At 50.0% G+C, this 280,911-nt stretch overlaps 10 protein-coding genes and 2 long non-coding RNA genes across 32 annotated transcripts in view; 6 read left to right on the forward strand and 6 right to left on the reverse strand.

Annotated features, from left to right (window-relative positions):
* Positions 1-1,024: 1,024 nt before the first annotated feature.
* TUG1 (taurine up-regulated 1) lies at positions 1,025-10,710 on the reverse strand (the record flags this gene model as incomplete). The annotated part of the gene is made up of 2 exons (XM_064481071.1): positions 1,025-7,062; positions 8,308-10,710. A coding segment is annotated over one exon (465 nt), but the record flags the coding sequence as incomplete, so codon positions are not given.
* A 272-nt stretch (positions 10,711-10,982) lies between these two features.
* MORC2 (MORC family CW-type zinc finger 2) lies at positions 10,983-47,313 on the forward strand. 3 transcript variants are annotated; one of them, XM_031443090.2, is made up of 26 exons: positions 10,983-12,268; positions 18,484-18,537; positions 20,668-20,702; positions 25,861-25,929; positions 26,439-26,529; positions 29,631-29,739; positions 32,959-33,118; positions 33,233-33,344; positions 33,754-33,879; positions 34,350-34,429; positions 35,093-35,175; positions 35,707-35,792; positions 36,928-37,068; positions 37,159-37,313; positions 37,404-37,532; positions 38,039-38,144; positions 38,429-38,561; positions 39,688-39,762; positions 39,848-40,228; positions 40,809-40,940; positions 41,321-41,375; positions 41,765-41,906; positions 41,990-42,214; positions 42,307-42,400; positions 45,589-45,829; positions 47,038-47,313. In XM_031443090.2, exons 1-26 carry the CDS (start codon positions 12,201-12,203, stop codon positions 47,049-47,051), a joined length of 3,096 nt encoding a protein of 1,031 aa, XP_031298950.1. In that variant the 5' UTR covers positions 10,983-12,200; the 3' UTR covers positions 47,052-47,313. The 3 variants fall into 3 exon arrangements, with proteins under 3 accessions (XP_031298950.1, XP_031298951.1, XP_010990568.2); XM_031443091.2 differs by having other exon boundaries at positions 45,589-45,768; XM_010992266.3 differs by having other exon boundaries at positions 10,985-12,268; positions 45,589-45,777.
* Positions 47,314-59,738: 12,425 nt separating this feature from the next.
* On the reverse strand, positions 59,739-161,802 carry OSBP2 (oxysterol binding protein 2). Of its 8 annotated transcripts, none has more exons than XM_031443086.2 (14): positions 161,677-161,802; positions 147,399-147,607; positions 85,865-86,118; positions 75,675-75,867; positions 75,070-75,187; positions 74,342-74,393; positions 73,983-74,129; positions 72,888-73,133; positions 70,384-70,504; positions 70,031-70,134; positions 69,864-69,959; positions 69,597-69,781; positions 61,444-61,670; positions 59,739-61,247 (listed from the first exon to the last, which is right to left on the reverse strand). In XM_031443086.2, the coding sequence occupies exons 2-14, from the start codon at positions 147,592-147,594 to the stop codon at positions 61,102-61,104; spliced, it is 2,085 nt and encodes a 694-aa protein (XP_031298946.1). In that variant the 5' UTR covers positions 147,595-147,607; positions 161,677-161,802; the 3' UTR covers positions 59,739-61,101. The 8 variants fall into 8 exon arrangements, with proteins under 8 accessions (XP_031298946.1, XP_064337143.1, XP_064337142.1 ...); XM_064481073.1 differs by lacking the exon at positions 161,677-161,802 and adding an exon at positions 160,437-161,102 and having other exon boundaries at positions 59,739-61,244; XM_064481072.1 differs by lacking the exon at positions 161,677-161,802 and adding an exon at positions 160,437-161,102.
* A 6,828-nt stretch (positions 161,803-168,630) lies between these two features.
* On the reverse strand, positions 168,631-175,667 carry C31H5orf52 (chromosome 31 C5orf52 homolog). 2 transcript variants are annotated; one of them, XR_010378554.1, is made up of 4 exons: positions 175,379-175,667; positions 173,249-173,357; positions 170,246-170,509; positions 168,631-169,023 (listed from the first exon to the last, which is right to left on the reverse strand). XR_010378554.1 is itself a non-coding variant. In XM_031443089.2 (3 exons), the coding sequence occupies exons 1-3, from the start codon at positions 175,654-175,656 to the stop codon at positions 170,312-170,314; spliced, it is 585 nt and encodes a 194-aa protein (XP_031298949.1). In that variant the 5' UTR covers positions 175,657-175,667; the 3' UTR covers positions 169,103-170,311. The 2 variants fall into 2 exon arrangements, 1 of the variants encoding a protein (XP_031298949.1); XM_031443089.2 differs by lacking the exon at positions 168,631-169,023 and having other exon boundaries at positions 169,103-170,509.
* A 149-nt stretch (positions 175,668-175,816) lies between these two features.
* Positions 175,817-185,311, forward strand: DUSP18 (dual specificity phosphatase 18). Its single transcript, XM_010992268.3, has 2 exons — positions 175,817-176,014; positions 178,038-185,311. The coding sequence occupies exon 2, from the start codon at positions 178,108-178,110 to the stop codon at positions 178,672-178,674; it is 567 nt and encodes a 188-aa protein (XP_010990570.1). The 5' UTR covers positions 175,817-176,014; positions 178,038-178,107; the 3' UTR covers positions 178,675-185,311.
* Positions 185,312-189,441: 4,130 nt separating this feature from the next.
* On the reverse strand, positions 189,442-196,028 carry SLC35E4 (solute carrier family 35 member E4). The gene is made up of 2 exons (XM_010992269.3): positions 194,810-196,028; positions 189,442-190,403 (listed from the first exon to the last, which is right to left on the reverse strand). The coding sequence occupies exons 1-2, from the start codon at positions 195,426-195,428 to the stop codon at positions 189,970-189,972; spliced, it is 1,053 nt and encodes a 350-aa protein (XP_010990571.2). The 5' UTR covers positions 195,429-196,028; the 3' UTR covers positions 189,442-189,969.
* Positions 196,029-198,378: 2,350 nt separating this feature from the next.
* On the reverse strand, positions 198,379-210,789 carry TCN2 (transcobalamin 2). Its single transcript, XM_031443082.2, has 10 exons — positions 210,682-210,789; positions 210,195-210,380; positions 207,263-207,455; positions 206,375-206,544; positions 205,231-205,392; positions 203,991-204,163; positions 203,695-203,881; positions 202,646-202,817; positions 200,353-200,468; positions 198,379-198,951 (listed from the first exon to the last, which is right to left on the reverse strand). Exons 2-10 carry the CDS (start codon positions 210,256-210,258, stop codon positions 198,890-198,892), a joined length of 1,299 nt encoding a protein of 432 aa, XP_031298942.1. The 5' UTR covers positions 210,259-210,380; positions 210,682-210,789; the 3' UTR covers positions 198,379-198,889.
* Positions 210,790-219,845: 9,056 nt separating this feature from the next.
* Positions 219,846-226,769, reverse strand: LOC135319732 (uncharacterized). Its single transcript, XR_010378555.1, has 2 exons — positions 226,675-226,769; positions 219,846-224,149 (listed from the first exon to the last, which is right to left on the reverse strand). It is a non-coding gene; the product is annotated as an uncharacterized LOC135319732 (long non-coding RNA).
* A 295-nt stretch (positions 226,770-227,064) lies between these two features.
* On the forward strand, positions 227,065-240,537 carry PES1 (pescadillo ribosomal biogenesis factor 1). 2 transcript variants are annotated; one of them, XM_064481078.1, is made up of 15 exons: positions 227,065-227,194; positions 228,187-228,266; positions 230,832-230,985; positions 232,166-232,275; positions 233,166-233,337; positions 233,420-233,509; positions 235,902-236,018; positions 236,150-236,224; positions 236,432-236,518; positions 236,679-236,809; positions 237,095-237,220; positions 237,331-237,515; positions 237,961-238,205; positions 238,339-238,500; positions 240,089-240,537. In XM_064481078.1, exons 1-15 carry the CDS (start codon positions 227,171-227,173, stop codon positions 240,170-240,172), a joined length of 1,842 nt encoding a protein of 613 aa, XP_064337148.1. In that variant the 5' UTR covers positions 227,065-227,170; the 3' UTR covers positions 240,173-240,537. The 2 variants fall into 2 exon arrangements, with proteins under 2 accessions (XP_064337148.1, XP_064337149.1); XM_064481079.1 differs by having other exon boundaries at positions 238,342-238,500.
* Positions 240,538-242,459: 1,922 nt separating this feature from the next.
* GAL3ST1 (galactose-3-O-sulfotransferase 1) lies at positions 242,460-255,895 on the forward strand. Of its 7 annotated transcripts, none has more exons than XM_031443074.2 (3): positions 242,460-242,590; positions 253,591-253,727; positions 254,492-255,895. In XM_031443074.2, exons 2-3 carry the CDS (start codon positions 253,600-253,602, stop codon positions 255,633-255,635), a joined length of 1,272 nt encoding a protein of 423 aa, XP_031298934.2. In that variant the 5' UTR covers positions 242,460-242,590; positions 253,591-253,599; the 3' UTR covers positions 255,636-255,895. The 7 variants fall into 7 exon arrangements, with proteins under 7 accessions (XP_031298934.2, XP_010990576.3, XP_031298933.2 ...); XM_010992274.3 differs by having other exon boundaries at positions 254,495-255,895; XM_031443073.2 differs by lacking the exon at positions 242,460-242,590 and adding an exon at positions 243,330-244,145.
* A 7,163-nt stretch (positions 255,896-263,058) lies between these two features.
* On the forward strand, positions 263,059-267,408 carry LOC116150040 (uncharacterized). The gene is made up of 3 exons (XR_004133713.2): positions 263,059-263,502; positions 264,811-264,897; positions 266,724-267,408. It is a non-coding gene; the product is annotated as an uncharacterized LOC116150040 (long non-coding RNA).
* Positions 267,409-270,157: 2,749 nt separating this feature from the next.
* LOC105099441 (SEC14-like protein 4) overlaps positions 270,158-280,911 on the forward strand; it is a 12,855-nt gene continuing 2,101 nt past the window's right edge. Inside the window, exons 1-11 of one of the 4 annotated variants that reach the window (XM_031443076.2) lie at positions 270,158-270,277; positions 271,692-271,767; positions 275,993-276,036; positions 276,352-276,411; positions 276,540-276,728; positions 278,086-278,181; positions 278,485-278,584; positions 279,440-279,523; positions 279,848-279,954; positions 280,031-280,170; positions 280,262-280,431. In XM_031443076.2, the coding sequence (XP_031298936.1) occupies positions 270,224-270,277; positions 271,692-271,767; positions 275,993-276,036; positions 276,352-276,411; positions 276,540-276,728; positions 278,086-278,181; positions 278,485-278,584; positions 279,440-279,523; positions 279,848-279,954; positions 280,031-280,170; positions 280,262-280,431 (1,120 nt within the window). In that variant the 5' untranslated portion in view covers positions 270,158-270,223. The remainder of the gene's footprint in view (positions 270,278-271,691; positions 271,768-275,992; positions 276,037-276,351; positions 276,412-276,539; positions 276,729-278,085; positions 278,182-278,484; positions 278,585-279,439; positions 279,524-279,847; positions 279,955-280,030; positions 280,171-280,261; positions 280,432-280,911) is intronic. The other 3 variants (XM_010992275.3, XM_064481081.1, XM_031443078.2) reach the window with 3 other exon arrangements.

Here is a 280,911-nt window from a genome sequence, read left to right on the forward strand (position 1 = left end):
GTGTCAAGATGCTGCTGGGAGTTGTTTGTGCTGCTGAAAGTTCAGGTAAGATGTTTATGTCATGAACTTAGCAATAAGAAGGCCATTATTGACCTCAATTGCAGTGAGACCAGAATACTCAAAGGATTCTAAAGAAAATGTGGCCTTTTCCTTCTTGCCTAGTGTGAGCACTGCAGTAGAAGTATTACAGAGATTAATAACAGTTGAGAACTGGAATAATCTTTGATGAACACTGAAACTAGGAAGTTCTGATAAGCCAAACACACTCAGACATTTAAAGAAATATACTTGAAAAACTAAGGAACAACTACTACGCTCTGAAAAAGGTGCAAGTCTATCAGTTTGAGTAATGGATGATGAATACATTTATCTAAATATTCACTATTATAATGTAGGTCTTTTTAATTATTTGACAAAACTGGCTTAGTGTTAACTTGCCAAGGTCAAACAGTAAGCACTAAATTTAATTTAAAAATTCTTTATTTTTAAATAAAGTTTAAAAAGTGAGTAGTGTAAATATTCAAATACAGAAATGTATAAAGTTGAAAGTCTCATGTAACCTACACTGTTCAAAGAAAGCCATTAATAGACTTTTCTATGCATTATGAACATAAACACACAAAATTTTTAAATGACTTCATACTACATATGTTTCTATCAAGTTTGTTTCACTTAATATATCATGGCCATTTTTCCATGCCCATACACAATAAATGTACTTTATTCATTTTAACAGACATGTAGATTTTCTTATATGGCTGAACCATGTGTTTGGTTATTGTAACCAGTTCTTTACTGATAAACATTTAGGTTTTCTTCTGTATTTTCCTACTGAATAATTTTTATGTTTCTGTAGTAACTGAAGCATTGTCAGTTCCTACTTCATTTTGTCTTCTGGACTGGAAAATACTTTCAGTGTGGCCTTGACCTCTAGTTTAATAATTGGAATCTCTATTTGAATCTGTCAAATTTCAAAACTGGTATATTAGGACTCAGTTTCAAGTAACAGAAACCCAACTCAAAGTAACTTAAGCAAAAAAGGGTATTTATTGGTTCACATAACTGAAAAGTCCAGGGGATATACTAGCTTCAGGCACGGTTGGATCCAGGGGCATTGTCATCAGGACTCAAGTCTCTCCATCATTTGGCTCCACTTTCATCTGCACTGGCTTCATTCTCTGACTGGCTCATTTGATATGGTGGGCCCTGTTGGTTTGAGCTTTTCATCCTATAGAGCTAAGCAACCTCAGTAAAGAGCTTCTCCTCCACAGTTCATGAAAACTCTTAAGGTTGAGTATCATTGGACCAACTTGGATCACATGATCACTCCTGAACCAATCACTATGGTCAAGGAGATGGACTGTGCTGATTGATCAGGTCTGAATTACATATCCACCCATGAAACCTGAGCTGTTGTGTGACACTGAACCACGTGGACTGGAAATATGGAGAGGTGGTTACAAGAAACATCAGGGAGTTGTTATAAGGAGATGGAATGGATGCTGGTCAATCAAAAACTTATGTCAATGAAAAGACCAGATATTGAAAAAGTTTAATTTCTGCTCATAAAGTTGAATGCTAACAGCTGGCATTGTTACTTCCTTGACAATAAAAGCATTCTGGAAAAAAATCATGAGAAGTAAGTCTGTCTTCTACTCAGGAGGTTTGTAATCCATTTGAATGGAATAATCACGTCCAATAACATACTTTTGAGTGATACAACAGAGTTTCAATATAAGTTAACTCAGTGGTCTTGAGTCTGAGAGCCCAACTGTCTTGCTGACATGAAGCAGGACAACTAGCCTCCCACTGGCAAATAGTTCTGTGATGCTGTTCAAATCAGTGGTAAATTTTAAGTTCAGTGTTAAAGTTTTTATGTGTTCCTTTAAGTCTTTTGCAAGTTGAACTGGAACATTTCTGAGAGTACTGGTGAATCAGATTCATCTCTGTATTACTGCAAAAGAGAGAAATGGACAGTGCTTTCAATCTGCTGTACTCCTTCGGATCTGGTAGAAAGGTCCCAAATGCTGAAAATGATCAAATATATAGAGGCACAGAGGCTCATTCTGCAGTTTTTGTTTTTTTTTTTTCTTTTTAAAGAAGGTTGCTGGTTAAGGAGTACACAGCGTGGTCCTTTCTCTTGTGAACATTAAGTCCTGGTGGGGTGAGGTGCAGGTTGCTTCTGTTGAAAACTCTTTGATGGAATTGGATATAAGGTAGGCCAAGATCAGCTGTAGTCTTCTCAAGGACGGCCAGTCTGTCTGCAGCAACATGTCAACAAAGGCAGGTAAGGGCTGAGTCAGATAGTCAAGTAAGGTACCTTCAGCAGGGCCAGCCATATCAATAGCCAGGCTATGATCTGGGAGAACAAGCAGTTTAATATCGAAGCTCTGTAAGTTAGTTTTTACCCTGAATATTCCAGGGTTATTCCATAGGGTTTAATCTGCATACAATTTTCTGATCTTAAATGGCCAGTCAGGTACAACTTTCATTTTCCTGCTCATCTGCACAAGAACTTCCAGCTCAGGAGAAGGCAATATCCTCAATCCAGACTTGAGGTTCTATTTAAAGGCTATGCTACATCTGGGAGTGATTGGGTTGGGAGAGCCAGGTTCATCAAGGTTGGCCCTACTTTCTTTGGTAATCAAGTCTCCATCTTCTGTAACTCAGCCCATCTCTGAGAATCATTTTATAAACAAGTCAAGGTCTCAGACTGGTTGACTGGTACTGCTGACAGATTCAGATGAGATCTGAGGCATGGAGAGAGAAGGTAAGATCCTAGGTCTGAATCATCAATTCTTATACACAGTGTATATTAGACTCGTGAACAGATGATCATCTTCACCTTAAGCCCCTCATTTTGACAGGATTAAAGGGAATAACTGGCAGTGTAGATCAATGTCTTTTTCTGTAAAGTACAGGAGAAAAGAAAATCGAGCTGACATTTTGAAGGTAGTAGAAATACTGAATTTGTAGATAATTTCTTTACAAATAATAGTTGTATTCAAGCAGACTAGTCATCAGAATTTATTTTTATTTGTTGAGGGTAAGTAGTCTAGAGTAATGAGACTTAGGGCTTGTTTGATGATTTGTAGACTGAGTCACATAATCACAATTAGTCCAGAGGATAAAAGACAAAGATATAAAGAAATCATTCCCAACATTTAACCAGTGCATTCTTTAAAGTAGTTGAGGACAGCTGGCCCTTAAGTCGACTGTGAAGTAAAGGAATGCGATTTGTCTCATGACACAAATTGAAGGTTACTTGTTCTACATGATCTGGTCTGGGAGTTCATTACTTGAATCCCTCCTGCAGAAACAGAAAAGTTATCTTAATGCCTGAGAGTATCTCATGACAAGGAATGAAGTCAGCCAATGTAAAACAGTACGGAGACAGATGAAATTCCATGAAAACATCCACAAGGACAAGGGACTGTGGTCTTGCGACATTAGGAAGCAGCAGCTCTTGAGTCTACTGATCTTTATGCAGGCTTTGTAGATTTTCTTTCAAGTCAGTCTACATTTCCAGCAAAAAGGTAGATGATATGCAATTTGAGATGCCCACCAAGTAAGCTATCACGACCTGGTCAAAAGGCCTACCTCCAAATATCCCTGTCACCTATAGTGGATGATACTAGACATCAAAAGACCCATCTTAAAATCTCCCATTGGCTAGAAGAAAATTTCCAAATGGTCACATTTTAAATCATATACACGAGAAAGGATGTTCAGAGACTGTCTCTTGTGGATCGGGTGTTAACATGTAGTCAGAGCTGAGCATTCATAATTTTGGAGCAGAATAGGCAGTTATGCCAGTGATGGAGGAACTGTTTTAGTGATTTTTCTCAAAGGTTATTAGCTCATTTATCCTGGGAACAGCAGTTAAACTGAATAAAAACCAAGGAGCAGTGTAACTGCCACAGGTTGATAGTGATTTATGGTTTGAGAAGATGAATAATTACCAGGTACCCTTCTAGGTAATGCTGCCAGTATTTGAATTCTGCTTTCATAGTTAATGGTTATCCCTTGCACATGAAGTAGAGTACCATGGCTGATGATGGGAGATCCAATGTACAGATGGCCTAATATGGCCTCAATGAGGCATCAACTTCAACACTAGCTTCAATACCTGGTGATTCATGTGTCCAAGGAGGATCAAGACTTCAAAGTCATGTATTTCAAGTACCACTAGAGAATCTGGTGTTTGTGGAAGATGGGTAAGGGGGTTTGTCAGTGTAGAATATGTATTAATTGCTCTTTGGCTATATCCAATTCCAGGAACCACTGCAAGTCCATCTAGGGGTAAAGGGCTGTTAATCGTAGGTCCACTTGACTGATACCACTTTCAGCCCATATGACTACTCTGGGGTGCAAAGATATGCCCATCTTCTTGCATTTTTCTGCGTTTGCCCACATTAATTATTTCTAAGAATGCTCAGCATCAACTGAACATGGATGTTGTTGGGCAGAGGTACAAAACAGAATGTCATTCAGGTTGAACATATTGTTGTCTAGGGCAGTGGTTTCAAACTGTGTTCTGACGAATTCTAGGTGTTGTAAAGAAGTCTCCTTAGGTGTCACCATGGCGGTAAAGTAAGATGCTTGTAGCAGGTTTCAGGCCCCCCACTTCTGCTTCCTCCAGAGCAGCTTCACTTTTTTCTGGGCTTCCATATAGTTTTCATTCAAAGGGCTTCATGGCCACAAAGCCTTTGGAAAACCATTGATCTAAGAATAAGTTGTTCACAAAATGCTGAAATAAAAAAAATAGGTCACAGAAACCAGAAACTGTGTGAGCAAAGCCTGTGGTAAGCCCAAGTGTTTTCCTACTTATTCCTTCCCTAATGTGGGCCACATTACAGAATGATGAAGTTAATGTTCAAGTCTGCTACAATTTCAGATTGCCTGAAATAGGGCTTATAAGTGACAGAGAACAAGGCTATTGGTTTTAAGTGACAATAGCACTGGGGTTTTTGCAGTCAGCATACAGCTGCAAAATTCATTCATTTCTTCGTAAATATTATACCACGAAGTCCCTGGCTGGATGACTTCTCTTCAAGCATCATTAAGATCTCAATGGGCCACAATTCAAATCCTAAGAAAGTATCTCCTTCTCCCCTTCCTCCCCTTTCTCCATCCTTCTCCTCCCTTCCCTGTCTCCTCACCCACCTGAGATGTGATGCCCTTGAACTAGGTTAACAGCACAGTTCTAGGGACACAGAAGTATATTGCTAAATGTCATGGAATTCATCTAATTCTGTGGCAGAATTAACCTCCCATTCCCCTTCCATGTATCCCCACAAATCTTCTAGATATTCCTCTGACAGAAAATAAAGGTAACTTGTTAAGATATGGTCCTCTCATATGAAGAAGTCATACTAATTCAAGCAGTTATTGACAAAGTAAGAAAAAGGGGGGTTTCAAAGATTCCCCCATTCCATTGAAAGGAATGGTGCAAAAATAACATTCTGTGCTTGATTAAACGTGGAACGCATTGGGCTAAATGGCTAAATAAGACTCTTCAAGCCTTCTGAGATACTTTAATATACTACACTGCATTATAAATCAGGAGAGGGAACACATTTTACAGTACTTCACCACCTTAACGAACTACAGAAACTCTACATATGATATATATTATATGTGTATATCAAATATATACATACACACACATATATATGAAACAGTACTGTTCTAAAAAAATTAATGGCTCATTTATATAAAATTAGCCGGGGGATAGATGACCATAGATAAGATCTTGGTGCTCAGGAATATTAACTTAAAAAAGAGACAGGATATGAACAGGGAACCCCAATCAATTAGACCATCTTTGGAAAGACCACAAAATTGGACAAAAGATCTAAAAACAGCTTTGTGTTTCATGCTGGGTAATCCTGTTGTTATATGAACATTTGCTGTGTTGACTGGACAATCTATCACCACAGACAGTCTACTCCTAAGCCTCAGAGATGCTGCCATGGAATTCTGGTCTAGGTACAGATATCGTTAAGATTACATTTATGACATCCTGACTAGGGGCAACAGATCAGGGATCTGGAAACTTTTCTGGGGTTCCCAATCTCCAGTTATTTTAACACTGTGGGTAAAATAGAGGCTAAGTTAATTCCAAGGAGAGAACTGGACTGGGAGTCAGAAGGGCCTGGCCTCTACCACTTTGTAGCTGTAACACCTTGGATTATCTTTTAAATTTCCATTTCCTTATTTGCAAAAAGGGATTATAATGTGTGTCATTTGATAACTGAGATTAATACATGTAAAAGTGCTTTGAAACTGTAAAGTGCTATATGAACATAAGGGATTACCATATAGGTTCTACCTGGATGTATCAAGAGGCCTTTTCTGGAATCTGACTGGAGCTTTGTGAGATGCTGTTAGGTAAAGGGATTCCTTGGTAGATTTTCTTACATTTGTGTGAAAAGTTCTGGTTCCTGAGTAATCCCAAAGAAGATGCTATGAGTTCACTGTGCCTTTGCTTAATCCCAGTGGGTCAGAGTATCTGCTTGCTCATTCAGTAGGCTACTACAGATTTGAAATGGAAAAAGAATAAGGTCCAGTGACTTAGATGGGATCCTAGACACTTCGTGAACTTCAATCTTTTGAGACTGTGGGGCATGGTCCAATGTGGTACTCAGAAAGATGTTGCCATTCTTCAGTGTTGATAACTAAAAATTCCCTGGTCCAAATTTATTACGTGTCTCTGAAGGCTTTAACTGAAGAAATGAAATGCATACTCATGGAACAAACTGGGCCTTTGTTGTGATAGAATAGCTTCAGCTATTTGGCTTGAGGAGTTTGAAGTCACTAAAAAGGGCAATGCTGAATCTGGGTAGAACAACACAGGAGTGGAGGTGAAGGCCACATCATGATGATTCGCTGGATGCCTCTTGGGTCACAGTGGTCCACTGGAATGGTGTCTTCTTCAGTAGTAAGGTGGTATGAATCACCATGGGGAAAAATCCAGGTACCAGATGTAGGCTGATGGAACAGCACAAGGAACGCAGTCAGAAGGTCCAGGTGAACACTTGACAACCAGGAGGCACAGGACTGGAGGAGAGAGGGACAAAACAGATAAGGTAACAAATGCATGGAATCACAAACACAGGACTCTTACACTGGGGTGGGGCTGCTGTCAGCACATCAGCTGCCTGATGGGTACTAATTTTTTTTTTTTTAATGGAGGTGCTGGGGATTGAACCCAGGACCTCATGCATGCTAAGCATGTACTCTACCACTGAGCTATATCCTCCCCTCAATGGGTACTAACTCTTGACAAGCCTGGCTTAGAAGCTGACAGATGATAAATGGGGGGAAAAAAGTTTTGTGATTAATGATCAGTGATAATAAGAACAGAAAGAGTTCTCTGGCAAAGATTGTTTCCTGACTCTTGAGGACAAACTCTCTTAGGGAAGCAGCAAACAGAAACTGCCCCAATTCCCATACTTTGGGGCAGTAATTTGATTGTATTCGGTTGCTGGGTAGTGGTTGGTGGGGGAGAAAGAAGTGGTTTCACAGGTGGTATAACAATGAATTTAAGTTTATATATCAGCACCAAAGCAAAGGAGATATTGTTCTTCCTTTTCCAGTGACTTCCACAAATTGTCTTAAGACCTTGTACTTTAAAGAGCTGTCCTCAACTTTCATTTTAACAAGATTCCATCTTGAATGGGAGAGAATAAAGTATGCAGGGAAAAGGGAGTAAGGCCTTAGTCTTTGTATTGCCCTCTCTGTAACACCCTATGCAACACAGCAGTTTCTCTTTATGTTTGAGAGCTCCCTAAATCTTTTTAAAGTTAGAATTAAATAATAAAAACATTAAATAAAGAAATGTGGCCCATTACTAGTGACTTTCTTCCTAATCAATAGTAATTAGGTTATCACACAGCAATTAAACATTTATTGAGTGCTCACATTCTGAGATAGCCTGTTCTCTAAATTCCTTCTTTCCACTAAATGCTTCATCATATGCGGTGATATGTCCAGGCAAAGATTTGCAAGAAAAAGTCCTTGCTTTCAAGGGGCTTGCTATCTGGAGAGCTAATGCATACAAAAACTACAAGCAACTGTATGGACAGATAAAAGATATACAACAACATGTTATAAAACTTAAAAAAGATAATTTTTGGCTAAAGTGAAGAGACTCATGGAGGAGAGACCATGTGAGTTGGATACTGAGGAAATGGCAGAGTTCTGACAGGTGAAGAAGCAGAAGAAGACATTCCAGGGTAGAGAAGAGAATGTGAACAAAAGTATAGAGATGGTAAATAAGGCATTTTGGGAAATGGTAAGTACCGTAGTTCACTTTGGACGGAGTGATGCCAGAGTTTGCACCGAGGGTCTGGCGAAAACTCGGGTCTCCGAATTCCCAGTAACAGTGCTGGTGGCAGTGCTTGCTCAGCCATTGTCTTTTTTCCTCAAAGCAAGGACAACAGTCCCGAAATTCAAAAATAAAAAATCCAGCTCGCAAGTTCCTGTCACATCCTGATAATCTCTTCTCGGTCCCAGATCCAGTTCTTGAAAATCTGGAAATCTGGAGTCCACGCTATGACTGCACTGAAAGACATCTGTTCCAGCTAGTGCAGGGCACTGTAATTAAACCCTTTCAAACTCCTATCTTGGACATTTCATATTTTGTCACAAAATTTCAAGCTTTGAGTTCCAGTTGTTTCTTTTCCTCCTTTCTCCTGAGGAAAGCATCTTATCACCACAGTCATAAGAATCTTCTGAGGTACATCCAGAATTAATTACAAAAGAGCTAAAAGACCAACACATTTTTCTCCAAAACAGTAATTTCTCTGGGATTGAGATTATTTGTCTCTGCCCTCTAGGTAAAGGGAATAGTCCATTGACTTTTCCAGACATTTGTATGAAACAGCAGAACCGGCTAACACCTAACAGACAAAATATACTTAAATGTGTTTGCATTTGCTTGCTTAGAGCTGTACCACTGGTAAGCACCACTCCACAAAGTGAAAATGTTTGAAATCCAACTGTTCAAACATTTCTATAGTGTTTGCTGGATAATGGCCTGGAATTTGATAAAAGCAGTTGACAATTAACAAAGAAGCAAAAACTGGCATTTTGGCCACCTTAGTAACACACTTGCAAGCAAACCGAATACAAAGCAGGCCAGCAAAAAGTTAAAGTTTGAAACACTTCCAATCTACTGACCCGGAGGTTCAGCAGAAGTTCTAACAAAACTTTTCAAAGAATGTTAGCCTTCAATTAATAAAGACAAACCCCCAAACATCTTCAGGAATTCCACGCCTGGTTCAGTCTGTTCCAGTAAGCCAGCTTGCTAAAAATCCACCTGCACCATTAATTAGCTGGACTTGGCAGCACCATTTAAACAAAAGCCTGCTTACTACCAACCACACGACTAGGAATATAAAATAGGAGCAAGTAACGGATGGCAACCATGGTCATGGAAAATGGTCAAAGAAAGAGTCAGAAAGGTAATCAGGCACCAGAAAAAAAAAGTTGTTGGGCCAAAAATTAAAGAGGCTTCTTGATGCTAGAGAACACAACCACTCCTAGTTTTAGCTGCTTTATATGGGGTGCCACTGTACCATGCACATCAGCCACCCTTCAGGCAACCCACGGTGAAAGGACTCAGAATAGAAGCCAAGCAGTGGAGTGTTGTTACCCCGAATATTCACTATGCATATAACAGCTCACATATCCCAGGGATTCAAACAGGGGCTTCAAATTGGTTCTGAAAGGGCCCAAATAACATCTAGGCCTCAGTTTCCTCCTTGTGGCAAAGGAATTGTGGTTCTTAAAAACTCTTCCGGGTCAGTCCCCTCTGAAAACTTGTTGGCGATGGATCCTCATTCCCTTAAAATGTACATTCCCACTAGTTTCTGCATACAATTTCAGAGAATTTGGGGATCCCCAACTCCAATCCAAGGTTCCCAGGTTCAAAATCCAAGGACTGGACAACTGCTAAGTTTTCTTACAACTCAAAAAAACAAACAAAAAAAACACCCAACCGTTACGAACAATAATCATCCCTTGCATATACGGACTTTTTTTTACCATTTACAAAGCGCTTTCAATCCCACAAACATTGATAGGCAGAGGAGGAAACTGAGGCGCAGACAAATTACAGAGTGACTTGCCTAAGGTCACTCATCCAGCTGGTGGCTAGGCCCGGAAGCAAACCCAGCTCTTCCGACTCCGGAGCTTGTCTCCCCACCCCGGAGCAGCCGCCAGAGCTCCCGCCCCCCACTAAGGCGGCATAAGGAGGAAAAGGCAAAGTAGAAAGCCCACCACCAACCATCCCCCGGCCCCCTCCTGCCCCCCCAACTGGGTCCTTGCAGGCCCTGAAGGGTGGCGCCAGGCCTCCAGGCCGGCCCCGGCCACCCCAGCTTCCCCGGCCGCGCCAAATCCCGCCGCCGCCGCCTCCCCGGGAGCGGGGCGGAGCAGCTGCCCGCCGCCGCCGACCACCCGGACGACTCCTCGTCGAATCGCAAACGCATAGGCCGCCGCCCGAGTTCTGCGTACGAGAAGAAAGACACGGCGCGAGCGCCAACGGCCACCGGGCGCGCGCCGCGGCGGCCGGGCCTGCGCCCCAAGAGCTGGATGCCAGAGCAGGAGAAAGAGCCGCCAACCGATCGCTCGATCGACCGCGCGCCCGCTCCTTCGCCCTACCAGACCGGGGAGGGGGGGAGGGCGCGCCAGGGCTTCTTCGAGTTAGGGGCCTGACTCCCCGGCGACGAGACAAGATGGCTCCTCCGGTCCGCGCCGCAGCTACCGTCCCGGCTGCGTCGCTCGGCCCGCCCCCGGTACTGTTTCTTTAAATGGCGGAGAGGGTCAAGAAAGCAGGAAGAGAGGCGCGCGCTCTCACGTGACAGGGGAGGGTCCGGCTAACAAGATCCGGTCACGTGGAAACATGCTACCCACGAATCAGGAGGCGTCACATCAGGGCGGGGGCGGGAGGAGTTGCGGCTCTGTGATTGGCCGAAAGCGCCGCGGAGGCCTCGGGGGCTTGGGGCGTCGGGGAGTGCGCGAGGCGGCCTGGGTTGTGTGCGCTAGCGGAGACAAAGCGGTGGCTGAGGTGGCTGAGGTGGCAGTGGCGGCAGCGGCAGCGGCGGCAGAGCAAGCCCTAAACGCCTAATTTCGGGGTGCTAAGTCCCGTCACCATCTCATCCAGGCGGCGCGTGGGCGGCTGGTCTCGCGGCGGTGGCAGCGGCAGCAGCGGCGGCGGCGGAGGCGGAGGCGGCGGCAGCAGCACATGGTTCCAAGAGCGCGCTGCGGTTGTTGGGTTCCAATTCCGTGGGGAGGGACAAAGGCAGCTGTGAGCGCCGGGAAACGCCCGGTCGGTTGGTGTGCTCGCCACTGCCCTCGATCCGGGCTTTGAAAGCTGGGACTAACTCTTCTCCGTGAGGTGGAGACCACGGGACCGAGGCCAGGAAAGGGCCTCAGAGGCTGAGGCCGCTGTCTGAAGGAAGTGGGGGAGGGGCGCGGCCCGCCTGAGTTGATTTGGGTGGGTCAGTTCTGAGGCGACGTAGTGGGTCACTGTGAGGTAATCTGACCCAGATTGGGGCCGACAGCAAGCTAGGTTTGGTCCGGGCTTTGAAAACGGAAGTCGGTCTTCAGCGCTTAGGAAATCTTTAAGTCAGTGAGGTGGTGAAACCGGAACCAACGCCATATGCACTCCATCAACATCGTGGTCACCAGTCTGGGGCTTATTGAAGGATCCTGGGATCTTTGATGGCGAAGACTTGGGTGGTTATCCACTTCTATGATAGAAGTTGCTAGATTTCCGGATTGGTAAATTTCCTCAGGAAATTTAGAGGAACAAAGAAAGGCTCGAAGAACATGAAGATGGAGCAGTAATAAAATCGCCATCTCCAGTATCATCTACTCCAGCACCAACCTCATTCGACTCGTGAACTATCGCAAATTAACGCTAAAGATCCTGAAGAGTACAGATTTATGACGTAGTTCTTCCCAAGATATTATATAGTTATTGAGAAGATTAAACAAAAATTAAAGGAGAAATCAATTATTGTTTTAGACAACTCTTTGAATATATTTTGGATAGATACTAGGTAACCTTGCTTGATTATAGGGAGCACAGATTTACCAAATCTTACAAGAAGGAATCCTGAAAAATTTATTCCATTGTAAGCTTGTATTTCCCAGTTAGTAGGTAAAGGACTGGAGACCTCACTGCACTAATGGCCTTCACAAATTACAGCAGTTTGAATCGAGCTCAGCTAACCTTTGAATATCTACACACAAATTCGTAAGTATCCTATAGGTGCCACCGAGGTCACTGATAACTCATTGCTTGATGTTAATATGGAAATCCTTTCCCAGAAAATTTTACCCTTTTACTTTTTGGGATGTGTCACTGGATGAGTCTTGAGCTCTGTGTGGAAGAACTGAGATCAGTGAAATATTTGTTGCTAATCCGGAAGAATATGATCTTTATTGGATTGAAATTTATTTGATCAAATGCAAGCTAGTTACTTGGAGTCAGTATATTGCGTTGTTTCATTCAAGTGTTTGATAGGAATCCACAAGTACTATTCTTTGGATCGCCAAAAGTTGGACTGTTATAGTATCAACTACCTTCTCTTTAGTGACAACAGTCAAAACAGTTGGGTTATACCAAGCCTTTTCTAAGAAGGAAAAAAGAAAAAAATAAAAAGAATGAAGACATTTAAATGACAACTTGTGAGAAGAAATTATTTTTTTCCCCAGGAAACAGTTGGCTTCATTTCTCTGGGAAATTTACCCTCATCCAATATAGTTTGTATACACTAAGCAGGAAGTGACAACTTTATTAAACCCATGATTTAAATAGTGTTTTCCCCAAATGTGTGCAAGTCCCTGAACAAATAGTGTGTTCATGGTTCTTGAGTTTGTGAAGAGATTACCATCACTCCACATTGGTCTGGAATGTTTCACGGTTAATCCTTGTGCCCACTCTTGGAAGTAATCCAGTGAGGTCATAACTAGTTAGGTTATTTATTTATTTATTTATTTATTTATTTATTTATTTATTTTTACATTCATTTGGCACTTTTCAGGAGAAGGTAAGTAATCTCATTCTAGTATCTGGAGAGATGATGAGCAGCTAAATGAATGGCCCAGAGATCTGAAGAACCACCCTCATGGTTGAGAATATAGACTTCAGTTATCCAGTAATAGTACAATAACTTAGTATTTTATAGGAGAGGACAACATATTATTTGTGATAACATCTGTAATTCTCTTGTTTGCAATTTTTCCTATGAAGGAAATAAAAATTATCTGAGTAGTGAAGTTAATATGCCAAACGAGAGCCTGGTTTTGTTTCGTTTAGGAAGATTCTTATTGAATTAGAGTGTTTGAGTAGGTATTGTAGAAGTCACCTAGGTGAAGTCTCATACTGTGGATGATGAATGTGAAATTCAGCTAGATAAGGTCTCTGATCAAAGGTTATACTCATCTAGTTGAAAGCACAGCCTTGGCTAAAACCTTCAGTATCCTTTTGTATATTTGAATTGCCATGTTAAGATCAAGCAGTTGAAGGACACTTAGATGTTCACAGGTGATTGTGTTTGATAAGTTCAGTTCTGGATTTTGGAATTGGGGCCTTATTTGGAATGACAAACTATGTATGATCTTGGAAGACCATGAATGAGATTTCAGGAACTGGGCTCTTAATCCAGCTTCCCCAAAGACTGATAATTAATAGTAACAGTTAATTGCTTCATACCGGTCATTTTAAAACATAGTCTAAAGTAATCTTTACAGAAACCCTGCTGGAGTAAGAATTATTCCTATTTTGCATTTGAGGAGACTGAGGCTCAAAGCAATTAAGTTACATACCACAGCTGCTATGTGGCAGATTTAAGGCACCAAGGTTCAAGGCAGTAAGATTTATCTAGTCATGTGGTTAGTGCTTTTCACCATTAGGCAGCACTGACTGTAGTCAGTTTTACCTTTAAGGGCTTGTTTCTTTGTCTAAAGAGCAATGGGTTCACTTTCCACTTTGTCTTCAATTTCAGTTTATCTCAATGAACCTCTAATTTGAAAGTGAAACTGGAGAATTTTCTGTGAATTTAGCTTACCATGTTGAACTGGAACCACTTGCTTGCATGAACATTTTGATGGTTGTATGTATCATTTGGAAGCTCTGGAGTTATTATCTGGATTACACCTTTGATGTTGTTTACTTTTGAATGTGTCCAATCCTGCCAGAAGAAAATATGAACCCCAGGATACTTAGATAGGTTTTTGGTTTGTAACCAATTTCAAGACCGTTCTTTGTGATCTGACAGGAAGTTCATTTCTAGAGGAAAAACACTTTAAAATTTTCATGAAATGTGACTTGTTACTTGTAATGATGGTAATGTATCTCCTCCTGTTACTGGTGCAGTTTACTTTCAGAGAAGGGAGTTTTTGTCTTACACACCTTTGTTCTAATTTAAAAAAACAAGACCATTTTAGGGTGTCTGACATCTACAATATTGCCATATGATCAATTATGAAACAAACGACTCTTTGTTTACCTCCCAGTGTAGACTTTTGAGCAGAGTCCAGGATAGAAGGGTGAAAATCAGTGTGGTGCAGTGAAAAGAGCATGGGCTTGGGGAGCCAACCAAGCTTGGGTTTGATTGCTTCCTGGCAGTTCCTTGGGTGGATCGACTTATCTGAGCCTCAGTTTCTTCATCTGTAAAATGGGGCTAATCTGACTGTTTATGAGGATTATGTAAAATGTCTATAAGGTAATTAGATTGTACATGGTACACAATAAATACTGAATAGATGATGATTATTTTTCTATTTATAATATGAGCTTATATAAACCACAAGTTGGTCAGTGTGGTTGCAACTTGCTGTTTGGTGCTTGTCATCAGGCAGATAAATTTTTAGGTAATTCTGGAGCATCTGTTGGAGATACTAAACACTTGTTTTGAATTTTTTTTTTTTTTTTTTGTAGTAGGTCTACAGTAACTGTTGATGGTTATTCTCTTGATTACATCAGGGTTGAGGTTTGAAGCCTGGGAAATTCTAACATGAAAATCTTAGGCTAATTTCTTTTAATACTGGATGTTGCTCGTATGAGATGAATGAAATTAGGGTTTTTAAAGAAAAATTTTATGTTGTTACTGCTCTTTGTAGGTTTTGGTTACTGCTGGTAATAAAGTTGACAAGCAGTCTAGGTGCCAGATTCCAGATGTAGTGGTGGTAGTGATGTTCCTTTGGCGTAAGGTGTGTATCTTAAGTCACTCTGTTTGCAGTATTGCTGGGTGGTCTGATAGGGCAGGGTGCTTAAGTGTAAGATGTCTGCTTTATATGTGTGTTCCTGGTGGCATATTTAATAAGTTGTTAACTTGGTCGTATGATATTTTGGGTTTTTTTTTCTCAGTATGTGAAGTAACCTGTTAACTCTAGAGACAGTATTTCTTGTGATGTGTAATCCTGTTGAAACGTGGGTCCACACTCTAAATATATTAAAGCTGTCTGAATGTAAAATGGTTGCTCTAGAACTTTCTAGCTTTATTTTCTAGCAATTGAGGCAATTAACTCTTGACAAGATATCCACTACTCAGCAGTATCCAGATACTCAGCAGAAGCTATCAGTGTGGGCTTATGGGTAGTCTATCTCTGAATCTGAATTCAGTCTGAATATAAATAGACCCGTTTCCTTACGTAATGAGTAGATTCACACGTGAATTTGTCGCTGGAAATGCTGAGCTGCAAAACTGTTTTGATCATGCCACAAATGGTGTAAAGCTACAGTCATTTGAAAGTGAAAGAGTCTTTTAAAAATCTTTGTCTTTTTCCAGATGGTTGATCTTTCTTGGATCACATGCAAAGAATCTTTAGGTCTGTGAAGAAAAATTTCCTTTGATACTTACACAAATATCTCTATCTCAAATGTTGTTAGCCATGAGCGTACCTCTTTGAATATTATTTGAAAAAAAGGGAGAGTTTTCTCAGTTGGTATGTTTTGGTTCGTACAGTTTTAAGACATATTGAGAGCTTTAGTTCTAGCATTTGTTAGGAACAATTATTCAGTTGGAGGTTTGGAAAAGATTTTGAATGTTGTATCTGACCTTACCAGCAGTTGTCACAAAAGGCCCCTTTTATGATGTGTGAGTGCACATCATGAAGGTACCCCCTTAGCTACATTTTAAAGCTACTTTTATCTAAAATGTGTATTGTGGAACAGCATTAGTACTGTATGGAACAACAAACATTTGAAATATTTTCTTTAGAGTCTAAATGAACAAAGGCAGTTTTCTAAACACTGTATAGAAGACAGTGAAAACTTATGCAGAGGTGCTTTGTGCTTGCCCTTTTGAGATCTTACTGAATTTTAAATGTCTCTAATTTTCATGTGAAGCAATCAGAAATATGTATTGCTGAGAAGCAGTTGCTATTCCTATTTTTGATTTCCTTGTCGTAATGGCAAAAGTATCAGAATTAGTTTTCCAGTTCATTCATATTCACCATTGTCACTACAGATGACAGTAGGCCAGATACATCATTCTTTAACTGGTCTGTCCCAAAGATTTCTGCATTCAAGATGTAGGCTCATTCTTACTATGATTGTGTTTTTTTTCCCCCAGGAGCTATATTTCTGAGATTCCTTGACTTAAAGTGCAAATTCTTTTTGAAATGAGAAATACTGCAATAGAATTTATTCTATATTTTCATATGACAACCTTGAAAATTTTTTAAAAAATTTTGAGTATAGAAAACTAATTCACTTTGTCAGTTTCTAAGCCAGCTGCTAAGTCAGATGGCAAAATGATTGCTTGAAAGCTTGAGGGCAAACATTAGATTTACTTTTAACTTATATTACCTTCAACAAATCACCTTAATTTTCTAGCTTATTTTTCCCTATTAGCAGAGTAATCTACAGAATACTTTTTTTGTTTCTTTAGTTGATAATTTGAAGAATTTAAGATGATTTTAGAGACAAATATTTTTGATAATTAAAGATATGGCTGTTTTATGTAGTTTTTAAAAGAAAAATGTAAAATAATTAAAAATTCAATTTTAATGAGAAGAATTTGAGCTCTGTCTTCTAGGTGATTTGGAGATAAAATATCTACTTTTTGTTGAAATGTTATTGGTGCTGCCTTTGAATCAGCAACAGATATTTTCACTGATCTCATGGGAAAAATTTCTTGCTAAATTTCCAAGAACTGGTAGTTTTAATTAAAAATTTGCACTTATGAAATTTTGAAGACTTACTTGAGGAAAAACCAGTGTTCCTGGACAGTTCAGTTTTGGGTATTTATTTTATAAATAAACATTTTACTGTTTGCTTTAAACAATATAGTAAGTGCTCAAAGAATCTTAATATTGTTATAATTCATAAATTTTGAGAAATTTTCACTTTATTGGCTGAAACTATACAAAAAATCAGCTGGAATAATACTGTTATTTTTGAAAAATTGATGATGGTAATGTATTATGTAGGTTAATGCTTTTATATTTTCTTTAATTAGAAGTCAAGGTTTCTGGTGGAGGGTGGGTATAGCTCAGTGGTAGAGCATGTGCTTAGTGTGCATGAGATCTGGGGTTTAATCCCTAATACCGCCATTAAAAAAAAAAGTCAGGATTTCTAGGTGGTTCTAAGGTAGACACATCCCACTTTTATATCTAATGAGGACTACTTTGGGAAATAACACAAATTAAGGAGGATGTAAATGGAGGAAGAATTAGAAGGAGACATCTTATGCATAAATATCATCTTTACTGAGTTCTGAATAACATGGTAATTGTGAATTTATCCCACCCAAATTTTCAGCAGCCTCCTTGAGGAGGAGATGACCATTGGCTACCCTCCTTGAAGGGGCTAATTTTAATAAGGGCCCTAGGAGACCACACCAAGCCTTTATTCTCCTAGAAGGAGTTATTAACAAGGGTCTTGAATTCCTTTCTTTAATGTGGAGAAAGTTCTGTTTTTAGCCAAAACTGAGGAAAGTCAAGAAATGGATTATTCTCTCCCTTCTCCCACCTTTCAAATGGAGTGTTTTTGCTTATAAATTGCACAAAACTGAATCGGTTTTCACCAGAAGATCTCACACAGGTATTGTCCATTGAGCATGCCTAGAGATACACAGAAGCTGACAGTGGTTTAGGGAATGAAAAATAAAATACAGGCATTTTTCTAGGTAGAATATGGAGAGTGAAAAACACTGCTTTTAGCAGTAGTACTCAGGAATCTAATGCTTCAGGGTGGGTTCCTCTGCTCAGCCTACTAAGAATAAACATTCTCAGTAGCTAGCAGGACTTGACAGATTAACACTTGAGGGGGACTAAGCGAGCTCTGGAAAGACTTGAATTGTGGAGAAGCTTAAACCTCAATAGTGTAAATTGACAATGCAAATGGCAACTTTAGTTTTGCTTTTTTTTTTTAAGCTTTTAAATATTTCATAACTAACTTTTTATTAGGAGTCATAGTTCAATTCCATAATTCTTTTGCTGACTCAGTGTTTATCTTTTCAGAACTACTCATGAATTCTTGTTTGGTGCTCTTGCTGAACTGGTTGATAATGCCAGGTATGTGGTCTTCAGGCACACGGCATGTGCTTGAAAACTTTTTGGGTTGTTGTGACCTTTGCCCTCTGAAGACTTGGGAGGAAGGCAGTTTTGTTGCAAATGTGACTCACTTCTAAGAGGCCTCCTACCCAAAAAGTATTTTTAATAGCGCATTAGTTGATACTTGAATTCATTGCTGTGTTCAAGCCTAAAAATAGTGAACTTATGACCTCCAAAGCTACCCTCCCTTGTGTATTAGAGCAAGATAATTGTAGTGAAACACAGGCAATTAAGATAAAAACCTAGGAATCTAATTAATGGAACAAGCTCTGTTTTAGCTTGTTACCAGGACAGTACACCGTGTAATGCCTTTTAAATTATGCCAGAGTTCTGTGTCTTCCCAGAATACAGTGGGCCCTCTGTATGCAAGTTCTACATCTGTGGATTCAATGAACCACAGATTGAAAATATTGAAAAAAAAATTTCCAGAAAGTTTCAAAAAGCAAAACTTGAATTAACACACACTGGCAACTATTTATATAACATTCACATTGTGTTTGGTATTATATGTAACCCAGAGGTGATTTTAAGCAAACTGGAAGATGTGCATAGGTTGCACCATTTTATACAAGGGACTTGAGCATCTGCAGATTTTGGTATCCCCAGGTGGTCCTGGAACCAATCCCCTGTGGATACGGAGGGGTGACTATATTTATTGTCAAATGACTCTAGTTGATCAAAGCATCTTCCATTGTTAGCAGCTGTGCTTGAGAGAGATCATTCTTCAGTACTGTTGTACTGAGTTCTTAGTGATAGAAACCTATAAATGTTGCTGTGCAAGACCGAAATTTGTGTTGGTTTAGAGATAAATAGCAAAGTCCAAATTATGATTTTGTTTATATCATGAAAATATTGTCTTAGTCTTGTTTCTGAATTCAAAGGTAAAGTTCATACCTGGTATTTATTGGCCAAGTTTGATGACTAATAAAGGAAGAGAAGACTAAGAGTTGACAGAAGCACTTTCTAAACAGCTCTCCAGTTAATGAGCTTTCTGATAGGTCTACCTGTGCCTGTGTTATAAACCTATACTGTTACTATTTTTATTATTGTTATTCACTGGAGTGCTCGTGGAAGTGTGCTAGTTAACAAATTGTTTAACCAGAAAACTCCCATTTTTCGATATTTTCAGTTGTTTTAATCCTTGCTGACTCATAATTTTTATATTCAACTTAAAAATCTTGTAGCTTAATGGAACCATGTTTGAACTTGCCACTTGTTAGTTTAGTGAGACCATAGTGTATTTTGGCAGGCTGCATTTTTGTAGATCATACAGTTAACTGGAGATTACCGGGGAATGTATGTTCCTGTTCATGCACACATTTTGCCAATCTCCCTCAGTTTTGAAAGTGTTTTTATGTCTTTGGGAATAGGTGCATGTAGAGTTGTATGGATTTGTGTGGGTTTTTTATTTTTTTGCATTTAAAATGCATGAAACTCTGTTTGCCTTGTTTTCCTTGCCTACAGTTGGCAGAATTGGGCTAGATTACTTTCAAGCCTTTATGGAAAACTTCATTGATGAGTGAACTTTTATTTCAGCTGATGGCTGGAGTCTAATGGGGTGTCCCAACTTTCTTTCAAGCTTAAAGAGGATAAGATTATGGACTTGCTAATCAGTCTGCTGACTGTAGTGTATATACCATGAGACCTGATTTTTCTTAGGTTTTGTGGCAGGTTATTGCTTTCCCTTTTTTTTCAGTATCTTGGTAAGGAAAAATGGACAAGTTATTGGAACGTTTTTTATGCTTGCAATCAAAAGAGTGATTTGAGTCATTTCTTACTGTGTAAAGGGAATGTTCTTATTTATCTTTTAGATGTTTTCACTGTGAACTTCTTATTAAAAAAATGTATCCAGGCCCTATGTGTCATGTGATTATTTAAAATAATTTGGAGCTCCAGAAGTGTTTCACAGACATATAAGGAAAATTGTGTTACCAAGTATAAAAGTATAGCTTTAATCTGTACAGAATTTCTTTAAAAACTGAAAATAGAGTCAAAATAGTATGTATCCCACTCAAAATACTGTGTGTTTTGATGGTTGATATTTCATATTCTCATTTGAATCTTGATTTTTTTTTTCTTCTAACTTTGCAGAGATGCTGATGCCACCAGAATAGATATTTATGCAGGTAAGACATACATCAGCCCTGTCTTCTGACTCCCAGTTCCTGAAAGCATTTATTGCTGTGCCTAAAAAGAAATGAGTAGGAAATAACTGGTTTCTGGATCCTGGGTAGACAGCCTGATTACTTCAGGCCTTAGGCAGAAACAGGGCAGCCCTGGTCAGACTTAATAACAGAAATCAAGAATATTGGTGTGAAGAAACTAACATGGGGTGCCCAGATCTAGAGATATATTTTTAAAAAGCCACTAGGAGATTTCTGGGGAAGATGGAATAGGGTAATGGGGAGAGAAATGACTAAGTACCACTGATTTTCCTGATTGGAATTGGCAGGTGGCCAGGCTTGTGGTTTCTCAGCCAAAGAGAGATCTTATTGGAAGCCCTCTCCTCCCTCTGCAACCTTGGGGATCTCCCTTCTCCAAGTCCTAACTTGGGGAGTTGCTGGTATCAGTTGTATAAAACAGCTGGGCAACTGGGTTGGCCCTGAGGTCTGCAGAGATGTTTTCAGGCAGAGGAGTCAGGTAGGAAGGAGGGCTGCTTTGCTTGGAATTTAAAGATATTGACAGCATCTGCTGTTTTGCTTATTTAATTGGTTCTGCTCCTTGGCAGTGAGATCCTCTTTTTTTTCTAGAGTGGGTGTGACAGTGGAAGAATTCTTAGTCATTATCATTAGGTACCCCACACCTTCGTTTTTATAGATAGTTTGCTTCCTGCCTGTTCAGTGTTTGTACCAGCACAATTTTTGTCATTTGAATGCTAAAAATTTGGAAGTAGAGTTAGAGGAAAACGACTTTTAAATCCAGTTTGGCTAGCATGAACTGTTTTTCTGACAGACTTCTGAAAAGTTTGAGGTAATATTTTAAGTAACATTGTCTAGCTTCTGAGAAGACGAGTGTTTTGTGGGAATATACAATTGTCAGATAGCCCCTCTTCTTCAGCACATTTGATAAATGGGAATAAGCCCACAATAAGAAGTAGTTCTTAGAACCTCCAGTGTCATATAATTACAAAGAATCTGTCCAAATATGAATTTCTTATGCCTGAGACACTTTGGAGGAAGGAAAATATTCAGAACAGCTAAAAGTCAGTTACACTGGTTAAATTCTGAAAGCTTTCTGTTCAGAAGGCTCTGTCAAAGTGGTGAAAAGAAGACTCCTTTTATTTTTAGAAGAAAGTGACAGGAAAGGGGACACAGCAGAAGAATGTTAGAAGATGGGTGCTAAGCCCTCAGGCCAGATGGAGGCATCACTCCCAGGCCACAGTATGTGTCTTACCTCCCAGTGTGCTTCAGTGAGGAGTCACAACAGCCACCTCTGGAAGAAATGGCGGCTGTCTTAATCATTGCACAGATGGCACACGAAGAGTGGGCCTCTACTCCAAGTGATGTTGAAAGGACAGATTATCACAGCCACGTCTATTTGGAAGAAGCTTTTTGAAAGGGATCATCTCTGCTCCTTGTTGCCACCCTTGGTGGGTGAATTTCAGCAAGGAAATTTAGTGCTTTACACTTGGAACGCAGCAGAACCAAGTTGAATTTCAGTTTAAATGAAAAAGGCCCTGTGAGCATTTACCCTGTGCTCAGTGTGACAGCTCTTAGGCTTTGGGAGGAATCCAGAGCTAGTGAGAGGGGCCTTTGCTAAATTCTCATTAGAGGGTTGCTAATTGGAGAGACAGTTAACCATCTACAGATGATGAGAGAACAGTAACTCCATCTTGAGAGAACTGTCAGAGTCATTAAGGATTATATGGTGTGGTAGGAGCACTAAGCTCTAAGCACTACAGCATTTTGGAGAAAGACTTGATTTACTCTGAGTACCTTGAGACTGGGGTGCCCTTAACTTCACACTTCTCTACCTCAGTGCCTTATTAACACATTCAATGGGAGGAATTGAGGCAACCCCTTTACAAGCAGAATAGTAGGATTAGTAATATCTTACACTATAAAGTGTTGTTAATATATGGGGGAAAGTATTTTCCTGTCTCGCATTCTGAAACGAAATGAATACTGAAATTGGAAATCTCCCCAAAGATCAGATATAGTTTGAGTTCACAAATTCACATTTTAATTTAAACTTAAGAAGGGTGAGAAAGGAACCAGACTCACTTACCCAAAAGCATTCCTGTTAGATGGGGCCAGACCATAATGTGCCTGTCAGAAGTAGACTGTTTTTTAATTGAGTTTCTGGACTTCCTTGGACAGGGACTGCCATTCCTCAAAAATCCCTTTTGTGGGGCCAGGTCAGTGGTTAATAAATAGAAAATTAGTTGGAGCAAATGTCACTGAAATGAATACTGCTCAAACAGATTGCAGAGTATGATGAAGAACTTGGATGTCATTCTGTTACAGCTTGTGCTAAGGACAACATTATTTTATCACATCTGATTTTTGACTTATAGCTCCATATCACATCGCTTCTCCAGCTTCTTTTTTTCCCCCCTGTTCTCCCTTATGGGAGTTGGAGGGAAGAATGTCAGGCTAATTTGAAGAAGCTAGAGTTGGCCCTGTTGGGGGAAGCTTAGACGTGCAGCCTTCCACACTGGTTCTGTCATTGTACACAGCTGCTGCAAGGGTCTGACGTGCAGCTGCAGAGAAGGCAGTTTGGCTTTGCCCTCCTGGACTTGCATCCAAGATGTATGCTGGGAAGAGGAGCAGACAGTCTCCAGCTGCTTAGACTCCCCTCTGCCTAGAGCTCCCCCATCACCCTCAAAATCCTTTCCTTGGAGGCTTCACGTATCACTCAGTTGACTGAGTAAAGTACATAGAAGGTGTTAGGAATGTACCTCTAACTGGTAGAGAGTTTTGAGCAGGGAAACCTCTTAGTTCTTGCTGTCTCTAGCTCTGTGCTTCTCAAAGAGTGGTCCTTGGTGGGCAGTATCAGCATCACCTGGGTGCTTGTTAGAAATGCAAGTTCTCAGGTACCCCCTCAGACCACGCAGTTAGATCCTGCAGGTTGGAGCCCAGAATTGGGTGAGCTACTCTTGCTCCAGCTGACGCTCTTCTCGGTCTCCTGCTTAAACCCTCTTGCTTCCCTGATCTGCTGCAGAGAGTGGCGGTCACTGGACTGTAAGCTCCGTGGAGGCAGTGACCACATCTGCATTGTTCACGGCTGTTACCTTCGTCACAGAGCCAGGCACGTCAAGTGAGCGAGTGACTGGGATGAGACTAGAGCTAAGTGCAGGTGCCAGGCTGCCTGTTTCCAGAGCTGAGGGCGTGACTGCTCTGTCTGCTAGTCTGTCTCGGCCCTGAGGCAGTGCTGTACATGACATGGACCTGGACACTTGCAGCTGCTTACAGGCTGTTGGTCACTGTGTGGCCAGGGGAATCCTCCATAGATGGGTCTCCTAACCTCATAAATCGCATGAGGAGCTTTGAAATGAAGTCCTTGAGCAAGAAAGGGACCTCAGACCCACTGTTAGGTGATGATTGTACGTAAAAACAGCCTGTGAGTCCTGTCCTAACACACCAGGGCCTAGAAGTAACTTCCTAGATAGTGTTCAAGAAATCCCAGGAATCCTTGGGGATTTTTCGGACATACTTGGCTCCAACCAGTTTCTAGATCTCAAAGCAGAGTATCCATGTCAGTCTTTATGGCTGAAGTGTGCAGCAAACGGCTCTTGGCTAGATTTAGGACACTTCCTTTACCACGCTCTGTCTCTGACCCTGTTTGTCTCTCTATGACACTTTGCTGCTTCCAGAAGGAAACTTTGAAGACTTTTTGCACTTCTTTTGTGCTTGTGTCTGCTTCCCAGCTCTTGTGTGGATTCTCCAGGGTCTGATGAGAGGCACTGCCACAAGGAGAAATTTTCTTATCTATCAAAAGTACTTCCAGGAAGGTCTTTGCCCTCAGACTTTCAAGAAGCAGTTGTTATTAATGTTTCAGCAAAGTTCAGCTTCCTGAACACTGAGTAATACTTGAAAATCTCTGTGGTTTATTGTACTTCTGAAATGGCATTTTAAATTACATTAACTAGCCCATTTAACAGAAGCCAGTTGTGACTTAACTTGAATCTAGCCTGAGGGAGGACAAAGAGCATTTCAAACTGAGATTCCCCAGCCAAGATAGTTGTATAAAGTTGGTGAGCTGCAGCTTGGGGCAGAAAAAAAGTCCTCCGTTAGGAACTAGACTGAAGCAGCCTTGGGCTTCTCCCTGTGGTACCTTAAACTGACCTTCCTCCGTTTAGTAGACGTGCTTACCTGATTGCAAGGCATGTGCTAGTCCTCTTTAGCCCATCTAGTCCTCATCATTGGGGTCAGAAGTCATCTTGGAAATGCTAGGATGGTCCCTCCCTATTTGGGACTATCTCCAGTTTTGGTGATATGCTCAGACCCAGGCTGCTTGGAGTAACTGCTTACTGCTGCAGAAGAAGCTGCTGAAATAAAAGGGTCTTCTAGCCACTGGAGTGGCAGCCATAGTCTGTTGCATTTCCTTCCAGCAAGCTCTGCCACGGCTGCTCTGTGTCTTACTGTCAAAGGGCTGTTCCTCCTCCCAGTCAAGTAGGTCTGGCTGAAAACCAGGCAGCTCTCACTGTGCTCTGTGCCCTCTCACTCCTGGGTTGGGGAGCCATGCCAAGGACCTGTAGCATGGAGGGGATGTGGCGATGGCTGCATATGTCCCAGAAACTGCATTTGGCCCGAGATGGTCATGTGCAGAGTTAGTAATTCACCTTCTAGATAGCAGCTGCCACCACTGTGTCCATAGCATGTCCGACTTGAACACTTTGTCTGAAGGCTACCATACCCTTAACCTGCAGAGGAGGTGCCCTGCTGAATTTGAGCAGTGTTGGTGAGGTGCAGCATGTAGTGGCTGGAGTATTTTAGTGTCCACGTTAGAGGGCAGAGAGGCAAAAGGATGACTGCTGTGTGTGAAATACATGCGTACTCGGTGGTCCTGGCTGTGGTTAGATGCTGGACTGGGTGTTCTCTGCCCTCCTTATAGACTGTCTCAGGCTTGGTCCTGAACTGGAAGGCATTGGGGAACCTTTGAGGGGAATTCCCACCCTCAAGGGCCCTGCCAGTTAACTCAAACTAGCCAAGACTGAGAAAGATGCTAGGTTTGACCTGGCTCTTTTGACCCAAGCTTCACGTTGATCCTCCTTCTGGTCATACCCAAGCTGCCGCCCTCTGCCGGGTAACTACCCAGTAATGGCAGCTTCTTCTTTTACAGAAAGGAGAGAGGACCTCCGAGGAGGATTTATGCTTTGTTTTTTAGATGATGGAGCAGGAATGGATCCAAGTAAGTGACAAGTTGATTGCTTCTCTTGGGGAGGTTATAACCATTTTTACGAAATACATGCTGTGTTAACTGGATTTTTTGTTGCCTCACTGTTGTGACTAGCAGGGAGAGGGAGGTCTTTGCAACATCTCAGGCTTAATTCCACTAATGGATTTGCTGGGTCTTGTCCTAACATACGAGGCAGGATCCGAATGGCAGCCTCAAGCTTGTCAGGTTACTGCCTCTTGATTTTGTATCTATCATCTTGCATAACATCCTGGAGCTGGAGCTGCAGAGGCCTCCCCCAGCCTTATTACCACGTTCTGGTAACAGAACAAGGGCCTCGTGACGGCAGCACCAACAGGCCTGTCGGAGGTTGCCTGTTTGCCTTGTGGTTGTGAGTTTCCTTGGATGGAGGTTTTCAGTAGACACACAGCCTTGCTTGGATTTAATGAGGCTCAGACCTTGATTTTTTTGAGTCTGGGAAAGAAAAGCAGACTTTTCACCTTCTCTTGTGCCTGCTACTTCAGGTGATGCCGCCAGTGTGATCCAGTTTGGGAAGTCGGCCAAACGTACACCTGAGTCCACCCAGATTGGACAGTATGGGAATGGGTTAAAGTCGTAAGTATCCTGGGAGCCCATCACAGGACTCAAAACAAGATCAAGCCACGCTGTCCTGCTTCTATCCAGGGAAAATTTCCTTCTCCTTGTCCTTCATCCCTGTAATTCTGGAACAGGAGGAAAGTCAAGAAGGAGTGGTGGTTTGGGGACTTACCAACTGATGTCCAGCCTTTACATTACAGATCATCCAAAATCATTGAGGTGGGGGAAGCTGTAGGCTTCTCTTGGCACTGTGCTCTGGAACAGCACTGCTCCTGTTGAAAATTCTTACTTTTACCCTGTGGTTAAGGATGCAAGTGGTGGTTTTGTGGGCTTGGGTTACGTCTGAGACGGTGAGGGGGTCGCCCCATGGAGCAGCAGTTCCTGCTGAGCACCTACTGCACAGCACACTTTGTGCCAGGCACTGGGGACCCAGGGTGAGTGAGAGAGACCTGAACCCTCCTCCCCAGGGGACATAGTCTACTCACGTGTCCCGTGAGGCTGGGTAGCAGGGACCTACCTAATGTCTTCAGATCCCTTGGACTTCTTTCTCAGCCTTCAGTTCCCACTGGTTTGGTGTTTGGAACGTGTTGTTCTGGTTTGAGTGAAGCCCCAAGAGAAAGATTTCTATTTCTGAAAAGCTCACTTCCAGCTGTACATACCTTTGGATGGAATGAGATTTAGTGGGGTTGGAGTTTGTACAAATGGAATTCTGAGTCACGTTTCCAGTGTGGCTGTGAAAACGTGTTGTTTTGCTGGAGGGAGGGTGGTGTGTGGTCCATCAGCAGCTTCGGTGGTTTCTCGGGCGCAGCAGGCGTCAGGTGTGTGGGGAAGAGGGGGTGCTTCCCAGGACGGCGGGGGCCTGTTCCTGGGCTTCCCCACTTGTCTTTCTGACGAGCACTTCCCACGTGCCAGGCGCTATGCTGACAACTTTATTTGGGTGATTTTGTTTAATCCTCACCATAGACCTGTGAGGTGTAGGTACTGTGGTTCTCATCTTCGGATGAGGAAATTGCAGTCTGTAGGGGTGAAGTGACTTGCCCAGAGATGTGAAAATGCCCCAGTGTAGAGCAGAGATCTGAACCGTGTCTTTCTGAATGAAGAGCCGACTTTGCCTTCCATCCCCTTCAGTCAAACTGAGGTTCAAATCTGACATCCGCCACTTAACTACTTCTCTGAGCCTCAGCCTCCTCGTTGGTAACTGGGATTATAACACATAAGAATTAAATGCTGTCATTGCTGTGAGAGCACTAGCCTGGTTTCTGACCTCTTATTTATTTCTCCTCCTTTGAGATTTCCGTGGCAGATTCCTGGCCTGATTTGGTGAGTCAGGGGTAGGACCTGTATGTTCCCCAGGAGATTCTGGTGTGGATAGTTTCCACAACTGAGTTTTCCCAGAGTCCGTGTGATGTAAGCAACCCTGACTTCCCATCTGGATCAGCCTCCTTTTCGTGGTTGTATCAGTTCTGTGGCCTCAGACAAGCCTTCTCACTTCCTGAGTATGTTTCCTGCTGTAGATAATGGGCTTCTAATCTCTGACATTCTCCCTTACTGAGCAAGTTTCAGGAGCAAATGAAATGTGATTCTGCAAGTGCTTGGAAAACCAGGAAGGAAAGTCCACAGAAGTTGAGTGTCATCATCAGCATGTTTTAGAATGACTTTTGCGAAGGACCCATTGAGATGGAGCCATCTAGCGTCCAGAGTGTGTTCCTTTTGAAACCAATTTAGAAACTGAGAAAGACTTTCAGCAGGAAGTGATTTGTGGTGAGCATAGGGTAGAGAAGCAGAGAAGTGACATTTTTGTGTTATTGCTATTTTCCCTCCAAGGTCAGGATCAGAAACAGAGGGAAGAAAGAGGCGCGAGGTGAGAGATTTTGCCAAATTAGGGCAAGAGCAAGCTTTGAGGGAAGGCAAGCCAACGTGCCTCACTTTGCCACCAGTAAGTTCCAGGGAGGAATGAGGGCTGTGGAGGGAGTGTTGCCAGCACCTCGGGAACTGGAGGAGGAGGAGCAGAACTGGGCAGCCCCCAGGGTGCTCTGGGTGGTGTCCTGGAGTTTTCCTGAGCACTTGGGGAAGTGGGACGTGGCATTCATTTGTGTGCCTGGGCTGTGTTTGTGCGTGGAGGAGAGTAATATGGCTTCCCAGTGCCATCACCCCTGGGGGTACTGGGAGGACTAATGAGGTGACAGCCATAAAGCCAGAAGTTGCTCCGAAGAAAGGAGCAAACAGCCCATCATCCAGTGGGCACCCCTCCCGCTGGTGCTTCATGCGCTGCCCTGCTCTGTGTTGCCCAGGAGGGCCTGTCCTTGCCTGCTCTCCAGAGGGTTAACAAGGCCAAATAGAGGTAGGAAACAGTAGATTTCATTCAGACTCTCCATGTGGACTGCAGCCTCAGGGCACATTTCTCAGAAACCAGTTGCACCCTAAAGCAGGGGCCTGTCGCATGACAGGTTTGAGGTGTCAGAACAGTGCTGAGACACGATGGCTGTGATTACGGGGCGTGGGCCGGTTGTAGGCCTCCTCCAGACTGTGAACAGGAAGGATGCTCTGTCTGGTTAGCCCTACATTTGGCTGAGCCTTTGGGTCATCCTGGTGTTTGAGGGCTTGTGAGTGCAGGCGGTGGGCTTTTCCCTTGATGGTGCTGCCGTTTGAGGAGTGAGTGGGAGGGGAGTTGGTGTCAGCAAGGAAGGACAGGTGAGGACTGGGTGTGCTCGGCGTGGAAGATGATGTGTTGAAGGTGTGGGTCACTGGAGTGAAACCTGGCGGTGCAGTCAGGGTGCAGCAGCTCTGGCACAGCCAGGATGAGCCCAGAGCATGGGTGGCCATGGGAGGGTGAGACTCACAGGTCATTCACAGGTGGTGAGACAGCCTGGCTTGGGGGGTAAATGTGGTTGAGAAGGTGATAAAGAAAGACTGAGGCCAATGGAAGAGCAGAGGGGGCGAGTCGGGGGAGCAGAGGGGGCAAGGGCTGTGGGCCTCAGCCCAGGGCCCTGGGAGCAAGGGAGGCCTTTAGGAGAGCCCTCTAGAGGCAGATTCAGGCATGTCCAGAGGGCGGACTTGCTTCTTTTTCAGGTGAGCTTTTGAACCCCTGGGAGAATAACCCACCTCTGCTTCCCTTTCAGGGGCTCCATGCGCATTGGGAAGGATTTTATCCTCTTCACCAAGAAGGAAGACACCATGACCTGTCTCTTCTTGTCGCGGACCTTTCACGAGGAGGAGGGCATTGATGAAGTGGGTCTCATCCTCGTGCTCCAAGTCACCATCCCATGTGTCCTGGTTCTGGGTCATTTGCATGCTGGACTTATTTGTGTTGAGGATTGCAGCCCTGCCCCCGACTGAGGGATTAGCTGGTTGATTGGATGAACTGGTTGAGGGGGTAAGACAGGTATCTTAATGTAATGTGAGAGGAAGTAAAATCTCACAGCTTCTGAGAACAGTTGTCCTGGTTCTGAGACTGCGGCCATCAAGTGGCAGGGACCAAGAGGTGGCTCTGTGGGTCTCCTAGATCTGCAGCTAGAATTCAGTATGGGGTGGGGGGTGTCGCTGTGGAGAGCTGTTTTATCAGGAGAGGTATTTTGGGGGCTTCCCTGATTTGGGTGGAGACCCTAGCTGGTGATAGTATTAGGGACAGCCCTGTCTTTCCCGTGTGCTGGTGATTCTGTGGAATGTGCTGTGAGCGCGTCTTCTAAGGGAATGAATGTGTTGCTCTCACCTTCTGTATCAGAAGCTACAAGTCATGAACCTACGAGGGCTGGGCAGGTAGTGGAGCAGGATCATGTTGGGAAACATCGGTGTAAGTTCTTCACCAAGTGACGTGTGATACTCAGCCCTAGCTGATTGTTGTTATGCTGGAAGACAGGCGTAATGAATCTAGAATACCCTGATTTTAAAACATTTTGGTAATTAATTATATAAGCTGAACACATGCACAGCTGACTCTGGGCCTGGTGGGTGGCTCAGATGTCTGCAGAGCTGGTCTGCTGAGGTCTGTACCCCATCGTGGGGAAGATCAGGGAAGCCCTTGGTCTGCCCAGCCTCAGACCAGACTCCTGCCTCCTTTCACATGTGAGAAAGGGAGGCTAGAGCTTGCGAGAGGCTGAGAGGGTCTACGGAGAGAAACCCACCGCTGTCGTGTGAACTGGTGAATTCGGGCAGAGTTTCCACCTAATTCATCTGTGCTGGTTGGCTGGGATTCACTTGGTACTGGCCTTGTTTAGATGTGGATCCTAAATCCTAGCAAATCAATTCTTGTTGGGAATGAAAGGCACTTTTTCTGCCATCTTTACTTGGTAAGCCAGTGGGTTTGTTTGCCTTTTTGGTGGGGCATGTGTGTCGGTTCACTCAGTGGATATACTCAGCAGACTTGGAGTGAGAGGTGCTGAGCTGGAAGGCACTCCCCGGGAAGGTGGGGCTGGAGTCTGTGTTTTCCAGAATGTTTCCTGATGGCCTGAGGGTGGTGGGAGGAGGGGGTATGTAGACTGTTCAAGGCCCTGAGAGCTGGGAGAGCAATGGGAAGGTGGTGGCCTCTGGAGAGCAGAGCAGGCTTGACCTCGTGCCTTGGGGAGTGTAGGGGACTTCAGTAAAACCAGCTACTAAAGGGAATTTAAGCAGGGGTGTGGCAGTAGCAGATTCTCCTTGAAAAAACTCAGTTTGGTTATTGTGTGGTGACTGAAAGGTTTGCGGTGTCGGTGTCTGTGGCCTGGCACACAGATTCCAGATTTGGTGCTTAATCAGTGGAAAGGAGAAAGGGGAGGAGGGGTCCTAGGTGACTCGGGTTCTGGTGGGGCAGGTGGGGTGTGGAGGATAGGCAGTTTGGAGAGTTAAGTCTGGGTCTGAAACTCGGGGAAGGCCCGGATCTGGGATTCTTGGTAGCAGATAAGCTCACGTAAAAGAGCGTGTGGCCCAGGAAGAGGACCTGGGGTCTCGGGCCTGCCCCGTGTGAAGGCCTGGGTGGGGGACGTGGCCTAAGAGGCCGAAGTGGCCAGAAGGGTAGGAGGAAAAGCTGGGGAGCGGGGACGCTGAAAGTAAAGAAGTATTCTAGAGGGGAGGTGGGGTGCCTAATGGGGTGAAGGCCCACAGTTAAAGTAATGCCATTGTCCCCTGGGGCTGCTGAGAGGAATGGTTGGTGTAGAGTGTGGTACAGGTGCACAGAACACAAATGGAACTCAAATCCCCCGGTGGAAACACTAGGTTGAAATTTTTTCCTTACTTGGTGTTAGAAGGTTACTGTTTTGGATTGTACTCTAGTGTGCACTCGGCCAAGATTTCAGAATAAGATCATTCTCAGCTGGGTTGGAATGTGTCCAGACCAGCCCCAGAGCTGAATACTGCAAGCACGAAGTTTCTTAGAAACCAGTCAAGTGTCTCAGAACTAACAGTTTATCACCCCAGCACTTGTTAAAACACAGAGTCCCATTTCCTCAGGGCGGGCGGTCTGTGTGGAACCTCTCAGGTGCCTGGACTGGTTTGCTGGGCAGAGGAAATCCCAGGCCACAAGGCTGGGCGGGACGGGGAGGGGGGCCTGCATGTCGAGGCCTCTGGGGAAGGGGCGTTTGAGGCAGTGTTTTTGAAGAGTGAGTAGGATTTTTCCCCAGCTTTATTGAGGTATGATTGACAAGGTAGGGTTTTTTAAAGATTACTTAGACGTAAGATTAAACTCCATACGTGTGGAGGAGAATATTAAAACCTGTGTACAGTTGAGAGAGGAATTAGAAAGCGGATCCCCACGTAGCCACCGTCCTGGACGGATGTGGACGTTCCCCTGTGCCCTGACCAGTCATGCTCCTTGTTGCTCCTCGGAAGGAACCGCCCTCATGGGACTCTGGTGACGATTGTTTCCTTGTGTTTCTTGATAATTTTGTCACCTGTGTCTGCATGCTTGAATAATAGTTTAGTTTTGCCTACATGTGAATTTTATATAAATGGACTCATACTGTAGGTTTTTGTATTTTGCTTCTTCGTGTACCGTGTTTGTGAGATTCATCCACGTTGATGCCAGTAGCCATTTGCCCATGTTCATCACTCACAGTAATCCTTTTTGTGAAGACAGTATGGCTTAATTTGTCCACTCTGCGTGGATGTTAGTGTTCTTGCACGTCTGCTGGTAGACACGTGCAGGAGAGTCTCCTAGGATCTGTACCTGGGCGTGGAATTGCTGAGCTGTGTGTTACATTTATATGTGTCTTCAGAGACACTACATGCTTAGAGATACAGTTTCCTTAGTAGAAAGTGTAGAATTATTACCAAATTGGGAAAATGACCAGGGACCTCCCAAGCCCTGAACACAGAGACCCCCCAGGCCATGAACCAGTGTAGCCGGGAGGACCTGGGAGTGTGAGGCTATCTTGGCAGGAGCCCCAGAGCCTCTGGTGCCAGGCGGGGGAGCTTGGGTGTCACCGTGGGGAGGGACGGGATGGACACACCAAGTGCTTGCCTGTGCTCTCTCCAAAGGTGATAGTCCCATTGCCCACCTGGAATGCGCGGACCCGCGAGCCTGTCACGGACAATGTGGAGAAGTTTGCCATCGAGACAGAACTAATCTACAAGTACTCTCCCTTCCGCAATGAGGAGGAAGTGATGACCCAGTTCATGAAGATTCCTGGGAACAGTGGTGAGTAAGCTTTGAGCCTGTAGCCTGTAGAATCTAGGGGCTCCAGAGCTGTGAGTGGTGTGGGGGTCGGCTAGGGGTGCCTGGCAGAAGGAAAGGAGGATTTCTGTTCCCCAGGAACGCTGGTAATCATCTTCAACCTCAAGCTCATGGATAACGGAGAGCCGGAGCTGGACATAATCTCAAACCCAAGAGATATCCAGATGGCAGAGACTTCCCCGGAGGGCACGTGAGTGTGGCTGGGAAGGGAGGACGAGGGGAGTGACTTGTGAGCTTGTTCCCTGAATTCCCCAGAGTCAGAGTTGATAAAGCTGAGAATGCCTGTCTTCCTGCCACAAGACAGAGGGATGGATGGAGGGCAGCAGGTCCTTAGCTAATGCAGATAAGGAGACTAGTGACCCCCTGCCCCAATTCCTTAATTTGACGGAGGAAGAAACAGAGACCTAGAGAGGGGAGAGGAGTTGCCTGGGCCGTGGCGGGCAGGGGGGCTGTGCCAGGTGTCTGTGCCGGGGATGTGAGGGGGTGGGATGTGCTGTTGGGCAGCAGGAGAGGCCGAGATGTGAGGTGGAAAGGTGGCAGGCCGTTGGTTGGACTGGTGATGGGTGGCAACAGAGCCCCTCCTCTCCCCCTGCCTCCAGGAAGCCAGAGCGCCGCTCCTTCCGCGCCTACGCCGCTGTGCTCTACATTGACCCCCGGATGAGGATCTTCCTCCACGGGCACAAGGTGCAGACCAAGAGGCTCTCCTGCTGCCTGTACAAGCCCAGGTAGGGGCCTGGCCACCCTGGCCTGCTATTTCCCTGGGGCGGAGGGTGGGGCCTGTCCATCCATCTTTTGGGCATCATTGGGAGTGTCGGCTGATGAGAGGCTCTGATGATGCCAACTGAGTTTAGGCCTTTCTTTGGCTTGCGACTTACAGTGGACACCCTTCTGGGTCCTGAGGGAGGGACGAGGGTGGCTGACAGGCTGGGGAGGCTCGGTGAGTGTGCCGCCTGTGACTTAGAGGGTGCCCGGCCTGGCCTTGGTCTTTAGAGGTTGCTCAGGAAAGCAGAGGCCCTGGCTGATTGCTGAGGTTGGCTTCTCCTGCGGAATTAGCGACATGCCTGGTGAGTGGCGTGGCTGCTTATCAGAGATGGGGCAGGAGGCAAGGGACTCAGGAGGGTGCAGGACAGTTGCTGCCCGGCCCCCCTGCTGTGTGGGCCCTCAGATTGCTTCCCCTACCCCTGCCCCACTTCAGGATGTACAAGTACACGTCCAGCCGGTTCAAGACCCGCGCGGAGCAGGAGGTGAAGAAAGCTGAGCATGTGGCGCGGATTGGTAATGACCCTGTGGGCAGGCGGGGTCGGCAGGGGTTGTCCGGGGGGACGTTGCTTGTGACGAAAGCAGGATCCAGGCAAAATCTCTGTCCATCACCCAAGGATAGGCTGTCCTGGGCCCTGGCCCAGTTCCTCTTGTACCCCTCCTGCCACGTTCCAGTCCCCTCAGCAGTTTTTCTGCCCAGGCTGCCTCTTCCTCAGCCATTTATAGGCACTTATCTAAAAAAGCAACATCAACTCCTTGACTTGCCTGCCTGGAGTGAAGAATCCCACGCTGTCCTCTGGCACAAATGCTTGCGAAATTGGTTCTTTTGACTCCAAGGCAAAAATCTCAAGGTTTCTCATGCTGACCAAGCTTCTTGGCTGCTTGAAGGGGGAGTAGTTGGCTGAGGACAAGGATAAGCTCTTGCTGAGGGTTTGACTCTGGTTGCCTTGGGCAGTTTTTGACCTGTTCTGATTCATTTGTAAAGTTTGAAAAGCTTGTCCGTTTTTCTTGGGGCCTCCTTGGCTTTCCAGGCAGGGAGGCTGCCCTCCCTGCTCTCCCATTCCTTCCCTGACAGTGTACACACGTCTTGTCTAGCGGGGTCTGCACTGTGGGGTCCAGAAGGGATGACTAAGAGTTTGGCCCTTTGAATTCCTTATCATGGTTTCTTCTGGGTTTCAGCTGAAGAGAAGGCGCGAGAGGCAGAGAGCAAAGCCCGGACTTTAGAAGTGCGCCTGGGCGGCGACCTCACGCGGGACTCCAGGGTGAGGCCGCAGACCCCCGGCTCTCCCCGAGCATTGCTGCTGGTAGCATCCCAGTGCTGGCCTGGCCCAATCTCAGGCCAGTCAGGAACCCCTTGCCCTAACTCTGAAAAATGGGATATGACATTTCCATAATCACCGTCGAACATACTGTGTAGGGAAAGCTTGGCTGATCACTTCAGCACCCCAGCAACCCCATGAGGTGGACACTGGGAGTATCCTCAGTTTACAGAGAGAAATTGAAGTGAAGAGCGTCCCTTGCCACAGGGCAGTTCTCCACCCCTCCCCATGTGATGCACCCCCTGTACAGACTGCTGTTTCAGTTTTGGGTGTTTCCTCCCTAATGCTGGTGAATCCGGTCAAGTGAAGTAGAGCTTTTGACTTGGTCCCTAGCGAGGACCCTTTTCTGTGGAAAAGAAGTAATTTCCAGGTCTGGTTTTGCGTCCGTGTGATTTAAAGCGAGATGTCTTAGACGTTACAGCACTGCCTGCTGTGGCCCGAGCACGCCTCACTCGGTGCTGGGTGCGTTTCCAGGTGATGCTGCGGCAGGTGCAGAACACAGCCATTACCCTGCGCAGGGAAGCCGATGTCAAGAAGCGGATCAAGGAGGCCAAGCAGCGGTGAGTGCCCAGCGGTGGCCTCCGGGCTTTTAAAACTATGTAGCTTTGGTACTGATTATTGACAGTTAAAGGGCTTGAGGAATCCCTCCCCACCTGCGAGGTAGACGTTCTGTCACACACAGAGGGCTTTGAGAAAGCTGCTAATGTGATCCCAAGGGCTTGTCAGATGCCCCAGGAGAGGTTCCCCCAGCTCAGTGCCCCCTGAGCCAGGACGAGGGGGCAGAGCCAACACCGTGTGCTGAACACAGAACCTTCCTCACTGGCAGCTCTCCCTCCCTCCCTCCGTCCCTTTCCTCTGTCTTCCCACCCCTTCTCTCCCTTCTCACTCCTTTCCCTCTTTCTTTCCTTTTTTTCCCTTTCCATTTAAAGGATGTATAAGATGCTTACTGCATACAACTTGTAAACTATAGAACATTTAAGAAATACAGTTGTAAACTCCCTTATACTTCTCCCACCTGGTGATATCTACCCTTAACTGTGTACCCCTGGTTACAGATGTGGACTGGTGCTGTAGATTGAGGTGTTCCTTTTCATCCAGTCTGGGCGTGTGTCCTGGCTCCTTGCATGACCTCTGTGCCCCTCCGTGCCTGGAGCCTCTCCAGGCTCTAGGTCTGAATCCCTGGTTGCCTCTTGGCCCCTCACCATAGCCATAGCTTTCGGGTTTCTTCCCATGAGTTTGGCCAGTGCTCATCCATCTGCTTTTCACCTTCCACTATTTTTTTTTATTTTTATCACATGATGGTTTCTTCTGTCACATACTTGTTCATTGTTCTTAGTAATTTCTGCCTTTTTAAAATGTATTACTGTCACACGGGTGGAGTAGTTATGCAGAAAACCTTGTGTTTATCTCACTATGTGATGGTCTTTGCAGAGACTGGCAGCAGCTTCACAGAATCCCATTGATACTTCCATCCATCTCGTTTTGGTACCAAAAGCCAAAGTCTTGTGCTTTTAATTAGGGAGCTTAAAGTGACCACACAGAGCTTATCCTTATCAAGTCTGACAGGTTACACACTGAATGCAAACGCAAAACTTAAGTGTCTCAAGTTTAAGCTTAAGCTTAACACATCTTAAACACCATGGTGTTTGTGTGTTACTGGGTTGATCTGCTTGAATTTATCTTCTGTCTTCTCAGAGCACTTAAAGAACCTAAGGAACTGAACTTTGTTTTTGGGGTCAACATTGAACACCGGGACCTGGACGGCATGTTTATCTACAACTGTAGCCGCCTGATCAAGATGTATGAGAAAGTGGGCCCACAGCTGGAAGGGGGCATGTGAGTTCCGCCCACGGAGAGCATCCAGCCCAAGACGGAATGCGGGAGGGTTGTGGCCAGAGGGGTGACAGCCCTGTCTTCCTTCTGTAGGGCATGTGGCGGAGTCGTTGGGGTGGTTGATGTGCCCTACCTGGTCCTGGAGCCTACACACAACAAGCAGGACTTCGCTGACGCCAAGGAGTACCGGCACCTGCTGCGGGCGATGGGGGAGCACCTGGCACAGTACTGGAAGGACATCGCCATTGGTAATGCCCTTCCTCTTCATCTCCAGCCTTGGGACTCTCGCTGCCTGAGGGGGCTGGCTCCTAGCTGATGTGTGGGTGTTTGCCTTCCAGCCCAGCGGGGAATCATCAAGTTCTGGGATGAGTTTGGTTACCTCTCTGCCAACTGGAACCAGCCCCCATCCAGTGAGCTGCGATACAAACGGCGGAGAGCTATGGAAATCCCAACCACCATCCAGTGTGGTGAGTTGGGGCTTGAAACCTCTTCCTGACTCCTTTCCGACATAGTCCCTGTGCTGGCCTCCTGACTGCACTGACATTCGTGGACTTAACGGTCCCACTAAGGATATGAGTCTGTTTGGTGATGAGCCTGGGAGCTCAGTCTCAGGGCTGTGCTGCATCCACCTGCCCCTCCAGAATGAGGCAGGGTGTCATCTAACCTGCCAGGTCTCACTCAGTTTGTACCACATTGGTAGAGGTGTGAGTGATGCCCGAGCCAGGACCCTCCTGGAGCAGGAGAGGGGTTGGGGCTGCTGAGAGTCTGTGATACAAAGTCTTCATCCTTGCTGAAATCACTGTCCCTGGGGAGAATGACTGTTCTGTAAGGCAGGCAGAGTTGGAGCCAGACTGAGGGTCTTCACATGAAAGGTCGGGGCATCTTTGCCTTGGGCCTGGCTGGGAGGAGCCTGATTGGGATTATTGGTGGTGGGCATGGCCAACGTTTCATGGGGGTGTTTTCTGTATCACAGATTTGTGCCTGAAGTGGCGGACACTCCCCTTCCAGCTGAATTCTGTGGAAAAAGAGTACCCCGACACCTGGGTTTGCTCCATGAACCCAGATCCTGAGCAAGATCGGTGAGCACTTGCTCTACCAGGGACTTGGTGGGCATCTTTCCAGCCCCTTGCTTTCTTCACTTCCACTGTGCTTCTCGAGGTCAATGCTCATATCCTTACATCTCGGTTTTGCTGTACATATGAGTGCCTGGAAATCAAAACAGAAGTGTGTCCTGCTTTGAGTATTAATTCTGTGCATTTGGAAACTCTGAAGAGGTTGCTCTGGTGAGAGATCTTGGGTTGGCTGAGGAGGAAGGACCCCGCCCTACCTGGACCATTCGCTCTCTAGCACTTTCTCTCTACAGATGTGAGGCTTCTGAACAGAAGCAGAAGGTGCCCCTGGGGACATTCAGAAAGGACATGAAGACACAGGAGGAGAAGCAGAAGCAACTGACAGAGAAAATTCGCCAGCAGCAGGAGAAGCTTGAGGCCCTGCAGGTGTGTGGGCAGGGGCAAGGGGGGCAGGAACCCTCAGTGGCTCCCCCGTTCCCTCAGGCTCAGTTCCACCCTCTCCTCACCCATGAGTGCTGCCACAGTGGAAATGCCAGCCTCCAGGCACGCTGACTCTTCTTTTAAAGAAACAATTTTGTTTATATATGACAAAGAGGCCCAGTTCATTTAGAGTGTTTTAAAATTCCAGAAAATAAATATATCTTAGAGGTAACTACCATTAACTATATATCCTTTCAACTTTTTATGACTACTGTATACACATAATAAATACATGTATTTTTTACTAGAAGTACAGAGATCATGACACATTTGTGTCATATCTCATAAGCACACACATTTTTTTTGTGCATAATTATTTTTGGGGGATAATTTTCCAGAAGTGAGTTTGAAAGAATAAAAGGGGTTTTAAATTTTTATGGTTTTTTTTAAATAACTGTTTCCAAATTATCCTCTAGAAGATGTATTATATCCTGTTTTTTTTTTTTTACCAGCAGTATGGTTATTTTTAAATGTTTATACAAATTTGGTAGGCAAAGATATACATCTTAGAATTTACATTTCATATTTCTAAAATGAACATGTTTTTCATGTATTTCTTTTATAACTATTCTTTTATTTCTGTTATTAATTTTTTCCTTGATCAATATGTCAGGGTTTTTAAAAATACATATATATGTGTGTCATATCAACCCTTTATCATACTTATTACAAAGGCTTTTCCCTTTCTGGCTTCTGTACAGGAAGATGCTCTCGTTGACCCGAGTGCTGTGTGCGTGCCTCCCCATCTGCTGAATCCCACCTGTCTTTCCTGGCTTTGTCCATCAGGGCTCTCCAACCTTATTTGTCTCATTTTATAGGAATTTAGTCCATTGGCACTTTTTCTCAGTCTCTCAATTGCTGGATTAATCACATAGAATCTTGTAATTTAGTGGTTTAATGTCTGTGTATTTTTGTCTCCCCAGTGAGAGAGGGAGGCTCGAAATAGTGGGACTGTGGCCCAGGTTTTCCTTCTTATTTGCCTGCTGTCCCAGACAAGAGAGTAGGGATCCAAAGAGTTTGCTTGAAAGTACCAAGATTTGCAAACAACCTCCTCATCATGTTTACCCTGCAGAAAACCACACCCATCCGCTCCCAAGCTGACCTGAAGAAATTGCCCTTGGAAGTGACCACCAGACCTTCCACGGAGGTGAAGCCTGGGGTTGGGGGAGAGGCTTTTCCTTAGGTGTCTTGTGCTGTGGTCAGTGTTCTCACTCTCTCTGGGCCTCTTCCAGGAACCTGCACGTAGACCGCAGCGTCCTCGGTCGCCTCCTTTACCTGCCGTGATCAAGAATGCCCCGAGCAGACCCCCTTCCTTGCAGGCTCCCAGGCCATCCAGCCAGCCCCGCAAGGCTCCCGTCAGCAGCAGCGCCCCAAAGCCTGCTGCCCTGGCAGCCCGGGAGGAGGCTAGCACCTCCAGGCTGCTTCAGCCGCCTGAGGCACCCCGAAAGCCTGCTAATACTCCGGGCAAGACTGCACCCCGGCCTGCCCCTCTGGTGCAGCCGCTGTCCCCATCTCTGGTGCCCAACTCCAGGAGCCCTCGGGAGGCCCCTGCCCCCAGAGCCATCAAGACTCCAGTGGTCAAGAAGCCAGAGCCACCCAGTAAACTCTCTCCGGTGAGACGCTCTTCCTCCTCCAGCCCCGCCCACAGTGGTGTGGGAGTGGAGTTGGGCAGCACTGGCTGCACTGGGGGGCCTCGGTGGAGAGCAGGCTCCCTGGCTGCCCCTGTGGAGGAGGAGTCTGATCGCTAAAGGGACCCAGTTGGGAGCCCTGGAGGGACTGAGCTTGTTGGTTCCCTCTCAGGGAGTTCTTGGGTGCTCCCTCCGAGTTTGGGTGCTCCCTCCGAGTTTCGGTCCTCCACAGACTTGAGTCCCCTCCACTGCTTGTCATGTCATGGGCAGAGGTTGGCATCTGGTGACAGCCTTGGTGGGCTGCAACAGTGGCTGGTGCAGCTTGGGGAGGTCCCAGCTGGCCAGGCAGGCTCCGTGGGGAGTGAACTGAGAGGCTCATGTGTGAAGCTTTGAGCAGAAGTCCTCATGGGTACGTGGGCTGGGGGTTGCTGTGCACCTAGTATTGTCAGGAGCTGAGCCCTGGCAGGGACTGACACACAACCCCACTATGAACCACTCCTTTAGGGATCTTCCGGCACCTCAAGGGCTGACAGGGCCCCTCACGTCCCCTCTCCTCTTGCTGTAGGCCACTCCTGGTCGGAAGCGGAGTCTCGGGGTCTCTGATGAGGACGAAGCCGAGGAAGAGGCTGAGAGGAGGAAGGAGAGGTCCAAGCGGGGCAAGTTTGCTGTGAAGGAGGAGAAGAAGGACGTGAATGAGGTAGGTGGCGAAGTGAGGTTCTCAGAACACCTCTCGCGACCTGTGACGGGAGGCTTCCAGAAGCCCAGTTCATCTCTGAAGGACTCGGTCACACAGCTGACTAGAAACATGGTGCCAGGCAGGATCTGAGTGAGGATGGCTTAGGGCTGTAATCACAGGTCTGAGGTCACTGACACAGATCTGCTTCCATGTGTCTGACACTCAGCCTCTCGCCTGCTCTCTCGTTTGTCGGGGTTTGTGGAGGCAGAAGCATAGTTAGTGGTTTAGAGAGAGGCTCCCAGTGAGGCCACACGAGGGGTGAGGTGGTGGCTTCTGACCCTGGGCAGATAGGCTGCTCCCAGGGTTGCAGGCAAGGCCTCTGACAGACCCCATTCTTGCAGCTGTCAGACAGTGCTGGTGAGGAGGACCCTGCTGATCTCAAGAGTGCTCAGAAAGGTGAGTTCAGGGAGGTACCCGCAGCCTGTGGGGGATGTGGGGCCCCTCGGCCAGCAGCACCTTATCCCGAAGGCTCACGGAGGCTTTCCTGGCTCTGGGCTCTCTAATTCCAAGAAGAATTCTGAGGATGGCCCATCCTCGTGTTTATCTTTAGCATTAGTTCCTTGGTGTTCACCTCTGGCAGTCAATCATCCTGCTGCTCTGTGGCCCCCTCCTGACAGGCAGGGAGGGAGACCAGGGTGGCTGGGCTCCATGGCCCTGGCATTGCGGGTCAAGCTCCTAGGGGTTCTTGTCCCTGTGAACCTGGGATGACCTTTCTTGAGGTGGCCCTGGCTGGGTGGGGGGGCTCTAATCTGTGTTTCTGACTTCAGTCCTGTCCACACCTGCAGATAAAGGGCTGCACGTGGAGGTGCGTGTGAACAGGGAGTGGTACACAGGCCGTGTCACAGCTGTGGAGGTGGGCAAGAACGTGGTGCGGTGGAAGGTGAAATTCGACTACGTGCCCACGGACACAACTCCACGAGACCGCTGGTAACGCCCCTTCCGCGAGGCTGGGTTGACAGCAGTGGCTAGGGCAGGGGCAGGTGACACAAACGCTGTGTCCTCCTCCCTAGGGTGGAGAAAGGCAGCGAGGACGTGCGGTTGATGAAGCCCCCATCCCCCGAGTATCAGAGCCCGGACACACAGCAGGAGGGTGGGGAGGAGGAGGAGGCGGCGGTGGCCCAGCAGGCTGTAGCCATGGCGGAGCCCTCCACTTCTGACTGCATTCGCATCGAGCCCGACACCACTGCCCCGAGCACCAACCACGAGACCATCGACCTGCTCGTCCAGATCCTTCGGTGCGTTGTCATCCTGCTCCGGGGCCAGCGGTGGCTCTCTGCGCAACCCCATGCAATTCTGACTTCCTGACCCCACCTTCTTTCTTATTTAGGAATTGTTTGCGGTACTTCCTGCCTCCAAGTTTCCCCATCTCTAAGAAGGAGTTGAGTGCTATGAATTCAGATGAGCTAATATCTTTTCCTCTGGTGAGTCTGGCCAGACCTTTGATTTCTGACTCTGGTGCTTAGTGGGATTGCCAGTGCTCAGCTGTGCCCCCTTCCCCACTCTGCCAGCCTCCCTTTCTTCCACTGAGGGAAGGGAAGGGAAGCCTTCACATTGTGGAGAAAGAAGCATCTTAGCTGGATGACTGGTACACAGCTGTGAGGTGCCAGGGCGGAATCCTCCCTGAAGGACGGCAGGCCCGGTGTGACTGAGGCAGGAAACAGTGAAGAGCTTAGGCTCAAAGTGCCTAAAACTTCACTCTCAGAGGGAGGTGGTGTGTGGAGATGAGCCCAGCAAATGCGGACGTGGTGCCTCAGTGCTGGAGCAGCAAAGGAGAGCCTGTAGAGACTGAATTTTCAGCAGATGTTTGGACACTAGACTGAGAGCTGTAAGGACTGTCGATGTGGGGGGGGGGTTGGCAGCATGGGGAAGTGCGGGAGGGCAACCCAGTCTGAAGAAAACATGGATTTTAGCAAGTGTTTGAGTGATGGAAGGTGTTTGAGGCAGAGGGACTTTTGTGAGCAAAGGCCCTGGGATGAAAGGGCAGGTCGGGGCCCGAGGCAGGCAGCTGTCTGTCTGGTGAGCGCTTAGGGAGAAGGGGCCTCAGAGCCAGATGTGATGCCTCTGGAGCGCCCAGTCTTAGGCACAGTGGCTTAACTTTGTGTGACATGGAGGCCCAGCAGAAGGTTTGAGCGGATGGAATTGTGGATCTGAACCATGTCTAGGGCAGGGGCCAACAGACTTTCCCTGTAGAGGGCCAGTTAGCAAGTATTTTCAGGCTTATGGGGCTGTAAGGTCTTTGGGGCAGCTGTTCAGCTCTGCGTCACAAACAGCATATAGAGGAAGGGACGTGTCTGTGCTGATTGGGCCCATAGGCAGTAAGTGGTCAGCTGACCCTGCCCCTACGAGGGTAACTGGTTCCTGGCAGGATGGGTGGAGGGGACAGGGAGCCTGGTCTGCCTGTAAGCAGTCAGGGCTGAGGGAGTGAGAAGCAGAGCCAGGGGTGGTGGGCGTGGACCAGTGGATGAAGGCGTCATGTCAGGTCCTTCATTGACTGAAGGCAGGTGATGGGGGAGGAGGTAGAGGCCACACGCTTCCCTGGCTCACAGGCCTGTGGGAATTGGAGGTTGGTGACCGAGCTGTTAATTGGGAGAGAAAACAGAGGGTAGGGTAAGGAAAATGAGCTGTGACTCAGTTGTCTTGGGCCGGAGATACTGGCACTACGTTTCTGGTGATGTCCACTGGGCAGGACACTGGAGACTGGCCCTTGGGAGGGGCGGGGTGGGAAGGCCAGGGCCAGAGTGGGGACCTGGGAATCGTGTACGTCAAGAGGATGTTTCTACGGTAGGAGCAGCTTAAGTTTTCCAGGAGGCGTTTCTAGAGAGGACAGCTAGAACTGAATCTGCAGGATCGGTGTGTTTGACGGCAGCCCTGGGTGGCAGCTGCGTGCTTGATAAAGTTTGCCAGAGAGGGGTGAGCTTTAAGAAAAGGAAACAAGGTTAGGAGTTGAAGAAACTCTGGCTCAGAGACGTGAGCAGTGTGTTGTGATAGAGCCCAGATTTGAACTACTACTGAGGACAGGGCCTTGCTTCCCTGTGAGACGAGGGTGCTGCTTGCTGGGGAGGCTGCGAGGCGGCTTCACAGGAAGCTGTGGGCCTGGGTTCGCGTCCTTGCTTGGGCTGCAGGCCTTCAGTCCAGGAGCAAATGGCTGAAGGGCCAGCTGGGCCAGCCTGGCGTCCTTCGTCAGGTTCGTTGCTCTCGCCTTAAAGTTGTTGCCAAATTCAGAGCAAAGCCTGGGTGCAGTGGGGTCTCTGCAGGGGGCCTGACTGCTCAGACCAGAGCACAGGCAGCAGGACCGAGCCTAAAATAGTCGGTTAGCTTATGCTTGTAGAAGGAGGTGAACCACTAATGCATCAGCCTAATAGCCTCCTAAATGTAATGCCTAAAATAACTCTGGCTTTAATTTTTTTTTAAATTAGGGACACAGCTGAGTCTATTATTCATTGTGTCCTTGACAGTTTGTAAATGACTGTCCTTTTTGCCATCCTGGTGGACCAGGAATTCCATAAAGCCCTTAGGGGTCCTGCAACTATTAGATTCAAATATGTGTATCTTTAAAAAGTAACAACTGCATGTGAATCTATAATGACCTAAACATGAAAAAAATGTAAAAACAAGTATGAATCATAGTTGGGCACAAGATGTGTTTTTCATTTTAATACTTTTGGAGCCTGCTTGAACATTTATTTTGTGTGGTAATTATATTTTGTGCATAAGTTAAAGTTTCTCTTGCAACCGTGGTTTACTAGGATAATATTCTAGATTGTAAATAGATTGTTCTAACACTTAAAAAACAGCAGCCAGGAGGAGCCATTCACTGCTGGGTAGCTCATACATCTTCAAAGAAGTAAGTAAATGCTAGAAGTGGTGAGGCTGCAGTGGTCGGCCAGGCCATCAGAATGGCCTCATCATTCTCATTGGTGATTTGTGAGTAAATCATAATCTCATAACTTTGAGCTTTGAAAATATAAACAAAGAGATATTAACTAAATTGTTTTTACGTTGAGATTTACGTTGTAACCTTAATTTGAAACAAATATCTTGCTACCTTCTAAAAGTTTGAAAACCCTTATGTCTAGTTAACATTACTGCCCCACCCCCGGGAAGTGTCATGCACTCAGGGAAGATGAGGAAAAGCTCTGATGCTGTGTAAACATACTGCACAGACCGAGGTGTCTGCTCTTGGAGGTTCTTGGTAAATACTTGCGGAAGAGAACTTTTGGTCTTCACGTTGTTGGTGTGACTTGGAAGCGGGTTGCTGGGAGGGCTGTTGTGAAGTCAGAAAGGTATGACTGATCTGGGGGGTGGCCATCTTGTCCCTCTTGGGCCACCTGGGATGGTGAGCAGAATCATGTGACTCGCGGTGGCTGTCTGCCAGAGCACTCCGCTGAGTGCTTCACACACGAGCGCTCGTCTTCATCCTCATGATGTCATGAGGTGGGCATCAAGGCCTTTCTTCTCTGGAGCGAGGAGATCGTTACTCCTGTGTCTGACATCCCTTCAGACCCAGCTTCCTTGCGCTGAGCCAGTTGGGGACACCAGTGCCCATCTAGAAGGGCCCTGGGAACCCTTGTGACCTCGTGCGCTTACCCTCCGGCTCCCCTCCCAACAGAAAGAGTACTTCAAGCAGTATGAAGTGGGGCTCCAGAATCTGTGCCATTCCTACCAGAGCCGTGCCGACTCCCGGGCCAAGGCCTCCGAGGAGAGCCTGCGCACCTCCGAGAGGAAGCTCCGTGAGACAGAGGAGAAGCTGCAGAAGCTGAGGACCAACATCGTGGCACTCCTGCAAAAGGTGCAGGAGGTGAGCCAGGCAGCCCTCTCATTGCAGCTGGACCACGTGGTGTCTCAGGGAGGTGGGCCTGGGCACCTCTTGCTCCCTTCTCCTCACTCACAGGAATCTGCGGTTCCAGCCCTAGCTGCACAGCATCCCGACCAGGAGGGCTGGACGTGGTGCGGCTGCCTGGGCCTCATCCCAGCTAGACCCACAGTATCATACTTTTGCCCTTGTTTAGACATTCTGATGTACAACCTGGTTTGAGAACCCTCCAAGCCATAAAAGAGAAAGACCTTCTTGATTTTCCAGATGATGCCTAGATGGGATGGGGTAGCCCAGAAGCGGGTGTGCCCTATAGAGTCTGTCTTTCGTCCAGGCAGTAGACACTGAGAGTTTTCTCTGTGCCTGTCCTGTGGACCCCTGGTAAACCAGACAGGCAAGATAGGGTTCCTGTGCTCAGAGCCCAACAGGTGGAGGAGACTGGTGGGACATGCCGTGAAGAAAACACAAAAGAGACAGAAAGCAGGGAGGCCACTTTACTAGGGTGTTCAGGGGTGGCCTGTGGAGGTATTTGAGCTGAGAGCAGACCCAGTCACACGGGAGTGGGATGTGGGAGTTCTGGGCAGAGGGAAGAGCTGGGCCCAAGGCCCAAGGCAGGGAGATAGAAGAGGTGGGGCCTGTATAGGGTTGGAAGTCACTGGAGGGGTGTGGTACCATCTAAACATTTTCAATCTAAGACATTTACTCTGGTTGGTTGTAGGAGGGCCCGGAGGGGGTGGAAGTTAGAATCCGGGACTCCAGTGAGGAGGTTCCCACAGTTGTCTGAGTGAGAGATTCTGGCGTGAACCTTGGATAGTGACTGAGGAGGAAGAGAAGAGGGCAGATCTGTTAATACCTGAGGGAAGGGGAGGAAATAGGGTGATTGTTTTGATTTGTCTGAGCCCCTGGGTAGAGGGGAGGTGGTGACCTGTACTGAGACTTGGAGCAACATGGGGTGGGTGGTGCTGTAGAGCTGTTGGGTGTAGTGAGCCTGGGAGGCCTGAAGCACATCTGAGGCAAGTGGGAATCTGGGGCAGAGGCAGGGCAGGAGCAAGAAATCTGGGCGTCATCTGTGCACAGAGGATGGGGCTGGGGGGAGCAGATGGTCAAAATGGGGTGGGCCTGACAGCCAGGGTGGAGAGGAGAGAGGAAGGGACTTGAGCTCAGGCCTCATGGGCTGCGAGGAGGGTGGGGAGGCGGGTCCACCACCCCGTGGCCCCCGGCTGACCCTGCCCTACTCTGTTCCAGGACATAGACATTAACACAGACGACGAGCTGGATGCCTACATCGAGGACCTGATCACCAAGGGGGACTAAGGGGCCCAGAGCCAGAGATCAGCTTCCCTACCCCTCAAGGCAGAGCTCCTGGGGGTGGCGCTTCATTCACGGGTTGGTGGACTTACCTTGGTTTGACTCACGTGGGACATTTGTGCTTTTGGAGGGAAAGAGACTCTGATTCTTTGAATCTTCCTCCCTAAGTTTATAAATATTTATTTTTTAAAAGAAACAAGATGCTGTGCCTGCTGTGAGACCATACCTTTTTTTGGTGACTCTTGGGCAAAGGACAGAGAGAACCAGGACGCCAAGTCCGAGCCACATCTGTTGGCTCCTGGCTCCTCAAGATGTGGCAAATCTCTTGGAAGTTGGAGAGGCTCCAGGGGCAGGGCTGGGGGAGGGACAGGGCCCCCCAGAGTGTTGCTTCCCCAGGAGCTCCAATCCAGGGGACCCCAAGGGGGCCACGGGTCAGGAGGAGGCTGAGCACTGAGCAGCTCTCCCTCTCATGGCTCCTGCCCCAGGCAGGGATGTGAGTGGTGGCCTGTGCTGTCGGGCACCTTGGCTGTGGCACAGTCCAAACAGCTTGGGGAAGAAAGATCCTCTGTTCAGCTTCCCCATCCACTGCCCAAGTGCTCCCTGCTGGAGATTTCCATGGCTAACTGTGGACACTGAGGTTTCCTGCCTCAAAAACTTGAGTCCGCGTTGAGGAGTGGACTGATCCGACTCTGGTCCGACTGCTGACCTGGGTAGCACGCTGAATGTTTGAAGTCCAAAGGATTCCCTTTAGGAAAGGACCTTGTGTGTGAAGGATCCCCTGTGCTGACCTGGTGGCAGCTCTGTCAGTGGGTGTGGCAGGGTCCTGAAGGAGCGCACCTGCCTCCATGCTGTGGGCCATCTGGAGGGCCTGCTGCTGCTTTTCCTTCCCCTGCTCCCTCTCTGCCCCACCATGCCTGTTCAGGGTCCCTGCTTTGGGCCAGAAAGGAGGAGGGGCCCACAGGTGTGGGAAGTGGGTCGCAAGGACTCCAGAGGCTGCTCTGTAGGAAGCACACCATGCCTTTCCTGCCACCTGGTCACAGCCTCATACAGCTGTGGCCCTCAAACAACTTCTCAGGGTCAAAGACAAAGGCAGGAGTTGCTGAGTTTTCTCTTTAATGGCCATTGGAAAAATTCTGGTTTGCTTTCCTCCAACTCTCTTCTTCCCCCTCTTTATTTGGGGACTTAGGGTTTTCAAGAGCTATGGCCTTTGACCACTGGTCTGCGAGTCAGACCTCTCAGTGTTTCCAGCACCTTCCCACATCTGGCCAGCAGTGGCCCTGTGAAGTCTGCAGAAGACTGGGAGCACTGCGAGGCCCCTAGGCAGGCCACACTGGATTAGAAGTCTTCACCCACTTGTGCACGTGGCCAGAGCGCCTGTGACTTGCGGGTTTGGGGCTTCCCCAAACACATTCCTGGTAGAGGGCTGTTTGGGGGAAATACCATTCAGAGAGACCCTGACCTCTTCCTGTGGAAGATACTCTGAGTCTTGGGGTTTCTTGAACTGGTGGTTCCTCTCCTGTCCAGCTCGCCCTCTCCATCACAGGCAGCATATGGTCCATTTTTGTCCCCAAACATACTGTTTTAAACTAAATGGAAGTTGGTTCTGCATTTTTACCAGAGGGTAAACTCAAGTTTTTTATTTACACACCTGTAATCAAAATGCAATACTATAAACTTTCACTGGTGAGACTCCTGAACTCAGTCTTCAGTCTGTTTTCTTCTTAGTAAAATCCAGCATCTTCCTCCTCTTCATCCTTTCCTCCACTGTGGCTTTAAATTGTCTTCAAATTCTTCTTCATCTCCACCATCTTCAGTGTCTTGTATCTTCAGCCTCCTTAACACCCACAGAAACTGAAATACTGCATTTCTTAAATGTTTTAGCTTCAACTTCTGGGTGTGCCCACCTTGCTGTTTAAATCCAACCACAGCTGCGCTGAGTGCAGCCTGCTTCCCACGCGGAGCTCCTGCCATTCTGGGTAGGAAGATGCGATGCAGGGGTCCCTCCCATTCCCCTGTCACAGATAACTGACCTCCTTGGAACTGTGGGAGGAAGGAGAGGGTCTGGTTGGTCTGTGGCAAGAAGGTCCTGGGTTCAAGGCTGTGAGAAGGTGAATGAGTGCAGTGACCCTTGTTTTTAAGGATAAGAGGGATGAGGAATTTCTTTTGTGTTTTTTGTTTTGTTTTTTTAAGTGACACATGCACATGGTAAAAATTCAAACAGTACAAAAGGCTGGACCATGAAAATCAAGGCTCCCTCCCCCGACCCCATCCCCTCCCTGGAGAGAGTGTCCACCCTTAGCACACAAGTACACATCCATACAATTTCTGCCTGTTTCCCACTTTGTGTATCTCGGAACCTGTTTCAGAAGAGCTCATATGGATCTACTTTATTCTTCTGAACAACCATATAGCCTTTCATTGTCTTGAATGTACTGTCATTTAACGGTCCCCTATTTATGAATATTTGCGTTTTTAGTGTTTATGAAAAATGATGTGGTGAGTATCTGTGTGTGTATGTGTGTACTTAATCATTAACTCAGATCCCTACGTATATAGGATAAATTCCAAAGAGAGAAATAGCTGTGTCAGACGGTTGTATTAAAAATTCTAAGATACATTCCAGAAAAGACTTCCAATTTCAACTCCTATCAGTAGTGTATTATTTCCCCCACACACTTGCCTGTATGCACGCTCTTCCATCTTAACTGTTTACTAATCTGAAAGGTGAAAAGTGGACTTTTGAATTGGTTTGAACTACCCTGACATTGAGCATCTTCACTGGCCAGCTGTGTTTGAGACAGGGCTGTACTTCTGAAACTTCGGTTAGGAACTTTTCTGTAAATCATGAAAAATAAGGGGCAAAATCCTCAAAAAAGTTCACCTTATACCACTGCCTCAGCCCCCAAGTGTCCCATGGATTTAGCATTAAAAACCCCACTTTAGCATCAATACTGTCTTCATTATTAGGTCAGGACAAGGGTTTGATATTTTGGTTTACCAAAGGAAGGCATCGGTTAATAGCAGGCTGAGAGAAATGCCTCTGATTCCTCCTCTACATCTGTCTGGGTGGCATTGCTTTTTGGTTCCCCTTGTTGGGTCCAGTTCCCCTTGAAAGACATGAGTGTCTTTTAGACCCGTGGTTCCAGCAGCATTAGCCAAGAGTTCACAGCTCTAAAGACCAGTAAGTGTTAAGACTGGTAAGTTCAGACTTCTTTACCTGCGCGTGCAGTGCCTCCACTGGCTACTTGTCTCCAGTGTAAGGCTGGGCCAGGCTATTGGGGACCTGTTGGCAGTTGCCAAGATGCCGAAAACATCCTCAGAATTCCACTGGAGGTTTCTGCCCTTTGCTGGAGATGGAACCTCTGAGGCTTCCTTTGGAACAGCCATATTGCTCTTGGTTCCCTGGGCAGGTGGACAGCCAGTTTGGCCACAGGACACAGAGCTCTAAAGGAACGTGCTTCCTCCAGTGCAACATTTGAGGCCTCAGACTGTCCTCAGCACTATTGGGGGCACCCTCTTGATAGTGCGCAAGACACAGACTGGACAGAGGAAGGGCCTGGCAAGGCACATCCCACTCAGCAGTGAGCCAAAATGTTGCCAAGCCTGTTTCTCAGTTTGGCGATTTACACCTCCTAACTAGGAACATGCCAGGCCCAACTAGGGCTCCTGGTGGGTCCTGCAGAAATCTCCCTCCTTCTTCCAGCTCACAAAGCCTCAGACAAATCACTGCCCATCCTGGGTCCCCTCTCTAAAATAAAGGAGCTGGATGACAGTAGAGGTTTTATGGCCTACTAAGGCACAGGGCCAATTCTCCACCAGAAATTTATCCAAAGGCCTATAAGGACAGCCAGTAATTGAGCTGGTCTCAAGTTGCAATGAGGGCCCAAACCCCTTGTTGCCCTGACCCCTTATTTTTGCTTCTAAGAGTCACTGGTCCCCACGGGCTACCTGTAGGCCTTCCACGGCTTACTCAGTGGCCTTCCTCGTAGCCGCCTAACCATCAGCCCATTCAGTATGCCCTGAGGCAAGCAGGGCAGGGCTTCCATCCAGCCTCCTTCGGGCTGCAGGAAGGTTGCCTGTGCTACTTCCTGAGGCCCGGGCTTTCTCAGCAGCTTCCAGCCAAGGCTCGGAGGGTAGGGATCCCATAGCACTGAGGCAAACCTGGACTAGTGAGACGAGAAGGCTCTGGCGGACACATCCCTCCTCCTTTCTTGTCCCCTCCTGACGCTGCTATGATGCTTCCATGGGATCCTCCAGGGCCACTCCTGCCAGAGCACCTGCAGGTTTTTGGGGAAGTGGTGGGCGCTCTAATCCAGCACTTTGAATTTACGTTCCTTCCTTCCCCGCTTTTCCTCTATTGAAGCTCTGGGCTCTCACTCCCCGCACCACTTCCCCATCATTTAAGCCAGTCTGTTCCTAGTCAGGTCTGGAGCACTGCGATGCGAGAACCCCTGAGTGTCAGAAGGGAGAGTTTTGACTTCCTCACGCTAAATCATCAGCTACCATAATACAGCGGGAGCTCGAGGGCTGGCTGCAGATTCTCACCTGGCCTAGAGGACGCGGCCCGCAGCACTGGGTCATCTCTCAAAACGGACTTTGCGGGTATCGGTGCGCCGGCGTCCTCCCAGACCGCCAACGGTTGCGTGACGCGGAGAACGCCCGTCCCGCCCGCCAGCATCTTGAGCCTCGAGACGGGAGCGCAACGGCGCCTGCGCGGTGAGGTTACTGCACGTGCTCCGCGCCCTGCGCATGCGCCTTGGGAGGCTCGCGAGCCTGCCAAAGGGTCCGAAGCGCGAGTGCCAGCGTCTGCCCCTCAGCGCGGGTGAGGAGAAGGGGAGGTGAGCGAACCCGGGAGTGCGAGGCCCGCCCCGGGGTCCGACGTCGGGTCCCTGCGGCCCCACCGCGTGCGGCCAGGCTGGGGCCGGCGGTCGCGGGGTCTCACGTCCCGGGACAGCGGGAGGCTTTGGGACAGGGCAGTGGGGAGGTTGGATTTTGCTCCTGGAGTCTGCGTGTCAAGCCCCGGCTCGGAGGAAACCTTTCACCGCGGCTGTTTTCCAACTTTCTTGGGTCAATACAGGAAAATTTCTTGTAGAGATGCCCCTTAATGGTGTGGTGCTTTTACATCTGCAAGACAGAGGACCTGGAGAGGAAGCCGCGGGTTTTACATTTTAAAATAGCCTCTCCAGGTACCTTCCCCTGACAGACCCGCCCGCTCGCCCTGAGGGCTCGGGTTTAACAGCTGCGCCTCGTTTTCCGCTGGTTTGTCCGTGGCTTGGTTTATGGTGGTGTTTGAAAGGTTTTGGGGTTTCCTATCGTGCTTGAGAAAATCCTTCCCCCTCTATCCAACCCTTGAGTATTCTCTTACATTTTGTTGCACTGTTTTAAAGTTTTTTTGTGTGTTAATCTCCATTCCCTGTGGAAATTATTTTAGTAGAAGTGGTAGGGCAGGAGTCAAACTTTGGTTTTGGTTTTTCCAGGCGGAACTTCACTTCTGCCAGCGCCATTTATTAAGTGACCCGCCTTGGTTATTACTTATATTACACTGTATGTGGTTTTGGATCTGTTGAGCTTGAGATGACCCTTAAATACAACAATGGAGACACCCTGTTACCAGCTAGACGGACAGGTGATTCCGACGTGAGTGTTGAGCTCCTAGAATCTGGGGGCGTCATCAGCAGATAGATGAGTTTCCCTCACAGTTTTACTTTTTAGAATGTTTTTCCAGGCGACTCTTGGAATTTCTTCTTTCACATGAGATTTAAAAATCACGTTATCCAATTCTCTCCTGTCCCTGCCTCCCCCCCATCCCCCAATTCCATTGGGGTTTAAATTTTAATTGCATTAAATGTAGATGTAAGTTGTGGGAGGGTTGACATTTTTATGATTTTAAATCTCCCTAGACGCTATGGTTTTTCCATTTGTTTGACTCCTTTTAGATCTTCCAATAAGATTTTATTATTTCTTCATACGGGTTCTAAAACTTTCTCATTTTATTCCTAAATGTCTTGTATTTTTTGTCACTACTGTGGATGAGTTTGTTTTTTTTTTTTGTCTCTATTCCTGATAGTTAATATAGAGAAAAGCAAATTATTTAATATTGCTTATTTTCTATCATACGAACTCTGGTAGTTTTTAAAAGAAACTTGTATTTTATAGATGAAATGTGCAAATTTGCCAGTATGCCAATTTAACTGCAGAACCTCTGAAACAGTGTTGAATAATTATCGAGGTCTTTCTGATGCGCATGGGCTGAGCAGGATATTGGCTGTTGGTTTTGGTGAACGGCCTTTAAAGTGTGGAAAGACCTTCCTTCTGTTTTTGTTGTCTCGTTTTTTAAACTTGGGGCTTTTGGGATGGAGCTGTGGCTGACCATCTTGTCTGAGTTGAGTGCCAGGGGGCACTAGTTACACAGAATGAAACGTGGGTTGGGAGCCCCCTAACCCTGTCCCCCAACCCTGTCCCCCATTGTCAAAGGCCATTTCAGCATCTATTGCTAAAACCATATGGGCTTTTTCTCCTTTAAGCTGTTTTAATGATTACTTTTATTAGACACTGAGTAACTATGAAATACTGCATCAAATATTTATAGGACTATGCAGTGTACATCTTTCATTTGGTTTAAGAAAATGTATTATTATTAGTTTATAATCCATGTGTGCCCCTCCTGAGCCCTCTCCCCTCTCCTCCTTGCTCAGTGGTAACCACCATTCTGAATTTTGTGTTTATGATGTTTTCTTTGCTCTTTTTATACTTTAACTATCTTGGTTTATATTTCTAAATAATTGCTTGGCCTATTTTTGAACTTAAATGGACATGACATTTTATTTACTGTTCTGCAATTTGCCTGTTAATATTATGTTCCAGAAATTCATCCATGTTGTTGGGTGTAGCTGTAATTTATTCACCTTCCCTACTGTATAGTAGTGCTGCATACTCGACAGTAATGGAAATGAATTACACCTACAGTGGAACATACCACAATTTTTAAAATCCATGTCGCTCTGATTGGCATTTGGGTTGTTTGAAAGCTTTTTGTTAATACAGTACATCTGTGGACATTTGTGTTTATGCCTCTGGTTGCATGCATAATACTTGGAGTAGACTGAGTAGACTTGCTGTGTCATAGGTCATGCCCTCTTCAACTTTCCTAAGTAATACCAGATTGTTTTCAGAAGCAGTTGTATCAATTTATATGCTCATTGGCACTAAGTGCTTCATTTCTCTGCTTGCTCACCCACACTTGATACTGCTAGACTTGATTTGTTTTTTGCCAGTCTGATGGGTGTGTAGTGTTAACTCATTGTGGTTTAATCTGCATTTCTCTGATTTCTGATGGTGTTAGGCATCTTTTGATAAAGTGTTTGCTCAAGCCTTTTGCCCATTTTCCTTCTTGTAACTTGTTTAAGAAATCCTTCCCTATCCTGAGGTCATAAAGATACTTTTTATATTGTCTTCTAAAGAGTGTATAGTTTTGTCTTTCACATATAGATCTTTAATCCATCTGGAACTGACCTTTGTGTATGGTGTGAAGTAGAGCTCCAGGTCCTTTCTTCTTCCTTCCCTTCTTCCTGATCGTCCTTACACCTCTTATTGAAAAGTCTTACCTTTCTCCATTAATCTACAGTGTTACCCCTCTTGTATATCAAATGTTCATATATGTATGAATCTGTTTCTGGATTTTTATTCAGTTACATTTGTCTGTTGTCTCTCTACACACTAACTTAATTATAGTTTTATAGTAAGTTTTGCTACCTAGTAGAGCTGATCCTACCACTTTTTCTGCTTCAAGAGCATCTTGAATATTCTTGATCCTTTGCATTTCATATGAATTTTAGAATCATTTTATCAAGCTCCATGGGAAAACCTATACGGGGTTTCATTCGAATTGACTGTATGTTATCAGTTTGAGAAAAATTGGTATCGTTGTAAGTCTTCCAAATCATGAAAATGGTATAACTCTCCATTAATTTAGATCTTTCTTTAGTGTCTTTCATGGCAATTTTATCTTTAGAGGTCTTGTGTGTCCTTTGCTACATGTATCCTAGGTATCTGATGATATTTGATGCTATCGTAAATGGTATTTTTTAAAAGTTAATTTTCTGACATTTTGTTGCTAGCTTGTAAAAATGTAATTGATTTTTATATATTGACTATTCTAATTTATCTCCTGATTCTTTTGGATTTTCTTTGATATATTGTTTGTGAGCAGTGATAATTTTGTCAGTTCTCATACCTCATGTATTTTTCTTGCCTTATTGCATTGGCTAGGATTGCCAATAGAGTGTTGAATGCAGAGTGTGAAAGTGGGTATCCTTTTTTGTTCCCTGTCTCACAGAGAAAGCTTTTTTTTTTCGTAGGTATCATTCATCAGATTAAATTTCTTTCTATTCCTATATTTAAGCATTTTTTTCTTTTAAATATCACAGATGCATGTTGAATTTCATCTCAAGTATTTTCTGCATCCATTGAGATGACCATTCAGTGTTCTCCTTTAATTTGTTACTGTGGTTAATTGCATTGGTTAGTTTTTCTTAAGGTAAACCAACCGTGCACTTCTGGAATGATTTTTCTGTATTGCTAGATTTGTTAATATTTTGTTTTGAATTGTACCAGCATGTGAGTGACACTAGTTTGTGATTTTCCTCTCTTACACTGTCCTTGTTGGGTTTTGGTAACTAGATTATACTAGCCTCAAAAAACAGGGACAGTTTCTGTAAGATTGGTTATTCCTTGGTCAGCTGTGTCTGGAGTTTGGTGTATATATGTGAGGGGAGGTTTTTTAACTGACTGAATTTAAAAAAAAATGGTTATACTATTATTCAGGCTCTTCTAATTTTTGAGTCAGTTTTAAGTTATATTTTTCTAGAGTTTATCTCAGTTTTCAAAGGTATTGTCACACAGTTGTTATAATATCCCTAAAATACCTGTAGCATCTGTATCTATGTCCTCTTTTCATTCCAAGTATTGTTTTTTGGGTTCATGCATTTCCTCCTTCCTTCTGTTTTCCTTATCAGTAAAGTTTGTCAGTTTTATTTTTTCTAAGAATCAACCTCAGCTACCTTGGTCCTTTCTATTATGTTTGTTTTCTCGTTCACTAATTTCTAATCATTATTTCCTTACTTTCCTTTCTTTGAGTTTATCCTAATATTCGTTTCCCTACTCAAATTGGATGTTTAGCTTATTATTTTTTGGCCTTTTTCTTTTACAACATGAGCTTTCAAGACTATAAATTTCCCTCTAAGTACAGCTTTATTTGTATCCTGTAAGTTTAGATATATAATATTTTAAGTTTTAATTGTATTTTCTGGTTTTTGTTTTCTTTTTTGATTCATGAGTTTTTTTAAAAGTGTATTTCTTAATGTTCAAACATGGTTATTTTTTCTAATTTTCTTTTTGTTACTGATTTTTAACTATCTTTGTTGTCATCTGAGAATGTGGCCTATATATACCAGTCCTTTGAAATTTGCTGAGGCTTTATGACTGGCCTAAGTATGTGGCTAATATTCATAAATTTTCTGTGAATTTCAAAAATATGTATTTTGCTGTTAGGTATAATTCCCTGTATGTGCCTATTACAACAAGTTTACTTTTGATTCTTTTTTTGGGGGGGTAGGTGATTAGGTTTATTTATCTTAAATGGAGGTACTGGGGGTTGAACCCAGGACCTCATGCATGCTAAGTGTGCACTCTACCACTAAGCTATACCCTCTCCTCCTATTACACCAAGTTTATGTTGTTTGAACCCTTGCTGATAGTGTTTGAGCTCTCATTACTGGGAGAGATATGTTAAAATCTTCCATTACGATTGTGTATTTATCTATTTCTCCTTGTGATTGTGTCCATTTTACTTTATTTTGAGATGTTATTAGATGCATATGAGTTTTAGAACTTCATAAATTTTACTTTTCATCATTATAAAGTGTTTTTTTTAATCTCTTGAAGTTGACATCTAGTAATATTTTTTGCCTCATAATCTGTCTTGTCTGTATAGTTATGTTTTAGGTGTTTTCTTATAAATAGCATATAACTGGATTTTTAAAAATATTTTCCATTCTTACTCAAAGCATTTAACTTACTTAAATTTTGTGTAATTATTGATGCATTGGTTACTGACTTATTTCCATATTCCTACTTTGTAAATTTTATTCCACTTTATCTGCACTCCTTTTTCCTTTCCTGCTTTCTTTTAGATTGACTGAAAATTTCTCCCCGCATACAGTGTTTTTCCTCTGTTCTGGAAGTTTAGTATTCTCATTCCTCCATACATTTTACATAATCCTTAACTCATCAAAGTCTAACTCCACAAATCACTTAATATTGTTTCAATAAATTTTTGTTAGTCTTCATTTTCCTTTCATTCCTGAACGATATTTTTGTTGGGAATACTAACATTTTCTCCTCTACTTTGGAGATATTTTATTGTCTTCTGACTTTCTCTGGAGGTCAGAAGACAGTGAATTCCCAATCTAATCAATGCTCTCTCAAGGTACCCCTCTGCAAATTTGGTTCCTTGTAAGATTTTGTGGTTTTTAAGGGCCTTGCATTTTCACTATATTGTATTTAGCTGTAGATATCTTTTTATTTACCTTTACTAGGATTTGTTGGGATTGAGTCTGTATACTGGTATTTCTTGTCAAAAAGCTAATTTTTTAGTCATTAACTCTTCAAAGATTGCTTGTGCTCCATTTTGACTAGACACACTTGGCATCTTTTCACTGCATCCTTGTCTCTTCTCTTTTATATTTTTCACCTCTGTGTGTCTGTGTTGCTTTCTGGATGCTTAACACAGATCTCACTTCCATGCCTCTAATACTCTCCTCGTTGTATAATCTGATATTCATTATTTTTAGTGATTTTTTTTTTCAATTTCTGCAAGTTCTTTAGTATTTTTTGAATGCTTTTTACTCATTTGCATGCCACTCTTCTGTTTCTAGATATATATTAAAATGTACTTATTTTACACTGTGTCTGCCAATTTCTCTGTATCAAGGGGTTTTATGTTATGCAAGATTCTGCTGTAATTTCTGTTGGCCATTGTTCATGGGCCAATTTGTCGTGTTTCCTTGTATCTCTGGAGATACTATACTGTGAGCTGCTGGTTTTCCTGGCAGCTTCACATCTGGGGTTCTGTAAGGCCTGGAGTGAAGGGGAGAGCCTCCAGAGAGGATCTGTTTGTTTCTCTCATGTGACTGGAGACAGACATTGCCAATTTGGGGCCAAGCTATATTCTCTACTAGAGCTTTTATTGGACCACCCTGATAGTATGTATTTGGGCTGTGAAATCAAATGAGGGTCTGCTTCTGATTACAAATTCTTAGTTTTTTTTTTTTTTTTTCTGCTCTGCTTAGGACTAGCCTTTAAGACAAGCAATTTTCCTTGTATTCGATTATTGATTCACCATTATATTGAAGGTATAGCCCTTGGGGGCCCAGCTTTAGGGAGGACATGTACTGATGCCCTACATCAGGCAGGCCATTTGAGGCTATGAAAACTTAGTTAGGCTCAGTGGGCTCAGTAAATGGCTATGAGAAGCAGACTTGGGGACTTGTATCTCCCCAGGTTTCCACATCCACTTAATTTTTGGCCTAGGTATTCCTTATATTCATTCCAGCTCATGGATGCATTTAAGGTATTTTAAAATTTTTATCCAGCATGTCTAGTTTTCCACGAAGGATGATAATACAGGCACCTAGTCTACCATTGCCAGAAAAAGAAACCCCTCTTGAACTGTTTGGTAAAATGAATGATTTACAACTAAAAGCTTCCCAACTTTGACCCATTCTGGCATTTCTGTGTAAACCCAACTTGGGCATGGGTTTACCAGTGTGAGGTATCAGCTTTTTGTATATGGCTGAATTCTATTTGCTGTTGTCATATTTGGATATACGAAAGTTCTGTTCTTATTTTCCATTCCCTCCCCTGGCAGATCCCCTCTCCACTGCCTCATGGGTCAGGGCCATCCTGGGGGTGACCCCTCCCGCCTTTCTCTCCAGTGAGAGCTGCCCCCCAGCACCTCTGCCAGGACTCACCAGTGTCTGCCTGCCTCCCCACAGATGGGAAAGCAAGCACCTGGAAAGGAAGGAGTTTTGCGGAGCCAACCTTGGATCCCACAGCACTGGGGTGTCAGGATAGATGGTTAGAGCCTGGCTCTGATGCCCCTGTGGTGCCTGCCCCACTCCATCCTCTCTCCTGGAAGTGCTGGCACTGGGAGGAGGACCTGCTGGGCCAGACCAGCCACCCTTGGCTGGGTCCTAGGAGCTACTGACCCAAGTTGCTTGGCAACCTGGGGCAACAGAAGTGGCCCAGGTCATAGTTGTTGGGCAACCCTAGAACTCACCAGGGTCAGTGTTCCCTGTGGAGGGTGGTGAGGGCCTTGGCTTGGCCCCAGGCCAAACTGTGACCCTCTGCTAGGTCCTGACTCAGCCTTCGGCAGCCTTCCTGGCCCAGACCCTGTCCCACCATATTTTCCACCCCCACCCCTCCCCATCCAGACCAACCTCCCACTGCTGGCTTCTGGCACTGAGCAGAATAAAGCCCCACACTCCTCCCCCATGCCACCTGTGGGCTGTCACCTGCTCCCCTGTGTCAGCCCTGCTCCACCCAGTTACAGACAGGCTCAGGGACAGGGCCGTGGAAAACTCCAAATCCAAGGTTTTTTATTACTGGTCAGAAGGTGCTCACTCACAAACAGTGCTGAGAAGAGGAACATTGAACAGCTCTGCCGCCCGCCCACCTGCCCTCTCTCCAGTGGGCACCCTAAGGCATTTCACACGTTGGTGTTTTCACTTTTGTTTTTTTATAAAAACAAAGCCAGTTCTGGAGTAGAAAGTAAAACCCTGTGATGGATTTTTCAGGACCAAACAAAAGTGGGAAAGGTTGGAGTGGGGGTCCTGAGGGGCTGGGACAGTGGCCCAGTCCCCCCCCACAGGTGGCAGAAGCCATTGGAAGGGGGTCCAAGGAGAGGGCAGGGCACAGCTGATGGGGCCAAACTCAGACAGGAGTGCCCTGTCTTCATCATTTTTGCACTTCTATATACCATACAAATTTAAGCAAAATAGCTATTTTATATATATTTATATATCATAGATATAAATCAGGCAAATAAAGAGTTCAGGGGGTACTGAGATGGGGCACCCCAGAGGCGGGATGCTGAGTCTCTGGTGCCCAGGACACCAGCCCAGGCTGAGCTGAGGGTTGGTTCTTATTGCTGATTTGGGGCATGGTTCTGGGGCAGGAGCACCTGCAGGCTGGGCCCCTGGCCTTTTTGGGGCTGGGGAGCAGCCCCAGCACGGCCAAGGCTAGGCAGGGGCTGTTGCCCTCAAATCCACATGGCTGCTGGGGCTGAGCTCCAGAGACAACTGACTTGTGCTCTCCTGGGCCAGGGCAGCCCCTTGGTTCCCTTTTCTGGGGGGTCCTGGGCTCCTGGAGGGTGGGCAGCTCAGATACAAAGGGCTTTGCTATTTGAGCTACAAAATGCTCCCAACTCAGAGGTGTCTGTCTGGCTTCCTGATGTCTTAAAAAGAAGGGGCTCTTGCCAGGACACTTTTGTGGCAAGAAAGCACACTTAGAAAGTTTTCCACTAAGTGCTGTACTAAAAATATTTACTAAACATCTTCGCTGGAAAGAAATGGAGATCATTTTTTCTAAAAAAGTCAAAAGCAGCTCCCTGGGAGGGACCAGTTCCTCCCTGGGTGGGGCTGGTGACCAGGGCGGGGGCCAGCCTGCCTGAGTTGTGGAAACTGGAATTGTGGTAACTGGAGCAGCGGTTTGGATGGGGCCCGAGTCTATAGTGAAGGGGTGTGGGAGACCCGGGGCACCTGGGGGCTGGAGAGAACCCGGGTCAGCATTTCCTCCTTCCAAGGCAGGAGCCCCAAAAATGTGTTATTTAAAAAAAAGGAGAAGAAAAAGGTGGAGTGGGAGGGCGGGTGAGTACTAAATTGAGTGCTTTAAATAAAAGGTGGACTAGGCTGTGCAGGCGCCTGTATTTGCAGGAGGGGGCGCTCAGAAGATGTTGGGGCACATGTGCCAGTCCTGCTTCTCCTTAGCCTCCCAGTAGCCGCCCTTGTACATGCAGGCCGTCTCCCCGGTCAGCGGGTCCAGCCTCTTCTCGAACCACAGCGGCATGTACACTTCGGCCTCCTTCTCTGCTGGAGGAACAGTGGGCTGGTGGGCGGAGGGCCTGCCTCCTCTCAGCGCCCCAGAAATCCACTCCCTGTCCCTTCTCCCGCTGGCACCCCTCCTTGCCCCCAGGCAGGGCACCCCTTCCCAGTCCCTAGGAGACCCTTGTCCCCCCTCTCACTGGCCCCACTCCTCGCTCCTGGGGTCCCCCCATCCCCTCCTCACCTTCCTCCGCGCCACAGCCCCGCGCGCAGGCCTCCAGCCGCCGGCGCCGGTTTAGGCGCTGCTTCTCCTCCAGCCGCTGCTTCTCCGTGTTGGCCTCGTCCCAGTGGCCCTTCTCCATCAGCCGCTGGTCCGGCCGCAGGCGGCTGTCAGTGGGCGCCACGCCCTCCTCGTGTTCGTTGAGGGTCAGGGCCAGCTCCGAGAAGTAGTACATGTTCTCTGCGTTCTCCCTGCGGTGGCCCCGCTGCGTGAGGTCCAGCCACCCTCCGTCCCTCCCCATCCCGTGTGTCCCTCCACCCCTGCAGACCGGCTGGGGCGCCCACGTCGCCCCTTCCTCCCCGCGCCTCACAGTCTCGCTCCACCGACCTGCATCTGTTTTGTTACTCCTGTCTGTTTTGTCATACTCTTCTGGGAATTTGCCACTTTCGTCCAATTTTTCATATTTATCAGCCAGAAGTGTCTCATAATGTCATTATTGTTGCTTTAATGTGTGACAGCAGCGTCCTTTTCGCGTCTGTGATGTTGGTCTTACGCGCCTTCTCTACTCACTCATAGCAGAGGTTTGTCCGTTTCCTTCATTGGCTGAAGATGGAGCTTTGCTGATCCTATTTTAGATTTTTCTGCACTATTGATTTTGCTTGTATAGTCTTCCTTTTACTTTGTTGGACTTTCTTTTGCTGCTCCTTTTCTAACTTCTTGGGGTGGATGCTTAGCTCCATATTTCTCTGTGTTTCTTTTCTAATATGTGCATTTCAAGGCTACAGATTTCACTCCAACTACTGAATCCCACTGTTTTTGATGTGTATTATTTTCATTATCATGCAGTTATATTTTCCAATTTTCATTATACCTTCTTTGTCCTATGGATTAATTAGAGGTATATTTCTTAAGTTTAAAAATACATGAAGATTTTTCTCATCTTTATTTCCAGCATAATTGCCTTGAAGGCACAGTATACTTGGTGTAATTTCAGTTCTTTGAAACTTGCTTTATGGCCCAGTACATGGTCAGTTTCTGAAAATGTTCCACATGTAATCAAAGAGCCTGCGTATTCTACAGTTGTTGAGTGTCCTGAAGGTTCTGTTGTTCAAACTTGTCCTGACTTTTTTTTTCCCTCTGCTCTCCATTATTAAAAGAAGTATATTAATGGGGAAGGTATATAGCTCAAGTGGTAGAGTGCATGCTCATCATGCATGAGGTCCTAGGTTCAATCCCCAGTACCTCCTCTAAAAAAATAAGTAAGTAAACCTAATTACTCCCCCCCCTCAAAAGAGGTATACTAAAATCTCCCACTTTGGTTGTAAACTAGTCCATTTTTCCTTATATTTCCATCAACTTTGCTGTATATATTTTGAGTAATTAGATACAGGGTATATTCAAACTGAAAACATCTTCCTGGTGAACTGAACCTTTATCATTGTGTCCCTCTTTGGTCTTTTTGTTTTAAAGTCTGTGTTGTGATATCACTACAACTGCAGGCAGCTTTTGCTTGGTTAATTTTTCTATGTATACATTTCTTCTTCCATCCTTTTATTCCAATCTTTATTTCCTTATTTAGATGTGTTTCTTGTAAACCACATATAGTTGGATTTAAAAAACTTTGAAAGCTTATAATGGGAACACTTAATGTAATTCCTGATATGTTGGATTTAAATCTACTAGCTTATTTTTTTTCTTTTCATATTGTCGCTTTTTTGGACCTCAGGTGCACAGTTTTGGATTAGTCATACTACTTGGTACATTGGTCTTGGCATGGCCTGCTTATATTAATGCAACCTTGGCACCTGAACAAAAGATAGAATCCTGACAAAACCTACATCTAACCATCATCCATCCCCTACTCAGGTTCATCAGTCCTTTGCTTTCCGTTTAATATAGTTTTGTCGCATCTTTAAGTAGTCTTAAGTGTGTGTGTATTAATATACATATATTTTATGTTTTTAACTGTATAAAAAGAAAATCCTGATCTATGTAACTTTGTAGGAGTTGCTTTTTAAAACAATATTATATTGCTAAAATTGACCTATATTTCATCTTGCTGTGGTTCATTTGTTTTCAACTACAGTAAATATTGTCTTGTGTGAATATACTGCAATTATTCATCCAATAAATTTGGGTTGTTTCCAAGTTTTTGCTTTGGGGCAATCTGACACGTTTCCTGTTGTGCATTTTTAGGAACTTCTCATGAGCCCACACCTCGCCACAGAGTATGTGCTGTTCTTTAGGAGCAGAGGCCACACTGCTTTCCAGTGATGTATAAGAGATACTGTGGATCTACGTCTTTGTCAAACTTGACAGTACCAGACTTCATTTTTTTGAATCAAATGAAGGTAAAACTGGATCTCATTGTGGTTTTGATTTGTATTTCCCCGAGTACTGATGATGCTGATCATTTCCATCTGATGACTGGCCATATGCGTTTCTTCTTCTGTGAAATTCTTGTTCATGACTCTTGCACATTTCCCACTGGATTGTTTTGCTTTATTCATTAGAAGTCTTTATTCTTTTTTAATTATTATTTTTAGTTGGGGTAGAATACTTCTTATGTATTTCTTAAGTATATTTTTATTGAAGTATAGTCAGTTTACAATGTTGTGTCAGTTTCTGGTGTACAGCATAATACTTCAGTCACATAGGAACATACATATATTCGTTTTCATATTCTTTTTCACCATAAGTTACTGCAAGATATTGAATATAGTTCCGTGTGCTATATAGTATAAAATTGTTGTTTATCTATTTTATATATATTAGTATCTGCAAATCTCAAACTCCCAATTTATCCCTTCCCTCCCCTTTCCAACCTGGTAACCCTAAGTTTGTTTTCTATGTCTGTGAGTCTGTTTCTGTTTTGTAAATAAGTTCATTTCTTCCTTTCTTCCTTTCTAAATTCCATATACAAGTGATATCATATTATATTTTTCTCTTTCTGGCTTACTTCACCTAGAATGACACTCTCCAGGTCCATCCATGTTGCTGCAAATGGCATTATTTTATTATTTTTTGTGGCTGAGTAGTATTCCATTGTATAAATATATCACAGCTTCTTTATCCAGTCATGTTGATGGATATGTAGGTTGTTTCTATGTCTTGGTTGTTGTAAATAGTGCTGCTATGAACATTGGGGTGCATGTGTCTTTTTGAATTAAGGTTCAAATTAAGGTCCTGGATATATGCCCAGGAGTGGGATTGCTGGATCATATGGTAAGTCTATTTTTAGTTTTTTAAGGAATCTCCATACTGTTTTTCATAATGGCTGCATTAAACTACATTCCCACAGTGTAGGAGGGTTCCATTTTCTCCACACCCTCTCCAGCATTTATTGTTCGTGAACTTTTGAATGATGGCCATTCTGACTGGTGTGAGGTGATACCTCATACTTTTGATTTGCATTTCTCTGATAATTAGTGATATTCAGCATTTCTTCATGTGCCTATTGGCCATTTGTATGTCTTCACTGGAGAAATGCTTGTTTACTTCTGCCCATTTTTGGATTGGGTTGTTTGTTTTTTTCTTATTAAGTTGTATAAGCTGTTTATATATTCTGGAGATTATGTCCTTGCCAGTCTCATCTTTTGCAAGTATTTTCTCCCATTCTGAAGGTTGTCTTTTTCTTTTGCTTATGGTTTCCTTTGCTGTGCAAAAGCTTATAAGCTTAATTAGGTCTCATTTGTTTATTTTTGCTTTTATTTCTATTGCTTGGGTAGACTGCCCTAGGAAAGCATTGCTGAGATTTATGTCAGATAATGTTTTTGCCTGTGTTTTCTTCTAAGAGGTTTATAGTGTCTTGTCTTATGTTTAAGTCTTTAAGCCATTTTGAGTTTATTTTTGTGTATGGTGTAGGGAGTACATGATTTACATCTTTTTTTTTTATTTACATCTTTTTATGTATTCTTAATATACTAATCCTTTGTCAGGTGTAAATATCATGATTACCCTCTCTAAATTTATATATTGTCTTTTTGCTTTCTCTAAATTGTCTTTTAATAAGCAAAATTTCTTTTAATGAACAAAAGTATTTTAATTGAACTGCATCAGTTTTTTTCCATTATTTAAGATATATTTGCTTAAGTTCTAAAAGATACTGTGTTTTCTACTTAGAGTTTAACTCACTGTCTAAGAGCTAGTCAAATCTAGTACTTATTGTAAGACCTTTATTTGGAGTTGATTTTTGTGATAATGTAAGAGAGAGATTCATGTAGTCTTTTTCTGTGTGGATAACCATTTTCCCTAGATCCTTTTAGTGATGGTGCCATTTGTCCATGTGATCTGATATGCTACCTTTGTTATATACCAAAGATACATGCATATCCAGGGGCTGTTTCTGGGCTCACTGTTCTGTTTCACTGTAGCTTCAAAATAAGTCCTCTTTTTTTCTGTTCTTCTTTAGAAATATCCTGGCCCTTTTTTCTTCAATATAAATGTAAAAAATCATAATATCAAGTTCCATGAAAATCACTATTGGGATTTTACTTGATTTACTGACTCTTTAGATCATGAGATTTTTATAATACTCATTCTACCCATGAACATGGTATCTTTCTCCATTCATTTAGCTCTTCCTTGATATCTCAGCAAAGTGTTATATGCAAGACCTCTACAGAGAAAATTTATTATAAGGTCCTTTATATTTGCTGATATGATAACTGGTGTCTTCTCTGAAACTGTGTTTTCTCATTGTTTTCTTTTAGTGTGTATAAATGCAACAGACTTTTGCATATTAATCTTACGTTGAGGCACCCAAAATGCATTTTCTGAATCTGTTCAGATCTGTTAAAGTGATGAGTTAATTTATGAATTTTCTAGTATAAAATCATCTTTAGATACCCAGGATATACTCAACATGATTGAAGAACGTTGTTTTTCTTATACTATTGGATTTTCTGATGTCTTGTTTTGGAATTTTGCTTACATATTCATGAGTGAAAGAGCGTATGTAGAACTTTTATTTTCCTACTACTCTGTTAGCCTGGTTTGGTGTCAGGTATCTTATACTGGCTTCACAGGATAAGAGAGGAAAGTATTTCTTCTTTTTCTGTGGTCTGAAAGATTTTATATAAAATTGGGATAATATATCTTAAAAATTTGGTAGAATTCACCTATAAAATTATCTGGGCTTTTGTTTTCCCTGTGGGAATTTTTAAACTACTGCTTCAGTTTCTTTATTATAGGACTATTCATGCTTTTTTTTCCTTCAAGACTCATTTCTTGTAAGTTATAAAATTTTAATGATATTTTTATACTTTAAATGTCATATGAAACTTTTATTAATATTTATGTCTATATTTTCTCTTGATCAGTCTTGCTAGTAGTTTTCTTTTTTTTCCCCTCAAAGAATCAACTTCTGGCTTTTTTAACTTCTTACTTTACTTCTTTCTATTTTACTAATCCCTGCTTTTATTTTTAAGGTGTATTTTCTTCATTCTTTCAGTTTCTGTGTTGAACTTTCTCTCATTTCTTAGATTGGAAACTCAAAAAAGAAAAAGCCTTATAAGCTTTTATACCTATTTAAGGCAATACAATTCCTTTGAAGCATTGCCTTTAGTACATCCAGACAGTTTTGATATCTTTTTTTCTTCTCATTCAGTTCTAGGCATTTTAAAATTTCCATTCTAATTTATTATTTTACCCATGAGTTATTTAGCAACTGAAAAAAATTTCCAAATATGTGGGGACTTTTTGACATCTTGTTCATAACTTCTAACTTAATTATCTTATAGATTTCACTTGTTGAGCCTTTCTTTAGAGTTTAGTACATGATTTTTGCATAAATTCCATGTATACTTGAGTAAAAAACATGTTCTCTGATTGTTGCAACCATAATTATATGTATATCCTGTGTTGTTTTTTTCCCATTTGACTCAGCAAGAGACGGGGTGTACTGAAATCTCTCTGTCTCCCACTGTGGTGATAGGTTTATCCATTTCTCCCTTTCCTATCAATACGTGCTGTGTATTTTTGAGGCTACCTGCATAATGTCTAACAACATTATGCCTTCTCAAAGAACTCAGCCTTTTATCACGTAGCGTCTCTTTAACCCTTAATAATGCCTTTGTCTTAGTCTATTTTTACCTGATATTAATATAGCTGTTGTAGCTTTTTGGGTTAGTATTTCCATGATATGTCTGTCTTTTACTTTCAGCCTCTGCCCATCTTTATGTTTTGGATCTTTCTTAGAAGGTCCATGCATCTGGGTTTTTAAAAATCCAGTCAGTATTTTGCTTTTTAACTACTGAGTTTCATCTATTTATATTTATTATGCTTAGACCTATTTCTACTGTGTTAATTTACTGTTTTTATTTGTCCTTTTTCTTTTTAATATTTTCTTACTTATTTAGAAATCTTCTGTCTCTTCCTTCACATCCCTGGTGCCTTCTCTGTCTCCCCAAACCCCATCATGTTAACATTACCTACACTTTTAATTCTGGATTATTGTGGGAATATTTTCTCTTTTTCTTTGGTCTTATTAATTGTTTAAAAAAAATACACCCAACTTTTCATTTTATGTACCTACCACAGCACCTTCTGGATTTCTTCCCCTGTTTTAAAGTACTATGTCCAGTACCCTTTTCATTGTGGGTTTTTGTGTGGCAAACTTGAGGCTGTTTGCCTGAGAATTTTTTTTTTTTAAATCATGGCCTCATATTTGAATGATAGCTTGGCTGGACAGAAAATTTTACTCTGATTTCATTTTTTTCATTACTTTGAAAATATTACTCCAGTGTTGGCTGTTAAAAAATGTGACATCAACCTGATTCTTCATTCTCTACTGAAACCTTTTCTCTCTTAAGGCTATTTGAATTTTCTTTTTGGTATCCTTCATTTTCACTGTAGTGTGGTCTGGGCAGAAGTTTTCTTTCTCTTTCATCTCTGGAATATAACAGGCCCTTTCAACCCAAGGTCTTTCATCTCTTTATTCTGGGACATTTATCTCCATCGTTTTTCTTTAACTACTTTCTCTCTCCTTTCCATTTATTTCTTTCCTTTAGTTCTGGGATTCCAACCAAACATATTAATTTAGTGGTTGCTCTCGGAATTACAACTTGTGTACTTCAAAGAGTCAAAAGTCAGTGCGCATCCTAACCCACCTCTCGGGTAACACAAGGGCCTTGGAAAAGTTTCCTTCCAGTTATCGCTCTTCTGACTTCCATGATTGTGCAGTTGTACTTAATGTTTAGATTTTAACCCTCACAAGACACTATTGTTCTTGTTAATTCACTGTCCACATGATTTTTGTGCTTCATTTATTCACACACCTTGGTTCTTCCATCTGGGAGCTGTATCCTTTAGTGCAGGTCTGCTGGGGGCAAAATGAGGTTTTATTTGTCTGAAAACATGTGTTTCAGCTTTGCTCTATAAGGCTGTTCTCGCTGGGTGTATAATAACAGGCTGGCAAGTGAGTCTTTCTGTACCTGGAAGATTCCGCTTGACTGTCTTCAGGCTCCTGTTACTGCTGTTCCTTGGAAAGTACAGTCTTTTTAAAATCTGGCTGCTTAATATTTTATGACTTAGTTTCAACAGTTTCACTGTATAGATTTAGGTGTGGGAAATTCTCTGGTGTTTTCAGATATGCTCTTTCTTTTGGACTCTGACTGGAAGCAGGCTGGACCCTGCTCTCAAACTCGATGTGCACCCAACGTCCAGATGCTGCACCTCTCAGGCCCTGGGGCTGCCCCAGGACTCACTCTGGGTCACTAGGGGGCTAGCCTCTCACTTTAGCTTCTTGTCTTTTCCAGGTTTTGTCTCTTTATCTGAAGATTTCGATGATTTCTTCTGACCTATATTCAGTCGGTAGATTCTCTCTGTTAAACCTTCTCATGGAGTTCTCAACTTCAGTTCTTCTGTTCTCCCTTTGTAGAATTTTCATTCTCTTTGGAATCAGCTGTGTCACTTTTATAGTTTTGTGTTTCCTGCACTCTTGGACTATGGGGCTTGTCCTATCAGCCTATTTAAAGTCTCTGTGTAGGACTTGTGTGTCACACTTACTTACAGTTGGGTGTCGCCCCCATACTGGGATATCAGCACACAGTACTGTCCTCCCCTCCCATGTGGATCCCTGCCTGCTGCTCCCTCCCTGTCTGGCTGGATGAGGTTACCTGCCTGCCCTGTCCACTTCCCTCGCCTCCTTGTCCCCGCTACCCCACAGTCCCACTCACGGCAGCGGGTACTTCTTCCACAGCAGCTTGGCTGGTAGTGTCTGGTACACCGTCTTCTGCTTCCCATCCGAGCTGGGGCTACTGGGGCTGCTTTGCACGATCTTGGAGCACTCCATCTGTTCATCCCACGAGCCTGACAGCACATAGTGGGCCTTGCCCTGGCTGTCACTCACGACTCCTGTCACCTGTGGACATTGGCAGGGCCAGCGTAGGCACACGCCCCCTTCTGGGCTCCCTGACGAGGCTCCAGGAGGTGGCCTTGCTTACCTTTCGGGCCACCTCTTTGGAGAAGTAGCTGTAGGGCAAGAACTTCAGCTGGCACCGGTCCTTGGTCTTGTGGTTCACAATCTCGATGTCCCCTGTCTGGTGAGCGAAGGGGTGGTCAGCGGCCGATCCCCAGGCCACATGCCCCTTCCCCAAGGGCACCCCCTGACCTGGTCGATCCAGAGCTTGCCCACGATGATGTTATGCACAGTCGAGGTGCTTTTCCTCCACACGTAGTGATTCCCACTGGCCTGGAATTCTAAGTGGATGGCACCTGTAGGCCAGATGTAGGGTCAGAGGCCATGGCCTACCACGCTGGGTCCCAGCCAGCCTGCCTGCCTGCCCATAGTCCTAGTGTCCTGAGAACCAGAAGCAGTATTTGTGCAGACTGGGGACAGGGAACAAGCCAGGGGGCATCCAGGAGGCCTGCTGGGAGACTGTTGTCACCCCTGGAGGGCCCAAGCTGGCTTCTGGGTTGGCAGAACCCTCCTCCTCATCCAGAATGTCTTTCTGCCCCACTCACCTAGCGGCATGATGGAGAGGTATTTCCCCCGGAACTTGCTGGAGATGGTGATCTCCTGCCAGAGGCTCCAGCCGTACTTGGAGAACACATAGTGGGCAGCAGAGGGTGGGTGGTGGCTCACCTGGGAACAGATCCACAGGATGTGAGCATCTGCTAGACATGTCCCAGGCCTGCCCCCAACCAGCTGGGGCCAGCCTGCCCTGTGCCCAGTGTGAACGGTCCTGTGGCCCTGGGAGCCATGGACCTACAGCAGGGGCCCTCACCCCCTGCCCCGGAAGGGACAGTGCAAGGCCATGGGAGCAGCCTGGGTGGCTGGTGGGGGACACCCCAAGCACCGCAGGCCTGAGACCTGGGCTGGGGTGTCTGCACACCTGACTCTCGGGCTGTGAAATGGGGGTGATGGCTGAGCTGTGACAAGCTGTGCTGAGGGTGAATAAAGCGAGGGCAGTTGGCGCTGCCAGGGGCTTCATGCCCACTTTCTGAAACGTTAACCTGCCCACTTCCCTGAGGAGGCCCAGACCAGGGAAGCCATTTCAACTGAGGGGCAGAGTTGGACAGGTTGCAGAGCCAGTGTCCCACCTCAGCCCCAGTGGTGGTGCGGCCAGCTGTGCCTGTCTAGTGCCTCTGGCCCTTCCTCTCCAGCACTGGGTGCCCTGACCCTGGTCTCGCCGGCCAGGTACTGCTGTCAGCCTTCCCTTGTCTGCTCCTCGTGTGGCTCCTTTGGTCACCGGGTTAGGGCTCAGCCTCTCCCAATTCCCCCACTTCCTCAGGCAACTCCCGGACTCGCCCCAGAACTGCAGCTGTGAGCTCCAGCTTCACTGGACACCTCTGCTAGGCTCCTCAGATAGCCCGGGGCTCCTGACATGCCCTGTAAGCGACACCCCCACTTCCTCCCTACGTCTCAGAAGCACAATCCTGCCAGCAGCTCCTGTGTGATGAGTGAGCTGTTCCCGCACCTGCCTGATACCTGTGGCCGGGGTCCCCCTAGAGCCCACCCAGCAGCCAACTCAGGGACGTGACCCCAAAGACCTGGCCCTGGAGCTCTGCGTCATCACCTTCTCGGGCAGATGGTCTGGTGGGTCCAGCTGCTCACACCAAATGCTCCAGAGTCATCCCTGGCCCCTCTTTCTCATGCTTCTCACTTAATCTTTAGCAAATCCTGGCTGTTCTTCCTTCAAAACAGCATCCAGAATCCACCCACTCCCCCATCTTGCCTCCAGGCCACCGTGGATGGTGCAAAAGCCTCGCCAGCTTCCCTGCTCTACCCTTAGCAGCCCCCGCCGCACTCTCCCTGTGTCAGCCGGGGGGGGGGTCCCCATAAAACAAGTCCCTGAAGTCCCCATAAAACTGCCTCCTCTTCCCTCTCATGACTCCCATGCAGAGAAAAGCCAGAGGCCTGACGCCGCCCCCTCCTCTCTGACCTCTTTTCTGCCTCACGCTGCATCAGCCAAACCGCTCCCAGACCACCCCCTTTCTAACAGCCAGAACCATCCACATACACAGTACCTGTTCCCCACACCCCGCCCCGTGAGAAAAGCCACCCATCTGCACCTTCAACACCATCTGTAACACCGTGGATGCTTGCTCAGCTCTGTTCGACGACGAAATGCACTTACTTCAGGCCAGGAACCCTAGGATCATCCTTGCCTTCCCCAGCCTCCCTCCCCACATCCAAAGCATTGGTGAATCCCTAGCTCTGCCTTACACAGGTGCTGATCTCCCACCTTCCTGGTCGGACCTCCTACAGGTACAAACAGCAGGCAGAGCATGCCTTTTAAACCAGATTTCGGAATGTCTGCCTTCTGAGCTCAACCCCCGGAATCAGAGCAGGGCCCGGGGCACAACAGACGCTCAGCAGCAGCCGGATACAGAATCTGTCCTGGGCGTCTTTCCACAGCACCCACTTGGGGCCTCCCAGCACCCAGTGAAGCACCCACAGAATCCCCCGCTTCAGACAGAGATGCCAGGGCTCAGGCTGAAATGCCACTGCTGAGGCTCCCAGCCTGTGGGGCCTGGTGTTGGCTCTGCCTCATGAGGAGAACACATGTCCCTGTGGGGAAGGCCTGGAGGGAGGGATGGAGAGGATGGAGGCCCACTGACCCGTGGCCCAGGGCAGGACCCGGGGCTCCTCACACTCCCAGCCTCCACCGTCACTGTCCATGGCCTCACGGAGCACAGGCTGCTCCCTGCCTGCCACTTTTCAGCTCAGTGGTGACCCCGTGCTCTAGTCCACCTGACTCCCCAATGGTGCTCTGCAAATGCCCCTCCGCCACGGCCCGAGGAGTCCTCCCCATCCCCCATACCAGACCTGACTTTCCTTACCCAGCTCTCCTTCCACGCAGCCCTCACTGTCCCCGGGAGGCCAGCTCCATGGTGCGGCCGGTACCTGCCCCCATCACAGAAGGCCCAGCTGCCAGATGGGACCTTGGCTTGATGGCCCCTTTCTGTGTCCCATTTGTCTGGCTCCGACCCCCAGGCCTGGCCGGATTGTGTGTGGGCCTTACCTGCTCACACAGGGAGCGCAGGCCCATGTCATCCAGACGGTCCAGCTCAAAGGTCTCACCCAGCATTGGGTTGAAGGGCTTGGCGATGCGGTGCACGGTGGTGGAGTAGGAGGACACGGAGAAGGCGGCCACCAGGCACATCTGCTCCACTGAGCTGGTGCAGTGCACCGCCTTGTCCAGCAGGTGGTGGTACTCCAGGTCCTCGGTTAGCCGCTGGAGCATGGACAGGGGCTCATTAAAGTTGACCTGTGAGCAGGCAGGAGAGTCAGGTCAGGGTGTCTGGGTTGGGCGTCCGCTGCTCTCAGCACAACAGACCTGGGGTCAATCCGCACAGCGCCCTCAGAGATGTCACCGCGCAGACCACCTTCACAGTGAGGCTCCTCTGGTGACCTCAGACCGCAGCCCCACTCCTCACCTGCCTCCAGGCCCTCACCACTGTCTGACCTGCTTGCGTCTTGCAGACTTTTATTACATTTCCTGTCAGTCTCCCTTCCTGGGATGTGAATGCCAGGAAGGCCAGGGTTTCTGGCTTATTTTGGCAGTGCGTCATAGGAATCAGTGAACGAATGAACGGATGAAGTGGGTCTTCCTCATATTGAGCTATTATGCAATTTTTCTCTCCTGGTCACACAGTGAAACCAAGTCTGGCCTAGAACCCCCAGCACCCTCTCCATGGAGATGCCACTGTGGTCCAGCACCACGAGGATGCCAACCCTGCCCTCAGCCTGGTGGTGACCTCGCTGGGGTGGGCACTTGGGGCAGTGCCCAGCATGGAGGAGGGCCCACCTGGCCCCACACAGCCCAGTCCTGCTGCTCCCCATCTGTGAGGCGGGAGGTGCTCTGCGGGTCCCTACGTCTGATCAGCACAGAACCCCTCCTGGCTCCTTCCCTCTGAGCCTGAGCCCTAAGCTCCAGGGGGATTTTGGCAGTGCCGATGAACATGATTCTATAATGTATTCCGTGCTCCTCAGGTGTCAATAAGAAGATGACACCCAGGGCTGCCTGTACTTCCCATGGGCCATTACTGCTTGTCCACGCACAAGGAAAGCCCCACAGGACACCCACCCTGTCCCGGCACCCCGCTGCGCCCCCTACCGGCATGGGGATCTTAGAGAGCTCCCGGCCGATGCAGTTCTTCATGATGCTCCAGAGGTTAAGGCTGTAGTTGGGCTTGTCGGGGATGCGGACACGCCTCTTGACTTTGGAGGGGCCCTTGGGGACAAGCGAGGCGCCATCCAGCACCTGCCAGAGAAGCAGAGTGTGCCTGTCAGCAGAGGCCAGAGCATCTCCTCAGCCCCCTAGGCCTTGCCCTGGCTGTGACCTGGGTGCTGGCACGTGGCTGGGGGGAGAGGCAGACTCTGCCTGAGTTCAGATGAAGGCATCCAGGGTGAGGGGCCTGAACTCCCCAAGTGCCAACCTCCCCCTCGGCCCCTCTCAGGGTCCCCCCTCCTTACATTGTCTGATGAGGTCCAGTCCACAGAGCCTGTGGTCCCACCCTCAGCTTTTCTGTGGCAAACACAAGAAGGAAGGCAAGTTATTTACAAATCCTGAGGCCTCCCAGGGACCTATCCAGCCCTTGGTGAGGTCCGAAGGGCAGCCCACATCTCCAACAGGGGCTTCTCCGATTCAGGACTCAGGTGGGGCTGAGGGACTCGGGTCAGCGATTTGGAGGGGCTCCCACCCACTGACACTCCATGGCAGCAGCAACAGCTGCTGTCCAGCAAAGTCCTCACCAGGGGCCCCTGCTCTGGAATGCTGACCCTGGACGCAGAGGAGCCAAGGGGTGGGCATCTTGGAGAGAGCCCCATGGAGCTCCGTGGGCCCCCTCTGCCACAGACAGACCCCACTGTGTCCCCTGTGCTGGTTTGATTCCTGCACTGGACTGAGGTTGGGAAGGGAAGGAAGCGGGGTCAGTGCATCTCTGTTTCCAGGAACACCTGTGGTGAGATGGGGGCCAGAGCAGCAGGGGGCGCTATGGCTGTGGGTCAGAAGCTTGAGGGCCCAGGCAGGGTGCTCTATTTGGGCATTTTTGATTTAAGTAAGAACAGAACCAATCTAAGCAAAAACACCATCTGGAACAAGACTTAAAGAAAAAACCCTGAGTGCAAAGAAGAACAGGTGGGGCTGAGAACGGGCGGGAGAGGCTGACCCAGGAGAGGTTCCACCTCCTCTCAGAGCCCACCTGTCCTCCTTGGCCTCAGTGATCACAGTGATGAAGGACGTGGAGTCTTCCATGGCGTCAAAGTACTCGGTATCTTCATCTTCCTCACTGTCCTCGCCTTTGGTGGTTAGGAGGCTTCCTAGAGACACAAGGAACCACTACCTCAGTTTTGCAGCCTCAAAAATCACGCCTGCCCAAGAGGGGAGCCCAGAGTCCAGGCCCTGTGTCCCCTCCCCACCTCAGTCACTCAGCTGGGGGGCCCGAGCTCCCTTTCCTGGGACACACTTTTTTTCAACCCTCATGCTCAGAGCCTCTTTCCTTCTGGAAGCTTCCCTGATCTCTAAACATGCTGGTCAGTCTGGCCCAGCTTCCCTTTCTGACAGACCCCTTTCCCGGGGTACCTGTGACCTCGAGCCCGGGCAGCCCTGCCACAGAGGGGACAGTTGGGGTCGCCGAGGTTTGTGTCCTGGATACTGGGAGACTGCCTGTCTGGGGCTGTGGGGAGAATAAGCCACATGGGCAGCCAGTGTCAGCCAAGGTGAGCCCAGCCGTGGGCATGTGGAGGGGGTGGGTCCCGGGGGCTGTGTGAGGGGACGCCCGGGCAGAGGCCACCTGCGCCCGCTCACCCTCGCTGAAGCTCTTGCTAGGGTTGGCGGCCCGGCCGGGGGCGCTGCGGAAGGCGCGCTCGAGGCTGTTGTGCTGCTTGGCCAGCTGCTCGATGGTCTCCTCCAGGTGGATGCGTTGCTCCTGCTCATACTGCAGGGCACGCTGCCATTTCCGGCTGTGCGTCTCTGCTAGTTCCAGGAAGTCCCTGCAGGCCTGGGGGGCGGGAGACTGTGAGCACAGGGCTGGGAGCACCATCTCCCCTCCCCCTCCCCCTGCCAGGTGGGTCAGATACACCTGTGCTGCCCCCTTTGGCTTCCTCAGAGCCAGTCTGGCATCTGCCCTGGTGGGTGCCCCACACTCAGGACGCCCTTTGAGGGCACTGAACCCCGGTGTCACTGCCAGCAGCAGCTGGGGTGCCAGCTGTGGGTTCCTCACAGCTGGGGCCCAAGTGCTCAGCTGCCGTGCCCTCACCAGGGCTGGACCTGAGGTTTGTCACGACCCCTGTCCCCACCGGAACCAACGCACCCCTGGCAGCTCAGGCCAGACCCTGGCATTGGCACAGAAGGAAGGAAAGTCACCTTCTGCTATACTGCCTGGCTCAGAAGTAACAAACAGTTCTTGTCTGGCAGAGGAACTGGGACTGGAAGTTTCCACCAAGTTAACTCAAAGTCTGTATCATATAAACTCTGCTTTAAAGGTCCCCCTTCAAACTTGCAGCCTACTATGACATCCAGATTCTTTGCAGCTGCCTGAGCACATGCCTTCACCAACCCGCTACCTCCTGCTGCTCCTCAGGCCTCTCCCGCACCCCCCCAAGGAAGGCTCCGCCCCTGCTGGGTCAGACCCCTTCTGACCCTCGCCTCCACTGCAGTCTCGCCGGCCAGTTAGTTTCTCTAGTGACTGTGCCTGTTTCTCTTCATCCCATGGAATCCCCCGAGCTCAGCAGCTGCTCCAGAGCGTTTGCTGGATAACTCAACATCCTGCCAGAGTGGGGCACCTGCCTGGGCTTGGCTGGCTCTCCCACCCAACAGAAGCCAGGCCCTGGGATCCGGCCTGGCTTAGTGGAAAGGGCCCTGGGCGGGGGCTCCAGAGGGCTGGCTGCTCAGCTGGCCCCGGGCATGATGCTCCTTAACAGGCCCTCCCTGGGCGACTTCCTTGTGTCCGCCCATCTCACCCCCCAGCACCGTGCAGGGTGGGTGGGGCAGGTGCTCCCCCCTCCCCGCCGTCCTTAAGATATGGAAACAGAGGCCCAAGGAAAACCAGCAAAGTGTAGTGGGAAAGGCATGGGCAGGCCAAGGTTCCCACGAGCCATCCAGCCGCTCTGAGCCCACGTCCCTCCATGAGCTGCCACAGTACTGCGCCCACAGACCGTGTCTCACAGGCACCCTGTCTCAGCTCACCCAGCAAAATCCTCAGAGGGAGGAGAGGGATTTTCCCTATTTGACAGACGAAGAAACCAAGGCTTAGTTCCCAGCAGCCCCGCGAGGCTCTGGGGAGGAGACACAATCAAGGGTCTCCTGCCCTCCCCGGGACGTCTGGGTGCTGGTCCCTGTCCCCTCCCTGGCCACACCTAAGCCACCCTAACCCGCTTCTCCAGAAGGGTCAGGGATTTATGCTGACAGGTGTCCTGGCACATGTTGGGGGAGGGGGGAAGAAATCTCCTTATGCACTTAGCAGGCTCCGGAGGCGAGGAAGGTTGCATCCAGGGCCGTTGCAGGTCTGGGGCTATTTTGGGTCTACAGGGCTCGCCCACTGGTGCGGAGCTGCAGTCACTGGCTATCATGCAATTTGGGGACCCCCGAGGTGGGCCTGGGGAGACCCAGCTCCAAGCCTGGCTCTCCCGCTCCACAGTTTGAGGCCTGGAGCCAAGCCTTCATTGCCCTGGGTCCCACAGTGGTTTCCAGCTTCACCCTGCGTCCCTGCCCCTCCATTGCTGCAGACCTCAGGGTGGGGACCCTAACAGCAGACACAGTGACCACCCACCCCGGCGACCAGACTGGAAGGCACCTCTGCTCGGTCAGCACCAGTGGGTTAAGAGGTGGCAGGGGTAGGAAGGCAGAGTATCCCTCTGGGTACCTCAGAATCGCCCCACACCCTTACAGGAGTCCCATGAGATGAGGGAACTGGGACCCCTACCCTATCCCACAGACAGTGAACAGAGCCTCTGAGGTCATACTGGGTCCTTAACCAGAGCTTGGTCCACTCCGAGCTGCTGCTCCCAAGTGACCTCTGTCCATGTCATCGTTGCTTCCCCCGACCCTAAGCTCAGGCAGCCCCAGCACCCAGGCAGGTTAGTCTCGGCTCCTGCCACCTGTCCACTAACCAGGGTAGGAGCCCTAACAGCAGAGGCCCAGGCTCCTCTCCCTGGGAGAGCACTGGGCACATCACTTCAGGGAAGCCCCTGGCCAGGTCCTCCTGTCCCCAGATACCAAGGCCCAGGGAATAGGGGCTGCCAGGTCAACAAGGGGCAAGCAGGACAGGATCCCAGTCCACACAAGGCACGGTCCCCTCACCTGCTCGCCCGCCTGCCTTGGCGAGAGGGTGCAGGGGCCCCCGCGGCGTCACACACGGAGCCTTATTACAGGCGAGACATGTGACCGGCGCTTCACAGTGTTCCGGTCCTTATGGTCTGTGAGTGCCCTGCCCGCTGGCACATTGCCTGCCCCACCCAACTGGCTCAGCAGCTGCACAAGGCCTCTCAACTTCCTTAGTACTGCTTCATCACTCCCTGCTGACCAGTCACAGCTCCTGCAGGCATCTCTATGACCATGAGTTTCAACACAGACGGGTACTTTGCTTTCATATAACACACAGCATTTGAAACAAGGCTTGTAAATGAGCTACAAACAGTATAAAATAGCAGCCAAAAGTCATGGTAAAGAATTCCACAAACTCATGTCAGAGAGCCCTGTAGACTGTGTGGCCTCTGAGCTTCCTAGCAGCAAAAGCAAAGAAGGAAAGACAATTGTAGTGCAAAGATGAACTAGGCTCCCTTCCTCCTACCCTTGATATCTGTGAGCTCTGAATACCATAGAAACAACCATTTTCTCTTTCTACGGAAAAGGGGACTTTTGTTGTATTTCCTGGGGCAGCTGATGGCTTCTTACAGACCTGTCCCAGATCCTCTCCAGACTCATCACTGGGGCCCAGCCTTCCCCACGTTCTCCCTCACGGGTCTTCCCCTTGTCTGGCTCAATCCCAAACACACCTGCTTACTCTGATGCCGGCCCCACCTCCCTCACAGTGCACTCCTGCTGTGGGTCAGGGCTGTCTGGGGCATTCTCACCAGCACTGAGGTAGCCGTTTGAACAGCATGACTGAGGAGAGAATGGCGGCTCAGGGAGGCCAAGGGACTTGCTCAAGGCCACGAGGCAGTGCGTGCAGGGCCAGGGTCCAGTTCCCCACACACCCCACCCTCAAGTCTCCCAGGGCATGGAACCAGTGCTGTCACTGGTTTGTTAAGCTGGATCCTTATTGCCATCTGGGTGCCCCTGGAGGCGGTGTGGGATCACGCAGCCTTCCTGGGGTGGAGCTGGGCTCTCAGAGATGCTCACTAACCAAGGATGTCGGGGAGTAACCCTGTTCAAGCAGGAGGACCCGGCCCTGCCTGCCTCCCAGCACCATCCCTGCAGGTGAGGATGCTGCCCATGTGGCCTGGGCTGCCGGCTGCCGGCCTGAGTAACCTCCACCTTGCTGCCACTGCAGGTCTGGCCAAAGTAGGGCAGCAGAGGGACAGGAAGTCAAATCCCCAGGACCACAGGAACCTCATTTGGGCCACATGTGGCTGGACTGGGCACAGGAAGATCAGACAGTGTAGAAGTGGCCTGAAGAGTGGGGCACAGTGGAAGCTGCTGTATCCTGTTCCCCAAGACTGAAGGGCTCACGTGGCTGGACCAGGGCCTTTTCCACTGTCACTTGGTGCGGGGTTGAGGGGGGCATCTGTAGTCAATGAGCTGCCTGGTCACCCTGTGGGCTGTGGTGAACCCACCTGCCCCCTCTGCCCTAAGGTGCCTACCTGGTGTCCATCTCCAGCTGCCCCGGTTTCCTCTGATGTTGCCGACCTTCAGGCCCCATCCCTGCCAGCCATGGAGGGAGCAGGCACTGGCCCGGCCCCGCCACTCTGGAATGCTGAGCTGGGCCGTGCACTGTGTACTTGCTAAGCTGGATTAGGCCTGGGGCCCAGCGATGCGGGGGTGGCTGGGGGCGGCTCCCAGGGGCCCAGGGAGGGCCTGGCTGACCCGAGCCCTGGACACAGTCACATTTCCCCTGAGGCGTGGCCACAACTCTCAAGAGAACTCATGCCTGGCCCTGAGCAGGAGCAGAGCCTCAGGCCACCCCAAAGCCCTCGACCCATACCACACACACCAGGCCCTTCATGGCACTGCCTTGCTGCCCACCCTGAGGCAGGCAAATAACCTCCTGGGCCTTGGTGTCCTCATGAGATGTATTGGGAGCTGAATGCCAGGACTCCTGCAGAGTCCTCAATTCTGGGACCCAGAGCGTGATCATCCTCTGGATGGGAACAGGGTTCCAGTCTCAGCCTGGCCTCTTCCACCCCGAGGGCTGTTGAGAGGGTCCCTGAGATGGAAGAGGTGCGTGATCCTGAGGGCAGAGCAGCTTTGCCTCTGTGGGGAAGGCGGGGAGCCTGTTGACATGGCCAAAGCAAAGTGAGAACTGAAAAGCCCAGGACGAAAAAGGCGGCCTGGCCACCCCTCACTGGGCTGGGCTGCCCACTGGGGACTCACTCTTCCCAGAAGCCTGGCCTGTGAGGGCTGCCCCCCAGGGGAGCACACTGGGGCCAAGCCGTGTGAGTGCCAAGGGGTGTGGCTGCTGGTCACCCTGACAGGTGTCACACAGACACAGAGCATGTCTGAGCTGGAAACCTTGCCCGGCTGTGCCCAGGAGGAAGGAGGACAGACTAATCGCTTTTGCTGGTCCTGATCCTAATCCCGAATGACCTCGCCACTCCCCAAACATGGGTGGGCAAGCTGGGCTACCATCAGTGGCCTGGGTCTCATGCCTGCTCTGTGTGTGGCCCGGGAAGCCTCTCGAGCTCTGGAAGGGTCTGCAGGGCCAGGACCTGGCTCAGGCCCGGCTTTCAGTGGTGGCTTGGAAATCATCAACCTCCTGCAGTATCACTGCCGCCTGTGCCGGGGCCATGAGAACGGTGCCAGGGAGCCACAGAGGAGGGGAGGGGGTACCACATGCCTAATGCCTGGTGGTTCCGGGCTGGGCAGGCACCTTGGGCCAACAGGACCAGCTAGGTGACTGGCTCTGTCTCTAGCCGTTAGCACACGGCAGGTTCTAGGGACCCAACCAGCTGGGACCTGCTGGGTGGCTGACGGGTCACGTGACTGGCCTGCAGCTGTTCTTGGGCTTCAGGGCTCCAGGTTGGTGGGTGGCTGAGGCTGCCCCACCATCTACCCCCCACACCGAGCCTCACGTGGCCAGCATCACTGTGGACCCGCCTAACACTAGCCTGTGGTACTAAAGGTGGCGAATAGGAGAAAATCGTGCAGAGTCCTGGTTCCCTGAGCCCCTCTGCCTTGCCAGCAGCTCACACCAGGGACACACCGGGGTCTCTCCTTCCCCTCCCTCCAAGGAGCAGAAGGCTGGCCTGACAGCAGGAAGGGGCTGAGATTCAGGCCTGGCTCAGAGGCAGCTGGACTAGAAGAAGCACGTGCACTTCAGCCCCCAGGGCCCAGAGCTGGGCCCCCAGGAGCTGTGATGGGGGTGCAGGGCCCTCCAGTCCAGCCGCCGTGCTGCAGCCCCACCACCCACCCACCCCTCGAGGTTGAGCAGCTCCAGGGCCAGGCCCCCTCCTCCCGAGGCCCTCAGCACAGGCTGCTGGCACCCAGGGGCCAACCCTTCCCAGACACTGAGGGGACGGTCACAGCTTCTCCTTGATGTGACTCACGGCAGTGGGGAGGCAGCTTCGCACTTCAGTTCAAACTTGAAAATAGCCCTTTCCACGTTCAAAATAGTTTACCCCTTGTGCACAGGAACTGGCACCATCTGGCCACCCGTTTGCCAACTGATTTTAGACAGTTCTGGAGTCTATTTTTACCCATCTCCCCAGGCCCCAAATGAGCAAGCTGTCAGGAGCAGAACAGTGGTCAGCTGGACCGGAACCTGTCCGTGGGGCCCAGGAGCACGAGGGAAGGCAGCTCTGGGGCCTCTGGCCCCTGCTTCACTGGGGTGGGTGCGAGGAGCCCAATATGACCTCCAAGCGGGGCTCAGAGAAGCCTCCGAGCATTTCCAGCGGTCACGGCCCTTGTTTCTAGGATGACCCGGCCTTTGTTTCTATTATGCCCCAAATCTGAGGCCTTAGCCAAGTGCCCTGAGGTACTGTCTCTACATACAAGCCCCACCTGGCTCTACGTGCCCCCACCTCTCCTCACCTGCCTGTCCCTGCCCTCCCCTCCCCCTGCTGCACTGTGCTCCTGCGGCTCCTCCCACCAGAGCTGGAGCCAACTTCCTGAGTCCAGCGGTGCTGGGCCGACGTCCAGCACAGCTTCCCCACCCTTGCTGTCAGGATCTGCACCCCATCCCACCAGCCAGCTCTCCCGCCAGCACCAGGTGTGTCCCTCCTGTGCTGCTGTCCTCTTTGGCAAACTGAGGGACCCAGAGTGCAGGGTCTGTCTCATCACGCCCTTTGAGCTGAGCCTGGTGGGTGCAACCCTGTTGGCCACTCCCCCCAACTTTCTGCAGGTCCAGTGTGGGGGCCGAGTCAGGAGGGGCCTGAAGAGCAGTGGCAGGGAGCAAGCCCCCAGGCTGCCAGCCCAACGACTGGCTCAGCACCTTCACACTGGGACTGCGGCTCCCTCCCTCGGCCCCAGGCAGGGCTGAGAAGAGGAGGCCCTGAGAGCGGTGGGATTAGGACCTGGGGGCTCAGCAGGTGGGGAAGCAGGCCTGCGTGAAAGTCACAGAAGCAGCCCTTTCCCACCAGGCTCCCTGCTGGCTGACGGACAGAACCTGCTTCCACCGGCCGGGGCGGGGCACGTGCAGCCCACTCACCAGGGCAGGTTCGCCTCGAAACAATCGTCGCAATACCGTGGGGTCTTCTGCCTGCCATGGGGCCAGGATGCAGGGCCCAAGGCCAACCCGTAGGGGAGCCCAGGTTACCCAGGAGAGATTACCCAGGTGTGCTGGGTCTGGCAACAGGTGATGCAGTCCTGGCCCTTCTGCACAGATCCCAAGGCCAGCAGTGGGGACAGCCCAAGGGCCAACGGCTGTGACCCCATGTGCTTATGCAGGAGCCAGGCCTGCTACCCTTGGACAAGATGACTGCTCTGGGCCTCAGAATGGCACCTGAATAATACAAACGATGGTGACAAGCTGTAATGACCCCAACCTCATGTGGCCATTGTGAGGAACAAAGGAGTGGCAGAAACTGGGGCGGGCGCTTGCGGTCATAGTGCTAGCATCCCAGAGGCCCACCCTCCAAACCAGGGCTTCAAATTCTGCTTCACCACAAAGATAAACTCACAGGAAAGGGGAATAAAACAGGAGTTCATCCTTTTCGCTTTATGGAAACGAATAATCAAACATGAGCTAGTAACATGTGTTATTAGCTCAGCCGTTCTCCACATTAAACCTCAGGACAGATTTAGTGCTGTACCACCAGCGCCTGGTTCTCGGGGATGGGCGCAGTTCCTGGGGGGCCCTGTGCACGGCGTGCAGAGCTGCAAGGCTCAGTACAGGAACCACAGTCGTTCTTGTGCTGTGAGTTTCCTTCTAAATGGCAGCAAATGCACAGCTACCCGGACAGCGATCCAAGTGTGGAACTGCTGGGCTGCCCGTGATCAAACTCACAAAATCACCCACTGGGGAATTCCGCCAGACACTAAGCGACTCATTCAGTCGCTCCTGCGTTCCTTCGCAATCTTCTCTCTCTCTCTCTCATTCAGTGAGGCTCTGTGGATGCCAGGCACCGGGCCAAGAACAGAAGCGTCAGGCTACCAGGATTGCAGTGCCCTGCCCAACGGAGGATGGCCTAATGCCATGGTAGAAAAGCCCAGGAGATATGAGGACCCGTGGACAGGGTGACAGTCAGCAGAGCTGGGGCAGGGAGTGGGGCAGCGGGGGGCTGGGGTGTGGTTAGAGAGTGGGCAGACAAGGCTTCCTGACCCTCCCTTCTCGGAGCCCCTTTCCGATGGGCACTAAGCATCCTAATGGTACTAGTGAGGCTGTGGGGTGGGGGGGCGGGGTGGGTAAGTGGTCCTGGGCAGGAATGGGCTTCCTGGGGATTGGGGGCTGGAGCTGCAGGGGTTGCTTAGTTACAGCTCCCTGGTCCACCTCCTCCTCATGGCAGGGGTGGCCCTTCTGCACACGGTGGGGTCTGGGTGCTTGCTGTCTCACGGCTCTGTGAGCTGCCTTCCCAGAACCGAGTTGGCTCCTGGCAGGTAAGGAGTAGCTGTCAGGAAGGGGCCCTGCAAGAAACGTGGGCCTCTGCACTAGCCCAGGCTGCTAGCACAGCCTTGGGGGCCAGCACCTCATTTCTGTGCTCCCCATAGAGGTGGACGTGGCAAGGCTCTCACGTTAGGTTCACGCGAGCAGGTGGGCAGAGCTGGGCCCTGGGAGCAGGCACCATCACTCAGGTCCAACCCTCCTGGTGCCAGAGCTGCAAACAGGCTTCCTCATCAACCCCAGGGGCCTGCCCATCAAACAATTCATCATGACCTGCCTCTATTGCCTGATAAAATACTGTTGTGAGAGGTGCCAGCTGAGAAGCTCATCACCTGGGAAAAGCCCAAACTGCTTAGAGACATGTGGCTTCAGCCTGGGCAGACGGGGAGGCAGTACCAGGGGGCGGGGGGACACAAACGCATCATTACGCCATGAAATGCCTGACGTCAGTGCCTGTCCCATGAAGAAGTGCAGTGATGAAGGCCCCCAGAGTCTGGGGACTGTAAGGAGGCCAGTGGGCTAAGCAGGTGGACAGAGGAAGACAAGAGAGCAGACCAACAACGGAGCCAAATCACGGGGTGGCTGCAGAGCTGTGGTCCAGCAGCCCCTCAGCAGGTGGGCACCAGCTGCACCCCACAAGTGCTGGGGACAAAGGTCCACCTGTGTGACCACCTGTGCACGTTTCCCTGTAGTCTGGGAAGCAGGTGCCCCTCTCCTGCACCCCAGCAGCCTCAGGCCCAAGCCTGTCTGTGGCGGGAGTGGTCCACGCCCCTTGACATCCCGCAAAATCATGCTGCCCACAGTCCCAGTGAAGCAGGACTGGGGCAAGTCTCCCACACTCAGGATTTCATCTGAGGGTCTCGCTCAGGCTCCAGCCTCCACCTTCTCACCCTGCCCCCAGGTTTCCTGGTGTTGGGCGTAGAGCCTGGTCCCAACTCCTGACCCTGCTCTGGTCTGAACCCCTTGCTTCAGAGGCTGGGTCCCCAAGCTGGAGCTCACCTGGGCACCAGTACGGTCTGCCTGTACCATGTTCTCTGGACCTGGGCTGCCTCCTCTGTATTGGCCTCCATCTCCCCACACCTCCCCACTTTGGCCCCCGGGTCCGAGCATCCAGAGCCCAAATGTGCCCCTCTTGGGGGCTGCCCTGGGGAGGAGGCCGTCGCAGTCAGACCTCTGTCTGCTGTGGGAGGCCTGGAGGAACAAAGGTGCCTCTGGGAAACACTGGGCAGAAAGAGGAAGGGCCTGCAACTGTTGTTGGGCACTGTGCTCTCTGCCGCCACGGAGAGACCCTCCCCATTCCAGAACCCTGTGGAAAGAGGTGACTCCTGGGGCTGAACCCCCCGAATTCAGCTACTATCAGGTGGGCACGGCCGCAGCAGACTCAGCTCGAAAGCTCTTCTGACTGAGCGGCCCCTGACACCAGCACCCCCACGTGCCCATCCCCATGGTTACAGGTCCTGACCCTGCTGAGTCTCAGCGGCAAATGTACTTGGGGAAGGAGCGGCAGCAGCTGCTGTGGGATGACACGGCTGTGGTGTCCCTGTTGTGGGCACAGAGCCATCCGCTCAAGCTGGGGCCTCGGCCTTCCTCACCCAGGCCCGCAGGCCTCAGCTGGATCCCACACCCGACCCTGGTTTCCACCTGACGATTAAAAACTCTCCTTGCCCATCGACACCACGTGGCTGAAGTGACACAGGATGGGGAGTGTGAGAGGGAGCCCTGGTCTGTCCAGCACCCCGGCCACCTGCTCAGGGACCGAGGTGCCGTGGTGACCCTGGGCCAGGACGCAGGCGACACTCACGTTGATCATAGCATTGGATGTGATGCGGAAGAGGGTGGCCCGCTCGTTCACCGCCTTCAGCTTCTCGCTGCTCTCGTAGGGGGTCCGGAGCCCGTCCAGCTCGCTCAGGGAGCGCTGCAGTGCTGCGCCGTGCTTGGCCACCAGCTCATTGCACGTGCTGAGGTCGTCCAGCTTCAGGGAGAGGTTCCGGACGGTGTCGTGCAGCTCAGTCCTGTTGGTCGGGGAGGCAGTGTCTTCGTCGTCCCCAGAGTCATCTGTGGAGAGACACGGGGTGGCTGGGTTATGAATAACCAACAGGGCTCTGGCACCGGAGGCCCGACAGCCGGGCCCAGGAGGGAGGGGTGGGCAGAGCTGCTAGGGAGATAACCAGTCTGGGTGGTGCCGCTCCAGCACCCTACTAGGGCAAGGTGGCCGCCAGCCTCCTAGGGTGGGGGGTGTGGGCCCTCCTGAGTCAGTGGAGGTGATGGAGGAGGGACCGCTGGAGTGATGGCCTGGGCTGTGCTCTGCAGGGGGCACCTGTGCCCCCATGCTGTAGTGCAGGCCGGGGTGGGCTGTCTGGGCAAAGAGGCAGGGGGTGCACCCAGAGGGCACAGATCCCGAATGAAGCCCGGGCACCGTCCCTACATGGCAGGCCCAGCCCGGCTGATCTGACTCGCGCTTCCCCTGCCAAGCTGACCTGCTCCCCGCTCTGCGCCCACCCTAGCCACACCAAACTGCCCCGTTCCCTGCAAACACGAGTGCTCTCACTTGAGGCCTTTCTGTGTCCCCACTGCCTGGAGCTTCGTCACCACCTCACCTCCTCAGAGGCCTCACCCCCTACCCAGCCCAACGCCATCCCAACTTCAAAGCCTATCTGAAGATCCCCCAGGTCACAGTCACAGCTCCCCTCCCTGCTGCTGCCCAGGGCCTCCCTCCTGCAGGTCTTCGCCTGTCTCCCCTGAGGAGCAAGGCCACACTCACCTATGGGGTCTTTGGTGTGGAGACACTGGCTGTGGCCTCTTAATGGCCTTGTCAGGGTAGGAACTGTACCATCCCCAGGGGACAGACAGGTAACGAGGCTCAGGTAGGTGAAGTCATGCCCCGGGTCACCCAGCTGGTCTGTCTGCATCCAGGGCCACCCTCTTCCTGCCAGGCTGCACTCACTAACCCCCCACCTCACCTCCTACGCGGCCCCAGGTGCCTTGGTGCGCCCTTTCCTGGGAGTCTGGGGTACCTTGGAGCCTGGCCTGCTGCCAGCCCAGCCTGTGTCCAAAAGGGTTGCAGGGGGCTGTGGGAGCCTCTGGGGTGCACTGCGATGAGTGGGGTGGGGTGGGCAGCCGGCCTGGGCCCTTCTGCTGCTTTGACCCAGGCCTATCAGTGTCAGAGCCTACAACTGCCTAGGGCTTTCTGAGATGCCTTGTTTCAGAAATAACCAGGAAGAAACTTTTGTTTTGGCAAAGAAAATCTGTAACCCAGGGTATAAAATTTCTGAGCAAGATGCACATTGTGAGAGAATGGACTTCTTCCCGTGGCAAACGGTGTGTGGGGGCGGCCACAACTGAGTCACTGCTCTGCACATGCCCGGAGCTGGGGGCAGTGCCCAGCCAGCTGGCAGAGTGGGGTCCAAGCTAGGCGGGGCTGGGGGCAGGGCCTGCCCCCACCTCAACCAGCCCAAGTGCGGCCCCGAAATGACCCAGGGTCTGGAGGCCACAGGTGCTGGGCCAGGCCCTGGGCCACTGGCTTGACCAGTGTGAGCGTGTAGCCTCACAGTGGCCAGCAGATGGCAGCTGTTCTTCCTGCTCTCCAGGCAGGGCCACTGGTTTAGGGCAGAGCTGGATCTGAACCCGGGTGGGTCTTCCCAGAGGCTCTTCCTCTCTGGACGGCCTTAGTAATCTTGCCTTTCCGGGTGCCAAGCCCTGGGCCAGGCGCTGCCTTGGTTAACGCACGTTGACCCACTGAAGTAGGTGTGGGGGCAGAAAGGTGCCTTGAAATTGCCCAGGGCCGTAGGCGGGGGAATTCTGGAGCCTCCAGGCCTGTCCAGCTTCAGAGCCTGGGCTTTTAGTGACAACATACCCTCCTTCCGCTTTCCGGGTTCCACATGTCTAACAACCAGAATGGCCACCAACCATGGCTATTGCTGTGCACTGGGTGGGATGCGTTGAGGCATGCTGGCCACAGGTCAGCCTGACTGTGACCCCCTGTGCACAGCCTAACTCTGACTGTCTTCCTGTGGGACGGGAGGAGGGTGGATAACCACACCTTAGCAAGCAGCTCTTAGGGTCTGAGTTCAGGTCCAGCTGCCAGGGACACAGGAATGTGCTCTGCTCCTAAATCCCTGGCTGTTTTGTTGGGGACACAGACCAGCGTTGCTGACTAGCACAATCTGTTCTGTGGGGATGGATGGAGTCCCTCCCAGAGGGACGGTGAGATCAGAATGAGGGAGGGCCTGCAAGGTGAGCAGAGTAGTGAGTAGTTGAGTGAATGGGTGAATGATCTTGGGTGCATCCCAGGAGGCCTGCACAGAGGTGGCAGGTCCCACACAGGGGGAGGGTCTAGAGAAGGACACGAGCAGTAGGGGTGGGGCACAGGGGAGCTAGCTGGAGACAGGAGAGGGCACAGCTAAGAAGCCTGGGCCTCCATCCCTTGGCAAAAGGGAGTGTGTGTGGGCATCTGAGCAGAGGTTCACAGAAAAGAGGAGGTGGGTGGCCGGTGGCAGGATGAGCAGACTGAAGGGACAGAGAAGCCAAGAGGTCTGACAGGGCCGTAGCTGGGAGAGCCCCAGGAAGCCAGGGGCTGGAAAGAGCAGGAGTCCTGAACCCAGTACAGGCAGGCTGACGTCAGCACCCACCCAGCTCCAAGGCCATGGACAACCAGCCACGGCCACGCTCCCGGGCCAGCCCCCAAGAATGTGGGAGGGGGAGGGGGTATCGCTCAGAAGCTGACATGTGGCCCAGGCTCCCATGTTCCCACAGCGTGTGGGGCTGTTCACACACTGAGCTTGGGATATGAACCCCACCTCCAGCCCGGCCAGAGGCAGAGCTGAACAAAGAAGGTGACTCTGGCTCCTAAATGGTGAACTCCGGCCACACTGAGTCCCCAGTCTTGGGGTTCTCGCAAGGCGCAAACCCACACTGGAAACAGATGAAGCTCGACGTGAGAGATGCAGGTAAAACCACTCAATGTGATGGTCCTCAAATCAGAAAAAAGAACGAAGGACATTCACTTGGCATGTGCTTTCCAACAGATAAGCTGGCAGGTACCCATCAAGAGCGGCCTCCCCGACATCCCCTCCCCCATGGGGGCTCTGCTGGTGGGGCGCAGGGTCCAGGCAGGAACACACTTTACATGCACAGGTTCCCAAGCTCGTAGCCTTGGGGGTTTTCTCAGGCTTTTATGACCCTGACACATCCTTTCCGTCCTAACTTCCGTTGGGAATGAAACTCAGCCACAATGAGCATGCGAGGAACAAAGTAACAATCTGCATCTTCACGACACGGCAGACACTGAACTCTGCGTGGACGCAGCACCCTACAGAAATTCTGCAGCAGTATGAATACAAGAATAGCAGCAGCTGAAATCTAGGACCAGGTCAACGTCACACTCCGGCGTTCAAGGGAGCCCCTCGCCTGCCTCAAAGCCCCCGTGAAGGCCAGGACTCGGCACAGAATAGCTGCCTGGGGAGGGGCTGCCAGGCTGCCCCGGGTCGGAGGAAAAAATGAGGTGGTTGGAGAGCAGAGGCTTGAACTCTGAATTCCTCATGCACTCCCCCAGGATGCGGCCTCCTCTGCTCACACGTGCACCAGCTGCTGAAGACAGGAGCTGCTGCCCTGCCAGTCTGCTCGGGTGCCTTGCTCTCCCCTCCCCCCCAGCACAGGGCGCGGGTGGGTGAGGCAGGAGGGGACAGGAGACTCCCTTTACTGGGCACTGTGAGTGAGAGGCCAGTTAGGGGAACCCAAAGCACACCCGCACCTGCCCTCTGCCTGGCGAGGATTATTCCTCCATCCTTCACGTCAAATCTCAGCCCCTGCACCCGAGGCCCGTCTCCCCCACTCTCTCTGGGACCCGCTGTCCTGCTAGCCCTGCAGGGCCCCTCGTGGTCAGCTGCTCTGCCTCACGCGTGCTGGCCTCTGGCTAGCCCTGCACCAGCTGGTGTGCCCAGGAGACATTGCGTGAACTGCCCGCAGACCCAGCCCGGGGTCTCGGCAGCTCGGGAAGCAAGCTCTGGAAGAGGCAGCTGCACACTGCCCAGCAATGAAGTGGCTGGGTGGGAGCCTGTTCTCAGACATGACCACTTCTAGAAAAGCACCGACTCCTAAAATACCCACGATTTTCCCCAGCTAAACGCAAGAATGAATTCTCCTTTTCGTTAGAAGAGAATAAACCCATAAAACTCAGGTTACCAATGTGTTTACACAGCAGCAGTCACAACTTCTCCATCTACACCGGCCAGGTCAGTAGCAGCCTCCCGTCCGTGGTGAGCTTCCCACGTGTGTCCATTTCCAACCCTTAGGGACTATCCTGGGTTGGCTAGTGTCTCCCCAAATCCAGGCTCTTCCTGGAACCTCAAAATGTGACCTTATTTGGAAGGACTGATACAGGTGTAATTAGTTAAGAAGTGGTCATCTTCACTCTTGGGCTTATATCAGGAGAAAACTCTAATTCAAAAAGATACATGCACCCCAATGTTCACAGCAGCAATATTTACAATAGCCAAGACATGGAAGCAACCTAAATGTCCATGGAAAGATGATTGAATAAAGAAGATGTGGTGTATATGGAACATTATATTATATATAGTGGAATATTACTCAGCCCTAAAAAAAAGAATGAAATAATGCCATTAGCAGCAATATGGATGGACCTAGAGATTATCACACTAAGTAAGTCAGAGAAAGACCTTGTATGATATCACTTACATGTGGAATCTAAAAAAAAGATACAAATAAACTTATTTACAAACCAGAAATAGACTCACAGACATAGAAAACAAACTATGGTTACCAAAGGGGAAAGGGGTTGGGATAAAATAGGAGTTTGGGATTAACAGATACATACTACTATACATAAACCAGATAAAAACAAGGACTTGTTGTATAGCACAGGGAACTATATTCACTGTCTTATAATAACCTATAATGGAAAATAACCTGAAAAAGAATAGATATATGTGGATAACTGATTCACTTTGCTGAACACCTGAAACTAACACATTATAAATCCAACTATACTTCCATTAAATATATATACATACATGAGGCTACCTTGGAACAGGACGGGTCCTTAATCTAACACAACTGACATCCTTCTAGGAAGAGGAACTAAGACACAAAAACACTAGTGATGACACAGACCAGAGTGATGCGTCTCCAAGCCAAGGCTGGCCAGCAACACAGAAGCTGAGAAAGGCCTGGAACAGATCCTCCCTAGGCCTTCAGAGAATGAGGCTCTGCTGACGAGTTGATTTTGGACTTCTAGCCTCCAGAGCTGAGAAAGAATACAATTCTGTGGTTTGGAGCCGTGGGTTGGTGGGAATTTGTTATGGTGGCTGTGGGAAACCAACCCTGTGGCTTAAGCCAACACAAACGTATTTTCTTGCAGTTGTGGAGGTCAGACGTCCTAAGATCAGGATGGTGGCTGGGCTGCGAGCCTTCCAGAGGCTCCAGGGGGGGAGTCTGTTTCTTTGCCTTTTCTGGCCAGTAGAGGCTACCCTCGTACCCTGGCTCACGGCCCCTTCCTCCATCCACACAGCTGGCCAGCATCTTCCAGCCTCTCTCTGACCCTGACCCTCCTGCCTCCCTCTTGTAAGAACCCTTGAGATTCCACTGGGCCAGCCGGACAGTCCAGGATTCTCTCCCCATCTCAAGATCCTTAACTTGATCACATCTGCAAAAATCTCTCTGCCCTGTGAGGTAACACAGTCACAGGTTCTGGGAATTAGGACGTGGACGTCTTCGGGGGCCATCATTCCAGTACCCCAGCGAGCGGCTGTGTTCTCACCTGTCACGGGTCAGTACGTCCGACTGACTGCCCTGGGGGGTGGTCCCCGGATGCTCTCTGGTTAAGCACTGAGACGACTACCTGGGCGGAGAGACCTCACAGGCCCTTTGCGCTCCCCTCCAAGCCTGGCACACATGCTCAGGGAGGTGGCCTGGGGCAGGCGAGGAGCCCGGTTCTGGGCCAGGCAGTCCAGGATTGACCCCACGTGGCCTTGGCTGAGTATGCTCTTCTGTACACTGGGGACACTGGAACCTCCCTTGGAAAACGATTTAAGCACCTGGTGTGCAGCCAGGGCAGAGCTGGGGCTTGCTGGACCCTCGCCCACCAATATCCCTGTCACCTCATCAGCGCAGCTCACTTCTGCACAAAACCAGTCTCAGGTTTACTTCAAATCATAAGGGCTTGGAGCCAGAGGGAGCCCCTGTGTGTCTGCTGCACCCCGATCCCTGCTCCCCATTCTCGGGGGCTCTCCTTGAACCTTTCAAGAGCTGGCTGTGGCTGAGGAGCCAGTGGGCACCCACACCAGGGCCAGGGCCCTCCTTCACCTGCAACTCCTGGGAAGGAGTGGGTTGCTATGGAAACAGTCAGCAGAGCAGAGCCAGGTGGGCTATTTTTAGAAGTGGAGCTTTTCCCCCCATCTTTGAGGAAATGGATCAAGTTTCTGGGTGAGGAAGCCCTGTCAGGGGGCAGCTTTTGGAAACTAAGGAACCAAAAGCTACACAGACTGGTCTGGAAGGTGGGGGAGGTGACATGGTGGGGACGTGGGAGTCAGGGGCCCTGCTGCCACTCTATTTTGCACAGTCTCTTGTCTGTTTCTCTGGAGAACCTGGCTTTGCCCTCACCTGCCCACGACCTCCTCAGGGTCATGGAACAGGGTGACCAGGGGACCTCTTCCCCTCACTCACTGTGGCTGGAAGTGAGAGCAGCCCTGGCTGAGGAGACTCAGGACCTGAGAGGTCAAGGCCGAGGGTGGGGGGAGCCCAGCACTCACCCTTTCCCACTGCACCCTCACCCAGTACTGGGCTGGACCAGGTTTGGAGGGAGTGGTACTGAGATGGGCCTGGCAGAGGGACAGGACTACAGTGGAAGGGGACAGGCCTGTGGGGGTGAGGGGACAAGCACAGGGGCACCAGCAGGGTCCTGGGCACGGAGAGACATTCAGATGGCTCCTCCACCTCTAGGTGATTATCCACCTCTAGGGGGGCCCCCCACCCCATGCCCAGACCCCCAAGTGCCCCATGCCCTTTCTCCCTCTTGACTCTTCAGCTCACCCAGTGCCGCAGGGAGACCCTTCGGCCCAGGGCTTTCCCACGCCCACCTGCGCCAACCCCTGGATTTCCTCCCTCCTCTCCTGCAGACGGCTGCTCCCCCGAGGCCTGGTACCCATCACTTCTCCTCAGCACTGCCCTGAGCCCTGGGCTCCCCAGCCTCTGGCTGATTGGAGTAAACACCCAAAAATGTCAAGAGAAGCTGGTGGCTTCTTGGAGGACAGACTTATAGCTCACTCACCTCTGCAGGGTCAGCAGCAAGCCAGGCACTAGGCCAGAGATCGGGCAGGGCGCTGGGATCAGGGGATGAAGAGAGGAATCTTGTCCCACCCACTAGGAGCCCGGGGGAGGAGGCAGCCATGCAAAGGGACCCACAGCCATCCGTGGGATGGCAGCGCAAGGCAGGTGGAGGCCAGCAGACGCCAAGGAGAGCCACTGGAGTCAATGGGGGGAAGCAGGGGGACAGGACACACGCTGTCTGAGTGCCTGTGTCCTTGCTCACCTCAGGCTGGCCCCGCTGGCCCTGTCCCGGCCCCCCTGCCACTCTACAGAGGAGGGGGTGCAGGGACGGTGGTGAAGGAGCCCCACTCCCTGTCCTCCCGAGGCAGGGAGCCCACATCCCTGCATCACAGACCCTGCTGTGCCTGCAGCCTGAGACCCCGCCATCCAGTGGCAGCTGATGGTGCTTACATCTGGGGCGGGACTAGCCCTGACCGAGTGGTGCTCCCTGACCCAGCAGCATGGTTAGTGGGGCGGGCACTGTTCCCCTCCTTCTCTGCAGATCAGGGAGGGGACAAGGCCTAATCCCCAGCCCTGCAGCTTTCCAGCCACCCCTGCCCCTGCTGTCTGGGTCCCCGAGTGGCCACACCTCCCTGGGGCCCCCAGGCCCCCCAGAGGAGGCTCTCATCCCCAGGACAGAGCAGGGGAGCCTCCTACTTTCCTGTGGTCTGGCTGTGCAGAGATACCTTGCTGCAAGGCCTCTGGGAGACAAGCACAGCTCCGGGGGGTTCGGGGTCGGGGGGTGCACATGAGAACTGAGGGGGAGGGGGGACAAGGGCGCTGCACTCTTGGCAGAAAACAGCCATTTCCAATCTGCAATGTTAGTGCCTCAAAAATCCAATTACAGCGGGTTTGGTGATTGTTACTTAGATTTCAGGAGGTTTGTGAAGCTGCCCAAATTCCATTGCAGAATCCCATCAGCCAGATGCTGACAGCAGACAGAAATAGGCCTGAGGCAGATCCATGGATGTCAAGTGACTTCAGCGGGTCCAAGAAGGAACAGCCCTGTGGCTCAGGGACAGCTTATCCTGCACTTCCTCACGTCCTGTCATCGCCACGGATGACACCATTTGCTGCAAGAATCATGCCCAGAAGAAGGGGCGGCGTGGAGAGTTAAGGATTGTGCCCAAGACCCCATGGCTCCTGAGTGGTGGAGCCAGGACTGGCCAAGTGGTCTTTACAGAGAGTTTGGTGACACTTGCCACCTCCATGGCCCTGGGGGCTGAGAGACTGAGGAAGCTCCCCAGCACCCAGCCTGAGATGAAGCCCATGCTGGCTGGTGCCCTCCTACCCGGCCTGGAGTGGGATGTGACCAGGTGCCACCCAGGGACCCCAGCAACAGGAGGGACCCCCAGAAGGAGAGCAGGTCTGCCTTCCCCAAAGTAGGTCCTGTGAGACGCTAGTCCCACAGGGGCCTCTGCCAAAACAAAGAATCAGTGATTAAAAAAAAACAACTTAAGAAAACAGGATGAATGGTGTCCCTTCCCCAAGGAGGTAGGTGACTAGAGGCTCTGAGAAGCTCTGCCTTGAGGACCCTGGAAGGCATGTCAGGATTGAATTGGATGGAAAACCAGAGAACAATACATGATAAATTGTGAGGCCTGGCAGGCAGATAGAAAACACAAGCCACAGAACCAGGGCCGTAGGACCTCGGTGGCCCCTCTGGCCCACCTGCCCTCCTCTCTCACAGGCGAACAGCACAGGGTGTTGAGGGAACCGGGTGAGACCCCATTCGGGCTCTCCAGCAGCTCCCGCTGCAGAGAGGTGCAGGGGTGGCATCCCAACCTGGACGGCTGTCAACAAGGCCACGGTGGGGCCTCCCGCACGGGCACCCCGGGCTGACACAAAAGCTGGGCTTTGCTTCTGTTCCAGCGGAGACGCAGGGACAGGAACCACAAACCCACAAACACCAATCTGTAGGTCAGTATCTGTGGTGACCGAACTGCCGATGTTCCCAGGGAAAAATACCCCTGGGGACCCCTGGGTCAGCCGGAGAGGCCAGCAAGCAACGGAAGGCCGGGCAAAAATCTCAGAGAGCAGAGAAACACACCTCCGTCCTCTCACTGGAGGGGGCAGGGCACAGGGCACAGGGTCAAACCACGAGCCACAAGGACCGGTGAAAATAAGTGTGTGCAAGTGACAGTTAGGTCGCCCACAGGCCTGGGCACCCCGCTCAGCAGAAGGCTGTGACCTGGAGCCATGCAGCATCCTCTGGATGACGGAACGCTGAGGGAGCAGGGCCCACCTCCAGGAAAAGAAACACCAGTGCAGAGATGGAGCATAAAAATAGAGGCGCATGCTCCAATTACAGCATCTGCTGTGATGCTGACGGCAACCCACCACCCACATCCTCCTCCAGCCCACCCAGAGCTTCCGCCCTAACTGGGGTTTCCATGGGGCCTCCTGAAGCAACGGGGGTGCCCGTCCCGGATACAGCACTCAGGGAGCTGGCATCCTACCCCTTGGGCCTCCAGGCTCATTCACCTGCCTGTCCTGGTTTGAGTCTCGCCCCAGGGTCCCAGGGAGCAGAGGTAGGCTGCCCCTCTGCTGCCGCCGGAGGGAGGCCTTTGAGGGCTGTTTGGGCGGAGCCATGGCGGCCCAGCCCTGGTGCAAGCTGACCGGGGCGGGCGCTGCTGCTCTCGCCTGAGCCCTTGTTTAAGGGGCACGAAACAGGCAGCTGGAGCACTGACGCTCCTTTCCTCCCTGTTGGTGTCAAGACTGGGAGCCCACCCATGTCTCAGCACGGTGGGTGCCTCCCCACCGAGGCACCAGCCCCCCAGGCTGGCTGGTTTCACGAGCCCACCCCACCCAGACAAGAGTGGGCCTCCTGGGGCTGCCCTGCTCCTCCCAGCCTCCACTGAGGCCTCCACGCTGCCACCCACCCCACCCGTCTGCAGGCTCCTGGGGACCACCTGGTGACTTGGTGGTGGGGAGGGCATCAGTATTTTTAAAAAGCTCCTCCAGGAGATTTTACGCTACAGCCAGGTGAGAACTGCTGGGTTAGATCACCGGCTCTAACACCTCCTAATCCAGGCTCCAGCCCCACACACTGCCTCAGGGCCCCCTATGTCCCCCGCACCCCAGCTCCGCACCCCAGCTCCGGGGACTAGGGAACCGAGGGAACCGAGGCTGAGGGCCTCACGTGGCCCCCAGGCCTCGCTCTCTCCGGGGCCCAAGGCTGCCTCCTGGGTACCTAAGAAAAGAAAAAAAAATTCTCTTGTGATCTTGCCAGCTCAGGAAATTAAACAACTTCCATTTCTGCATTGAAAGCCAGGCTTTGCCCACAACATGCAAGTTCAGTTTGGGTGCCGCCTTCTCACTTCTGCTCGGTAAGCCTCTCAGGTCTGCACGACTTCACTACTTGTGAGCCGCCGCCCCAGATCCCACCGGGTTATGAGCCATGGCCTCGCCTGGCCACCAGCTGCCGGGGACGTGGCGGGAACACCACGACAGGGCTCCTCTCTGCCCTCGCGGGTGCATGGGGCACCACTGCCTGTGGCCCAGCTCGGAGCGCTGACCCCTGGCCTTGCTTCTCCGGGCCCGGCGCCCCCGGGCCCCAACCTCGGCTGACTCGTGAGGCCAGCGAGCCCTCACCGGAGAGAAGGAGCCTTTAATGGACAACAAGGAGCTCCACCTGTGAGGGGGTTTCATTTCACTCACCACAAACGCCTCTCTCCAGGCCAAAGAGAGGTCTGGCGACCCACACGCGACAGCCCACTGATCCTTCCTTGACAGCGCCAGTGCAGTTGAGCCAGTCACTGGAAACTGTGGGGTTACATAGTCCTGGACTGAACAGCCACAGCTGCTTCCCCTTGGAAACCACTGGACGCCTGTGAATCACACTGAAGAACTTTCTGCGTGCAGCTGCCTCGGGGCGTTGATGACAGAGTGACTGAGCAGGGGGCCTGGGGCGGGGAGAGGGGTCCCACCACCTAGGAGCCATGGGGCCCTGGAGGGGCTGGAGCTGCATCTGCACCTGGCGGACCCCCACCTCCTGGGCGGCATGCAGGAGGTGCCAAATAGAAACCCAGTGAATGAACCAAGGACATGAGGGATGGTGGTGAGAAGAGTTTTCTGGGCTGCATGGCATGTGCAGGTGAGTGCTGAGGGGCATCGCAGTGCTTTGAGGTTTGGAGAAGAGTTGGGGTTCAGAGTTTTCCTCTGTGCAGACCCTGGCTTGAGCTAACACAGGAACACAACCTGATCACCTTGTGAACTGCCCGCCCACCAGGCCTTGGCTGCCCAGTCCCTGCAAAGTTCCTCTTTCCTCCCTGCAGAGCTTGGGGCGCCCTCCTGCCTGTCTCTTATGGCTGCAAGGTCATAAGTAGGGGCCTGGCTGTGGGCTGAGCTCTGCAGGGAGGGTGAGGAGGAGACCCACAGTCCCTGACGGGTGGACTCTCATACTCCTCTTCGGGCAGACAGGCCAAGCCGTGTCTTAAACAGAAAGGGGACAGAGCCGCCCCTTTCATTAACTGTCCAAGAGATGCCTCTCCCCTTTAGGAATCAAGCAGAACTTCAAGTCCCACTTAGCTGTTTATCACCCCTGCAACCTGGCAGTTACTTAACTTCTTAACCTTCAGTTCCTCATCTGTAAAATGGGTCTATGTCTGTAAAGTGCTTAACACAATGCCTGCCCCACAGTGAGGCCACCAACTTCGGTCATCATTACCTGGTTATAAAAATGAGCCACGCTGAAGGTAAAAAAGTCGAAAAGCATAAAGTAGCAAAGTAAGGATCACCAGCCATCCTCCTCAAGACAACCTCATCAGTGTGTCTGACGCCAGGGGCAACTCTTGCCGCCCACCCCAGCGTGCTGCGCAGAATGGGGACCGCCTCCCTTGTTCCAATTCCATGACTGCTGGTGACCAACAACACAGAAGCAAGGGACATTTCTTAGGCCAGGAGGGCAGATGGGAACTCTCATCCCTTGAAAGGCATGTGCCCTGGGACCAGGCACAGCTGTAGCCAGGTTACCATGACTACCTCCTCCCTGCAGATCTGGTCCCTGAGCCCTGAGCACCAGGTCTGCAGAGCTGAGGACAGGGCAGGCATAGGTGGCCACCTGAAGTGTCACCTGGAGAGGCCACCCATCTTTAAGGGCGACACCAGAAGAGTCAACTTGGCAGAATGTGCTGAAAGTGACCACGCTCGGGGTGAGGCCGTGAGAAAGTGGCAGAGGGTAGGGCTATTTTTGGAGGCTGTTTTGGCTCCTCCGAAGGCCCTTCTATTCCTCTCCTAGTTCTGGGTCACTGTCCATGCAGCTGGGAGCCTGGCACAGGCCCTGTATTTGGAGGCACCTGAACATTCCTCCAGGAGGACAATGAGCGCCATGGACAGTCCTCATGATGACCCATCACCCTCAGCAGCCAAACGCGCTCTCGAGCTGCCAGGACCTTCCCCTCCACTGTAGAGCCCGGGGACCTCTCACACCGGCCTGGATGCACCCACACATAGTATGCTGTCTGCGAGGGCACACAGTCCCTCTGTGCGGGAACACAGTCCAGCACAACCTGAACCCCACAGCCAGGTGGGCTTGAATTACAACCCGACAGCCTGCAGGGGCCCAACATCTCGGGGCCAAGTTTCCATCTGAGACCCATTTCAGGTTGGCCCCATGGTGGCCGGGGCTGGGGCTGGGGGTGGGGGTCTGCTTAAACAGGTCACTGTGGCTGAGAACTTTCTGGTGTCCCTGTCCTGGGCCTACCTGTGCTGGAAGGGGGAAGGACTGATGGAGCAGGGAGTGGGGAGCCCTGAAGACTTTAGGGGGCTGCGCTAAGGCATATCCAAGACCATTTAGGACCAAAGGACCTTGGGACGGTGGAATGGCTATGTCCCACAAAAGGCTCTTTTCTGGAGCAGGAGAACGTGAGGCAGAGACCCAGGCAACAACAGAGGGTCGCTGCCTGCTGACAGCACAAGTCACTGTGCAGCTCATGAACCGCTCTGCCGGGCAGTCCCCCCACTTCATGCCCCCTTCAGTGCCGGGGGTGCTGGGGTTCTGGGAGTCAAGGGGCCTGCCACGGTCACCTGGTGGGCAGCTCGACCCTGGGGTTTGGATGCTGGGGCCCTGAAATGGGGTATGCCAGGCGGTGGGCACATAAACCAGAGGACAAGGAGGGAGCAGCTGCTTTACAGTGCTGAGAGATGGGAAGAAAGCCTAGAATGTAGAGCTCAGAAAAATGTCCTTCAAAAATAAAGGCAAAATAAAAATACAATCAGACAAACAAAGCTTGAGAGAATTTGTGGCTTGCTGACCTGTACTGCAAGAAATGTTAAAGGAAGTTCTTCAAACTGAGAGAAAACAATACCAAATGGAAATTCAGATGCACACAGAGGAGTGAAGAGGGCTGGAAATGAAACCGGGTACAAAAGCTCCTCTGTGTCTTGTTTGTAGGAAAAAGGCCTTCCCCAAATTCCAAAGAGCAGGCATGAGCATTTACTAGTTAGGGAAGTGAGGAAACGCAGGAATAAAGGGAAAGCAGTTAAGTGAGCGAAGCAACAACAACAGCTCAGCATAAAACAGTCCTTGTTCCTCCTCAGGGGACATACACAACAACCTGACACAGGTCTTTGAGTTGTTCTGTGGGATGGTGACCCTCGCCCAGGTGGAGGTACGGGCTGACCACAAAGCACGCAGACCACAGACTGGCTGGAACCAGAAGGTTGATTAAGATTCCTGAAATATCACCCTGTTACCTCACCACTGACCAATCAGAACAAAGTCATGCACTCTGCACTCCTCACCCCAAATGCTGCCTTTAAAAACTCTTCCCTGAAAGCCATCAGTGTTTGGGTCCTTCGTGCATGAGCTGCCTGTTCTCCTTTCTTGGCACCTGCAATAAACGCTGAACTTTCCTTCACCACAACCCAGTGTCAGTAGATTGGCTTTGTTGCGTGTCAGGCGAGAGGACCCAAGGTTGGTTCAGTAACAGAAAAGATGAATATGTAAGTAAACATAAAAGGTGCTGGTTTTCTCACTTTTAAATTTCATTTAAAGACAACTGACTGTAAAGAGCAAGTTACAAAAAAAAAAATAAGCGTATTGTATGGTTCATACCATCTTCAAAAGTAAAACCGGACACAGTAGAAAGGGTGGGGGCCATGGAAGTACATGGTTGTAAGGTTCTTACTTACAGTTAAAATGGCATATGATTTAACAAAAAACTGTGACAAGTTAAAAATGTATAATGTAAACCCTAGAGCAACTACTGAGAAGAGACACGTGCAGCTCGCCAAGACAGAGCAACGCAGGGCCATCAATCAGTTCTCAAATTTAAAATGATAAAATCCATGTTCTCTGCCTACTACAGAATTGAATTGGAAAGCCAGTAGCAAAAAGGTACCTGGAAAATACCTGAATATGTGAAAATTAAACCACACGCTTCCAAATGACTAATGAGTCAAATAAAAACCTCAAGGAAAACTAGAAAATATTTTTGAAATGAATGATTAAAAAAATACAACATATCAAAATTTACAGGAGTTAGCTAAAGTAGCATTTGGAGGGAAATGCATAACTTTAATAGCTTATTACAACTGGGGAGCTCACTGTTAAGAGTGCATACCTAGCATGTATGAGGTCCTGGGTTCAATTCCCAGTACCTCTATTTTCAATAAATAAATAAATAAATAACCCTAATGAATCTCCTCCCCCCAAGAAAATAGCTTACTATAGAAAAGAGAAGAGGTTTAAAATGAATGGTCCGAGCTTCTATCTTAATGAACAGAAAAAGAAGGGGAAACTATACTCAAAGTAAGTAGAGGGAATAAAATGATAAAAATAAGAGCAGAAACCAATGAAATAGAAAACAATAACAATGCAAAAATTAAAAGCTTTGAAAGATCAGTGAAATTGATAAGCTTCTACCTAGAATAATTAATAAAGAAAATACAAATTACCAATAACAGGAATGAAAGAAGGAACATCACTACAGATCTACTGACAGTAAAAGGATGTTTAAAAAATATGTACAATATTATGCCAGTAAGTTTGATACCTTCGATGAAATGGAAAATTCCTTGAAAGGACACGTTACCAAAAATGACACAAGGGGGAAAAAAAGCCTTTTTTAAAGAAACTGAATTTTAAATTAAAAACCTTACCCTCCAAGAAAACTCAGGCCCAAATGGCTACACTCCACCAACTCTTTAGGAAAGAGATAATACAATTCTTATACAAACTTTGTAAAAAAAAAAAAACAAAACGGAAGGAGACAATTCACAATCTTCTTAGGAGGCAGTATCACCTCATCTTACGAGAAACCAGTATTACACTGATACCAAAAGCAACAAAGACATTACAAGAAACAAAACTATAGCCCAGGATTACTCATCAATGTAGATGCCATATCCCTTGACCAAATATTAGCCAATGAAATTCAGCTAAAACGGCTAATACATCGTGAACAAGAGAGGCTTATCTCAGGAATGCAAGGTTTAACATTTGAAATTAATACAATTCATATTAACAGGATAAGAAAAATATAATCAACTCAATACATACTGAAAAAGCAGTTGACATAATTCAACACCCATTCAAGATAAAAACTCCAAAGACTTGGAAGAAAAAGGAGCTTTCTCATTTTTATAAAAGGCATCTATAAAAATCCTATGGCTGTCCTCACACTTAATGATGAAAAGTTGAACTTTTCCCCTCAGTTTGGCAGTTCCTTTTTTTTGGGTGGTGGGGATTAGGTTTGTTTATTAATTAAATTAATCAATTAATATTTAATTAATGGAGGTACCAGGGATTGAACCCAGGACCTTGTGCATATGCTAGGCACACACACTATTACTAAGCTATACCCTACCGCTCTTGGCAATTTCTTATAAAGCTAAACATACCCTTACAAAATGACCCACAATTTCACTTCTAGGTATACCTAAGAAGCAGAAACTTACATCTACAAAAATACATGTATTTTAAATGTTCATAGCAGCTTTATGGCTCATAGCAGCCCCAAACTGGAAACTGTCCAAATGTCCTTTAACAAGTGAATGAGTAACTGTAGTATGTTCACACTATGGAAAATCAGTCAGCAATGAAAAGGAACAAATTATGTATCCACACAATAAGAATGAACCTCGAAAACCCATTATGCTGAATGAAAAAAGGTCACACATACTACTGTTTGATTCTATTACATGAAATCCTGGAACGAATAAAACTACAAAATATCAGTAGTGGTCTGGGGCTGGGTATGAGGGGCTCTGACTGCAAAGGGACATGAGTAAACCTTTGGGGACAATAAAAATGTTCTGGATCTTATTTGGAGTGGTGGCTATACAGGTGTATACAATTGTTAAAACTCACAGAACACTTAAAATTAGTTCATTTTATCGTATGTAAATTGTATATCAATAAAATTGATTAAAAAAGGAAAAAAGAGGATAACAACCTACTAATCCAGTTCTAGGAATGTCTCCTACTGACCAGCAGATACATATGCAGATATGTGATTTCTGTGTGACATGAAAAAAAACCTTCAGACATAGTTGATGAAAAAAATCAAGGAGCAGAACAGAACGTATAGTATGACTGAATTTGCCTTTTGAAGGTTATCTATATTATATATGTTTTTAAAGAGCAAGTAAGAAAAATAGTAGGTAAAACCAATGAAACCAAAATCTGATTTTTTGAAAATATGAATAAAGGCTATACACCTCTAGCCAGATTGAAGAAGAAAAATAATATGACCAATGACCAATATCAGCAAAGAAAGAGGGGGCATCACTACAGATCTTACAGACATTGAAGAAAATACCACTAACAACTGTGTATGCACAAAGCCAACAACTTAGATTAAATAAATCCTTGCAATACAAAAGCATCACAACTAACTCACCTGAATTAACAAACACACATTACTATCTATAAAACAGATGAACAAGACCCTACTGTAGAGCACAGGGAACTATATTCAATACCTTGTAATAACCTATAATGAAAAGAATATGAAAAATAATATATACGTGTATATGTATAACTCAGTCACTATGCTGTACACCAGAAACTAACACAACACTGTAAATCGACTATACTTCAATAATTAAACAAAGAAAAAAAAAAGAACATCAAAAATAAAGAAAGAAATACTTTTTCTTTACTAAATTTACTACAATGAGCATGAATTACCTTTGACGTCTGGAAAAATGCAAAATTATTTTAACCACCAAATGGCAATGATTTGGGATTGCGTCCTCTGATTCCTATCTCTGGCTGTGCACCACTGCCTCCGTGGCTTTCCGACTACTTCCAGGCCTCAGTGTCCCTGTCTGCACCCTAGGGCTTGAGTAAATCATCTCCAGATCCTGCCTGGCTGTGACAGTTGGGGATTCTATGGCTGCATGACCTTCCTTTGTGTGGGTAACTGAACCCTTCTCAGCTCAATGTGAGAACGCTTACATCGACACCTTCCCCATTCAAACTCTGAAAAATGTGGAAAAAGCCACGAGTTTAAGGCCACATTTCCCATGAGAGTAAGAGCTAAATCAAGCTGAGGGCCATTTAAGAAAGTTCCAAACTCTGTGCAGTCCATGGGGAGAAGCTCCCGGAGTGGTGTTCCTGCAGCTACCGGCTGGGCAGTCAGTCCCCGGGTCCTCGTCCACACAGACGCCACTTCCCGATGACCCACGGGGTTACCTCCCTTCCTTCCATGGAGACCCATCTAGTCCGTCTGGAGCGCTGCCATGTTTCAGAGCCCCCTGCAGAGTTAACATGCACCCAAGGAACCCTGCTGTTTGGGAGGGAGCACGAGACGATGATCAGGGAGACAGTCTGGTGTTTCCAATTAACAGCAAGGGCAACCAGCCAGCACTGATTCTCAGCAGTTATCCCGATTACCAGCTTCTCGCTACGGAAGCAGCAGCTCCTCCTAGCCCCGGGCCAGCAAGGAGAGGGCTCAGGAGGGGGAAGGCAAGAGAGAAGTGGGTGAGGCAAAGGTGAAAACTCCCATGGGAAAAATGGCACAAAAAAATTAAATATTCAGGGCAGTAAGATGCTTTGGCCAGCTCTCCACTGGAAAGTAGGCACAGAAATGGCCGCAGAGAAAAGGACAACTTCAAGGCTAAGGAGCCCGGGTTGGGGGGAGGTATAGGGCCAACGACGGGTAGGAGCAGGGGTGCTGGTGGCCACAAGCGGCCCTAGGTCAGAAGCCCCCTCCATGCCTGGATCTGGAACCTCTGCGTCACACAAGGGCCTGAAATCAGAAGGGTCCTGTTCTTGGTTTAATGCTCAGCTGTCTGCCACTCAAAATTTTTGAACAAGGGGCCCCATAGGTCAGGCAGCAGACCCTGTGAGGGGGTGACGGTTCCAGGGACCACCCCTCCAAATCCCACCCACCGAGGGAAGCAGAGCAGCGCCAGGGTCCCAGGAAGTCCTGTCTGGCTGGGGGTCCAGCCACGTCTGACCAAAACCAACATTTACGATACTTCTTCCCCTTGGGTTTCCACACAAGGGCAGGAGAAGGAGACAGACGAGTAAACACAAATAATAACCAAATGTGCAGGGTAAATTCACCCTTTTTGGTTAGTCAGTGGCAAGCTAAGAGACTAACAAGGCACAACTTTATGCTTGATCAAAAAATGCTCTCTCAGAAATATACTAATGCAGGGGAGGTGGACAGAAGCAGATGTCCACACCCGGACCTGAGACCTGAACACTTTGGCCGAGGGCGACGGGGTGCCCGGGGGAGCAGTCACACCCCTTGACTCCGCAATCACACTCCTGGGAATCTGTCCTGGAAAGAAACAGCAGAGAAAAACTGCACATGCTGGAGACACTCGGCAGCAGTTTGGTGACAATCTGAAGAGAACTGTAATGTCTAACTGAATGTCTAAAAAGGCACCCCACAGCCATTTGGTGGATCCACCTCAAGCCTGCGTCCAGCCACATGAAAATGGTGATGTTTGTGTATCTCAATGATGTAAAAAGGATGTTCCCATAAAGAAACACACTGACTGAAAACAGAGACCTAAAAACGGCGACATGAGAGGTAATGAAGTGATGGAAACACCATGATCTGGAACATCTGGAATTGCTGCCTTAATAGTAAACAACCCCTAAAAATACTGCAAAATTCAGGGTGCAGAGGACAGGACCAGATGAACTTCAGAGTCTGGCCAAGAACAAAGCGTGTGCATGTGTTGGGGGGGAGGGGTGGGCTCGGGAGGTGATTTCATCAGGCAGATGAGTAGCTGCCTAATGGTTAATGAGCTAAACATCATGATGGTGGGAGCTGCCCACCCGGACAGACTGTGCTGCTTCTGCTGTAAAAATATCCCAGGCAGAGGGCTGTGCCCAGGGGGCTTGACTGGCTGTCAGTTCTAGCCTCTTGGGAAAAACATTTGTCCTCTAACGCTGGGTAACTCTCACCTACAGACACAAGGACTCAGGTGCGCCAGGCCAGGACTCGGAGGGCTGCCAGGTGGGGGTACGCTCCCTGAGTCTGTGGCCTCCTCCCACCTGAGCAGCTATTTCCGAAGACGTGCGTCAGGCGTCATTAGTCAACACACACGTCAGAGGGAAACGGGACATAAAAGGAAATTTATCTTTGGCAGCCCGTAACTTCATCTGTATTCATATTATTCATCTATTGGATCAGATGCTGCAGCCAGTCTGAGCTGACTGGCACTACAGGAAGAGGGGGACTGACTGGGTCCTCAGAGGGCAGCGCTGCCTGCGGGACCCTCCCAGCTGAGTCAGGGGGAAAGGGACCCAGAGCAAACCTCTCAGTCCTGGGCAGGAGGGGCTTTGGGCTCCAGCCTGACCCCGGGCCACCAGTCTCCAGCTGCCTCACTCTCCCCACTTCGCTCCCTACCCAGCTCCCCAGGGCCTCCTCCAGGGCCCAGGCAGGGTCACCTGTCTTGGCCTGGCAACCCAGCAGCCCATTCTCTCTTTGCCTGGAGGTGACAGAGGTCACTGTGTTTCAGGAGTCAGACGTTGCTCCTGATAAATGTTAATTCTCTGCTGCCCTCAAGGCAGGGGTCACTCCTGATTGCGACCTTTTTGACTCTACAGAGGCCTCACAATCCAGCATAGCCCTCCCCATCCCTCACCTTCCCTGCCTTTAGCAGCCCCCCAACTGTCAGCCTGGCCCCTACTCCCGACCCCCGCCAACACAGTGATACCCACATGCACACGTTTGGTCCTCCTTGGCACCTGGGCAACCGTACATGCTGCCCACACAGCCCACCCCTAGCTACCTGACCACCTCTCTACCCACAGCAGCTCCCTCCCTCAGAGCCCAAGGACTCTGGGGGCCTCAGACTGTGTAATATTCTCAGATCTTCTCTACAAGGCAGATGAGACCCTGGGCTCTGAATTTGGCCAGCCAGGGCTGGGCCCCACCGTCCCTTCCCATTGTCCCTTCCCAGTGGGGACACAGATGTGGTGGGTCAGAAGGATGCTGGCTGGGCTCCAGCACACGCAGCCCCTCCAGGCTGACTCCTATCACCTGGCTGCGGACACTGGGTCCTGTGCAGCTCCTGGGCCATTTCTTAGCACAGAGTGAAAGGCTGGCTAGGTTTTCTGCTAAATGGAAAAGACAAATGTTCTGTTTTCCCTCACCATTTCCTGCTCTTCACTCTGACTCAAAAGCACCCAAACATTTGAAACTTCTCCCTGGCATTTAGCCTCTTTCAAATCACCACGCCAGGTTCTGCCCCAGAAATTGAGCCCCAGCCCCATCCACTGTGGCCTCCACTCAGGCCAGGCTCCTCGGGGATCCAGCAGATTCACAGTCTACAGTGCCCGGCACTTGAATACTTGATCCCTTACTGTTTCCCTGACACGTCACTCAGTTTCGGCCAAGCTCATTTCAGCTCTCTGCAAACAGTGCAGCCAAGCAAAAGACGGAGGCTGGCTGGTGGGCACCCAAGGTTCTTTGAGGTCCCAAATGAGAGAGTGGTGACCTCAGCAGTGTCATAAGCAGGGCCACCCAAGGCCACCCAGCCCTGACCCCTGCTAAGTCTACCTTGCCAGGGTGAGGGGTTTCCTTATTTTGTGCAATGTCAGAGCTTTATGTCCAACCAGAAAAGATGCAGAAGTCCTATACACAGCTGTGTGCACACATGTACACACAGTGCTGCGTGCAAACACAAAGGCCAAGGAGTGAGTTTCCAAGGACTGAATTCAGAGGTTTCAAGAGACCCTGGAAGGGCATTTCTGCCTTTCAGGCACCGGCTCTGTCTGGAGCCCAGAGAGAGAGAGACACACAGACAAATGGGTAAACAGACTGACTGATACGCAGGTGCAGAAGTATTTCAACTTCCCGGCCTCCTTGCCAGGTAATGCGATTTAATGCCATGCTTTAGGTGAAGAAATTGAGGCTCAAAACAGCTAAGGATCTGGTTGAAGGTCATGCAAGTGCTGCGGGTTGAACTTGCCACTTCCCACTCAGGAGCGGCTTCCTATCAATGGACTCCCTGGGCTGCTCCTCCTGAGCCCAGGTCCCTGTCAACCCAATTCTGCCCTCATTTACAGAGCTACAGGCAACTGAGGCCCACAGAGGGGCAGGCACTTGCCCATGGTCACACAGCCTAGCGGCAGAGTCAGGACCACAACCCAGGTGCCCCAACGCTCCCTGGGAGGAGCAGCCCACATGAAGAACCTCTACAAGCCCAGACGCTGTCCTGCACTGAAATACCCATAATAAAAGCTGGAAATTAAGACCAATCTTCTAAAATCAGAAGACATAAATGGACAAAGATCACCTGCAAGTCTCTTTAAAGGATTTCTAAGATGGAGTTGAAGTATCAGTTCCCCGTGAAATAAATTCAAAATGTATACAATTACAAACACCCTAAGATTTCAGATGGTATTTTCAGGCAAATTTGCAAGGTTAAACATGACTCCTGGACTGAGGATTGGAGTCTATGCTGGGCTAAGTCTTTAGGAAGCCGTTAGTGTGACTAGTCAGCAGGCAAAGTTAATTACAAGGTTTATTACAGATCAGAGAATGTTAATTTCTGAAAGGAGCTGTTTCTGAAAAATTGGTGTTAAGTGAAATTAACTGCCCCTGTGTCTTTTAGGTCTACAGGGTCAAAGAATCCTATTTCCTCCCCTCCAGTTTCAAATTATAACATAAACATTCATGAAGGAAAACAAAGCAAGTTTCACTCATACAAAAATCTCCAATAGTGAAGGTTTCAAGCATCAGAAATTGCAAGGCTTTAACCTTAAGACAGCTAAGACTCTTCTCTCAGTGCTGACAAAGGGCTCTCAGGCGACTCTGCCTGCACAGCCTGGGGCTGTCATTCAGGCCTGCTGTCCCTGGGGGCAGCATCTTCAAGGCTGGGGCCTGCTCAAACCCAGGGGGCCCCTTATGTGACCCCTCTGACCTGGCACAGCTGGCTTAAAGGGCAAAGTGGAGGGGATTGGGTCATGCACCGGGGGAAGCCAGCATCACGGATGGCCCCAGGAAGAAGCCCTTGCAGGCAAAGCTGCAATTCTGCCAAGGTCCCAGGGCATGCGGGCACCAAGGACTCTGGAGCAGGAGAGGTGGGAGGGTGGGTGGGTGGATTAAACAAGGCGGCCACTTCCCCTTTTTTCCAGAAAACTCTGGAGATATTTCGGTTCCATTTTTCAGAGGTTAATCAGACAGACACGTCTCTAGCCATAGCCCCCTCTCCAAAACACCCCGCAGGTAAAGCGAGTTGGGAGCTCACGCCGGCAAGGTACCGGGACGGGGGTTCCCCAAGGCTCCCGCGCTCCCCACTTGGCGAGCAAGTGACATCAGAGGCTCGCGTGGACTGATCATGCAGCAAGCCCGGAGTGCGCGGGGAGCCGGGCCTCCGGGCGGAAGCAGGGCGGCACTAACCCTTCTTAAATTTATTCAGGCAGCCGGAGCTGCAGAAGGAGCGCACGGAGGCCGTCTCCCAGCAGCCGCGTCCCTTCATCCCCGCGGCGGGGCGGCCTCCGAGCAGCCAGGCGCTACATGGCGCCAGGCCCTGGGGGCTCGCAGGGAAGCGCGCACACCTCGGTGGGCCGCCCGGCGGAGGCGGCGGGCGCTCGCGGGTCCCGGCACTGCCGTTACCACAATGCACCACTGCCGCCCGCCCGCCGCCCAGTGCACGAGCCCGTTGAGCCCGTTAACCCCGTCGGCGCCGCGGGAGCCGGGCGCAGTGCGAGCGGTGTTGCGGCCGCCCCTTCTCCTCCCCCGGGAGCGAGGTCTCAGTCCGCACGCCGCCTGCTAGCCCATGCAACCGTCCCAGGGCACCTGGGTCCCAGGGGCCAGGCAGACTCCCCATTTAAACGTTACATTCTAATGCGAAAACCCGTGCAAAGGTGCCGCCCCTGCAGCGGCAGGCTTGGCCACTTTATTTCAAAGGGAAAGATGCCACTGAGAGCCAGGGGCACGTGAGAAATGGGGATGGCCCATCTGGGGCCTTACGGTGATTTCAGGAAATCAGGGTCACCTCTGAGGCCTGCTGTGGCGGCTGGTGCACCTGTATCTGGCCACCTGCAGCCACCTGTCCACTGTCCCAGAGGAAGGCAACAGGTGGGGCGCCAGGGAGCCCAGCTCCCTTGGCGCTGCTACCACAGGGCTGTGGGCATCTCGGGACAAATGTCTGTCTCCACCCAGACCTCTGAACACAACTCGCCTGTCCAAATGCCTGCAGAACTTCTCCGTGGGATGTCTGATGGGCATCATAAATCCAGCTGTCCAAATCTGAGCTCCTCAGGGCAGCCCTAGACCTGTGTCCCCCACCCCTCCCCCAGTCCTCCCCGCCTCAGCATATCCTCCCAGTTACTCCAGACAGACACCTTGGAGTCATCCTTGACTCTGACTCCGTCCCTTAGACCCTTCTCCAGGTGGTCAGCACATCTCGGCAGCTCTGGCCTTAGAATACAGCCAGGATCCTGTCCATTCTCACCACCGCACTGCTGCCACCTGGGCCTAACGAGCCCTCATCTTGCCTGTGTGCTCTCCCAGAACCACCCAGCAGGACTCCCCCATCCACTCCGGACCCCCCAGTCTATGCTCAATACGACATCCTGAGAGCACCTTTTTCAGACACTGTCACTCTTCCCCTCAGCAGTCCCCAAATCCCCACAAGCAAGCCTATTGTGCTCCCCTCCCTCTGCTCCGGCCACTGTGACATTTTGGCTTCAACACAGTGGCTCGCTGCAAGGCAGTCCAAGCCAGGACCAGCCCCACTTGTTAAGCCTCAGCCTCTACCTCACTCTGCCTTGTCTCTCCCACTGGACTGAGCCCAGGAACTGCATTCTAGCCGCTGTTCCTCCCCGACACCATCACCTCATGGGAGCTCAGTCCCTGGAATTTTTCAAATGTTAACTGATTGAAACTGAATTAATCAACCTTCACCAATTTAAAGGTTTTCAAACATACAACAAAGTTCCTGTTATGACACGTAATGGACTCAGGAATGGTGGTGCTGGGCCAGTACTTCCCATCCTGGCCTTTGAAGCAACTTGCACTTCTTCCATCTAGAGAATAAACCCTTAGGAGTTGTGTCAGAGTCACTGGTGGGGGCGGATGAGGCATTAGCCACTCTGGGCCTTGATTTTCTAGCTACAAAATGAACAGCATAACAACGAAGTAAATGGCTGCGGATGGCAGAGTGTGGGTCCAGTGCCAAGCGCTGGGCTGTGGGCTCTGCCTGCCTTCTCTGCGTTTCTTCATTTAATCCCCAGGAATATGTTCCTTAAACACACTTTTGACAGGTGGGGAAGCTAAGGCTCTGAGGTACAGTGACTCGTGCGAGATCGACATGCTTGTTCTGACTGACGTTGGAGGCTTCACTCTGGGCAGTGCTCTGTGGGGTCCCCGTAAACAGGATGCTGCCCCCTGGCTCCCAAGGGCCTTGGAGGAAAGGTGAGGTGAGGTGGGCGTGGTGTCCTGGATGCTTTGGGAAAGGCTCTAAATACGCAGGTGACTTTTAACAGGATGATCAGGTGCAAGAATAATTCAACCCAGGACACTGAACACTGAGTGTCACGGACTCTGGAAGCTGGAAGAATCTTTTGAACGCAGAGCCGTGCCATGCCCTCCATTCTCAGAGCTGAGACACAGGGAGACAGGGGCTGCGTGCCTCGTGCTGTCCTCACTGGGAGCCCTGGGGCCACTGGCCTTGTCTCTTCTGTCTGCTCGCCCTCACCTGGCTAACAGCTGTGTCATGCAGAAGATAGGGAACAAAGCACACTGGGGGGGAAGCTAAAATAGTGAAAAAAATCCAGAGGAAAAGCATGCGGTCCTACTAAGGCAAACACACACACACACACACACACACACACACACACACACACACACACACACAATGTTCTCCTTCCTACCTAGTTCTTTTATGCTGTAAGTCACATCAAACAATGATCAGATTCTGCTCACGTGAAATACTTAAAAATCTACAGCCTAGCTTCACAGGTACCCAGAACAGGTACCCAGAAGGGTGCCAGTTTGTCCTTCAAGAAGGAAATACTTTAGCTGAAGTCTTAGATGACCCAGCAGTGAGAAGGCCAGACATACGATGACCTCCAGTAATTCCATCCACTCTGCTGGCTGCCCTGAGCCCTGTACAAGTTTCCCTCTGTCCACGTGTGGGTGAGGCTGAACCCCAGCTCTGAACCTGCCCCCATCTGCATTCACCACTGAGAATACCTCCCAGCAGATGGCTCCTAACAGTCTAGATGTAACCTTCTGAAACTGAAGGCACGAACTCTGCGACCTTCCTGAGGTCCACTCACCCCAAATGTCCCATACTGGCAACCCTCCCCAACAAGTTCTATCTGACTTCACATCAAGACCAGTTGATCCAGTCACTTCAAAGTGGTTGGTCTCATGTCGACAGTGACCACTCCCTTATCATGTCCCACCTGGATGGCGGCTGTTGCAAGTCTCCCTAGAGGCCAGCCTTCCTGCTTCCACTTGCTACCAGCACACTATTCATCAGACTCTGGTTCCAGCATGTTCCTTCCTTTATTCAATAATACAGCACACACTCCCACTCAACTAAAATCCACATATATGTACGCATGTGTGTCAAGGAGTGGGTGGATCTATTGCTCATCCCAGAGAAATGGGTGCCCGGAAACCAGTGTGACTCTATGGGCACCCTACCACTCATCCGGAGCCCGGCCTGGCTCAGTCTCCACACCCACACCACCTTCTGGCCTTCCCAAGCCCCCCACCGCTGACCCTGCTCCCTGACCCCTCACAGAGGGCATTTCTCATGCATTGCACACCACACAGCTTCTTCCCCTTTGCACCTCTGCCCTTGACTGGACCTTAACTGGACCACACAGAGGTGAGTTCAGGCTTCAGAGTCCCACAGGGGCAAGACCTTCCGTGACGTGAGGGACCAGTGGTCCCCCCTCTGGGCCTCAGGCTCATCACTGATGAGTGGCTCGGGCCCACAGGAGAGAAGCACTGACCTTCTCTGTGTTGTCTGGGGGATCAAGTCCTCCAAGGGTACCATCTAGCATCCACATTCCTTGTGGGGATATCTTAAGAACGAAGCCCTTTAGAGCAGCAGTGTTCTAAGAATAGCTACGCACAAATGCTGAATGCCATTGTCATTAATAAATGATTCTGCACTGAAGCCAAAGAATTAATTTGAGAGCAGTTTATGATAATGTGCTGCTAGTCAATTAAAATAAACTTCCGAGAGGGGAAAAACGTTCAATTTATCGTTGATTGTTTTAGAGCAGAAAAATGGAATGGGGGAGAGTGCACCATTCAAGTCAGTTTGAAAAAAGGCAAAAAGGAGACAGATTCCATAAGGGACGGTGCCTCAGCCTGACTCTGCCCACACGTGGCCTCCGCCGCAAGGGGCCTCCAAAGAGGTGGGGGCTGCTGCTCTGGGAGCTGAGCCTCGGGACTTTACCCTGGAGTGAGCCAGGGCCTGCACTGTGACCTGCCTGAGGACCAGGCCGCCTGGAGGACCCCACAGAGAATCGTGGTCAGGACCTACCAGGTGGCTCTGGGGACATGGCCTCTTCTCAGCCCCTTCTGCTCTCAGGAGTGGCTGGCCCAGCTGGCGCCACTCAATTGCTTATGTCCATTATTGACCTAAAGGCCTTCTGCTTGGCCTTGAAGTCTAAATACTACTTTCACCAACAAATCCCTCAAGCCAACCAAAGAAGAAATGTGATTCCCAATAAATTAATAGTGATTTGTCTAATCCCCAATTATGCCTTTAAAAAAAAAAGTGACAACAAAAAGAATTGAAAATACAAATCTACTGTGGAATGTTCCTCCTCCTTCATTGGTTACTAAAGGAGTACAAATTAAAGCGGCCTTGAGGTAGGTACCCTTTTAAATATACTAAAATGGTCAAACACCTAGTGCCAATGAGAGTACAGTGAGGCTCTCAGACCTCCACAGGCCCCTTCTGTACAGAGACAGTCTAGCCCATCAAGGCGCCATGATGGTACCTGGCCCTTAACTCAGTAATCCAACTCCTGGGGATTTTCCCTCAGGAGACAATCCAAGAGAAGCAAAGAGCTTTCGGTCCAAAGACATTCATTGCATCCTTATCTGTAATAGTGCAAATGGGAACCTCAAATGCTCCACAGTTGGAGGATGCGTCGAACCATTAGAGGACCTCAACTCAGTGGAATATTATGCAGCCATTAAAGTGATCTTTATAAAGACGGGGAATCTGTTAGTGATACTGTGGGGTAACAAGGGCAGAGCATGCAGGGTGCTGTCTAATGTGATAGAAAAGCTGTGAAACACAAGTGTACGTGTGGGCTGGGGGCAGTCTGGTGAGTGTGTGGGGTTGCTGGGAGACCTCCTCTGTTTGCACTGCTCTTCATCTTACTGTGCAATCTTTCCCACAACAATGAAAACTGAACAAGCTACATCCAATCAGTTGAATTATTTGAAACCCTTCCCTGAGGGGACAAAGGAGACGCAGAGGAGTCGGCTGGGACTAGGTGTCCTGCTCAGGAAGTGTGAGTTACGAGGCCACAGGATGGCGGGGACAGAGGCCGGCGGGTGGCCCGTGAGCAGGAAGTAAGGGCACTGAAGCCTTAACAGTCTTAACATCAGTCAGGCTGCCTGGGGGGCATGGGTTTGGGGGTCAAATATGCAACCCATTCACTGGGTGGCTTGAAACAAGTGCAAGAGCCTCTCTGAATCTCACTTCCCCGATGCTCATCAAGAAACGGGGCTGTTGTCCTGTTACATGCTAAACTGTGACCCCAAATTCATATGTTGAAGTTGAAACCTGTAGGACCTCAGTATGTGAATGTGTTTTGGAGACAGGGCCTTTAAAGAGAGGGTGAAGGTACCATGGGTCAGACACTGGGCCCTAATCCAATAGGTCTGGTGTCCTTATAAGAGGAGGAAATTAGGACACACATCAAGGCATCGAAGACCATGCAGGAGATAGGGAGGCGCAGCCACCAACAAGCCAAGGAGAGAGGCTGCAAGATGAAACCAACCCTGCTGACACCTTGACCTTGGACTTCTGGCCTCCAGCACGGTGGGAAAATACATTTCTGTTGTCCAAGCCTGTGGTATTTGGTTTGTCACCCTGAGCGGACTAATCCACTTCCCTTTGCAGAGTCACGAGTGTGACGTCACCAGCACAGGGCGGCCAGGCAAAAAACACCTGGGAAAGTCGGGCTGGGTCCTGGCGCCTGAAAACCACTGACCCAGAAGAGGCCTGTGCTGGAAGATGGCTCTTGGTGACCATCAACAAATCAGAGACAGCTTCTCTCCTGATCCTCGCGGCAGCTGGGGGAGGTTGGGCAGGACAGACAGCGCTCTGACACAGCTGGCAAATGGAAGTTCAGTGAAGTTAAGGGCTTTTGTTCAAAGTCAAAGAGCAAGCACGGAATGAAGAAGGGTCAAGATGCAGCATTTTGAACTTCCAAGCTTCATTTTTCCCCTCTACTGAAAAGCAAGCCTCTGGTGGACAGATCTTACAACATAAACATTTAAAAATTCCACGGCACCGCGACCACCATAAACAGAGAAGCAACAAAGAGCAAATGCTTGCAAGACATATAACCAACAAAGGAGAAATAACCAGAACTTCAAATGAGCTCCTACATATCAGCCTAAAAAAACACATGTATCTAAACAATAGGAATATAATGAGTCGCAAAATGGACATGATTGGTCAACAAACAGAAAAAAGGATGCTCAGTCTCATGGGTAATAAGAGAAACGAAAAACAGAGCAAGGAAATGCCTCTTCATTCTCTCACCAGAGTCACAAAGAGTAACAGGAATGATGGGGCAGCCTCTGTCGACAACCCACGAGTTCCGGAGATACAGATCGACGCGTTCTTTGTGGGCGACTATGTGGATGTGTCTGTTGATATGCATCACGGGCATGCCCTGGAAACCCAGCAATTCTGCTCCTAGGAACCTATGCTTTGGAAACACTGACACACGTGCAGGAAGAGGCATACACAAGCAGGTTCACTACAGCGCTCCCCGCAATAGGAATAAAAGGTAAAGGAACGAACTGTCCATCAAGAGGAAAATGACTGAATAAATTGTGACCCACTATGGAATTCCAGGCTGGCATTTAAAAAATGAGATAGGCCCATTTGTATCACTATGTAAAGATCTCCAAAATATCCTGGTAGGGGAAAAAGCAAGCCGTTTATCAATACGCACAGGATGATCTCACAGACGTGTAAATGCGGATGCGCGGGTGCATGTGGACCGACGTGGCTTTATAAATGCAGGGGAAAGTCTGGAAAAGTGCCACTGTTAACAAATGGGTGTGTGTCTCTCTTTGGCGGGGCGTGAGACGGAGGTAATGAACGATGTCTAAATTTTATGTTATGTACTCTAGAATCATTTAAAGATTTTATCATCTTTTTTTATTTTTGAAGTATAGTCAGTTTACAATGCTGTGTCAGTTTTAAAGATTTTACAATCGTATGTCTCCTAATCTAAAGTCATCTCTCAACAAATTACCATTGGAAAGAGTGTGCCAGAATCAACTCCTGCTCGGGGTGAAATGTAGGGGACCCAATGGAAGACTGTCTCATGGTGGAAGGTCAGGCACAAAGGAGGTGGATGAGGAGTGAGTCTGAGGGCAGGAGGGCCCAGAAGTCACATCAGAGAAGCCACCACATCAGTGCACACAGACCAACCTGGCAGGCAGCAATCAGAGAGGGGCCGGATCATTTGCCGCACCTGTGGCACAATCCCCAGGAGGCGGAGGAGCAGAGCCGCCCATGGTGACGGGCCCTGCAAAGAATGGACACAGCTGCAGCAGATGCAGGGCAGGGGGCACAGGCGCCTGTCATCCGACCGGGCAGCGGACCTCGACCCACCCTCAGCTGCCACGCTGCCACAGAGCCCGGTGACCTTGAGAGTGACAGCTGTGGCTCAGGGATGAGGCCCAGCAGAGGCCACCATATGGTGGCCGGGCGTCCACCTGTGTTCACCTCACCGGGTCTGCTCTGGGAGAGGTGTCAGGAGTGGTAGCAGAAGAGGACAGAGGATGCTGCAGGCGAGTGTGGACGGAGATGCAGGGAAGGCGAGATGTGACAGAGGCTGCTCAGAAGGGTCACCCCTGAGTGTGGCAGCCCTGTCTGATGCCCTCCGAGGGCCCTTCCTGGGCCCCACTCACACCAACCGTCCCTCTTTGAAACCCCCTGTCTCCTGGTCCTGTTACCACATGCCCACTGTCCTCCAACCTCCTCCGTCCCGGCTCCCAGGAAGGGGTCAGTCCCACTCATGCTGGGGCCCAAGTGATGGTGTCCACACCCAGGGCTCCATGTTCTACCTCCTGGTTCATGTCTCCCCATCTGTACCATCAGAATAGTCCTCCCCTCCAAGCTCCAGACCTCGATGTCCCCTAACTCACCTTATCCCCAACTGAGCCAGCAACTCTCCTCTGCTCCCTCCTGACAACCTTTCCCTTTCCAGACAATTCTTTCTGCCCTCAGGCACCAGGCTGGAGGGTCAGCTCCTGTGGGTCCTCCTCTCCGTGAGCCCCTACACTCGGAGTCTCCAAGTCCTGATGATGTTAAATTCAACCGAGTCTGCACACCCACACCTTCTCCACCCAGGGCAGAGGTGAGCCACCCCCGGCTCACTTCCAAGGTCTCAGTTTCCTCTACCCATTCTGCCCCATCTTCCATGCCGCCAGGAAACAGTCACTAAAGGTATCATATGCTCACCTCCTTTCCCTGGTTCCCTGAAACCCACAGCAGTAATTTTAAGTTCAAACTCCTTGGCAAAACACAGTCCACTAGGAGTGAAGCCTTGTGGGCCTCAGCAACCCCCTACTCCCACTCCTGGGCTCCACCCGCTTTTCTTCCCTCCCATGCCTTGGCTCACCTGGCCTGGGATGCCCTGCCCTACTCCCCCGCGGCTGGCTCCTGTCATCTCTGGACACTGGGCTGTGGGCCTCCTAAGGGAGCCTGATTGACTGTTGTCACCCCCGGGAGGGCTGGAAGGCTACTCAGAGGAGGGCCCTTCCTCAGGGTCCTCACCACATCTGTGCACGCCTCTTGTGCACTCAACACACGAACTCACAAGCATCTTATCTACAAATGATCAGCGCCTTTAGGAACAGGAAGAGGTGGTACTCTCTGCATTAGTTTTCTACTGGGTGGCTTCAAACAACAGAAATAAATTCTCTCGCAATCTGGAGGCTAGAAGTCCACAACCAAGGTGTTGGAGGGTCCTGCCTCTCTGAAGGCTGAGGGGAGGTTCCTTCCTTATCTCTTCTAGCTTCTGGGAGCCCCAGGCTTTCTGTGGCTTGGGAACATCTGCACATGGCCTTTTCCTGTGCTTCTGGGTCTCCACATGACCTTCTCCTCTGTGTGTGTGTGTGTGTGTGTGTGTGTGTGTGTGTGTGTGTGTGTGTCTGTATGTGTCTGTGTGTCTGTGTGTGTCTGTGTCCAAATCTCCCTCTTTTTACAGGACACCAGTCATACTGGATGAGGTACCACTCTCTTGACTTCATCTTGATCACATCTGCAAAGACTATGTCCAAAAAAGTCACATTCACAGGTCCTGAGGGTTAGGATTTCAACATATCTTTGGGGGGAACACAATACACCCCACAACACTCACTTTGGCATTCCTGGTGCTCAGCACTGAACTAGACCCACAGCGAGGCTCTGCTGACCCTGTGAATGGATGTCTGAGCCAGTGTGCTCTGGGTCCGGGCAGTGGAGGAACAGTCGGAGCAGAAAGGCAGCTGGGAGGAGGCCTGGAGGAGGTGGGAGAGGGGAGGGATGGGTCCAGGCGTGGGGGGAGCAATGCATGGGAGAGACCTTGGCTCTGGGCTTTGCAGTGCAGGGAGCTGGGCCAACCTGAGAAATCTGCCCCCATGCTGGAGGCAGGGAGGGGCCAGGAAGACCTGTCAGGAGAGCAGTGACAAGAGCAGAACCAGTGTTCCTGGAAGACTAACCCGCCTGGAGCACACTGAGGCAAGTCTAAAAGGGGCCCGCCCAGGGCAGGGAGGCAGCTAGGTCCAAGGATAGTACAAAAAGTTAGCAGCTAACAAGGAACTGAATCAGGGCAGTGGCAGCGTGGCCAGAGGGCAGGGACAGAATTCACAGGAAGTGGGGCAGAAGACGGACAGAGCATGGCCTGAGGCAGCAAGGAGAGGAAGGAGTCCAGGCTCCTGGGGGCTGAGGTTCAGAATGCAAGACTTAAGAGGCTGGGGGCCAGCGACTGGAATCGGTGGCCCAGGAAGAGCAGTAGGCCCACAGGAGCTGCGATCTGTTTAGCCTCATGAAATGTTGTTCAATTAAAAAAGTAAGCTCACAGGTACACTCATTAAGTAACCACTGAGACGGGGCATATGTGCAAAGCATCTATAAGACAGCCATGTGCTTCGTAAAAATTCAAGTTGACGGGCAAAAAGCATGGCTCTTTTTTTTTTTTTTAAATCAATGCCTGGTGCCCAGGCTGTTAGCAGCAGGTGTTTTGGAGAAAGGCCTCTGGCCAAGGGAACTAGAAATTTAACTGAATAACCTTTAAATTACCTCATCACCCCAGGAAATGGGAATCAATACAGTCTGCAGATGCATCCGCGGGCCAGCAGAGACCAGATGGAGCTGCTAACCCAGGGGGGCAGCCGGGACCCAAGGGAGCTCAGGGTCATCTCTGGGATTGCAGGGGTCCCTGGTCTCAGGAAGTGCTTTCTGACAGAGCCACCAGCAAACCCCAAGCTCCCCAAAGAGGCAGTGCTGGAGTGGTCCATTAGAGGGGGCTCTTCCCCTGGGAGATGGAAGAAAGACCCCCCTCCCAAGGATGAGTCATTCCCTCTCCGGGCCTCAGTCTCCTGCTGTCAGGAGAGGTTGCTGATTTCCTTCACCTTCCAGCTTTGCTACCAGCTGCCACTGCTGTCCCTTGGCCAGATCACAAGCCCCACCCCTGGGTGAAGAGGAGCCCATCTGGCAGGCCTGGAAGGGAGGGTCTCATGACACTGACCCCTCCTCGTTGCAATTGTGTCCAGCAGACCCTAACCTCTGCTTCTCCTTCCTCCTGCTGCTGCCCAGCAGTGGGTGCTGTCACCACGGTGGACTGTGAGCCTGGAGATCAGGGTGACTCCCCCTTTCTGTGCCACCGGCTCATCTGGGAGGCCCTGTCCTTGTGCTGGGGAGGCATGTGCCGCAGTCAGACCCTGAGCACCTGTCATCTAACCTCTCCCAGCTCCGGTCTCCTCCTCTGTATCCCAGGGGTGCTGATGGCTCTTATCTCATCAGGCTGTCAGGAGTATGGAGTCACTATAGGGAAGCCTGGCCTGAAGTAAGACCCCACCTAGTGTCGGCTGCTGTCACTACAGAGCACGTGGGACAGACGCAGGAGGAGAAGAGACACAACATTGGAGGAAAACCCTGTTTTACAGAGAGAGAACCTCGGGGGACAGCAGCAGCCACAGAGCCTTTCCTGGAAGGGCTTTCTCTGAACAGAGACCCCTTGTGGCCTCAGGCATTTAGGCTTCTTTCCTCCTGGAGGGAACAGTCCCCTGGTCCCTTTGCCCAAGCTCCACTCTGGCCAGCCAATGTCCCTGGATGAGGGCAGACCCAAGGACAGCCCCCCAGCAGGACCAGGCTACCCATGGCAAACTACTGAGTCCTTTCATAGCCCTCGTGGTTGGAGTCTAAACTCCAGTGTGTGGGGATTCTGTCTCAACACACTCAATACACCCGGTGATTCGTCTACTAACTGGTGGTGGCAGACTACGGCAGGAGATACATTAAGGATAACTCAGAGAGGCTATGTCACAGCATACAGTTAGTTAATGAGAGGTAAAATGGGAATCTGGACCCAGGTCTCTCAAACTAAAAGCTGGGCCTCTTTTCACTCCTTTACCTGACGCAGCTGTTGCCACCATCCCTAACGCCATTCTACGAGGAACCTAAGATCAACTGCCTTCACCAAAATAAAATTTATTACATTGCTAAATATTCTTCACTCTACTTTCTGCCTTGGCCTTGAGAAACCCAGTCAGAAAGGTTCTGTTCCTACGTTTCATACCCATTTTACAACTGTGCACAGAGAGGCAGTCTTGTATGATACAACCAAGTGCAGGACTTCTGAGCAGAGACTGAGAGCAGATACATCTAGGACTGTATCTTGCTCAGCCGACTCTCAAATGTTATCTTCCTCCGGTACAGAGAACTTGAGCCCAACTTAATTATTGAAGAGGTTTTAAGTTGCTCAGACTAGGAATAAAAATAGGTAGCCTGATTGCATTACAGGTGTGGAGCACGCTAAAAATATACCCCAAGTTGATCTAGTTATGGAAAACTTTGGGGCTATGATCGTATTTTCAAAACAAACCATGCAAAGCTCAAATACACTGTTTTCCAAAAACAGAAGCAATGGCCTGCTGCTTAGCTGGCCTGCCATTATACATTCTGAACTTCAGATTTTTACAAAACAAGTCAACAACAATGTCAAAGTACAGTTATGAGTCAGCCATCCTTCCTGACAATTACACTCTAAAGAGTTTTATTCATCTGGCCAAAAATACAAAGTGTTTACACGGTAGGAAAAAACTTACCTCCCAAAACAAAAGTGCTTTTGGGTGGAAAAACTGATCAAGAATAATGTAAATTGAGTCTATGTCAGCTGTGCAGTTACCATACTTTCCTCCTTATGACCTTTCCCCTCTACAGATCATTGGCCAGAAGCGAATGGTACCTGGTACCCAGTGGTCGGCTTTATGCAAGCAATGCTAGCACATCCTTGGCATGCATTTCCATCAGCACTGCAGCACTGCTGCAGCTCACACTGACCCTAAAATCTACACATCATCTCACACATCTCTTCCATCTCTCTATCATTTCACTGGCACCATCAGGCATCCGATGATCCAAGGAAGCGGCCCACCAGAGTCATTGCTGGTGCCCACAGCTTAGACTAGACATACAGAACAAAACACAGACCTCAGTCCTCCAGCACTAGCCTGTGGAGATTTAGAAGCTTCATCTACATCCATCAGGTTAAAACAGGCGCCTCACTCCAGCACAGCTAGACTTCTCCATGGTCCCCCTTCCTTCCAGGCCCTCACCTCCCCAACATACCAAAAGTCCTTTGTCAAGACAGTAAAGCTCCCCGCAACAGCCCGCCCATCAGGTTTTAGGAATCAAGAGGTCTCTGTCTGACCTTGCCAGGTGATGGAGATGGGAACGGAATGGTGGTGGGATCGAAGGCAGAGGTGACCCATCAAGTTTAAACACATCTCCCACTTCAGCTGAGGCAGGATGGGGGCAGCTTTAGGGATCGAGGAAGCCCAAGGCTCCTCTGACTGGGTAGTTACCCAGCGTGACCCCAAACTGCTTACTCAGAGGCACAGACCGGCTGGGGAAGGGCTTTTCCTGTGACAGGCACCACCGGAGTTTAAATCTCCTTTGCGTGCTGGGAAAACACACACACACACACACACACACACACACACACACACACACACACACACTAGCAGGGAGTGCCTGCCCAGTATCCACTCCAGAGCTCCTCTGCCTGAATCCAGCTCACTCACAACAGCCAGGTGCACTATGTGACCCTTGTCCCTGAAACCCTGGTCGTGGCAGCTCAGGTGCCCAAGGAGACTGGAGGAAGGCAGGGAAAGGGCTTTACCTCTCGCTTGTGGCCCCAATGAAGGCTCAAGCCTGTCTTCTCTGCTAAAAGATGGCTGGCCTCTGTCTGGGCTGAATTTCAGTGGCTGCCCAGAGCCAGCCCCCTACACAGAGTGGGAAAGGTGTCACCCTCTGACAACAGTCTGGACAAACAGCCCTTCCCAGTGCCATGCAGTGAGCTGCACCCAGGGTGGGGAGGAGGACATGCCTTGTGACTGTCCTTAGACTTCTGGCTGAACCCTTTGTCCCCTGGCTTGTGAGGGAAGGGGGGCCTGCCCTCTATCCCAGGACTAGGAAAGTACCAGGGCAGACATCTGAGCCATCAGCCCTGTAGGCTACTCAAAGATCAGGGCTGGAAAAAATGTACAATGGGGAAGGAAAAATTTAAAGCCCAAGAGAACTCCATGCCCCAGGACTCGCCTGCCCCATCTCTGCTCCGCCTGCCCCAACTCACCCCAGGGAGGGGCTCCCGGGTGTGGAAGTGGGCCTGGCCCCGAGGCTGCGGGGGTTCTTCCAGTTGCCGCCGCCGCCTTCCCGTCGCCGCGCTCTCAGTCCATCTCGGTGCAGTGCTGGCTGCCACCGCCGCGCCGAGCAAGGGAGAAGGAGGGCGGTCCCCGGGTTGGGTGTATGCTGCCCAGCGGCCCGGGGCCCGCCTCTCCGCCGCGGCTGCCCCTTCAGCACCGCGGACAGCGGCCAGCCCGCGCTCTCCGAGCGCAGCCAAACCGAGAGGAGCTGTGCGCCCCGCTCCGCCCGCCGGTCGGTCAGCCTGAGCGTGGCAGGGGCGCGGCGCGCCGCGTACTCATTCCTCCAGCCTCTTCCTCACCAGCCTTAGGAGGCCACCTCTGCCCCCCCTCCCCCAGGGCTCCGCTTCAAGAGCGAAGGGCAGCCCGCGAGGCCCCCCGCCAGTCCCCGGAAGACCGGACGAACCTCCTCCAGCCCCGTCCTGAGCAGGGATTAGCTCTCAGCAGAGCAGTCTAGACAAAGGCAAGTTCTCCTGATGGGACGCGGCCGGTCAGGCGGCGGAAAGCGCAGCTCAGCCCCTTGAAATACTCGAGCTTTGCCCGGAACCCAACCTGGCACTAAGGGCGCTATCTCAGTCCAATCGAGGCCAAAGAAGGCTGCCCTTCACTCAGGCCCAGAGAGGGAGGAGCCCTTGGCTCAAGCCCTCATTTCTCCACAGTCATATGCCCTGGGGTTGCAAGGAGTTAACCAATTAAGAGTCTGTTTCAGAACCCAGGGAGGGAGGGCTGTTGGGGTCCCATCCCCACCTGGAATCCGCTTCCTTCCCCCACATTCTTGGCGCCAGAGAGTCAATCAACCAACAGATGGGACTGCTAGAGCCTGGTGACATCACGCAGAACTGCTTCCGTGTTTTTCGTTTCTGTTCAAATCCCTCCCACTGCTCCTCACCCCCAGCCAGGAAAGTCCCAGACTTAGATTGGGTGGAGGTGGGAGGGGGTGGTTCTGATTTAGCCTATGCTACAGACCGGAAACAGGAGCACCATGTGGTCACCCTTACCTCTGCCCTCAGTGAGCCTCAGCTTCTCTGGGACCTGGAGGGGGTGAGGGGGCTCCCTCTGATTCATAGTCTGAGATAACTGGGCCTGTCTGGGCAAGCAGAAGGGACTCCACAGACTGGACAGCCACTTTGGGCCCTGCCCACGTCATGGCCTCCCTCAGGCCTTTCTGCAGTCCAATGATTAGGAGACCCTTCCCTTTACTGGGCTAAACTGGCAACTCTTGCCTAATTTGTTCTAGAGTAACAACTTTTATGCCTCATTAATTCAAGTCCAAAGATACCTTCATTTTTACCATTTGGCTGAGAACCCAGTCTGAAGGTGGAAAACCAAATGGAATGAGCTCAAGTCGAGGTTATTAAACACTGTCCAAGCAGGCAGGAGGCACTCTGCTCAAACACTCGTGGATCGTGGTTGTTACACAGAGAGTGTGGAGCTGAGGCGTCCACGAAGGGCACGGTGGGAACTGGATCAGGCATCTGCCATTCAGGAAATGTGGCCGGCGGGGTGTGGGGTGGGGGTGGTGGTGCCTTCAGTCTTCACATCATGGAAGAAGAATCACAATCCACTTGTGATGTCTTAAATTTTAAGCAAAATCACTACCTCCTCTACAATCTTTTTAACTTAACACCTTTTTTCTCTGAAAATATTTCCAACACTTTTGTTTTTTGTTTTGTTTTGTCTTGCTTTAAGGTAGCATACCATCAAAATCCAAAGACAAGAAACAAGTCCAGTGCCAGGAGCACCAGGTTGTGTGGGCTTCCTGCTGCAATGGTCACAAGCATCAGACGAGGGGGGTGGAGTGCCCAGCTGCCTTCCAAACACCCAGCATTTGCCAAGTGGACATGTTGACACAAGGAGAGTCTCAAGTGTTTCTTTGTGCACCTCCTCATTTGGAATGAGTTTCTTGAGCATTTTGTGACAAATGATTCCTTCAATCTAGTTTCTTTGTCTAATTTATGGCAATATTAAGCTGTAAGTATGCATCCTAACCTTTAGGGAGGCCAGTGAGGGATTTGGAGAAGTCCATTTCTACACACACACACACACACACACTGCACTAGCACAAAGCCCAGAATTTCTATTGACATGACATCTGCATTTATATTGAAGACCCCCAAAGATTCAGGATTTGGAACTAACAGAAACAAACTAAGCCATACAGTTACTCAGTTATTTTCTAGGTTCTGGTAAAGACTTCTTCCATTGATTCTCATCCACAAAGGCAGGAAGACAATTCTGCCCCAGGCTCTCTTCCTCCCTCTGCCTAAGGGCTCAGGCCTCCCTCTTTGACCTTCTCACCACCTACTCACATTCTGGTGAGCAGACTGACAGCCACTGCTGCTGACAACTAGCAAACCACACCTGACCTACCTGAAATGTCACCCCTACTGACGTTGCTGTTAAATCCCAAACAAATCCACCCTCTGCCTCCTCAGCCCAGCTGTGTTCTGTTCCCTCTGTTGTGCCTTGAAAACACAAGCACGTCCATGGTAGATCCCTTCCACCTCCCTCATGACCAGCCTGCCCCAGGTTCCATCAGCCCTTGGCCCAATCTTTCCTTCTGACCCTACTGGGAACCTGGACCTAGCCCTCCTCCCCTCTCCCTGGTACACCACGCAACCTCCTCCCTGGGACCTGTCTCCTCTCTGGCCACGTTACTCTTCCTCAGACACCTGGTACAGACTGCCACTCCCCCTGCTATGAACCTGAAATGCCATCGTCCTGCTTCTGACCAAGTAAGGTTCAACTTCCAAGCCTAACCCTGTGGGTCCCAGGCAGATGTCCCCTCTCTACCCCAATTCCCAGGCCCCCCACCAGTGATAGCTCTGCCCTCTGGCCATCATCACAAGTCTTTGTCTCATGGCCTTCACTGTCCTTTGTAATATGGTGCAGCTGCTATGGAAAACAGTATGGCAGTTCTTCAAAAAGTTAAAACTAAACAAAGAAAAAAATTTTAAGAAAAAGAAAAAAGTTAAAAATAGAATTATCGTATGGTCTAACAATTCCATTTCTGGGTACACACTTGAAAGAATGTAAAGCGGGGTCTCAAAGAGACATTTCTATATGTTCATAGCTGCATTATTCACAATAGCCAAAAGAAGCGACCCACGTAAATACCAACAAATGAAAGGAGAAGTAAATGTAGTATATACACACAACGGACTATTACGCAGCCTTGAAAAGGAAGGAAATTCTGACCCATGCTACAAAAGGGATGAACCTTGAGCACATTATGTTAAGTGAATTAAGTCAGTCAGAAAGAATATACATTGTATGATTCCATTTATATGAGGTACTTAGGGCAGTCAAATTCATAGAGACAGAAAGTAGCTGGTGATTATCAGGGATTGAGGGGAGGGGGTGGGGAACAGAGTTATTGTTTAAGAGGTATAGTGTTTCAGTTCTGCAAGACAGAAAGACCTGTAGGATGGATGGTGGTGACGGTTGTACAACAAGATGAAAGTACTCCATACCCCTGAATTGTACAGTTAAAAATGGTTGCAAATGCAAACTTTGTTATGTATATTTTACCACAATAAAAATTTTAACCCCCAAATATACGTGTGTGTGTGTGTGTGTGTGTGTGTGTGTGTGTACATATCTTATTGAAGTACCTATGTTAACAGAGTGGAAGAGAATTAAAAAAACACTAGGTAGCTAGTTGAGCTTAATATTAGTTATTTCCCTTGTAAATCTGTTTATAATGTTTAAAAACTTGTGATATACAAGAAATATTAAGTAGGAAAAACTAACAAACTCAACCCTGAATACCATCCTTGTAGTCCTGACTGCCCAAGGGGCTCTCAGGTAGGTGGCTGCAAGCCCAGGAGACCAGCATTCCCCTCCGCAGTCACCAAGCAGCCACGCCTCCATCAATTTAGGGGCTTGTGTCCCCACAACTCCTGGGAAGTTCTCAGACACTTCCCGCTCTCCCTGCACGAACCACATCGGCAGTTAGGGAAACCAAGGAAAACGCTACAGAAGAGAAATGTAAACTTGCAAAAATACAGGTGGCTGGGGGGAGGATATAGCTCAGTGGTAGAATGTGTGTTTAGCATGCACAAGGTCCTGGGTCCGAGCCCCAGTACCTCCTTTAAAAATAAATAGATAAGTAAATAAATTAACCTAATTACCTCTCACCCCCCCTGAATGAATGAATGAATGAATGAATGAATGAATAAATAAATAAATAAATAAATAAATAAATAAATAAATAAATAAATAAATAAAAAGATATCCTTTAAGATAAACACAGATGGCTGAAACGAAAAGAGCTACTCAGCATTTCTGGTGTGTCTTAAGCAGCTTGGCTGGCAAGAAGCTAACTTCAAAATAACATGATAACAAGTCCAAAAGAGGAAAAAAAAAGGACAAGATGGATATATAGGTGGAGCATTTCAACAGAATTGGAGATCTATAAAAAAATTATCAAATAGATATGCTACGACTTAAAGATACAGTATCTGAAATTAAGACTTCTTTGACTAGGTTCCATAGCAGAATGGTGAAAGCAGAAAGTACAATTAATCAACTCAAAACCTGGTTAATCAAATATCCAGAGAGAATACAGATGGAAAAGACAGAAGAGTGCATACAAGACGCGTGGGAGACAGTCAAAAGGTCCAGCATATGTGTAATTCGAGTCCCACAGTGGGAACAGAGAAGAAGCAGTCTGGGAAGGAATAATGGCCATAAGTTTTCCCCAATCTGATGAAAGAAACTAGCCCACAGAATCCAGAAGCTCAGTAAGCCCCAAGAAGGAAAAAATATAAACCAACCTTACCTAGCCACATCATCGTCAGTCCTGAGAATCAAATACAGAGAAAAAAAACTTAAAAGCAGCTAGAGAAAAGAAAAGAGATATTTTCAAAGGAGTAATAAGACGATTGTCTTCTTTTCAATATAAAATATAGTAGAAAGAAGACAATAGGATATTTAAAACATAAAAAAGGAGGGAAGGAAGTAAAGAATGGACAGCTAATCTAGAATTCTATGCCCAGTGACATGATCCTTCAAAAATTAAGGTGAAATTAAGATGTTTTCAGGCAAAATAAAGACTCAAAAAGCAACAAATTCTCCACCAGCAGACGTTCATCACAAGAAATACTAAAGGAGTTCTTTAGACTGAAGAAAAATGGTCCCAGGTGGAAGCAAAGAAATACAGAAAGGGATAAAGAACATCAAAACTATTTTTTTAAATGTAGTTACTTATAAATAAATATTGTTTAAAACAACAGTAACAATTATAGTGCTTCGTGGAATTTACAACATACATGAGTAAAATATATAACAACAGTAATATGATGCAGGAGAGTGGATAAATGGAATTTAACTTGTGAGGTTCTTCAATTATTTAGGAAGTGGTAAAAGTACAATTTAAAGTAGACTATAATACATCAAACATTCATACTATAGTCTCTTTTATTAAAAGAATGAAAGAAGGTAAGAATAAGAACGATAGAGGAAAGAATTAAATCATTAAAAAATGCTTAATTATTTAAACAATGAGAGAGAAGGAATATCATGCTGCAGCGTCAGAACTTCCTTCCTTTTGAAGACTGCATAATATTTCATTGTGCGGATTTATCATTTTTTTTAACATTTTTTATTGATTTATAATCATTTTACAATGTTGTATCAAGTTCCAGTGTAGAGCACAATTTTTCAGTTATACCTTAACATATATATACTCATTGTCACCTTTTTTCCTCCGTGAGCTACCATAAGATCTTGTATATATTTCCCCGTGCTATACAGTATAATCTTGTTTATCTATTCTACAATTTTGAAATCCCAGTCTATCCCTTCCCACCCTCTGCCCTCTTGGCAACCACAAGTTCGTATTCTATGTCTATGAGTCTATTTCTATTTTGTATTTATGCTTGGTTTGTGTTTTTTTTTTGTTTTTTTTTTTTTTTAGATTCCACATATGAGTGATCTCATATGGTATTTTTCTCTTTCTGGCTTCACTTAGAATGACATTCTCCAGGAGCATCCATGTTGCTGCAAATGGCATTTTGTTGTCGGTTTTTATGGCTGAGTAGTATTCCATTGTATAAATATACCACATCTTCTTTATCCAGTTATCCATTGATGGACATTTGGGCTGTCTCCATGTTGTGTGGACTTATCATGTTTTGTTTATCCACTGACTGTTGATGGACACTAGGACTGCTTCCACCTTTTGGCGATTGTCAATAATGCTTCTATGAACATTGGTATGCAATCTAAATCATTTTTTAAATCATCCTTTTAGCTGAAATAGAACTTTAATCACTCCTGCTTTCAGTTTTCAGACAACATGGTAGACAGGATGTACAGTCTGCAGTCAGACAGACCTGGGTCCAAAAGCCAGGCTCTGCCACTCACTAGCTCAGTGACTGTGGGCAAGGTCCTTGGAAGATTGCACATGGCAGGTGCACACGGCAGCAATTACTAACATTCCTCTCACGAGCGTGGAGCCCCTCTCTGATGGCAGGCGGGCTGGGGAGTGTCAGAGACTCTGGGTTCTCCAAGTGCCGTGAAGAAGATCCTTGAGGCTTGCGTGTTCATTTTCTCCACAACAGACAGGAAGACAAACCGAAACTTGTAACAGCTGCCAATCAACCTCCATAAAACATGCTGTCAACCAATGATAACTGGCGAGAGTATTTTCCATTCTGCTTGAAAATACTGTTTCTATTCATATGACTTTAACTGCCATGTGCTAGAGGCAAACCCAGATTATGAATGATTCACTCATAGACACAATGACTAATCAAATGCCAAAGAGACGATTCATTAAAAAATATAAATGCAAACTTTTTACCCATGGGCTTGCAAGTAGATGTCTGTGGGAAGCAACTGCAGGAAGGTTTATAACCTCAGTCTCCTCAGTAAACAATGCTGCAGGTGGTAAATGGAAAAAAAAATACCTGTATTCATAAACTATTTCTTAGCATGCAAACCATGATGATTGAAGCTTCTGTATGTGGTTCTTAAACACGTAAGTTTTTTGCTGTTTTGATAAATGCTTACAGATTTTTTTTTTTTATCATCAGCCCTCTGACTCTATTGCTGTATTTTGCTGATATCTACCTAGGTGATATCTACCTAGAGGAGGTGGCTAGTTGGGTTCTAAATCAAACCATTCACTGCAGAGGCTCCTAAAAGCCCCACTGGCCCGCACCTGACCCTGGGAGATGACTGTGATCCTCACGGTCTCGCTGCTCTGCGCTCGCTAAGGCACTCTCCCATTCTATACATTTTTCTCCATCCACAAAGTAGAATTAAGACTGACAACATATTTCACAAGACTGTGGCACAGATATCGTAAAGAGACAGGACTGATTGTATCTAGAATCCCCCAATCTACGTAAGCTCTCGCAACCTGGGGAAGGGCAGTTTTTGAGACCAGTGCACGTTGGCTTTGACTGTCAAAGTCCTTCCAAGCAATGGAAGATCCTATTCCCTTTAGTTTCAGGGCAGCTGTGTGATCAATGAGGCAAGCAGAGAGATAACAGAAGAAACACCCACTAACTGATTTTTAAATTGCTGATCCAAAAGCTTACCGGTCTTGAAACGACCCTTAACCACATTTGCCAGTGGATTCTCAGCAAGTTATTGCATCTCAAACAAACAAAATTTAACCTATCCAGTCTTCCCTCGCTTCTCTCTCTCTCTCTCTTTTGGTAAAATGCACTTTGCTACATCCCTTCAGGCTTGTTTTTTGCGTTTTGCTTAGAGTCTTGCTATTTTATATCGCCTGAAAGCTACAGGAACACAAGTTATGAGAGCAAGTGGTAGTAGACACTGCAGCAAACACACACTCATACACTCACACCCACACACTCACTCTCTCTCTCTCTCTCTCTCTCTCTCCTCAAATCCAGCCCCCAAGCTGAGAACTTGAATTCTCAAGACTAACAAGGAGCCTCTGGCTTTGTTCTTTCCTGTCTCCCTCCAAATCCATCATGGGATCGTGTGTGTGTGTGTGTGTGTGTGTGTGTGCGCGCGCGTGCAGAGGCAGCCAAAACCGCTACAAAACTGACACTGCTTCAGGTTGTCAAATCTTTTCTATCCCTTCTTTCTCTCTCTCCCTTAAAAGGGGGTGGAGGTGGTCAACAGCAGTGTCATGTGGGGCTACAGATCCAAAGTCTCTCCTGACCCGGAAATGCCTGCAGGCTGAGGGTGAACTTGAGAATAAGCCCTCAAGAGGTGTCATCCAGCCATCCTCTGGCTCCAGTCCAAGGACCCCACACCCAGTGGGCCGCTGCGACAGAACCACACATCTGCCAACCCCAGGGCCCCAAACCCTCCTCCTGTAGCCCGATCGCTTGGGAGCAGGAAGACCGTCACCCCTGCTACCTCTGTTTCTGATGAAAGCCAGTATCTCATGTACGGAGAGGTGCACAAGAAACACGTGTTCTCACCGAGATTTGCATCCCTCCTACCCCTAAATAACACAGCACAAAATAAAATTAAGCTGCGCTCTAAAACGGGAACAGAGGAGGAGGCAAAGCTGTTACAGGGAAAGAATCTCAAGGAGAGAAAATTTCACTCTGCCCTGTGCTCTTGGGGCTAGAACTGAGGTCAATCCACCTTCTGGTCCTTGAGGCTGCCTTCTGGAAGGGCTGCACCCAAGCCACCTCCAATCAAACCATTTCTCTCCCCTTAGGGTCTCCAGTGGACTTGGGAGCCCAAGCAAACACCTGTTCTATGTGGTGAATCCCCCCAGAGAGCACTGGGTTGTCCTGGGGCTCTTTCGAGTTTTTCCCAGGATATTTGTGTGCCCCGTAAGTTGATTTTTCTCTCTGTAAGTATCTGAGCTGAGTTGATGGGGTCAATGGAGAAGAAACTTCATTTGCCTGTGTTAGCTCCTGGAAATACTGGAAGACAAGCAATCTGGAAAGAACATGGGCCAGGTCATTTCTAAGGGAGGCCCATCTCAATGCCCCCAAATTCTGGCCTTTGAGTCTGCAGAGAACGTGGTCCCCCACCTGCTTGCCAGACTCAGGACTTTGCCCTCTGGTCAAGGTTGGGCTTCTTTCAGAACCTCTCCCTGCAGTCTCCGGGATGCATCTCAGAGATGGTACAGTAAACCCTCCAAGAGCCACCTTTCAAGCTTAAAAATAGGGCAGCTCTTTCAAGAGGGGACAACAACCATCACTGGGAGCACAATCTTCATGCTTCCTTTATGGCACAGACTCTGAGACGCCAGCAGAGGTCAGGCATCCAGTTAATGGGCAGATGCCAAGCCATTTTTTTCGCCCTTTCAGGATACTGCATGAAGATTTGCCCAAAGCTATTAAAAATTAATTATTCACCCCCTAAGAAGGCTTGAATCAAAAGTCAACATTTACAACTTATTAATTACCACGTTCCCTGGCATTAGAGACTCATTATACTGGAGCTGCAGTACTAATCTAATTTTACATGAAAGGGGACATGTAATTGCAGGAGCCCTGCAAGTCTGCGCCATAGCAAAGTCATTTTATGCTCCTCTTTGAGTCTGTCAAAGTCGATCACACCAAAGGCCTCGGCTGGTTTGTCAGTCACCCTGGAGCACATTCGGCCTTTGGACTGAGGGCCCCGAGTGAAAGGGATGGAATGTGGCTAATAGCCCAGGGCCCAGCTCTGAGCACAGCGTCCACCACCCACTCTCCATGCTGCAGAGGGCTGGGGGCTCACTACTGAAGGGTTATCCTTGCAGGAAAAGCCCCCTGCGAACTGGGTGGGATTCTGTACCCTGTGCCTCGGCCATGGTCGCAGAGGGATTGACAAGATGCTGGGGAAACAGTGCATCAAAGGAGCGGGCACCACTCCTTCCCTCCCCTTTCATCATCCACAGGACACTTTGCAGCTGATCAAACTGTCCCCACTACCACCATCGCCACTGCAGCCTGTACTGGTGCCATAAGGGCCAGGCACAGTGCTGACACTTCACATATCCTCACAACAGCCCAATTCTTCAAATAAAGGAACTGGGACTGAGGGGGGAGGGGCGCTGGTTAGATCACTTGTCCCAGGTCATGTGGCTGCAAAGTGACACAGCTGGGATCCCAGTTCTGTTGGGTGCTGGTACCACAGACGCCATAAGGAACAAACAGGACACAGAGCCTGGCTCTGCCCCTGAAGCTTTCTCAAATCCCAGTACTTTTCTTCCCCACTGCCACCACCCCTGGCCAGCATCGCCTGCCACCTGGATCCACTGGCCCCTCTGCCACTGTCTGGCCTCACTCTGACATACTCTCCACCCTGTAGCCCCTAGGATCTGGGGGGAAGGCTTTTCATGATCCATGATCTGGCCCTTGCTGGTTTCTCCAGCCTCAACTTGGGACATCCCCACCCCCTACACCCCTCCCTGCTCCCACCACCTGTGAACTGTCCTCATCAGTCCAGACCATCATGCTCTCCTCCACTTCTGGGCCTCGCTTTCACCAGGCTATGCGACTCACTGTCACCAGGCTACTTCCTCCCGGCCCTGTGGGTCTCAGCTAATGCATCACTTCCTCCAGAGAGCCTTCCTTGACTATCCAGGCTGGGATAGGTGCCTCTCCTTGTGCTTCCTTTGCAAGGGTGAAGCTGCAAAAGTCTTCACTTGGATTTCCCTCCAGCCCAAGGTCAGAATGTTTCAACGCACTTTTGGGGCATCTTACACAAAGAAACCCATAGTCAGCATGTCTCTGGGAAGTAAGGCTCCTGGGGAGAGGTGGATGCTGGGCACCCTGGCTGAGACACTCCCAGGAACCAGCCTTTCCACACCCACAACTCAAGTTGGGGTCTGAGCCCAAGGACAGATGACCGTGAGTGAGACCACAGCACTAACCAAATACATGAATGATGGGGAGGAGGTGAGGCTCCGCTTTCCATTATTAGCACTACTTTCACTACTCCTTTCCTATGTACATGTATTAATGAGATTTAAAAATCCCATTTTTAATATTAAAGTAAAATTGGTGCATGGCATTTATTTTTGGGTTGTTTGAAATGCAGTGATGTCACAGAAATTAAATTCATAAATAACAAAGAGATCAGATTAAAAGGGTTTACCAGTATTTTAGTGGCCCGGGTGCATTACAGCGTAAGGTGGAAAATGGCCAAGCCGCGACTCTGGCATTTATCCCCATCTCACAAGCGAAGGGGCTGTTACACAGTCGAGGCTGATGAAAACCCACGGGTGAGAGTTTCAGCAGCCACGCCACGCACTAGTGACTGACTCTGTCCCCAGCACCTGCTGCTGGATAATCACCTTGCCATATTCTGAGAGGAGACGGATCACTGTAGCATATTTATTGCAAAAGTGCTGGCAGTGGAATCCAGAAAAACAGTATCGGGTGAGTTGCAGTTTTTAAATAACACTAAATAAGCATGCCTTTCTGCTCGCCGGGGCTTGTGAGCCCCGTAAGGATTGAGTGCTCAGCCTGAATGATCGTTCTACTCAGGTATCTTCATTTGGTTTTAAACAGACCATACATAGATTAAGGGGTTTTGCTTCATATTAAATGAGAATCTGACTGGCACACGTGAAATACATGTCTAAAAGGAAAAATAAGGAGCCAAGGAAAACTGAAAAGCAAGAGATGAGACCGCAGGGTGGGGATAAGCTGGATTTCGGTGCTACAGAGGAGTTCGGTAGGGGTGTGAGGGAGGGAGGAGCAAGGGGCAGGGCCAGGTAGCGAGGATGGCCCACTGGCCCGGAAAAGAGCACCCGACCACCAAAGAGGCCACAGTCTTCCTGCCTCAGGCCCCATCACCCAAGCACACAACTGAACCCGTCCGCTGTCCCCTCCACTCTATTGCTACTTCATTCTAGAAAGAAACTGCGTACATATTTTAAAAACATGCTCCCTTTCTTTCTGGGCTCTCGCAGAGAAAGGCAGGATGTGGGTTCCTGTTCCTTGGAGTCACATCTGTCCAGCTCCCATAGCCACAAGTGCACCCCATGAAGTGCAGGGAGGCCCAGGCGGCTGAGGCAGGAAGGTGGCAGAGCAGCCTGGGACCACGTTTTGGAAGCACCTGTCAAATGTCTGTGGAATGAGCCAGTGGCGGGCACGGAGAGTCAGACCACCAAGTTGTTATAATCGCACCCATGCGAAAAAAGAGTTTGATCGTGTGCCCTCAATATATGAATAATTCTTTCTAGATTATACATATGGTATGCTGCTTCACTTCTGCTTTACATGATCATGTGCCCTCCTGGGGGGTACTGGTCCCCTTCTTAAAAACGGTAAGGCTAGGGGACAGTGGAATCAACAGCCACAATACCATCACACCCCCTACCCAATGCAACTTTTCTGGGAAGATACCAGAGAAGAGAGGGGAGCTACGCGCACGACACAGTCCCTGGGGCGTTTAGCTCACAATAGGCCAAAACCTGAATTTGCTTGGTGCCCAGCCAGAGGATAGCACGGTAAAAAAACTTGGGCCGGGCTCTCCATAAGGCAGACGCAAGCATAAAAAGTGACAACCGAGGCTGGAGAGCACTCCCCAGAACACTGATGCTGTAAAGCCTGGTGAGAGGAGAGCTCCTGGAAGGTGGCTGCGACCGCCGCCGTGCGTGGGTGTGCGCGTGCGTGGGTGTGCGCGTGCGTGGGTGTGCGCGTGCGCAGTGCGAGCGGGGACGGGATGGCAATGTCTGCAGTGTTTTCACTGCTTCTTTTACATTTCCTTTGCTATCACTGCAATATTTTAATAGCACAGGAAGTCAAGTTTAAGTGAAGAGCGGCAGGTGATTTTACTCGCCAGTTCCCTCTCCTCCGAAACACAGCATCGATTTCCTCCCACGGCTTTCCCAGCTACCAGACGGATGAGTATGTCGGAACCAGCCTGGCTCCGCTAATGGGGCCTTCTGTCTTCCTGCTCACGAGGCTGCCATCATCACTCTCCCCGACAGCTTGGTGCCCTCCTCGGCGCAAGGGCCGCGTGCGCTGTCACCATGGGCGAGGCGGCATTTTTCTCCCGTGTTGGCTTATCAGTTGATGGCCTTGAGCTGTGATAGCATCTGGGAGCCCTTGAGCCCCACTGCGACGGGAGCACCTCTGTGCAAACCGAAAAGCCAGCGGCACTTCTAGGTAAGTTATGGCAAGGGTTCACATGAGAATATTTGTGGGCGTGCCTTCCCTTAATCAAGCTTTGCATTTTCTGGTGAGGGAGTGTTAACTGGAACAACCTTTATGGAGGATAACTCGCCAGCAGCATCAAAATGGAAAGCATGCACTTGATTTAGTAATCCTTTCTCTAAGACTTTACCCTTAGGAAATAATCATACGCTGCCGGGGGGGGGGGGGGGGGCAGTGGAGGAGAAAAAGGAAAAGAAGAAAGGAAAAAAAAAGTGAGAAAAGAAAAAGAAACACCTGTCCCAGTGCTTTTTTGGATATGAGAGGAACACTGCAAGCAACCTGAATGGCTAAAAAATGTTTAATTAAATTATGCTGTATCCAATCAAAGGAGTATTATGCATCATTAAAAATGGTATTATAGTTATTTGAAAAGGTAATGATATTAAAGAACTGTTATTTAAGGTGTGATATTGGTCTTGAATTGATCCTTTTAAAAGAGCTCTTGTTTTTTAGAGATAACACAGTAAAATGTTTGCAAATTGGTTTTGCTTTAAAATAATGGCAGGGAGCAGATTAGTGATTGCCAGTAGCAGAGGGAAGGGGGAATAGGGAGTGAGTGCTTAATAGATATGGGGTTCCTTTGGGGGTGATGAAAATATTCTGGAATTGGAAGTGATTGTTACAGAACATTGTGAATGGCAAAATATCACTAATGGTGAATTTTATGTTATGTGTATTTACCACAGTAAAAAAAATAATGGAGGGACCAGAAGATGGAATGAGATGAAATAAGATTGGCCATAAATTGGTAATTGTTGAAAGGTGAGCTTTAAGAGCATGGGACCATATGTGTACATGTGTATGTATGTATATATATATATACACACGTATGTAACTTATTAGAAAGTTTCCATAATAAAAAGTGATGCCACAGATATACATTTATTGGCACAGCATGTCCACAATATGTTGAATTTAAAGAGCCAATATGGGGAATTTCCCCACTGATGTGAAATTGTATACCTAGATCTAAATGCAAACACATGCATAAAGAAATGTTTTGAATGCTGTTCAATAAAGATGTAACAATGATCAATTCTAAGTTAGTAGAATTGGGGTGATTTTTTCCTGCTTTGGTCCATTTTCCAGTATGGTTTGCACTTTTCTTTTTCCATTTAGTCTTTTTACAAAACAGTAAAGGTTTTTTCTTAAAAGGCAGAGATGTTTAAGAATACTCTTTTCCCCTCCAGCATTCTGACAGAATGGTCCTGGAAAATGGCACATTCCTAACAAAAGCCCCCTGGCTAGCTTGACTCCTGAGGACTTACTCAGTGATAATGCTCTCCACAGTGGCCATCTCCCGATGGAGGACACCTCTGCCACTGAGGACAGCCCCAACAGTCAGCCCTGCAGCTGCTCCTGTACACATTCATCTGGCCTTGCAGCCACCCCATGAGGTCAACTGGGCCAGGACTGGGACTGTCCCTACTTCTGAGATGAGAAAGGGAAAGCCTGGGGACCTGCCCCACGAGGACCCTTCCTGCTCTCAGGAGCCACCCCCTGGGGGGTTAGGACCTGGCTGCTGGGTGCTGGGCCCTCTGTGCTCAGGAGCTGAGATCACTACACACTGATCCTGCACAACTCAGATACCTGCACTGTCACTCACAGCCGCGTCTCCAGCCCCTACATGAGATCATGTGAACATCAGCAGCGAGAGGGATCAACAGAGTGACCAATGCTGGATGGTCCATTGCAAAGGACACAGCTGCTCTCGCTGTGGTCTCTCCAGCTTAGCTGCCCAAAGTCACATGAAATCCCTCCTGACCATTCATGCTCCTGGTAATGCTCTTTGGAAGAACTTGCTCTTCAAATCTGGCTCTGTGAGGACCCCCCAAATTTATCTGAACGACCTAGAGGTTCTGCACCCAAAGTGTATGGACCAAAGGAGTCACAGTGCCTGTGGCCAAAGCACCAGGCACCCACTTCTCACACTCATCCTCTCACTCATTATCTCCCCCTCACTCATTCTCTCCCCCTCCCTCCATCCCTTCCTCCATTCACCCAACAGTCCCTGCACACCAAACATACGGACACAATGTTCCTCCTGCCTCTGGGCACTAAGGGCTGGCACATGGGTACAGCCTCGATCCTTCCCGTGTGAGAAGAGCCCCAGGATGTAGTGGTCCCTAGAGACCACTGTCACCTAACACAGGCAAGTGCCAACCCAGGCCAAGGTCTGGGAAGCCTTCCAGGGCGAGGAGGCAACAAAGCGTAAGCTTTTGGAATCTGATAATTACAAAGGTAAGTGCTATTATGCCTGTTAGTTACAAAGGAAGTAATCAGTAATCAGGATAACTGTCCTGGCAGGAAAATGATGCTTAAAGCATCTTAATGGTAAGAATACATCAAATGTAGACAAGTCACTTTGTCTACTCTTTTTGGTCTAATGACTCTGACCTACTAATCCTCTTATGAAGACTGCCTCCAACACAAACACATCAGAGTATCTGTTTTTCTACTGAAATAAGGGGGCCACCTCTGGGCCGGCTCTTGGGCTTAGCTGGCAGGCAGAGGGTCCTGTGGGAAGAGGCGAGGTCAGAACAAACACTGCCCTCGCTGCAAAAATCCAACTCAGCTTCTCCGAAAGCTGAACATCAATCTGCTCGAATTCTGTGCACATACTCGAACTCTGCTGGTGACCCAGTTACCCTGGACTGCTGCAGCTAGCACTGATTTCTACGAGTCCAGGTCCCTCGGGGGTAAGCCGCTGCCATCTGTATGGGTCACAGGATCACATCTAAATCCAAACTGCCAATGCCTCTTACACAACATAATACCATCACTTCACTAAGTTCCTTTCTGGTGGCTCTTGCCTCTTTGCTAATGTGGATATTTGAGAACCAACTCCAACCCATGCCCCACACTTTACCCTGCAGGCCCCTAGCAAGGCCGAGCCAGGAGAAGGTCTCCATCTTTCCAAATTCCTGTGCTCCGTGCCAGGTCTCGCTTCTCTGAGAAGAGCCAGAAATCCCTCCCAGCTGAGGGCGATAACTTCCCCTTTGGTTTCTTTGGACTCGGAATAAAGCTCAGCCTTCTCTGCTGGAAGCACACACGTGTCTCCCTTTCTCAGGCCCCACACCCCTTTTTCTCGCTCCCTCATATCCTCAAGGTTACCCGGGAGAGTACAGGTTCCTTTAAACAAACCTCAGTCCAAAGCACTGTCAGTTTTTCAGATGTGATCAAAGTACCTTGAATATGTCAAATAAGGAATCCTTGTCTTTTAAAGCTACATCCTGAAATACTGACAAACATTCACAATGACACAGGATTAGGGTGGAGGCGCAGAAACAAGACCAAGGTGGTAACTGGTGACAAGTATGTGCGGGTTCCTGAGACTTCTGTCTGCTTCTTTTTATGTCTTAAATTTTCCATAACAACAAAAGGTTAAAAAAAAAATCCCATCCCCGGGGGTTCTGCAGCATCCTTGAGTCCAACTGTGCTATCTGAGGCTTTTACCTGCACCTCCCTCAACTGACACATGTCCTGAGCAGCAACTCCACACAAGGTGCTGCTGAAGACGCAAAGGAGAAGCAACTGGCCTGCCCGCCTGGGGCCCTTCACGTCCACCAAAGTTAGACAGAAATTACTCAGGGTTTGTATGTGTGTGTGCGTGTGTATGTGTGTGTTGTTTAATCCATTCCAGTCAACGTTTCACTAACTTAACGAGCTCACAAGAGGCCTCATTACACCTTCTGCCCAGATGGGTGGATGGGGCTTCACCTCCTTGAGACCAAGGGATCTGGGGTTTAACAGCTTGAATGAGGCTATGCTTCTCCTTTGTCCTGAGACAAACACACCCCTGTCCCCACACAGCTGCTGGGGACTGAGGATGGAGGAGGTGGCCACAGGAGAAGCCACCACGTCTCAGGACTTGCAGGCATTCTCTGAGGACAAAGGAACAGTACCCTCCAACAAGTCAGTAACCCCGCATTTCGGGAAGCCATTCCATCAAATGGGAAGAACGCTGAGTGGACCAAGGCAAGATCACCATTCCCCCAAGCCATATGCATCCCGGCACAAAGGCAGCTGGTTTTCCAGGAGCTGTTTCCAGAGCCAGAACACACCCTACCCCATGCTCCCAGGGGTTTACTTCCACCTCAGGGACCACAGCCAGTAAGGATAGCAGGAGAGCCTTCCAAGTCCTACCTTTTAGAGGATTTTCATTTTGAACTCATAGGACGGCAGGCTGTCCAGATGTTCTTTAGGGTCAGCCCCTCGGGCTATGAGCCACCCAAGTCCCCCTTCCCCCCCTGCTCAAACGCCAGCCTCAGTTGCTCTGAGGGCAGAATCTGGGTTGCCTGGGATCATTCCAAGTGCCTGGTTGTGATATCAGAATAGGGCTATGACATCAATGTGGGGGGCAGGGCAGCCTGGGGGAGCAGGCCAGGACAGAGGGAGCCCTGAGGGGCTGGATTAGCCCCCCTGGAAGTAAGGCCCGAGACAGAGAGGTGGCAGCTCTGGGTTCACTTCTTAGAGCCTCCTGGAGCCCCCACTGGGAGGTGGACCTGAAGATCTTCTAAAAAAATGGTTCACAAGCACTGAGAGGGATGTTGTAAGCCTGCCGACCTGCTGGCACTTGCTGAGACATGGATTTATGAGCAAAGCAAACTAACCGTCCTTTAGCTCCCCCCTGTGCCCAGTGAAAGGATACTCTATTTTCTGACTGAGAGGCTCAACTTCAGACCCCACCCACCCAGTGAGTCAGGAGCAGAGCCCCCATGTGGGCTAAGCATCAAGGCCCCCAGGATGCAGCTGTTAAATTAAACACAAGGAGATAAAATATAAGATGCCCTTTACATCTGAATTACAATGAACAAAGTTCAGTATATGTCCAAATGGCTGCATGAAACACAAGTATACTAAAACATTGTTGTGTATTTGAAGTTCAAATTAAACTGGGTAACCTGTATTTTTATTTGCTAAGTCTGGCGATCCGAACCGAGGGAGATCTTTTTTTAATGCAGGTGGCCCCCACCACCGCCCCCAGCCCTCAAGTGTTGCTTTCATTCACTCAGACTTATTGGGGCAGGGGGACCTGGGAACTTGTATTATTTTAAAGCTGCCCAGGTGACTCTTATCAATAACTACAGCTGACTTTTCTTGAGCATTTGCCAAGCCATGTGCACAGTTCGTTTCATGCATTGTCTGAGTCCTCAGAGCACCTCCAAGGGGTGGTTCTATTACGAAGCCCATTCTTTAGAGGACGGAATGAGGCAACAGACAGCAAGCCCCTTGTCCAAGGTCACACAGATACTCAGGGAGCCATGGTTTGAACCCAGGCAGGCTGGCTCCCACTGACTTAGAAATCTCTGAATTAGAAGGACACTGGGATGCACATAATTGAAGCTTCCAGCGGAATGAGAAGCGGGGAATTGGAGGCTCCGGGAGCCCGTGCTCACACTAACTGTTACACTACCGCAGGCTAAGCCAGGTGGCAGAGAGCAAGCATCTGGCCCAGGCAGGGGGCAGCTCAGGGAGGGTTTCCAGAATGGCCTCTCCTTGAAGGGCAAGCAGACCTAAGGGGAAGCAGAAGGTGGAAAGGGCGTGGGTGTAAGGAAGAGAGTTTGCAGGCAAGAGGGTCAGCATGCAGCTGGCAGGGCAGCAAGACGGTGTGCCAATGAGGAGAGGGGAAGCTGGGCAGGTCTGGAGGGCAGAGGAGAGACAAAGCAGAGGCAGAAGTCAAAACTGCAGTTCATACAGCCTGTAAGAGAGAGGACTTCTGTTCGTTCACTTCTAGGTCTCCCAAGTCCAGGCTGGAAAATACTGGAAAGGAAAAAAACTGAACTCACCATCTGTTCTGTGTTCCTTCAAGCTCTGGCCTTCCCCAATCTGCCTATGGTTAGTTAACTTTCAGGGTGCTTAGACAGCAGCTCCACGCATCCTGTCCAGGTTTTCCAGCTGCACAGAGTGAAGCACTCTTACTTTATCCTACCCAGCCTGGAATCGCCCTGTATTTTAGAAGACCTACTCAGGCTGCTGGAGAGTCTACTGGAAGACTCTCGAGTCCAGACTCCAGGTCAGGCGGCCGAACCAAGGTGGAGGCCACGCAGATGGAGGGCGGCAGGCAGATGCAAAACTGCTCACGGGCAGTGCTCACAGGCTGTTGTGACGACAGAACGTGAGAGGTGAAGGAAGGCAAGGTCAAGGTTGACACGCAGGTTCACCCCTTGGCCAACTGCCAGGTTTGGAAAGTGACCTAAGACCCTGAAGAAGGCAGTGGGCAGTGGGTCAGGGGAAGAAGCCAGGACAGAGAAGAGGACAGCAGTGGGACCAGGTCCCTAGGGAAGAGGAAGGCAGTGGTCCCCAGGGTTGGGCACTACTTCAAAGAGGAGAAACATCTTCACTGGAGTCCCACAGGGGCCGATGCAGGGAGACCAGTAAGTCTGATGGCAGAGAGCTGAGGTGGTCCAGGCTATGAACTTCTTTTTCTCCGGAAGAGCAAGGAGGAGGGGAGGAGGCAAGATCCTTTGCTGGGTGGTGGGAGGCAGTGGTGAAGATACACAGAGTGATGTGGACTTTAAGAACCACTGAGGGATGGGAGAGGAAGCTGGCAGGGGGCCGTCACCAGGGAGCAGGCATTGATAAAGGCCCAGCAGAAGCCCTGGGTTTGAGGGGGTGCTGGTCCGTCCGGCTAGGAGGGGTTGCCCCAGGACTTGGCTGTGTGACTCAGCAAAGGGCCCAACCACCCCTGCCTGAGGGCAGAGTGCGTGGAACTGAAGGGTCTTCAAAAGAGCAGCTGCCTCACTGCCAATAACTGAGTGGCCACCATGCTCTAGTCACCGTGCTAAGCAGTCTGTAACTGATTTAATTGATTCCCTCTTGACAACCCTAAGAAGCCTTTATCACTGGACACACTTTAGGGTGAGGAAACAGAGTGGACAAGTGACTTTGCCCCCGTGACTCAGCTAATAAGCGGCACAGCCAGATTCAAGCACAGGCCAGTCTGGCTCGCGGCACAGCCAGATTCAAGCACAGGCCAGTCTGGCTCCTGGCTGCCCCGCTGTTAAGTGGAGGACACGTGGGTGTGATGGAAGCTGGACAACCCAGAAGGGACTGAGGGATGGACACAGAGCCAGGCCAAGCAAGGAGAGATAAGAAAGAAGGCAGCTGCTGGAGGAGCCAGAGAGGTCAAGAGGGGCCCTGGGAGGGGGGCTGCTGTGGTGGAAAAGGGCCAGCCTCTGACTCTCAGATCACTGTAGGGTCCAGAGGTGGCTCTGGGCGGTGTGGGGAGGACAGGGCCTGGTGAGGTTGGGCTCATGGAGCCAGATGTCCTTTGTCAAGGTGCAGCTAACAATGTAAGGGTCTGCCAATCAGGGGACAAGGCCTGAAGTTTAAGGACAAGCTCTGTGGCCAAGGGCCCCAGGGGACTTGAGGGCTGAGATGGGTGGAGGGCAAGCCCAGCAGGGGCACCAAGATGCCAAGATTTGGATGAACGAATGGCACAGAGAATTGAAGGCTGGAGGTGGGCACAGCCCTGCGTCTTGGTCCTTCCCCTTCTCATGGGGTTGGGAGGGTGGGGGACTGCCTAGATGGAAGGTCATTCTCCGCTGCGTTCTCTCAGAAGTACCAGATTCTCATGACCCCACAGGCACCTTAAAAAGGCAGGTAAGTGAGCAAAGGCACAGACACTAGCCAGCCCTACCACAGGATGCCAGGAGGGCCTCAATCCAGCCACCAGGTGGCAGCTGCAGACACCAGATAAAGCTTTCCACTGACAAAGGACTTCAGAAGCTACTTAGATGGCAAATCATTCAGCCCTGGGGTTGCTGGACTCATCAGAACATCAGAAAACTCCACGTCCTTCTGTCACCCAGACCCACCGCTGAGAGCAGAAGGATCCCTCCCTTACTCCCCTCCCCGGGAGAGAAGGTGCCTTCAGAGCACGAGCTCTCCCTTCTCCAAGCCTTGATCAATGAATAAAGCTCCCGCTCGGCTATCCAGAACCAGGTTTTATTTGACTGGCATTTGCGACTGCAGACAAAGGACTCATCGAGGGGTCACTGACCCACTGGGGATCCATAACACTCCCTCACACGGATTCTTTTAATAACACATGAGAAAAGGCTTGTGAATCTGAGAATGAGAAAGGCTGTCTTGAAAGGCTGGTGAGCGCTGCTGTGTTTGCATTTACTGGGTTTAGTTTGGTCTTCTTTATCTAGTTCTTCAAGGTGTAAGGCTTGATTACTGACTTGATGTTTCCCTTCTTTTGAAACATATTTTTTACAGCAATAAACTTCCCTCTGAGCACTGCTTTTGCTGCATCCCATAAATTCTGGTGTTGTATTTTCATTTTCATTAATCTCAAAGTATTTTCTAATTTCTGCTGTGATTTCACCGTTGAATCAGTGGTCATTTGAGTGTTAATTTTTACATACATGTGAATTTTCCAGTGTTTCTTCTGTTATTGATTTCTAGCTTCATTCCACTGTGGTCAGGAAAGACATTTTGAATGATCTCAGTCTTTTAAAATTTACTGAAACTTGTTTTTTGGCCTAAAATACAGTCTATCCTGGAGAATGTTCCATAGCACTTGAGAAGAATGTGTCTGTCGCTGGGCAGAGTATTCTGATATGTCTGTTAAGTCTAGCTGGTTTACAGTACCCAAGAGTTGTAAGCAGTCTGGTTATATGATCAAATTCCCATTTTTAAAGATATCGTTCTGCCTGCTGTTTGGAGAACTGGCTGCAGGAAGGAGGACAGGAAGGAGGCTTTTGCAGACACCCAGCTAAGCGGATGGCACCTGGATTACCGGGTGGCAGAAAAGCTGGAGAGTAAGAGATGATTTCAAGAGGTAAGTGGAGTATGAAGTAGACTTCCTGCCAGATGAGAGGTGGTCCACAGTCTCGGAAGGGACAGACAGGCCAAAGGATGACCTACAGGGGTCTGCGTCCTTGACCCAGCTGGTTGCCATTAGCCAGACTCAAGGAGAACCACACCAGGCAGTCTTCCCCTAGTTATGGGTACCCGAGGCTGACTCCAAGTGAAAAGTTACAAACCACAACTCTCCAACATCCGCCTGAGAACTGTGGGAGGAGGGCGTTGCCTTGCAGAGAAGCCACCACAAGTGTTATTTTTAAAGAAATAATCAGGTGGCCCCAACCTTTCTATAAAAGCACAGTATCAGCTTGAAGCTTCCTCCTTCACATACATTAGTTTATTTGTGCTTCAAAACACCAAAAGGAGAGGAATCTGACCATTTCTCACCAACACACAGAATGTACTACCTTGAATTGAACCTCAATGTCTGTCCCATGTCCTTACCCAGAAGGCTGACCCTTTGGGAACACAAGACATGTGCTGCACCTCCAGCCTCTGCCCATGCCTAAGGGATGTGAAATGAAGGCAGGTCAGCCTGAGGCTGCTCTCTCCAGGGTCCCAACCTTTCCCAGAGAAAGCCCACGCTAGCCATCCCTAGCGCTGTCCAGTTGAGTTAAAAAGTACTTCCATGCCAGCCTTAAAAGAAACCCTGCCTGCTGCTTGTCCCAGGAAAATTGATCCAGAATGATGAATCCAGTAAGTGCTACCTGCTACATTATTTTCAGGACGTTCCTAAAAATGAGTTTATTTATTTGCTTACTTATTTTACTTAGGAGAAGCTAGTAAGAAGCAGCTAGTTCTTTCATGACCAGCAATGCTCCTGCACTTGACCAATGGGACTGTCCTGAGTCCAGCCACACCACTGGCCACATCACTTGCCACAGTAGCTTTCCACAGGCATCCAAACTAAGACCACAGGTCCTGCTGGGAATCTCGGTGCAGCCAAGACCTGAGATGCCCCCAAATACCCTCCTTCACTGGGAAGTGGAGTGGTACTCTGGGGACCCCTGGGAAAGCTTGTCATCACTGCTGACATACCCAAGCCACACGAGTGCTGACCCCAAGGAAGTCATCACAGGGGGACCCATGCTCCAAATGGGAGAGACTAAAAGAGAAGGTTCGACTGATACTCAGTGACCTTCAACGTGCACTGAGAAGCTAGCGCTGGGGGAGAGACCCCAATGCAGGCGACTGACATCACCAGCTCCTTTGTGCAAGAGCTCCTTCCACAGGGCTCTCTGTCTCCCAAACCAGCCTAGGAGATAATCCTGGAGACCAGGGGCTGTAACTTCCCTCCCCTGGAGCCCTGCCTGCCTAAAAACAACCACACAAGTCTGTGTAAACACACACCTTTTGTTTATAACTTTCAAAAGATTGTAGCTTCCCAGTGCCCCCTCCCTGTGTGTGGACACAGTTTTCAACCATCAGAAACATCTGCTGTCACTCTGGGTGGGCAAAGCTCTGGGGAGGTCAGCATTCTCATACCTGGCCGCAGGCATCTAATGGTGTGACCCCTGTGGAAGGCAACTGCACAATGTCTCTGAATTACAAATGCAGGGTCCCACTGACCTAGCAACACCACTTCCTGGGATACACACTTCATTTAATACTTGTACACACATGAAATGAAATGCCAGGTCACTTACCGCAGCACAGCCACTCATAGCAAATTAAAGAAACAACCTAAATGTCCATCACAGGCTACAGGCTATGTAAACTAGAGTACAACCATACAAGGAAGTACTGTACTACTGTAGAAACAAGGCGGAAGCTTTTTACGTACTTATAGGAAAAAAAAACCCAAGATACATTATTGCTAAATGGAAAAAAAAAAAAGCAAGGTGGAAGACAGCATTTATTTTAAAGTAAGTACCTACTTGAATACATATGCAAAGACACAAGAAGCTCTGGTTGCCTAGGGGTGGGAGAACGAGGTGGGCAGCGAGGGCATAAGAGTCAAGGGCAGGCTTTGCTGCGTATGTTTTTGAAACCATTGGTTCATGAATCTTATAAAGACATTACATATTAAAAAATAAACAAATTAAAGTAAAAAATAAAATGTCTTGCTCAGGACTTCTGAGCTGACCTTCCACCTTGGCAAAGGCAGCAGCTCTGGTTAAACAGTTTTTAACCTGCAAAATGGACCTCAGAAAAAGTCTAGCCTGAGGTACAGGGGTACCACCCCGGTCTCCACCCCAACTGCTGCTGCTGCAGCTGACCCACTGCAGCCTCTGAAGGTTCTGCTGAAGCCCAGGAATCAGATTTGTGTGAAGAAGGGTGCACACAGCCCAGCCCACCACAAACAGTTCCATCCCAAGAACTGCCAGCCACCCCTACACCCCCGCCGACCACCCAACGTCCTACTGCTGAGGTCGCACAGGGCTGAGTGGAAGAGTGAGCACACACTCCGACCTCCTGGGGTTGGTCTGGACTCACCTGGGTCTACTGGTCACCACTTCCCCCAAACGCTTTCAATCCCTACTCTCTCCAGACCCACAACCCTGCAGGTCCACCCACCACGTCGAGCACTTGCTACCTGAGTGGCTGCTCATCATGCGGATGGCCTTGGCCTTGGCCAGCTCCAGGGCAGTGATCCACTGCTGCCGCTCCACCTCCGAGCCGGCCTTGAGGTGGTAGGTCTTGGCCCCGCTGGTCAGCACAATACCGCAAGAGTCCTCCGTGTCAAAGTGCGCGGTGGACAGGTTGATGGTGCCACGGCAGGTGTGGGCCATTTCACCCTGATTTCTGTAGGATGCAAGAGAAGCGATGGGGTGAGGCTCCCAAACTCAGTAGTTCTGGACTGAGAAAAACCTCAAGGACTGAAAATAATCTCAGGCCCTTGGAGCTGGCAGAGGCCCTGGAGTCAGCACGGGGAGATAATACCTATCAGGACTGACCGGTAGAGGCTTGGCTGCACTCAGCGGGGAGAGTGGTAGAGGGAGGAGGGTCAGTGTTGGTGCCCCACGTGGGGCACAACAGCTGTGGTCTGAGCCTCTGCAGACACCGGGAACTGGAATGGGTGGTTGCTGGGGTCCTGCTAGACAGCGCAGACCTCTGACTCCATCCCAGACTCTTTCCACAAAGTCTCAGAAACACAGAGTTGGAACAGGGTGGGAACCTGCCACTCAAACTGAGATTAGAGAGCCAGAACCCCAGGGGGAGGACTTGGAGGTACCCCTGCCAGGAGTAACCTGGGAACCCAGACCCACAGAGCAAGGATGCCACTGAGACAGGAAGGAAGGGGGCAGGGCACAGCCATGAAAAGAATGACCCAGCAGTTAGCACCAAGGTGGCAGAAAAGTCAACTCCCAATAGACCTGGAGGCCCAAGATGGCTGGAGATTCGACCTCCAGGGGAACTTGAACTTCATTACACACCTTGGAGTGTCCTGGCCTGGTGAATGACACACCCACAGGCGCCATGACAGATTCAAGGCTAACCATGAAAGGTCAAAAAGAGGGTGAAGGCCCAATTCCTGGGAATCCCCACCCCTTCCCCAAAGTAGTTGGAATGATTCTCCTACTCTTCAGCATATGAAATTACCAAGCCCAGATGACCCTTGAACAAGGTGCATAAGTGGGTGGTGGAGGCTGGGGGGTGGAGATGGAAACCAGGCCACTCTGTGAAATCAGGTGCGAAATAAAACTCGTATTTTATGGCAAGACAAAAAACATTAAACATAAAAAATTCATCTCTGCCTTTTGGCTTCCTCTCTCCCCTCACCGTGCACTGTGTTTCTGCATTATGCACCAACCAAACCTCCCCCGTCAGCAGGAATACCTGGTCAACCATAAAGAGCAACATTCTTCTAGCATCAACTCCTTAAAAGATAACATTCCTTCTTGATCTTGTAAGGGGCCACATGATCCACCAGGATGAGAACTGGAATTAGTGTTAAATTTTTAGGTATGTTAATGTCATTTAGATTTTTTTTTAAGAAACCTTCATCTCTAAAGAGATATATACAAATATTTACAGAAATATTTACAAATATTAATTATTACTAAAATTATTTTTAACTTAATTATTAAAATTAAGTTAGAAAGATGCCTGGGACTTACTTTATATTAAGTGCGGTAGGGGGAGTCCACAGACCGACCTTAAGGTTAGACTTGCTGACACTGGGTGGTGGGGACATCGTCTACTTTCATTGGTAATGTGGGCAAAGGGAAAGTTGCAGGGTATTCCTCCTGTTCAGGGGATCCATACTTGTCCCTTCCAAACAGGACAGCCTTAAGTGACTGTCAGTGAAAACTGCCACAGTACAAAATAAAATCCATTTAAAACCTATCACATTGTAAATTCTTTCCTATGTACAGTGATGGCCAACAGCAGTGCTGAAGGACTCTGGTGACGAAGGGGGCCCTTGAGTCCCTGTAAGCCAGCACAGGAATGAGGCTGTGCGCTGAGTGTCTTAGGACCAGAAGGACCGAGATGATGGGTCTCTGGAGAACAGGATCTATTTCGAGCAGGGTTGGGAGTCTACAGAGAACAATTCAGGATACTTGAACTGATTTGTTTTTTTAAATCATCACACAATCTCTGTAGCTGCAGCCACAATCTACAAGATGCCCCAGCAACCTAGATTCTTCCTTTTACAAGTGATCTGTTAGCTTAAAAATTCAGCAGCACTAAAACATACCCCCCAAAAATCCTACAGTAAGCAAAGGAGAGTCTAAAAAAGAAAATCAGTTACCAAGACAAGTGAAAGACTGAAATACCAGAAATTAGAGGTCAATTGAGGAAACACTGAAGTTGAAATTCAACACACCCAGGACAATTACAAATTTAAATGTGCAGATTCCGAGTTTGCAGATCTGATGGTGAGACGTTATTTATTCAGGAATTCTACTTCTTCCCTTCATGACCACAGGCATTGACATTAATAGGAGATGAAATAATCTTACATAAAAGTGACTCCCACCAAGCGTCAGTGGAGGCAGAAACAGCAGCTCAACTCCTGTCAAACCGTGACAGCAGCCTGCAAAACCAAAGGCCCCAAAGCAAGGCCGTCGCAGACTCCCACGACAGAGGCTGAGTTTAAAACAGCCGTCACCCCTGCATGGCATGTTCATCCTTCCATTTGGTCAACATGAGGCCAGGCACTGGGGTCAGATGGGTGAACAAGACAGATGAGGCCGGGGCTCCCACAGCATCCAAGAGCATGTGACCATCTGTCTCTCCTCCAACATTTGGACTGAACAAGGGAAGGGCACTGTCAGCAGAGAGGGGTCTTCCCCATGGCCAGTTTCCTGAACTTGGATAGTCCATGGCATGGCTACCCCAGAAAGATGCCTAAAATATATCTTCCTCATCCTCTGGCAAACCCAGCCCTGCTCCCCACACAGGAGGTTTTCACTTGTTCAGTGTACACTGTTGGCAAAACCCTCACGTTCAAAACATCCCTTTCAGTTATGAAAGAGTTTACCAAATGCTTCTGCACCATTTATTTCAAACAGCCAAGTAGGGTATTTACGGATGAAGAAAGTCAGGGTCACAGAGGTTGGGAGCCTCCATCCCCTTTAACTGACAGCATATACAAAAACTAACTCAAAATGAATTAAAGCCCTAAATGTTAGGACCTAAAAGTATACAATTCCTAGAAAAAAAATCATAGGGGGAAAGCTTCATGACAGTGGACTTGGCAATTGGGACTATGTCCTTTTTATTTATTTTTTTTTTAATGTTTTTATTTTATAAAAATTTCTTAGTTTTTACCGAAATGTACTATATTTATGATGTTAGTTTCAGGTATATAGCAAGTGATTCAGTTATACATATACATACACATATTTGCAGATTTTTCAGATTCTTTTCCATTATAGCTCATTACAAGAAACTAAATATAGTCTCCTGTGCTATACAGTATGTCCTTGTTGTTTATCTATTTTATATGCAGTAATATGTATCTGTTAATCCCAAACTCCTAACAATTCCTCCCCCACCCCCACAACCCCAGGTAACCACAGTTTGTTTTCTATGTCTGTGAGTCTATTTCTGGTTTGTAAATAAAATTTGTATCTTTCTTTTTTTTAGATTCCACATATAAGTGGGGACTATGTCATTCTTTAGTTGAACACAATCAAAAGAATAAAAAGTCAACCTACAGAATGGGAGAAAAATATTTCTAAATCATGTATCTGATAAGGAATTAATAACCACTCCTAGAACAACAACAAAATCAAACAGATTTTTTAAATGGACAAACGACTTGAACAGACATTTCTCCAAAGATGGTATAGAGATGGCCACCAAACATATGCAAATGTGCTCAACATCACTAACCATCAGAGAAATGCAAATCAAAATCATAAGGAGATATCACTTCATACCCATTAGGATGGCTACTATCAAAAAAAAAAAAACCCACAGAAAATAACAAGTGTTGACAAGGATATGAAGAAGCTGGAACTTTTGTGCATTGTTGGTAGGATTGTAAAATGGTGCGACCATGATAGAAAACAGTATGGAGTTTCCTCAAAAAATTAAAACTAAAACTGCCATATGATCCAGCCAATTCACTTCTGGGTGTATATATCCAAAAGAATCAAAAGCGGGGTCTCAGAGATATTTGCATACTCATGTTCTATTCACAGTGGTCAAGGAGTGGAAGCAACCCAAACATCCACTGACAGATGAATGGATAAGCAAAATGTGGTATACACTCACAATGGACTATTACTCAGCCCTGAAAAGCAAGGAAATCCTGACACATGCTACAACATGGATGAACCTTGAGGACATCATGGCTCAGTGAACTAAACCAGTCACAAAAAGACAAATACTGTATGACTCCACTTTTATGAGGTATCTAAAGTAGTCAAAGTCATAGAAACAGAAAGAAAAATGGCGGCTATTAGGGGCAGGGGGAGGGGGTAAAGGGGAGTTGTTTAATGGGTAAAGAGTTTCATAGTTGCAGGATGAAAAAGTTCTGAAGACCTGTTTCACAACAATGTGAATATACTTAACACTACTGAACTGTATATTTAAAATTTGTTAAGATGGTAAATTTCACATTATGTGTTTTTTTTATCATGATAAAAAGAAATTACATTGCTAATTAATGACCAAAAAAGGAAGCCGGGGTGGGGGGCAGGGCTTGATTTTCCACTATCTTTACAGCCTAGAGGTTACCAAATTCAGCAACGGCTAGACCCTGATTATGAGGGATGTGGCTCTACATATGATCTGATGGAAACATTTTAATATATACTTAAGAACTGGACAATCTGGTACTGAGAGAAATATGGTGACCCAGGAGGAGTCCTAGTAAATACTTTCACATGTTTTTCTCACTTTCTATCCAGCAGCTAGACAACTGGATGCTTAGAAAAGACAGAAGGTGAATTAGATGGACCTCTAATTCAAACATATTTACTTTCAAAACTTTGTGGGGGGGAAAGGGAATCAGGATTGTGTAGTAACTGAGAACAACAGCTCTGGACTTGAATCTGGCTGTAAACTTAGTAGTGGTGAGATCTTCAAGTCTTTAACCTTTTTAGACCCATTTCTCCAACTGTAAAACAGAGACAATAACAATAGAACCTACACCCCTCAGGCTTGTTCGGAGGATAAAATGAAATAATCCATATAGAGTGCTTAGAACAGGGCCTGGTACATGTTAAATGTGATAAATGTCATGAGAAATAAAACCCTCTGGGGATAGTATATTCAAGACTACACTGCTGGCAGTTTCTGAAGAGGCAAGGGAGGCCTACCAACTGTAGCACACATTTTGTGGCATTTGCCTCGCCCGCCTCTTAAAATAGGGTTGCCAGATAAAATACAGAATAAAAAAAAAAATCCTAAGCTAAAATATATAGTACAAGAAAAAAATATAGGAGGCCAGTTAAATTTGAATTTTAGATAAACAACAATTTTTAGTATGAGTATATTCCAAATATTGCATAGACTATACCTATACTGAAATTTTATTTATTTCTCCTGAAATTTATTTGATATTTATCTGAAATTCAAATATAACTGGTATTTTTATTTGCTACATCTTGCAAGCTTCCTTGGAACTGCCAGCATCATCCCAGGTGGCCTGGGCAGTCATTTCTGACCCAGGCCCGTTCCCAGACTCCAGTTGATTGAACTTGAAGTTGACCCTTGACCAAATGGAGCCAATCCACTTTTCCTTCATAGAAACTGGGTTCAGGGAGTTTGACAGTTTCTGCTGTAGTGATGGTTGGGCCTCAGGAGCTGTGGGCAGCAGACATCTTCTGCCACATGGTCCAAGGAGTAAAAACAAAACAAACAACAGACCAGAACTTAGAGAAGAAAATAAGAGGAGAAGCAGACATGAGAAATGCATAAAGTGTGCAAAAAGCCAGGCAGGCTTTGTAAACCATCCTGTGGTCCCACACGAAAGCCTTTTACACACACACACACACACACCCCGCTCAAGCTGCACTGGAAGGCTTTGATACTTGCAACCAAAAAGTCTAAGAAATCAAGGCAACTGTAGACCTAATTCCTGAGCTAAATATGTCCCATGTTATTGATTCGAAGGGTAAAAATGACTAGGAAGCCATTTTTAGCTCAACTCTGGTTCTAGTGATCACTCTGACGGAAGCCAGCCCCCAGGTAAGCAGTCTGGCTGCTCTGAAGCCACCATGCAGTAAGGAAGCCCACACCAGCCCGTGTGGACAGAGCCCAGGGAAATGCCTTGAGACTCTCTGGGGAGACAGAGATGTTGGCCAGCCCTAGATGCTCCAGAATCCACCATTCCAACCCCAGCCACCAGCTGATCACATCCCCACAAGAGGGCCCGAGCCAGAACTGTCCAGCCAAGCCCTTTCTGAGTTCCCAACTGACAGAAACTGTGAGCGATGATAAAATCATTGTTGTCGTTTTAAGCCTCAAAGTTGCACAGAAACAGATAATGGATAAACTCAGTGCACGTGGGCAGCTGACCTTGCCAACTGTTTCCACGGCTAGCAAGTATCCGATCACAAAGGAACAAGACTAGCTTCTTGTGAAGCTTCTGGAGCCAGCCCTCCTGCTGTGTGGTCACAAGCAAAGCCCAACTCTGAAGACAGGAGAACCAGGCGTTGGGGGGGGGGGTCTCCTGAACGAAGGCAACAGCTGGGGAACCCAGTGGGGGCGAAGGCCCCCCAGTCACTCCTTCATGGGGGAGGCTGCTGGAAGGGGTGGCTTGTTTAGGCGGGAAGACAGGAGCTTCTGACTGTCTTCCCGCCCCGGTGGTGTGGCGGAATCCCAGCTGGGTTCAGATCTCAGCTCAGTCACCCACTAAGTGATGCCACTGCAGTGGGACAAGCCCTGGCTTTCTCATTTGTCACCAGGACATAAGAACTACCTTTGTCATAAAATGGGATGACATACGCATAAGCACCGTATACACCATTAAGCTCTGTTCAAATTTGGTCATTATTAGAATCTACGATAGAACAGGGAAAAAATAGAGGGTACTGCCTCAGTCAAAATTTTTGTCTCATGCATTGAATTTTTCTTTGATGAGCCAAAGACCTTAAATACAGACAGGATAGTCTCTGCCCATCTCACAAAGACATGAGCAGTAAGGTAAATAGAACACTGAGGTTCTGTACCTCTGTTTCCCCTCTTTTCAAAGATTCCTGCAAGTCAAAGCAGGCTGGCATCAAGGCAAATTCCTGTTTCCATACGCCTCATCTAAGCACCATCCAGCCTATCAGTGGGAGTAAAGTCCAAAACGGCTGACTCCAGGGCTGGGACAAGAGAAGTACAAAAAGAGCCTTGAACATCTTTTCAAGCCAGACACGGGAGTCAATGTCAATACCGGCTGGCCAATAACAGCTGTCAATACCATCAGGGCCCCTTCCAGAGGACTTGAAGGTCAACTGAAGAAGCCCTCACTAAGCAAAGACAAGGCAGGATGATGCGAGCATCACTGAGGGCAATACAGCCGTGCCTGCATCCACGAGCCTAAAGTGGTACTTAAGAAAACAAAACTCACTGACTGGTCACCACTGGAGGATAAGAACCAACTCATTATTTTGAAAGTTTGCAAATAAATGGAAAGAATCAAACATTTATTCTGCCTCTCCTGTGTGAACTGTATCGCTGAGGAAGCAAAGAGCAGTAGATGAGGGTAAGTTTCTCTTTATAGAAGTTATTCCTGATAATAAATGAAGAAGTGACAGAATTAGGTTAATCCAAGACAGATCGTTAACACCTGCTGATAGCACAGAACGAGAAGCCACCAGATGTTATGAGCTCCTGATGCAAGAACACAACATATTTAGAGTTTCTAGATCCATCTCCAAGTTAAGGAACGACAGAGGACCGTGTTACCCTAAACCAAGAGGATGCAGTCCGCAAAACCCAGACGTGGGAGGTTCTCCGGGTAGACCTTATTTAGGTCCTGATACAAACAAATGTATCAAAAACCCACTTACCACACTTGAGACAACTGAAACTTTGAACACTGACTGGATATTTGATGATGATAAGGAATTACTGCTAATTTGTTTTAGTTGTAATAGTGGTATGAGGATATGGTTTTTTTAAATCCTTATCCTTTAGAGGCAGCCACTGAAACATTTATAGGGAAATGTGAAATGTGATACTTATAGGGGAAATGAGACTTCAAAATGGTGTGGGATGGGGCGCTGTGATGGAATAAGATTGGCTAGGAAGTTAATAATTATTGAAACTGGGTAACAGGTGCATGGGGGTTCATGATACTATCTTCTACTCTGATATATGTTTAGAAGTCTTGGTAACAAAGAGTTTTAAACGTAAATGAATACAAAAATGAGCTCTTACTACTGTCATACATCCTTGGCTCAGGATAAGTCTCAGAAAAGGAGCTGAAAAGCTGGGCCATGTGTAGCCCCCATGGTCACTCCTTCTCCTGGCAATTCAGTGACTCCCCTTGGGTGACTGCAATAGTCCAGGCTGCTTGTTGGGTCTTTATAACGTGCAAAAAAGATTAAAATTACAAAGCGTGTCTTCTATTAAAAAAAAAAAAACTTCATTGTAATTTGAGACTCTACTAAGTACAAGGCACTACACCCAGCACCCCTGGGGACACCACAGTTAAAAGACACAGCCCCATGCGCTGGTGGGGAAGAGATGGACCACCACCCAGCTGTCAGAGAATGGACCGCTCTGCTAGCCTAGCTCATCGCAGGGGAATCCAGGCAGGTCCAGGCTGAGATGACCCGGAACTGAGGCTGCCCTGCTAGGATGTCTGCAGCAGTGAGGAGGGTTCTCCTCGCTGAGGCTGGCAGGGGCAGAGATCTGGACGGGAGAGGGAAAGGCATGTGGGTTGCAGAGGGAGACTAAGGCGAGTTGGGCAGAAGAGGGTCAAGACTGGAGGAAGGAGGGTGGGGGGACCGACTGGGAAGGGCAGTGGGCAGTGAGCCCAGGGACACGATGTGCTGTCTTTTAGGAAGACAGCACCTCTTGCTGCTTCCAAGGACAGCACAATCTGGCAGGTTCCTGTGCAAGCTCAGCGAGGCCACCTGCCCTCTTCTTGGTTTACGCAATGGCCCAGCAATGCAGATCACACAGAGTGAGTTGAGACTGTTAACCCGGCATTGGATGCACAGGGCTGTGACCTGGGTGTGTGATGAGAAGCCGAGAGGAGTGAGACACAGCCATCAGGACTCCAAGAACTCTTAAAAACAGACAGACGTGGGAAAGACTCCCATAGAAAAGGTCAAAGCTTACAGCACCAGCATGACCCTGAAACTCACTGACTGCTGCTTCCTGTTTATGGTTAGGAAGGGAGCCTCTTAAAGTCACATCTGTGTGGTGACACCTGGTATGTGACTCACCACACGTCAAGCTGCCAATTTTGGTTTAGTTCAGCGTGTTTCTAACCGTCTCCTCCTCTCCAGTCTCCTCCTCTCCTCCTGTCAGCATCCAGTGTGGTCCCATTTCCTCCGTTTTTTCCCCCGGGATAAGCAGATATTGATCTTGGTTTAAGGAATCTCACATCCTTTTCACTAGCCTGTCTTTCTTTATTGACAGAGTTTGCCAACTCCATCCCGGAAGACTCCACGCAGCCTGACTACTCAGCCCCCCTGGGAAGCCCCCAGGACACCTTGCCTGAACCTGCGGGCCTCTTACTGATCAGCCAGGACGGCTGCAGGCTTCCCTCCTCCTCCTCCACCCAGTGGTTTGGTGACACTGCTGGCCCTCAATAAATGGTATAATCAAAGCTGCTGGATGCTTCTATCACAATATTCCAGACTATATCCTGGGCTGATATGAAGCAGTCAAAGTTAGCCCCCCAAATCACATACTGTACGATATCCTTTTTTAGAAAGCTAAAAATAGTTGAAATGAAAAATGTGTTTTTTTTCCTTTTAAATTGCATGTAGATGAGGTAAAACTAGATAAAAAGAAAAGAAAGAGGATGGTGATGGATTTGGGATGTTGGTTATCTCTGAGTGGGGCAGGCTTGGGGAGGGAGCACGAGAAACAGGTACCCACATTTTCTCCAAACACATTTCTCCAAACATCAGGTTTCATTTAGTCTAAAAAAACAAAAGCAAAAACAGCGTGTTCTTTCTGAAACGGAAGTTAGCAAAAGAAGTGGCTCTGATTCCTTCAGCACCAGCAGGTAAAGCTGACTCCACCCAGCCCCTAAGGAAGGGAGATCAGGAATAAAAGTTCTCTCACTCTGTTTTCAGCTCGCAAGCACTTGAATTTGCCTCTATTCCGGCCACACACCCTTGGAGAACCACCGAGAGTGGGGGTCCGGGGCTGGGGGGAGGTGACAGCACATGGGTGGCACTGGGCACAGACAGAGCCCCAGGGAACCCACCCTGCGCTGCTGGCAGGACTGTGAGCCATGGGCCTGGAGGGCGCTCAGCCCTTGAGCCAGGCAGGCAGTATGGCCAGGCCTGGTCTGGGAGGCAGGATTCAGACTAGAAGCAGGGACAGGAGGGTGGGTGGAAGGTCTGAAGTGCTAGGAGGCCTGAGGAGAGGCAGAGCACAGGATCTTCCAGAAGGCAGACAGGAGTCCAGGGAAGACAGGACCACTGCAGCTCCACCTCGAAGGGCCTTCTCTACACACAGAGACTGACTCCTCTCCCAGGGCATTTAGGCACAGTCCGCAAGCTGAGTGCCTTAGGATGAGCCACTGAAGCTTATTCACTCAGCCTCAGTTTCCCTTTCTGTAAAATGGGAATGAGGGCACCTCCATGGCTGGCCTCACATGGAGCTGAAGGAAGGCAGAGGGCTGCACAGATGTCACAGATCATTTGTCCCACTCAAGTGAGTCAAGCAACAATTATGCCCACCTTGGAACCTAGAAATGTCCAAGAATGCAACTACAGACCTGGACTGTGCAAACACACACACGAGAAAACTTGTCCCCACTCCCCCCCAAACCAGTATTTGTCCCCACAACTTTATCAGCAAGCAAGAATTTTTCTTAGTTACCTAGACATTCTGCACATTTGAGATTACCTCGAAATACCTATTATCTACCTTAAGAAGGAAAAAAAAAAAAGATGGGACATTTGCTCTTCCAATTAAAATAAAACAAAAATGCATGAGGTCAGGTTTTACTGCCACTAGAACTAGGCCTTCCTGCCACTGTGGGATCCTATACTCATAAACATTACCTGGACCCTTATAGGTTATAGTATCTGGTAAAATACAGATAACTCTGAAAAGCTGAACTCAAGGATGAGTGGGCATCAGGACACACATCTGGGACAGGCAGAGACTGTGGAGCACTAGAGGCCCAGGTCAGAATCTCTCTCCACTGCCTACCTGGGCCAGTGACATTGGACAAGCCATGTCCCCTTGTCAACCTCAGAACTCTTCATTTGTACAAGAGAATAATCCTGGAACCCATTTCATAGTGTGGTTGTGAGGATGAAATAAAGGACCATAACATAAAACTGAGAGTGTGGTCCATAGCCGACATGCCCTATTTGTTATGTCCCCTGCCTTTAAGAAGACAGAGTGACACTTATAGTGAACCACTGATGATCCCTAACACCGTGTGTCTTCGTAAAATGTCTACATAACTGAAAGAGTATGGTAAGTGGGATTAAAAACACACATTTGGAAAAGTATTTTTTTCCCCTAAAACACTATGTTCTGTGAGCTGTGTTGTGCAGCTGAGTGGGCTGAGGAGTACCAAGACACCAGATAGGATGGACACATTAGAAACACAGGTCAAGGAGGGAGGGCATAGCTCAGTGGTTAGAGTACATGTTTAGCATGTGTGAGGTCCTGGGTTCAATCCCCAGTACCTCCATTATAATAACTAACCAACAAAATAAACCTAATTACTTCATCTCCAAAACATAAACAAAAACCCCACAAACAAAATAAGTAAAATATTTGTTAAAAGAAAAGAAACACAGATCAGCTTTCTCTCCTGCTGGGAATTAAAGACAGTGATCCCCCCTTTGGAGTGGGAACCATCACTTAAGTTCAGTGGAGCTCCCAAATTCTCAGGGAATCATAGACTGAACGATCCTCTAGAAGCTGTGTTTCCAAAAAGGCTATGAAGGACCACATAAATCCTCTATGGGTGACCTGAACAGATACTGCCTGGCCGAGTGACCTGGGCAAAGTGACCTGAGTTTCAGCCAACAGCAAGGCAGGGCCCTCCTGTTTGCAATGACAACAGAGCCGTGCTTCTCAGACTGTGGTCCAGAGCAGCATTACCTGGGAACTTGTTAGAAATGCTGAATCACAGGCCCCTTCGAGACCCACTGCAGCAGAAACTCAACAGGGGGGCAGAGCATTTGGCATCTCAACAAGCCCATCAGGGAATTCTGTTCTCTCAGGTTTGAGAATCCACGGTATAGAGTGAGTGATCTGAGATCTCAAAGTTTAAACCAACCATCCCCAGGAAACATACAGAGGCCATGGCCAGTAGGAAAGGAGAGGAAGCCTTCGGTCTCTTTCCCCCTTTCAATCAATCTCAGTGTTAACTATCACCACTGGACTTCAATTTTGAATCCCACACTGCTTCTGGACTGAGAAAGTCCATGGTGGGACACTTACCGGTTCTCATAAGATGCCAAGATGGGCTCCTGATGGGCAGAGCTGAGTCTGAAACAGTTGTGAGTCTGCTGTGCCCCTCTCTACCACCTGGCAACCAGCAGGCACCAGGAAAGGTGGGAAACAGTCTGATCAGCCAAGGAGGGGACAGGAGCCCTTCCCACAAGTGGGTCCCAAGGACTAAACAAGGGTACTGTCTCCCTCAGTCCCTAATACAATGACCTTATTTCCTGAACCAGAAAGCTCCTGAATCAGGAACTTCGGGGGACTGACTCTGTCTAGCTGTCCCAGGTCCCACAACTACGAAGACCAGAGGGGCTTCAAGGCCCCAAATCTCTCTCTCACTCCACCTCTTTGCTCACTCCCTAAAGTCAAGCTGCCAGATCTCATGTCCGCAGGGGCTCCCCTACCAGAAGCCAGGGCTCAGCCCTTGAAGGTTGGCCAGACGCACTATTTCTCCTGCTAGAGTACATGTTCCCAAATGTCCCTAGGCTAGTGCTGGTGTCCTCCACTTTGGATGCCCTCTGTCACCATCACTGCAGCATTCTGGCCCTCCACACTCAGCCACCCAACCCTGACACTTTCGTACCTGTAGTAAGACAGGAGGCCATTGCTGAGCACAAACCAGCGGCGCTGGTAGCCCTTCAGGTAGTTGGTCCACTTGAGAAGCCAGCCCTTGAAGCTGTCCAGTGGTAGTAAGACCATCGGGACAGAGGAGGTCGTGCCACTCCCTGTCACCGGAGCCCCAAGATGAGTCTTCATTTGTCCCGGTCGCGAGGGCTTTGGTGCCGGCAACAACCCTGACTCGAGTTTGGTCAAGGCCACGCTCCCCACTACTGGCCCCAGCGCCAGGACCTGCTCGGATGGGGCCTTGGTGAAGAGCCCAGCCCCCACGCTTGAGCCTAACTCTTGCCGGAGCTCTGACCCCGTCCCTGACCCGGTCCCCAAGCCTGGCAGCACTTCCAACTCCTGTCTGAGGCCTGGCCTGGGCTCCCACATCTTCTTGGACTCAGGCTCCGATCTTGGCACCCGCTCAGAAACTGGCTCCGACACCTGTTCTGACACTAGCTCCCGCTTGGGCTGGGGCACCGGCTGGGGCTGAGGCTTGGGCTCCGGTCCGGAGCCGGGCGTGGAAGCGCTCATGCTCGGCGCCGCCGTGTGGCAGGACAGGCAGGGGACAACCGTGAAGAGCGACGAGAGCCCGCGGGAGCGGCCGCCGCCTCGGCACAGAGCGGCCGCTTTCCCCATAGAGCCTGCCGACCCGAGCGCGGCCGGGCGGGGGGAGGGAGAGCGAGAGCGGAGGCGGCGGCCAGGGGCGGGGCCGGGGGCGCCGTCACGAGCGCGCGCGGGTCCCTCCGCGGCCCGTGCGCCCGGCGCTGCCTGCGCCAGCCCGCTGTCGTCCCCGCCGGCGCGAAGCGGACAGCGCTGGGACCCCCCGACCCTCTCCTGCGTCGCCTGCTCCCGGCTCCCGGTCCGGCCCTTGGAAGGCGCCCTGGAAGCACTTGTGGGGCGAGAGCCTGGCGAGTGGGCGACGCGGAAGGCACAGCGCACTTCAGGCCATGATCCCTGCCTGCGCTCCAACCTGTGCCAGGCGCTTGGGGAACAATGATGAATGCGGAGCCCGCCGGCTCCCAGCGCAGCTCTGCCTGCCGGCCCTGCGCCTGTGCCCACCCCACACCCCGTCCGGGGTGAGTTCCCTCCCCGAAACCCAGGAAGCCGGGGATGGGGGAGCCCTCGGAAACCAAGAAATGCGCCCGAAGCACGGGCGCTCAGCCAGATGAAGCCAAAAGCTGAGGAGGACGCCCACCAGCCTCAACGGGAGACATTACCTGTCTATGGGTCCCTCCGCTGCGACCAGGCTCAGGGGTCTGAAGCCACTGTACCTCCACCTCCTGGGCCAGCCAGCCTCGGGTTCTTCCAGGACACTTCGCTGCAAGTGGCAACATAGTCCAGGCTATCTAAGGGAATAGAGAAAGCATTTATATTGTAAGTGGAGCGTTTTAGTACAAGGAGCACATCTAAAAGTGGAAGTTCTTAACTTGGAGCTCCTGGACGTCCCTGGGAATCTTGGCTGGCTGAAGCTCCTGCGATAGTCTGCAGAGTTTCACCGGTCTGTGTATTTTTCTAGGGAGAAGGTCCCTAGTTTTCATAGGATTCCCAAAGGAGTCTGCGATCCCAGAAAGGTTAAACAGCACTGATTTTAAACAATCTATCCTAAAGGGAAAGGTCAATGGTTACTACAAATAAAGGGAAACACAGGTTGAAAGGTTGGGTAGTGGGCGTCTGCCCAGACCCCTCCAGCTCTAGACCTCGGTGCAGGCTCCTCTCTGCTCATCCTTACCTTCCCCTTACCCACTGTCTATCCCTTATCCTGCTTGTGACAAAACCACCTGTGCAGGGGAAGCCCCCTATGTGAAGTGATGGCAGGTGCTGACAGGCTGGAAGGTCCTAGAAACAAGGAGGTGCAGACACTCTCCTAAGCAGAAGTTCCATATCTTTGCTGGTGACTCTGGGACCCCTTCTTGGGGCACCTGCCCCTGAACGGTGGTCTTACCTGGAGAATTTTGTGAGCTCTGGAGTGCAGAGGCCTACCCATCTAGGTATATCCCACAAATACAAAAGAGGGTCCTCAAATTTCAGTATCAAGGGAAAGTGATTGCCTCGGTGACAGTGGGTAGACAAGTGGCACCTGGGGAATGCAGTGGCGGTCTTGCTTTTCATTTATTCCCGTTTGAACATTTCAAATGTCTTAACTCTGTGTCTGTTTCACCTATTCAAAAAATTCTTTCAAGCCACCCCAGGGAAGCTTAGAAATGCAGTTTTCCATCTCCATCTCCCTGGAATTCTGAGTCAGTAGGTCTGAGATGGAATCCAGGAGCACGCATTTTAATGAGCTCCCCAGCAGTTTCTGATGTGGGTGGATCATGGACCACACTTTGATGGACAGTGATGTGGAGGGAAAATTGTGGGCTTTGAGAGTCAGATCCATTAAGGAAATCTCAGCCCAGCCACTCCCTAGCTGTGGGACCTTTAGCCACCTCACTGAGCTTCCTCTTACTCATCGGTAAAACAAGGATAATAATCCCTACCTCACAGGTTGAGAGTAATAAAGCATGTAAATAAAGCTCATTTGGCATAGTAGGTGCTCAATAAATGTTCTCTAGTTATTCAACTAGAGGGTGTTCTGTGAAATGTTGGGTGAAATGAATTAAACAGAGGCCAGAGCAGTTTGATCAACACCATGTTTTTCATGCCTTTGAATTTAAGCATTTGGGGTGGGGAATGCAAGCTCCATTTCACCACAGCTCCCACTGCTGCCTAGTGTCCAAAAGCCAAGAGCACCTACCTCTCTGGCCCCTGAAGACATACAAGTTGTGTGATTACCCCAAGGGGTTAGAACATAGGTTCCTTCAAAATGTTTAACTGGTTTCTAAAACGTTGAAATTGTAACGCATGCACTATTCAGAACTGAAGTATATGGCGTATACAACGAAAGGAGAACTCCCCTCTTCTTCCTCTCTGGGGCTGGTGAGTTAATAGCTTCTACACATCTGTCCAGAAATGATCTAAGAGCACAGGTCCTTAAGGTGAAGTTTACGGTCTTCATAAACTATGTGTAAATTTTAAGTGTCAGTGCCGATCTGTGTGTTCTGTAGGTTTTATCATAATCTTAGAGGGGTCCATGATCCCCCCACATTAAGAACCACTGACATGGAGACTTTTACCTCAGGGTATCGGACAAGCACCCATGGGTGCCTCCCATCTTGAGACCCAAAGAGATCCCACTGAAATAAAAGTATTAAAAATCTGAAAAGTACCAAACAGCAAAGAGAACTAGAAAGAAGTCTTTATTCAAGAAGTGTTCATTGAGTTCGTATCTTATGCCAAGTCTTCTTCTAGGCCCAGATGATAGAGCAGTGAAAGAAATCTGACAAAAACGCCTGCTTTCCTGAGGCTTACCTTTTAGTAAGATACAGAAATAAACCAAATAAATAATTTAGAAAGTGACAGATGCCGATGACTGGATAAAGAAGTTCTGGTGTACATATACAATGGAATACTACTCAGCCATAAAAAAAGAATAAAATAATGCCATTTGCAGCAACATGGATGGACCTGGAGATCATCATTCTAAGTGAAGTCAGAAAGAGAAAGAAAAATACCATATGATACTGCTTATATGTGGAATCTAAAAAAAAAGACATAAATGAACTTATTTGCAAAACAGAAACAGACTCACAGACATAGAGAACAAACTTAGGGTTATCAGGGTTAAGGGAGTAGGAAGGGGTAAATTGGGAGTTTGAAATTTGCAGATGCTAACTACTATATATAAAATAGATAAACAACAAGTTTATAATGTATAGCACAGGGAACTATAGTCAGTATCTTGCAGTAACCTATAATGAAAAGGAATATGAAAATGAATATATGTATGTATATATATAACTGAATCACTATGCTGTACACCAGAAATTAACATAACATTGCAAACGGACTATACTTCAATTAAAAAATTGTTTTAAGTCAACAGGTTATGGCAGAAGGTGGAAAGAACTAAAATGGGGGGGTTTATTCCTCAAACTGGTTAGTGAGCCCATGAGTGTCTTGTATTATTTGTATGCTGTACACATATTTTACAGTATCCTTTTGTATCTACTCAGCATATAACACAGACTCGCACCAGGGGCAGGGATGGGGCAGATAAGTTTGCAAAGTGCAGGTAACATTTCTCCCAGGCAGAAAACAGTATGTCTCTTCTCTAAAGAAACTGAATTAAATATCTGAGGTCAGCAAGGGCTTGCAGAGTGGATGTTGGCACCACAAAGTAGAGCCCTCCTGACTCTGCTATTTATGATTCTGCCCGACACAGAGCTTCCAGCCAGATATTCTCATTCAGCAAAGGGATCAGAGGGAGGACAGACCCAACTGCGTAACAGCAGAGGAAACCTACACCGACTGGTTTTACAAGGCAGGCGCTTGCTAAGGGACGCAGAGTAGAGCTAGAAAGCAGCCGACCTGGGGTTTGAACTGGGGCCTTCCTTCCAGATTTGTGCTCTTAGCTACGTGCTGCCCTGCCTCCCACTTAGCTTGTGCATCTCTTGTCCTGGGTAAAATGAGACACAGGCCCGCATCTACTTTTGTATCTGTGGCCACAAGCTGACCTGGATGTCTCTGGCTTTGCTCTGAGCAGGAGTTGCTCCCATGCACTCGGCAGATATTTACGGAGCATTACACGTGCAGAGGACTGAGCCACATCTCAGACTCGGAGAATGGAAGGAAGTGCAGAGATCAGCCAGCAGCAGCCCCCTCCCCACATAGCTGCAGGTGGGAGAGCTGAAGCCCAGGGAATGGTTACTGGGGGAGGCAGGGGGGTCCAAGTCCAAGGTCTGCTCCCGGCTCTGCCCCCTCAGCCCTCGGAGTCCTGCAGAGTTCCCACGTCGGCAGCTGGGCCAGGCTCGGCATTGTACTCCCCTAGCAACACGTCCCACTTCCACAAGGGGCTGGTCTGGGATGCATCAGTCCTCTTGCTTGTGCTGAGGGTCCCCAGGAATTAAATGCCTGGGCCTCCCTCCCAGACCCGGCACACAGGAACATGCCCTCCAGCAGATCCCGCCTGAGCGCACGAGCATCTGCTGACCCCTCGTGGTCGCTGTGGGATCTGTCCTGGCCCAGCAGCTGGGGCCTTCGTTGCACCTCTGGGACATTCAGCCCTGGTGACTTCATTTCTCAGATCACTTTCCTACTACTCACCTCGTGAGGTCCTCCCTACAATCCCAAGAGGTGAGGAGACCAGGATTCTCACTCTCACTTGACAAGTGAGCGGCAGGGCCCTGGAACCCAGTCCCAAATGCACCACTAATTCCTCATCTGACCTTAGCAAGTCAGTTCCCTACTCTGCCTCTGTTACTTGTCGGTGAAATAGAAGTGACCTGCACAAAGCAACTCTGAGATTTCCCCAGCTCCCCCAACTTTCAGAGCTGAGAGGTGACTTGTCCGAAGTCAGAGAGAATCAGGGCAGAGGCACTCCCAGTCAGCAGGTCACCCCACTTCCCCACGCTGATTGGGAAAAGTGAGAGGTGTCACAGAAGACAAGAAAACCAGTTCTCCCACCTTTGTGTTCCACATGTGTGCTGCAGTGCCACACGGACAGGTGGATAGGTGAGCAGATGGATGGGTGGGTGGGTGGGTGGGTGGATGGGCAGGTAAATGGGTGGATGGGTGGACGGGTGGATGGGGCAGATATGTAAGAACTCTGGGATCGCTCATAGCTGCAACTGTAGCAGCTACCTGCCTCCCCCATTCCGACAAGCCACCCCTATGATTCTAGCGGCCTAGCCCCTTGGCAGGCTGCTTCACCTGCTGGGGTTGCAAAGCCAATGCCCCTGCCTGACAGCCAGGAGCTGGGACCTGCCGTGAGGGAAAGCATCCAAGACTTCCTCTCTGCCATGTCACTGGCCACCGTGGTCAACAATGGCGGCTGCAAGGAAAGTCGGGGACCAGGGCCACACATGGGCATCCCTCACAAGGCAGTTCCTGTGGCCACCAATGGCTGATACTGAGGGTGGTATGCACAACAAAGCTGAGACCACCAGGATGGCTGGATGGCGTGGAAAGAGCACACCTTGTGCATCTCACACCATGGCTCAAACTGAGGGACTCTGAGCACATTCCTTAGCCTCTCCGTGCCTTGGTTTCCTCACCTTAAAGGTGGGCATGATACCTGGAGAGTACTGCTGTGAGGACTGAATGAGGTCTGATATAACATGCCTTGCATGTAACAGGTGTTTGGTAAACAGAAGTGCCCTTCTTTTGTTCCAGGTCTTGAAGAGATTCTGGAGAGGGAAGGAGTGAGACCCCCTGTGCACGCAGCAAGCTTTCTAAACTGGGAGGGGTTTCTAAGTACCCTGAGTAGTGATGTGCACGTGGTGTGACAGGGGTGGAGGGAAGGAGATGTATCTTCAGCAAGAATGGAAGGTTTGCTCAAACACACCTCATCTCATTAAGAGCATCATCACCTGTCTCCTGCCATCAGCACAGTTCTTCAGACACAAAGGATATTCCACAAAGACTTCCTGAGGACGAACTGAAAACATCTTTTCACAGCTAAAGGGCAATGGTCAGGAAATGGTCCTGTGTTCTGTTCTTCTGCCTCCGGGTGGGCATCTGCCTCATCCGCCTCCCACTAATGCAGCCGACCTCTATCCATCCCAGGATGGGTGACAGGTTCTCCTGAGCCACCGGGTAGAAGGAGGACCTGGATTTCAGTCCAGCTGCTATAACAGCTAACCTCAGGTAACTGATGTAACAGCAGAGGCTCCCACAACACCATCTGTGACGTCATGCTCCAGGGGCTCCAGGTCCCGGGCCTCCACTTCCAACTTGAGTGATCCAGACTGGGGGCTTCTCACGTGGCACTCAAGAGATGGTCCTCAGAGTGAGACAGGCTTGAGGGGGGCTCTGTCACTTACTAGCTCCCCAACCTTAGGCGGGATTCTTGCTCTCTGAGCCTCAGTTTCTCATCTGTAATACAGGGCTAATAAAATTACCTACTTTGCAGGTGGGGTATAGCTCAGTGGTAGAACATGCACTTAGCATGTGAGAGGTCCTGGGTTTAATCCCCAGTACTTCCCCCCCCCCAAAAAAGAAATGAAAAAACATTTAAAAATGAAGGACTTCAAGGAAATTACCTAACCTCTCAGGGCCTCTTAAGGGTATAGCTCAGTAGTAGAGTGCATGCTTAGCATGCACGAGGTCCTGGATTCAATCCCCAGTGCCTCCGTTGAAAAACCAAATAAATAAGTAAATAAATAAACCTAAATTACCTCCCCGCTGCGAAAAAAAAAAGTAAAAAAAAAAACAACTTTTAAAAAAAAATTTCCTACTTTGTTGTTTGGAGAATGCAATGAATTATGTTTCAAAAGAGCTGAGCCTTCTGCCTGGCATCTGAGCGCTCAATAAATGTGAATGTGTCAATGGTTTTAATGACTGGAATGGGCTTCCATGTGACTTCATTTGAACTAAGAGTTCTGTGTGTCTGTGTGTCCACTGGACTAAAGAATCCCTGAGGCCCTCCTTAGCTTCAAGATTCTATTTCTCGAATAATATCTTCCCATCCAATACTCCCACATTCTTCCCTCTCTGACTTTTCCTTCTTTTCAACTACCAACAATTAGGCAGCCTCTCTAGGACTTCATCACTTCTTGTTCCCTACTTACATGCACCATCCTCTGGTTGGGAAAATGGGAAGACTAAGTTCACACAATCTGAGATGAGTTAGTGGCTTATAAAGTGACTTAATTAGTTTGACATCCCAACTCCCTCACCCAACCCCCTTCCCAAGGGTCGCCCAGGCCGTTGGACCACAGGACAAGGATGCAAAGACCCTCTGCCAAGGCCAACCATCCAGGGAGAAGGGGGCATGTGGCCGGGGGCCAGACTGGGGTGAGGCTCAGAGAGGCTGCATTAGGAGAGACGTAGGAGGTGGGGAGTTCCCGGGGACAATATGAAAAAAGAGGGGCTGGGGCTGCTCTGCTGGTCCTCTGAAGATGCCAGGATCCCTAAAGCCTTTCTTTCCCCCTTTTAGGTACAGTGCCAAGGAAAAAGACTGCTGGCAACATGAAACAAATACACAAAATAAAGAAACACACCAAAGCCCTAGCAGCGGCGGATCCAACAGAAGAATTTCTGTTTTTGTTTTTGGCAACCATGAAGATGCTGCTGTGTAATAAAATTTAAATATTTGAAACCAATTATTACCATCGGTTGTGTTCGGCCAAGAAAACAGACAAGAACCCGTTTTGGCCCCCACTGAAAAGCAGCAGGTTCTCAAAGGAAGACCATTAAGAGGGAGAAGGGAGCATCAGGAACATCCGGCTCCCACCCCTGCCCCTGGACTCGCTGGTCCCCTCGGGAGGGGGGCTCGCTGAGGTTCCCCTGGAAGGAAAGCCTGCTGAATGTCCCAGCAGCAATGCCCGAAGGGTACGATGAGGGTGAGGACGAACCAAGAGGACTTCCGAAAGCCACCAAGAGGGCTGAGGTCATTACCTGGCAGCTGCGGTGATGCAGAATGACCACTCCATGCAGGCAACAAACCTGCTTCTAGTTCTCTGCCACTAACTTGTTGCATGACCTTGAGCAAGTCAGGTCACCTCTCTGGGCCTCAGTTTCCTCATCTGTAAAATGAGGAGACTTGGTTAACTTAAAAAAATACGTACCAGGCCCTTACTGAGGGCACTGTGCTGAAGCTGTGAGTAATACGAAAAGGAATGAGTCATTTATTCAAAAACCATCGAGTGACAACTCCAGTTACTAGGCACTGTGGTTACAGAGATGAACAAGTCAGCTTCCCTGCCCCCGAGACTTTCACAACGTGGTCAGGGAGACAGTGAACAAACGAGAAATGGCCAACTATATGCTCGGTGTGGACAGACGTGTAAGCACAGGAAGGAGGGGCCTTTTCCACCGGGGCCAGGGTGGGGGAAGTGGCACAGAAGAGGCTTGAACTGGATCTTGGGGGATCCTTGGCCCCTGCTCTCACAGACTGGACAGTGTAATCACAGGTTGGGACAAACACCCAAACATCTACCACAGGAGGCAGAGTGAAGCCACCACAGGTAAGCCAGGTTCAGAGGGGAGGGGAAACCAACATGGTTTAGGCAGTGGGGGTAGAGGGACAGGCAGGAGGCAGGTCAGAGAAGCTCTGAGGGGGAGGAATGGCATTGAGATGAGCCTTGAAGGATGAGAAGAGCTTCCTAAGAGCCTTGGGGGGCTGAAGAGGCATTCTAGGTGCGTGGCCTGTGCAAGTAAAGGTAAAATGTGGGGGCTGTCGGGGTGTAGCTGGGACAGCAGGCAGGCCGGGGGTGGGGGCTGGTGAGGCTAGACACTAACTGTAGGCATCGAGATGACAGTCATTGAAAATGACAGGCCCTGGGCCAAGCCCTCCACACCCTCAGGCCAGCTCTTGGGGGTAGGTGCCCTCATTACTACCTGGTTCAGATAAAAAGACAGAGGCTCAGAGAGGTTACAAAGTCACACAGCTGATGGATGGCAGAAATAGCCCTTAACCCATCTGCCTGATGCCCCACCCTGACTCCTTCCCACTGGAATGCCAGGCAAGGGCATCACTGAGCCCTTCCCACCTAAGGTACCGATGTCCCAGTGCACCTGGCCTGGCCCTGACTCAGACATGTGGGTACCAAAGGTCAGCCTCTGCCTCAACCTTAGAAGCCAGCCTGATTCAGCCCTTTCCAGTTGGGCAGCTACAGGACTATCAGGACAGCCTTTACCAGCGAAGGGGATGGGCCGGGACAAGAAATGTTAGAAGTGCTGAGGGGTTTTGTGCTCCGCTGTCCACTGGTCTCAGTTTATTGTTGTTTCACATCAGCATGGACTGACCGGTTTCTAGCTCTTCTCCCGTCAGACAAGTGTCATCACGGCCCCGGGGCAGCTCATCCACCTTGACTAGGGTGGCCGGCTTTTCTTGTTAGGCTGGACTTTTAATGGGACCTTGTGTGCTCGGATGCTATCCAGGTACTGGCGGATGTTCATGGATTCCCGTCTCCAGCGCCCCAGCTTTCTGAGCTGGTCTGCCATGAATTTTTTTTTCAGGTGGTCATACAAGTGGCCCATCTTTTTCTTGGTCTTGTCTGAAGCTCTTATCTTACAAAAAACAGAGGTGAGGTTAGGATGAAGCAGCTACTTCACAGGAAGAGAGGCCAGGGTGCCGGCTTGACCTAATATTCCATAAATAACTTGGCTCACAGGGAGCCTCATTTCCCCACTTGTCAAATGTGGGCAGAGCTGGATAACGGCTGCAGTACCTTGTGACAGTCTGCTGCCTATGAGCCTGGTTTTGACCTTAACATCTCTGTCTGAAGACTGGTTGGGAGGAGGAGGGGGCAGTGGGGGAAGAGAAAGGGTGCCTCTTGTCCATCCCCTTCCTTAACTCCCATTTCCCCATCCCCACTGCCCATCTGGTGCTGTGGGAGTATTGTTGGGGACATCCCCTACGTCACTGAGCTCTACTCATTTCTTCTAGGATATCATCTCTGTCCTGTCCCCAGCAAGACTGCAGCCTTTGCGAAAGCACATCTTTCATCTTACTCATTCATTCACTTATTCCAATGAGCTAGTTGTGGAGATGATACTACAAAAAATTGGCCACAGGTCTTCACAGCAACTACAACGTAGTCGGGAAGGTGGGACGCATGTGCAAATATTCCTAAGCAAGGCATGGAGTGATTCCCCCTTTCCTATGCATCAGGGTCTCTCAACCTCGGCACCACTGATGTATGGGGTGGGACCATTCTTCCTGAGAAGGTGGAGGGGCAGGGCGGGGGGGCGGCACATGGTAGGATGTTTAGCAGCATCGCATCCCTGGCCTCCACCTACTGGATGCCAACCACACCACCCCACTCTCCCTTGTGCCACCAGAACTGTCTCCAGACACGCCCAAGTCCCTGAGGGGCAAAGCCGCACAGGGTGAGAACTGTGGCATAGATGAAGGGGTACCAGCCATCATCACTGTCCTCAGACTGCTGCTCAGAGGGTTCCCAAGACGCTAGATCTTAGCTGCCCTCCTTGAGGCTCTGAGACATCAGTGGCTGGCCAAAGCTGCCTCTTGCTCTAATGGGAGCACTTTTAGGGGGAGAGAGAAACATTGCCATACTGCCACTCAGGTCTCTCCAATCCACTGAGTTCCTACAAGCTGGGCCCTCAGCAAGACACAGTCTACAAACACAGAGAAGGCAGTCCCTGTCCCAAGGGAGAACGTCCTGCACCATGATCAGTCAGTCCCCGGTTTGCAACTCCACAGTGACGCACGGTACGACCTTAGTGAAATGACTCCATCTCTCTGAGCCTCGGTTTCCTGAACTATTAAATGGGGTAATAACACATAATGCACATTGTGTACCTAAAACATGGAAAGGCTCAATACAGCTTTAAAGGTGACCTTCTGGATGGCTGGAGGACAGCACATACCAAGTCAACTCAGGAAAGTTTCCAGTTATAGCTTAGAGATCTTCACCCCACTCACCAAAGGTACAATATCCCCAAACCTTCTGGTCATAGGGGTTGGCCCCCAACCCATCCTGGTCCCGTTAGTCTCCCACACTACCTGACCACAGTGACTGGGGCATGGATGGACCAACTAGAGTCAGCTGGTGTCCTTCTCCGGGATTTATCTAACTCGAGCAACAGTGGGAGCTCTCCGCTTCCTTTCCGGGCTACAGCCCAGGGTTTCCTAAGGCCATGCTCCCCAGGGACAGCCAGTCTGATGATGACAACCACGTGCAGAAAGCAGCAGAATAGGAGCTGAGAGGGAGACCCGAAGACACATCCAGTGGCACTGGAGCCCCTGCCATCTCTCACCCCTGACACTGGTGACCCTGCCCTACCCACCCTCCATCATGTAAACTCATCACTCTCCATTTTGCTTGAACTAGTTCAAGTTCAGTTTGTGTCACCTGCAACTGAGAGACTTCTAACAGATTTTACAAATGAGAAGAGTTCTGGAGGAAAAGTGCTTCCCCAAGTTCACATATAGCTGGCCTGCCCACAGCCAAGTCCACCCTATTTCCACTACTCCACACCACTGGAAGTTTAGCGGAGAGAGAAGCACCTAGGCCTCTACACTTCTTTTGGTTTTTGCAACCCTTAAGAGGACATGGCACCATCTCTCACACCTCTCCCACTGTTCTCAACATCAGAATCCCATGGGCCCATCCAGATTTGGTCCTAGAACATGGAGGGGAGCTCAAAAGAGTCAAGAGGGGACAGCAGCTCAACTCTGGACTGTCTACTCTGCTCGAAGAAACGAGTACATTCTCAGAGTCCATCCTGCTCACTAGCCTCTTCCTAGTGCCCCAAACAATGCCTGTCCCAGCAGGCCTGAAAGATCCATTTAATGGATTAATCAGTTGGAGTCTATGGGGTGATGATGCTGTGGTTTCCCTCTTCTTCTGAGGGCTTTTGGGTAAACAAGTCAAACCCTTCTTGTCCATAAGCAAAAAGTAGAATTGCCTCAGTTCTCATGTGGAAAGTGGGGGATAATCCCTGAAGGAAAAAAAGGAACAAATTATGTTGATGCCACTCCAAGCTCTGGGACACAACAGATAGCAGGAATCTACTCTGGGCCTCCCTGAATAGAAGGGTAATGTGCTTTGAGGGAGGAAAAAAAAGCCACAAGAGCTAAGAGACATGAAATCCTCCTTGGCTCCCTCAGCCTATGGACAGCTGTGACACCTTGGGCCAATCAGTAATCCCAAGTCTCAACTACCCCCTCTGTCAAATGGGCTTGTATCAGAGCACCTTAATGACTGCCTACCACCTCTATGATCTGTGATCATCCCCCAAACACACCCTAACACCCTCTAGTGCAAAAGCTTGTGACTTTACCTCCATCTCATAGATCCGCTGTGCACTGAGGTTGTCACGAATAATCACTTGGGATAAGTGGCTCTTGGGTAAAAATTTTTTCACTGCTGCTTCACTGGAATTCATTAGGCTGGAGCAGGGAAGAGAAGGTGGTACAGGCTCGACAGCGGGGGCCAGGGCTGGGACAGGACCTGATCTGATGGGGCCCTGGGGTAGTGGCTGGGGCTCCCCCAGGTTTCTTGGGAGAGGCACAGCTGTCATAATTATGAGGAGCAAGGGAGTAGGCCTAGGTTTCTTCCTGGAGAAAACGTGAGTTAAAAGGGTGTTCCTTGGATGTTAAGAGAAAAAAAATCATCCTGAGAAGGATGTAGAAAGTAACTTACAAGAGGAGTGTCAACAGGGACTCCACAGGAGCAGTCATCTTATGGAAATGCAGAATGAAATGGGAGGTGAGGGTCTGAGAGGAAAGAAGCAAAGTCTGAGGGAGGAATTTGATGAATTTGATGGGAGTTGAGGTCGAGGAGAGGGCACTGCTTGAGCCTAGGACTGGCCGGATCTGGGATTTGGATCTGGGCAGGGGAGGTCAGAGGAAGCCGGAAAAAAGAGAATAAACAGTTTGGACAGAGTCAAGTTGGGTAATAGAGGAATCCTAAGAGAAAAGGGTTTGGAAAAATCTAGAAAAGTAAGGAAGTTTGGGGAGGACAGAGACGTGAAGAGACTCGGGAGGGTGAGAGACAGGATGGAAATGGAGCCAGGTGCTCCAGATGAAACGAGAGATGACGATTTGGTCAAAATTGGATACCAGCCATGGAGTTTTCACTTTTTGATAATTTGGTTACACCGTAAAGTGATTTTACAACTACATATCTTTAAATATTTTTGCCCATTTAAAAATAATTGCTCATAATATTTCCTTTCAAAAATTTGGAAACTATCTAAACATACCATAGGGATTTGACAGGACAAAACACAGGACAATTTTTAAAGAATAAAATATTTTGAAGGATTAAAATTTTTTTTTTCCTAATTCATTTTTAGAAGGTTTCGAACTGTGCTTTTATGAAATGTCTTTACATTTACAAATTAGTAGTTCAATGCCCTTTATTGCCCATTTACATTTTTTCTGACAGCAAAGACATGAGCTGATGGAAAAGGCTAGTTTGGAGATCAAGATGCTCACCTACAAAAGTCCCCCAAATCCTGTCAGGAAAAAAAAAAAAAAGCCCTAAATACTCAAAGATACATGAAACAGAATAGATAAACAAGATTGTACTGTGTAGCACAGGGAAATATATTCAGGATCTTGTGGTGGCTCACAGCGAAAGAGAATGTGGCAATGAATGTATGTATGTTCATGTATAACTGAAAAACTGTACTCTACACTGGAATTTGACACAACATTGTAAAATGACTATAACTCAATAAAAAATGTTAAAAATAAAATAAAATAAAATAACACTGTTTTGTCTATTGGGGGGAAAAACAAAAAAGATACATGAAACACTATTCATCCACTCAGTAGTGCACCAAACGTATCAATACTTCCTGGGAAGGTGAGGGGAAAGGCAGTGACTGGAAATATTCCCTTTCAAGTGATAACTAATAATCATTTTGAACCAAACTGCTTTCCAAAGCAAGCATCTGTGGGAGCCTGGAGGATGCTCTGAGGGGAGGTGTGAAACGGGAGAGGAAGGGTAACTGGGGTCTGTGGGGTCTGGGGCCGGCCTGAGGGGGCCGGGGGCTTTCCCTGGGACACTGGGGAAAGTAGCGGCTGAGGAGTGGAGTGGCAGGGCTGCGGGCACCTGGGCCTCACCAGGCTCTAAGGGAGTTCGCGGCTCGGCCCAGAAGGGACCCTCGGGGTACAGGACGTCAAGCCTGGGAGACCGAAGGGCCGGGGCGATTCGGAGGAGGTGTGGGTTGGAGGTGGGAGTTCTGGCCTCTCCCCGGCGTCTGGGCTGCGGGCGTTCAGGCTCCCGGTACCCCGGGGGTGCGATGAGCTTAGCACGGAAATCCAGACTCTCCGGGGTTCCAAGAACAGGTCGGGCTCCGAGGGGCCCGAGGCTCTGGGAGGGCCAGGGCCAAGGTCCCAGCGGCCGGCTGAGGGAGCGGGGGTCTGAGGGAGTTCGGCTGCCCTAGGGCCCCGGGCCGCACCTGAAGAGCATCAGCGGCTGGGCGGTCCGCGGCCGCAGGAAGCAGATACGCGGCTGAGTCCCCACGTGAATGTCGGGGCGGCTGCCGAGCCTACCGCGCCAGAGGAAGACCGAAGCCGGGCTGGTGCCAGAACTGGTGGTCGCCTGGTCGGCGGCCGCATAGGCAATGGGCGAGCCTAGGTTCCAGGTGATCGATGGCCTGGGCTGCTGGCTAGCTGCTGGGTACTCATCTTCCACCCTCGAGAGTGTCTCAGGAGTGAGAGCCAGCTGGGGATCCATGCTCACCGAGGGCGCGCAGACGCGGAGTGAACCCTGCGCAGGCGCAGAGTGAGCCTTGCGCAGGCGCAGAGTGAGCCTTGCGCAGACACGGTGCGCAGACGCGGGGCGCTGAGCACAGCGCGTTGCCCGGGAGACGCGCTAGTGAGGCGGGACCCGGGCTCTGGGCGGGCAGTGTGCGCGGAGCCCGGAAGGCTGCCGACGCAGCAGGATTGTCCCTCGGCAACTGCCGTGGTGCGGCCCGGCGCGTTGCCGTGGAGACTGGCTGGGAGAACAGAAGAGGGCTGCAGCGCACTGAGCGGACCGTACTTCCTGGCTAGGATTGCGGTGGTCCCCGCGCGATCGCCGGGCGGGTAACCGGGTGAGTCTGGGTGGGGCAGCTCCGGGGCCGGGAGACGAGGTTGGGGTTTCTCCGTAGACCCAGCACGGTCAATTCCTCCCCGCGACAGGGGACCATTGCTATGGGAACCGGAGCGCCAGGCCAGCGGGAATTGCGGCTTCCCGATCCTGATTCGTCTTCTCCCAACCCGAGATCCTCTCCCAGGGTTGCTCCCTGAATGAACTTGCCCTTTCGCCCGCGCGAGAGATGTAAGACACCGAAGTCTTGACACCGAGCTGGTGAAGACGCCCGTTCCAACGCCAACTCCCCGGGAAACCTACCTGATTCACCCCTGAAAGTGGCGTCTTTCTCCCGTCGATACTTGACTTTGTTCCACGTTTATAACCCAGTATTAACGAAAGCCCCGCGGTGTGGCTTGCCGACTTTTCCCACACGTAATGAGACCAGAAAGACCGGCTGTTGGACCTTGCTTTGTGACCCTAGACAGGTCCTTTCCCCTTCTTGCCTCACTTTCCCCGTGTGTAAAATGGAGATATTAACTTCGGACACCAGCTCACTGTGTTGTTTTGGAGATGGAACCAAAGCTTTTAGGCCATGAAACCGTGACTGAGCTGCTGCGGAGTCGCTGTTTCTCCCCCTCCCAACCCCCCTCACGCTAAACGTTCTTCAGATCTTTGTGTCATTTCTTCCAGCGATCTGTGCTTCTCCTTAGCCCCAATCTGAAATAAATGCCTTTACTCTTCATTCCTCTAATGCCCTGCATTATAACCCCCCTAACAACAGCAACAATAGTTATCATTTATAGAGGGCTCACTCTGTGCCAGGCCCTGTGTTAACCGCTTTACATAGGTTACCTCACGTAATCCTCAGAAGATTCTTGTAAGGTAAGCACTGTCATCCCTGTTTTCCAACTCTGTTGCGCTTGTCATTGCCTATTTAATGTCTGCCTTTCCCACTTGACTTTGAGCTCTGTGAGACGGGCGATGGCTGTCTCGTGCATTTCAGTATCCCAGCACCCAGCACCTACTACAGTGCCTGATAAATATTTTTTGACCAGCAGGAAAATGACTTTCCTCCCATCACTACCCTCACCTTCCAGAGCAGTGTCTCCTCTGCACACTCTTTGTCCCTGTAATTGGCAGCAGTCTCCACTATTCCTGTTGCCCACTGGACACTAGTTTTGGGGTCCCTCAGTCCACTTCTGCCTTGGTTTTTGTGTGTTAAGGATCCAGAACATCCCTTAACATTTAGGCTTCCATCTGGGTTTGGGGGATGGCCTTTTCCTCTGTACTCACGTGACATTTAGAACAAACCAGCCCCATCTGCCCTACTGGGGATGAGCCTGTTGCATTGGACTTTGGGCATTGGATTTGTCTGTGCAGCCTTTGCCTTCCTCTCCTGCAGCCCAAGAACCACCCTCACCTCGACCCAGCTCCTCCCCAAAATTCTAGAGGTGGCAGAGTCAAGGTTGTTGGAATCATTCTTATGTTCAACAGATATCTGTGGGGACAGGCAACTTGGCACTGGTGATATAGTAGAAGTGAAGATAGACACAGTGCTATCCCAAAAGGATTCGTGGGCAGATCACAGCAAAACCACATCTTCAATAAATGTTAGGAAGAAGGGCACCTGGGGCCTGCCTGGAGCAGGGACTTGATTAAATGTAGGGATAGGGGTGTAGTCCTGGGAGGTTTCCTTCAGGAATTGACCCTAGGTGAAGATCCCAATGCCGAATGGAACAGATTAGGATCTGGCAGACTTGTCAGGAAAGGGGGTTCTGGTTGAGAGAAACAAAGGCCCTGGGCCAGAGAGGATCAGATCCCATACAGAACTGCAAGTGGCTTGGCCTCCCTGAGGTCCTTCAGGATGCAGGAAAGGTTAAAAGGAGGTGGGAGAAATGGGCAGGAGCCAGGCCACAAAAGGCCTTGACAGCAGAGCTAAGGGGCTCTGTCTCATTCTAACAGGGCAGATGCTGAAATATATGAAATATACTGAGGGGGAACAGAACTTGGGCTCCTCACTTGTGTCCTCTCCCTCCCTGCAGTTCTCCATGGACACAGCCTAGCAGGAAGATGCAGCCTTCATGCCTTGTTGGCCGCTGACCTACCGGCCCAATGACAGCATCCCCGTGTGCCTTCCCGGTTCAGTTCCGGCAGCCCTCGGTCAGCGGCCTCTCACAGATCACCAGCAGCCTGTATATCAGCAATGGGGTGGCTGCCAACAACAAGCTCATGCTCTCCAGCAACCACATCACCACTGTCATCAACGTCTCGGTGGAGGTGGTGAACACGGTGTACGAGGACATCCGCTACGTGCAGGTGCCTGTGGCTGACACACCTGGCTCGCGGCTCTGTGACTTCTTTGACCCCATTGCAGACCACATCCACAGCGTGGAGATGGAGCAGGGCCGCACCCTGCTGCACTGCGCCGCTGGCGTGAGCCGCTCAGCCGCCCTCTGCCTCGCCTACCTCATGAAGTACCACGCCATGTCCCTGCTAGAGGCCCACACATGGACCAAGTCGTGCCGGCCCATCATCCGGCCCAACAATGGCTTTTGGGAGCAGCTCATCCACTATGAGTTCCAGCTGTTCGGAAAGAACACAGTGCACATGGTCAGCTCCCCTGTGGGAGTGATCCCTGACATCTATGAGAAGGAGGTCCGTCTGATGATCCCACTGTGAGCCATCCTGTCAGCCCCTGCGGCGAGGTCAGATGTACAGATCTGCCGTTGATCCTACACCAAGATCTGCCCTTAAACGGTCTCCCTTTGTTGATACAGAAAAACCAGACGATGTCTTTATACAGGCAAGAAGAAAGGAAGGGTGCTGCAGCTTCTAACCTGATCATTCCTATCGTTAAAGATTAAACTTACTAAGTGTAAGATGGTAAAGAGATGTTTCCTACCCCGTGAGTGACAGCTTGTGGCTGCTGACCAGAGGGGGAGGGGGAGCCAGGTGGTACCCAGGTCAGATGGGCCAGCACCCAGTGTGTAAGGCAGGCCTGGAATCCTGCAGCCCTCCCCCCAGGAATGAGTCCACCACAATCTCATCTCACTCTTTCACATCCGAAGCCAGCCTTAAGCATCATATCATCTCCTGTGCTTCCCACAGTAAGTGCCAACCTACTGGATAAGTAGCCTTCAAGCGTGCTCTGGGAGCCCAAGGGGCCCCAGGCAAAGCCAGCTTCCACCTTCAACCACAGGGGCTCAACTCTGGTTTTCTACATTGGCCTTACGCATAAGATAGTTTTCAAAAGAAGCATTCCATTAGATACAAACTTTTAAAAAACATTTCTTTTTGAGCACTGTTGTACATGGCAAGGTCCCCTTACCACCTTTTGGTTAAAGGTGACATTAGTCTCTGTCTCGGGGCCCATGTGGAGAGCGGGCCTGTCATCAGGCTCCAGAGGTTCCCCTCACAGGCCTCGGCTCAGAAGGCTGGAGCTGCGGCCTGGAACCCAGCCTTGCCAGCTCCTGCCCATGTGATCTGGGGCCTCTTGGAGCCTCAGTTTCCTCACCCAAGCAGTGACAGCCCTTTCCTCACAGGGTGGTCATGAAGATTCCATGATTCCTTAGCACGGTGCCTGGTACGTGGTAGGTGCTTAGTGTAACCCACAGCTCTCGTCACGAATGATGCTCTGACCCCGCTGGTCCAAGTCGGCAAGTCATCCTCACAACAGCCTTTCCCCCATCTGTGTATAGCCCATTACTGCTTACAAAATGCTCTTCCAAAAAGTCATCCTGCGTGGGAAAAAAATGGTTTAAGTCCTTTCCAACTCTGCCTTGGAGGAGGCCTAGACCTCAAAGCCTCTTCAGAATTCCCATTATGTTTCATCCACGTGTGACCTGGGAACCGAGCTTCCCCCAAAGGGCCTTGTTTAGATCGCTGATCATCAGAGCCAGCGCCCTGGGGTCCACAGGGTGTGTGCCAAAAGGACAAACAAGCAGGCCCTGCCAGTGGGCCCCAGAATCCAGGAGTGTTCACACCCCAGCCCTGGTGCCTGAGGATCTGGGTCAAGACCAGCTCTTCTAATCCAGAGATTTTTAGATGAACATTATACGGGCCAGACAAAAGCACAACTGCTCTGTGGGTCCAGAGCCCACTGAAGGCCAAATGCTCCTTCTCTCCAAACCTGTCCCACCCCTACTTCCACACAGGGCCTGCCCAGGGCTGCAGTTTTAGGGTCGGGGGGAAGGAACATTGCTGCTCTAGGCTGATCTCATTTGAGAGTTGAATGAATAAGCAGACCCACAAAGACCAGGGCTGGTGTGGCAGTGTACCCACAAAGCAGAAGAAACCCATCTGGAGGAAACCCGGATGGGAAATTTCTTCGAAAGCATTTTTTTTAAAAAGCTTATTTGGATATATTCTGTTTCAATTTTTAAAACTTTTAAAATTAACATACCATAAAATTAACTTTCTCCTACGTGAAGTCCTATGTGTTTGAACACATTTGTGTAACTACCTCCACCATCAGGACCCAGAGCAGTTCCATCACCCCCCAGACTCCCTCATGCTGCCCTTTTGCAGGCATACCTTTGTCCCACCCCAGTCTCTGGCAAACACCTGTCTCTTCTCCAACCCCACAGATCTGTCTTTTCCAGAATGTCACATGGTCACATGCATTGAATCATAGAGGATGTATGTAACCTCCGGAGACCAGCTTCTTTCAGTACAAGGTCTTTAAGAGTCACACCTGCTGCTTTTTATGGCTAGGTGGTATTCCTGTATGACGACACTACAGTTTGTTTTACATTGACCCGCTGAAGGATATTTGGGTTGTTTCCAGTTTGGGGTGATTTTGAATCAAACTGCTATAATTATTTGTGTATAGGTTTTTGTGGGAACATAATTTTTCATTTCTCTAGGGTATATACCTAGAAGCAAGATTGCTCAGTCCTATGGTAAAGATTATGTTTAACTTTTAAAAATGACCAGACTTCCAGAGTAGCTATACCGTTTTGCATCCCACTCTGAGAGCTTCAGTTTCTTGCCAGTATTTGAAACTTCCAATATTTTTTATTTCAGCCATTCTGATAGGTGTGTGTTGTTAGCTCATTGTGGTTTTAAGTTGCATTTTCCTAATGGTTAGTGATGTTAAGAAAAGAGTCTATTCAACTCTTTTACCCATTTTTAAATTGAGCTGTTTTCTCCCTATTGAATGTTGAGAATTCTTTATATATTCTGGATACAAGTCCTTTATCAGATACAAAGATTTTTAAAATATTTTTCCCCAGTGTGGCTTGTCTTTTCACTCTCTTAAAAGTGGCTTTTGCAGAGCAAAAGTTTTCAATTTTGGTGATATGCTACTTACCGGTTTTTCCTTTTATGGATTGTTTTTTTGGTGTCTTGTGTAAGAACTTTGCCTAACCTCAGATCACAAAGCTTTTCTCTAATGTTTTAAAGTTTGAGAGTTAAAATTTTTCACTTATTTCTATGATTCTTTTGCATAAGGTGTGAGGGGTAGTTTGAGGTTCGTATTTTTTCCTGTCAACGTCCAGTGGTTTCCTTTGATTGAAGACTGTCCTTTCTCCATGGAGCTGCCTTTGCACCTTAGTGTGAGTCTGTTTTTGTACTTTCATTCTGTTTGATGTGTGTCTTTCTCTTCACCAATACCACACCGTCTTGTTTACTGTAGCTACAAAGTTAAGTCTTAGAATTGAATGATTTGAGTCCTCCAATTTTCTTCTTTTTTAAAAAAATTGTCTCGGTTTTTTTAGTTTCTTTGCCTCTCCATATAAATTTTAGAAGCAACTTGTCTACATCGACGACAACAACAAAAATTCTGCTGGGATTTCTATTGAAATTACATTAAATCTGTTGTCCAGTCCGGGGGAGAATTAACATCTTGACTTGAACTCTTCTGACCTGTGAGCACAGTGTGTCTCCCTGTTGATTTAGGTCTTTGATGTCTTTCATCAGTGTTTTGTAGTTTTCAGCATACAGAGCTTATATACTTTATTACAGTTACACCTAAATATTTCATTTGAAGGAGGGCATCATAAAAATATTTTTTTTTTCAACTTTGGTTTCCAATTGTTCATTGTTAGTCTATAGAAGTACAATTGATTTTTGTGTATTGACCTCGTATCCTGTGACCCTGATAAATACACTTATTCTAAGAGCATATTTGTAGATTCCTTGGCTGTCTACGTGTAGACAGTCATGTCGCCTGCAAATAGAAATAGTTTTATTTCTTCCTTTTCCATCTGAATGCCTTTGGTTTCTTTTTTTATTACACAGGCTGGGGACTTCCAGTATGGTGATGAGCACGAGTGGTGAGAACAGACGTTCTTGCCTTATTCCTGACCTCAGAAAGTGTTCAGTCTTTGACAGTTAACTACGATGTTAGCTATAGGTTTTTCTTGTAGTTGCTCTTTATTAGGTTAAGGAAGAGTTGGAAAGTATTATCTTCTCTTCTAGTCCCTGGAAGAGATGTATGAATTGGTGTTATTTCTTCTTTAAATGTTTGGTAGACTTCAGCAGTGAAACCATCTGGGCTTTTTTCAGAAGGATTTAACAATAAATTCAATTCCATTCATAGTTAAAGGATTATTCAAGTTATCTGTTTCATCTTGGGTGAGTTTTGGTAGTTTGTGATTTTTGAGGAATAGGTTATTTCATCCAACCATCAGATTTATGCATGTAGAGTTGTTTATAGTGTCCCCTTAGCATCTTTTTTATCTGCAGGGTCTGCAGTAACATCACCTTTTCATTTTTCATACTGATCATTTGTCTTCTGTATTTCTTTGTTAGTCTGGCTAGAGGTTTATCAATTTTAAAAGATCTTTTTAAAGAACTACTTACCTTGTATTTTTAATTTTCTCTATTGTTCTTCTCTTTTCTATTTCCTTGATTTCTCCTCCTAATTATTTCCATAGTTCTGCTTGCTTTGAGCTTATTTTGTTCTTTTTTTGAATTTCCTGGAAGGTGGAAACTTAGATTATTGATTTGAGACCTGCATCCCACAGAAATCAATATGTTGCATTTTCAATCTTGTGCATTTCAACACATTTTCTAATTTCCCTTGAAATGTCCTTCTTTACCCATGTGTTATTTAGAAGTGTGTGGTTTAAATTCTAAGTATTTGGAAGTTCTACAACCATCTTTCTGTTGCAGGTTTCTAGTTTAATTCCATCAGTCAGAGACCATTCATTGTATGATTTCATTTCTTTTAAACTTACTAATGTTTACTTAATGATGTAGGATATGGTCCGTCTTGGTAAATGCTTCATGTGCACTTGGGGGGAAAAGGGGGTTATTTTGGATGGAGTGTTCAGTAAATGTCAATTAGGACCAGTTGATTGATAATGGTTTCATTTCTCTTACACAGTTCCTGGTTTTCTGGTTACTTGTTCCATGGATTACCAAGAGGAGTGTTAAAGTATCCAGCTAAAACTGGATTTGCTTACATCTCTTTTCAATTCTATTAATTTTTGTTTCATGTATTTTGAAGCTTTGTTGTTAGGTGCTTCATGATTGGGATTGTTATGTCCTCACGGCGAACTGACCCTTTTATGAACATCCAGTGTCTCATTATCTTTCTTTAGCAAGTCTGTTCTGTCTGATATTAATACAACCACCCCAGCTTTGTTTTAAGTAGTATTTGCATGATGTATCTTTTTACATCCTTTTACTTTCAGCCTACCTATATTGTTATATTGAAAGTAGGTTTCTTGTAGACAGCATATAATTGAGTCTTTTTTCATATATCCAGTTTGTCCCTTAATTGCTGTGTTTAGACCAAAAATATTGATATTTGGACTTAGGTCTACCATTTTATTGTTTTCTGTTTGTCCTCTCTGGTTTTCATTCTTCTATTTCCCTTTTCCTGCCTTCTTTTGGATTATTAATATTTTTAACTATTCCATTTAATTTTGTATAGTCTTTTTAGACATTGCACTAGAGATTATAATATACATGCTTAACTGTTCGTAAGCTGCTTAAATTAATATCTTATCACTCTCACTTCTGTTCATACTAGATAATGTATTAGTTTTCTCTTGCTGCCATAACAAGTTACCACCAACTTAAGACAACACCTATTTATTACTTCACAATTTCCGGAGGTCAGAAGTCTGGTTAGGTTTGACTGTCTTCTGCTTAGGGCCTCACAAGGCCAAATTCAAGGGGTTTCATAAGCCTGAAATCCAGCATATTTTTCAAGCTTATTGAGATGGTTGACTTCAGTTCCTCGTGGTTGAAGAAGACCCCATTTCCTTACTAACTTAGCTGGGGGCTGCTCTTTTCTCCTAGAAGTTTCCCACATTCCTTTCAGTGCTTTCGTGGCCCCTCCAGCAAGAGCGGGTTGAGTCCCTCTCACACTTTAAATACCTCTGACTCTCCTGCTGCATCTCTGAGTCCAGCCAGAGAAAAATCTCTGCTTTTAAGGATTCATGTGAGTAGACTAGGCCCACCCAACAATCCAGCCCTGATTTTTAAAGTCCATAAACTCAATTACATCTGCAAAGTCTCTTTTATCATAAAAAGTAACGTTCACACTTTCCAAGGAATAAGGCATGGACGTGTTTGGCAGAGGTGAACATACTGCGTATCACAGACAATTTCTACTGCTCTGTCTTCAAGTTCACAGCCTTTCCTCAGTCACCTCCATTTTGCTACTGAGGCCATCTAGTATATTTTCAAATTTTGGTGAATGTATTTTCTTAGTGTTAAATATTCTATTTGATTATTTTCTGTACCTTCTATGCCTCTGCTGAGACTTTCTATCTTTTCATTTCTAAAGTCTTTTTCTGATAATTCCAATATTTGATCATCTCTGTGTTAAACTTTCTTGACTCTTTATATGTAAAGTAATTTTGGATTGAATCCTGGACATTTTAAATATTATGTTATGGGACTAGGTCTTGGGTAATTCCTATGGAAGGATGTTGAGTTTTTGTTTTAGGAGGCAATTGATCCACTTAGGATCAGTTCTGTTCTGCCTCCTATAGGCTGTTAAAACAATAGGCTCAAAATGGAGTCACTTCTGCTAAGCCCCACTGCACCAAGCTGAGACTTAATTGAATTATAGTTTTGGCTCTCCCAGAAGTAGAATATTAAACCAGTCAATCAGGAATCACCTCCTCAGCACTAGTTAGGTAATCTGCCTGATAGATCCCTGCCATCCCCTAAAGGAAAATAACCTTGCGATAACCAAGGCACTTTTTTGCCTAAGACAACTTCCTTGTTCTTGCTCCCTTCTGCATATGAAAGTCTTTCATTCTGTATAGCTCCTTGGAGCTCTTTCTGTTTGCCAGATTGGATGCTGCCCAATTCATAAATCGTTGAATAAAGCCTATAAGATCTTTAAAATATACTGTTGAATTTTGTTTTTTAACAGGGCCATAGTTCGAGTATCAGTTCGGTTTTCAGAACTTCTGCAGCGTAAGTCATATCTGTCTTACATTTGTGCCACCCTGGAGCCCGTCTGAAATCTGGGGGGTCTACATAGTAGTTTCGTTCTCAAAGTCATTGGAATACTGTTTGGGGTCAGATCCATACCTGTGAGTCTAGGGGACCCAGGTCTCAAGCCTCCTCCTCTCCACAGTTTCTCCCACACCCTCCAGTTTTCAAGACCACCATCTCCCGGCCTCCAAGCTAGAACCCGGGCCTTGAGTCTGCCTGCTCTGCTGTACACATTCTGTGGTTTCTTCTGCTCTGGAACCAGGTGGCAGGATGAAGGGAGGGGAAAAAGCAAGGGGATGCCTCCCCTCCAAACACACCCTTCAAGCCACAGCTGTGGTCAGATGGAAGGATGCCCCTCAGAGCTTTAGGATCTCTGCTGGCTGCCGCCGCTGCTGCTCCCACCCGGTTTCAACTTCAGAATGAGGCTTGCCCAGGGACAGGGCTGGATGAGAAAAGAGGAAAAAAAAGAGGGGGACAAGGATTTCCCTCACTCTGTTTGTCCTGAAGGGCCCTTCTTCCTACACCTCAGACCAGAAAGACAGGGCTTCTCTTGGAGTTTTTTCTTTCCATTTCCAGGGGCCACACTGCCCCTGAGACCACGGCCAGCAGATACAGGAGCAAAAAGCAAAACAAGAAACTCGCCACCAGACTGTTTACACTCCAAGTTCTGGTTCCCTCTCCCATCCACCTGCTACCATTTCTTCCTCAAAGTCCACAGATAGCTGCTTCCTACATTCTGCCCAGGGTTTTTAGTTGCACTCAGATGGAAGGACAGACTCTGCTTACTCTGTCTTACTCAGAACTGAAACCCTAAGAAATGTCTTTTTGAAAATAAATGCTCATTCGTGGCGGGAGGGTAATAGCTCAGTGGTAGTCCCGTGATGGCCGGGACGGAGGCCTCCTGCCTACGGCCATGTGAATGCATCGTCTTGGAAGTGGACCCTCCAGCCCCAGTCAAGCCTTCGTGTGACTACAGTCCTGGGTGACATCTGACTGCCCCTTGTGAGGGAGACCCTGAGTCAGAGCTGCCCAACTCAGCCACTCCCAGGTGCCTGATCCACAGAAACTGGGAGATAATTTATATCTGTTGCTCTAAGCCATAGTGTTTGGGGATAACTTGCTCCCCCAGATCAATACAATAGATGCTACCCTGCACCACACCCAAGGCACTGTCCCCACTGTCATCTGTCCAATGGACCACAGTGATAGTTCCCTGGTCTCCCTGCCTCCTGCCACAAGCCCCTTCAATTTCTCCTACACATAGGATCCAGACCAAACTGAAGGGCCATTATCCAGAAAGCTTTACTGCACATCATGACCCTTGCCTGCTCAAAACCTTCCACAGCCCCCCTGTATTCTGTGTTATTGCTAAGAGGTGTACAACTGAGCAGGAACAGTGTGATGGTGGAGTTCCTGGTGTCCCTGAGCTGACTGGGGAGCAGAGGAGAGCAGAAGAGTCCTTGTTTGCCCTGGCCCCCTGGAATGACAATCCCAGGGCCTGCCGGAGAGGTTGGGAGGGGCCCCCTGGCAGCTGGGGCCAAGACAAGGCAGCTGCTTTGTTCTGAATCCACAATGGCAGGATGCCCGGCACAGGCCCGGCTTCCTCCAAGGCAGGGCAAGGGGGTGGGAGCTGGGCCAGGGGCATGCCTGGGCCCTCGCTGGGCAGGGGGAGGCTGGAGGGAGGAGAGCATGAGAAGCCTTGGGAGAGGAGCTGGGAGGCATCTGTATGAGCTAACATTACTTGACGACCCGCTAGGTTTCAGGCACTGTCGCTAAGCACATGCCATGCCTTAGCCTCCAGGATCTAGATCAGGGTGGGCTCTGCTGCTGCCCCCAAATAACACAGACACACAGGAGGGGACGACCCTACCCCCCACCCCCGGTCATACAGCTCAGACTTGCCAGGGCTGGGATTTGAACCCAGGTCTGACCCCTGCTTTTGCCTAGTCTTCTCCCCCTACTCCATCCACACCAGGCTGGTGCTGGTGCCAGGGAGCCGGCAGTGAGCGGTCATCTCAGCCCTCCTGGAGCCCCGGCCGGTAGAGGAGAGAGGCGATAAACCAGCTCTGAGAGTGAGGTGTGCTCAGGGCCCGGCCTAGGGAGCTGGGGTGACCTTTGGCTGTGGCTGTCAACCCAGCCTGGTAAGGGGCAGGGCAGGGACGGGGATTGGTGGAAAGAGCTCCCAGGAATGGTGACATCTGCTATTCCGAGAAGGATTCCCGGCAGGGACTAGGTAAAAGGAGGGAGGCTCAGAAAGGTGAAGTGACTTGCCCCAGGCCACAGAACAAGTAAGAAGCAGAGCCTGGAGGGTCAGTGGCCTGTCAGTGAGAATCACCTGCAGAGCCCTTCCCTGAGGGGATCCCCGTCAGTGAGAAAAGTGCCCGGGACACAAGACCAGGTTTCTGACTCCCAGTCCAGTGCTCAGTGTGCCCACTGCTGGGAGGAGAGAGAATCTGGGCTTCAACTCTGCCCTTGAGGGAATCACCTCAGTGCCATCCCATCCCCCGTCCCACCCCTACAACCTCCAGGTGCTGGCTTTGATCAGATGGGAAACTTACTCTTAAGCCAAGCACTTCCTGGGGCCCAGGAGCCAGGGCGAGGTCACTGCGGGAGGCTCCTGCTATGGCAGGGGGCCCCCTTGAATGTGGAAGGGTCCTGAGTACCGAGGAAGCTCTGCCCCTACAAAGCCATCTATCCCTGTCAGGTCTGGCCAGGCCTCAGAGTGGAGCCCAGAGGTATCCAGGGTACATGGGACAGGGCTGGGCCAGTGGCATCTCTGAGTCACAGGGAGGGTGGGTGGCCAGTGACTCAGCCTAGGCCCACTTCCCCTCGGCAAGGCCAGCCTGGGTGGAGGCCTATGCTGGGAAAACCTGCATCTGTCCTCCCTGGACCAGGGGCCTCCCAGCCCCTTGCCACCCCCAACCCCACCCTGAGGCTGACCCGGTACGCTGCCCTGTGTAGCACTGGCTGGCACAGCAGACATCCATGAATTCTGGATACTGAAGCAACGAATGATTCCCCTAGCCCTGGCCTGGCCTAGCTCCCACCCTCCCACTTACCAGATGGGCCTGGAGCCTCAGAGAGAGTGGATGCCTAGCCCAAGATGGGGACCAAGCCATCTGGCACCATCACCCACCTCTCCCCTGGCCCTGCTCACCAGTCTTCTCACCAGAATCCTCGCCATGGGGGACCATCAGCCCACTTTGCAGATAAGGAAGCCGAGGCTCAGAGAGGGGCAGTACCTACCTACCCCAGGTGCAATGAGGTGGTTGGAGCAGGATTAGGCCCCAGGTCTCTCTAACCCAGGCAGGGTCCTTATGGTTTTTAACAGGCAGCCTCCAGTGGAGGCAGGTGGCGGCTGAAGTTAAGTGCATAGAGTCAAGGACAGAGGAGTGATGATCTGAGTCAGGACAGCTGGTCAGAGAGGAGCCCAGCAGACTCCAAGCTGAGACTGTGGCCCCAGGTTCCCCCCGTGGCAGCCCTGGAGCTCCCCCCACCCCAATTCCTTGCCCTCTGCTCCCACAGCCCTGGGCATGGTCCCTGGTCAAGGCCCTTCCTTCCTCAGGCTTCCTTTTTGGGGTTTTCTTTTAGAGGAGAGCTGCAGGTTGGGTTTTCTCCCCCAAGCAAGGATTTAGCTGTGAGAAGGGAGATGCAGATGTAGGAAGAGGTGCAGGGGGGTGGGCCTGGCCTCAGTGGGGACCTGCAGGAAGCTGGTGGGAGCAAAGGCGGAATCCAAGGAGAGGTGAGGCCATGGGTCCAGACCCTGACAGCCTTGTGGTCTGGGGCAGGAAGATCTGACCTTGTCCTGAGCAGTGTGGAGCCACAGAGGCTGTGTGTTCTAGGAGACCCTAGGGCAGGGCTGGCGTGCAGGGGCCGGAGCAGAGGGCTGGGGTGGGGGCCTGGCTGACCACAGCAGTAATGGTGGAGGTCCTCGCTTCTGTGTGGGCAGCTAGCAGCCAGTGTGCCCTCTGCTCTCCCGATATTTCCTTTTCTTCCTCCCTATATTTCCTTAGCTGCCACCCCTGAGGAATGACACAGGTGTCCACGCAAAAATAGTTTATTTGAGGACGGAAGACCCAAAACTGGGGAGCCCGGGGCTGAGGCCACAGCAGCTGCCTGGAGTTGGCACAGACGACCCCAACTCCCTAGGTAGCCCAGTGGCAAAGAAGCCCTTCCCCAGGCCCCTAGCTGCTTCCCCCACTTCCTGGAGGAAGGATTGCGTGACCGCCAAGATTCATCGTCGTCGCCATCAGAACACGGTTTGGCCAGCAATACTCGGCGTCATAGTTGATACTAATTGTAATAATTACTCTCACAGGCACAGTGCCTGCCCCGGGCTCGGACCCACCATCCAGTGGTGAGTGGGGACTGAGGCGAGGAGAGGCGGGCAGGGACAGGAGAGGGGTCTCTCCGGGAGTCCCCATTCCAGCCTCCAAGGTGGCCCTTCTGGAAGGCCTGTCTTCCCCGTTGGACCCAGAGGCTGCCCGCTCTCCACATTTCCCATGGCCACAGGCCAAGGCTGGATTCAGGCTGGGGCTGTCCCAGGTGGTCCCTGTGCGCCCTCAGGTCTCAGAGACCCTTGCCAGGCTGGTCCCTCCGCCAGAAGCCCCGGTGGGCAGCCCAGGAGGCCACGAACTCGCAGTTGTGGTAAAGGAACATTCCTGAAAGGGTGAGCGCGATGCCCACGTAGCTGAGGGCGCTAAGGCAGCTGCCAAACAGGATCCGGGACAGGACGAGGTTGCCCACGACAGTGAGGTTGCCCAGGACGTGGACAGTGAGGGCTGAGGTGAGGGCCAGCAGGGAGAAGCTGGCCAGGTTGTAGAGTACGGACAGGAGGCAGCTGAGCAGGATGCAGGCCCAGAGGTGGGAGTCAGTGGGAGCGGGCGGCGGCGCCACGCCGGCCTCCAGCACCAGGGCTGCGCCTGCCAGCAGGCAAAAGCTGGGCAGCGAGGTGGCGTAGAGCAGGGTCATCGCGTCCAGCCTCTCCTCCTGCAGCAGGGCACCTGCAACCAGGACGGCAGCCGTCAGCACCGTCAACCCCACCTGGCCCGCCCTGCATGACCGATGGTCCTCCAGGAAGCCTGCCCCAGCCCCTCAGGCAGAATCAGTGATTCCCTCGCTCTGTAATGTGAAGGTCAAGATTCCGGAGTCAGACCACCTGGGTGGTGACCTGTGTTGCTCCTTACTAGCTGTGACCTGGCACTTAACTTCTGTAGGCCTCTGTTTACTCACCTACAAAGTTTTATAACCTAATAGGCAGGGTAGTTGTAAAGATTAAAATAGATAATGTATAGAAAGCCCTTATAAGTGCTCAGCAAACGTAAAAAGGTAAGATAAATAAGGCCAATATCACCTACTCAAACCACCCCCCGGAGGCTGAAACAATAATCTGCTTGTGATATCCCAATGATCATAAACATGGGGAAAAGAAATCTTCAGGGACTCCCCAGGCCCTGGAAAAACACATCGTGGGCTCTTAGCCAGCTTTGAAGGCCCTGTGCCAAGTGACCCCAACCCAGCTTTCTTGGCGTCAGCCCTTCCGGAACCCACTGCCCCGCAGTGCGGCTCCCACATCAGAGCAGGGACAGGCTCACAGCAGGTCCCAGCCCTGCCACTTACTAGCTGTGTGGCCTTTACATTAAAAAAAAGTTGGGGATAGCTCAGTGGTAGAGTGTGTGCTTAGCATGCATGAGGTCCTGGGTTCAATCCCCAGTACCTCCATTTAAACAAAAAAAGAAAGAGAAAGTTTTATTAAAATAACAAAAATTGTTTGAGTCAAATGTTCAATGACTTATGACCACTGGGATGACAGGGGAACAAGAAAGTCATTGTCTGCCCTTGGCTGTCATTCACTGTTTATCACCATCTTTTGCTACCAACACTGGGGCTTGTCAAGGTGAATCCAGGACAAAGAGGAAATCTTAGGCTTTGCAAGGGAAAAGGAAGTCCTATTGCGTTGCACCGGGGTGCCTGCACCGGTGTGTGCGTGCACACGTGATACCACCCCACTGGTTCACAAAAGAAGTGAAATCACATACGGCTCAGGTGAAATGACAGTATTTGCATGAAGGCAACGATGATCTGGGGCCTTCTCCAAGTTTTCGCGGAGGGATGAGTAACGGATCCCGGTCCCCTCCCAGGGCTCTCTGAGCCTCTATGCATTTTCTGACACACAATTTCCAGAGGTGCTTACTCATAGGCTATGCTTAGAATAGGAAATCTTATTTCTCTCTCGATTTCATTCTAATGTTTTGGCTTTGTTCTCTAGGCAACAGTCCCTCTGGCTCAAGCATTTCTAGAAATGAACAGATCATTGGAATGCCTCCTGTTCGTTGGCTCCAAATTTAGCACCGTCACGAGCTGCCCATGTCGGGCATGTGAAAGGTGCAATCCCTGGAAGGTGTTGAGGATTTCAGGTGACCTTCACCTCTGGCAAATTTCACCTTCTGCGGGGCAGCCAGGCAGGAAGGTCCTTCCCTCCCCACTGGGCCCCTTGCATCTGCTCTGTATCCCATTCTGCCCTCCACCTCCCCTCCCTGCAGCCCAAGGAAAGAGCAGTGATCCTCAGCCAGAGGTGATGCACCCCACCCGGGGCCCCCAAAATGCCAAGCCGGTCGTCCTGCTGTCTCAGTGACCCCTCCTCTGCCAGCTCCCCACAAACCCTGCATTTCAACCTCTCCTCCTCCAAAGACATTTTTGTTTCAGCCTCTGAACACACCCAACCTTCAGCCACATGCAAACAAATGTTCTCTAGACCCCGTCTAGCTGGCTACTGGCTTCTCTCCTCTCTGCTCCGTCATGAGCTGTGTGGTATCACACAAGTCACCTTCCCTCTACGCCTGTCCTCTTGTGTCAGCAAGGGGCATGTGAGGTGCTAAGCACAGGGCCTGGTGCCCAGGGCAACTGCTCACCGTGGCAGCTGTCACGACCCCCACGCTCTGCTCCCGCCCGCTGACACCCGCTCCCAGACCGCCCTCTCCTGCTCTGGCCCTATGGAGAGCTGGGCACATGGTGAGAGTTCAGCAAGTGTTTGCTACTATTATTACATTATTGTTACCATCGCTGCCTGCCTCCTCCCCTAGGCTGCCTTCTCTGGTCTCCCCTAGACGTAACTGCTGACCACACCTGTGCCCACCTTGGCCCTGGCACTTCTCCCTCACCATGTGATCTCTAGGTCTGAGGGCACCCCCTGACTAGCCTGAGAGTGCAGCGGACAGAGATCGGGTCAGGCCATTCCCCAATACAGGTGGGTATAGCTGAGGACAAGTCTCAGCACGTCCCACCCCACTTCCCAGCCTTTCTGTGAGTGGGAAGGTGGCACCCTCGTGTAGCCCCCTTGGCCGACAACTGGCCCAGGAAGGAGGGAAGCTGCCGGATCTGTCTGTTGCTGCCTGGGCACGCCTCTTCCTGGACTTTCATCCTCTGCTCCCATGCAGCCTGTCCTCAGGAAAGGAGCTGATGTCAGCCATTTACACTCTAGTCTGAATCTAGTCCTGGTACCTTTCCTGGAACCTCTGGAAGTAGAAACCTTCTCTTGCCCAAAAACCCATGTCAGCCCCTGTCTCCAGTCTATTCCTCCCCACCTCTGCCAGGCTTCTGCCTCAGCCTCCTAAGCTCCTCCTTAGCACCTTGAGCCATGTAGCCTCAACAGCCTGCCAGTGTTGCCACCAGAGCCATTAATAAATCCACCACTTAAGGGCTACCTGCCCTGTGCCAGGCCCCAGGTCAGGTGCTGGGGACACGGAGCTGCCCCAAAGCCAGGCCAGGCCCTCTCAGAGCTCCTGTCTGGTGGGAAGCAGACAGGTAATCAAGTGGCTATAACACAGGGCATGTGGGGTTCTGATGGGGGAAGCAGAGGGTGCTCAGGGAGCCTGGAGAAAGCATCCAATCCGCCTCAGGGACCAGGCTGGAGACAAGGAGGGAGCTAGCAGAGCCAAGGAGCAGCCTGATTGCCAGGCACCTGCTGCTCCTGGCCTGTATGCCCGAGATGTGGGCGGATGTAGCCTGTCCTGCAGGCCGGGCTCCTCCTAGGTGTGGAGCACTGGGCAGGCATGGTGGGGCCTCAAGGCTGGGGCCTTCTCAGCCTTCTGGCCCTGCCCAGGGCAGGGCACGAGGTCAAATTTCCCACTGACTCATGCATGCCCAGAGCTCAGACCCTAGCTCTCATGTAACCTGAGGGCAAAAATAGAACTGGAGGGCCCTGGAGGACAGGGATAGGTCCTGGCGCTGCAGATGCCAGGGCAGGGTTGAGCTCTGACTTCAACCTTCCCTGGCTGCAGGCTGCTCCTAACCCCAGTCCAGTGCCCTGGGAGCACCCCTTTTCCTCTCCCAGGCTTGGGTCATAGGACCTCAGAGCTGGAAGGGACGGAGAGCATGAAGGCTCTGAGAGCACCGAAAAGATGGGGAGACTGAGGTGCAGACAAGATCCAGACCTGCCCAAGGTCATCCAGCAAGTATGAGCCAAAGTGTGGCTGGAACCCAGGCCTCTCTGCCCTGAGTGGGTGCCCTGGACTTCACCATGTCTCCCTTGGACTGAGGCAGAGAGAGGGTGGGGGCTGTGACTCAGAGCCCCTCAGAAGGACAGGCCGGAAGGTGGCCTCCACCCTTGGGCAGAATGATGTAGCTGGGTCTAGGCCTAGAGCCTCCACCCGACCCCCTGCCCAGAGCCCTGAACCCCTTACATCAGAGCTGAGGTCCAGAGTCACATGGACCAGGATTCCAGTCCTTAGGAGCTGTGTGACCTGGGCAAATCACGAACCTCTCTGGGCCTCAGTTCCATCATCTGTAAAATGGGGATGAAGGTGGTGGTTGCCATGATGACTCAAGGTCAACACTCGGCATGGGGCCTGTTACACTGTAGCTTCCAGTAAACACCAGCCCTTCCCAGACTTCGCCAAACCCCTCACCATTCAAATCCCAGCTCACAGCCTTCCTCTCTTCTGTCTCCCTGGTCCCTGCCATCAGGCCTCCCTCTGGATCTGCAGCCTTATGCCTCATCATTTGGACAGCGTGGAGTCTGCTGCCTGGGTTCAAACTTGCCTCCGGAGCTCACATGGCTCAGGGCAAGCCCCCTCTACCTGTCAAATAGGGGCAATATAGTGACTTCCTTGATCAGGGCAGTAGAGAGATCAGGGCAGTAGAGAGATCAGGGATATAAAGGACTTGACAAAACATGGGCCACAGATCTAGGCAGCAACTCTTACTAAATCCTGGTTGAGCCTGTAGAGCCTAAGTTTGGGGCCTGGAACTCACTGAGCTGCTGGCCCTTTCTGAGCCTCAGTCCCTGCCTCCTCCAAAGCCACACACCTCAGTTTCTTCATCTGTAAAATGGGATAATGACCTCAAGGGCCTCCAAGGCCATGCTCCCACCCCGGCCCCCACCTTCTCAGCCAGCGACCTGGGTACTCACTCTGCTGAATGGACTTGAGGCCACGGAGGCAGGTGGCCGCCAGCAGGAAACCACAGCCGGCGGGGGGTGTCCGGAGCTCTCCAGCCAGGCTGCAGGCAGCCCCCAGGCAGAGCGGGCCCATGGCAGCAAACTGCAGCGGGTGGTGGCGCCGGCCAAGCAGCAGGGCTGACAGGGCCAGCGTAATCAGTGGGGTGGTGGTGGTCGCCAGCTGCGCCAGGTCCAGGGGCACAGCGCTCAGGCCCACGTTGCCACAGGCCATCGAGGTGCCAAAGGTGAGGCTGAGCAACAGCACTTGACAATGGGTGCGGCCGGGCATGGGGCGCCGTGCCCCCCGGTGGCACACCAGTGCTGCTGCCAGCATGTGCAGCGCCGAGAGCAGCAGGGGCCGCCCGAAGCCGTGCACCGTGAAAATCCACTTGTTGAGGCTGGACATGCTGGCTCCCGACAGCAGCCACACCAGTGCCGCCATGGCCACCCGGGCCCGGCCAGGCCGCCCCAGGGCCTGAGGGGTGTCGGGGGGCCAATCTGGGGACCCAGCCAACCGCGCCCCGCCAGACACTGCCACTGCCTCAGCTGAGGTCATCCTGCTGTCATGGTGCTCCGGTGGGCAGCGGCACATCCGTACCAGGGGGGCTGGCGCGGGAGGCCGGCTCCCCGGTGACCAGCTCTGGGCCACCAGAGAGCCCCACTTCGGGTCAGGCCAGACCTGGGTTCCTGGAATGCCACCGGGTCTCAGACAGGTGAGGGCACTGCTTCTTGTGCCTGGCTTGCGCCAGCCCGGGGCCAGGAGCTAAGCTGCGTTCCCTGCTCAGGCAGGTCAGAGCCCAAGTCGCTGTTGCTGGGATGCCTGGCTCTCAGGGGCTCAAGCCTGGCCTAGTAGGCGTCGGGGACCTCTGCCCCATGCCAGGGACGTCTCCACGCTTCTCCCCTACTAGTGCCAACGCTAGGCTTACATGGAATCCTCCGTCCTTTTTCTCTTCGGTCCAGACCGCGGGACCTCCTGCGTGCTCAAGCCCGGCGGGGGCGATGCGGGCTCCCGCGCCCCGTGGTGCCGGTGGGGGGGCTCGCTGCCTCCAATAGTGCCCTGGGCCTGCGGGTAGCTGACAGGCCGGCCCGCGCTCCGGCCGGTGCCAGGCGGCGAGCTCGGCTCAGCTCGGCTCCGGCTGGGCCTGCGCTCCAGCTCCGGCTCCCGGCAGCTCGGGCTGCGTCTCAGGCTGCGGCGGCGGCTCCCGCCAGGCTCGGGCGGAGAGCGAGGCTCCGCGCTCTAGGCCCCGCCTCCACGGCCGCCCCTCGCGCCCCACCAGGAAAACTGGGCCGAACCCCAAGCGCCACCTCTGGCCAAGCCCCGCCCCCGGGAAGGATGTCCTGCCCTGCCTCCGCTCCGCCGGCTCGCAGCTCCTCCTCCGTCGGCCTAGCGTCCCCTCCATCAGCAGAGCCCCCTAGCTGGCGTGGTCAGCCTGTCTGTCCCTTCTCGCCCCACCGGTGGGGGATCAAGCCCCTGCCCACCGAGAGCCAAGGCAAGTCCCCCACAGAGAGGAACACAGGGCGGGAGACCCTGGGGTATCTTTCTGAGGCAGCCTGATAAAAAGCCCTAGCTTCACAGAAGACTCCAACTTCAAGGACCCCCACCCCACTAGACTTCATCCTAGTACCAGCCTCGGGAACACCCAATCTCTGGCCACAGTTATCCAGTGGGACCTCCTCAGCCATCAGAATTGACCACTTAGCCCCTTAAGGCCACTCCCTTGCCCCACCCTAATAGTAACATCTCCTCTCTCTTCCAGCCCAGGACGGCCCCCTCGAGGCAGGCAGATGGAAGCTGAATCACCAAGGCCACCCACAGCTGCGGAAGCAGGGTCCTGCCGGCCAGCATCTATCCCCAGCCAGCGGCCCCTGTCCCATCCCCTGGGCACTCAGAGCTGACTCATAGCTGGACTTCCTGGGGTCTACCCTCTGCCTCTAGCCCTGGCAGGACAAAGAGCCCTAGGTGGGCTGGGAGCCAGAGCAGCTGCCACTAAGCCCTTGCCCTTGCCTGGGTCTTGGCTTTCCCATCGGAACAGACGGTTACTCTCTGAGCTCAGGGTCTGGGAAACAGCACACACTCTCAGAGTAGGACAGGCTGATCAGGATTCCAGGCTGGGCCGTGGCCTCTCTGAGCTCTGGAGTCCAACTGTGAAAGAATCATAGGTGCCCAGTGCCAGCTGTGAACCTCTTTCCTGATGTCGGGCTTCCTTCTCTGTGTAAGCCCCTTGACCACTGGGACACGGTTCATCCCCCTAGCCTGTTGTCTCACCAGCAAGTCCTTGATGACAGCAGCCTGTCTGGAGGAGTAAGACCACAAAGAGGGATGGCTTAACACGGCCTATGTCGCCCTCTTGTGGTCAGGATGCAGAATTGCTGCAAATGTCCCCTGATCTCCATCACAATCTTTGGACTGGGATTAAAATCTCCCAGCCCCACTGTTGATTCAGATGCCCTCTAGTGGGCCCAAGAATGTGCTTTTCTTTTTTTTCACTTGCCTCTGGTGATTCTGATGCCCACAGGAGCTTGCAAATCACTGCTGGATAGTCCAAATTGTAGGGCAGGAGATTTCTACGTGAAGGCCTGGGTAGGACCTCTGCCTCTACAAGGATTAAATCCTGAGCTGCTTCAGCCGCTGACCTTCAACACACCCTGAAAGGTGATCAGGAATGAGGCACTCTGTGCTCTGGGAAAACTGGCAGAACAGGTTTCAGATATTTTCGGGAGAATTTTATGAGCCCTAATTCTTGCATCTCCTCATATCTAGAAAAGAACTAAAATCATTAATGGTGACACCTGCTCCTCGTGACCAGCGGCAAGCCTCTGCCAAAATGTGTGCTTGACTGCACGTACCCTTCACTGAACTCGTATATAACACTGAATTCCCCCTGCCTCTTCAGAGCAGCTACTCGGAGCTCTCTGAAATGCTATCTCCCTGGCTGTAGTCCTCATCTTGTCCCAAATAAAACTGAACTCACAACTCTCATGTTGTGGGATGTTATTTCAGCTAACAGTAGGCCTTGGTGGGAGGGAGCAAGCTCTACACCCTGGGAGGGTAGCGACGGGGAGGCTGAAGGCAGAGCCCAAAGCAGGGGCTGTGCAGCAAGTGGGGTGGCGTCCTAACTGCGCTTTGGGGAAAAGCTCTGGGTCCTGAGCCGCCAGTTGAATTTGGACTCTGCCATGTAATCTTAACAATCATTGAAGCCCCCAGTTTTTGATGCTTGAGTGGAGGAGCCAGGAGGCCACCCTAGACCAGATGTCTCTTAGCCACGCCCCCAGCCTGACACTGTGAGTGAGTCATTCTCCCTCTCTGAGCACCGATTTCCTTGTCTGTAAAGCAGAGAGGAAAACAGAAGTATGAGCAACCTCAGAGTTGTGCAAGAAATTGTCTAGCACGTACATGCTCCCTAAACAGTAATCAACGTCACAACTGCCACATTGGTCCCCCCAGTACCCCAGAGAATGCTCACCCCGCTCCTGCTCCCCGGGGGGTATCTCCCCCTTTTCTGCTCCAGTCCCTGCATTGGTTCCAAACATGAGGCTCAGGATGCTGGGACTCAATCAACTCTTTAATCATTTTAGTGGCCGGATGAAAGCAGCCCTGCAGAGCTCTCTCCGGCTGCTACAACACTTAGAACAGCTCTGGGGCTGCTTTGATGGCAGAGTGGGGAGCTGGGGTCAGGGCCGCAGAGCTCTCCTCGCAGGACCCCAGTTCCAGAGCGAGCCGTACTCACAACGCTGGCGGCAGCGGCCTTCACCTCCTTGTGCCGAGGTGTCTGAGATGCTTGTGCCCTCCAGCCTCTGAGCAGCCTTCACAGGATGCTTGTGGGGCCAGCGGGCCAGACCCAGGCAAACAGATCTCCTGGGGGAGGTGTGGGCTCCCAGCTTAAGGGTGAGTGGTGGCTTAGGACCCCTGCAGGGGTGGTGGCTGGAGTGATCTGGGGACAAGGGCGCAAGAGGAGGCAGCAGGGTCAGGCATGTGCCTAATACAGGGATATCCGGAGGGAGGGCAGAAGCCCAGGAGGTGTAGGAGGCGGCTGGTGGGCTGAGCCCAGGGGGCTACCAGCTAACCAGCCTCAGCTCAATGGTCTCTCCATCCCTGGGTCTGTAGTCAGCAAGGCCTGCAGAAACAGGTTGAGCAGGGGGTTAACAGGGCAGAGTGTCCCACCCACCAGCCCTACCTTCTGGACTCCTATCCCGTCGCCAGGGTCTGTAAGATGGGCTCAGGGCTTGGTAGTGGGAAACTAGGGGCTGTCCAGAGTCAGTCTGGAGACTCTGAACTCAGTTGTGACCCCGGGGTCGCTGAGACCCACAGGCTCATTTTGCAGTGGGGGAACCCCCAGAGAGCATGGAAGGGTATGGGATAGCATGCAGGATACCCAACATGGGGCCAAAGGAACCTGACAACACCTGGCCGGCCAGGCCACTGCCTTCATAGTCCCCCCGAGGGGCATCAGGAGGAGGGACCTGCTTGCTGTGGTCTGGGGAGAACCAGGACCACGAGTGAAGTCTCCTGGAAGCCAGCCTTTGCTCACTACAGACAATCCAGGCTCCAGCAGGACACTGGGGTTCAAGCCCCAGCTCCGCACTCACTTGCAGCCCAAAGCACCCTAGTGGATGATATATTCTATGTGGCTATTACAAAGAAAGGGGGAGATCTACACAGAGTGACATAGACAGATGTCCACAATACGCTAAGGATGAAAAAAATAAGTTACAGTACAGAGAGCTGTGCCATCCGATATGCCAGCCATTAGCCAGATGTGGCTACTGAGCACTTGAAATCTTAACCAATAAAGGCATAAAAAAGGGTGGGAGGATATAGCTCAGTGGTAGAGCATGTGCTTAGCATGCACGAGGTCCTGGGTTCAACCCCTAGTACCTCTGCATAAGTAAATCAGTGCCTAATAAATCAATACCTAATTCTTCCCCCCAAAATTTTAAAAATAAAGTTAAAAATTACAAAAAAAATTTTAAGGCATGAAAAATATGTCATAATCATTTACACCAATTACATCTTGGAATGATATTTTGGATGCATTATTAATATTAGTTTCAGCAACAACAAAATTTAGAATGACACATATGGCTCACAGGTTGTTTCGATCAGACAGCACTGCTGTAGAGTACGACTTCATTTTTATGAAAAACAAAAAACAAACTTACATATTTGAAAAATTATCTGGAAGAAAATACACCAAAGTTAAAAAGAAGTTATTTCTGGGTATTGAATTATAAGCAGTTTGAATTTTCTTCTTTTTTGCTTATCTGATTTCCTAGAGTTGCACAATAACATACAGAAAAATTCTTACACTTGAATACATGATACGCAATCTTGAGCATTAGTGATTTTTTTTGAAGGAAGAGAAAGTAGTTTTTATTTATTTTTTTATTATTATTAATTTTTGAGCAATAGTGATTATCCGAGGCTGAGGCCTGGGAAGGTTTGGGAGAAAGCTGGGTCAAGACTGGGCTGGGGCTGGGGCAGGGTCACATCCAAGGTGGCTGGCCACCAGACTCACCTTGCAGCAGCGGGGTGTTGGGGGCCCTGAGGAGCTGCCAGAACTCACGTCCCTCAGCCTTTTTCCCCATCACAGAGGTCAGGTAGGGGCCTGACAAGGAGGCCTGTGTTCCGTACCTACCAAAGGGACAGGCAAAGAGGGAGAAAAGGTGACATTTGGTCCCCTCAACCCAAGGGCAGAAGTAGAACCACCCCCACAAGGAAAGTGCTGCCCTGACTCTCGGGACCAGCACTAGCCAAATCTTCCTGGGACACCTCATCTTGGGTCTCCCCTCCACCCCTCTTCTCTGGCGCCACGGACACTGCCCACGCAGGGGACTCCATCCCCTCTGCGTTGACCACAACCCGGGATATGGAGGGGCGCCTGTTACATTATTGACCCAGCAGTGCTCCCTTTCCGGGGTCTGAGGTTGCAGGCAAGCTGCCAGCAGCACACAGATGCCAACACCCAACCAGAGAGGGGACGCCAGCACTGGAGGGAAGCGGTAACCCACGAGCCGGAGGCAGAGACACCCCCCCAGCGGCACTGGGTCTCAGGTTCCGGCAGTTTCTGTGGCTCAGGGGCACTCCCCACTCTTGTGGCTGGGTGGCTCAGTCTTCTCTCTGATTCCCACACACTGCGCTCCCCGTTAGCAGAGAGGGCTGGGGTCCGATTTCTGACCTTGGCAACAAAGAAGCTCCTTCCTCTCACCACCCCGCCCCGAGCTCCAGATGCTGCTGCCAAAGGGTGCCTCTTAAAGGCTGTGGGCCGTGCCGTCCTCCCTCCTAAAGGCTTACAAATGGCCTTGGTCTTAGACCGGGAGGGTTTTTATAGTTTTACAAAACAGAAACACAGGGTGACCTAGTCAAAGGGAAGGTGTCGTTATAGGGAGCAGCCTGTCCCCAGTCATTCCCAGCGTGCAGGGCCCCGTGGCTGCTCGGAGACCTCTCTCTGCCTGCCCGTCTCTCTCCATTTCTCTCTCTCCTCTCTCTCTCTCTCTCTTTTTCTCAGTCTCTCTCTGTCTCTCTTCTTCTAGAATCTGGCTTTCTCTGCTGTGCATTCACAGGCCTCAAACGTGGCCTCGGGCCCGGCCTCTTAACCTGGCTCAGGCACCCACCTCCACTTCCAAGAGAATTATTTCTCAGATTGGTATCCCTGTTGTCTTCTCAGAGGTCCTGGAGTTTTGAATAAAGATGTTAAGTTCTATTTTTTTTTTCTTATTTTGATGACAGTGTCCAAACATGAATACCAGCAGGTTCTAGGTAATAATTCCAGTGCCTGGAGAGAAGCCTGCCAAGGGCCCCCAGTATCTGTAGCCCCCAGCGGTGCTGCCCTGCAGGCTACTGCGAAACAGGACAGAAATGGGCTTGGTAGTGAGTGGAGAGCGGGGGCCAGGGAAGAGTCTATGAGCCATAGCTGCCTGTGCAAACTCAGCCTGAGGGCAGCTCACATCCAAGGGAGTGCTGAGAGCGCTGGGCTCACCGGCACCTGCGAGGACACCTGCCCCTCAGCAGACAGTCCTTATTCAAATGTTACTGGTTTCAGAGCTTTCTTTGTATTTAATTTCTAAAGCTTTAAAGGGGTCTTTGTATATCTCTGGCCTGAAATTCCCTGGCCCAGACGACCCCAAGGCGCCAGCTGTGGGCCTTCCTTGGCAGCAGGACACTGTTCTTTGGGAACTCCAGGTGGGGACAGAAGTTGGGGCCCTCTCAAACTGACGCACATCCTCCTAGAAGAGAAGTCTGGGGTCTCGGTGACCTAGTAGAAGGCGCTCATTCTCTGGGCCAGATTCCCCATCGGTAATCACCCCCATCTTACTTAGGCAGAGGCACAGGGCTCGGGAAATGCTTGTGTTCAGACCCGTTCAATCTCAGGGTTAGAAGCAAGTTTAGGGCTGTTGTCTCACCTCCACGTGCTGCACAGGGCTTGCCCGGGTAATTCACCACTGGGATTAGACCAAGATCGTTTGATAATAAAAATTCACATTCTTATGAGAGCTAACCTATATTGAGTGCTTACTAAGGGCAGGACTCTGCACACAAAAAGCACATATCACGTCCTCTTTGTGCACTAATTATTCCCAGACTCCTCCATGGGCTCTGTGCTGGGGGCGGGGGTGCACAACTGCCGTCCTCACTGAGTTGCAGGTAAATAACTTGTCTGGGCCCCGGGCTGGAGAGGGGGGAGCTGGGTTTCCACATGTGGAGGGTCTGCCCCCTCCCAAGGGAGCCCTCTCTCCACCCCTGTCCCATCCGTGTCCCATCTCAGGGATGCGGGGGTGGCTTGGGTGAAGGCCAGGAGGTAGGGGTCTCACATGAATCTTCCATGATCCCGGGCCTTCTTCAGGACGTCTTCCAAGGAGGAGCCGGCAGGGACAGAGATGGACTGTACATATGGAGGAAGGATGCTGGAGACCTTCAGCGTGACATGGATGACCTCTGGGACTTGGGTCTGTGAAGAGGTCCCCATAGCTGGCTCCAACATGACTGTGTGGAGGAGAGGGGAAGCGGCAGCTGGTCTGAGGGCAGGGGGCCAGACGTCAGCTCTCCTTTCTTCTCCAGGAGACGCTGTGGCCCCTCGGCACCTCTGTCTTCCCCGTAGTCCCATGGCAGTCAACACCTCCACCTCCTGCGCAGCTGGAGCATGGCTGCCTTCCCAGCCTCCCCTGTCCCCCAGCTCCCACATCCTCTGGCTGCTCAAGGTCAGGCCCCTCAGTGATTTCTCTGCCTCCAGTATCTCCCCTCTCACCTATCTGCCACACAGCAGCCCAGAGGGCTCTTTCTAGAATGTATATTTGTTCATATCAGCCCGTTCCCTCTGAGGGTCTCCCCTCCCGTTCACTCTCCTGCCCGCTACTCCGGCTCATTCTCCCAGACTCCACTCTTTAGTAAGCCCCTTCTCCCAATTTCCAATCTTGCCTGCCTCTGCACCTTTGTTCTTGCTGCCTGCTCTCTGCTCTGCCTTCAGAAGACTCTTGTCCGCTGGCAAATCTCACTTGCTGACTGCAGTCCCTCTCCCAGATGAAGCCTTGATTCAAGGAGCTGGGACTCACTTGTTATGATGTATCAGAGCTGAGCAAAGTGTGTCTCTCCCCATTCACCATCCATCCATCCATCCATTCTTGTCACATGAGGGGCTGGAGATTCATGGCCCACCCAGAGCTCACCATCTGGTGTCTCACTCCCCACACTCTAAGCTTCTAGACTCTATGACCGCATCTTAGCTGCCAGTGTGTCCCACACCAGCCTGCAAACCCCTACAGGTTAACTCAGTGAATCTGGACTGAGTGACCTCCCCTCAATGAGACATGCAGACTTCAAGGCAGATTGAAAAGAATAGGGCTTCTGTGAAAGGCTCGGCTACCTCTTGGTGCCTGGCAGTCTGGGGAGATGAGATCCACATAGCTCTTGCGGTTCAGGACTGGCAGCAGCTGAGAAATCATCAGAGGATTCCGGAAGGTCTTGTGCTGCAGGCTCGCCAACAGAGCAGCCTTGGCCTTGAGGCATGCTGCACCCAGCTCCACCGTCGGCGTGTGTGAGGTCATCAGCAACTGGTGACAGAATGGGCAAGAAGAGGAGGCAGGGGGTCAGCCAGCCCCTGGCCGCTCCACCTCCCACCAGCCACCAGGGTGGACCACGGCCCCATGGCCTCCTTCCCACCTGCAGCGCCAGAGGGGTACTGTAGACGTTCCCGAAGTGGCCCTCAGGGGTCTGGGCCTTCAGGATCTTCTCTCGTACCCTCCCGAGGGCCAGGCTGATCCGGTCTCTCTGACTGGGGTTGAGGTTGGACAGCTCCAGACAGGAGAAGGCCAAGCCCGCCATGGCCACGGAGTCTAGCAGGGGACAAAACCCAGTGGGGTCAGGCCTGGCGGGACCTTGGGGCAACAGGCAGTCACGGGGGGGGGGCTTGAGGAAGGGGGCTGATACAGTCAGAGTATGATTTCAGAAAGTTTCCACCAGCTAGGAGGACCAATCAGCCCCATTTGCCCACTTTCCGGGACAGCAACCTGGGATGGTTGGTCACCCTATTCCTGTCTGCCGCCTGGGGGTCAGGGGTTAGGGAAAGAGCCTGGAGAACAGAGGGCAAAGAGGACTTTATCCTACACCACTCATTCCCCAAGCTGCCCGCACTTTGGAATCACCAGGGGATTTTAAAATGGGCAGATGCCTGGGTCCACTCCAGGTGGTCTGGTTTAATAGGTCCAGGGAGCTGCTTGGGCCCTGGGGGTTTTTAAGCTCCCTGCCCCAAGGGGATTTAATGTATCCACAGTGGGTTTTCTGTAAGCCTCTGGGGCAGAAAAAGTCCCTGCTGGCTTCTGCTCTCTGGGAACCTCCCCTCCCCACCTCTGACCTCCTCCAACCTGCCTCCCCCCATGCGAGGCACACACACTCGCTCCAAGAACACAGCCAGGCCTAGAAGAGACCTCGACATCACGATGACAAGGAAGGGGACTGGAGACCCGAGGTCACACAGTGAGCTGACCCAGAATCCAGGTCTCAGGCACATCCCAGCTTATCTGATGAGAACATCGCGGCTGGGTGTCCAGAACTCTCTCCCTCACGGGCACCGGGCTGCGCCCTTTACTTATAAGGCATCTTTTATTGAGCTGCTGCAGGGGGGTTATTTTACCAGAGCAGCTGCACCAGAAAGGCCAGCCGATTTGTCCAGGGGGACCTACAGCAAGTGTGTGATGGAGGGCCGGGCCAGGGTCTGGTCCAGCTCCGCTGCGGGCAGCCGCTGTGCCAGTGAGCCCTCCTGTTACACTTCTCATGGACTTGACAGGGAAAGGTGAGCAGGGCCTGGGGGCGGAAGCCCTTCATCTGGGGCGGGGCTAGAGGAGGGCCAGCCTGGCCTCAGAGGAGGGGTGTGGGGGGTTGGGGTGGGGTCTGGCTCACTCACCCACAGAGAGGTGGGCCTGGCGGAGATGCTCTTCATGCTCCACGGCATACAGGAGCTTGCCCACCACGCTGTCATGGACCCGCTTCTGATGGAGACACAGGGCCAGGACGCCCAGGCTGTACTGGTAGTAGCTTGTGCGGGGGTGGCCCTTGTGATTGTGCCCTGGGGGAGGAAACCACGGGGTGGGGGCATCATGCTGGGCCTGAGGGGCTGCCCCTCTGCCCTCTCCCACAACCAGCCCCGCCAGCACCGGACCCATTGCCTGCACCGCCCAACACCCTCCTTTAGGTCGTGGGATCCTTCTCGCCTTCGTTCCCTTCACCCATACTTGCTGAGACCCCACTGTCAGGCACTGTGCTTGGAGCATGAACACAGTGATGGCAGGCCTGGCACAGCCTCCAAAAATCACATAACCCAAGCTCACAAGACCATGAATTGTGGACCAAGGTCCATGGGGCCGAGTAACAGAGGTCTTTGAGTAGCTGGGGAGTCAGGGCAGGATTCTCTGAGGCAGTGATGCTGGGGAGGAAGGGTGAGGAGAGCTAAAGGTGGAGCTAGAAGGCGAAGGAGACCTTCCAGATAGAGGGAACATATGGGAAGACCCTGGCTGGTGAGCTGAGAGGCCAGCGTGGCCGGAGCCCATGGAGGGGCAGTGGAATGGGTAGGCCAGAGGGTGGGTGGGCAAAGACTGGAGAGGAGAAAAGGGCAGGCAGGCTGGGCCTGAGGGCTGTGAACACAGCAGTGAGGAGCCCCTGCAGGGTTTAAGCAGCTCTAACAAGATCAGATTTGTATTTAAAACGCTTGCTCTGTATGTGCTGGGTGGAGTCAGGAGGCAGGAAAGTTAGGGAGAGAGGCTGAGGAGCGAGTAGTAAGGAGGCTGCGCGGTTGTCCCAGAGGTGGATAATCAGGTCTATTCTGGTGCCTGAGCAGCAAGACTTGCCAACAGAGTGCATGTGGGGTGCAGGAAAGGCTTGATCAAGGGTGGCTCCTGGGGGAAGCCTGAGCCTCTAGGTGGATATCGAGACAGGCAGATGGAGGGCAGGAAAGAGGCCTGGGGAGAAAACCCAAAGTTCTGATGTAGATACTTCACCAGACAGTGTTGTCTGGTGAGCCCTCCCCACCCTGGCAGACCCCGTCTCCTCACCAATGGCCCCCTTCTCGTCCTCCAGGAACCGCTTCAGCTGTGACACCAGCCTGTCCCCCTTGCGGCCTCCGACAAACTCACAGTTGGCCCGGAGAGCGAGCAGGTAGAGGGCCAGCTGGCCCATGGAGGGCTTGGCCTCAGAGTCACTGTTGTCATTGCCAGAGGCAGACCTGGGACAAAGGCAGTTAACAATACTTCCGTAAGAAAGTACCACCCTGGTAAGCCTGGCTTGGGGGGCTCCCCAGCAACATTACAAAGAGGAAAAAAAATCCTAGCAGTTGGAAAGTTTACTAGACCTGCCAAACGTAGATCTAGTCAGCCTTGTGCGTTGTGAGGAGTATGCCATGAGTATTTCATAAAGATGGAAAATTAAACTCAAGAACAAACTCTGAGGGCTCTTGCATCCAAATGACCTGTGTTTGCCCCACCCTTTGGTCACACTTTGCCCGTACATTCTCCCTTTCTTTCCTCTCCCTGCCCTGCGTCTGCTTCTCAAGAGGGAGTCCAAGCGGGAGATGCTCTATGGTGGTCCTGACCCTTCACCTTTCATTCAAACTCCCATGCTGGACCTCAGAAGAGGCCTCCCCTTAATGCTCCCTGGAAAGGGAGCACAGATAGTCAGATGCTGCTTCTGGGCTCGGTATGAAAGAGTGCAGTCATAGATTAGTGATGTCTGCCGCAGGTATAGGAAGGTACAGCAGCCACGCAAGAGCCCTAGATCAGCATCTCCAATCTAGTCAAAACAACCTCATTCTACAGATGGAGAAAGGCCCAGAGAAGACAAGACTTGCCCTACGGTCTCCCAACAAAGCAGTGACAGGAATGCAGGCCTCCAGTCTCTTAGGATGTGGAACACGTGAGGGAGGAGAAGAGAGAACGAGGCAGCACCTCAGGAGGCTCTGCTGGTAGCTGAGCTTGAGGCTGTGCAGGTAGTGGGCCTCCTTGGCCCCAGCCTGCAGGCTGGAGAGGCGCAGGCCCACGTAGACACTGGGGTTCAGGTGCTCCAGGGAGAGCCGGTCCATCCAGGGCAAGAGGCGCTGGCCTAGCCTCTCCACTAGCTCGCTGTCCACCTCCGTTATTTCTTAGGGAAGAGAACAGGCCAAGTGAGGTCGCAGGGCCAGGCCATCAGCGACGCCTTACTAGGGTCTTCTCCAGGGAATGAACATCTCCATCCTACCTCCACGTGGCACACACCCTACTCGTGTGGGGGGATCTGGCTGGAATGAGAGGCAGCCGGTGAAGGGTGGGGGAAGCAGACGTCCTGAGTGGCTGGAGGGGGCAGGGAGAGGTGGTGGGCCCAGGACCCACTCTGCCCACCAGCAGTGACAGACTGGATTCTGGGCAGTGTAGGGGGCCCCAGGCCCCAAGCCCCACCTCCCTGGGTCCTCATGCCAGCCCTGTGACAGAGGTACTGCCATCATCACTTTGCATGAAAGAGGAAGCACAATTCAAAGCTATGGGCGTGTTCCACCCATTTACAAAACTTCAACCCACACCGGGAACAGGTTAACGCGTCCAATTTTAAAACACTGCAGACCGCGCACTGGCTAACTGGGGCTGCCTGGTGAACCTCCTCTGGGCGGATCTCAGAATTAGGCCTTCCCTGCCGCCTCAGTTTAGGTGGGGAGGACCTGAGATTGTGAGGTAAAGCGTTAGAAAACCATCCTTGTTTGCAACCATTTATCTGTGCGCTTCGGGATTTACCTGAAACTGTGTGATCAATACGGGGAAATACCAGCAGGAAGCAGAAGCCTCAGGGACAGCGCCCAGCTCTGGCTGACTGGCACTCTCCTCCCTCGGGGAAGGAAGCTGAGCCAGTAGGTGGCCTTGGAGCCACTTCAGACTTTTCCTGTTTATGGCTTCCCAGTTGCTGCAGGGCTTCGGCTGCCTCCAGTGGGCAGGGTGCTGGGCAGGCCACCCCGGGGCAAAGGAACTTGGGGTGGTGGGTGGGGAGGCTGCTTTTCTTTGTCTTTCTTTTTCTCAGTGCCTTTCTGTGTCTTCCTCCATTTCTGTATGTACTTCCCTTTATCTCTCTGGATCTGAGTGAGTCTCTCCATCTCTCAGCCTGTCTCTCTGCTTGTCTGTCCCTCCACAGATCTCTTTTCCTTTCCCCTTTCTTCAGACTGGAGAGGGAGCCCCAGTCCCCCTCACCCCACCCGCCCATCCCTGGCTCTGACCTCTAGCAGGTGAGTCAGCCCTGGGATAAGAGTGATAAGAAGAGGAGCCGTAAAGGGAGGTAGATAAACACAATTCAGTCTCCTGAGCAGGAAGGAGCCAGGCAGATGCACCCAGGGTAATAAAGGTGGCCCTGGGCAAGCTCCCTCCCCTCAGGGCCTTGGACTGGCTTTGACACTGGGAAGCACCAGCCCACCTGGAACGGGCACCACTGCAGCATCCTCGTCAGTTTCACAGCCACACAGAGCGTGAAGCTGGTAAAGCAGGTGGGTGGGCACCACACCAAGGAAGAAGGCAGGGGAGCATTCTTAGCCCATTTTACAGGTGAGGGAATGAGGCGGGGGGCGACTAAATGGCCTAGCAGCTGTGGGCTGCATCCCCAATCCCTGCCCAGGGCTCGTGGGGGTCAGGCTTGTGGACTAACTCTCGAAAGGTTCACACCCAGTGAGGGTGAGGACTGGGTCCCCGTCTCCCCTGGGGACTCTGGACAGGAACCAAGAGCCGAGGGCTGGGGGGGTCTAGTTGCACTTGTAGAACACGGGCTGGAGTCTCCTGACGCCCGGGGAAGACCCTGACCTGGAGTTCTGAGAACAGTCAGCAAAGCCCCAGAAAGCTGGGGCACCCTGGGCAGGTCACCTGGCCCCTTCGACCCTTCACTGATTCCTCTATCACCTGGACACGACTGAACCTGCCTCTTGGCTTTTCCCAGGATCACAAGAGCCCCAGCTGGTGAATGAAGAGGTAATGCCGCAGGCGGAGTACGAGGAGGGAAGAAGAGAGGTGGGTGACTCAGGGTGCAGATGCTTCCCTTCCTGCCTCCAGGCTCCAGGGCACAAGTAGCCCTGAGCCTGTGTGCTCAGACTCCCAGGCAAGAGGCCCCAGGAGGCGCTGGGACAGAGCGGGAGCAGCCTGGCCCCTGTGCGCAGCATGTAAAGCAAATGCCTGCCCTTGTCTCCCGCCAGTCTCTTACTTCCCTCTGCCTGGGTGCCAGCCTCTGACTCTTCCTAGCCTGCTCCTTTTCCTCCTTCAGGTCTCAGTTCCCATGTGGCCCCCTGGCCCGCTACCTCCGGCCTGGGGCTTCCCCTGGCCCTCACCACAGCCCCCACGCGCAGCGCTCAGTTGCCTCTTGACTAGAACGGAAGCTCTAGGAGGGCAGGGATGGGGCCTGTCTTACTCTTTGCTCTTTCCCCAAAGCCTAACACTGTACCTGGCACAGAGAAGGCTCAATCGACGTGTGTTGAACGAATAAGTGAACAGAGGACTGAATTAATGGAAGAGAGCCTGTCTGGCGAGGAGTCAGATACAGTTCATCTCAATACAATGTGCTAAACGCTGAGGTCCAGGGTCCAGCAAAGTCCGAACTGCTGTGGGAACCCAGATAAGCTGCACCCAACACACATGTGAGCCTCAGTTTCCCCAGCCACACAATGAGGGGCTTGGACAAGATGGTCCTCCCTCCTAAGGACCCAGGAGGAAAGAGGCACAGGGTGTCTGCCTCCCGCCTGGGGCTTCCTCTGACACTCACCCCAGCCCCACACACAGCACTGACATGCCCCTCATGAGAACCAAAGTCTAGGAGGGCAGAGATGAAAACTGTCTTTCTCTCTGTTCTTTCCCCGAAGCCTTACATGGCACAGTTACTCACCGCAGACCTGGGCGAGGGCCCCCAGGCCCCCCAGCAGGAAGAAGAGGGCCCCAAGGCGCCCCATGGCAGGAGCAGAGGTAGCAGCAGGCGGGGGGCAGGACACTCCTGACCACGGCCGGGCACTGCTCCGAAAGAGGCGGCTTCCTGTCACTGATTAATCTCTCCACGCCCGGCGGCACCAGCACGCTAAGTCAGCGGAGAAAGAGGGGGAGAAGTTCTGTAGCTGAGGGGAAAGGAAGGCCAAAGAATGGAGGAAGGAAGGGCAGGGCAGAGGAGGCCTTCCTGGAGGTGGGGGGTGAGAGGAGGGGAGGGCGAGCAGGGTGGTGAGAGAGGTCTGGAGGCAGCCACAGTCTGGCCCTGCTGCCCAAGAGCCCTGAACCAGTGCAGAAGGGCTGACTTCTGATCTGCTCCCAAATCTGTTCAACTGCATGTGTCCTGTCTCCCCCTTGCTGTTCCAGTGGCAGACAGGTAGGGCTGGGGTGCCTACCTGGTAGCCCTTCCAGAAGGAGCCCCGAAAGTGCCCGCCCTGGCCTGGGACAGGGAGCAGGACTGGGGGTTGCAGTGGTCACATGAGCCACTGCTGGGTCAGCTGTTCTCTGCCCGCCCGTCCGCCCGCCCAAAGGCGGGGGCAGCTGGACCCGGACCAGACTGGCCAGTTTTCTCAACCAACCAGAAAGCTGCGAGCCTCCTGGAGACAAAACAAAGCAATTTAAGGAATGAGATTTAATTATTTGAGACACAAAACCATGGTTAGCAGGGCCACTTGTTGGGACTAGGGAAGGAAACTGAAAAAAAATCTCTGCAAGGAGAGAGAACAAAGGATTCCTCATCTAGCTCCACAGGGGACTCTATGTCCAAGAGTTAGCTCTGGCAGGGCTGTGCGACCTTGGCCAGGTGACTTAACCTCTCTGAGTTTGAAATAGTTTCTCCGTTGCAAGATGAAGGGGTTGGACAAGGTCATTCCAGCTCAACTCGTGAAGATGCTATGACCTTAAAACATCTCTAACCATTTCTAAATAAAATTTATACTGCAATCATTTTATGGCAAATTGCTAAGGTTCATTCTTTCAAGATAATTTGGTTTTGTGTCTGACTTATCACAAGCCAATAAATAAATACAGAGATGTGTGTCTGTTCACAGAAATACTTCGTAAACTTAAAATTAGATTGTCCAGTGCAAGAAGGCTGGGTGTGGTCCATCAGGGTGAAGTTCCTGCGAAGGAGGGAGGCCAGCAGGAGGCCCCACTTCTGCAGATCCTCAGGTTTGGATTTCCAGGGGGCTTTGGAAATTTGTATGCAAAGGGGCTGCCCCGTCTCTGCAACCCTCTGCCTGTGGCAGTTGGCAATGATTCTGTTTCCTGCCGCCTCCAGGAAGACAGACTGGAGGAGACAGCTGCAGAGGAGATGCTCCCTTACCCAGCCTCTGGTGGGAAGCAGCTTCCTTGGGAAAGTCACCTCTGATCCCCGAGGTCTTGGAGGTACCGCGGTGACCAGTAGGGAGGAGGTGCATTTTCTACAGCTATTAGAAATAGAGTGATTGATTGGGGGCGGAGCTGGACCTTTTTAGGTAATGCAGTTAGAGAAAGTGAGAAAGAAAGATGAATAAATCATTTTATTCAGGATTTCTATTTGGGGTCTATAGCTGAGAAAGCAAAGATTAGCTTGGAATAAGCAAGTAAAAATTTGCCTGTCCATGCATCAGGATAGGCACAAAGAAAGCCAGCTTCACAAAGGAAGTAAACAGGAAACATTATTTCTCCTGAGGTCACATTACAGCCGTAAAGTGTCCCAACAGCCGTGTTGTTTGAGGGACTAGTGCTTTTTTACTGAGATTTCTCTCCCCCTCTAAAATCACAGACTATCAGGAATTTACTGTTTGAAATCATATTAGTAACAAAGCAACATTCCTGGAGGAGCCAAGCCACTTTGACACAGGGAAGCAGCCCTGGTAAGGAATTTCTGGACTCAACATTCTATGCCTGTCTCAACTTTGTAGTTTCCAAGGAAACAGGATACTTTCCTGTCCAGACCTGATGCTGACCCTTCACACAGCTTTGCGTTGTGATGAGCCTATCAAAATGCTGCTTGGTTTACATTTCACCTAACCCTACCCTTCACCCAAATCCTGTAAAAAAAACCTTGCCCTTTGTGTGGTCAGACCCCCACAGTTCCTTTCCCTCATTGCAGTGGGTCAACTAAGCTGACTTTGTCAGACCAAAGGTTTGTCCCTGGTGGTCTTAGGATGACTGGGCTAAGACACGGCCTAAAAAAGAATCCAACAGGAAAAAAATTAAACTGTAGGCATGAACAAGGATATATTGTACAACACAGGGAATACAGCCAATATTTTATAAGAACTATAAATGGAACTTATCTTTCAAATTTGTAAATCACTATGTTGTACACCTGAAACTTACATAATGTTATACATTAACCATACGTCAATTTAAAAAAAAAGGTGAAGTGAAAAAAACTGTATGCGTGAAGGAGGCATGAGAAGAATGAATATAACAAATATATGACTGTATGGTTATAAATGGAATACCCATTTTCTTAAATTAAAAATGTAAATATATTAAAGTCTTATTTTAGAGCCCATTTAACATAGAAATATATTCATAATTAATCTTAAACTTCAAAAATTACATAAGTAACACATGTGGACTGCACAAAAAATTAGGAAATGTGTGGAAGGAGGAGGAAGAGGAGGAGGGAAAGAAAAGAAAAATCTCTGATGGTCCTGCAACCCAGAGGGTTGTTTTCAAAGTGCAGTCTGTGGATCCTTGGGGGTCTCCAAGACATTTTTAGGGAGTCTGTGAGTTCAGAATTACTTCAAAGAATACTTCAACATTCTCTGCCTTGTTCACTGTTTGGGCATTTGCACTGATGGTGTAAATCAGTGGCATCTAAAATTGCTGGTGCCTTAGCGGGAATCAAGGCACTGACACCAAACTACACAAGTAGTCACTGTATTCTTTGCCCCCATGACCTCCGGGGTAGCGGGGGGAGTTGGTTTCACTTAAGAATGTCCTTAATAAGGCAAAAAAAATTAATTTATTAAATCTCAACCAAAACACCCAAAATAGGGTCATCCTATAGACCTGGACTCCAGGCTTACCCCTATGGCCTTTGGCAAGAGTCCTACCCTTTCTAAGCCCGCTCCTTGTAAAATGGGAGTGGGGCACCGTGCTCACAGGTATCTCACGAGGATCAAACGAGAATCCTCGTAAAATGTTTAGCACGGTGCCTGGCACATGGTCCAGGCACACTCGATTTCAGCTCTTATTAATATTCATCTGTCAACATCCAGGAAAGAAAATGTTACAGGGAAGAGTCAGTGTCCACTCAGCAAGTTTCCAAATTCTAAGGGTCTGGGTTCCAGCTAAGTAAGAGAAAACAGTCTTGCACATGAGACTGTGGGACCATCTTAGGCCACACAACTGAAGGGGGTCAGATTGAGCCTCCCCAAAACACGCCACCTTGGCATGTGGATTCTTTAGCACTAAAGGCAATTGAGACCCTGCGGGCTTGAGAGAAATGTCTGTCTCTCCCTTAACTGCCTAGAAGAATTTAAATTGGAGGTATTTCCCAGAATGAGAGTTATTACCAGATATAAATTTTATCTGAGTGATCCATCTGGATAGCAGGGCAAACATCTCATTACCAAGCATCTGCTCTACTTCTTGTCCTGTGAATTGTCCTGTTCTGTGAATGGCCCTCCTGCCTGTTGAAGCCCTGAGGCCCAGTCCCATTCCTTAGCTCAGGGTGGCACATATATCTCATTCTACCCTCTGTCTTTGACTCTCTCATGTGAGGTTCCTGTACTTACAAAATTAAATCTGATTTTCTGTTACTGTGTCTCATGTGAATTTGATCATCGGACCAGTGGAAAGAAACTTTAAAGGGGAGAGGGAAATTCTTTCTCCTCAACATGATGCTCGGAAACGTCCGATGATGCTGTGGCAGGATTTGAGTAGTCCTGTCTGATAGCCTTCCCCTTGTCCTCCAAGGGTAGCTGTCTTAACAGGACCCCAGGAGGGGACACACTGGAGTCCTGCTAACAGGTCCCAGGAGAGCTGTTCAGACAGATCCTTGGAACTGTCTGGAATCTGCAGATAAGAGAATGAGAAGCAAGCTACAAAGTGGGAGAAAATATTTGCAAATGATATATCTAATAAAAGACTATTATCCAAAGAATTCTTAAAACTCAACAATAAGGAAACAAACAACCCAATTTAAAAACAGACCCAAGACCTGAACAGACATCTCACCAAAGATGATCTACAGATGGCAAAAAAGCCTATGAAAAGATGATCCATTTCATATGTCACCATATAGTTGCAAATTACAACTGATATCACCATATAAGTATTAGAATAGCTCAAACCCAAAACACTGACAGCATCGAATGCTGGCGAGGATGTGGAGAAACAGGAACTGTCACTCATTGCTGGTGGGAATGTAATTGTCAATTTCATGGTACGGCCACTTTGGAAGATACTTGTCAATTTCTTACCAAGCAAAACATAGCTTCATTGTCAGATTCCACAATCGTGCTCCTAGACTTTTACCCAACAGACTTGAATACTTCTGTCCACACAAAAATCTGCATGTGAAAGTTTACGACAACTTTATTCATAATTGCCAAATACTGGAGCCAACTCCATAGGTGAATGGATAAACACACTCTGGCACGTATACACAATAAAATATTATATAACTAAAAATAGCAATGAAAAGAAATGAGCTATCAAGCCACAAAAAGACAAAGATGAAACTTAAATGCATACTGCTAAGTGAAGAAAGAGGTAAGACTGAAAAACCTCCAATTATTCCAATTACGTAACATTGTGGAAAGGGCAAAACTAGAGAGATAGTAAGATCAGTGGTTGCCAGAGGTTGCAGGGGAAGGAGTAGGGGAGAGTGGGTGGGACAGGTGAAGCAAGCACAGGGGATTTTTCAGCACGGTAAACTGTACAATAGTATAATGGTGGATACCTAATACTATGTATTTGTCAAAACCTACAGAACTTTACAACACAGAGTGAACGTAATGCATGCAAATTTAAAAATAAGTCATTTAGGAGATCAGAGGATCCCAGGATAGAATGCAGATGGTGACAATCTAACTGTATTACAACTGTATGAAACAACCTCACCAATGGGATAGGGGAAAGGGTGCTGACCTGAGAAACTGTGAAAATGAGTGGGGTCTTTAAGAATAAAGGTAAAAGGATCTGCACATAAGCACTATATCATGAGGGCATGAGTTAATAATTCTGATGTCAGTAGACATGTGTACTGGAATTGAACAATTAAGTAAATGGATGGCAGATTACGGAAGGCAGGTTTCTCACTGTTAAGAGTGGGGGTTTACAGATCAGAATGGGGGAGGCTAGAATGATCCAAATGGTGACAGATTAGAGGTGGAGACATCAGTATGAATTCATATCTAGCTTAATATAGACAAAGATGGTTACACCTAGAAATATTTATAGGTATGTATGTATACAGCATAATCATATATACAAACATACTTTTTGCTCTGTCAGCAGAGAGGGCCTAGAAGCAAAAATAGCAGCAGTAAGATTACCAGGCACCCAGCTTTTGGTTTATAATAACCATTCTCCAATAAGAGGACAGGTTTCCCTAGAGAAGTGGCTGATACTAGGACTGGGACAAGAAATATGCAACGTGATACTAGTACATGCACACACGCTCAAAGTACCCTCTAGTGGCCAAAGCTGGAACAACTAGAGCAACAAAATAAAATGGTGTTAGACTGAAACCCAAAGTAAAAAATAAATATCCATGTGTCCATACTGATATAAATGATTAAATAAATAAATGATGACATAGACTGAATGCTGCGTCCCCCTCAAATTCCTATGTTGAAACCTAATCCCTCATGCCATGGATTCTGGCATTGAGGCCTTTTAGGGGTCATTAGCAGCCCTCATGAATGGGATTAATCCCCTTACAAAATGTCACATGGTATTCTGGAACAGAAAAAAAAAATGATAATAGGTTAAAAACTAAGGAACTCTAAATAAAGTGTGTTAATAATAAAGTATCAGTATCGATTCTTTGAGGTATACGGAAATTCTCTGTTCTATCTATTGAATTTTTATGTAAAACTAAAACTGTTCCAAAAAAATGAAGTCTACTTTTCTTTTCTAAAGAGGAGTTTCCTTAAAATGATAACCTCATCATTTTTCTGGGCTTTGAAGATACTTTTGCTGATATTCTTAAATAAATAATCCCATGCTCTGGGGAGTCTGCTGATTTTAAGCAACTTATGGAAGGCAGGGGTCTTCTGCGAGACTACGTTAAAAGTGATGATATTTTAACCAGCTACTCAAGAACTCACATCTTGATTTTAACTGTTCTTAGTAGAAACTAAAATCTCAGTATCATCTTTTTGATAGTTTATCAAATATCATAGATATTGATTTTAATTTTGTCTCAATCAGCCTATCCACACTAATTTTATGCTTCTTTTTGCAAGTTTAATTTTAAAAATGTGATTTCAAAAAGTATGAGCAGTTAAGAGTCACAGAAAATAGAGTACGACGGTCCAACATGAGTCCAGTGGAAACTACAGAAGGAAAAAAAATGGTCAGAAAGAAGAGGCAATATTTGCAAACACAACAGTTGAGGGTTTTCCAGAATTGAGGAAAGATATCAATCATCAGAATGAGGAATCCCAGTGAATCTCAAGCTGGATCAGATGACATAAAATGACATGTTATCTACAAAGAGACAATAATATTACTGATGGATAACTTTTCAATAGTAACAATGGAAGCCAGATCAGACTAGAATGAGATCTTCATTGTGTTGAGAGAAATCACCAGCCACTTGGAATTCTATACCAGTGAAGTTATCACTCAAAAACAAAACTTAAGAGTAAAATAAAGGTATTTTAAGATAACCAAAAACTGAGAGTTTACTTGCAGTAGAGTCTTACTAATATACCTCTAGAAAAGGAAAAATGATTCCAGGAGAGAAAGATGTAAGAAAGAATGAGAGCAAAGAAAATGTCAAGCCTGAGGATAAATGTAAACAAATGTTGACTACAGAAAACAACACCCAGGGGGTGAGAAGGGACAGACTGGGAGTTCAAGATTGGTAGATACTGACAGGTATATATAGAATAGATAAACAAGTTTATACTGTACAGCACAGGGAAATATATTCAAGATCTTGTAGTAGATCACAGTGAAAAAGGATATGAAAATGAATATAAGTATATTCATGTTTGACTGAAAAATTGTGCCGTACACCAGAAATGGACACAACATTGTAAAATGACTATAACTCTATTAAAAAAAAATGGAAAAACAAGAAAACAACACCCATAATGTGTACTATACAGAATTTAAAAACCAAGATAAAGTTCAACAGTTGTACACAGGTCTAGAGGGATCAGGTTGGAGTTAAAGTATACTAAGATCCTTCTACTATTTCTGAAGAGGACAAAGATAATGATTAACTTTAGGATCTGCTAAGTCTTTTGATTTAGTTAAAAATTTTGGATAATTATTAAAAGAACAGGAACAAAGTATGTAACTTCATAGAGGGGGAAATGGAATTTAGTGTGGGGAGAAATTAATCTAAAAACAAAAAGGAGGGAGAGGAAAAAGAAACCTAGAAAAAGTGAATAGATAGAACAAAAATTAGAGGAAATAAACCCAAATATATCAGCTATCACAACCCATGTAAATGGATTAAACCGTCCAGTTCAAGAGCAAAGATTATCAGATTGGTTTAAAAAAATCCAGCTATATTCTGTTTTCAAGAGAAACTCCTATAACATAAAAATACAAGATTGAAAGGAAAAGGTCAGAGAAAGAGATACCAGATAAATACCAACCAAAAAAAGTTGGTTTAGCTATATTAATATCTGATCAAATAGTCTTGGGCAAAAAGCATTAAGAGATAAAGACGGTATTATCAGATTGTCTTTTGCAAGGATGGCTGCATCTTTGTCCCCCCTGTCCCATGGTGATCTTCTATAATTTTGTCATTCATCCGCAAAGTCTAAACCCCCTCCCTTTGAATCTGGGCAGATTTGCAAACTGCTTGTAAGTAGCAGAATGTAGGAGAAGTGATAAGGTCAGAAAAGAAAATTCACTGTCACCTTGCTCATGGCAAGCCTTGAAAGCTATTGCGTAAGCAGTCCAACTGCCCTTAGGCTGCTACCCTGGATGGACGCCTCAACTGGCCTACAAAAGTAACCCACAGGACTACCTGAAGAGAGAGAGCCCCCAGCTTCTCCAGCCCTCAGACTAGTCCAGCTTTTATGACTGCAACTGCATAGAAGACTCAGACTGAACCATGAGATAACAAAATGATTCTTGTTTTAAGTCACTACATTTGGGGATGATTTGTTACACAAGAAGAGTGACTAGAACAGAGAGTTACTACATATTAATAAAAGAGTCAATTCACTAAGAAGGTTTTTTAAAAATCATTCTAGACCTAATAATATAACTGAAAAATATAAAGTGAATTGTGATAAAACCGCAAGGAGAAACAGAGTTCGGGCCTTTGCCCTTGGCTTCTGGGAGATAATCTCTAAGCCCATGGAATGTCATGCCTGATAGGAGTGCCTTTGTTTGCCTAGGAGTCTGAAATCAGACAGACAGTAACAATGTGATTTAGGGTGGGGACTTTGGTTCATGTGATACCAGCTTTGGACCTCCCGAGGGCTGGAAATTGACATCAGCTACACAGGCAGTCAACCCTGTTTATGTGATGGAGCCCCAATAAAGACTTTGGACACCAAGACTTAGGCGAGTTTCCTGGTTGGGAATACTCTGTGCTTAGAGTCACACATTGATACCAGGAAAGTAACACTGTCCTGAGTCTCTGGGGAGAGGATGACTAAGCTCTATGTTCGGTACTTTGCTAGACCCTGTCCCACCTGTCTCTTCCCTTGGCTGATTTTTAATTGTGTATCCTTTCCCTGTAATAAACAGTTAACTGTGAGTGTAACAGCTTTCATCAAGTTCTGATAGCCCTTCTAGTGAATTATCAAAACTAAGGATGATCTCAAGGACCCTTGAACTTGCAACTGTTATCAGAAGTGAGGGTAGCCTTGTGGTCTGTTCCCTAACTCCACAGTTGGTACACTTTTGCACGACCTGATCTCCATCAAGAATAGAATGGATAAAGTATGGTACATTCTGCATGGCAGTTAGCGTGAGTGAACATCCACACAGCAATAGGGATGAATTTCACAAGCATAATATTGAATGAAAAAAGCCAGACAAAAATGAAAACAGTCTGCAGGGAACTAAGATCTCCGTGAACGTCTCAGTGCTCCTGTGAAAAGCCCTAGCCTCCTCTATCCTTCTTTAAGGGGAGTAAATTGGCACTCACATAGAAAGTTTCCATTGACTCTCATTTCACTGCCTTTGGGTCTAGGTGTGAGGAATTAATGTTACTTTGGCTGTTAATCTGAGTATCAACATAGAGTTCTTTTCCCTGACCCAGAAGGCCCATGTTTCTGCAATTTTCATATATAAAAATTACTTATTTGTGTGAGGTGGGTAACAACTCTGACCCTTCACAGTTCTTTATCTAGCAGACAAAACATGCTATGAGATTAAATTGATATGTCGACTGAAAAAATTGCACAATCTAGAAGTTGAAAATTATGTTTTATTTGGCAGACTTGCTGAGGACTTAAGCCCAGGAGACAGCCTCTCAGATGGCTACGAGGGACTGTTCCAAAGAGGTAAGGGAGGAGCCAGGATATACAGGAGTTTTTGAAGAAAAAAACAAACCCAGGTAGTCATAATGTCCAAAAATTACTGTTAATTAAATAAAATACAGACATCGCAAGTTAATGAATCCAGTGCTTTTCTATGTATGGGAAGATGCAAAAGTCTGGGCTCATTGAAATCATTCCTCTGATAAACATCTTAACTATCTAGGACCAGGATCCTGATTTTCTCTATTCCAAATCCCCTCAGGGTGCAGTCTGGGCAGCTGCAGTAGCTGACAGTTTAATGGTTACAACATCCTTTGTTTACTGATATGGCAGGCAACATTTTTCATTCACACAAAGTTCAAAAATCGGCAAAACTAAGGTATGATGTGGCAAGTCAGATCAATGATTGTTTCTGAGGACAGGAAGTGGAAGGGTGCACTACCAGGAGGGCTCCTGGGTGCTGGTCATCTTCTGTTTCCTGAGCTGGGTGCTGGTTATGTGGGTGTATCTGGTTTGCAAAAAATAATCAAGCTATAAATCTATGACTGGTTGCATTAGTCCAGATTCTCTAAGAGCAGATGCCAAATGGGATAAAATGTGCATAGGACTGACTGGGGAAAATTCTACGAGTGTAAAGGGAGAGGGAACCAGAGGAACCAAGCCCTGGTCTTTCATTATCCGTCTGCAGGGCACTCACACAACTTGGCAACAACCAATCCACCCTGTTCATCTTCGTAGGCATTGTTCACCACTCTTCAGTATCCTTCAAATACCACAATCAGTGCACCTGCCACAGACCTTCCCTCCACTCAGATATTTTCCCACCAGTGAAATCTTTTGCAACTAAGCTGCCACCTTGCACCATGGACTCTCTATGCCCGCCTACCAACTGGGCTGGCACCTCTGTGCTTGCCAAGCTGTGAGTGAGCCAGTTTCGGATGCCCATTTTATCACGCATTTAATGGTCTAAGGACAATTACTAGTACCGTTTGTATTACCTACATCCCGCAGTAAGCAGATGCCAAGACAGGGTGAATGTGCAAAAGTTTTTCTGGGAAAATGTCTATGAGGGAAATGGAAGGGAGCTGGAAGCTGGGAAAGCAGGAGTCAGCCATGTAGGTCTGACCCCTGTGCCCTCTGCAGGAGGCCTGAGACGTGAATTTCATGGCTAGCACATTTGTCCACTTTTCTGTACGCTTGTTATATTTCAATAACAAGATCTTCAAAGTCAGTAAGGAGGAAAAATTTAAATAGACAAGGAACAAGCTTAGACTTTGGACACAGGTAGAACCTTTCACTCAAGGGCTCCTGAGATATTCCTAGGTACCAGGTGCTTCACATGGTCATCTCACTTATTCCTCCCTTGAAATGTGGCTACTGTGATGAAGGGACTTAATTTTTACTTGATTTTATTTTAAATTTACATCGTCACACGTGGCTGGGGGCCATACTGGATGATGCAGGTTAGAGGCTTCATTCTTCGTTATTATTATTATCCCGGTAACAATCCCAACGCCTTAATTTTTCCAGCACTTCATGGTTTACAAAGCATTTTACTACATTACTCTTCCGTGATGAAGAGTAATGGCATTTCTCTTCCAAGACCCTGTGGGGAAATGGAATCTCAGCAATGAACAATGTGAAAAGGAAATTAAGAAAAGTTGGAGTCGTCACCCTTCCCGATTTCAAAACCTACTGCAAAGTGACTGTGAGCAAAACAGTGTGGCATGAGGATATAGGTATAGACCAATGGGACAGAATTGAGAGAACGGAAATAAACCCTCAAATATACAGTCAGCTGATTGTTGACAAGTTACCTGTGTCATCATCTTTTTTTTCCCGCTCTCTTCAGAGACGATGTTCATACATTTATAAAACTGTTCAATTATTTCGTCACATTCTGCATTCCACCCTGGGATTCCGCTGACCCCCAAAGTGATTTTTTTTTGTTTATCTGCATACATAATTCAGTCTTTGTGCTGTGACATTCTATGAGTTTTGGCAAATGCATAGGGTCATATATCATCCCAGACAGAATAGTTTCATCACCTAAAACACCCCTGTGCTTCATCAATTCAACCCTCCCTCCTCCCTCCCATTGACCTTCTGTCAACCATTGATCTTAAAACTGTCCATAGTTTTCCTTTTCCAGAATGTTATAAAACTAAAATCTTACAATATGTAGTATTTGTAGACTGGCTTTTTTTTCACTTAGCAAATATGCATTTAAGATTATCCATATCTTTTTATGGAAGATAACTCATGAAACATACCACTGTGCGTTTACCCATTCACCTATTAAAGGGCACCTTGGTTGCTTCTAAATTTTGACAATTATGAATAAAGCTGCTATAAATATTCCCAAGCAAGTTTTTTGTGAACATTTAGTATTCACGTCAATTGAGCAAATACCTAGAAGTGTCATTGTTGGATTGAATAGTAAGGCCCCATCTATCTTTGTAAGAAATTGCCACACTGCCTTCCAAAGTGGCTGTACCACTATTATCCATTTTTTAAAAATAATTTAAAAATATTTAGATCGACAACTCTATGCAGTTGGTGTTGCCATTTTACATGCGAGGAAGAGAGGTACAGCGAGGTGAAGTGGCCTGCCCGTAGCTTGGCAGTAGGGCCAGGTGTGTCTGCCCGCAGCCTGGGTTCTTCACCAAAATGGTATTGGAGGATCGGTATTTCACAAAGCATTCCGTGAGTGGACAGCTGTAATGGTTAAAAATCTCTTCCCTTCAGTCCGGAATCCGGCGGCGGCGGGAGCGCTGCGAGCGAGAGGTGCGGAGGGGACGGGGGGCGACTCTGGCAGTGACTGTGGCGGCAGTGATCGCCCCGCTGTGGGAGGATATGGGAGCGCGCGGATCCTCTGGGTATCCAGCGCGCGGCGGCTCAGAGTGCCCTGCCCCGGTGCTGTAGGGAGAGGCCATGGAGCAGTTACTCGCTGAAGACCCCCGGGACCCACTGGTCTTGGCCCGTGGCTCGCCGTGCCTCTCCCGGGCTCCCAGGGCGCGCAAGAGGAGCAGTACTCCGAAGCGGGAGTAGCAGCCTGGGGACAGCCGTCGCCGCAGGAGGAGGCGCTGGACAGGCGCGCCGGTGGCTCCCTTGGCTAGGGCTCTGCTTCTGGGCGGCGGGCTGCGGCTGTCCGAGGTAAGCGGCGGGCTGAGCGAGCTGGGCGATTGAGCGGGACCTGCAACCATGGCGCTGGCCCCCGAAGTTACACCCTGCACCTCTCCGCGCGCCGAGCCCAACGGGATGGGACTCGGGCGGAGAACCTCCGAGGGGACCACTGCCTCCCACCCCACGTTCGCGATCATCGTCAATCCTACAGGTTGCTGGGACGGGGCCCCTGCCCTTCCTTTACTCTGGTCGCTTGCTCCATTTTCCAAGCCCTCCCCAACTGCTGCAGACGGGAGTCCCCACCTCTTCACTCCAGTCTCGCTCTCCCCAGACCTCTCCACTTCCTTCCGAGGCGAGATCGTTCGTGGATGGGCGTCTGTAGGGGTGTCTGAGAGTTCCTGGGGAGAGGGGCCGGCTGCTGGGAGTCTCTGCAGGGGAGGCTTGACTAGAGAGGGTGCCTTTTCCCTTCGGTGAGCAGCACCCAGGCTGAAGTCCTCCAAGCTTGACACCCCTCCAGCGACACCAGCCTGAGGTCCTAGGCAGCAGTGGGCTTCCTTTGGGGGAGGCCGTGTGTGTACGGGGAGCTCGGGAGAGCTGCGTGCACCATTCGCGTTTAACTGCGCCTGCAGTGCCCAGCCGGGTCAGCAATTCGTCCCAGGCGGCTCACCCGGCGCCTCCTTCTCCCTGCCCGGTGCCCAATCCAGCTCGCGAGAGCGGTGTCCAATGAGCGGCAGGGAAACCACTGCTTCTTTCTGACTTAGAAACGTAGACCCCATTTTTCCTAGATCCTCTGGATTCCAGAAGAGTGAAATTTTGCAACTGGTTTCAGCTCCACCTTGAGCGAAGACAGGGCACATCAACTTAAAGATAAAACCCGCAGACTTGTTTTGAAGATGATCAGAGACAACGTGACACATAGCTTTACCATGGAAATCGTCAGGAAGCTTCTCCTTCCCGCTCTTCTTTACCTTTTCCTGGGTGTCATCCATTAGGCTTAGCATTTGTAATTGCATCAAATGATTCACCTAATGCTTGTCTGGCGGGAGGTGAAATTGATCTGTCCACCTCACCTCTGCTCTGCTGGCTACCTTGAACATATTGTGAGTAGCTGGGAGACAGAAAAGGGTAGAAAGGGGAGAGGACGATCAGAAATGAACCAATATAATCTCATTTTTATAAAAAGCTACCAGTGTGTTAAAAGGAGTTGTGCTGTCTGAAATGAACAATTTAAAAAAAGATGGATAGAGGCTTTCCCTTTTATGATCTTATTCAGTGGCTGTTTACATTTCATTTCCTGTGAAGTTTTTCACCCCCCACAATGGAGCAGGCTTTTTAAAAAGCAGGAAAGGTTTAAAAATGAGCTTCAGGGATTGCCCACACTAGGTTACTGGGAAGCAGAGTTCTTTTGCTTGCTGGAAGAAGCACCAGCTTCAGCCATTTAATTTACTACGGAGGATGCCTCCTTGCAAAGTCAGCTCTGAGTTGTTTTTAATACACTGTCATGGAGGAAAGGGGGCCTTTTCTTTTCTGAATGTTGAGCTAAATGTCTGAGTCCCAACTTAACTGTTCTCTGCTGAATACCTAATGGTGATTGACTCCCTGTCCTGACCCCTGGAATTTGGTTGATGGGGCTGTCTTGAAGCCAGCTTGAAACCAGAGAGAAGGGGACCTGCCAAAAGCCTCTTGGATGGAGTTTTGCTGGCTGTGAAACTAAGGCTAGCACCTCTTGTCTGCAAGCTGTTCTTCAAAGGACTCCTAGAAAACATACTGTACACTCTGCAGGCTTATTTACAACAAATGTCTTGCACAGATCGTAGTAATGTTCAGGACACATGGAATGGAGCAGTACATCTGACTAATATTTCCCATGTAATACTTTACTTTCTGGGGCAGGAAGCCCATGACCCTTAAGCATCTGTCAGAGGTTCCCCAAGAAAGGAACGGTAAGCAGCCTGGAAATCCTGAGAAGTCCATGCACCTGGCTTTGGACAGCTGGATGCAATGGGAGTTTTCAGAACAAATGGTGTGTTTCAATGTTCCTTAAGTTCTCCCAGCCCAGGAAGGTTCCCATTCCTTAAAAGCCAGAAGAGGTGCACTCTGGGGACATGGTTGCTGAGCAGTCTTACCACACTCTCAGCGTTGGCCCTACATTGTTCTTACTTATGCAAATAAACAATTTTTTTTTGTTCTGAAAATAAAAATAAAAATCTCTTCCCTTTACAGAACTAAAATCTGCCTCACTTGGTCCTGGAGTCAGAGTAACAGTTTCCACAGAGAAGGGAACTGAGTGTTGGGTTCCCCGGCCTGTCCACAACTCATTAGGCAGTGGCATGTGATTTCAGCAGCAGGCCCTGCGACAAGGCTGCCTCGTCAAAAGTCCGTTTTCTACTACTCAGCAGCTAAGTGACCTTTGGGTGAGTCTCTTCCCTTCCCTGAACCTTAGTTTCCTCACCTATAATATCTGGTACCTATTTTGAGTTCCAGACCTGAAAGTACAATTGCTTTCCTAGACACCTCCACCCGTGTCTTTCACTGACCCCTCCAAATCAACATGAGCAGAACAGGGTCCCTCCTGTGCAGAACCAGCTACAAGATTTGCAAGGGCGCAGCGTGAAATCAAAGTGCAGAGCGCCTTCTTAAAACATTGCGAAGAATTCAAGACAGCAATGGAGCAGTGGATCAAGCACAGGGCCATGGGTGACTGGGCCGGCCAGGTCACACGCCCCATGACACTGGCCTTGCTCCTGTGTTCCTTTGATGAACCAGCCACTGCTGTCCCCTTAGGTCCCTCCCTCTCCTCTTGCCCGGTCACACCCTCCATGCTCCCATCATAATGGACTTCTGTCATTCTCTGAATGTCCCAAACTTTTGCCTCTGGCCTGGATAATCTTTCTCCTTTTTCTTTGCCAGCCCCTCTCCTTTTATCCTCAGATCCTTTCTGAAACACTCCACGGTCTTCTCCTGTGAGCACCACATGACCCTGGTTTTCCTCATACCTCTCTGGCAAATTCCTTCCAAGTCTTCACAAGCTCACTGTCCCCAACCTGGTTTTCATTTTACTCCATTTTTCATTGTTTGTAGAATCACTAGGTTTTTATTTTGTTTTAGCTTTAATTGAAAGTAGACAATAAAAAATGCATTGTTCAAAACAAGCACGTCAGCCACTGCTTAAAGTCTGTATCTGTCTCTAACTTGGGTCCGGTCTCATTCACAAGGACCTCAAATTTAAAATTTAGAGGCAATCTCCAAATGGAGTTGAGAGGCCTGAAGGAAGAAAACATCAAACAACTTTACAAATTTTGTCTACTTCCTAGACCACACAACCTTGATGTGAGTATTTGTATAAATCTTGTAATTATCCTTTGAGGAACACAATAAGGAATTTGCGTACACATATTAAAAGCTCAAACGCGTTAAACGTACATTTAAAATACACCACGAATTCTGTAACTCTGCTTGGCGTTTCGTCAGTTTTCAACCTACCGCTAAGGCTCATAAAGTCTAAGTGGTCTCTCAGGCCTCTCCACCTATGTGAGGATAAAAGCCTGCTTTTGTTCTATTTATTCCGGTATCAGCGAATGGACCAAAGGAAAAGCCAACAGCCAGCGGCGAATCGAGCGCAGCCTCCCTTACCGCCCCTGGTGGCCGCTTCTCAGTCAAAAGAACCAGGTTCCAACGACACCAGCAACCGTTTCCGTGGCAACGCAATTTACGCGGCCTCACCGAGGAGTGCGGCTCCCCTCTGCATCCCAGAAGGCGCTGCGCTGCCTCTAAGCCTTCCGCCCCCTTCCATCCCAACATGCAATGGGGCTCATGACGTCAAACGTTCGTTATCAGGATGATTATAGAAATGCCTGAATAGCCGCCTTCGCTTAGACATTAAAAAAAAAAGTCTGTAATAAGCTCATATGTAAGAAAGGTCCCAAAGAGTGGCCTTAGTGATTTTTTCCAGGGGTTTTAGTTTTAAATCTTGACTTTCCTAGATTTCCCTAGATTCTCTTAGGCACCTCCTTGGGCAGCCCGCGCAGGCCGGCGGCGTCGGGGACCTCGGGGTCCTAGGCAGGGCACATGCGGGGGGAAGTGGCGCTGTCTGTCCGCGCGGCGATTGTAAACCCTTCACCGTGGAGCCATGGGAGGCCTAGAGAAAAAGAAGGTGAAGAGCGAGAAGCCTCGGTGGGGGTGCCGGTAGGGGGGTGCTCCGGGATGTAGGAGACAGGACCAGCAGAGCCTGGGGACTGCTCCTTTCCCCAGCCTTGGTCTGTCGTAGGTGTAGAATCGGCTGGGATCAATGCGACATGAGACAGTAGCCAGAAGGGGTCCAAAGATGGGCGAGGGCGGCAGTTACTCGTCCGGTGAAATCCAGGATAGAATTCTGGAGTAGAGCTGTGTAGGAGAGTTGAGGTTACCAAGCAAAGCTGCACGCCCCCACTCAGGCCGAGCCAAAAGACCGTTTACTGAAAGACTGGTGAATATTTCGTAGAGCCCACCATGATGTCGATTTCATCATCTCTAAAACTTGTTACTCCCTTTTCTACTGAACCAGGCCCTGTCCTAGACACAGGGGATGGAGACATAAACAATCAGATGTGGTCCCTGCATTCCCCAAGCTCCTTTTCTGGTGGGGGAGATGGACAGTAAAGTAAGCAACCAAATAAGATGATCACTGACAAGCCTGGCAGGGGAAACTAAGTGCCAGGAATCTTAGTTGGGAAAGGGTCGCTGTGTGCAAAGAATCAGAAGGACGTCAGGATGGCTGGGGTATAGTAAACCAGGGGAAGAATGGTATCTAGTGTGGTTGGGGTTGGACAAGGACCAGGTCATACAAGGCCTGTCAGGCACAGTGAGGAGATTGGCTTTTATTCAAAATGCAGTAGGAATCAATTACTTCTAAGTGCTTCGCATAGCACCAGATCCACAGCAACCCTGTGGTCCCTGAATCATGCAGATGTATGTGTCCTCTGTGCTGACAGCTGAAGATAGTGCAGGAGAGCTCCTTCAGGCATGTGGGCTCCCTCCCCATGGTGTTTTTTGTCCCAGAAGCCTCTTGGCCACTTATCCAAGGTGATAGTTGCCTCTGGGATGAGGAATATCCAGAGATTGCTGCAATCATTGCTAATGGAGAATTGTTTTTTTTTTCTCCCCAAGTATGAGCGAGGCTCTGCCACCAACTACATCACCCGAAACAAAGCCCGGAAGAGGCTGCAGCTCAGCCTGGCCGACTTCAGGTGAGGTTGGAGAGGAGAGGGGGACCTCTGGATGCCTGGGCAGTGCATTACGCGGCTAACACTCAGCCACACCCCAGTCTAAGCTGCACTGCTACAGACTCTGGGATTCTGATGTTCCTCCTCTTTCTTGCCTGGCCTTGCTTTGGTGAGCTGTGCTTTGCCAGCTGTGGTCCATGGGGAATCTGGAGCACTGGGTCATGCTGCCCTTAGTCGTCAGAATGGACCTGCTGGTACTATGCACTCTCCCCCATCCTCTCCCTTCTGGCAGTAGAGACCCCTTAATCTTGCAGCTGGGGGTTCTCAGCTCCTCAGAGAGTGAAGTCCAGACTCCTCCACAGCCTGTGGGTCCTACCGCCTGGCCCACTTCTCATCTTCCAAGCATACCCAGCACTTTCCACTCTTACTGCCTTTGTCCTTCTGAGGATGCTCTTCCCTCTGCCCTTTATAGGCAGACCTCAGAGATGCTGTGATTTGGTTTCACTGCAGTAAAGTGAATGTCACAATGAAGCAAGGCACGTGAATGTTTTGGTTTCCCAATGCGTATGAGTTATGTACTGTATTATATACTGTACTATAGTCTATTAGGTGTGCAATAGTATTATGTCTAAAAAGCAATGTCTTAACTTAAAATATTTTGCTGGTAAGAAATGCTGATCGTTTTCTGAACTTTCAGGGAGTCATCATCTTTTTTTACTCTTGGAGGGTCCTGCCTCGATGTTGATGGCTGCTGAGTGATCAGGGTGGTGGTTGCTGAAGGTTGGGCTGTGAGTGACAACTTCTTAAAATAGGATAACAATGAAGTTTGCCGCATTGACTGACTCTTCCTTTCATGAACTTTTCCCTGTAGCACCCAGTGCTGTTTGATAGCATTTTACCCACAGTGGAGCTTCTGTCAAAATTTGACTTAATCCTCTCAAATCCCACTGCTGTTTTACCAACTAAGTTTACATAATATTCGGAATCTTTTGTTGTCATTTCAACAGTCTTCACAGCTTCTTCACCAGGAGTAGATTCCATCTCAAGAAACCTCTGTTCATCCTTAAGAAGCAGCTCCTCACCTGTTAAAGTTTGATCATGAGGTTGGCGCAGTTCAGTCCCACCTCAGGCTCCACTTCTGGCTCCAGTTCTCTTGCTATTTCTACCACATCTGCAGTGACTTCCTCCACTGAAGTCTTAAACCCCTCAAAGTCACCCACGAGGGTTGGAAGCAACTTCTTCCAAACTCCTGTTAATGTTGACATTTTGACCTCTTCCCTTGAATCATGAATGTTCTTAATGACCTCTAGAAGGGTGAATCCTCTTCAGAAGGCTTTCAATTGACTTTGGCCAGATCCGTCAGAGGAATCACTATCTACGGCAGCTACAGCCTTACGAAATCTATTTCTTAATTAGTAAGACCTGAAAGTTGAAGTTAGTCCTTGATCCACGGACTGCAGAATGGATATTTTGGTAGCAGGCATGAAAACAACCTTGCAGTTTCTACATCAGTATTTGCTGCTCACCCTACTCCTCATGAACCAATCTCAGCTGGCATCACACTTTTTCCTGCAGCTTCCTCACCTCTCTCAGCCTTCATAGAATCAAAGAGAGTAGGGCCTTGCTCTGGATTAGGCTTTGACTTCAGGGAATGTTATAGCTCATTTGATCTTCTGTCCAGTCCGCTTAAACTTTCTCCATATCAGCAATAAGACTGTTTTGCTTTCTTACCATTCATGTGTTGACTAGAATAGCATTTTAAATTTCCTTCAGGGGCTTTTCCTTTGCATTCACAACTTGGCTGACTGTGGTGCAAAAAGCCTAGCTTGCAACCTGTCTTGGCTCTCAATGTGCCTTCCTCACCAAGCTTAATCATTTCTAGCTTTTTATTTAAATTAAGGGACGTGTGACTCTTCCTTCCACTTGAACACTTAGAGGCTGTTGTGGGGTTATTTATTAGCCTAATCTCAATATTGTGTCTCAGGAAATAGAGAGGCCCAAGGAGAGGGAGAGAGATGGGAAAGGCCGTCAGTGGAGCAGTCAGAACACACACAACATTTATTGATCAAGTTCACCATCTTATATTCGTGTGATTCATGGAGCCCCCAAAATTATTACAACAACAGTTTCAAAGATCACAGATCACCATACCAAATACAATAATGATGAAAGAGTTTTGAGATATTGTGAGAATTACCAAAATGTGATACAGAGACGTGAAGTGGGCAGATGCTGTTGGAAAGTGGTGCCAGTAGAGTTGCTCAGCGCAGGGTTGCCTCAGACCTTCAATGTGTAAAAAAAACTCCATAAAATGAGGTATGCCTGTATGTGGCCAAAATGTTGATTTCTCAGGGAGACTTTTCCTGACTCCTCTTGCTGAAGGGAGTGCCTGCCGGTGTGGCCCCTGGCAGTATCCTGTTGTTTCTTTCTGGTACTCGGGACAGTCTGCACTCTGTTTTTCAGGGAGCTCATGATTATCAGACCCTTGCACCAGGATGGGAGTTTCTTAAAGTCAGGGTGCCCATGTTCCGTGTTCCCTGCCAGCACTCAGCACAGGTACTGACAGAAGGAATGGCCTTTGTTTTCCAGACGGCTGTGCATTTTGAAGGGCATTTATCCCCATGAACCCAAACACAAGAAGAAGGTTAACAAGGGCTCCACGGCAGCCCGAACCTTTTACCTTATTAAAGACATCAAATTCCTCCTCCACGAACCCATTGTCAACAAGTTTCGGGAATACAAGGTGAGGCCTGGGCTCTGGGGGTCTGGGTGGTGCCCTTCGCTGCTCTGTGCAGCCCCACTAACACTGACCTTGGGCAGATTGTTTAAACTCTGAGCAAGCCTATATGAAGGGTGAGGTAATTCTACCTCAAAGGAATTGACTGAGATCTCAGGTGTGCAAATCATTTCCACGGTACCTGGCCAATGGTTAATGTTTCACCTGTCATACTTTCCCCTGGTTCTTTTGGAAAAGAGTAAATCTGTTGCCTCTGAGACAGACTGTGGTGTTTCAGGGGTTCTCTGGTAGTTTTCTTTTTTTTTTTTAAATGGAGGTGCTGGGGATTGAACCCAGGACCTCACACATGCCAAGCATGTGCTCTACCGCTGAGCTCTACCCTCTTCCCCCATCTCTGGTGTGTTTTCTGCCCAAAGAAACCCCTCCTATTTGGGTTCTTTTTTCCTGAGACCAAGCTTTTCATTTTGCAAATAGAAACCGTTAAATGCTTAACTACCACGGGAAAAGTAGACGCCTAATTCTACCAAACCAAATGCAAATGATTGAAGCCTTTGCAGAGAAGCAGGGCTAGGCTGGGGGGCCTGCTCACCAGAGCCCACTAAGGCGGGTGCCTCTTCTGCTGCTGGGTTTGGTGGCCACTAAACTTACTACGTGGGGAGTGGGCCCCCGTGGGACTGGCTGCCTCAGAGCTGGTGCTCCGACCCCAATGGAGGTGGCCTCTGAGCCTCTGAAGAGCACTGAGGGCAGGCCTGACCTGCAGCACTCGGAGGGAGAAAGTCAGTCGGTTTGGAGGACTTTTGGGGCCCCCACCAGCCTCGGCTGCGTTTCCCTGTGTGGCTCAGCCCCACACATGCAGACTGGTGTTGAGAACGAAGGCCCAAGCCCCCGGCCCTGAACTGCCTCACTCCTCAGCTGGAGAATAGGGCTGAAAATGTTATATCTCCGTGTAAATAGGTGGAGTCAGCACGACTGAGTGGTCATCCCTGTCCATCCATCGCTGGGGTGCTGTGGGTGGGCTCGTTGTCAGCCTGGGTCAGGTTTGCTGCTCCTTGGAGTTGGCTGTTGTGCAGATCCTGGGCTGAGGGCCGGGTCGTACAGGCAGACAGCGTGGTCAGCTGCAAGCGGCCTCATGTGTCCTGCCCCGGGTATTCTCCTCCACCCAAGAGGGTCTCGTCCTCTCTTCCAGGTGTTCGTCCGGAAGCTGCGCAAGGCCTATGGGAAGAGTGAGTGGAACACAGTGGAGCGGCTGAAGGACAACAAGCCCAACTACAAGCTCGACCACATCGTCAAGGAGCGGTGAGCAGGGGGCTCTGACCTGGTGCTGGGGATATGGTGGGAATGAGACCAAGACCCTGCTCACAGAGCTGGTATTCTCTTGGAGGAAGCAGGCTAAAAGCAAACTGGCAAGTTATTCTAATGCAATTCCACGTGTGTGCCGTGAGGGATGCCAGCCTTGAAGGGAACTGGAGGACACACGTCAGTTACAGGCTTGTCAGAGGAGATGTCTCTGAGGGGAGCCATTTGAGCCAGCCAGGGGAAGTGTGATTCACGCTGCACAAAGAGCAAGTGCAAAGGCCCTGTGGTGGGAGAGAGCCAGAGTTCCGGGGGTACACATGGGATGCATGATTAGCCCTGGAAGATGTAGCTGGACACCTCTGATCTTAACCTTTTTCTTGCCCAGCCTTCTCAGCAGTCCCCCTCATTCATCGGCTAAATCAGTGGTTCTTAGCCTGGGGTCAATTTGCCTCCCAAGGGACACCTAGCAACATCTAGGGACGTTTCTGTTTCTCATGACTTGGATGGCAGGGGGTCTACTAGTATTTAATGAATAGAAGCCAGGGGTACAGCTAAACACTCTACAATATAATAGGACAACCCCCCCACGGCACAGAAAACCTGGCCCAGTATGTCAGTAGTGGTGAGGTTCAGACACCCTGGACTGCCTAAAATCTCTTGTCTTCTCTTGGGGTCTGATGGCCTGGGAAACTTAGCTCCAGACTGGATGGATTTGACTCCACCCTGGTCCCCTAGGGCAGCTTCAGCCTTTTCCCAGCTGTCTGTTCAGGAGATGGTGGTGGCGGGTCCTGACCCAGGGAATGGGGCCTTAGAATGGCTAACAGGCTGGGGCCAGGAGGTCGGAGCCCGGGCTGAGTGACCCTGTGAGTGCTGCCCTCCTGGCCCCGCAGGTACCCAACATTCATAGATGCCCTGCGGGACCTGGACGATGCCCTCTCCATGTGCTTCCTCTTCTCCACCTTCCCACGGACTGGCAAGTGCCACGTGCACACCATCCAGCTGTGCCGCCGGCTCGCTGTGGAGTTCATGCACTACGTCATTGCTGCCCGTGCCCTGCGCAAGGTGAGCCCGGGGTGCCTGAGGGGTCCCAGCCTGCTCCCTGCCCCACTGCCCGTGTTCTCACCATGCCGTCCCTCCGCCGTAGGTCTTCCTGTCCATCAAAGGCATCTACTACCAGGCCGAGGTGCTGGGGCAGCCCATTGTGTGGATCACGCCCTACACCTTCTCCCACGATGTGAGTGTGCCCGTGGTGGGCAGGGGGGTGTGGGGGTGTGGGGCCGGTGCTCCCTCTCTGGTTCCTAGACAGAGATGAGAGAGTGAGGGGGGTGCTTCCTGTCCTGCAGAGCCAGCTGGGTTCCTGAGTGCTGGCCGGGGGTGGGGAGTGTGTTGTGCGCCATTGTAACAGGAGCCAGAGCCCGCCTGACTCCAGGACCTGCTGGCTGGTTGACCTTAGACATGTTCCTTTACTTCTCTGCACCCCGGTTAATAACATGCTTCCATGTTCTAAGCCTTGTCGTGAGGATCTAAGGAAAAAAAAGCTTTAGAAGTGCCTGGTGGTTGGCCCTTGGGGTTTGCTGAGCAAACAGGGAACAGCTGTATCACTGGACTCCTCTGCCCCCCCCATTCCCGTCCCCGACCCGGGGCTGGGGGCTGCGTGAGATCTGGGGGTGAGCATAGAGTGGCACTACTTATGAGGGATACTGCTTCTTATTTATCTTTTTTTCAGACTGTGGCAATATTTGGCAGGATCCATTGAGAGAAATCCAGGGTTGGCCTCTGTATGGGGGGTGGTTATCCTCTAGTCTCCCACAGGGTCCCCATCAGGCTCCCCTCCAACTTACTATGCTGTGGGTCTGTGTTTGGCCCCGCTTTCTGCTGAGAGTTGAGCAGAAACTGGTGCCTCCAGTGGAGAACAGGTGCACAGCCTGGCTGGATGATGGGTTTGCTGGCCAGGGGGTGGGTATCCAGGTTGAGCTGGTGGTCTGGGGGCCTTGGGACCCTGCCCGTTACTCTGGGCTGGTGGGGGCCCAGGCTGGAACCACGTCTTAGTGTGGAGCAGTGGTGACGTTTGGTGGCAGCCTGCGGTCTCTGTGGGAGAAAGGCGGGTGTGGTCCTCAGCCGCTGGCGTGCCCACTCCCTGGGGTGGGTGTATGTGCCAGAGCCTGTGCTCTCCCCTTCCCCTGTCCTCCCTGCCTTCCCTCCTTCCTCTCTGGCCCTCCCTCTCCTTCCTTCTCTCTGATGTCACACCCCCGCGCTGCTCAGACTGGTCTTTGTCCTCCCGGGTGGTGAATAGGGCCCTGTGGAAGCCGGCCTCCGCACAGCTGGCCCTGGGGAACAGGGGAAGGGAACAGGCCGCCCCTTCCTCCTTCCTTTCTGGCCAGCTCACTGCCACTGCTTCCTCTTAGCAGGAGGATGGGGGACTGGTCCTGAGTTGTCGCTGGGGCCCCAATATGCCCCCTCCCCCTGTGCAGCCAGTGTTGGGCTCCTGGCAGCATGACCCAGGCAGGTAGTGGGGGCCAGGGGGCTGCTCAGCACTGTGCTGGGGGGAGTCAATGCTCACGTGCTCCTGGGCGTGTTGAAGGCCCTGGCAGATGCTCGTGTAAGGACCGGGGGTCATTGGGGGACAGATGGGGCACCTCTCCATCCCTGCACCCCCACAGCCCAGTTGCTGCCTGATGGCAGGATGGAGCTCAGTGTCACGGGCGCACGGGCACAGAAGGGTTATTGTGAACGCTACCGATTTTGACGTTGCTCGACACATCCTCCCGTCCAGGTCCCTGGAGTTGGCAGGCCTCCCTGGTTTTGGGGGCGGTGCTGCTTAGGCATCGAGGCACTTTGGTCTGGGTCTCAGATCCTTGCCCTGTTTTGCTTTATTGTCTCCTCAAGGTTAAGGACGAGCCCCCCTGTGCCTCTTGCTTGCTCGTGCTTCTGCCCCAAGCAGGCAGCTCTTCTGCCCATTTCTTCAGATCTCCCTGGGGCTGAGCCAGGCAGCTGCCCAGCTCATCCCTGGTCCTCGGGTTGTGCCTTTGTCTCTGGCTTGGCCCCAGGGCAGGCTTGCTGGATTCTGAGTGTCTGTGCCAAGGCTGCTGCCAAGGCTTGTAGGCTCTGAGTGCCGTCCACCCACTGCCCCCACCCAGGCAGATGGACTGTTCCAGGGCTGCCTCTCCTAGCTGGGCCACCAGGTGCTTGTGGGCTAGCCCTGGAGGCGACATCATACGAAAATTGTGGGATAAGTAATGGAGGAGGCACGAGCGGCCTCTGGAGGGACAGAAGTCTGACTTGCAGATTGAGGGGGAGAGCTGGGGCAGGGGAGGGGGGCGCCAGCCAGTCCTTGAAACATCGTGTCAAGGGCTTCCCTTTTCTAACACCTCTTGTCCCCTTTATGGCACGGGGATCGGGCTCTGGCCTTACCTAACCCTTGGGACCGCGTCCAGAGCCTCACTGGTGCCCAGAATACTCCTGGGTGGGGACATGCCACATGGCCTCTTCCCATGGGCAGAGCTCTGAAGGCAGGGCCACCCTGAGTTGGGGGGTCCTGATCCTTGGGCAGGCAGAACCCCCACCCTGCCTGGGTTGTCAGTGCAGTCTTTGCACCCACATTGCTGATGTGCCTCCTGTGTCCCCAGCACCCAACGGACGTGGACTACAGGGTCATGGCCACCTTCACTGAGTTCTACACGACTCTGCTGGGCTTCGTCAACTTCCGCCTCTACCAGTCACTCAACCTGCACTACCCACCCAAGGTAGGCCCGGCCCAGCCCAGCACCTTCTCCTCCCCCGAAGGGGCCCTGGCCCTTCTCTCCCCACGTGGAGGTGGGGGCTGAGGTGGGAGCAGTGGGCATCCTTTTTCTCTGACCTTCCGCCTGCCTCCCAGCTCGAGGGCCAGCCCCATGCAGAAGCGAAGAGCAGTGAGGACACTTATGCTTTGGACTCTGAGAGCTCTATGGAGGTGAGAGAGGCTGTCAGAGCACGGGCCCCACCTCCCCTAGAAGGGTGGTTCCTGGCCTAGGGCTGGGAGTGGTCTCAGGGCTGGTCTTTTGAACCCAAACCTGCTGATATCCGTCCCAGAACTGTCAGTGCCACCCCTGCCCCACCCCAGCCATGCCCCCCGACAACCCCCCAACCTGCAAGCAGCAGCCCTGCTTCTTTCCCGCAGAAACTGGCTGCCCTTGGTGCCAGCCTGGCCCGTGTGGTGGTGCCCACGGAGGAGGAGGCTGAAGTGGATGAGTTTCCTGCCGATGGGGTGAGGACTGTGCTGTCTTTTAGAAGGGGCGCGGAGGCAGAGTGGGGAGGCATAAGGACTGGGAGTTAAAAGGAAGCTGGGGAGGGGGTGGTCTCCAACCTCTGCCTCCAGTGGGGGTGTGGGTGGGGCTGACGGTGTGAGCGACCCCTTGTCGTGGCAGGAGGTGTCGGCGCAGGAGGAGGACCGCAGGAAGGAGCTGGAGGCTCAGGAGAAGCACAAGAAGCTCTTTGAGGGCCTGAAGTTCTTCCTGAACCGCGAGGTGCCCCGCGAGGCCCTGGCTTTCATCATCAGGTGGGGAGGCTGATGACACTGGCTCTGCCACAGCTTGGGCTAGGTTCCACCCTGGACCAGGCAGCCCAGGGAGCCTGTGGGTAACATCAGGCTGGTGTCAGCATCCACTGCTTAGGGCTGTTGGGAAGATTTGACAGAATGGGCGAGGAAAGTTCTCAGCCTGTCCCCAGCATGTGGGAAACACTCATGGGAGGGCAGCTGGCATCACTTTCTCACCAGCTCAGGGCAGGAGGTCATGGGCACCCCATGCCTGAGTGCTCTTGTGGGCTCTCCCTGTGCCTGTAGGAGTTTTGGAGGGAACGTGTCCTGGGACAGATCTCTGTGCATCGGTGCCACCTACGACGTCACAGACTCCGGCATCACCCACCAGATTGTTGACCGGCCTGGGCAGCAGACCCCCGTCATTGGCAGGTGGGCCCCTGAGGCCCTCGTCTTCCTCTGCTTATTTGGGTTTCTGGTTATAGGGGTCTGTGTCAAGTCCCCTGCAGATGCGATGACTCTCTGCCTCTGCCCTGTGCCAGGTGCTACGTGCAGCCCCAGTGGGTGTTCGACTCTGTGAACGCCCGGCTCCTCCTCCCCGTGGCAGACTACTTCCCTGGGGTGCAGCTGCCCCCACACCTCTCGCCCTTTGTGTCAGAGAAGGAAGGCGATTATGTCCCCCCTGAGAAGCTGAAGTTGCTGGCCCTGCAGCGGGGGGAGCACCCAGGTGAGGGGCCGGGCCAGGGGTGGGGGGCAGTGGGGAGGTTTCTCCAGGCTGTCCTTGGCCCTGGGCCTCAGCTGGCTGTTTCTCTTCTTGGCTATGAATGTAGAAAGCTCCAGAGAGCAGGACAGCAGCGGCATGAAGCCCTTTAAACCCACCTCTGGAGTAAGGCTTAGGGGGAGGGCCGTTTGTGTTCTATAGTCAGGTGTTCTTGATGCTCGGAGTAGCTCAGCGGAATGGTCTGGAAGTTTACATAGGAGGTGACAGAGCTCAGGTGTCCAGAGCCTGGAGTTTCCTCTGTGGGGCAGTGCCAGAGGGGCCATGGTTGGGACAGCCCTGCACCGCCTTTGGACCGTCCCTGTGGCCAAAGAGGGTGGTGCCCAGTGCCAGGTCTCATGCCACGGGGGAAGAGCAGGCTCCCAGGTGATCAGAAGTCCTTGGCTGTATGTAGGAAATTTGAACGAATCTGAAGAGGAGGATGATGAAGAGGACAATGAAGGTGATGGTGATGAAGACAAAGAGGAAGGAAAAGAAGAGGAGGAGGAGGAGGATATGGAGGCTGGTTCAGAAAAGGAGGAGGAGGCCCACCTGATGGCCCTGGAGGAGCGGAGGATGGAGGCCCAACAGACAGCCCCGGAGGAGCGGAGGACAGAGGCCCGACAGACGGCCCCAGAAGAGCAGAGGGCAGAGGGGAAGGTACCGGAGAGTTGACTGGGGTCACAGCCTTGGCAGCAGCCCCCTGGCCGTCTTGGTGCCTATTTGGGCAGGAGCCTGGGGGTGGAGGGTGGTGGGCAGCCTGCCTCCATGAGTGTCCACCCTGTTTCCCCAGAAGCCCAGGGTGATGGTGGGCACGGTGAAGCTGGAGGACAAGCAGCGGCTGGCTCAGGAGGAGGAGAGTGAGGCCAAGCGCCTGGCCATCATGATGATGAAGAAGCGGGAGAAGTACCTGTACAACAAGATCATGTTTGGCAAGAGGCGCAGAATCCGCGAGGTGAGCCTCCCACCCGCCCGAGTTGAGCTTCGAGGCTGCGAGCTCTCCCGGGCAGACTCGGGGCCTCTCTTAGCCCTTTTCTGAGGTTGCCTCCTGGCCCGGCCCAGCGTCTGGGGCCCCACCCAGGCCCATGTGGGCATCTTGGTGTCAGTGTCCTTCCTGCATCCGGTGCTTTCTGAGTCTATGGGCTCTGGGGCCAGAGCCGTTTCAGCAGAGCCAGCCTGCTTATACGAAGGAGCGTCTTACGGAAGTGCATACACCTGGAGGGACTGCGGGAGGTTTTGGTTCATCTTCTGTTTCTTTCTCATTCACAAAGCCACATACACTTAACTATTTTACAAAGAGTTTCGTGCACACCGGAACTCTAGTGGACGGCCTGAAAGCAACTCAGCTTTGCCCACGGGGTGATCTGTAGTGACAGCCGCCCAGATTTCTTCTGTGCACGCAATGACATGGACATTATTTGGGGGGTGTGGTGCTGCATAGACGGGCAGACCTCCTTGGATTGCGTTTGCTTTACTGCATTTCATAGATACTGGTTTTTAACAAGTAGGTGGTGTGGCAGCCCTGTGTTGAGCACGTCTGTTTAGCGCCATTTTTCCAAGAGCATTTGCTCATTTCATGTCTCTGTCACCAGCGACATTGATAATTCTCACATTTCAAATTGTTTCATTATTATTATGTTTGTTCTGGTGATCTGTGATCAGTGTTCTTCGATGTCAGTGTTGCTAAAAGAGCACAACTTGTTGAAGGCTCAGATGAAGATTAGCATTTTTTTTTTTTGGCCATAAAGTATTTTTTGATTAAGATATATGCATTATGTTTTTAGACATAATGCTATTGCACCCTTGATAGTCAACAGTTTAATATAAACGTAACTTTTAAATGTGCCTGGAGACCAGAAAGTGGCCGAGAAGTTCGGGTGACTGCCTTTGTCGCAACCTTCAGTTTGTCGGGGTGAACTGGAACTGAACCTGCAGTATCTCCAGGGCCTGCCTGCAGGTTGTTCTGCTGTGTGTTGATCATTTAACCGTAGCCTGAACCTCTGTCCACGGCATCTTACAGTGTTCTCTGCTGACAGGGTTAGGTTGTCTGCCGTTTTTAGTCATTCTTAGAAGACACTTAAGCACCTCTTGCCTCCATCCAAGTGTCTCTGTAGGGTAGATTCTTAGGAATGTAATCGCCAGGTTGAAAGGCCTACCTGCTTTGTAATAGATGCTGCCAAATGGCCCCGGGGGAAAGCCTGTTCCAGGTTGACTCCTCCCCAGCAGCTCCTGGTGAAGGTTGAGTGGCACCCAGCTTTCCCAGGTCAAGGCGTCAGTGGGGCGGTTGCTTCCAGCTCTGGGAGCCTGTGATCCTCCTAACTTGCTGTGGGCCCATAAAATACTGAGTTAGAGAGGCAAAGTGAAGGCATATTTCTTCACCCAAGGTGGTTCAGATTGGTTTGTTTTCCCCCATGGTAGTAATTTGCCTGTTAGCTTTTCTGGAAGCTTGGGTTTTACGGGGTGGCCTTGAGTGGGAGAAAGGGGGTTGGGTTCCCTTCCCTGCCCCCCCCATCACAGCTCGGTCCTCCCTTTTCTCCTCACAGGCCAACAAACTGGCGGAGAAGCGGAAAGCCCATGATGAGGCTGTGAGGTCTGAGAAGAAGGCCAAGAAGGCAAGGCCGGTGTGAGTGGCGACAGCCCCTCAATGTGCAAGGCCAGCTCTGGACCAGTGGACTTGGCACAGGCAGGCCAGAGGGCCTAGGCTTGGTGACAGACCAGCGTCTCTTCTGTTTTCATCCTTCTCCTCCCTCTGCTGGCCTGGCCTCCACTCAGCCTCTCTGGCTGGGCCTCTGGGCAGCCCCAGCCTCCCTTAGGTGGCGCTCCCTGCTGGTGGCTGGGTAAGGAGAGGCTTCTTTCCGCCGGCCCTCCCCCCGTCATTCCCCATACGTACCCCTGCCATGGGTTGGACCCATGGCTCTCCCAGTGCTGTGATGGGGGGTGAGGGTGGGGGAGTGTTTGTTATTAAACGGCTAGAGTTTTGCAGCCAGTTGAATTCTGTGTCCATGAGTTTTCCTGGGGTTGGCAAGAAGGGCCACCTAGTACCCTGTGCTCTAGGCTGGCCAGCCTTCGGTATTCACTGAGAGGTGCTGGTCACTGCTCAGAGCTTTCTGGATGTCCATGGACCACTGTGGGTCCAAGGTTGCCAGAAGGTAGGCACACATTTCAACCCAGATACTTTTGCTCTGTGAACCTCTTTCCTTGTGTGTAAGTTAAGTGTAGAAGTTCTGGAGCCTTTCTCTCAGGGATGTGTGGAGGGTTCAATGATAATGTTACAGAGACTCACTAGTGTCAGGTGTCTAGAGGGAAAAGTACTCAGGAAACGCCGTGATTGTCATCACTTCCTGTTGGAGTCAATCCAGGAGGTAAAAGCCAGTGTCTGAAGGGTCTGTGGGGCCCGAGTTGAAGGTTCCTAGCTTTACCTTGTGGGCTTATGGACAAAACTGCCAAGCACCCCCAACGTGGGCTTTGTCAGCAGGCTGCCTTGAAACCCTGTCTGGGCCATCCTTACAGCTTCCCACCTGGCCCTGGCGGTTCCCTTGCAGAGGCCCAGGGGGACATGCTTTTGCTTGGACTGCCAGTTCCTCGTGGCAGAGTGAGGACTGAAATCTGGGGCTTGGAATGGTTCTGCAACCTCTCCCGGGTCCAGTAGGGAGTTTCTAAATAGCACCCCCAGGGCACCCCTGTGGATTGAGTGCTGTCAGGAGCAGAGGCTGGGTGGGGAAGGATGGGTTTGGAGCTGGACTTCACTAGGTACATGAGGGCCTCCCCACCCCCTCACTCTGTAGAAGTGTCCAGGCTCTACAGAAGTTTTTTGGGCAGTGTCTTCAGGACCATCCTGTGCAGGGGGCAGGCAGGCGCTTGGTCAGACTCTCTGGCTAAGGGAGCGGAGAACCCAGGGCCCTTGTCTTGCTGGGCCTCATCTTGCTGGGCCTCACTGTGGGTGAGAGATGTGTTCCACTTTGACACACTTCATGATGTTTGGGGGAGGGAGCAGGTTACTTCTAGGGCCTCTGGAGTCTGCAGTCCTGGGGGATGACTTGGGCCTGCGTGCATGTGCATTGCAGGGCCATGGCAGGGGTGCCAGAGAAAGGCTGGAGAGCAGGCCCATCAGATACGGAAAAATCCCTGGCAGCCATGCTGATGTGGAATTTTCCCCATTCCAGAGTCGCCCAGTAATGGCGGGGGCAGTGGGGCTCTGACGTGGCTTATGCCCCACTGGGTAGCCAGCTGGTTTTGCACTGCCCACAGCTGGAGCTGAGCATTCCCAGCTCCAGGCTGTTATTAGTCCCCATCCTTGGTCCTGCTCCTCTGAGGGTGAAGGAGGGAAGCCGGGGACTGGGAAAAGGTGGATCCTGAATGGGGCACCTGCATCCTGATGGCCCTGTGCTCAGCCCTCATGGACACCCTGGAGGGGCGGGGTCAGCCGAGACCTCTCAGGGGTGTGACCAGCCCCTACTCTCATCAACATTTCAGACGCCAAAAACGTGTGTCTCCACTTTGCGCGGCCTTTAGAGCCCGAGGCCATACTTCCACTGAATGAAAGTTAAGCAACTGTCTAGCCTCCTCCCTTTTTCCCAGAGCTGGGCTGCCCTCACCACCACCACGCCACCCCGTTTCTCGGGCACCCTCGAATCCCCTTCAGGGCTGGGAGCTCGGCCGAGCCTCAGGGTCCGGCGGCGGGACAATGGCCCCGTTTGCACGTCCGAGACAAACGCGCCTTGTTGGGCCGGCGGCGGGGGCGCGGCGGTGCGCCCCGGCGCGCTGAATGCGGCTTCTGTGCGTCCCGGGCTGGCGCGGAGGGGCGGGGAGGGGGCCGGGACCCGGGGTGCCATTGGCCGCGGCGTCGGGGGGCCGGGCCAGGCTGGCGGCCGCACCTGGCCGGAGCGGGAGCGGGTGCGGCAGCGGCGGCGGCGGGGGCGGGAGCATGGTCCAGGCCGGGCCGAGCCGGGGGACCCGGCGGGTACACCCCGCCGCCTAGTAAGCGCCCCGGGCGGCGCGGCCCGGGGCCGAGCCTGCACTCCAAGCCCGAGAAGGACGGGGACAAGGTACGTCCTGTGAGCCCAGCACCTTCCACCAGCTTGCGTCCTGCCTCAGTCTACCCTCTGGGGTCCAGGCCCGCGCTACCCTAGCCCCGGAACTGGGACTGCGCACGCCAGACCCTCAGACCTGAGGGGTACGGGAGTGCTACACGGACGCTCCAAGGTCCGCGTGCCCGTTCCGGGGCCAGGGAGAGTGCAGGTTGGTCCTTGCCCGGCCGTTGGTTTTCTTCCCCAGGCTCCTATTTCCAGGGTTTACCCGGTCCTTGGACTTGGGGTGGGTGGGGCTGGAGCTGGGCTGGAGCTGGGAGTTCATTAATGATTAATCTCGGACACTGCGCCAGAGCCGTTGGGGAGGAGGGGCAGGGATCTTCCCTCTTCCCACCAGCCCTCCCCAGAAGGGGGGCGGTTAGAGCAGGGGCTGGGTGTCAGGGTAAAAGACGGATCCCTTCTGCCTGGGGAAGACCCTGTGCTGTCCCACTTAGGAGGCAAAGCCACCAAGGAAAGGCTTGTGGGAATGGGGCAAACTCTGGATACCCAACAGTTCCCTTGTTTCCTGGACCAGTGCCCAGGATGGGGGTCCAGCTTGGTCTGCCCTGCTTGGTGCCAAGCCAGCACTTTGGTAACAGCACAGAGCAACACTGTGATCCCTTCCCAGTGGGGACCCCCTTACCACCTGCCTAGAGCAGGAGAGGTGATAGGTGCACATCTGGCTGCAGTAACCCCAACCAGTGGGAGGGAGGGAGGGAGGGAGAGAGGGCCGCAGGCCTGACACCTGATCCCTGGGTTGCCAAGGTGACAGGTGCCATGGAAATCTTCAGGAGGACAGTCCAGTTGGGAGAATCCAACCTCTTCCTTTATGAAGAGGGTGACGTGAGGCCCAGAGAGGGTAAGGCCGTGGGCTTGGCTAGACCAGAACAGCCCTATGCTGCTGTACCCTACCTTGCCCTGTGGAGGAGGCGTTGTCACTAACCCCATTATCTGAAAGGGGAAACAGGTTCAGGGAGACTCAGTGACTTGCCCAAGGTCACACAGTTCAAAGGTGGCTAAATTGACTCCAGATACAGTGAATTGCCCCAGCCCCCATTTCAAGACCCCAGCCTAGCTCATGACCTCTCTGCCTTTCTGAGGTCCTAGCCTCTTGGAGCTGCCATGGAAGCCCCAAACCCCTTCCGCCTTGCCTGCTTAGCTCCCAGCTCTGCCTGACACTCGGGGGGTGGGCAGGCTGCTACCCTGGGAGCAGAGACAACGGAGCCCTGTTCCCAGCTGCCACCTCGGGCTGCTTCCTCCCTGCTTGTCACTAGGGCAGAGCCCTGCCTGATGGAAGCGCCCTGTGGACAGAGAAGCACACCTCCCTGCCTTGCATCCTCTTGTCTGATGAGCATGGGTCTGATATTTGAGGGCATGGGTCCAATGCCCTCCTGTCACCCAGCAAGGGAGGAATGTGTCCCTACGGCCCCTCCCTCTGGGCTCTAAGGGACTGAGTGTGCCATCCTGGTGCAAGAGGCAATGATTAACCTGGGAAAATGACACACAGATGGTGGAATTCCAGGCACGGCAGCAGGTTGGTGAAGGGCTCTTTCTTCCCTCGAACTGGGTGAGGAGTATGGACCAACCCCTTTTAGAAGCCCCATCCTCCTCCAGACTGAGAGGGCAGAATGGAGCACTGTGCCCACAGTGGTCAGCAGGCTGGGAGCCAGAGGAGTCTCCAGGTGAGAAGTGATGGTTCAGAGGAAGTGGGGTTTCAGAGGAAACCTACCTGCCAGCCCCAGGGCAGAGATGAGGTGGGGCTTGGGCACCCCCAGATCTGATTCCAGCAGTTTCCAGACTTGCCAGGGGACCCCAGGCAAGTCCTTCCCTCTCTGTGCCTTGGTTTCCTCAGATGTGAGATCTGGGGGTTAGGGACCTTGGGTCTGGAGCACGGGAAGTATAGATGCTTGGATGGGGAGGGGGTGGCCCTCCAGGAGTCCCGCTTCTGCCAGGTGGGTCTAGAAGGGTCAGGATAATAATCTGGGGGTGTGCAAAGGGCTCCGCATGCCTCATCTCATGTGCTCCTTACCTCAAGCCCACAAGAAGGTTGCATTATCCTCATTCGTTAGGGAATGGAGGCTCAGAGAGGGTAGGTTACTTGCCCAAGGTCTTCCAGCTGGGGAGTGGTGGAGCCAGGACTCAGAGCCAAAGCCTCTCCAGGATGAGCAAGGCAGGTGGGCAGATCCAAGGCTTTGTGCATAGCAAGTGCTTAGCACCTTTTGAAGACCTTTGTCCTTTCCATATTTTTATGCAAACAAGTGCATGACAGCTGTTTAAAAAACATTTCAGTCATACTGAGAGGTACAGAGAATGGTAATATCCACTCCCACATACTCATCTCCCGGGTTCTCAGGAATTTTGACTAAGAGAACAGGGACGGACTTCTCCGTTAACCTGTGTTTTGCCACTTCTCATTTAGAGCTACTTGGGGTGACTGAAACCTGCCATCTGGAGGGGTGGTGGTTTTGCCTGGACAAAGCAGTGTAGCAGGCAGACCTGTGGGCTTGCTCGGAGTTCTGACTGGGCCATTTCGCCCCTCCACAAGTTTCTGAGGCTCAGTTTCCCTGCCATCATGTGAGTTAGCAGGTGACACTAAGGATGTCTGTCCAGGTCACAGATGTGGTTGCCATTTGAAACGGTAGAAATAGGTAACGTTGCAAGATCAAAAAGTATCTTCTGAGTCATCAAAGAACATTGATTTCTTCTTAATTAGCTGCTGGGCCCCATGCCCAGCTGCAGCCATTCCCCCAGCTAAGACGGCAGTGGGGGCAAGATGTCAGGGCTTCTCTACATGTTTGGAGGGGGTCCTGCCAGCCAGCAGGCTAAAATGCCCCTCCAGGTGATCCTCCACATCTCTACTCCAGCGCCCCACTCCAGAGGGCCTCAGAGCGAGGAAGCTTCTGGACTTTTGCTAGTCACTGCCCCAGTGCGCCTGGACTGAGGGCCACCCTCTCCATCTGCACCTTCAACTGTGCAGCTCACACTTCTCAGCTTCTCTGACCCAGGTCCCTGCTGCCTCTTCCCCACTTTAGGAAATGGAGGTTCAGAGAGGGCAGCATGGCTGCCGTGGTCACACAGCGAGGTGGGGCATGGTTCAGACTAGTCATAGTTCCCTCCTCCTCCAGCCAGACTGCAGTTTTTCAAAATGGAAATATCTTTGTTTTATTTTAATTTTTTTCCAAAGTAATACAGACTCTGTAAAACAAAATTATATGTGTGTACTATATTTATGTGTGTACATATATGTGTGTGTATATGTATTTTTTCATGTCATTATAAATTGTAGACATCATTTTAATGAGTATAAAATAGACCATTGGATGAATGTCATATATTTTCTACCATCCCCTATTGCTGGATACCTGTTTCTATTTTTCCCCTTTGCTAAAACACCACAATGAACATCTTTGGGCTTCATCTCAGATCTCTTGTTAGATTTTCTTCTTTGAACAAATTCCCACAGGTAGAAGTGCTGGGTTTTAGACCTGTAATAGTTGCTGTCAAATATGTGCTCTGAGCACTGTAGGGACAGTCTTTCTGCCCTGCTTTTAAAAAAAAGTCTTCTCCAGTATCCCCATGAGACTCCCTTCTAGCCGCAGGAAACAGCCCTAGGACACCCTCACCCCACCACCTTCTCTGCCAGAGCCCTGTTCCCTTGTGTGCCCACCAAACAAATAGTATGAATGCCTGCCGACCAGTGAATGGTTCACGGGAGCAGTGGTTCCACAGAATGTTCTGCAGCCAATGGCTTTGGAGGCCCTTTTATCTCCTTGGGGGTCTCTTCCCCACCCTGTTCCCCTAAGTGCAGGGGTCTTTCTCCTTCCTCACCCTCTCCTCCTCTGACCTCAATTCCCACCTCTGTGCTCATGACCCCCAACCTCTTTCCCCCAAGATCTCCCTCTTGTGCTCTAAGCAGGGACTCCTTCTGCTCTTTGCACATTCTGCGAGCCTCCCACACATCCCCCAGACTCAATGTGCCCTAAACCCAACCCCCACTTTGACCCCCCAACCCCCACACTAAACCTGCCCCAGTACTAAGCCTCCCCTAATCAGGGACTAGCTCTACCCCCAGCCAGCCAGTCACGCCAACGGGGATTCTTTCCTCCTCTCCTCCACACCCTGTCACTCACCAACGCTGTCCATGCCATGGCCTACAGATGGTTCCAGTCCCTTCCTAGCCTTCTCCTTGGTCCAGGTCCCTTCACACCTGGACAGTGTAACACCCAACCAACCTCTGACACGCACACATACTGGACACTCCAGCCAGGCTGAACGTTTGTTAGTTTTTCGATTGCCCTGGCCTTTTGCACATGCTTTTCTCTCTGCCTGGCTTATTGTAGGGTAACAGGTTCATTAGCTAATGCTAGCTGTTGTAATAGATAAGCCCGAAGTTCCAAAAGCCTTAACACAAAGGCAGTTTAGTTGTCATTTTCCTGAAATCTAATCAGGTGTTTGGTGAGCAGGGATGCAGAGACCCAGGTTCCTCCTATCTCATGGCCCCGCCCACTTTTAGATCCTTAGAGATGTCCCCATTCATCCAGCAGGTGGGAAAAGAGACCACAGAGAAGGTCTGCCCACTTAACCTTATCAGCTGTCATTCTGCTCGTATTCCATTGGCCAGAATTCAGTTACATGAGGACATTGAACTGCAAGTGCAGATGGGAAATGTAGTTTAGGGAGAAAGGGAACTAACTGCCTTTGGAAATCAGAAAACACCCAGTAGCTTCTGCCACCGAGCCCTCTAGCCCAGGAAGTCTCCCTGATCATGCCCCTCCCACCTTCCAGGCTGGGTCAGGTGTTTTCTCTCTGCTCCAGGAAGCCCCGCCAGTGGGTCCTCCACCCGAGACCTGCAGCTGTCTGCTTGCCCCTCTGTCACCCCCAGCACCTTGAGCCCGAGCTCCGCGCACTGGGCACCATGAACCGCAGTGCTGGGCACAGTGCAGGTGCTTAGCAAATACCTGCAGAACAGATCAACTTAAAACTCATTGTGGTGGGGGGGTGCTTAGCATACACGAGGTCATGGGTTCAATCCCCAGTACCTCCATTTAAAAAAGAGAGAGAAAACCTCATTATGATCACAAAAAGATGTCCACAATCTATTGATATGAGGGGGTTGAAAGCAAGTTAAAAACAAAGTGTGCTCCCCAACAGAGACCCCTCCCATCACCAATATAGACAGAAAAGGAGGAGGCTGGTGCTGAAGCTTTAAGGGTGGTGAACTCTGGGTATGGAGCTCTTTTCACTGTCCTCTCGATATTTTTCTGTAACTGTAAAGTTACAGAAACTTTAAAGTTCAGAAACTTTTTTTCAGTGAGCATGTGCTGCTTTTATAGTTAAAAAAAATTATTTTTTCTTTGGGGGCAGAACCAGCCACAGCCAATGGCACTGATACTCTGGGAAGAGACCCCTCTGGCAAGGCTGTTCTGTCATCAATGCTCCCTCCTCTGGAAAGCTTGGCTTCAGGTGGCTCTTCTGTTCCTCCCATGCTCTCTCTCTGTGCTCCACCACCACCTGGACAAGGTTCTTGCCCTTGTGTGGCCCTGGGCTTGTCACTTCCTCACTTCAACTCCTTGGGTCCTCAGTTCCCTAGTCTATGATAAAGTAGGGGATAGGGAGGGCTCCCTGTAAAGATCCTGAGGATACGTGATACATGGCAAGTCCTGAGCACAGGACCAGACTCTGGTCTAGAGTCCACGCTCATAAACCACTGTGCCTGCTGTTTGATGTCAGCTCTGCCCCTCCTCACCCCCATGCACCTGTCTTTAAGTTAGCTCAGCCCAGAACAGATAAAACATCTCTACCCTGTACTCTGGACCTGATCCAGTACTCAGGGAGATCAGCACTCTGAGTCCTCCTGTGTCTCATAGGTGCTTGGAGGACTGCTCCCTGGCTGGGCAGGGCTGTGGGGGAAAGAGCATTCAGAGCGCAGTGTCAGATGCTCCCTGACCTATGAAAGTGCTCCGAGTGGGATAAATGACTGTCACAGTAGTGATTATTAATAATTGATGGTGACACCTGGGTCCCCAGAGCCCCATGCCTGGGCCATGGTGTGGGCTCTGGGCATCAGAGCTAAAGGAAGGATGTGGGGGCTTTCCTGGGCACCCTCTGTCCATGGGCAAGGCTGAGGCAGACCTGATCCCAGCTAAGAGCAGGGTGTGAGAGGTTCCAGTCCCTGAGCTGAGCCTGAGGGCCACTGGGTTTAGAACCAAGGCCCCTAGAACTGCCTCTTCCTACCGAGATCTTGGAAAGGATGAGCATCTCTGATCAGCCTGAATCGCTCGAGGCTGGACCAGGGTGTCCCATGCCACCATCCCTCACACAGGGTGGAGGCAGCGCAGGCAGGATTCTGGACTGCACCTCAGTACTGCAGTACTGATGAAGAACTTGGAGCTCTGAGAGGAGAAATCTCATCAGACTCTACCTGCCCTGGCCAGGGGCTCCGCCTCCAGGAGGCCTTCCAGGCTAAGTTTCTCACTCTCTGGGCTCTCACAGATTTTAGACAAACCTTGGTGGTCTGAGGTTGTGTCTCAGCATCTTAAAGCCGTAGAGTTTGGCAAGTCCATGTTTGGATTCTGGTTCTATCTGCCTCTCCTCTAACTGTGTGACCTTGGACAGGTGAGCTCATCTCTCTGAGCCTTGGTATCTTCACCTGTTTGACTCACAGGGCAGACATGAGGCTTAAGTCAGATGTGATCAGAGGAGCAATGAGCCTCCCCACCCCACCTGCCTCTCTGCCCCTCCGTGGCCTTCAAGCCTGTCCCAGGTTCTCCGCAGGGCTCTGCGGCTGCTTGTGTCCTTGATCCAAGGACACCTGGGACCTTGCTGAGCCCTCAGATGAAGGAGCAGCCTGGCTGCTGAGGTCCAGAGAGGATCGAGGAGCACCTAGGGGGCAGAGAGCCAGGGCAGCACCTGCAGGGTACAGGCATATGCCACCTGCTATCCCAGGGGAGGGAACTCATGAATATTCACACCCACTGGAGCATGAGGGAGCCGGCCAGCACACTGCTGGGTGTCATTGGAGCGTTCCTGTTTCCCAGTGACCGCAGAGGCAGCCTTGGGAGTCAGACGTGGCTCAGGCAGGGAGAGGGAAGGGGCAGCCAGCCACGGCCCAAGGTGAGTGTGTCTTCCTCTGCTGGGTCCCTGGGGGAGCAGGACACCCGGGAATCAGGCCTGCCTGGTGGTGATGCTGTAGCCCAGAAGGGTCACTGTCCTGCGCTCAGTTTCCCTGTGTGCACGCGGTGGGGGGTGAGTCCTGTTTCTCCTTCATTCCTTGGAGGCTGCTGGTCCAGCCAAACAGGAGCGTTGCTGGGCCTGGCCTGGAGCCAGCTGTCAGCACAGATGGAGGGTGACGTGGCTGGGGGCACTCAGAGGACAGAAGTAGATGGAGTGGGCTAGGGAGCGGGACAGTCTGCCCCGAGTGCCTGGGACTGTCATCACCGTAGGCAGAGGAAGGAGACTCAGGTTCTAATCCTATCTTTGCTACTGCTGTGCTTCGTGACCTTGATGGTGGTTCTGCCCTCTCTGAGCCTCAGCCTCCCTGCTGCGCCGTCTTCCAGACTGGAGGATGCTCAGGCTTGGCTGAGATTGTCCTCAGTACCCCATGGCCTTAGTCCTGGGGCCGTCACCTGCTGGCAAACCTCAGCCTTCTGTGATGGACTGTCCAGCTGCACACACCCTCCTTCCCAATGAGCTTGGGCTGGGCCTGGGACACACCAGGCACAGGCTGCCGTGGACAAGTGGGAGCCTGCACATTGGAGGCCGACAGCCCTGGGCTCAAATCCCAGCCCTGCCCCCTGCCTTGCGACCCTGGACAAGTCACGTCATTTCCCAGAGACTCAGTTTCTCCATCTGCAAAATGAGGGTGACAGTGGGGTCCGCCTCCCAGGATAGCTGAGTGGGGTCAATAGGATGCTCTGGAGAAGCCCCCATCCCAGGACCTGGCTTGTAGCAGGGGCTCAAAAGTGAAACCAGAGGGTGGGATGGCCCAGGGTCTGGCACCTGGCAGGGCCTGGCTGGGTTTTTTTGGGAGGGAGTGGGATGGGGATGTACTGGGGATTGAACCCAGGGCCTCATGCGTGGTAAGACATACTCTGCCTCTGAGCTATGCCCTCCCCCTTGGCTGGGTTTGAGGAAGCCAGTGTTGGGGGATGAACAAATGAATGAATGAAGCAGTGATTGGCGGCCCGGGGGTGGGGTTAGGGGTGGGGGGGTATGCTGGGCGGGGCCAGGCAGAGCCTGATTGGTGGTTCTAGGAGGCTGGTCTGCCCCCTGCTGCCCGACCTCCACCCAGAGCCTTTGCCAGCAGCCTCCCATAGTTCCGGAAAGTGCCCTGGTGAGTGGGGCTCCTGGGGTGGGGTGAGCCCTGGGGATCTTCAGAGGGCAGGAATCTCAATCCCTCCCCACTTTAAAATCAGAGAAACTGAGGCCCAGGGCCCCACTCAGGGTTTGGGCCCAAGTCTGAGGCTCTGGCCTAGCCCAAGGCTCTGCCCTGCTTTAGATAGGACCCTGGGGAACAGGAGGCTGATGGGGGCACTGGAGGCAGGGGCAGGTTTGTGCTTCGTGGTAGTGGTGGGGGTAGGGGTGGGCATACTCTGTTCAAGGGGGCCCACTCTGAGGGCGACAAAGACAGGAACCCACAGCAGGTCCCCACAGTTTGAGCAAAAACTATGTGCTAGTCACTTTGCCTGCCCCATCTTGAGAAGAGCCAGTGGGGAGGGCTACCAGCTGTCTCATTTTATAGATGAGAAACTGAGGCTCCAAGGGGTTCCTGTGATTGAAACACAGGTCCGGGGCTTCCAGGCCGGCACCTCCCTCTCCTGGGCCCTCTCCGTGATCAGATCGTCACTAGCTGACTTTCCCCACCTCACGAGCTTTATGATCTATTACTTAAATATATTAAATGCATTTTATTGCCTTTTCCTGATTAAAAATACAGGCTCCTTAAAAAAAATGCAACCCTTACAGAAATGCATAATGTAGAAAAATATTCCCTTGTGTACTCCTTCCTCACTGTTAAAACTCAGAACACGTCCCTCCAGTTGTTTCTTTGTGGGCCTATGCATATTTACTTACTGCATATATGGATTTAGGGGCACCGTGTCCAGAACTTTCTTTTTTCACAATGCAGCATGGTGCAGGGAGGGTATAGCTCAGTGGTAGAGTGCATGCTTAGTATACACGAGGTCCTGAGTTCAATCCCCAGTACCTCTATTAAAATAAAAATAAATTAAAAACCTAATTACTTCCCTCTTAAAAATTAAACATTTAAAAAAATATAGAGCATAGTGTGTTTTTGAGCCAGTCCACTCAGGTCCACCTTGTTTTTTTCCATTGGGTACAGATGGCTCCATCCAGGGATGGGCCTTGCTTTGTATGACTGTCCCCCGCAGATGGATGCTCAGGTTGTTTCTTTTTTTGGGGGGGGACTGTTTCTTTTTTTCTATTTCTGACCAAGCTGCCACGAACACGAAAGCATGGGTGACTTTGCCCAAGAATTTCTGTGGAATAGTTGGAATTGGGAGACCTTGTACCTTCCTCCTTGGATAGAATTGCCCTCTGGAAACACTCTCGTCCACCCCGACCCGGTCCACCTTGGCCACTTAGGAGCGAACAGAGATACGTCATTGTCACCAGGGAAGCCAAAATTCCCTCTCGTATAGTTTCTTCCTCTGCAGATTGCTTCTTCACATCTTTTCCTGTGAGGAGAAATTCTAGATGGTAAGCGGAGGTCTCAGGGACTGGTCAAGGAGGCCCGGAGTGCCCTTTCTCTGGGAAAGGTTTGTGGGTGCTTCCAGTCACTTTTCCAGGGGGAAGTACTTGGGGTCCTCCTCCAGGCTGGCTGGCTGGCCCCTGGCTGCAGGGACAGTGGCGACATGCCATGTGTGTGATCACGGGGCAGCAGACATGACCTCTCATGGCCTCAGAGGCCCAGGGCCCAGTGCAACATATGCCAGAACAGGAGTGGAAAGTTTTCGCCTTGGCCTGGCAGCTAAGGGGAGGTGAGAAGGCCCCCGGGCCCCAGCTCTCTCCTGGACCCCGTCGCTCAGCCTGAACTGGCCCCATTATAGCTCATGCCTCAGTCCCCTGCTGACAGGGTGGACCCAAAACCTACCCCAAAAACTAAAAACAAACAACAAAGCAGGATAGCCAGTTAAATTTGATTTTCAGATTAACATTGAATAATTTTTAATGTTAAGTATATCCCATATGATATTTGGGAAGCACTTGTACTAAAAAGATTTTTATTTGTTGTTTATCTGAAATTCAGATTTTCCTAGTTAACCCAGCCTACCGGCAACTGGAGAACAAGTGGGTGTGTGGGCAGAGGCCTGAATGCTGTGTGATCTGAGCCCCCTCCTTCCTCACGTGGAGCCTCAGTTTCTCCATCTGGCTCCCCTACAGCCCCCATGGGCACTGGGGCCAGTGAAAAGAGATGAGGAGCCTCGACCCCCACACTGGGCAGCTGGGAAGGGTGGCAAAGGGGACAGGTGGGCTGGCTGGGCCTTCTGAAAGGTGAGGTATTCAGGGCCCAGGACCCTCCCTGTAGACAATCTTGGCTTCAGGCCTGGAGGGACAGAGCCCTAGGAAAGGGTCTTCTTTGCCTATTCACTTAGATGATTTTGGTATGAAGCCCCAAAAGCTATAAAAAATTAATGAACACCTATGTACTTACCTGTCAGCTTCAAAATGAAAACCGAACCAGGCAGTAAAAAAACCAAACCAAACCAAACCAAAAACCTGAGCCAGGCAGCAGAACCTTCTCCCTGCCACACTCCCCAACCTCTCTCTGCATTGGCCTCGGCCACCATGTCCATCGGCAACCCAGCGTCTCTTTGTGCGTTTGTCTCTCTGTCTCTGTCTGGACCCTGCAGGCAAAGGCAGGTTCCCAGTGTGGAAGGCTGCCTCTCAACCCAGCCAGGCCTAGGATGGCGGTGGGGGCTCCCTGGGGCCGGCTTCCTGATACTGTGTTTCCCCCATAGGTGTCTGAGATGCTGCTGCAGAAGAAGCGCTGGGAGTCGATGGCCAAGGGGCTGGTGCTGGGAGCACTCTTCACCAGCTTCCTGCTGCTGCTGTACTCCTACGCCGTCCCCCCGCTGCACACCGGCCTGGCCTCCACGTGAGTGGCCCTGCTGGGTGTTGGGGGGTGGGGGAAGGGTGGCTCCCACCCCGATGATCACCTCCTGGGCAGCCCCCAGCTGTGCCCTACATGAGGCTGTGCCAGGCAGAAATCCCCCTGAGGGCAGAACTCACTGTGAAATGCACGGCCTCAGTGTCCTCACCTGTGAAATGGGTGTAATAATAGCCTATCATCGAGCATAAGAATCAACACTATCTGTGCACAGGGCTCAGAGTCATCCTCTGAGGCTCCAGTGGGGCCAGGAGGTGGGAGTGATTTGTCCAAGAGCACTGAGCTGGCACAAGGCCTGGATTCAAACTGGGGTCTGTCTGCCTACAAGCCTGGTTCCTAACCACGAGGCCACCCCACCTCCCCATAGGGCTGCTCAGCTCAGGCCTGGCACAGCCTGGGCCCTTAATTGGAGGTATTAAGTTGAACTAGAAGAAATTGCTAATAGTGGACCATTTTGGGCCTGCAGAGTTTCATGTGGTCCCATCTAATGCTACTTAATGATAAATGTATATCACAGTGGCCATGAATGAGACCTGTTATTGTTCTCTCAGCAACACCACATATAGGGCCTGCTATTGTCCCCATTTCACAGATGAGGAAAGTGAGGCCAGAGAGGCCAAACTGCCTGCCTACGTCTTGCAACCTGAACGCTGGCCAGTCTGATCCCCACCACTATCCCCTGCAGCCCTGCTCTCTAGACCCCAGGGCCCAGGGGGCTGAGTCCTGAGGCTCTACCACCACTCTATTCCCAGCAGGACCTCCGAGGGCGCAGCACCCTGTTCCCCCGCCCCAAGTGAGCCCGAGCCTGTGACCTCGGCCAATGGCTCGGCTCAGGGCTGCCAGCCGCGGCGGGACATCGTGTTCATGAAGACGCACAAGACGGCCAGCAGCACGCTGCTCAACATCCTCTTCCGCTTCGGCCAGAAGCACGGGCTCAAGTTCGCCTTCCCCAACGGCCGCAACGACTTCGACTACCCGGCCTTCTTCGCGCGCAGCCTGGTGCAGGACTACCGGCCCGGCGCCTGCTTCAACATCATCTGCAACCACATGCGCTTCCACTACGACGAGGTTCGGGGCCTGGTGCCGCCCAACGCCACCTTCATCACGGTGCTCCGCGACCCCGCCCGCCTCTTCGAGTCCTCCTTCCATTACTTCGGCTCCGTGGTGCCCTTCACGTGGAAGCTCTCGGGCCAAGACAAGCTGGCCGAGTTCCTGCAGGACCCCGACCGCTACTACGACCCCCACGGCTACAACGCTCACTACCTCCGCAACCTGCTCTTCTTCGACCTGGGCTACGACAGCGACCTGGACCCCAGCAGCCCGCAGGTGCAGGAGCACATCCTGGAGGTGGAGCGCCGCTTCCACCTGGTGCTCCTGCAGGAGTATTTCGACGAGTCGCTGGTGCTGCTCAAGGACTTGCTGTGCTGGGAGCTGGAGGACGTGCTCTACTTCAAGCTCAACGCCCGCCGCGCCTCGGCCGTGCCGCGCCTCTCGGGCGAGCTGTACCGCCGCGCCACGGCCTGGAACGAGCTGGACGCCCGCCTCTACCGCCACTTCAACGCCAGCTTCTGGCGCAAGGTGGAGGCGTTCGGGCGGGAGCGCATGGCCCGCGAGGTAGCCGCTCTGCGGCGCGCCAATGAGCGCATGCGTCGCATCTGCATCGACGGCGGCGACGCGGTGGACGCCACCGCCATCCAGGACGCGGCCATGCAGCCCTGGCAGCCGCTGGGCGCCAAGTCCATCATGGGCTACAACCTCAAGAAGAGCATCGGGCGGCGGCACGCGCAGCTCTGTCGGCGCATGCTCACGCCCGAGATCCAGTACCTGACGGACCTGGGCGTCAACCTGTGGGTCACCAAGCTCTGGAAGGTCATCCGGGACTTTCTGCAGTGGTGACGTCCCGCCCGCTGAGGAGGGCCAGGCAGGGCTCCTCTGGCCGCCGCCGCGGCCCTCCTGGTGCCACCCCGGCCCCTGGGGTGAGATGGGGCTGCTGCCAGGTCTGGGCCCACCGCACACAGGGCCTGAGATCAGTATTTGACTAGTTATAGTTTTTTTTTTAATTACATTCCTTTCCCTCTGAAAAAGAATGTTCTATTTCCTGTCTCCCCTTAAAGGGGAGACTTCCAAAGTAAAAGAATTTAATGTGTTTTTGTTAATCAGCCTCAGTGGTGCTGACTGGCGGGGCTATGATTGGGGGGTGACTGCTGGGGATTGGGGGACCCCACCAGGGAGCATGGCGGTACCTCTGTGAGTGTGTCTGTGAGACGAAGCCCAGTGGACTGGCATCTGTCACCTGCTGAAGCCCGTGTAGTTGAAGGGCTCCCATGAGCTCCCAAGACCTGAAAGATGGTGTGTGTGTGTATGTGTTTGTGTGTGTGTGTGTGTGTGTGTGTGTGTGTGTGAAAGAGAGAGAGACACACACACACACACACGGAGGTGGGGACCAGTTGGAGGAGCACTGAGCAGCAGGCCCTGGGCCCAGGCTGAGGGTTCCTTGTGCAATCTCTTAATCATCACAGTTACCCTCTGAGGTAGGCACAGGTACCATCCCACATTACACATGTGGGAAGGGATATTCTGAGAGCAGAAAGGGATTGTTGTGGTCACACTGCAGGATGTGTCAGACCCAGTACTAAGCCATCTCCTCAGAACTCCACACCCCTTCCATCTCCAGTGCTTGTTCACCCCACCCCTGGCTGCCCCCTCTCTCCTACTGACCACTCCAGGCTGCCTCACCATCTGCTTGCGCTCTAGCCCTACCTAGGTCCTGGGTTTCCCCTTCTACCCTGGGGTCCAGTTTAATTAACCCCAAAAATATATGGTATTCACTAGATGTCTGTTGTGCCCCCTCAGCCTTGAGCATATGGCAGTCAGCAAGTTGGTCCAGGCCTCCTGGAGCTCATGTCCAGAGAGCAACCAAGGCATGTCAGGTATGATCGACCAGAGTGGGGATGCGTCAGCTCTAACCACCTGCCGCCCTCAGCCTTCTCAGGGAGATAGAGGCCCTTCCTAGGGCACAGGACTCTCGGGTCAGCAGCCAGATGGGAAAGACAGAAACCACAGCTGGGAGGTTCTTTATTGGAGACCTATTTGTGCCAGGCTCCAACATCCCAACTTTATAGACCAAAGCTCAGAGAGATTAAGTGACCTACTTAGTGTCACACAGCTAATTAGTGCCAGAGTCAGAATTCAAAGCCAGATCAGTTAGCTCTTAAGCCCTCCCTGGGCTTGAGTCAGTCTTCCTCCTGGGAGTGAGCTTCTGGTCCAAGCAGGGTGGGAAGGAGTTAGGGTGACCAACTGTGCCAGTTTCCTGGGACGGTCCTGGTTTTAGCACTGAAAGTTCCCACATCCCAAGAAATTCTTCAGTCCTGGGCAACCAGGATGGTTGGTCAGTCTGGGACAGATTTGACCCCACCAACCCCCAGGACCACTGCCTGCACCCTCGTAATATTCTTTGTGGCAAGAAATAAACACACCCTTGGAGCAAAATAAGCAAAAATAAATAAATAAAATTGACAATAGCTAAGACTATTTTCAGGAAAAGATGTGACTCGCATTTATTACATAATTCTCCCTTTTATTAATCAAAGAGACATGAATTAGTGCAATATGATATCATCCTGGGTTTGTGGAACCTCCTAATTCTATTTCTTTAGACCCTGAAGGGCCTAGAAATGCCATTAATAATATTATACATATTACATTATTTATTATTATTAATATTGGCACTCCTAGGCCCTTAGGAATCCAGGAACAACTCTGGCAGTTAGTAGATGACAAGAATATAAATTACTTCATTAGCATTTACTATCTGCCTGGTTTGTTTTAAAAGCGTTATAGTTATTAACTCATTTATTAACGTAATTAATATTTTGATAATGAGTCATTGCCAGGTATTGAGCAACCACTCTGTGCCCAGTCCTGTGCCATGTTGGGGCATGCACAATTCCCTCTGCTTTCCCCAGGAGGCACAGAGAGGCAGAGCAACCAGCCCAGGATCACCCAGCCAGGTGACCATAGAAGCAGGATGCAAACCTAGGTCAGTCAGATGCCAAGGCTGGTGCCCTCGGCCTCTAGACCTTCAGGACTGAGGGCTCTTCCATGGCTGAAAAAGTGTGAGGTCTCCAAGGGGCCCCGCAGGTGTAGCTTTCAGGAACCAGACTGCTCTTTCTACACCTGGACAACAGAGGGCGCCATGGTACCAAGTTTAGTCTTGCCCAGTTCCGACATTCTGGGCCAGAGGGGGCTAGAGGCACCCACTGTGACCAGGCATCTGTAGGCCTGACTCCTGAAAGCCAGGGCAGGGATCAAGGCTGCCCCCTGGGAGAAATTCAGTGAAACCATGTGTTCTCTGTTATGGGTGAAATTGTATTCCCTAAAAAGATAATGTTGATGTCCTAACCCCCAATTCCCTATGACTGATATTATTTGGATATAGGGTCTTTGTACATATAATCAAGTGAAGATGAGGTCATTGGGATGGGCCCTAATCCAATATGGCTGGTGTCCTGATAAGACGTGGAAATGGCACGTGAAGTCACAGACGACACACAGGGACAATGCCACGTGAAGACAGGCAGAGGCTGGCATGATGCAGCTGCTAGCCAAGGAATGCCCAGGGAGATAGCCACCTCCAGAAGCTAAGAGGCAATGAAGGATTCTACCCAGAGCTTCAGAGGGAACATGGCACTGCTGACACCTTGACCTCAGACTTCTGGCTTACAGAACTGTGAGAGAATAAACTTCTGTTGTTTTAAGCCACCTAGTTCGTGGTACTTCCTTACAGCAGCCCCAGGACACTAACACACTCTCCTGGGTCAGACCTCTGCCTTCAACCTGGACCCCTTCTCAACTCCTTCCCCTGGGTTTGCCCATAGGACTCACCCTCCACCTGCAGCCAGAGGTCTTCCTCTGCTCTGGCCCTCCGTGGCCCCCGTTGCCCTTGGGGAGAAGCCATGGAGCTGCACCCCTCTGGGGCTTCGCATCTGCTGTTCCCTCTACTGTAACTAACACTGCTAAGTGTTTTCAAAGCAAGCTCTGCTGTCTGCTTCAGGCATCCTTTCCTGACAGCCCAGTCCCCAGGCTAGCATAGGGCCTCTGGGCTCCCCATCTCAGCTCTGCTCGTCCAGGGCCAGAACTGGAGATCTGCTGTTCTGTGAGGCTCCTCCAGGGCAGGGCCTGGGTTTTCAAGCCCTCTGCTTCTCTTTTCCAAGTTCCAGGGAGGAACAGTCAGGGGCTCGCAGAGCAGGGAAGCCTTTGGCTGAGAATCGGGCACAAAGCCCAACCCATTATCCCAGATTAGAGTCGAGGCTGCTGATGCCTTGCCTGGGTCCCCTGCCCATGCCCCCTTCCTGTATCCGTCAACCCTTCCTCCAGCCTCCAGAGCCAGATGCCCAGCAGGCCCCAAGACCAGCAGAACTGACAGCCCCTGAGGCAGCCCTCAAGCAAAGACTGCGTGGAGCTGGTGTCTAAAGACCCTCTGGCCTCGGGTGGGACTCTGAGGCTCGTGTTCCACACTGTCTCCCATTATCCACATTGGGATCAGGCTCTTCCTTCCTTGATTACCTCCCTGTACAGCTGCCTCCTCCCCTCTGTCTCACTTCCTTACTCCCCTACTTTTGTTCCCTGGGATCACCTCCGGGACAAACTCCTTGCACGGCAGTCTCAGACAAGTACCTACTGTATGCAGGTCCTGTGCATGCAGCCTCTGCTAGGGGTGAGTCTGGCCTTCTTGACTCAGCGAGGCATCTGATGGCACCACAGGTGCAGACGGTGGGGGACTGAGGGGCAGGGTAGAGAGCGGCCTCTGTATGTGACAGTAGGCGGTGTCACTTTCAGTATGCAGTGGGGCGAGCATCACTATCCTCATTATACAGATGAGGATTTGAATCCAGAGCAGCCAGACCAGGGGCCAGTGCCTTAGACACCCAGTAAGGAATAGACCTCCCTCCCCTCTGCCAGTTGCCTGAAAGTAGGGACTAGAAGCCCTGCCAGCTGGGCTAACGACAGGCGACCTGGAGGGAGCCAGAGTGGGCCCTGTACCCAGGACCAGCGAGCTGGACCCCATCTCTGTCACCATGGGCAGTGTGAGTAGACAGAACTGAGTGACCTGAGCCCGTTGCAGGAGAGGACGCTGGCCCCGGTGAGTTGGGGGAGAGAGCCTTATACTAGCCAATTTCACCTTCTGCCCCAGGAGATGAAGCCCCCAAGTCCCCTGAGGTTCCTCTGAGCTCCGAACCTCTGGGTCTCTTCCCAGCTCTCAGGGTCATAGTGGCCAGCGTCTACACCAGCGCTATTGGACAGAGACATAACACGAACCACAAATGCAAGCCATGTGTGTCATTTAAAAATTTCCAGTAGCCCCATTAAAAAAAGTGAAAAGAAATAAGTGAAGTTAATTTTAATATTTTCTTTAAACCAATAGAGCAAAACTATCATTTCAGATATAATCAATATAAAAATGATCACTGAAGTTTCTTTGTACTAAGTCTTTGGAATCCTGCCTGTATGTATCTCATACTCACAGCGGATCTCAATTCAGACTGGCCACATGGCTACCATACCAGGCAGTGCAGGTGAGGGCGGCTGGCCCAGAGGGCGAAGTCAGGTCACAACCTTAGCTCTGACACGGGGGAGGCAGGAACAGGCATGTTTTCCTTTCAAGCCTGTGAGCTCTTCATGAGGTCCATAGGGCCTTTCCCTCATGGTTGAACACTGCAGGCGTGGGTTCCAGGGAGAGTCACACACTTCTATAGCAGGGAGGGCGTGAGTGGGCCACGGAGGCCTCTGTTCCTGCCCTCCAAGGGTCCTGCATCTGGAAGAGGGCATATCCCCCCCTCCCCCCCGTGCCAGGAATGAGTCCTCTTGTAAGACAACTAGGGTCACGAATTGGGTTCAGATCTTGGATGAGCAAATCCCATCACTGGTTCTATCCTCAGTTCTCTCATCTGGGGATGAGGATGCCAGGAGTATCATGTCAGGATTAATTCAATGCTTAGCCCAGGGCCAAACACTCCCTCATGTTCCTGAGGACAAAGGTTCTCAGCTCACTTAGGATGAGAGGCCCAGAGCTAGTCCTTTGAGCCCCCATTTGGAGGCTGGGGAGACCGAGACCCAGAGAGAGGGGAAGTGACTCAGGCAAGGCCACGCTGGGACTGCTGACTCCTTGCCCAGATTCATCAGTACTGAAGGCTGGCTGTTGCCCACAGTCAGTGACATTTACCCAGGAGTGCTCTCAGCCCTCAGACACTTTAGGATGGGCTGGGCACCTGCTACACTCCTAAGGATTGTCTGGTTGAGCATCCTCTTCCAGGCTGGGGTCAGGCTAGCTGTCACTCAGGCCTGGATGATGGGCCCTGGACCAGATACATGATTTGCCTCCCAACTCTGCCACTTGCTGACTGTGTGATGCTGGGCAAATTGCTCAACCTCTCTGAGCCTGCACTCCATGTTGCTTACCCTCCCAGCTGAACTGGCCTGGAGGCTCCCTGAGGATGGAAATCAGGGCCCTGAAGAGAGGCCCTCCCTGCCCCTACAGATGTGAGGGAAGAATCAGGTCACAGATCTCATTTAAGCCACATTTCATCCTCTCTGAAGCTTTGTGTGGGGGGCTTACGACTATTCCATTTCCCAGAGGGGAAAGGGAGCTGGCATGACTTGACCCAGGCCTGCGCTCCCCCAGCACTGGTGGGCTCCCCCTTCTCAGATGTCCCCTTTCCTAAGGGCAAGCGAGATCCATAGGCCTGAAGGAGTCCAGCCATTCCCCTGATGGCATGGGGCACTGTGGAAACCCTCTGCCCGGGTCTCTCCCTGCTTGGTCCTCGGTCCTGGGAGAACATCCAGGATGTCCCTTCCGTCCAGCCCAGTGCTGACGATTCCTTCCTCCTACTCCACCCTGAGGGAAGGATAAATAGTAGAGTGGGATGAAGGTCAAGGACACAAAAGAGGAGTGTATTAGGTATCTCTTGTGTCACAAATTAAACAACCACAAACACTATCTCCCAGTTTCTGTGGTCAGGAATTATGGAGAGGCTTAGTGGGCTCGTTCTGGCTCATTGTCTCTCATTAGGTTCCAGACAAGCCATCAGCCACAGCGGCAGTCATCTGATGCTTGACTGGGGCTGGAGGATCTGCTCCCAAGACATCTCATGTATCTGGCAAGTCAGTGCTGGCTGTTTGCAGGAGGCCTCAGTTCCTCCTCACAGCGGCCACCCCAGAGGACAGTTTGAGTGTCCTTCCAACATGGCAGCTGGCTTCCCCAGAGCAAGTGATCCCAGAGAGCAGGGAGGAGGTGGTAACATCTTTATGACCAAGCCTTGTACGTCAGGTTCCCGTCACCTAGTCACACAGGTCAGCCCTGCTCGGCGTGGGAGGGGGACTAAATGAGGGTGCAAATACCGTGGGATGAGGATCACTGGAGGCCATGGTGGGTGTGGAGAGATGATGCTGAATGAGTGGCCCAGGCCCACCCCCAGGCCCTGCAGGCCACCTGGACAGTCTGGCTTTTTGAGTAAGGGGGACTGGAAGTTGGGGAGTGAAATCTGACTCCTGCTTTGCAGAGCTTCGAGGGAGGCTTGTGGGGAATGGAGCATGGGGAGCAGGTGGAAGGATTCAGGGAGAGGCGGCTGCAGAGTGCGGGCCTTACCCTTTCCTCTCTGAGTCTCTCCTGCCTCATCCATGTTGGACCCATATTTCCTTCCATCTCTCTCCTGTCCCCATCCACAGCTCTGGTGGAGCCCAGGGATACTCTGGGAGGCCCCCAGTGGTTGCAGGCAGAGGGGCCTGGCCTGGTGTCCCGGGTTCCTGCAGAGGCTTGGGCCGGAGGGGTCTCCAGCTCCTCCTGTATCTCTGCAGCCTGTGAAGTTCTGGAAGCAACAGGATCTGGACAAAAAGCCCCACCAAGGAGGCAGGATATTAAAGAAACAAATCAGACCAAGGATTCCTAAAAACAGGAAAGCACAAAAAGAGATTTAAGAAGAAGGAAAGGTCATTTTAAGTTGTAAACAAACAAGTCCTGCATAAAAGGCATGAACTTCCGATGTCTGATCGAGGTAACAAAGGATGTTTAAATATAAACAGTAAATTCAGCCTGAGAACCGTCAGCTCAGGCTTTAATCACCTGAGAAGCCCCTCCTTCCCACATCCATGCGGCCCAATCCAGAGTTAACTGGTCAATAACTCAGGCTGTAACACCAAAAAATACCTAATAAAAAGTTGCCTTTTTCATTTTGGTCTATTCAGATTAAAATTCCAACAAAATAGTAAAAAACTGATACTGAAATTCAAGGATGTCAAAGTATACGACTGTCACCCTGTGGCTTCATCATAGGAAGGTATGAAAACAAGTATCAAAATGATCAATAAACAAATTAATTTCAGATGGGATGTTTAGGAACAAGCTTAAGTAAAATTGTAGTAAGTTTTTGGATTCCCTGGATTTCTGCATTTTCTAGTCATGGGATTTGAAGTGCTCAAAACCATCAGGTGTAATGAATGTGTAATTTACAGGTAGAACATGACTCCCATGGGCCAGGCACCGAGCAACATCCAGATCCTCAGTAATCTCCAAGCAAGTCTGCGACACAGCTCTGGTTGGGATGGAGGTGAGGCTCTGACCTGCCCCTGCTCACTTTGCTCCTCCATGCTGCCCTCCCACCTCCATCATGAATTTATGCAACAGCATCCTGACTGGTTTCCCAGCTCTGAATATCTGCTGTCTCCAGGTCACTCTCCACACCTGGCCAAGGTTATCTTCCTGGCAGAGGTAATCACCTTGGTCTCTTCCTCTAAAAGCTTCAAAGGCTCCCCACCCTGATAGGGCATAGCTCCAAGCCCCCAGAAAGGTCTGAAGTTTCTTCATGACCTGACCTAGTCTTGAAGTATCTCTCTTCCCTCTCACCTCTGTGAGCTTCTTTGGGCCATCACCTCACCCAGAACATCTTCTAGGACAGGTGGTGGTTGAGAATACAGGCATTGAGTGCAGACAAATAAGAGTTCAAACTCTGGCTCTGGCTCTCACCAGCCTCTGAAGCTCAGTCTGGCACATGTGAAATGGGCACATGGGTACAATGGTGAGCAGCAAATATGGCCCAGGACTTCCTGGGGCTGGCAGTTAAGGCAGTTAAGGCAGTCAAACCAAGCCATGTCTAAGGGAGGGGATAGCTCAGTGGTAGAGTGTGTACTTAGTATGCATGAGGTCCTGGGTTCAATCCCCAGTACCTCCACTGAAAATAAATAAATAAACTTAATTACCTACCCCCCCAAAGAAATTTTAAAAAAGGATTAAAATAAAAAAGCCATGTCTAATGAGAACAATACTCTGCAAAAGAGGAGTAGGGGTCTGTTTGAGCATTTAACTGGGGGATCAGAGGATGTGAGAAGGCACTAACTAGGCAGTACAGGAAGAGGAAGGAAGAGAAGAGTGTTCAAGTTGGGGGTGGCATGTGCAAAGGCCCTGTGGTAGGAGAGAGCAGCAAGGGGAGAGAGATAGCTCCATACACTCCCCTCTTGGTCATCTGTGGTTTGGGAAGGCCAAGAACCTCCTGGCTTTTGTAAAGGAAGAAAGATAGGAATCCAAACATGACCCCAGACCCCTAACCCACCTCTTTCCCTGGTCCCAGATCTTTGGGTAGGTGGTCAGGCTCCCCTTGCTCACTGCTTTCTCGTGCAGGCCCTTGTGGCCATCTCCTTTCCTGGGGAGCAGAGGATGGGGTGATGTGGTCACACAAGGCCCTGCCTTTCCCTGCAGTCGCCCTGAGTTGGTAGGGGAGCTAAGAAAGCCCTCCCCTGGCTGCCCTAGAACCTAATCTCCATTTCCCAGGCAGGCCCAAGCATGCAGCCACCCTGCCGTGGGCATGTGTGTCTGGCAGATTCTCTCTCCCAACCCCTGCACCTAGGGCAACCCAAGGCAAGTCCTATGTTTTTGGAGAGACATCCATTGGCATCTGCTCGGCCATCTGTGGGATGGGGCTGACTGAGCCAAGATGTGAGGGCAGAGTGGGCAGGGGCTCCTGCAAAGCCTGATCCCACCCCAACAATGGAGGTGCTGTTCAGATTATGGGATTTCCTTCAGTTGACAGGTTACAAGTGTGAATTCAGACTACAAGCAGGACACCTGCAGCCACTGAGAGATGCCAGGAGTTTGAGGAGCACCTGGAAGGTGAGACAGAGAGGCACTGCCGTGAGTGGGTGGGGAGGTGTGGGATTAGGGTTACATACCATGACAGCACCATCATTCTCAGCCCACAGGTCGGAGGGACCTAGGGAATGAGTCATGTTTTGTAAAGTGGGAGGAGTTGGGCCCATCACGGAAGAGGGAGTCATCTGTCTGGTGCCCAGATGGGTAGAGCAAAAGTCCTCCATGCCCAGCATCAGCTGAAGTTTGAGGAGGCGGTGGTGTGGTACAGGGTCAGCGGAGGACATCTGCCCTGTGCGGGAAAGACAGAAACTTAAAGAGTGACCTGGAACCATGGAGCTCGGCAGGCAGAAGGGTTAGCAACCAGCCCAGCACCAGCTGCCTGGGTTCCAATCCTGGCTTTGCTGCTCACTGGCTGTGAGAACTTGAGAGCCTCCTTGGCTTTAGATTTTGTCCATAAGTGAGGATAATAATAGAGCTGACCTCAGAACGTGTCCAGAGGATTAAATGAGCTAACACTGGACTGTCCAAAATGGCAACCGCTGATCACTTGTATTAATTTGCTAGGGTTGCTTTAACAAAGTTCCCACACTGAGTGGCTTAAACAGCAAGATGTATTCTCTCACATAGCTGGAGGCTAGAAGTCCAAGATGAAGGTGTCGGCTGGGTTTGTTCCTTCCGAGGACCATGAGGAAGAATCTGGTCCATGCTTCTCCCCTAGCTTCTGATGGTTGACTGGCCATGTTTGGCGTTCTGTGTCTTATAGAAGCATCACCCTGATCTCTGCCTTCATCTTCACATGCGTTCTCCCCTGTGCCGGTCTGGATCCAAATTTCCCCTTTTATTAGGGACACTGGTCATATTGGAATAGGGGCGCACCCTACTCCATACAAATCTCATCTTAACTAATTACATCTGCAATGACCCAGTTTCCACGTAAGACCACATTCATAGGTGATTAAGACATCAACATATGAATTTTGGGAGGACACAGTTCAACCCATAACAGCACATGTGGCTGATCAAGCATCTGAAATGTGGCTGGTTGGAGTTAAAATGTGCTACACTTAAGTGTACACTGGATTTCAAAAACTTGGTACCAAAAAAATGCAAGATAGCTCACTATTACTTACAGATGAGATCATTAATTTATCTCAATTAGTAATTAAGAGAGGTAATTAGACAGGCTTACTGACCCTGGCTGATTAACAAGGGAAAGAAAGTGCCAGGCTGTTTAAAAAAAAAAAAAAAGCACAAAACAGAACAAAGCAAAACGACCAGGCTGTTTCTCTTATCCCGCTGAGGCGGGAAGCCCCATAAAAAGACCTGCAGGACCCCCAGGCAAGGCCACTACTCTCCTGCCAGCACCATCTGGTTCCCTGGCCCAGAGGCTCTATCTCACTTTTTGCCTCTGAAACGGCTTACTTACCCCTAGAATTCTATTGGTTCCCTGAGCTCACTCCTGATTGGTTCATTTCCCTAACTTCTGATTGGTCCATTTGTAGTACTTCATTTGCATGGAGCTCACTCCTGGTTGGTTATTTCCCTCACTCCTGATTGGTTATTTCTCTTCCCCCTGATTGGTCCATTTCTACAAAACTTGTTCCTAATTAGTCAACTTTCGTTATACCTCATTTGCATATGATGTTGCAAAGTGTAAACTGGTAGCCTATAAAAGCCGGTGTAAACCTACAGACAGGGGCCAGAGCTTAGAGTGTTAACTGTTTTGGAACTGTTTTGAGCCTGTTGGCGTAATAAAGCTGAGTTCTCCAATTGTCCTAGTGCTGTTTGGTCTTTTGCCTGGATGCAGGTTGCTGTCACAACTGAGCTGTAACATATTTTTTCTGCAGCACCGCAGCTGACCCCTTAATTCCAAGGACACAGTCATACAGCAGGATGATTTAAGTTCCAGAACTGCTGCATTAATTCCAAGGATGTACCCCAGTATCTCTTGCTTTATTCTCTTCCCCGGTGAAGTTTTTGTTTAAAGGCTGAGCTCCACGGGAGGAAAGAAACAAGTGTAGAAGATGCTTGGCACCACCCGAGTGAAGATCACGATGGTAGAGCCTTCCAGTGGAAGACCCTGAGGCTGGATCAGGGGCTGGAGCTGTCTAACCGGCTACCTGGCTGATGGCTCCCCACGAGAGTGTTTTCTTTTTTCTCTCTCTGAGCAATAAAGCAGCTTGCTTTCTTTCTTCCTTCCTTTCTTTCTTTCTTTCTTTCTTTCTTTCTTTCTTTCTTTCTTTCTTTCTTTCTTTCTTTCTTTCTTTCTTTCTTTCTTTCTTTCTTTCTTTCTTTCTTTCTTTCTTTCTTTCTTTCTTTCTTTTCTTTCTTTCTTTCTTTCTTTCTTTCTTTCTTTCTTTCTTTCTTTTCCACTTTGCCTCTTTCCCATTATTGAGAATTCTGTCTCAGTTGGCAGGCAAGGACCTACACGTTTAAGGCAGGGCTTGCCCACAAATTTTGGTGGGCTTTTTAGTTTGGGGGGGTCTCTCAAGCCACTAATATAACAATACTGATCATATGTTGAAATGATGTTTTGGGTCTATTATGTTAAATAAAATATATTATTAAAATTAAAAAATTTCATGTGGCTGCCAGAGAAGTTAAAGTGACCCATGTGGCTCCCATTACCTACCCACTGACAGCACTGAGCTAATATTTACGAAGCCCTTAGAGCAGGGCCTGGCCCTGTAGAAAACACTGGTAAGTGCTGGTTAAATAAAGACTTTTCTTGAAATGTGAATTGTTACTTGTGGCATTTAAAAAATAAGAGTTTTTCCATTCCTCAGGGACTGAGAAAAGTTGGGGACAAATTTCTATTGCTGTCTGGCCTTTCTTTTATTGAGTGGATTTGGGTTTACATTCTGGAAGCACTTGGCATATGTAATACAGTCCTGTCTCCTCTAACTCGTTTCATGGCATTTTTTTCCCCATGTCATCGTAAACTCCTCATCTACCACATTAAGCACCGTGGTTTCCTGAAAAATTATTTCCAGTTTTCTTATTAACCACAAACAACTTTAAGCTGAAAATATCTTCTGTTAGTTAGAACTGTTATTGGGCAAAGTGGTAAGCTATCGAAGAATCCTAATGTGTAGTGCCAAGTAGTTTTCCAAAAAAGCTGAATCAGTCTGCAGTCCTGCCAACAATGTATGAATGTCTCCATTTCATCGACTTCTAACTAACTTTATTCTCATTTTTTAAAAAAAGGTTTTGTGTCTGTGTGTGTGTGTGTTTTGTTTTGTTGAAAAAGTGTCTTGTTGCTTGTACACATATTCCTTTGATAACCCTGAGGTTGAGCATTTATCCACCTGCTACTGTCCCTGTGTGTTTTCTCTTCTGATAATTGGTGCTTTGACTCCTTTGCCCATTTCTTTGTGTCTTACTATTTTTCTTATCAGTTTGCGTGCCTTCTTGAAGGATATCAATTTTTGTACATTGTCTTTTTCCCCAAATTCACATCAGCCAATACTGACTAACTGCTTAATTCTGTTTCTTGTTAAACAGATTTTTGTATTTATGTATAATCAAATCAACTGATTGCCCTTCATGATTTCTGTCACTGCTTTTAAGTGCAGACCATGCCCTCCCAGAGATGTGGTAGCATCACTTTTACTTTCTTTTAGCCTTTTGTAATTTCTTTCTTTCTTTCCCCTTAAGATTTAAAATCCTTCTAGGACAGTACCATTCAAATGAAATACAATGCAAGCCACAAATGTGAGACACACATGTAATTTTAAATTTCCTGGTAGCCATATTTTTTTTAAAGTGAACAAAAAAATAGGTGGAGCACAGAAGATCTTTAGTTTAGTGAAAATATTCAGTGGTGAATTTATGTCATTATATATTTGTTCAGGCTCATAGCCTGTACAACACCAAGAGTAAACCTAATGTAAACTATGGACTTTGGGTGACAACAACATGTTAATGCGGGTTTACTGATTGTAACAAATGTACCACTTCGGTGGGGGATGTCTGTAGGCTGCATCTATGGGGACAGGAGATAATATGAGAGCTCTCTATAACTTCCGCTCAATTTTGCTGTGAATCTAAAACTACCCTAAAAATAAAATTTATTAATTTAAAAAATTATCAAAAAGTAAAACAAACAGTTGAAATTAATTTTAACAACATATCTTGTTAACCCAATATATCCAAAAATATTCTTTCAACAAGTAATCAATATAAAAAATTAATGAAACTTTTTTTGGTACTGTCTTCAAAATTTGCTGTGTACTGTACACTTATATTTCCTCTCCATTCATACTAGTGACAAGTTCCCAGTGCTCAGCCATAGGTGGCTCATGGCCACCAGAGTGGTCAGCAGAGGTGTAGAATTTTGTTTGATCCCAAGGGAGAGTAGAAGGTAAAGTTCTGCCCTCTTCACCTTCACCTCCCACCTGCTCTTCTTTCTCGAAAATTCCTGCTCAGCCAGCTTGGGTTTTCTCACCTTCCCCAGGGACCTCTGCCTGGCTCTGGGATGCCATCCTGGACACCCATTACCTTTGGCCTCCCAACCCCTCCAGCACCCGGCCAGGGATTCCATCTGTCCACGCCACCTCCTACTCCCAGCCTTTGGGCTGCGGGTCCTGCCCAGGAGCTCACCACTGGGGCCATCCTTGGATTTCTGCCCTTGCAGCTCACAGCTCTGGTGACAGCCTCAATAGTAATAATTATGAAACTTGCCAGGTGTGTGGTGCCAGGTGTGCGGTTCCAGGTGAACTCATGGCACCTCTTTGTATCTAATCCACCGGACCATCTCGTAGACTGGAACCATTTTGCACATAAGGGCTCTCTTATTGGTTACTGAGCACTCACAGGATCCAGTCTGCGTTCAAGGTCAGAGGAGGGAGGTTGGGGGCCCCTTGGGCAGAAAGGCTTGGAGACCACCTAGAGGGTTGAGCCAGGTTTATTAAAAGCTTGCTCGAAAGGGATCTCGGGTGTATTCCCTGAATCTTGCCCACGTGTCCTTTATGCCCCCCACCCCCCTTGCCTGCCTGGCGGAACCTGTAGGAGTCCCTGGGATGAGGCCAGAGGTGAGGGGGCGGGGAGGAGGGATTACCTGCTGCCCTCGACTGGAATCTGTGCTCTGGGATCCCTCTGGGGGCAGGTCACCTCCCTGCCCCGGGCAGGGTGAGTCTTGACCACTGTGGGAAAAGCCCCCGAGAGAAAGCGAGAAGCGGGCGGGACGGGGCGGGGCAGGACTGGCGCTCTCCAGTCGTGGGGGCGGGACAAACATCCGACCCGCTGGGCAAAACCAGGCAGCGGCGGCGGGCGGCGAGGCCAGGCGGCGGGAGGACTGACTCGTTCTGGACACTCGCGTCCTGTGGCTCCTGAGCGCTCGGGCACCATGAGCGGCCGAGTTGGGGACCTGAGCCCCCAGCAGCAGGAGGCGCTGGCCACGGTGAGGAGCTTGGAGGCCGGGAGGCTTGGGATAGATGGGAGGGGGGGACCCTGGAGAGCGCTTCTGTCCAGCCCGCTGGCTCCCACCGGCACGTGCTGAGGCAGACATGTACCCAATACTCGGCGACTCTGGGGCCAAGTCCAGCTTTCCACCTCTGCCGGCTGCTGGCCAGCCAGCCTGGGCCTATGATCACTGGTTATGGGGAGGGTGGTACTGTCATCGGCTTTGGGGCAGCCCTGAGCAGATTCCCAGGTCTCCTGCCCAGATTGCATCATTTGTTTGTTTGGTTTCTCCTTGCGGCTTTCTGACTCACCAGGGGCCCAGCCTTCTCCCTGTGGTTAATGTTTTCATTAAAGGAAAACAGAGGTAGGGTTGTTGATTTCAAGACAGCCCTGCCTCACCTGAAAATGTTATGACCATGGGGAAGGTCTTAGATGGCCCAGCATTAATTCGGTTTTCAGGTGGCCAGGGACTGGAAACTGGCTTCAGGGTTGGTGTGAAGTGAGGGTGGGAGAAGTGTCACAGCCCTGGCAGGCACCATGAGCAAAAGGGCAGTTTCAGACTCATGGAGAATGACTTCTTTTGAGGCTCCTACTTTGGGAGGAGTAGGGACCCCAGGTGAAGGTGTAGGGACCCCAGGTGAACGATAAGTTCCCTGGGTGAATCCCAAGGTAAAGGAGACGGTTCCAGGAACAGAGCATCCTCAGATGAAGGAGAGGTCCTCAGGTGGAAGAGCAGGGGTTGTCCCCTGGTGAACCCCCTCCACTGGAGATGGCCCCAGACACTAGGCTCGTGGTGGAACTGGACACCTGGCCTTTGGGATGAATTATGGTGGAGATGCTCATGGACCAAAGAGCTTTCAACAATGTAAAAGAGTTTGTTCCCATTCTTTCCATTATTTAGAAGAAATGAATGCTTGTTATTTCAAAAATTAAGGAAAAAGAAAAGTTGGAAGAAATGGGGAGCAATTACCCTTGATCCCGGCGGTCTAGAAACCATGCCTAAGAGCATTTCCTTCTAGCCCTGTCCTAAGCCTGATTGTCACCACCTGTGGCCACATTCCAGCTGCTGCCTTCTCCATATGGCTTGTTGGCCTGCATCAGATTCACCAGGGATCTTTGTAAAAATCAGAATGGCATGGTCCTACCTCAGACCTATGGAATGAGGGTCTTGGGGGGCAGAGAACCCCCAGAGTTTGAGAAGGACCGAACTCTTCCTGCTATGGTAGGGGCTGAGGGCTGCCCCATTCCCAGTTGGCAAAATGGTCCAGGCATTTGCTGCTAAGTCTGCAGCCCCTATCCTGCAGGGTATGTGGGGAGGACTGACTGGTAGACTGAGGGTGGAAAGGGTCTGGGACAAGGCTGGGTATCTAGGGGTCATGGGAGCCCCTCTGACTGTTATATTCCCCCCTCAGTTCCGGGACAACCTTCAGGACCTGCTGCCCACCCTGCCCAAAGCTGATGACTACTTCCTCCTGCGCTGGCTCCGAGGTGAGGCCAGCTGGGATTGGTGGAGGCAGAGACGGTGGGAGGGAGGGAGGGAGGGTTTCAGGAAAGGGGATGGGAGACTTTGGGGGACAGTGCTGCAGAGTGGTTAAGAACACAGGCTCTGGAATCAGCCCCCTTTGGGCTGGAATCTGAGCTTCCCTCCGAATCAGCATGGCACAAGAAAACCATGGGCATCAGTTTCTTCATCCATAAAGTGGACATGAGGCCGCCTCCCCAAGGGTGGTTGTGAGTTAAATGAGACGGTGGGCCCAGGGTCAAGTGGGGTTAGAGTTAACACCGGGAAGTTCTCAGGCTGACAGGCCTGGTCAGGCTTGAGTAGGTATCCTTGAACATGGTCTTCAGGATTTGCCTTTGGGTCTGTTTCCAGTTCCTTGAAGACAGGGCTGTGTCATCCCCTTTGGGAACCTGGCACCAAGCAGGTGCCCAGCAAATGCTTCATGAAGTGAATGTAATTAAAAGCAGAGAAAGAATTTCTTCTAGGAATCGCCGCAGCAATGTAGAATAACGGAAACTACCCCAGGGCTTAGGGAAAAACTCATTTCAACTCAGCACACCCCATGGAATGTATTTTGAACTCGAGCCAGGAAGGAATTCAGAAGCCAGGCTGGAAAGTGCATTCATGGTGTGGTGATAATGCCAGCCTGGGAAGCAGACAAAACAGTGATTGCTAGGAGGGTGCCATGCAAGTTGTTCATTGTCTCTCAGCCTCACTTCCCTCTTTCGTGTAATGGGTGTAATGCTGCTCCCTACCTTAAAGATGCTGTCAGAGATGAGGTCATGGGTGTGCACAGCGCCTGCATGGAGGAAGCCCTCTCTTCTGTTCTGTTCTGTTTAGTTGTTTTTTTTTTTTAAATTATTGTTTTTTACAAACATTATTTTTTAGAACCGTTCTGAAAAGATTTATAGGAAATTATTGTGAAGATAGTACAGAGATTTCCCATAAACACTGCACATTAATATTTTGCTTTCTTATGGTACTTTTGTTACAATTAATGAACCGTTATTGTTCTGTGATTAGTAACTGAAATCCATGTTTTATTTAGATTTCCTTAGTTTTTCCATGTAGAGACCACGTTTCCATTTAGTTGTCATGGCTCCTTAGGCTCTCTTGGCTGTGGCAGTTTCTAGTCCCTTTTTAAGAAGTCATTTTCATGTCATTTTCCCCGACCTGGGCTACAGAAGGAGTTGGGAGAGCAGATTTCTTAAAGCCCCTTGATATGGCATCAGACCTCTCTCCTCCTTTGGAGTCTTTTTGGGTTTAAAAACCAGCTTTTCAGGTGCCTGGTGGGTCTTTGAGAAAGGAGTGAAATCACAGACACTGTAGGCTGCTGGGTCACCGGAAAGGGAAGGGACCCAAGACTGGGAGAAGGTGCCAGGTATCATGAAGCCTCCCACTTCATGCTGTCACGGACCTGCTGACATGGTCCAGTCCACTTCAACTTCAGCCCTGCAGCCAATCCCTGCCGCACAAACGCAAGACACAGGTAAAGGGGAGGCTCCCCACTCAGGCCAGATGCAGAGGGGCCTTTCCTGACCTTCCCTCTGAAGTCGATTTCCTTTGTTTTCCTTTATCTCCACCCCACGTCTGTGTCCATCTCTCCTGCTTGGATGCCAGCTTCACGAGGGCAGGGACTGAGCCTGCCCAGGTTGCCAGCCTGCCACATAGTAGGGGCTACTGAAAAAGCTTTGAGGACCCATCAGCAGTGTCCAAGCCACTGTCTATAGGACAAGAAACCACATCCCAGTTCTCAGTAGGAAAATCTCCTATAGACACCATAGAGATTTTTCAAAAGCCAATAAAAGAATATCAGGTACAACTATGCACTAACAAATTTGAAAATCTAAGTAAAATGGATACATTCCAGCAAGAAGAAAAAGCAAGCCTCAATAGGTCAATAAACATTAAAGACATTTAAATGATAATGAAAACATCTGCTCACCTCTACACCGACTCCAATGGCTTTGCAGATGAATTCCTCCAGAGTTTTAAAACCAGCTAATTCCGACTTATCCAAATTGAGTTATTTTCCCATATTACATATTCCAAGCTTTGTATTCTATGTCCGGGCTCCCCCTGTGCCATGTGCTCACGGCTCTCGATGTCCCACTACTGCCTATTCAGCACCTCCACTAGGAGGTCTAACAGACCTCTTAAACAAACAAAACAAAACAAAACAAAACAAAGCAAGTTATTTTAAGATATATGAGAGCGTGAAATTTACCTTATGAAGCCTGGGTACGTTTGATTCCAAAGCTAGACCAGGACAATACAAGAAAAGAAAATTCTAGCTTAGTTTCGCTTATTAATATAGGTGCAAATAGCTCCAAATAAAATATTGCATAACATAATCCAAGAGGGTATTAAAATTATACAGTAGTATCAAGGAGAGTTTAATCTTGGGTATGAAATAAAAGTTCAACATCAGGAAACCTACCAGTGTTATCAAACACATTAGTAGAGTCTAAAATGAGAAATTATGTGACCATCTCAATGCAGAAGGAGCATTTGAAAAGGTTCAAATTTTATTTATAGGACAAAACAAGATGAAAGTCTTACCAAACTAGGAATAGAAGAGAATGTCCTTGGCGCGGTTGGGGTCAAGTAGCAAAAATCTTACAATAAATGTTATGTTAAGGAGAAATTGTAGATGCATGTTTTAAAGATCTAGGTCAAGGAAAGGATGACATCAATCAACGTTATTGTTTCAGCATAGAACTGGAGACCTTCGCCAATGTTATAAGGGAAGAAAAAAGTATTCAGTGGTAAAAGACCAGAAGGGAAGAGTTAACATATTCGCAGAAAAATTAGAAATAGAAAAACTCTAGAACTAAAGAAAAAATTCAGCAATATGTGGCAGACACAAAAATTAATAGCATTTCTCCATGCAACTGTATCCAACTATAAAATATAATGAAAAAATCAAATGCCACTCAAAATAGTAACAAAACCCATAAAGTATCCAGTAATTAAGTTAAAACAGACAAGATCTGTACAGCAAAAAATCTTAACATCTCTGAAGTATTTAGAACTGCATTAGCCACTAGCCAAGTGTAACTATTAAAATTAGAATTAAATTAATTTAAAGCTTCAGGTCCTCAGTCACCCTAGCCCTGTTTCAAGAGCCCAACAGTTATATACACTTGAGCAACTCAGATATAGGATATTTCCATCGACACAGAAAAGTCTATTGGACAGCACTCATACAGAAGATGGTTTTAGTAAATATATACCCCAGAGAAAAGACTGGGCAGGTGATGGCTTGTCTCTAAATATTTGCAGAGTGGCCATGTTGACAAGTGGTTACATATATTTGTTTGACCTCTGCCAATGCAGCTGGAATCACTGTGGGGCAGATTTCTGCTTAGTCAAAGCTGCTGAGGAATGGAATAAGCTGCCTACCAAAGTACCTTTGTCACGGGAGATAATCAAGGCAGAGCTGGTGATCTGGGTGGTTTTTTTTTCTGGAGGTGGTTTATGATCGGGGCAGAGGAAAGCTGGACAAAAATCTCAGGCCCCTTCCATCTGAAAATCTCTAACCCTGGATATTATCAAAGGCCCATCACTGGCTGAATTTCTCAGTGAACCAGTGATCTCAGGGAATAACGGTGATGGCATTTCTAAAATAGAGTATCACGTTTTCAACTAAAGTGTATTTATTTCTTCAAAATAAATCATCACAATGGCTGTTGTTTCTTGAGAACTTACTGTGAGCCAGGTAATGTGCCAAACAATTTATATACTTTATCTCACGTCATCTTTTGAATAACTCTTAAAAAATATTATTCCCATCTAAAAGATAAACTAAGGCTCAGAGAAGGTAAGTGACTTGCTCAAGGTTGCACAGCAAGTAAAAGGGCAAAACTAGAGCTCAAGTCCAAGTTTATTTGACTCCAAAGCCCATGCTCTTCACCACTCCTAACACCATGGGCATCTCTGCTCCCTGGGTGGCGGGGAGGAGGTCTTAAATATTACAGGCTAGATCAGCGTCTTCATTGAACAATTTTAAAAGTCCCGGAAACTGAAATCAAGAGCTTTTCAAAATCTTCTAGAGGATTAAAGATCCTTGCTTTTTAAGAAAAATTACCAGATCTTTGATGTATTCTTAGGGTGTAAGGAAGAGTCTAGGTTCCCCCCCAACTTCCTCATGAGAGTGGCACATCCTGAATCCTGCCTCAAGCCTCCTTTTACCTTGGCTTCTTCTTGCAGCTCGGAACTTTGACCTACAGAAATCAGAGGACATGGTCCGGAAGGTGAGACCTTGCGCTCACCAGTATCCTGCCTCCGACACGTGTGCCCCCAGGGATTAGTGACAAAGGCTGGACACTCTTGCGCTGACCTGTTTTCGTGTTTCTTCTTCCTTTCTCCTTGGATCTCTTTCTGTGGCAGTCCCGGGTGCCCCACAGTCCTGCCCCTGGTGTCCGCATCCCCTGTTCTGTGTCGGTGGAACCCGGGGATGCTCTGGCAGGATCTTGGTGGCGGTGGGCAGAGGGGCCTGGCCTATGGTCCCCAAGTGCCCACAGGGCCTTTGGGGCAGGCAGTCCTCAGGTCCTGCCATGTCTCTGCAGCACATGGAGTTTCGCAAGCAGCAGGACCTGGACAACATCCTCTCGTGGCAGCCCTCGGAGGTGAGCCCCATGCAGCGTCCCCCAGGCCACTGGAGCCCCCCCAACTCACCCACCATGTCCAGCCACCTGATGGACCAGGGACATGGCCTGGTGGGCTGCTTTGAGCCAGGACCTGCCCCCGTGTCCAGGTGATCCAGCTGTATGACTCAGGTGGCCTGTGCGGCTATGACTACGAAGGCTGCCCCGTGTGGTTTGACATCATCGGGACCCTCGACCCCAAGGGCCTCCTCCTTTCAGCCACCAAGCAGGAGCTGATCCGGAAGCGCATCAGGGTCTGCGAGATGCTTTTGCAGCAGTGTGACCTGCAGAGTCAGAAGGTACAGGGCAGGGGATGCATGGTAACCCAGTCTCTCTAAAGGGTCACGACCAGGGAGGGAGGCACCCACCCCCACTTCTCCCCAGCCTTCAGCACTCCGGGCTCTGGTAGGATGTGGCTTCTCCTGCAGTCACCCATCCATGAGCGTCTGACACATTCATGACACTCCCTGCTGGCGTGCGCCAAGGGATGCCAAAGCCCTTTCCCCTCTGACCCTGGTGAGATGCTGACTTGGGTGTGGTGAATGGATCCCTGGGAACAGTGGATGGCCAGATTTGCTTATGGAAAAGATGTCCCTTGATTGTAAATTGCAGAAGTATAAACACCTGATGGGGGAGCCATTGCTTTGGGCATCTCTGAGAGCAGTGACCCTTAAAAATGGGCTCATCCCTTGTGGGTCCTTAGGAGCCACTATGGCATCGCTACAAAAAAAAAATTCGAGCCCTGTGGGGCCAGGGGCTTCTAAGCCAAGAAGGACCACACCCACCTTTGCAGATCTCCCAGCCCCTGTCTCTGTGTCTCTGGGCCTGTACCCTTCAGAGTGACTCTAATGCCAAGTGTGACCTGGTTGGTTTTGTGACTCTAAGTGTCTAAATGAGCCTAAGGTGTCACTGTGGGAGAGTCTGGCTAACAGCTGACTCCACAGGGCCTGCGTCCCCAGTGTCTGGCCCAGAGCTGGACTCAAAACAGGCCCTCCACAGAGATTTGTGGCAGGTGTAAGAGAGTTACGTAGCACTTAATACTGAGTGCCTGGTTTGAATACGTGTTTGTCTCTCAAGCAAGAGGGCTGATTTTATAGGGTCAAAACAGTGCCTTCTACTTCATAGATGTTCCCAGTTAGAGCCGATAGTTATGGTGATGACGACACTGATAATAATATCTGCTAAGATTTACCAGGCACTGGCCATGTACCAGACACTGGGCTCATTGAATCCTCATAGCAATTCTATCATTGCCTGGAATTATCCCCTATTTTACAGAGGAAGAAAGTAAGGCTCAGAGGGGTTAAAAACCCACCTGAGGCCACACAGCCTGCCCACTGCACAGCTCTGGCTTGGACACAGCCGTGGGACTGCAACACTGTCTGACACAGTAAACTATTGTACATAAAGATGCCCAACGAACTACAAATGATGTCTTTAATTCCACAGTTAACTGATTCCAGGCAACAGTGCTGAGCAAACAGCGTGATAAGGGCCACCGTGCCAGGGCTTATGTGTGGCACCCCCTCAGATGGGCTGTCTGTTTGGAAAGGGCAGCTGGGGGTGGAGGTGGCAGGAAGGTAGGAGGGAGGGATGCCTGCGTCTCTGTGGCCAGGATCTCCTGTCTGACCCATATACCTGTTCTGTCCTGTGCAGCTGGGCAGGAAGATTGAGATGGTGCTGATGGTGTTTGATTTGGAGGGGCTGAGCCTGAAACACCTGTGGAAGCCAGCTGTGGAGGTCTACCAGCAGGTAAGGTAGGCAGCTGGCTCGAGGTCAATAGGGAGCCGCTGACCATACCAGCTTCTGGTCCATGGAGGACGGGTCACCTCCTAGGGGCCCCCCAGAGCAGCCAGTGAAGCTCGCCTGGGGTCCACCTTCCTAGGAGAAGGAGGAGCACGAACATCACTGAGGATGAAGCATATGCTCGTGGGGAAGATGGGATGGGATGGTGGAGGGTGGGGGACTCTTGTCTCAGCGGCATCAGAGGCCACAGAAATCCAGGGGCCGGGGTGTTGGAAGATGGCCTTGACCAGACTTGTCTTGACCTCACAGTTTTTTGCCATGCTGGAAGCAAATTATCCTGAGACGCTGAAGAATTTAATTGTTGTTCGAGGTGAGCCCACGATGAGGATGACCGTCTGGGGAGGGAAGGGTAAGGAATCGGGGGAGGGAGCCAGTGGGTAAGCCACCAAAATTGGGTATTCTCAAACCATCCTTTGTGAAGAATAGGTTTTTGTTTGTTTGTTTAGTTCAGTCCCTCACAGACTGATACTTCTGGAATATACAAAATCATGCTCTGATACATTGCAGCAATGTCAAATACATCATGTTCCTAAATGTTTAGTGTTATTTTCTTTACCTATCTGGGTGTGGACTGGTAACAGATAGTCCATGGGCCATACTTGGAGCAGGAATGGTCCCTGCGACAGCTGTATAGTGAGGGGGTCACTGCATGTGCTCTGGGGTCAGATGATCTGACTTCTAATCAAATCCACTGAGCAAATCCATTGAACCTCACTGAGACTCAGTTTTCCTATTCTGTAAAATGGGAATGCAGTGGCAGCTTCCCTATAAGATAGCTGTGAGGGTAAATGAGACAGTCTGTGGGGAAAATGTAGCAAGAGCCTGGCCCACAGAAAGCAACCAGGAAGCTTGAGTGATTCAGGTGGGACACAGATGCTCCACCTACTTGCACCCAAGAGGATACCAAGGCAACCTGGGCAAACCTTGAGCGTGGAAAGGAGGCACCATTGGGGAATCAACATTGCTGATGCCTTACAATGGGACAGGAAGGCAACCATTTATTGAGAGTGTTTAATTTAACCTCCATTTTATAGTTAAAAGCCCTAAGACTGAGAGAGGGTGAGGGACTAGCTGAAGGTCTCACAGTAGGAAATGGCAGAATCTAGGTCTGTCCAACCTCTGTCCACCCCATGCCCTTGGCTGTGACCCTATACGTCCAAGTCCCCTCTGGTCCACCTTCTCAAGGGAGTTTCATGTGTTTCAGCCCCCAAGCTGTTCCCTGTGGCCTTCAACTTGGTCAAGTCATTCATGAGTGAGGACACTCGAAGGAAGATAGTGATTCTAGGAGGTAAGTGCTTGTCCTCCAGGATGTGCCCATCTCTGAATCTGCCTGGAAGCAGAGGTCAGTGCTAAAGGCCCCATTTCTCCCTGGCTCGTCCTCTTTACCCAGGCACTGACCTTGGCCTGACCCCTCTCGGCCTTTGCACAGTCATTTGAGGCTTCAGGCCCTAGACCACCACCTGGGTGGCCACATAAATCTCCTGGGTGTTCTCAGGAGTGGGTGCCCAGAGGAGCAAGCCAAGGACACATCAGATCCCCTCCCTGAGCTTGGCCTCACTGACCTCCATCGCGCCTCCCCACCCCTCTGTGGAGCCCACTTTTGCCCCCACAGGTGACTGGAAGCAAGAACTACCTAAGTTTATCAGCCCTGACCAGCTGCCTGTGGAGTTTGGGGGGACCATGACTGACCCAGATGGCAACCCCAAGTGCCTGACCAAGGTGCGGCTGCCCAGAAGATGGGGAGAGAGGGGAGATGGCCGTAGTCTGGTGCCCGCTCACCCAGCCTCACCCGCAGATCAACTATGGGGGCGAGGTGCCCAGGAGCTACTACCGGCACAACCAGCTGAGGCTGCAGTACGAGCACACGGTGACCGTGGGCCGCGGCTCCTCGCTGCAGGTGGAGAACGAGATCCTGTTCCCGGGCTGTGTGCTCCGGTAGGGATGGCGGCCACTCCACAGCTGGGCACAGTTGGTAGGGGTCCGGAGCCCAGGCAGGTGGTCGTCAGTGGGACCCTGTCCCCTGCAGGTGGCAGTTTGCATCAGATGGGGCGGACATCGGCTTCGGGATTTTCCTGAAGACCAAGATGGGGGCGCGGCAGCGGGCAGGGGAGATGACGGAGGTGCTGCCCAGCCAGCGCTACAACGCCCAGCAGGTGCCCGAGGACGGGAGCCTCACCTGCCTCCAGGCCGGCGTCTGTAAGAGATATAGTGTTCACTGGAGTCGTTTTCCTCCTCATGACAGAGAAATGATTGGCTGTCTCTTGTCAGTCTGGCCTCTCTGTTTGCCCCTATTTCCAGCTCTCAGGGAGGGTGTAGGGGTCTCTGCAAGATCCTAGATCCCAGGGGCGTTGGCTTTGGGTGTTGGTTCTGATGAGTGGCCCCCAGGTATTGGGACAAGGACAGAGCCACATTGTGGAGAGCAGGGTTCACAGCCTGCGCCTGTGGACTCAGCTCCTGGGAGGCCCTTGCACCCAACTTAACAGGCTAAGAGACAGCTGGAAAACAGCCATGGGCGTAGCATCAGGGGTCCCAGCCTGCCCATGTGCGTGGACTGCCCCACTCCGGGAAACCTGAAGAGTTGACTCTTCCAGGTGTTTGTCCTCCATCCCAGGCCAGATCCAGCGAGGAGAAGGGAAACCCAAGGTTGATTTACTCTGGGGAAGGAGACTGAGTCTG

This window comes from Camelus dromedarius, chromosome 31, assembly GCF_036321535.1.
Source record: "Camelus dromedarius isolate mCamDro1 chromosome 31, mCamDro1.pat, whole genome shotgun sequence".
In the NCBI taxonomy this organism is placed as follows: Eukaryota; Metazoa; Chordata; class Mammalia; order Artiodactyla; family Camelidae; genus Camelus; species Camelus dromedarius.

Bases quoted from the DNA above. Each gene is read 5' to 3' on its own strand.
- MORC2 (XM_010992266.3), top strand. From the start codon at position 12,201: ATGGCCTTCACAAATTACAGCAGTTTGAATCGAGCTCAGCTAACCTTT. The intron at 26,530-29,630 runs GTAAGTATCCTG...CTTCCCTTTCAG, and splicing joins TATGGGAATGGGTTAAAGTC to GGGCTCCATGCGCATTGGGA. The intron at 37,314-37,403 runs GTAATGCCCTTC...TTTGCCTTCCAG, and splicing joins CTGGAAGGACATCGCCATTG to CCCAGCGGGGAATCATCAAG.
- OSBP2 (XM_064481072.1), bottom strand. From the start codon at position 161,095: ATGGGGAAAGCGGCCGCTCTGTGCCGAGGCGGCGGCCGCTCCCGCGGG. The intron at 74,130-74,341 runs GTAAGGAGGGGG...CTTCTCTGGCAG, and splicing joins ACTGGACCTCATCAGACAAT to GTGCTGGATGGCGCCTCGCT. The intron at 70,505-72,887 runs GTAAGGCCCACA...ATCTGTTCCCAG, and splicing joins TGCGCTCCCTGTGTGAGCAG to GTGAGCCACCACCCACCCTC.
- C31H5orf52 (XM_031443089.2), bottom strand. From the start codon at position 175,656: ATGGATCCCCAGCTGGCTCTCACTCCTGAGACACTCTCGAGGGTGGAA. The intron at 173,358-175,378 runs GTGCGGCCCGGG...TCCCTGCTCCAG, and splicing joins CAGCCGCTGATGCTCTTCAG to CCTAATGAATTCCAGTGAAG. The intron at 170,510-173,248 runs GTAAAGTCACAA...GTTTTTTGTAAG, and splicing joins AGCGGATCTATGAGATGGAG to ATAAGAGCTTCAGACAAGAC.
- DUSP18 (XM_010992268.3), top strand. From the start codon at position 178,108: ATGACAGCATCCCCGTGTGCCTTCCCGGTTCAGTTCCGGCAGCCCTCG.
- SLC35E4 (XM_010992269.3), bottom strand. From the start codon at position 195,428: ATGTGCCGCTGCCCACCGGAGCACCATGACAGCAGGATGACCTCAGCT. The intron at 190,404-194,809 runs GTGAGTACCCAG...TCCTGGTTGCAG, and splicing joins CCTCAAGTCCATTCAGCAGA to GTGCCCTGCTGCAGGAGGAG.
- TCN2 (XM_031443082.2), bottom strand. From the start codon at position 210,258: ATGGGGCGCCTTGGGGCCCTCTTCTTCCTGCTGGGGGGCCTGGGGGCC. The intron at 207,456-210,194 runs GTGAGTAACTGT...CTCTTCCCTAAG, and splicing joins GGCCCTCGCCCAGGTCTGCG to AAATAACGGAGGTGGACAGC. The intron at 203,882-203,990 runs GTGGGAAGGAGG...TTCTGTCACCAG, and splicing joins GTACCCCTCTGGCGCTGCAG to TTGCTGATGACCTCACACAC.
- PES1 (XM_064481078.1), top strand. From the start codon at position 227,171: ATGGGAGGCCTAGAGAAAAAGAAG. The intron at 228,267-230,831 runs GTGAGGTTGGAG...TTTGTTTTCCAG, and splicing joins CTCAGCCTGGCCGACTTCAG to ACGGCTGTGCATTTTGAAGG. The intron at 233,338-233,419 runs GTGAGCCCGGGG...CCTCCGCCGTAG, and splicing joins CTGCCCGTGCCCTGCGCAAG to GTCTTCCTGTCCATCAAAGG.
- GAL3ST1 (XM_031443070.2), top strand. From the start codon at position 249,569: ATGAATATTCACACCCACTGGAGCATGAGGGAGCCGGCCAGCACACTG. The intron at 249,725-253,590 runs GTGAGTGTGTCT...TTTCCCCCATAG, and splicing joins GCAGCCAGCCACGGCCCAAG to GTGTCTGAGATGCTGCTGCA. The intron at 253,728-254,491 runs GTGAGTGGCCCT...CTCTATTCCCAG, and splicing joins CACACCGGCCTGGCCTCCAC to CAGGACCTCCGAGGGCGCAG.